Below are 243,793 nucleotides of genomic sequence, written 5' to 3'. Positions count from 1 at the left end.
TAATTTATGTCAAAACGCAAGGCTATGTTGTTGTTTATTTACCTGATACAGCTGAACGCACTTATACATAAACGCATACAGCGACGACTGTGACAGGGAAAGACTAATTTGAAAAAGGCGCTGAAATGCTGCCATAATCACACGATGAAAATGTGGTGCTATAGCGAACTTTTCTCACGACATGTTTTCACAACAGCAGCCGACATACATTTTTGGTGCTAAATGCAAGTGTTTGTTCACTACTGGGACGTATATACTCGTAAGTAGAACGTTTAACTGTGTTATTTCCTGTACCTATGGACGTTTTCCTCGGCCGATGTGTAGGTTGGTGATACATTTTTAGTTACCAAGGCAACGAGAAAGCTTGTTTTGACCGTGGCAATAATCGTAAGCGCGTTATGAAGTTACACAGAGTTACGACGTACGCTGGTGAAAATGATTTTACACCTCGTGTCTACAGGTGTAAAGATTCCATTAAAAACTTGAAAATAAAGTGAGTTAAAAATTAGCTAGATTTGTAAGAATAACGTGTTTGGAAAATTATTCAATTAACGGATTTAATAGACAACAATATTAATTTAAAACGAATACAACTGCAAATAGACAAGAGAAATGGTTCAAATGGCTCTGAGCACTATGGGACTTAACTGCTGTGGTCATGAGTCCCCTAGAACTTAGAACTACTTAAACGTAACTAACCTAAGGACAGCACACACATCCATGCCCGAGGCAGGATTCGAACCTGCGACCGTAGCGGTCGCGCGGTTCCAAACTGTAGCGCCTAGAACCGCTCGGCCACTTTTTTTTTTTTTTTTTTTTTTTATTTTTACTCTCATTTTGTTCGCTGTTGTTCGTTGCATCTGCTCGGGGCGGACGTCGTAAGACGTCAATTGAAGTTCGTTGTTGATCGATTAACTCAGTTTTTTTATTACAGAGGGCAGCTAACCCTCTGGCCGAACACGCTGAGCTACCGTGCCGGCTCCAAGAGAAAAGTATCCCCGTCACTGTTAGGCCTTGCAACCACGGGAAATTATTTTGGCCACGTTCTCATTCTTCTGTAAACCTAGTATAACAAGTTTAATGACAGTGTCATCAATTTATAACCAGTCTGTAAATTTCTGTTGGATTTTCGCTGAAGTGATACGTGTGAATTAACACGTAGGCCTATTCACAATGTGCGTATAAATCACAATAATTGAGCTAGATCCCATGCTCTGAATATGAATTACTGGTACCTATTGCAGGATCGTGATATTTCTCAGTGGTTATAAACTACAATGATCCTGAAAGCTCAATAGCCCGCAAAACCTTCTAGGTATATAGAACTCATACATACTGCTTATAAAAACCCAAATGCCCTTCCATGTACATGTTACAAACTGTCAAGTACAATAAACAATAACAAAATCATTATAGTGAAATGAGAACACGCACAAAAATTTTGTAAATACTGACCTACATCTGACTCAGTTATTTTTCAATGCAATGTCATTAATTAACCCCAAATATGTCATACTCAAGCTGAAAACATTTAATATATTTTACACATTTAATGCTGCAAAGCTGCCCCACTACGAGAGTTGAGTGCATATTTGAGGAACTCTCTCATTTAATTACGTTCATTAATGTGAAATGTGTTTTTTGTCTCATAATGTACAAAATTTCAGAACCCATGTCTGGTGTACAGGAGATATGTCAAGGTAACAATTCACTTATTTGAAATTTTGTCACACTTACTGTATTATTTTGTGAAGAATTTACTTATTTATTAAATTTGTCAAAGCTATGTACTGAGGAGTCTGAGCACACAATTTTAAGTGATGTGATGTGAGTGTAAAGTTTTCTTTATTTGTTGTGTTGTATGACTGTTCATTTTTTTTTTAAAAAAAAAAAAAGGTCAGCTGTGCTGCATAGTAAGAGAATCACCTCAAAGATATGTTGAGGGGTCAGTTAGTAGCACTGAACAATTCTGCAATGACACCAACCTGCTCTGACTGGGACACAGTAAAATACAGAGTGCCACAGGGCTTGGTGCTGGGTCCCTTACTCTCCCTCACCCTCGTCAATGATCTGCTATGCTATATGACACAAAAGGCACACCTCACCTTGTTTGCTGATGACACTACCATTATGATTGTCTGAAAACCCAATTTCAGTATAGAGAACACTGTGACCACTGTATTGAAAGAAGCTCTAGATTGGTTCACTTCAAATGACCTGTCACTCAATGTGAACAAAACTCAATTCATACAGTTTCAGACAGCAAATAAATAAAACAATTAAATTACAAATTGGAAAAATTGAAATAAAATGTGGTGAGAAAGAAATACTGGGAATTGAGTCTTCCAAATAACTGGGATTACACATAAACAACAATATAAACAGGTCAGTTCACATCAACGACCCATGTAAAAGACTGAATTCAGCAGTATTCGCCATTCACTCAGTTTTATCTGTTTGTGACTTGGAAACAAAGCTGCATACCTAGGATTTTTCCATTCACTTATGACATATGGCATCATAGTTTGGAGTAACCAGTCACGAGCAAACAAAGTCTTTATTGCAGAGAAAAGAGTCATCAGGATTATGGCTAGAGTGCATCCCAGATGCTCTTGCAGGAACATATTCAAACAGCTTGGAATCATCATTATGCCATCCCTGTACATTTTTTCACTAATGTGCTTTGTTAACAATAATTATACCATTTCCAAAAAAACAGTGAATGTAATGACCACAATACAAAAAGTAAACATGATCTACACAAAGATATAAAAAAATCTCAACATGATACAGAAAGGAGTAAATTATTCAAGCATAAAAATATACAATTAACTTCCATTTTATGTTAAATCAGTCATTGGGGGAATGACTAAATCCAAAAAACAGCTGAAACTTTATTTTTTGAATAGTTTTCTTTACAGGAATTTTGTGGCAATGCATAACAATTAGTACAATTTATTTAATTTTAAGAATTTATATAAGAACTGATTATGTAGCTCTGGCTTATCAATTGTATTAGGATGTAAGAGTTATAATTTGTTTGTGTAATCATTATTACTACTGTGGTTATCACGTATGGTTGGTTGGTAATAATACTGGCTCTTAGTGTCTTGGAAAAGAAGCAGAGTGGTTGGGTGGAATCAGCGGTGTGCTATTTTAAAACTGCTCCCCAAGCTGAGTCACTGGCATCAGTAGTGATTGAGAGAAGGGCATCAGGATCAGGGTGGGTGAGTGTGACAGCCTTGGCGAGGGCAGTTTTAAGGTTACCAAATGCATTGAGCATGGGTAGAACCTTGAGGCACTCCATTACAGTAATTTTGGATTTGAAAGACTCACTGTTTGTTTTAAGCAAGACAAATTGTTTTCTACTGCCCACATATGATTTTATTAGCTCATAGCCTGTTCCTTTGATACCCAGGTTCCACAGCTTGTAAAATAATATGGTCATGTTGACACATCAAAGGCTTTTTCTAGATGAATGAACATTCCAGTAACATACTCCTTGTTCTCTATGACAGATACCATTTTGTCAGTAATTGTGCTGCAACTACTGAAGTTGACTTGTTTTTAATGAAGCCATTCTGATTTTCTAATATTAAATTGTGTTGACTTAGGACTGTCATTAGTCTGTAAATAACTTACTCAGCTACCTTAGAAAATGTTGGTAAGATTGAGATGGGGCAGTAGTTTTCAGTTTTCTATTTATCATCCGTTTGTGAATTGATATTACTTGTGCTATCTTTAGACTATCTGGGAAACAACCTGATGCAATTACAGTGAAAATGTTTTGTGTGGTCTAGACTTAAAAAATGTAAAATTGAGGAAAACGCAGAATCAAGGAAAATGTTAAAACCCCAAAAATATGAGCAAAAACACATGTAATTGGCATATATGATTAAAAATCTCAATCCTGTCGAATATTTTGTATAAAATCTATCTAAGTGAAGGAAATTAAATGTACAATACAATACAATTTGTGATAATTAATTTCATCTGTTCATAAAAAATCACAGCAATTAAAAACTTGTCAAAAAATTTTATTGGTGTCTAGGTACAATATAATTGGGCTATTTTCCGTCATGCTATGACCACAAATTATACATTCAAAACATGTGTTTTTAAGAGATCATCCATTGTGCTCACCCAGAAAAGAACAAAAACTGGTGAACATGTTGATTTAAACCAAAAACATCACAGCAGCTAAGTGGTTAAACCATATGCATAAATGTGGGCATCTGCTTAATGACAAACTTTGTCACCATTGCAGTCCAGAACACTTCTCGTTGACTGTCATGTTTTTCCATTACCACTGCAACCTAGCAGTAGTTGTATCATAATTGTGAGGCGAAGCTAAATGTTGCAAGTTGTGTTGGCAACACCAGTCGTGGATTAAATCAACATCTCATCTCTCTCATGTCTCCCCTCTCCACAGCAGCCTAAAATATTCCTTTAACTTCACCACCACCCACGGTGCAAACCGTCTGCCTTTTGACCACTTATAGCTCGTTTAGCCACATCAAATGGCAATAGGAAGAAAACAGGATGAAGTCAAGCGAGGCATCGAGTAAGACCTTAGAACCGAGATAAACCTTACTAGGAAAAAATTTAAAATCAGGGAATTTGTGGTATTGATCTTACTGGTTTTTCACAGGCGCTATGAATTATTGAGTAGAATTTTAAAAAATGTAAAATCAGAGAATGTAAAATTGAAGTTCCACTGTACATCATTTACTGCTGTGGTCATGGCATCATATATGTTGTCTATGCATGTTTTCAGTATGTTGATAGACAATCCATCATAGCCTCCTGATTTTGTATTTTTGAATGACCTTATGATGTTTTTTTTTGTTTCCATGTGTTTTTGGGTGGGTCCACATTCAGCAAAACACAGTTTTGTTTTTTGTCCGAGACATGTTTCACTGCAGTTGCAGCATCATCAGTGTTTTTTTTTATTATTATGGCTTCTTACCACATGGTTTGGTTTTCCTGCTGTATTATGTTTTTATAGTGTATGTGGAAAAACATTATAGAAACTTTTAATGAACACCACGGGGTGTACGGTACGCTTTTCATTGTTGAACGGTTGAAACTGCCTATGTTTAATAACATTATCCTCTTTATGGTACAATGAATTACCACTATCCATTTCCATCCTTATATCTCAGTAAGGCATTCCACACTGTAAATTGCTGTTGTCAACCGCTGGTGCATGTGAGTAAGCGCTCTGCGCATTGTTTATGTTATTGCTCGTTTCCAAGCCAGGAACCAGACTGCTGGATACCAATCCTCGGCTGTCAGCTTGCTTTTCCAGTTCGGTTAGTCTCCGAGCAACATCTTTTTGCCAAACGGGTAAATCCGCTGGTACACGTGACTTTATGTGAGCTAATTATGCTTGAATTGTGGCAGTGCTGGCATCAGTTTTTGCGCTCAAATCCGCTGTTGCTTTTTCAACAGCTGATTTTTTACTTCGATCTCTGATGAGATTTCACGATCCTTTACAGATAGCCACTCATCAAGCTCTTTTTTGACCTTTAGTGCTTGGGTATCTATGTCTTGATGTGCCTCAAGCTCTACATTTTTGACATGACTTGTCAAGTTGTTAATCTCATCTTTAAGGCTAGTGTGAGCTATTTGTAAATTTTGCATCTCACTAGTTAAGTTATGGACTAGATCCGGTATTTCTTTGCATATATCATGCATTTCCACAAATTCGGAATGTATGCTACTCAGTTTTTTCTCTACATTTTGTTCTCTTTGTTCAAGTTTATCAAGTCGTCACAAAAATTCTGCGAAGGGGTCGGCAATAGGTGAAAACACCGGTGTCCCACCCATCCTACCACTTGACTCGCTCCCCTGCACGTGCAGTGGAGTTACACGTCTCATATGTTCCTTACTCTGTGGTGCATTATTTGGTACCTGCAGGGCCTGGACCCACCTCACCCTCCCCAACTTCAGAAGGTATGTTTTCCGATGCGATGGCATGGGATTAATTTCCATTCTGTACATTGTTTTCTACTTCCTTATCAAGCAAATGATTCTCGTTAGATAAAGATGCTTTGCCTGAACTTCTTTACCCATCACGGATTTAATTTGACACAGCTAGAATTTCAAACACTAACACAAATGTACATACATCCCTTCCAAAATAAAACACACAGAAGCATTCACTACACTCTTAGCACTGGTTACCGCTTTTACCAAGGATTCCTGCATTTGGCCTTGATATTTTGCACAAATTTTTCCAGGGCTCTTGCACTTTAAGCCTTACCTTTTTGTTATACATGTTTTGCTGTTTCAGTTCCTTTTGTTTCCTTTCTCAAGAATATCCTCTTTCTTTTGTCTCAGGGTGTTGGTTGTTGTGCATGAAAATTTTTTCTACATATGCATTAATATCACACAGTGGTTATGTAAGTACATAAATCACAATCTCTCTCTCTCTCTCTCTCTCTCTCTCTCTCTCTCTCTCTCTCTCTCTCTCTCACACACACACACACACACACACACACACACACACACACACAAATTTTTGAGGCCCATGTTGGGCACCAAATGAAGTGGCTCTTCGGGAGACTTGAAAATGGAAATATACCAGTATTATAATTAGCCTCCGTGTATTTGTACTTTAAGAGCATGGACTCAAATATTGAAATTATTGTGGTCTCACCCAATACTCAAAGAGTACTCCTCTTACAATCATATTCAGGTTGTGGTAGTCAAATCCTGGCTCTTGGCGTAAGCTGAAAAGTAAAATCTTAAAACTAATGTTGCTCTCCACTTCGGCTCATTGCTGTTCAAAAAATGTTTGTTAAATGTTAAAGTGGGCGGTCTCTGTGCTTCCACTATGATTTCGCTTTTTAGGTCTACGCGTAATGGCGACCGTTGAAGCAGTGGCCGCTAAAATTGTGGAGCTGTAAATGTCTTAAGAAACATTAATTCAATGCAAGGAACGTGACAGAGGGCTCATTGGACATTGAGATAACTCACATTTAAACTTTAACATACCGTATTAACAAGGTTAACTTTACAAATGCTTACATTATTTTTGTGCTACAAGATGTATCCCTCCTAATACTAGAAACAAGTGAAGAGAGAGGAAGAGATCAACAATCTAGGAGCATTCTTTCCCTTTATTAATAGCATAGAAGTTATTGCATTAAAAGAGTTTACTCATTGATACAAAGATTAAATTTAAATATTTGCTACAAAACAGGAAAATTTAATGCTGCCTATGCGGTCGATGAAGCACATAAGGTTTGTGTACATGTGTTTTGTCGCAAGATACACTTCTTGTTCCAAGCTTTTTTTTTATGTCTTTACAGTACAACTGTTGCTGGGATGGCACAGTATCTTCATGAATTAATGCAAAGTTGTTTTGTTTTCATTTCACAGTTTTCGGACAACATCAGGGATAGGCTACAACCATGTCTAACTCCCATCCCAACCATTGCTTTCCGTGCCTGTCAACTCTTACAACTGCAGTCTGGTTTCTGTACAAGTTGTAAATAACTTTTCATTCAATTTAAGTTCTCTCTGTGACACCTTCAGAATTGCAAATAATGTATTCCAGTCAACATTGTCAAAAGCTGCCTGTGAATCTACATGTGCTTTAAATATATATTTGCCTTTCTTGAACCTTTCTTCTAAAATAAGTTGCAGGGTCATTTGTGCCTCAGGTGTTCCTACATTTCTCCTAAGGTGAAACTGATCTTCGCCAAGTCTGGCTTCTACCACTTTTTATATTCTTATGTAAATAATTTGTGTTAGGATATTGCCAGCTAGGATGACTTATTAAACTGATAGTTCAGTAATATTCACAGCTGTCAACTCCTGCTTTCTTTGGGAATAGAATTATTACATTCTTCTTGAAATATGAGTGTATTTTGCCTCTCTTGTGTGTCTTGCTGCTCAGTGAACCATGGACATTGTTAAGGTGGAGTGACTTGTGTACCTCAAAGAGACAGATAGCTGTACCATAGGCACAAGCACTGCAGAGGGATATCTGTAGAGAAGTGAGAAATCATGTGGTTCCTGATGAGGGGCAGCAGCACATTCAGTAGTTGCAGGGGGAACAGTCAGGATGATTGATTGATGAGCCCTTGAAACATTAGCAAACATTTCTGTGTGTGCTGGTGCTGTCAAGGGCTGAAATAGAGGAGAAACTGCAGCTGTTATTTTTACCAAGGCCATGCAGCACTATTTTATGTCCAAATGGAGGCATCTTCATGCACAAAATAGTCCAGAGGTAAAATACACCTCCACACACAAAAATATCTCCAGGAAAAATTGTCAGTCTACTTGTCACAGTGTGGAAAGTTGAGTTCCTGGGTTTGATATGTAGTATAGAGAATTAAAAAGAGGAATAGATAGGTTGAAGTTAGATGTAATGGGAATTAGTGAAGTGTGATGGCAGGAAGAACAAGACTTTTGATCAGGTGAGGACAGGGTTAAAAATACATTATCAAATATGATTTTTTTCCGGAGCAGGTCCGATAATGAGTAAGAAAATAGAATGCAGTTAAGCTTCCATGAACAGCATAGTAAACTCATTATTGTACACAAGATAGACACAAACCAACACCCACTACAATGTTACAAGTTTGTATACCAACAGCCTCTGCACTTGATGAACACATTGAAATAATGTATGATGAGATTCAAAAAAATTTCATATTGTTGAGGGAGAGAATTGTTATGAAGGACTGGAATTTAATAGCAGAAAAGAAAGAGAAGGAAATATAGTAAGAGAACTCTATGTAAGGAATAAAAGCAGAAGCCACCCGGTAGAATCATGTACAGAGTAAGATATAATCTTCACTAATATTTGGTTTAAAAATCATGAAAGAAGGTTGTACACAGGGAAGAAATTTGGAGACACAGGAATGTTTTAAAATAGGTTACATCATGGTATGACAGAGGTTTTAAAACCAGATTTTAAACTGCAGAACATTTTCATGGACAGATGTGGACTCTGACCATAATTTATTGGTTTTGAACTGCAGAGTAAAGCTGAATAAATTTCAGAGAAGTTGGAAATTAAGAAGATGAGACCTGAATAAGTTGATTACAGAAAAGTTGGAAATCAAGAAGATGGGACCTGAATAAGTTGAAAGAAGCAGAGGTTGTTGAGAGTTTCAAATGGAGAATAGACAGTGATTTACTCAAGAAGGGATATGGGAAGAAAAAAAAAAAAAAAAAACAGAAGACAGATGGCTATCCTTGAGAGAGGAAATATTGAAGACAGTAGTGGATCATATAGGCAAAAAGAAAAAAGCTCATTCGAATCCCTTGGACAATGCACGAGCTTTTGAACTTAATTGATAAAGGTATAAAATACAAAAATGCAGCAACTGATATTAGCAAAAGGGAGTACAGACAACTAAAAAGTTGGATTGACAGAAAGTGCAAGAGCATGATGAGTTCATTCATGCACAACAGTCAAAGGATTAATGAGATACTTGGGAGAACAAGCCATGACAAAACTATTCCATGTGATGTGCAAAAAATGTGAGACAGCCAAAATATTTTCAGAACTGGGGAGGAGTGTAATGATTCCAATGTCAAAGAAGGCACATGCTGAACATTGTGAATACTAAATAACTATCAGTTAAATAAATCAAATACTGGCATGAATAATTTACAGGAGAATGGAAAAACTGATATAAGCCGACCTTGGGGAAGATCAGTATCAGTTTGGGTTCTGGAGCAATGTAGGGACATGGGAGGCAATACTGACCTTCTTCAGTGGTAGAGTCAAGAAAGGTAAACTTATGTTTGTTGCATTTGTAGATTTAAATAACGATTTTGACAATGTTGACTAGAATAGAAATTCCAGGCAGGAGAAGACAGATTGCTACGTACCATAAAGAAGACACGTTAAGTTGCAGACAGGCGCAATTAAAAGACACTTGAATTATTTATTGCCCTCTGCCAATACACTTGCCCATCCTTCCCCTCTCTCCTTCTTTTGTGTTCCTTTTACCCCCATCTCCATGCCCCATAACCTCCTGATACTGTGCTTGTTGTCGTTTTAGTCCCTGCACACACTACCAGACAGCATTCCTGTCTCTCCCCCCAACCATGCACTACTATCCCTTCCCCATCCCTGCTGCCTCCAGACTGCTACTTGCATTCCATGTGATAGTCGCATTCAGGCTTGAGATGCTGGAGTTAGTGGTCACATATATGCAAGATGTGTGCTTGCTTGTGTGTGTGAATGGTGTGGGTTTCTCTTTTGTTGATGAAGGCCGTGGCCAAAAGCTTTATGTAAATGTCTTATAATTGTTCTCTCTGCAACTTAACGTGTCTTCTTTATGGTAAGTAGTGATCTGTTGTTTCCTACATTGTTGATGAGAATAGACTCTGAAGTAGCAGGTAGCAGGAGTAAAAGGCAGGAAGCAAAAGTTATTTACAACTTGTACAGAAACCGGATTGCAGTTATGAGTTGAAGGATGTGAGAGGGAAGCAGTGATCGAGAAGGTTGTGTGTCATGGTTGTAACTGAATGTAATGGATGATGTTCTGAAAACATGTTATAAGATGAAAATCAACCACAGTAAAACAACTGTAATGGAATGCAATCAAATTAAATCACACAATGCTGGAGGAATGACATTAGAAAATGAGACACTATAAGCGTCTTTAAAATGACTGATGATGCTCCAAAGTAGAGAGGATGTAAAATGCAAATTGGCTGTAGCACAGAATAGAACTTTTGAAATGTGATGCTACAGAAGAATGCTGAAGATTAGATGAGTAGATTGAGTAGCTAATGAGAGGTACTGAATAGACTTGGGTGGAAAGAAATATATGCCACAGGTTGACTAAAAGAAGGGGTCAGTGGATACATTCCTCCCCATCCAACAACAATGTACCTATCCCCAGATACACAGTGGATACATTCCTCTCCATCCAACAACAATTTACCTACCCCCAGACCACACAGAAGCATCCCCCTTGTCACCCAATATTATCCTGGCCTCAAAAACATCAACAAATTACTCCGCCAGGGATATGACTTTCTCAAGTCAACCCCTGAAATGAGATCATCCCTTGACAAAATTCTCCCCACACCACCCAGAGTTGCCTTTTGTCGCCCCCCTAACCTCCGTAACATCCTTGTTAAACCCTACAATATTCCCAGACTACCTTCTCCACCCAGCGGTTCCTACCCCTGTAACCGACCCCGCTGCAAAACCTGCCCCATGCATCCCCCCACAACCACCTACTCCAGCCCCGCTACTGGTAAAACATACACAATTCAAGGCAGGGCCACGTGTGAAACTACACATGTCATTTATCAACTGACATGCCTGCACTGCACAGCCTTTTACATCGGCATGACAACAACTAAACTGGCTGAGCGCATGAACGGACACAGACGAACTGTCCGCCTAGGAGATGCCCAATACCCAGTAGCGGAGCATGCCCTCCAGCATAATTCTAGGGACCTAGGAACCTGCTACACCGTATGTGCCATTTGGCTTCTCCCACCCAACACCAGTCCCTCTGAACTGCGGAGATGGGAACTTGCACTCCAACACATCCTTTCATCCCGCCATCCCCCTGGACTGAACCTACGTTAAACAACCTCAATCCCATTTACTCTTCAGTCTTCTCCCCTTTCCCTTTCCCCTTTAGCCATTCACACATCTTTTCATCCTACATAGTTGTGTTTATCTTTATACTATATACCTCTTTACTTCTGTATGCATCCTCTTTGGTTTGAAGCTGGCACAGTACTTACAGTAGAATAACTTTGGCTTCCCTCTGACAATCATGCCTCCATCCTTGCTACCCTCCCTATTTTCCTTTCCCTGTTGCTTCATAACCTGGGTTGTGAGTAACTGAATCTCCTTTCCCTTCTTCCCTTTCTTTCCCCTCTCTCCTCCCCGATGAAGGAACATTTGTTCCGAAAGCTAGGAACGTAAATTTTCGGTTCTGTTTTATGTGTACCTATCGGCTGTACTGAGCTGAGGTAAGTACTGGCCAGCCCCTCTATCTCTTTGTTATTGCTAAGGATTTCTATATTCTGAACTCTACAGTATTAAAAGTGTGCCGAGAATAGCAAATTTCAGGCATTACCTCTCACCACTGACAGTGCAGTGGCCAATGACCTTCACTTAACGACTGAGAGCATTGGTATTTGCGTAGAGTTGTCAGTGCTAAAAGACAAGCAGCACTGTGTGAAATAAACTTAGAAATCAGTGTGGAATGTAAAACAAACATATCCATTAGGAAAGGCAGCGAAATTTGGCATTAATGGGCTATGGCAGCAGACAACCGACATGACTGCCTTCGCTAACACAATGACATCACCTGCTCCGCCACTCGTCTGCTCATGACCATATTGGTTGGACAATAGATGATTGGAAAACTGTGGCCTGGTCAGATGAGCCCTGATTTCAGCTGCTAAGAGCTGTTGGTAGGGTTCCAGTGTAATATAGACCCCACGAAGCCATGGACCAAAGTTGCACTGTGCAAGCTGGTGGTGGCTCCATAATAGTGTGGGCTGTGTTTACATGGAATGGACTGGATCCTCTGGTGCAATTGAACTGATGGAAAAAAGGGAAATGAGCATTTGGCGTCATTGGCTGGGAGGCCCCTTACGGGGCAGGTCCAGCCACCTTGGTGCAGGTCTTATTACATTCGACGCGACATTGGGCGACCTGTGCACCGGATTGGGATGAAATGATGATGAAGACAACACAACACCCAGTCCCTGAGTGGAAAAAATCCCCGACCCAGCTGGGAATTGAACCCCGGCCCCTGAGGACAGCAGTCTGTCACGCTGACCTTTTTTTTTTTCTTCTCCTTCAGGTTCTGCCCGTGAACAAAAATTAAATATACCTCTTAACATTTTATCAAAAAAATAAAAGGAGAAAGGAAAGGGTACAATACTTTATTATATTTTACCATTCAGCTATCGGGGCGGACAACTGAACTGATGATTGACTGGAAATGGTCATGTTTGGCTACTTGAAGACCATTTACTGCAAACAACAATGGAATTTTTATGGAAGACAATGTGCCCTGTCACTGGGCCACAATTGTTCGCTGTTGGTTTGAAGAACATTCTGTACAATTCAAGCGAATTATTTAGCCACCCAGTTCACCCTACGTGAATCCCATTGAACATTCGTGGGACATAATCGAGAGGTCAGTTTGTGCACAAAATCTTGCACCAGCCACACTTTTGCAATTATTGGTGCCTATAGAGGTAGCTTGGCTCAGCATTTTTGCAGGGAACTTCCAATGACTTATTGAGTATGTCATGACAAGTTGCTGCACTACACCAGGAAAAAGGGGGTCCAACGCAATATTAGGATGTATTCCATAAGTTTTGCCACCTCAGTGTATAAGAATAGCAACCACATATGACATGCACACCAAGTGATAGTTTTGTCATCGCTGGTGCTCTCGCAGTGATCTCATTAATTATGGGGGAATGTCGTCTACTCTAGGGGGGCTTGTTTCAACTTACATCTTTCAGTGATTCGTCATATTCATCTCATTGTATCATATCTCCCAACACATCTTCATCTACTTCCTCTTCCATTTTTCTAATATTGTCTTCCAGTTCATTTCCGTTACATAGCCCTTCTGTATGCCCCTTCCATTTTTCGGTTTTCCTTTCTTTGCTTGGTATTGGTGTGCCATTGGAGCTATTGTTAATCAAACAGTTGCTTCTTTTTTCTCCAAAGGTCTTCTTAACTTCTCTGCAAATTACATCTGTATTCCCCCTAGTCATGCATACTTCCAAATCCTTGTGTAATTTGTCCAGCCATTCCTGTTTTGGCCTTTTGAATTTCCTGTCAAGCTAATTTTTTAGAGGTCTTTATTCCCTCTTGCCTGTTTCATTTGCTGCTTTTTTATATTTTTTCCTTTTTTGTTGAATGTTTGAGTGTAACAAAAACATGACCTCCTATGAATTATGCACTGAGTTTTTGTCTGAATTTTCAAAGCCCAATGAAGAGAGGCAAATGGACAAGTGGGATAACAAATTGACCTGCTTGAGGTCTAGTTTTACTAACAAATATTTAATTTTCTTGAAGAAAGTGACAGTAATTGAGAAAAACTTATTAGTGATTTCGGAAATTGAAATATTTTGTGAACAGCTGCTGCTGCCGTCAGTGCTCTTATGTTGAAGTGTATGTTGGTACCATCTGCTGTAAGCAATGATGGGAAGCTAAGACGGTGGAACAGCTCATCTGTATAACCAATAACAGTGTTTTTGCTTGTCACGGTAGAAACAAATATTGCATTTTTAACATAACATCCTGTAACATAATACATATCACAGTGCAATGGAAATGGAGTTCCACAGGAATACACTAATACACAGGAGCACATAATGAGTTATTTACCACAAGTGTTGTCATTATTATATTCTTACAGATGTGGTCTGTGTATACAACTATGTAAGTCTTTATTTTTATATTAGGCCTTTCACTTCTTTGTATTTATGAAACATTACGTATTATGGGCTATTAATGATGCTTCATAAATAAAAGGAAGCAAAATGTGTATGGTGGAAAAAAAAGAAACAAAACCTGCCTTTTATTTAGTTACATAGGTAGATAGCAAGTGCCGTTAATACTGCTTAGTATGTGCAACCATTTTGGGATCCTTAAGTGTCACTTTGTGATTAATAGTAAAATGTTTGAATCCTTCATCATTCAAACTCTTGTATGACCTAAGACAGCCAGAAATTGCTGCCTTTCCTGCAAGGATGTACTTTTTGGTAATACTGAGTGTCACCTTTTTTGTAAGGCTGGGAACACCTTTGAAGAAACACTTGGGGGGTTCCTCTTCCAATTCCTCCAAAAATCACCTTCCTACACCCCACCCCCAATCAAAGTTACTCCTTCCAAATATATTCTTGCTGATGTCCACTACAATAATGCCATTGTCACCAAGTTTCTCACTTTCCTTAGAATACATTTCAATACACACTTCTCTACAGAAGCTTTTCCAATCTACAACTGCTTTCTCACATAATTGTAGTTCAACAGCAATAAAAACGTTTTTTCACCTTTTCATCCAGAGTAAAGTTAACTGCAGAATTTTTGTGCAACACAATTTATTTCCCTCAAACCAAAATTTTTGCTAATGCTGCAACTTACTCTGTGATCAGTTTTTTTGTAGCTCCACTGGACCGCACTCCATCTGTACTTTCATAAAAGAAACAAGGCTCATATCCATACCATATTTTGGACATTTTCTACCAATGGTTTTAAGTCTGTGAGACATACCAGGTAACAAAGTTGCCATTGTGTTCCATAAGTACAGGGTTCCTGTAATGAACTCATTCAGAGGCCATGGTACAAAAGACAATGGAGCAAAATCAAATTATCTGGACTTTTTCCAAGCTGAAGTCACCTGTTTTGGTATTTCTCATTGGCTATTTACAAGATCACCAAATGCATCATTAACATCTACGGAATTTTTGTTGGGAACTAAGGGTTACTTTACAGAATATGTTGCATTTTTCATTGACACCATGTAGGTTGTGTATGTCCTTCCAGTCCCTAATAAAATTTATTTTTCGTTCATTAGCTTTACAGTTTACCTGAATCTATTTACACAATTTGTTTGCAATCTCAGTATGTCTATAGACAGCAACATTGCCAATGGCAGCACTGCTGATTATCTTAATTCCTGTTATAAATTGTATAAGGAAGAGTTAAATTACACAAAATGACAAGGGATGATTTGCCCTGAACATTCGAATTATAATGTCCTCTTAATACTATGGTACTGGTGCATTATTCGATTTATAAGTTAAAAACTTTACTAATGCATGTAATTGGTTTATAAATAATTCAGAATCAGCAGTTGGACCAAGAATATCGTGACTATCACTACGAACTAACCATTAATTTTACTTCTACAACACAAGCTTCAAAATGCTGATCAATGCCAAATTGGAGGGTATATTTTGTATTACTTCTTAATATAAATGGCAATAGTGGCCTGAGTTTCATTTCTCACAGTGGTTCATGGTTCCTGGATAATTACAAATTTTTAAATTAAGTTCTTACTCAATGTGGGCAAAGTGAAATGAAACAAAACAACCATGCTCTTATTGACCCCTGCTCAATAGTCTTGGTATTCTGACTTTGGCCCCTCAATATACATATATTCTTTACTATTGTTTCTTGTTAACAATATCAGCGTATTCCCAAGAATTACCAGCTTTCACTCGGTTGATACTATGCAGAATTCCAATCTGCAGTTGGATCGCTCTTCCTTGACTTTTGTGCAGAAAGGTGTGCAGCATACTGCTGCATCCACTTTCAATATGCTACCAAAAGAATGCAAAAATCTTAGCAGTAATCCATGTGCTTGCAAATCAAAACTGAAGAGTTTCCTCATGGGTCACTCATTCTATTCTGTCACGGAGCTCCTTGAAAATTTAAGCTGAGTGCTATGTTATATTGTTGAGTGCATTGACATAAACTAATTTTTGGCTTGTTTTTTTGGCTTCATAAACATTTATTTTATCTGTAATTACTTTCATGTTGTAATTTCACGTACTGACACATTCTATGACCTTGGAGATCTGCTCCTAAATTTGGTCCTGCAGAACTAGACGAGTAATATAAAAAAAAACCTAAATAAATGAGTCAAAGCCATAAAAAATGAGATCAACAGGAAGGGCAAAATGGCTAATCAGGAATAGCTAAAAAACAAATGTGAAGATATATAAGCATATATCACAAGGGGTAAGATAGATACTGCCCACAGGAAAGTTAGAGAGACCTTTGGAGAAAAGAGAACCACCTGTATGAATATCAAGAGCTCAGATGTAAAAACAGTCCTGAGGAAAGAAGGGAAAACTGAAAGGTGGAGGGAGTATATAGAGGGTCTGTGTAAGGAATATGTACTTGAGGGCAGTATTATGGAAAGATTAAATCATGCTCTGTGCAAAATTCCACCACATGGCTTCCTATTTCATACCTTTTCCCCAGTCCATACTCATCTACTTTTCCTTCTCTTCCTTTTCCTACTATCATATTCCAGTCACCCATGAGTATTAAATTTTTTGCTCGCTTAACTATTTGAAAAATTTCTTTTATCTCATCATATATTTTCTCAATCTGCACCGCATCTGTGGAACCAGTTGGCACATAAACTTGTACTACTGTGGTGGGCATGGTCTTCATGTCTATCTTGGCCACAATAATGTGTTCACTCTGCTGTTCATACTAGCTTCTCTGCATTTGGTTTTTTACTCATTGTTAAAGCTACTCCTGCATTACCCGTATTTGATTTTGTATTTGTAACCAGAAGTCCTGTTCCTCCTGCCACTGAACTAAAGTCTTTTCAGCCTATCCATTTCCCTTTTTAAATTTTCTAACCTACCTGCCCGATTAAGGGATCGGTTATTCCACACTCTAATCTGTAGAACACCAGTTTAGTTTCACTTGATAACGATGTCCTCCTGAGTAGTCCCAGCCCAGAGATCTGAATGGGGGACTATTTTATCTCTGGAATATTGTACCCAAGAGGATGCCATCATCATTAAACTACACAGTAGAGCTGCATGTCCTCGAGAAAAATAATGGCTATAGTTTCCCCTTGCTTTCAGCCGTTTGCAGTAACAGCACAGCAAGGCAGTTTTGGTTGATGTTACAAGGCCAGATCAGTCAATCATCCAGACTGTTGCCCACGCAGCTACTGAAAAGGTTGCTGCCCCCGTTTGGGAACCACACATTTGTCTGGCCTCTCAACAGATACCCCTCCATTGTGGTTGCACCTGCAGTACGACTATGTGTATCGCTGAACCTTGCAAGCCTCCCCACCAGTGGCAAGGCCCATGGTTCATGGGGGTAGGCATTGACCTGTAGAAAAGGGATTAGTATGGCATTCATGTCTTTCCAACATGTGTGCAGTAAATGTGAACCATGATGACATTATTGTAAAATGTATCCAAACAGGACCAACATGTTGTTATTCTTTTCGTGGCTTCCGAAGAATGAACAGTGGTAGACATCCATTCCACGGATCGGAGCGTGGAATGTCAGATCCCTTAATCGGGCAGGTAGGTTAGAAAATTTAAAAAGGGAAATGGATAGGTTAAAGTTAGATATAGTGGGAATTAGTGAAGTTCGGTGGCAGGAGGAACAAGACTTCTGGTCAGGTGACTACAGGGTTATAAACACAAAGTCAAATAGGGGTAATGCAGGTGTAGGTTTAATAATGAATAGGAAAATAGGAATACGGGTAAGCTACTACAAACAGCATAGTGAACGCATTATTGTGCCCAAGATAGATACGAAGCCCATGCCTACTACAGTAGTACAAGTTTATATGCCAACTAGCTCTGCAGATGACGAAGAAATTGAAGAAATGTATGATGAAATAAAAGAAATTATTTAGATAGTGAAGGGAGACGAAAATTTAATAGTCATGGGTGACTGGAATTCGAGTGTAGGAAAAGGGAGAGAAGGAAACGTAGTAGGTGAATATGGATTGGGGCTAAGAAATGAAAGAGGAAGCCGCCTGGTAGAATTTTGCACAGAGCACAACTTAATCATAGCTAACACTTGGTTTAAGAATCATGATAGAAGGTTGTATACATGGAAGAACCCTGGAGATTCTAAAAGGTATCAGATAGATTATATAATGGTAAGACAGAGATTTAGGAACCAGGTTTTAAATTGTAAGACATTTCCAGGGGCAGATGTGGGCTCTGACCACAATCTATTGGTTGTGACCTGTAGATTAAAACTGAAGAAACTGCAAAAAGGTGGGAATTTAAGGAGATGGGACCTGGATAAACTGAAAGAACCAGAGGTTGTACAGAGTTTCAGGGAGAGCATAAGGGAACAATTGACAGGAATGGGGGAAAGAAATACAGTAGAAGAAGAATGGGTAGCTTTGAGGGATGAAGTAGTGAAGGCAGCAGAGGATCAAGTAGGTAAAAAGATGAGGGCTAGTAGAAATCCTTGGGTAACAGAAGAAATATTGAATTTAATTGATGAAAGGAGAAAATATAAAAATGCAGTAAATGAAGCAGGCAAAAAGGAATACAAACATCTCAAAAATGAGATCGACAGGAAGTGCAAAATGGCTAAGCAGGGATGGCTAGAGGACAAATGTAGGGATGTAGAGGCTTATCTCACTAGGGGTAAGATAGATACTGCCTACAGGAAAATTAAAGAGACCTTTGGAGATAAGAGAACCACTTGTATGAACATCAAGAGCTCAGATGGAAACCCAGTTCTAAGCAAAGAAGGGAAAGCAGAAAGGTGGAAGGAGTATATAGAGGGTCTATACAAGGGCGATGCACTTGAGGACAATATTATGGAAATGGAAGAGGATGTAGATGAAGATGAAATGGGAGATAAGATACTGCGTGAAGAGTTTGACAGAGCACTGAAAGACCTGAGTCGAAACAAGGCCCCCGGAGTAGACAACATTCCATTGGAACTACTGACGGCCTTGGGAGAGCCAGTCCTGACAAAACTCTACCATCTGGTGAGCAAGATGTATGAAACAGGCGAAATACCATCAGACTTCAAGAAGAATATAATCATTCCAATCCCAAAGAAAGCAGGTGTTGACAGATGTGAAAATTACCGAACAATCAGTTTAATAAGCCACAGCTGCAAAATACTAACACAAATTCTTTACAGACAAATGGAAAAAGTAGTAGAAGCCGACCTCAGGGAAGATCAGTTTGGATTCCGTAGAAATACTGGAACACGTGAGGCAATACTGTCCTTACGACTTATCTTGGAAGAAAGATTAAGGAAAGGCAAACCTACGTTTCTAGCATTTGTAGACTTAGAGAAAGCTTTTGACAATGTTGACTGGAATACTCTCTTTCAAATTCTAAAGGTGGCAGGGGTAAAATACAGGGAGTGAAAGGCTATTTACAATTTGTACAGAAACCAGATGGCAGTTATAAGAGTTGAGGGACATGAAAGGGAAGCAGTGGTTGGGAAGGGAGTAAGACAGGGTTGTAGCCTCTCCCCGATGTTATTCAATCTGTATATTGAGCAAGCAGTAAAGGAAACAAAAGAAAAATTCGGAGTAGGTATTAAAATCCATGGAGAAGAAATAAAAACGTTGAGGTTCGCCGATGAGATTGTAATTCTGTCAGAGACAGCAAAGGACTTGGAAGAGCAGATGAACGGAATGGATGGTGTCTTGAAGGGAGGATATAAGATGAACATCAACAAAAGCAAAACGAGGATAATGGAATGTAGTCGAATTAAGTCAGGTGATGCTGAGGGAATTAGGTTAGGAAATGAGACACTTAAAGTAGTAAAGGAGTTTTGCTATTTGTGGAGCAAAATAACTGATGATGGTCGAAGTAGAGAGGATATAAAATGTAGACTGGCAATGGCAAGGCAAGGCAAGCATTTCTGAAGAAGAGAAATTTGTTAACATTGGGTATAGATTTAAGTGTCAGGAAGTCATTTCTGAAAGTATTTGTATGGAGTGTAGCCATGTATGGAAGTGAAACATGGACGGTAAATAGTTTGGACAAGAAGAGAATAGAAGCTTTCGAAATGTGGTGCTACAGAAGAATGCTGAAGATTAGATGGGTAGATCACATAACTAATGAGGAAGTATTGAATAGGATTGGTGAGAAAAGAAGTTTGTGGCACAACTTGACCAGAAGAAGGGATCGGTTGGTAGGACATGTTCTGAGGCATCAAGGGATCACCAATTTAGTATTGGAGGGCAGCGTGGAGGGTAAAAATCGTAGGGGGAGACCAAGAGATGAATACACTAAGCAGATTCAGAAGGATGTAGGTTGCAGTAGGTACTGGGAGATGAAGAAGCTTGCACAGGATAGAGTAGCATGGAGAGCTGCATCAAACCAGTCTCAGGACTGAAGACCACAACAACAACAACATAGACATCCATTGGAGAACGAAGAATTTGTATGAGGCAGCATGGCTGTTGAAAAAACCACCCTTGTGGACTGGTGTGCAAAGTTCCATGCTGGTTGCAGTTCGACACAAGCCACCGTTTAGTCTGGGAGGACAGTGGAAGTTATACTATGTCAAGTGGGAGACACTCAAGTATTCACCCTATAGTTCTGATCTCTTCTCATGTGATCTACATGCCTTCACTTCCTTAAAAAAGGCCTTGAAGGGTCAACAATTTCTGTTGGATGAGAACGTGCAGCATGTAGTTACAGACTTCTTCATTCAGCAGGACACAGTGTTTTACTGAATGGGTGTCTTCAAATGGTGTGAGAAAAGAAAGAAAAAGGAAATGAAGAGTATGGTAAAGAAGAAGAAGACGAAAGAAAGAAATATCCATTAGTTAGATGATCCCATAATAACTGCTTGAACATAAAAGGCGCCACACTGCTATAGGCCTATGCATCGATAACAGAAATGCCAAGATGCAGAAAAACAGGAAAGTTAATAAAGAGACGCCCAAAAAATATAAATAATTCATAGCAGTCTGTCACCAGCACAACATTACACATTTCAGAATAAATCATTAGTAATATTTCACTATACAAATTGCTAGCTATACCCATAATAGAAATGCCAGTATGCTGCAATAACAGAAACTGGGAAATGGCTGTCTACACAATGCGAGTCATTTGTGCGCTTCTGTCACCACAAGTAAAATTATGTATTTTGTATTAATTAAACAGTATTAGCCTGTCACCATTACAAATATTCCAAAGTTTGGATGTATTCATTAATATGTATTTCAAAGCAAAATCATTTAAGTCATACACGTTAATTGCAGAAATGTCCAGAAGAAATCTTTATTTACATCATAAACATCAATATTCAGCTACATGTGAATAATTCATATTTTCCATTTATTTGTTCTACAAATGCCTGCCTGCAGTTGGGTGCCACCAACCATACAAGCGTAGGCTTAGCCAGCACTAGTGCTCTACTGCAAACAAGAGCAGCTCATGGATGGCTCATAGGAAAGTTTAGCCTTGCTACCTATGTAAATGATGTGTCGAAAAGTTTGTCCCTTCAAGGCCTAGAAGTTTTGTACATAAAAAGTTGCAGTTGTCTGATATTTAACAGTCAAAAATGTTTCCCTTCAACCAATTACTAAATTCAGGACATAGAGAGCAAAAGATACTAAGCAAGCAGTTTTGAAAATGTATTTATAGAATGACTTAGTGCTTCATACCTCTATATATGACTACTATTTCTCCTGCAGCTGTTGCCACTTAAGAGGTGAAAGTAGGCAATAGTGCTGTTACCTGTCAGGAGCGGTCTTATGCTGACAGCTGTACATCCCAAGCATCACTTGAGGAGGTGCACAAGCCTGGCCAACCACAAGACACCCCGTAAACACAAAAGGCCTTCCAGCAACATTGAAGGTAAAGAGGCATGCAAGAAGGACCGAGGAAGGAAAAGATCATCCAAGAGTGCAGAATTACCTGAAAGAGTATCAAGAAAATCCTTGGCAGAAACTGACGCTTTCCTGATCCAGTATCGTTGTGTTTGTGATCATCAAAAGTTTCCACATCTTTTGGTTTGGTATGCAGATAATAGTAGGATTGGTAAGCTGCTGGCAAGCAACAACATGTCTGTTGACAATGATGTTGATGGAAAATTATGTGCAAGATGCTATCAGTCATTGTTAGATCTGTCATTCCTTCTGAAGCAATATGTGACAAAATGTAGTTGGAAGAAGTACCCTTCATTTTCACTGACTTGTCATTCACAGAAAAGTATCTTCTTGAATTATTCCATGCATTTATCAACATCCAAGAGTACTATGGAGTAATTTTAACTAAGCAAAAACAGGCCATCTGTCACTTCTCGTGAATCATGGAGGAAGTTTTTGAGCAGCTGCCAAGCAGTCTAATGATTGCTGTTGTCATCATGATCACAGAAAAATTGCTGTTGATTAGTATCAAGCATAAGTTGAATGTAAGACCAGAAATCATGCAAGTTGCTTTAAATGATCTCAAGGAGGACAACTATCTGTATGCCAGTGTCAGTGTCTATAAAAGTTTCTATACTTATTGATGTTTAAATATATTGTATTTCATCCTTTCTGGGCAAAACTTAAAAAAATTGAAAAACAAGTGGTTAGATGTTTTGGGAAATCATCTGTATCAAAGTGAGAAATAAAACACATCAGAGATTTTTTATTTGGTATGCGTATTCCATAGATCCGTACATGCGTGTGATTCGCCTGGATGTGGAACGTGTCAATACAATTGTACAAATACAAATAATGCTACAGAATAGTAATATAACACAATGATATAGATATTAATAAGTATCACTTTTTCTCATTTACAAGCTGTCATTTAACTAGTATAGCAATTCACAATATAACATTATAACTATAACATTAACACTATAATGTTAACATAATATTGCATCGTCCATCTAATAACTAAGAGACTAAATACATCTATTATTAAGGGAGGGCATTACTTCTGGAAAAGAATTCATCTAAGGAGTACAGTGGACGGTCAAGCAGGTATTTTTTTAACGTACCTTTGAACAGCATTTCATTTTCTCTTGTACATTTAATATAATTAGGCAATGCATTAAAAGTCTTTATAGCAGCATACTTTACTCCCTTCTGTACAAGTGATAAATTTTTTAGTTCAACATGTAGATCATTTTTACCTCTAGTATTGTAGTTATGGTATGAACAATTTGTTTCATACTGAGCATAGTCTTTATTAACTACATTCATCAGAGAGTATATGTACTGACATGTTGTGTTCAGAATACCTAACTGTGTAAGAAGTTTTCTACGTGTGGTTCGTGGAGGAACCCCACACATGATTCTGACTGCTCTCTTCTGAGCAGTTAAGATTTTTTTTGAGGCTGGTGAATTATCCCAGAATATTATTCCGTAACTCATTAATGAGTGAAAGTACCCAAAGTAAGATGATTTTAAAATGTTGATGTCCACAAAATGAGTAATTATTCTTAGAGCAAAAGTTGCTGATGAAAGCCTTTTTAGAGTAAGGGACACATGCTGTTCCCAGTTGAGCCTACTGTCAATGTGAACCCCCAGGAATTTAGTGGATTGCACTTGTTCTAGTTCTTGGTTGTCATGAGCAATTACTATATTTTCTAGAGTTTTATTTTTTGTATGGAACTGTATGAAATTAGTTTTTTTAATATTAACTGAAAGAGAATTAATTGAAAACCAAGCTGTAACTTCTCTGAGTATATCATTAACATCAGTCTCCAGATCAGCAGTAGACTTACCATCTACGACAATGCTTGTATCATCAACAAACATTGTGAATTCACAATTTTTATTAATGGACAGGTTAAATCATTAACATACAGGGTGATTCAAAAAGAATACCACAACTTTAAAAATGTGTATTTAACCTTCTGTTATACATCATTACAAAGAGTATTTAAAAAGGTTTTTTTTCACTCAAAAACAAGTTCAGAGATGTTCAATATGGCCCCCTCCAGACGCTCGAGCAATATCAACCCGATACTCCAACTCATCCCACACTCTCTGTAGCATATCAGGCGTAACAGTTTGGATAGCTGCTGTTATTTCTCGTTTCAAATCATCAATGGTGGCTGGGAGAGGTGGCCGAAACACCATATCCTTAACATACCCCCATAAGAAAAAATCGCAGGGGGTAAGATCAGGGCTTCTTGGAGGCCAGTGATGAAGTGCTCTGTCACGGGCTGCCTGGCGGCCGATCCATCGCCTCGGGTAGTTGACGTTCAGGTAGTTACGGACAGATAAGTGCCAATGTGGTGGCGCTCCATCCTGCTGAAATATGAATTGTTGTGCTTCTGGTTCGAGCTGAGGGAACAGCCAATTCTCTAACATCTCCAGATACTGTAGTCCAGTTACAGTAGCACCTTCGAAGAAAAAGGGACCAAAAACTTTATTGGCTGAAATGGCACAGAAAACGTTCACCTTAGGCGAGTCACGTTCATACTGAGTTGTTTCCCACGGATTCTCAGTGCCCCATATACAGACATTGTGACGGTTGATTTTCCCGTTAGTGTGGAAAGTTGCTTCATCACTAAACACAATCTTTGAAATGAATGATTCATCTGTTTCCATTTGAGCAAGGATAAAATCACAGAAATCGATTCTTTTAATCTTATCAGCTGCAGACAGTGCTTGAACCAATTTCAGACGATAAGGTTTCATAACTAACCTTTTTCGTAGGACTCTCCATACAGTTGATTGTGGAATTTGCAGCTCTCTGATAGCTCTGCGAGTCGATTTTCCTGCGCTGCGAACAAATGCTTGCTGGATGCGTGCTACATTTTCATCACTCGTTCTTGGCCGTCCAGAACTTTTCCCTTTGCACAAACACCCATTCTCTGTAAACTGTTTATACCAACGTTTAATACACCACCTATCAGGAGGTTTAATACCATACTTCGTTCAAAATGCACGCTGAACAACTGTCGTCGATTCACTTCTGCCGTACTCAATAACACAAAAAGCTTTCTGTTGAGCGGTCGCCATCTTAGCATCAACTGACGCTGACGCCTAGTCAACAGCGCCTCAAGCAAACAAATGTACAACTAAATGAAACTTTATAGCTCCCTTAATTCACCGACAGATAGTGCTTAGCTCTGCCTTTTGTCGTTGCAGAGTTTTAAATTCCTAAAGTTGTGGTATTCTTTTTGAATCACCCTGTATATTAAAAACAGCAAGGGTCCAAGGACAGATCCCTGGGGAACTCAATGCTGAATTTTGCGCTATTCAGAATCTACTAGATTAGAAGATCCTTTGTTGCAGCCATTTAGAACCACCTTTTGTTTCCTGTCTTCAAGATAGGATTTTAGCCAGTTACCTATAGGCCCTTTGATTCCGTAATGATAGGCCTTCTCCAAGAGTACCTTGTTGTTTACACAATCAAAGGCCTTGGAAATATCACAGAAGACACCAACTGGTGACTTCTTACTATTAACAGACTCCAAGACATCTTTTGTGAGTGAATATATGGCACGCTCTGTGGAAACCCCTTTTTGAAAACCAAACTGTCTGTGGTTAATAATTTTAAGTTTATCAAGATGTGCCACAATCCTGTTATACACTGCCTTTTCAAGAACCTTTGAAAATGTCTTTAAGAGAGAGGCAGGACGATAATTTTTGACATCTGTAGCATCGCCAGACTTGAAAAGGGGTCTCACAATGGCATATTTCATTCTCTCTCGAACAACTCCCTCATAAAGAGATGTGTTGCAAATGTGAGCAAGTACTACACTTACATCATTACTGCAGGCTTTCTACAGTTTACTAGAGATGTTATCTATACCTGAAGATCCTTTACTTTTCAATGAGTGAATTATTTTTTTTTAATTTCATTAACAGTTATGGGTGTTACATTTATATCATTGAAACATTGTGGGAGGTTAAGTTTCAGAATATCTGCTGCTTCCCTTAGGTCACCACTGCAACCTATTTGAGAGGTGACACTTAGAAAGTGGTTGTTAAATGTGTCTGCTATCTGTTTACTACCAGTTATTTCCAAATCGTTAATTTTTAGAACAGCAGTTTTGTCATTGTCAGATGGTGCAGTACCTGTTTCCCTCTTTATTACATTCCAAATCGTTCTGATTTTATTATTTGAACAGTTAATTTCAGACTGTATGCACATACTAATAGATTTTTAATGACTTTAGTTAAGATTTTGCAGTATGTCCTATAATATTTCATCTGGAGGGGATTATTGGATTGTCTGGATATTATATACAGTTCTCTTTTTCTCTGGCATGATATTTTTATGCCCTTGGTGAGCCATGGTTTTTTGCTTGATTGCCTGTTCTGTAGTCTACAGACCTTTTTTGGAAAGACACTTTCAAATATACCTGATAATTCATCAGTAAATAAATTATATTTTATATTAACATCATTTGCAAGATAAACATACCTCCAGTCAGTCTCCCGAATGCATAATTTGAATTTTTGGATATTTTCCTCATTCATGTTTCTAATGGTTTTCCACTGTACACTAGCTTTGTTCTGATTTGTATTAAAGTTGTCAATTGTGAGTACTTGTCCATCATAATCAGAGACGCCATTCACGACTTTTTCAACTTTGGTGTGATGAGTTTTACTCATATCTACAAAGGTATTGTCTATTAGAGTGCTGGAAGTGGCAATAGTTCTTGTGGGAAAACTGACAGTGGAGACCAGGTTGTAGGTATGAATTAAATTTGCAAACTCTGTCTTAGAAGATGAGCTTTCTAGGAAATCTATATTAAAATCTCCAGTCACTATAATGTTGCTACTTTTTCTTGTGAGATACAATAGCACAGAATCTAATTGTTTCATGAATACTTTAAAATTACCAGATGGAGCCCTGTATACTGCTACGATTACCAGTTTCTTGTTAGCTTCTACTATTTCTGTGACACATGCCTCAAAATCTTTCTCTACACAATATTTCTCTACATCTGTTGTATTAAAGGACATTGCATTCCTGGACCAGAGAGTTTGCTGATGTCATAGCTCCATATTGAACATTCTTATAGAACCACTTGCTTGATGAAAGATCCATACCTAAAGTCTGGAAAGTAGCGCAGGTCATACAACATATAAGAAAGGATAGAAGTAATGCACTGAATTATAGACTCATATCACTGATGTCGATTTGTAGTAGGACTTTGGGAAATGTACCCTGAACACTATGAATTACCTTGAAGAAAACAGTAGGTTGAAACGCAGTCACCACAGATTCAAAAAATATTTTGTGAAACAAAACTACCTCTTTATTCACATGAAGGAATTACTGCTATCAACAGTGGTTGTCAGATTGATTCCATATTTCTAGAGTCCCAGAGGGCTTTTGATATCATTATTCACACGTGGCTTCTAATCAAATTGTGTCCCTGTGAAATATTATTGTAGTTGTGTTACTGGATTTGTGATTTCCTGTTATAAAGCTGTTCTATTGGCATCACTCTTAGAAGATACAAGAGATCTACTAAAGAGACTGCCTACACTATGCCTGTCCATCCTGTGAATTGCAAAGTAATCATGTAAATGTTTTTTAATTTTCCAACTTCAGCCAGGGTCCTTTATACAAAATTTCAATATGTTGTTATGTCACCGTTGGCACAAACATGAACTATAAGAGCAGATGGTGGCTCAACAAGAAGCCAGGAGCAGAAACCCAAAAGAGGGGATGAAATTTGACATGCAAGACTATCTACAGGAAGCAGAAAAATGAAAATCCATGTTGAGATAGAGCAGAGAGGAAAACCAACACCACAACCAAAGTGAGTGACTGATAAGTGAGCTCTCAAAACATAACACTGTATAAGGTGAAGGTGGGGTGTGTGAGCATTCAAATCAGCATAACAACTGTTTGGCCAAGCCTCGTGCCCTTCTCAGGTAAATATCTTGGTCATCTTATAACAACATACATATGAATCTAAGTGTCATAACCCCTATTTACAACATTTTTCGGATTTTCGGTAGCACTCCCTTTCTCCACTCATTTCCACTCAATAGAGAAACATACAGCACTGTCCTGACTGTCATTTGATGAAAGTTGAACAGGACTGTCCCCACATAGGTGCTGTGCATGGGGTATGCTGCAAAGTAGACAGTGGGAAGTCTCAGGGTGGTCATTGTCTTGAGGCCAAAGTGTTTGCCCTGGACTTGGAGTTGGTCTCTCATGCCCTAGAGTCTGATGCTCCTCAAATTTTGCTCCTGTGTATTCTACTGATGGTAGTGGGAGGGCAACCAATATAGTTTCAGATGACAAGGGTACGACACTTAGCCTGATTAACTTAGATATCTATTGGCTCTTGGGCTGCACTGTGTTGAAATGGCCACTACATCACATATAGTAAGGGGATCAGTTCTCCATTTATTTTTATAAGAAAATGGAATGGTGACTTATGTTGTTAGTACTTAATTTGCCATTGGCATGGAATAGTTTTGGGTTGATTGATTGATTTTAACAGGAGAGCTAAAACAGCTTAAGTCTGGCCCACCACTGCCCGCACCGAAACTAGGTTTATTGTGCAGTATCACTCCCTGTATATCTAGTAAAGCCAACCAGTGCCCTTACACAGTGCAAGGAGTCCCTCTACCAGTTTCTTGTTAGACACAATTTCTTCAGGTCTAGTTGTCCCGAAGATTCTGTATCTTTTACTCTCCAATGCCATGCATTCAAAGATTAGGAGTGATGCAGTTCCTTCACCCTCATCACAGATCCTACATTTAGGGTCCTCTTCCATTACAGCCATTATGTGTAGGTGTTTTTTGAAGTTCCCATGGCCGGTCATCAGTCCAGTCATGAGTTTGATCTCTTTCTTGTTCAATCCCAGGATTACAGAGCTTCTTTTAAAACATGGCTTGGGCATCATTACCTTACCATGTTTTTGTTTATGGACCTTGGTCCAATATCCTACATGTTGTTTCCTAAGCCAGTTCCATAGTTCCAATTTGATCATAGCCATGGTGAATGTCAGGACAGGTTCCGGTCCAATAAATGGAGTTGTTGCCCCCATCCTAGCCAATCTATTGGCTTGTTCATTGCCACAGATCTCTTGAGTGGCCAGGGACCCACACTAGGTACACCCTATTGCTTCCCCCTAGCTCCACCAGAGCCCTGTGGCAATCTGCAACAATCTTAGATCTTATTGCAGGAGCTGCCAATGATTTCAGGGCTGCCTGGCTGTCTGAATAGATGTAGATGCTACGGTCATTGTAGCACCTACTCATATCCTCCTCCACACATGCTCTGATTGCAGTAATTTCGGCTTGGAATACAGAGGCCAGTTTCCCTAGAGAGATGCTTCTCTCCAGTCTGGGCTGAACCCTGTACAACCCTGCCCCAACACCTTGATCTGTTTTTGACCCATCGGTGAACCAAACGATGTCCCCCGTACAGTGTCGAACTGTTTTCTCCCATTGCTCCCTACTTCCAATTATTATGTTGTAATGCTTGTCAAAGCAGTTGGGAGTTATTATATAGTTGGCTGGCATTTTCCCAGCCATACCTATATTTACCTCACTCACTATGTTAGTATGTGATTCTGGATATCCGAATGAGACCCAGTTTTGGCCAGGTCTGCCCCAGCTGCTGCCTCCATCTTAACCCAAAGGTGAAGTGGAGGCATATCCAGCATGGCTTCTATTCCAGCGGTTGGTGTGCCGCTAATTCTGCCCATTATGGCTAAGCAGGCCAACCTCTGCACCTTAGCAAGCTCTTTAGCAGCAACCCGCTGTTTTACCTTCTTCCACCACACTATGGCCCCATAGGAAATCCTAGGTCTAACCACTGTGGTGTATATCCAGTGCATACCCCTGGGGCTTAGGCCCCAGTTTTTGCCACAAGCCCTCCTTAGTACTCACTAAAGTGCTTTTGGCCTTGGAGCAGATTCTCTTAATATGAGGGGTCCAAGTTAGCTTCTCATCCAAAGTTACCCCTAGATATTTCATTGTCCCCTTCACAGGTAGAGTTTCATCGAAGAGCTTTAGATTCCAACTTGCATGCTGAATATGTCTCTTCATAAATGTCACCGCAACAGTCTTCTTAGGATTAACTCTCAGATCCTGTTTAATGCACCATTTTTGCACAATGTCCAACCCTCCTTGTGCCATATTCCTGACTGTGTCAGTGAATTTGCCAAGTATTACTATGACAAGGTCATCTGCGTATCCTTGGCAGAAGCATTGTCTGGAATGTAGTTCCTCGATGAGTTTTTTCACCACTAGATTCCACAATAGAGGAGACAAAACTCCACCTTGTGGGCAGCCTCTGGTGGTGTTAATTACCATCTTTTCATTCATCATGGTAGCCTCTACCTTCCTTCCACTAAGCATGGCCGTGGTCCACCTACATATAGTGGTCCCCAGGTCATGCACCTCTGCTGCCCTTACCATGGAATCGAAGGTCGTGTTACTAAAGGCCCCCTTGATATCCAGGAAGATGCAGAGGGCTATTTCTTGGAAGTGAAGTGCTTTTTCCACCTTCCCAACGAGTTGGTGGAGAGCTGTCTCTCATGATTTACCTGGTTGGTAAGCGTGTTGGTTCAGGTGTAGAGGTACGCTACTTAGCCTCATCTCCCCAAAATATACATTAACCAGTTTTTCCAATGTTTTGAGAATGAAGGAGGACAGACTGATTGGTCTCATATCCTTGGCCTTGGTATCATCAATTTTCCCTGGCTTCACTGCCCTCCAAACATTGGGAATGATTCCTACTGCTAAGCTAACCCTGAATAGCCTGCATAGGACTCTTATAAGCTTTCCTCCTGCCACTTGCAGGAGAGCTGGAAAAATTCCATCTGGGCCAGGTGACTTGAATGGTTGGAATGTTCCCAGTGCCCACTGGATTTTGTTGAAGTTCACACACTCCTTGGCCAACTCCCAGTCCTCTCTTCAAGTGCCTGAGAACTGTTGTCTCTCTTGGGTCACATACTGGTCTGTGTTATCCAGCAGAGCATATTGAGAAAAGTGGGTTTTGAGGAGCAATTCCAGTGTCTCATGTGCTGTCTTTGTATATTCCCCATCCTCCTTCCTCAATGCTCCTCCTGGATTAGTTGGTACTCTAGTGAGAATCTTGTGAAGTCTGGCTTGTGCATCCATGCCTTCCAGGATGCCTCCTTTGTTTGTCTTATTGCAAGATTGTAACTGACAAGGGCATCACAATATTTAGCCCATTGTCCTTTACGTCTTGCAATATTAAACAGTCTCTGTACCTGTTTTGTTTGTGTTTCCAATTTGTTATTCCACCAAGGAACACTCCTATTTGTGCACTTCCTGGTGATTGTGTAGTTGTCCTGATATGGATCACTATGGCAGAGGTAACAGCCTCTGCTACTTCCTCAAATTCTACTGGCTTCCTTATCATGATTTTAATTTTTGAAAAGCCTAAGTCTAGGTCCCTCCTATATGTCTCACAGTCTGTTTTCCTGGGATTTCTATAAGTCATGATCTGTCTGATTCCCATTTCAACCTTGAATTTAATGTACATGTGGCCCGATGAGGATGGCTCCAACACCACATGCCATTGTTTGATGTAGCTACCCATCATCATGGAACCAAATGTTATGTCAATTACTTCTTCCCTTCTGCTACTCCTGAATGTAGGTTCATTGACCCTATTCAGGACCTCTAAGTTGTTAGCTAAGAGGAATTCCAGAAGGTACTCACCTCTACTGTTGGTGTCCTTGCTGCCCCACACTAGGTTGTGGGCGTTGGCATTGCACCCCAACAGCAGTTGGTCACCTTGCTGATGGCAAGTCTCTACCAGTCTCCTCACCTCCAAGGGAGGGTGAGAACTGTCTTCGTAAGGATGGTATGCTGAGACCAAAATAATTTTCCTCCTGATACCTTCCTCACATTGCTACATTTTGATGGTCACTAAATCCCTAGAGCAGAAATCCATCATTGGCATGAAAGAAATGCCATTTCTAACATAGATACATGTTCTGGAGCTACTTAGATTCCTAGCATAGATCAGCTTACCTCCAGTGCCTCTGAGGCGCGATACACCCCCTTTGTATAAATAAAGTTCTTGTATCAGGGCCACATCCACTTCCTGTCTTCCCAGGCAGCGGCTCAGGGCAGCAGAGGCCCCTTTACTGTGCTGCAGATTAATCTGCAGCACCTCCAGGCTCTGTCTTACTGCCATCCTTGAGGTCTTTGAGAACCCTGACGGTGACCTGCGAGAACCCTAAAAACAGTTTCAAGTCCTGCTCCCGCATCGCCTTCAGGGACTTCTCACCAACCTCCACCACCATGGTTTGTCCTTCTGGAGAAACCTTCTGGTTAGTCGCTCTCCAGTCTTCTGTCGGGACTTTTGGGTTCTGGGCCCCTATTTTCCTGAACAGAGCCTTGGGGGAGACTTCCTTAAGGATCTTGGGTACCCATAATGATAGCTTTGCAGTCTGAAGAAGCTCCACTGCCATCTTGACTAGCAGCTTTGCATCTTCCCATGGGGATATCATGGGCACCTTGTCCTTGAGCCATTCTATTGTGTGCACCCCCTCACAGACAAAAATGAGTACACCACGATCTTGATAAACCTTCCTACCTTCCTGAAGTTGGAACCTAGGCCAGAGTGCCCCCCCCCCCCCCCCCCACTCCCTCCCCAATCTTTTCAAAGAGGGTCATCTGTACTAGTTCCTCCTGCTGTGACGTGATGGCCACTAGTGGATAACCTTCATGGATAACTGCCATCCTAAAAACTGAGACTGCAGTACTATAGGTCTGTTTCCCTATTTCTTGCCTCGGTTTTTTCGGGACTCACTTATCCAGGGAGGAGGGAGTCTTTGATTCCTCCCTTATCTGCTTACTACCTGTCTTTGATGTTGTGGGGATCTGCGTGTCCCCTTCAACCTGAGACAGTTTTTTCCTGGGGGGTCTTGAGTTCTAGTCCCTTTACTTATCTCCACTTGTGTTTAGGAAGCCATTCTTTTCCTTCCGTTTTCCTCTGTTCCCTGAGTAGCTTCCTCCTTTGGGCCCCAGACAAGCCTTTGATCTTAATCTGGTCTAGCTTCTCAGTTACAGTTCCCACATCTGGCGCAGGTCTAGACCCTGATTCAGTAGTGGAAATGCCTTCCATTGGTTCAGTCCCCGATGTTTGGGTATCTGAGGTCTCAATTTGCCCCTCAGTTTCTTTTTCTTTTTCTGTAGTCGTGTCCATGTTGGTCCCATGAGATTTGGGGACCTAGAAGGTCCACATCTCGAATACCCCATATAGTGTAAGGCTAATTACTTAAGGAGGTCGCCCGGTATCCCTGAGGCTCCATTTGTGACACATCTTCCCATGTGCCACACATCCCTCAGCATGGATCGCATCACACCTTGGGTTGGGTCAGGGAATACAGTAGGACTAGGAGTGGATTGGGAAGATGGGATGATTCATCAGCTGAGGCCTTTCCGGCAGTAGGTCCTCTACCTTCGGCATAACCCTCAGCTTCCCGCAGATACGCAAGCCTCTCCACCCACACGGACAGTGCTTTGTCAAGGTAGTCCCCCCTCCCCGGAGAGGTAGTTTTGGGTTAGACTCCTTTCCTACTTTTGGTTTTCAGATAGTTGACAAAGTGCATTTAGTGTCTCAGTCTGTCCCATTCCAAGGTTTGGACTCTCTACTGCAGTTGTACGATCATTGATTTGAGAATACCTTCGTGCGGGTAGAAAATTTTGAGGCACATGTCATTCTTAGTGTGTTGTAGTACTTAAATTTTGTCACCCCTATCCCATTCCCTTTGCCATATGTGACAAGAACTAAGTCAAGGGCAAGTTGCAGCATTGGCAGGACTTCAGCATTATTTCTCCTATTTTGTCAAGTCTGTGGGCCACACCTTTGTTGGTGATTCAAATACCAGAAGGTCAAATGCGCTGCAGCAATTTTAAACCAGACAGTTGACACATACACAGTATGCCGCGGCAGACTCATATCTGTTTCTGTGGCTGGAGGAGTTAGAAGTTGTAGCCATAGTTGTCGGGGGAAGGGGGGGGGGGGGGTAGTATTTTTCACACATCAGCTTGCATGACCCAGATTTTCAGTTGTTGCTGGATGTAATTTTTTGGAATTTCTTTGTGCTCAACAGCCCCTTTTGCCGGGCTTTATCAGCCTCGTATATCCCTGGAATTTATCAATAATATTTGGAGCAGTCGATTCAGAGCACATTCCTTGTTGCATGAAGTACCAGATGACATATGGGTCATGGGCACCCAGCAAAAGGAGCATTTACACAATCTGCAGGTGGTTTTCCAACACCTTTTAGAGAATGACCTTCATTGTAAATTGGAAAAATGTATTTTTTTCTCCTCTAAGGTGCATATTTTTAGGTCATGAGCTCAGAAAAGATGACTTCCTCCCAATGGTCACTCAATCAGTGCCTGTGCATCCATTCCTGTTTGGCTCTTTTATGCTGGGTAAGCCTTTAGCACTGGCCTGTGGTATGTCTCAATATGGATGCAATGGACAGCTTGCTGTGTATGATTTGACAGTGTCTTTGCTTCTGATTGAAAGGGTTCTGGTGACTAAAACATTAATTCTTGGTATGGACTCTCTTTCACAACTTCTTAAATTATTCTTTAGAATGATTTCCCCAAGCTTCCAGCGACATTGAAGTTTTATTACATGCAAGTGTCTGGAGTGAATTCTTGACTCCAACTAATTGGACATAAACAGTGTTCACATCAGATTTGATTTTCTTCATTCTTGGTTTGTACACTCATGGAATTCCCTTTTGGTGATGTGCTCTGAGGTCCTCCTTCTTTGAAATTATGTTGCTTCAATAGAAATAGATGGTTTTAGGCAGAAAAAAATGGAAATGAGTGTTTGGCGTCATTGGCCTGGAGGCCCCTTACGGGGTAGCTCTGGCTGCCTTGGTGTAGGTCTTATTACGTTCGACGCCACACTGGGCGACCTTCAGTGTAGTTCACAAGGAAGAAGACAGACAAGACATAAAAGATACCATAGATCTATCAGCTTCCTCTCCAAATGTACAAGTTGAAACCACATATAATGCTACATGTGTGACTTAAGATATGATAATAACAATAATAAATTATTCACATTATCCAACTTTAAACAAGTGAAAATGAGTTCGTAGCACCAGAAATGGATATTACCATTCATACACTGAGTAAAATGCTCTGTGTAAAATTCCTTGGGATCCAGCAGCAAGGTGTTGGATCAATGTTGCAGGAGTCACAGCTGTGTGCAGCCAGCCAGCATGTGGAAGAGTGAACAGGTTTGCACAACCTTGTTGCAGTGATGAAAGATGGCTCGCCCAACAACTCACTGTCCTTTACTTCACAACCAGATCTCCGTAGACATTCTGAAAGCTGCTGTGAATATCTGTGATTCTCTGGTTTTTCAGCAAAAGAAAGTCAATGACATCTCATCGCTTGGAACACACTTCCATCACAGACACCATTTTGAAGGCTACATACAGCATCACCCTATTGAAACTTCATGAAACTATTGGGGCTGAAGCAGGAATATTTCACAATTTCTAACTTCAAATTCTGCATTTTTTCACCCAAATATTTGCCGAGAAAAAAATGTGTAGCATTACTTATTGAACGCCCCTCGTTGGCATTTAGACCACAGTGCAAGGATAGTGGGTAATGGAGTGAAGAAACTCAGTCAGTGACTTTAAACCATGGCAAAAACTCAGGTGTTTCTGCATTACATCCTTATTATGTGAAGTTTAGTGGAACAAAAATTAACATGAACTGCTTCTAAATTTTTAATTTGGGGACAATTAAGTGAATAACTTAGGGAACAAAAATAGATTAGTTAAGTTGGGAGAGAAGTTAATTAACATGAAATGTAATGTAGAAGGCTTAAGAGAAGTACTGCAAGAAAACATGAGCCAAAGTAAAACTGCCATCGGGACATACGATTTATGACATGTAAATGGAGCAGAAAGGAAGAGAAGGCAAGGGCTTTTGCAGACATTAATGAAATCTGAGCCAGAATAACAAAATATGTTCCCTGGAAATAATTAAAGTCGTTGCACAGATATGTTCATATTCTGCCAAAGAGGTGGAAGTCCTTTTCAAAGAGTTACAGAAACTGATAAATGATCGCAACATCTTCTGCAAGTTAAAACTGGGGGTTGATCCACAAGCAGACTGAAAACTAAAGAATAATTGAAAACTGGGGAAGTATGGATAAGAGATTTGACAAGGGTCATAGAAATGTAGAAATTACAGAAAAAGAATAACATGCCTGTGCTTCACACAGTTTTCCAGAAGAATACAAATAGAAAATATACTCAGAAAATCTCAGCTAGAATTAAAAATTAAATTTATTTTAATAAATAATAAACAAATCGCTCCAAGATGTGACAGTCCTCTATCACATTAAAATCTCAGGGGTTCATTGGCTGCACAGATACAAGGTAAAATTAGATCTAAGCTAGAAAGAAACAGACTTTCCAAGCAGGAATTAAGAAAGGAAAATTTATTTAAAAACAAATACATGTACCAGATTAAATTATGGGATACATTCAGCATCCTAGGAAATGACAGTGAAACATATATGAAAGGGGCAGTTATTTAATAAAGGAACTGATGCAAATAGCTAAAGGTGTTGTAGGAATGTATAATTTAAAAGAAAAAAAAATCTAATGGAATGAGGTGGTTATTAAACTGAAGATGCAAGTTATAATCGGACATTAAGAGGAACATAGTAGAGTGTGCTGAAGTATTACACAAGACTATTTGGAAAAGTCTGTAAGAGGATATTGGGAGGTACAATGGAAATTTGATATTAGAAGTGATAAAACAATAAAAATGTGGAGATGACAAAACATAAACTTATGTTGGGTAGACCACATTTCATCAGTTAGGATGGCTGATGGCACTGTAACTAACATCCAAAAGAAAACTGAACAAGGACTGAAAGATTACCTTAAAAGTTGATGCAGTTAAAGAGAAGATTCACAAACACAAATAGTTAATAAAGACATTCCAAAATTAATGCCAGGTGAAGTGTACAAAACCAGTTGAGGTACAAAAAAAGGAAAGGTTCTTTGAAATTATGCTGCTTCAATAGAAATAAATGGTTTTAGGCATTCGCTCATGAGTTCTAAAGTGCTGCCAGCAGTCCAGCTAGCCCATTGACTGTCGGTAGGAAGTTAAAAAAAAAAAAGAGGCACAATGGTTGAACAGATCCTCATAAGCCACACAAGTCAGTGCTAAGCAGCACCTGAGGTGGTGTCAAGACTGATGCATCTGCACAGTGGAAGACTGGAAATGAGTGATTTGGAGTGATGACTCGTGCTATATCCTGTGGTAATCTGGATTTATCAAATTCCTGGAGCATGTTACCTACCATCATGTCTAGTGCCAGCAGTTAAATATGCTGGAGGTGGTGTTACAGAAATGAGTTATAACATTGGCTTCGCTCCAGACCTCAGCATCCAACATCATTATCTTCTCTGGTTTCGGGTCTTGAGGAAGAATGGGCTGCCATTCCTCCACATGCTTTGAGGTATTTGAGAGTCTCCCCAGCAGAGTTCTAGTAGGTGAAGGACACATTTGATTGGTTAGTGTACCTTGACTTGTTCCACATCCCTGAAGGTTCTCCATTTTGATGGGATCTGTTGAGTATGATGAATGAATGGAACATACCAAAACCACACTCATTTGCTGATGAGATTGTACTGTGTACCTCTAGTGCAAACAAATATTAACAATGAATTTGATTCTAACAGAGAAAGTTGGAAAATAAACCCTAAAATCTGCTGTAATCAGGATCAAGTGATGTATAGTGAACACATCGTGAAGGAAAATCTGTATAGTTTAATGTACAGAATTAGTTGGTGACTTGATGTATTGCAGACAGTCAAAGACAATGATTAAATGAACAGCAAAAGAAATCAACAAAAGAGTAAAAATGACATAAGGCTCTCATGAGAAACTAAATAATTTTAAAAATGAAGATTCCAAAGTGCCTGTAATTAGAAACTTACACCAGTTTTAACTTAGGGTTGTGAGACATTATTGACTTCTAAAAGGAAGACTGAAGTGTTTTTCTTGTTGGTTTATGGTTTTATATAGCTGCTGGCTTGCTCCTTGTAGTTGAAGCTGAGTCAGAACACTTCATGAGATCTGTCACTCGACATAATATATGATGTATTTACCTTTTTCTTTTAATCCGGTAGCTGTAGTTGATTCTCTTGTAGTGCAGATCCTGCTAATCAGTGCCTCTAAAATCCCATGTGTATCTGAGGAAAGGCTTGACTTCTTCACATTCTGCAGCTGTTACTGGAGCAAAGAACATAACTTCTACTCATATAACAAAAAAGCATGTCTGTGAATTTCATTGATTGGGTGTACAGATTATTAGAGTGGCCTGTGAATTAGAGTAGAACACAACTTTGCATACAAGATATGCCTCGAAGGCTCAACATGACAGTCAAGATTACAATATATTTTATTTGTCACAAAACCATCTTGTCTGTTGTTTTCATTCTTGGAGAATGTGCTTGCTCTTTGATGGTCAAGCTACTGCCAAGCTGCAACACCAAAAAGAAAAAGGGCTTGTGCACAGAAGGTGAAGCCATTTATTTGTTGTCACACCTTGCCATTTTCTCTTATTCCTTAGCTCCCGTTTAATGTCTGCATGTACGAAAACAAGCACCCATGAAACAAACACCCATGAACCATACATGTTCTGTGACTTACTCCCTACTTAATATTATTCTGTCATGATCATCTTTTCGTGTACAACACAAGGAATGTAAATGTCATTTGCCTAAACACCATGAAGACCTCATATTACCAATTTAAAGGGAATATGTTGGGACCTCTCACATCCTCATAAAAAAATAAAAAAAATTTCTCATTAACACACAACTACAAACAATTTAATTACTTAAAAACATTGGATATGATTTCCTTCTTTAAAGAGGAATAAAACTTCATTTTTAATAACAGGTCTTTTCAGTTTTGTTGTTTCATTTCAGATAAAGTGGGCTAAACAGTGTTAGTCTACTTTGTTTATCTTTGTCTTATTTACATCACGTCCTGTATGATACAAGAAATTGTCCTTTAATGACCAGTCTTTCTCTATAGCAGGGTATCAGGTGTGTGTGTGTGTGTGTGTGTGTGTGTGTGTGTGTGTGTGTGTGTGTGTGTGTGTGTGTGTGAGAGAGAGAGAGAGAGAGAGAGAGAGAGAGAGAGAGAGATATCAACTTACTTATGGTTTATTTATTTAACACTGAAGACGGAGTGCTTAGTGCATTGCCTTCAAGCCAGTATACTTGAGAGTTTCTTATTTACTTCTTGTATATGTGTACAGTTACCTTATACTCCTTTACAAATTATTATTACCTGAAGAGTTGCTTGTCAGGTATATACCATTCACTGGACTTATTCTTCTAAGGGCAAACACTGTGTCAAATCTCAATACCACTATAGATGTGGGAGTAACCTTTTTTTTCCCTAAGCAAAAATATGATTCAGGTCATTTCCTCAGTTGATTCCCCCGGCCATCCCTTCTATGGGTCTGTCTAAACTTACCTCTCTCCTACCTGCATTAAATGGTTCAGGTCATTCCTCCTACAGATTCACCTGACCAAGGATAGGCCATTCCTCCTACCTTTTCATCTCTTGTAACTTATCCACTATTTGGGTATGCCCCATGTTAACTTCATCAGTATACTTAGTTACTAGCCCCCTTTTACTATCTTTTCTCACTCTAAATCATAAGTTTCTCCCATACTTGCTTTATGTTGACATTACCTGATTGCTCTTTGTCAAAATATCTTAACTCCTCACTTCTAATTTCTTCATTTTCTTACTCTTGTTTATAACATATATAATATCAGCATGTACACATACTTCTCATGCATCCGTATTTTGTGTCTACTTACTGATACATGTAGCTTATCCATTTCTTTCTTACAATTACTAGATTTAGACAATACAAAAGATTTTATTCCAGGTATTTCTTGTGAATACACTAGGAAAATGTCAGCACTTTGGCTCCTGTTATTAAAATTTGTTCCTCATGGACCTACTCCTTGTTGAATATTGTCTTGCCTTCCATCTCGTCTGGACTCTTCTCCCTTACAATGTGTAGCATGACTAAGATGTGTCACTTACATAACTCTAAAAAAATCCTGTTAGTCTGTTGTTGTCATCATATGTGAAATACCTGCCAGTCCAATCCTGTTGTTGCAGGTTGTAAATTCTGCTATATAGATTGTAAGAAGAAGAGATCCAATGATAGGGACTTTGTATATGGATAGAGGGAAGATAGATTTGGTATTCCTAATGGAAGAGTAAGAAAAGGAAATAGAGAGACAGGTATGTTAGGATTGAACAAGAAGACAGAACCCCATAGATGGACTCCCTGAGCATCCCCACACCAGAGACCCCATCTGCTAAGGTACTTCACCGTGGTGCCAGAGGAAGATGTTCAGCATTTCCTACAGAGCAGACTTGCCATGGCTTTACCATCACAGACACCCCAAAAACTGATCCTAACAAACCTCTATGAAATACAATGGAACAGGAAAGTATATTCATATAAGTCATCATCAGTGTTCAGTCGAATTTCTGTGGTTCGTCAGTTCGTTGATCAGTACTCGATAGAGGTGATATCACTACTGATGATTAATCTCCCCTAACAAATTTCAAATACAAACCCAACCATTCTTTTCTTCTTTCTTTATGTTTAAAAATGTATAAAATCAATAACTTTGTATTCTACATTCCAGAATATTTTGCTTACTATATTCATACCTTATGCAAAGATCTTGAGATGTGAGTTGAAGTATTTCTGTGCAAGTGTCATAGTGCTATAACTTTCTCCACTTTCTATTATTATTATAATAATAGAGCTAAAATCATTCTTATTCTTAGCTTTTTGTGTACTACATGTACATTGTACATCTTCAAAATTTTCCTTGAAATGCTAATTTATAGTTAAGTTTATTAATGAAGCTCATGGCTGTCGTCATACATGTACTGGTGCAATTGTTATTGAATGAACACTAGATGTAACGTTTACAGGTGTTGGGCTCATATTTCTGGAGTAAGTGGTAGTAGAAAGTATAATAGTAATAAAAGATAATAGAATAGTCAAAGAAGATAGAAATTGTCCCCAAGAAAACTAAGATGGAAATACGGAAACAATTTAAATCAGACAGCTGGTGGCCGTCAATCCTCCAGATTCACAAAGGGCGTGAACTCTCCTGGGGCCTTAAATCTTTTCATCATGTCTATATTGTATAACCCTTTATCATCCCCTGTGTCAGGGTCTACTAGATGTTCTGCTTTTGGATGAGGTATGTTCTGAACTTTAAAAGGTCCACTGTAACACTGAAAAAATTTTCTCATTTCCTTCTTTAAATTCGAGCTGTGATGAAAATCCCATACTAATTCAAAATCATTTATTTGAGAGTTTTCTCTTGTAGGCTACCTTCTCTTGCAACTTTTCCAAGTCATGTTAACTGAATCTTCCGTCCGTTCTTGGTAGAACAACATTGTAATAAATGAAAAGCACTTGTTGGCATTTGTTCTACAATACAGTTAACACAATACAAGTAATACCATAGAACAAAAGCAAACAAGCACTTTTGTTCTACAGTACAGTTAACCCAATAAGAGTAATACAGTAGAACAATAGTGAACAAGTGCTTCTCATTTTCCAAGTCAGTTTCTGTTGAATTTGGCCATGTAAAAATTTTTACAAGGCCTCTCCTATAAAGGTTTTATTCATAATTTCTAATCCTGTTGGCATATGTAGTAATTCATTGAGGATTACTCGAAACTCCAGCACTAGCTGTGGCCAGGTAACAAGCCTCGCAGAACAGCATGTTTTACACAGTTGTCCTAACTCTTTCTTAACACATTCACAAGGATTAGTTTGTGGACTGTACTTGGATATAGTTATGTGTTTTACCTCTTTCCAACCCAAGAATTCCTTAAAATTACGGCTAATAAATTGTGGGCTATTATCATTTAATAGATGTGGTAGTTTACCCACATCTTGAAAATACTCTTGCAAACAATGCATTATGGTATTGGTATTTGCTTGTTCAATGGAATATAGTTGAACATATTTTGACTAACATTCCTTAGCACCTTCCTTAAAAGGGGTGTTAGTATTAAGTGATTCTACCTTCTCTTGTACAGTATAATTTACGAACTTGTGCAGTCTTTCTTCCAAATTAGATTGCAGTTCAGGTGTGTTAACTATTTTTCTAAATTCTTTGCTTTGTACTAAAACAGTTACATGCTTGTTTGCCTCTGAGATGTGCTTTTTAACCTGGTTGAACTCTCTAATGGCAAATTGACCTACTTTGTTAATTTTGCCATAATTCTTTGAATAGCTCTTTTACTTCCTCCTGAACTTAATCATATTGGTTATTGGTTTCATCCTTCAACTCTTGAAAAACTGGGTCAACATACTTGCAATGTTAATTGATTTAGCTTCTATTTCCTGTTTGACATGTTCTTTTATCTCTAATTTTAGTTCTTCCTTTGTATTTTCTACCGTGACAGACAATTAGTTACTTTTAGACTTGACTTTGTTAGATAGTTCCTTAATATTAGAATCTACTTTGTCAGATAATTCCTTCTCAGTGTCAAAAAGTTTCTTATTTTTTGAATCTACTTTGTCAGACAATTTCTTAAAATTAGAATTCATTTTGTCAGACATTTGTTGTAATAAACCGTTAAACCATTCTGGAGTCCCTGCAGTCATTTTTCTAGTAATGACTGGAATCCAATGGAAATATCCTCTAGTATGTACCCTCCATTACTGTAACAAAAAGTTGCTGCACAGTTCTCTTAAACGTGACAACAGTGAAACACTGTGTCCCTATGCAGAAGAAATTTCAAAGTGCATTTCTGTATTTTCTGAAAGCTCACCCTTACCAATGAACTGTTCTTATTTCTTACTTAGCTAATGCAACCGTGTGTATGTGGCAATGTACCGATGATTTGCACCACACAATGCAGTCAGTGTGTCAAACGCTGCGATGGGGGACTGCGCTGTGTTGTACAGTAGCGCCTTGCAGTGTTGCTCAGCTACTACCGCGTCCCCACAGATGTTGGGATTCAAAATCTTCTCTGAACTCACTGAAAAATTCTTCTTCTCCAAACCCACTGAGAAATTACTCCATCATAGTTAAAATATTCTTTTATTCATGTGCCAATGTTTTTTACTTGACACGTGAATTTAACTGAAACTGATCTAATACTTGTACCACAGTTGTATAAGTATGGTTTGTCTTCAGATTTCATGAATTGTTCTAATATTTCCTTTCGCTTTCTTTTTTATGGATTATTACTGAGTTTATGTCAGTTCACTTATAGTGTCTCCTTTTGTTTAATCCTTATTGCTCTTAGCAACCCATAATTTATCACTTATTGAATTTCAAGATTTTATAGATTTATAGTCCTTTATTGTTATCGTTTTGCTCCACTGCTCTATACCCTATACACTGGGAGCCAAAAGTGTTTATATTGTTTATTTAGGGTTTAGGTAGATGCTGGCTCACTCCTTGTAGTTGAAGCTGAGTCATAACACTTCTTGAGAGCTGTCACCCAATGTAGCATCTGACGTATTTCCTTTGTTTTTGAATCCAGTCAGTGTTGTTGATTCTCTTGAAGTAGAAGTCATACTAATCAGTACCTCGGAAATCCAATGTGTAGCTGGGGAAAGAATTAACTTCATCATGTTCTGCAGCTGTTATTGGAGCAAATGAGGATAATGTACTCATATCATGAAAAAGCATGTCCACTACTTTCCTTTTACAAACACATTTCCTTGAATGGACGTATAGACCATCAGAGTGACTCATGAATTAATGTAGAACGTAACTTTGATATAAGATACCCCTAAAAGGCTGAAAATGACAATCAGGATTACAATATATTTCATTTGTCACAAAACAATTTTATCTTTTGTTTTCATTCTTGGAGAGTGTGGTTGCTCTTTGACGTTCAAGCCACTGCCAAGTCACAATTCCAAAATGTAAAAGGCCTGATCACAGCAGGTGAAGCTGTTTATTTGTCGTCACGCTTTGCCGTTTCCTCATATTCCACACCCTCCATTTAATGTGTGCACATATGAAAACAACTACCCACACACAGTGTATGTTCTGCAACTTACTCCCTACTTAATATTATTCTGTCATGATCATCTTTCCTTGTACTACACAATGAGTGTGAAATGTCATTTGCCTAAATGGCATGTAATACTTCAAAACCACTTGAGAACTGTGGGTATTCAGCGAGCAATACATTGATGCTTGTTGGGAATAACTAGGTACTGAATACATAATTATGATTTTATTAAAATTAAATGCTGTTGGGCAGAACATGTAGCAAGATGGTAACTGGAACAGGAAAGTTCTTTGTTGGCTTTCAAGTGATAAAAAAAGGCAAAGACGACAACCTAATTGAGTGTTAGTAGATGACACTGGAAGACACTCGAGAGCAATATGTATGCATGCAGCTGAAATCATCTGTGGAGAAGTATAGAGAAGGCATTTATCCAGTAGTGGATATCAAGTGGCTGATTATGATAGTGACTGAAGTAAGCACAAACCAATGTGGCTGTATATCCATCCTGTAATTAAATAGCATACGATTGCTATATCACAGCCAATCAAAATGTCTAAAATTTTACAAAGACCAAATTTGTTTTTGTTGTTTTTATCAAACTTTTTTCTTTTGCTGTTATAGGTTTGATGCATTTGAATGTCAAAGTGGCATCCCTTAGTGCCCATATGAAAAAAAAAAAAAAAAAAAAAAAATCTAAATTTTAATTTCCATAATATTGTGGTTATGTGTGTGCAAAGATGCTGGTCCTATGACAGTATTATTTTGTCTCAAATGTTTGCTTATAAAATTGCCTTTCTGTCCAGCAGTTATTAATTAGGAAAATCATACCAAAACTAAAAGAGGATAACCAGACAAAGCGGGAGCCTCGGCCTCCTGAATCTGAAGCCATTGTCTTAAACAAATGCAACTTATTCAATGTTATCTAATTTACAATTTTCTTATGTTTGTAACATACTTGGAACTTCATATTTAAATAAATAAATAAATAAATGTTAGTGTTATGCACTAGTGATCTGGGATGTATGATCATCCTCTGAAAAGCATTACAGTGTCAGTGTATATTATAATGTGACAGTCATGTTCTAGTTGGCATGTTTTTCCTTATTTATTTCTATTCTGAGTACTCTAAGTAATCTTTAATTTTTGTGAATTACGTATCATTTAACTGTTTTCTAATTGCAGAGTACGTTTCCAGCTACCAAAAACAAGAAACATACCTATTCCACAGTTTACACCAAGAGAAAATGACAAACAACACACTAATGCAAATGATAATACGCCAGAATATGAAGAACATACATTTAGTTGGCAAGAGAAAGTATTTAGCAAGTCTGAAGTCGAATTTTATCGCCACAGTGGTAACTGCAGAACACCACTTCAAGAGCAGTACCATCAGGAAGTTTCAGAGTGGTCTGATGAAACAGGGCATCTGTTTACATATATTGATGCAGATGGCTTCAGTGAAGAGGTAAATTGTTTCAGTGACAGGCTTGTCAAATTGTGGTAATTGAAAGGTGAAGATAAAATTATCATTGGTTTGAGAAGAAGCTTTGTATGGTATACAGCATATAAACAAACAGCTGAGCACTGTAATCCAAAGTGCTCCCTCCTCCCCATGTTCTCATGTGCAACCTTTTTTGAATTTGTGCTTCTTCCAAGAAAACACACACACACACACACACACACACACACACACACAAATATGCGGAGAAGCAGAGAAAGAGAGAGGGGGGAAGGAAGAGAGAGAGAAAAGAGAGAGAGAGTTACATGGTTATTTGGTTATGTTCTGCTAATATTGTGGCAGGCTGGGGGTACTGATTGTCTTGGACAGAGTGAGTATAGTGCAGACTTTGAAAACATAGCAGGAGAGGCATAGGGAGAGGGAGGGACAAGTTGTTAATAGATCAAGACTGTGAATCGTTAGATGGACTTGGTTGACCAAGTACCTGCATGTTACACATGAGAACATGTGGATGAGGGAGCATTTTGGATTTTTTCTGCTGCACCATCATAAATAAATTATTTTGGTTCTTACTTGATTTTAGCTGGTTTGGAGCATTCTTCTGCAACGTCGGGCGGCTGTGGAGAAAAATTAATATTATGTTAATAGCGGGCGAGTTTTCCGCTTTCACTAATTTTTCATAAGTTAATATTGCCACGTAATGGCGTCGTAGGCTGCATCGGCCGCTGCGATTGTTGAACTGTAAATTACTTGAATGCAGGTTAATTCAAGGAAGGCAGACATGAAATCGGGATCACCTCTTACAAATTAAAAGTGCACAATAATATTCAATTAATATATTATCTGCTTAACTCATACAAATATGCTTACATTTGCCAGCACTCGCAAGATGTCCGCCTATACATCATCAAGACAAGTGAAGAAGTGAAGTCGACTAAAAAAAAATTAACAAAAGAGTGTATCTTGTCGTCTCTTTAGATCATTTTGTTATAAATTATTTCTTTGCATTTGAAACTTGGACAGAGAAATTATTATTTTACGGCTACATGATAAAAATATATTATTCAATTTTCAAATGTCTCTTCTTTATAAATACTGTTTTTTAAGTCTTTTCGTAATATAGCACTGGGGACGCTATATTGCCCCCCGAAATGTTTATGTCACAAAAAATGTTCGTGTTTTTTGACATAAATATTTCCTCTTTCATGTCCACAGTGTCCACACGCAGATTTTTCTTTCACAGTTTACATATGTCACATCGTATGTTGTAATTACTGAGGTGTGTTGCACACAAAGTGTAATACAGATGAAGTTATCTACATAACAATATAATATACAATTGGGTACGTATACAGTCATGTACAAAAGGACATAGAATACAATTAATTTCATTTTGGCTGCTTCTTTTTCGGTTTGCAACTTTTGCAGTGTTCAAAGGTATACAAGCACGAGTTAGTCCGGAATATTTGAAGTCCCAGGGGTGTCAACTGTTCGCTCCCCATTTGGCGCGGCCGTAGGGAAACCTGGGGAAAACCTCGGCGGAGCGACAGACTAACTGCTTTGGTCACTTTCACTTAAATGTTTCTGGGATGTCATTGGAGTACAGGATGTGCATACATTACAAATAATGTTTTGTTGCACTATGCAAAGAAATGAGGTCATTATAACAATTGATTGTGGTGTCGTTGATGATCTACGCCGCGACGTTTAGCTCGCGACGGCGTCGGTTGGTGTGTTCGGCGCTCGGCGTTCGCGGCGGCTGCGGAGAGGTCAACGCCCGCTCGACGCCAGCGTGTCTCTCGCCGTCGCGGAACGTCAGAATCAGCTGATCAGCTGCACGGTCGGCGATGCGCTTGTGTCTCGCCCGGGCGTGGCAGAGTGGGATGATATTCGCCCCCCGCTCTTGTTGGCCGGAGCCAGCTCTGCTACGCATCTCCGACGTAGTACATGAAACATACACACAACCAACGTAATATTTGTTTCCCGCTGCAGATGGTTACGCTAGTGGGAAAGAAGCATTTATTAGTGCGGCAGTTGTTAAGTTTTCGCCACTTTCTGAGTGTCAAGCCAGCACTGTCCCGCAGAATACATGACATGGATCTCCTCCCGTGAATGCAGTTTTAATGCAATACTGTTTCCATTACACGTCAGTTTTTGTCTTGACAAAATTATTTATGTTTTCGCCGCACTCGCAGGCACTGGTGAGTGTCCCAATACGAGCTTAGCACAAACATTCGCCGTTTCTGCGGTCGCTGTTTTGCAACAGTCCACGCATCGCATTCCAATCTCGCATTGTTGTACTCACTGAAATTACAGTCTGTCCCAAAAATATTGACTGTGGGTTCACTTCACGTTAACAGTTTACATTTATAGGCAAATTCACAGTTTTTCGTGCGTAATATTGGCGTTTGGTGTCCTTACCGCTGATGAACGTTCAATACTAGCACTTCACTGTCCGTATCACAGTTTCACCTTCACAGTTTTTCACACCGCTTGAAGTAACTGTTTCGATTAGTTCACAAGCACTAATGTATTTCATTCAGTCTGAACTGGATTTTGGGTCGTGCTGGATTTTACCAGTCTCTCGCACTAATTATCTCTTTTCATTTTCCACTTAGAGTCGTACTTGCCTTCAGATTTTTTGACTATACAATTGTATTTCCGTCTCATCTGAGGTAAGTCCCCATGTCATGTCTGCCCACTCATTGTGTACTTGCCCTCCAGAGCCAGGCTCGACTTTACAAAACTTTGCCTCTCGCATTATTGTAGAAATTTTATAATCTAGGCCTAGCGTGCAAGTTCCTAGATTAATGTTAGATTTGTGACTTTTGTTTACACTACAAATTCGTGCAAATCTTTGCCTTAGCAGATGGCAATATATTTTAACAGTGCTTAGCGGTAGTCGCGTTTACTGATTTGCTTTGTACCTTGTCCACAACACATGAGGTACCTTGGGTGGTGTACACCCTGCACTGATATTGTTAAGTAAATTATGATTGAGCATATTTCAAGATCAGTATAGATATAAATACATGGAACAACATATACACTATAATATTGAATTTCATAAGTTTCATTACTACTACAGTTCAAAAATATTCATGACACACTAATGGAAAAATTCTTTCATTACATGCTGTTGAATTTTTTTTATATATCTTTAAAGCATTTTTTAAAAATGAAATTTGTAAATTATTCTTAAACCTACGTTGATTTTTTCCTTCAAAATGCAATTGCTTAAAAATACTGTTATTCCTTAACATCTACAAAATTGAATCGCACTAATCTTGTGCGCCTCATTGTCTTTAAATGTTACCCTAAAATCTGAACATTTACACACAGAAAAAAATACACTCTAAACTTAACCTACTATTCACATATGTAAAAGTTGCTCTACTGAGCGAACGTCTTTAAGTCTTTGTAAGTATTTTTCTTGTTTCCTTCGTAATTGCCTCCTTCTTTGACCATGGGATGGTGTAGTTTGTGTGACAGAAAGTATCGTGAGGTACCACTTTGATGTTATAGGTGTAGCCCTCGATATCATCGGGTTTTTCCGAAAACACATTCTCATAATCTGTAATTAGCTGCGTCAATTCGTTTTGTTGTGCTTCAGTCAAATGTTCTGACTCCCTGACTTTCATGGCTATCAGTTTCCTTTTTTCCTCTCTGTCTTCAGTAATCAATTCTTTATAACATGCTTGTCTCGTACTTAAGTCAGAATATAAATTCATTACCTGTATTCCTACGAATCTCGACTGAAAGCTCCGGCAATATTTACCGTGCACTTCCCGTGTCCTCAACAACGGCAAAATTACCCGTCTACCCTCATTCATAAGGCTTACTTTCCCGCACAAGAGGTCAATTTTTGCGTCCCTCTGGCGTAAAAATTCTATCCCCAGGATGCAAGCAACACCTAATCCTTTAACTACTAGGAACGAGCTTTTCATTGCTTCATTTCCTACCGTAAACTCGACTTGCACCTGGTGCTTTATGATATGAGATTGTGCACCTATTGCACCTGTTACACGACAATTCTTCACTGGCAATACTGGTATTCTATTATTTTGACTCAAGTACTTGTAAAAATTTGCACTCATGACATTGGTTGACGCACCGGTATCGACTATTATCTGTATTGGTGCTCCGTACATGTCTGCTTGCAATATAGCCTGCACAACACTTTTGTCGGTTCGGTTACACTTCTGCAGTATGTCTACAAGTTCCTTTTCTATTTTTGTTCCTTCATTGTATCTCAGCAAACAAAGTTTATGACTGTCATCCGTGAATGTGCCCTCACTACACCATCCTGCAGCCAACAACGGAGAGCGTATTGTGGCTGTCTTTAGTTTAACGGATGAGCATTAGTGGGTTGACAGTTGTCTGTCACTTCCACTAACCTCACATTGTGGTTCTGGTTGTTGTTGTTGCTACTGTTGGGTTGGCCGCCCTGCCTCGCCTATGGTGTATTTTGATATTGTGTATGGCCCTGGTTTTGCGGTGGTCGGTTGTAACTTCCTGACATGTTCTGTGACGGACCTGGGTTGGCGTTCCATTGTGGCGCTGTGTTTTGTTGCCACTGAGGTGTCGGTTCATTACAACCACGCCACTGGTTTCGGTTGTTCCGCCATTGTGGATTGCCGTTACCATTATATCCATTAGTCATGCGTTGATTATGATGTCTCTTTTGATTCTGACGATTAGATCCGTTGCCGTTATAACCATTGCCATTGTTTGTGCCTCGATTCTGTTGCCGGTGCTCTTGCCTATTCCCGTCACCATTTGGTACTAAGTTACTACCGTTACTGTGGCTGCCATTGTAATCGGCTTTTTGTTGATTACAGCCTGCATGGTTCCACTTGTTTCCGGTTTTCATGTCTTCGATCAATAAGTCAACAGAATCCACTATTTCCATGAATTGTTCTATATCGTATTCCGGCACATTGATGAAACATCTTTTAATTTCACTGGGCAACTTCATTTTTATAAATCTGATTATGTCACGATCGCACATTGGCTCGTCCCAGTACCTGGTTTTGTTTACATACTTTTCGAAATATTTGCGTAACGTTCCCATCTTAGGATTGTACATTTCTGGACTGTACAACTCCTTTCGTAGTCTTTCTTGGACGCTATCGGACCAGAATTTTTGCAAGAAAGCACCTTCAAACTGTTGCATCGTTAGACATTTTTCGGACACGTTGGTGGCCCACAGTGCCGCGTCACCTTGAATAAAGGAGACCACGAACTGTATTCTTTGTCTTTCCGTCCATGTCCTGGAAAACACATTCCTGAAGCTCTTAATAAATACCACAGAGTGGACATTTCGTTTTTCGCTATTGAAGGGTTGGAATGTCCTGTGTTTTATTACATTGTCCTCTTTTTTGCACATCTGATTGCTGCAGTCTGTGACATTCATTACTTGGTGATGTGCGCTGCACGGTATCGCATGTTGTTTATGCTCATAATTCGCATTAGGTTGCGGTTGCGCACTCGCACCCTGCCTACCGTCAGCGTTATTATAGTAATCAGTACGCGGAGTCGGATTCATGATCTGTCCGCCACTGTTTACGAGGGTCGGTCAAAAAGTAATGCCTCCCATTTTTTTTCTACTTAAAGAAATTAAGTTAAGTGAAAAATTTGAATTTGGCGCCATTCCTCAAACCTTCTTCTGCAATCCACTGCAGTAGTAACTTTCTGTGTCAACAGGTGGCAGCACAGCAGAAGTTTGTAAGATGGCCGACATCGATGTTCGTTTGAGACAGCGTTGTGTGATTGAATTCTTGAATGCAGAAGGTGAAACGCCCATACGCATTCATGAAAGACTGAAGAAGGTGTATGGTGTTGTGACAGTGGATGTCAGCACTGTTAGACGATGGGTTCGTCGTTGTAAGGAAGCTGAAGGGCAAACACCGTTGACTGACGAAAAGCGGAGCGGCAGGCCGGTGAGTGCAGTGACTCCACACAACATTCAGCAAGTTGATGACATCATTCGTGGTGACCGTCGGGTGACTGCAGATGAAGTGTGTCGCATTATTTCTCTTAGTAAAGGCAGTGTGATCACGATTATTAAACAATTGGGGTACTCAAAAGTTTGTGCACGGTGGGTTCCAAGAATGTTAACCGATCAGAATAAAGAGGCAAGGAAAACAATAGCCTCCCAACACTTGCAGCGCTTCCGTTTGGAGGGAGATGAGTTTCTGAAAAAAATTGTGACCGGGGACGAAACATGGGTGCATTTTTTTGAACCCGAATCAAAGAGGCAGTCAATGGAGTGGCGTCACACAAGCTCGCCGAGGAAGAAAAAATTCAAAACTGTGCGATCGGCAGGGAAAGTTATGGCAACAGTTTTCTGGGATACAGAGGGTGTGATTCTGGTTGATTTTTTGGAGCAGGGATGCACAATAAATTCTGTTCAATACGTCACAACCCTCAACAAACTTAAAGCACGTCTTCAGCGAGTTCGCCCAACAAAATCAATGGCAGATGTTCTTCTTTTGCATGACAATGCAAGACCACACACCAGTCGTCACACCTCTGACGAGATTGTCAAAATTGGATGGGAAGTTTTGCCTCATCCCCCATACAGCCCTGACCTGGCACCATCAGACTTCCATCTGTTCAGGCCACTAAAAGAAGCTCATCGTGGGATTCATTTTGAAGATGAGGAGGCCGTCAAAACATCCGTGCGTCAATGGCTTAGGAAGCAGAGCTGTGATTTTTACCGTGCTGGGATACATGCCCTTGTTCAAAGATGAACCAAAACTGTAGAGATGGGCGGAGATTACATTGAAAAATGACAAAATGATCCTCAATGTTGTGGTTTTCAACCTATGTAATTGCATTTAAATTTCCTGACAATTAAACGTAGAAAAAAAATAGGAGGCATTACTTTTTGACTGACCCTCGTACATTGCTTTCCAACGCAGACAGTCTCCGCGCGACCTCCTGTTGCCAATTTGGCAACTCCGCTGTCACACGGGATTTGATCTGTGTTAATACGGCATGCAGTGCAGCAGCGCTAGCATCAATATTTACACTCGCAGCCGCAGTCGCTTGTTCTACAGCTGTTTTTACGTCACTTTCAATCTTTGCAGATATCTCGCGATCCTTTACTTCTAGCCATTCATTTAATTCTTTTTCTACTTTTTGAGCTTGCACTTCCAAATATGCGTCAATACTTTTCCATGCATCTATCTCCACATTATCCTCGTGGTTGGTTAAAGTCTGGACATTATCTTCAAGCCTAGCCTGCGATATCTGTAATTTTTGCATCTCGCCGGCTAAGCTTTGCACAAGATCGGGGATTTCTTTGCAAGCGTCCTGCATCTCGGCAAGTTTGCTTTGGATCCTATCTAGTTTCGCTTCATTGCGCTGCTCTTGCACACGTAGCATCTGAGCCAGTTTTTCGTCTCTTTCCCTATCTCTTTCTTCGAGCCTACGCAGAAATTCAGCAAAAGGGTCTGCAATCGGTGAGCATACTGGTGCCCTGCTTAATCTAAAGTGCGCGTCATATATCTTGGCGGCCGAGTTTAGGTTCGTTCTGCGCATCTGACGTCACAAAACACAGTCAGCCAATGAACAGAGAACGACGTTGCCAGATCTCGCTGCAGTGCAGGGCACGGACGAGTTTCTTCAGTTTTAGAAACGTTCAGTCATAAATAAAGTAATAGAACAAAAGCCATGTCTTGATAGCAGACTTTCTTTTATAGAAAGTTTTGAAAAAGTGTTCTTTATACCAATTGCTTCATATTATATTAATTAATTAAACCAAACAAGCAATAAGACTCCTAATTCAGACGATAACAGGGGAAGGTGTTTGTATCAATCTCACGAACCTCTTTTTCGCAATAAAGAACAGCGGTAATTGTTTATTTCCTATTGAACTTCGACGAAGCATGAGTAATTCATAGTCATACCAATAGTGTTCGTCAGTATTTTGCTTGACATATTAGAATATTTATGGAGTACTACTGCCACATGAGCTGCGTTAGCGTAAGGGTTAAAGTGCTGAGCTACGAAGTGAAAAGTTATGAGTTCAAACCTTGTGTGGTGCATAAATTTTTCTTTATTTAAAAACAATATCGAAATGTCTTACTTCAAGAATTTTATTCGTTTGAATGGAGTTTTTTGAAATTTCTAGTGCTTTGTCTCTTAATTAACCCTTTGGCTGCTGCAGACACGTGTTCCCCGCATTCTGCACTGTGCGCGATTTTGTCATCACTGCACTGCTTGCCTGTGCAGACACATGGTGTTCCGACTGCTTTGACACACTTTATCATTCGATTTCACAAAAACTATTTGGCCCAAAAATTTGATTTTTACACATCATCTTGACTGATGCCTTCCCCCCCACAAATGACTAAATTTTGTTTCGATGTTCAACGCAGTTATTGTGCAGCATTAAATGTAGTAAACCATTGCACAGAATTTTGAAGAGTTTGCAGAGGTAAAAGTCCATAGCGTATACTTTCCGTATGGTCGATTTTAGTTGCCACAATGTTGAGAATGAAATGTGGACAAGATACCTAAATTTCATATAAAATTTACTGTATAACAATATCTCATTTAATTTAAGTACCACATAGGTGTCGTATGTAATATTGAGAAATATTCCATCTTTCGCGACTGTAATAAAAGTTTTATTTACACCAGGCGCTTCAATCGATGAAAGGTATGGTACATACACAATGGTACTCATGTTCTCTTTCTTGTTTTTGTTCGGCAGTCGCAGTTTTACCTATGGTATTGAAATATATTCCTCTTCTGCAATTGTAATAAGCGACTTATTTAGACCAGACGCGTTTCTCTCTTTTGAAGCATCTTCAGTGGACAGTATTTTGTCTCCTCCATTGCCAAGTCACCTTTCGTAGTTTTGTGCTGCGGTAACACAATATTCAACGTTTGTGTCGGCTGATCAGTGTTTTAGCAAATAAATGCTGTTTGTGTGTGCCACACACAAAATTTTATTTGACATAGCTCTGAGCACTTCACTGTCAGACGGTATATTCAAGTCCTAATGTTTTTGTAAGTCTGCAGTTTTGTTTAATGTATTTTGTCTACTTCCTTTTGATTGATTGAAGTGCTTTAAAATAAAGCCAAACGTGCCCAGTGTAAGTAAAACTTTTGTTACAGTCGCGAAAGGTGGAATATTTCTCAATATTACATACGACACTTATGTGGTACTTAAATTAAATGAAATATATAGGTATCTTGTCCACATTTCATTCTCAACATTGTGGCAACTAAAATCGACCATACGGAAAGTATACTCTATGGACTTTACCTCTGCAAACTCTTCAAAATTTCGTGCAATGGTTTACTATATTTAATGCTGCATAATAACTGCGTTGAACATCGAAACAAAATTAAGTCATTTATGGGGGGAAGGTATCAGTCAAGAAGATAGGTAAAAATCTAATTTTTGAGCCAAATAGTTTTTGTGAAATCGAATGATAAAGAGTGTCAAAGGAGTCGGAACACCATGTGTCTGCACAGGCGAGCAGTGCAGTGACAAAATCGCCCACAGCGCGGAATCCGGGGAGCACGTCTCTGTAGCAGCGAAAGGGTTAATGCAGCCGTGTTGGCTTTACTTCATGAACTGCGCGCTCCCCCCTAAACGTAAGCTTGCGAACTATGCTATACTATGGCGCTGCTTCTATTGGCGCGTGCGTCGTGTGCAACTGGCAACGCAGCAATCTCCCACGTCTGGGCGGGCATGCGCGAGCCGCCAAGATAAAAGAATTGAACTATAGGACTCGATTGGCCCCCCTGCCCAGGCAGTGGAGTTGTTACTCCATTCCCATTCTGCTGTGGAGCGTCATTCACCGTCCACAGATCCTCGCCCCCCGCTCCGGAAATTATGTTACCCGAGGCGGTGGCTAGGGATTCGTTTGCGTATTGCAAATGACCCTCACTTTCCATATTAACAAAATTTTATTCGTCTGGTACGGATGCTTTAGCTTGTCCTATCTTACCCATAATAAATTCACTTTAAGTCACTGACGAATCTTTAACACTGATACACACACGAATAATTATCCCCTCCAAAAATAAACATATAAATAAACAAAACGAATAATTATCCCCTCCAAAAATAAACATATAAATAAACAAAACGGATAATTATCCCCTCCAAAAATAAACACGTAAATACACAAAACACCGAAGGTATCTCATGTGCACATGGGTTCGATATTCCGCACAGAGCTACACAGGATGCTTGCACAATAGGCCTTACCTTACTTATTTTTCTTTCTCGCAATTCTTTTTCTTTTCTACACTTTTTCTTCTCCAGATCTCCTCAGGGTGTGGTTTTGTTGTTGTACATGTAAAAGAATTCATATAAGCATTAATATTTTACAACAATTAGACACATACATAATTACATTCATTACAATAGAGTCAGATTTAGTAAATTTCATATTTTCTTTGATCAGGCCCCAAAGTTGCGGCGCCAATCTCGCGTCCGTCGGCCGTCGTAATTTAATATATATTATTATTTTTTGATTGTTGCCTACTTACGTGGTGGGCCTTAATAAAAATGATATTTCATTTAATTTTGATTTTACGATTAAATGCTTTCCTGAAGTTCTCCTTTTTAACAATATTAATCTTAAATTATTTATTACGTTAATGAATGTTAGACTCGCTGAATCTTAAAACATGAGCATATAAGTTGTACAATGTAATAAACTTTTCATATTAATTTCCTCGGCTAGTCAGTTCACTTTAAAGCAAGAAATCTTTAGTTATTAATTAAAATTGCGGCCCACATACGCGCGAGAGTATTTTTCTTACCTCCGTTAACCATTGTATTGTAGTCAGAGACCTGGCTCTGGGTCTCGGCTGTGGTACTGAAAATAAGAATCTTAAAGCTAAGTATTTTCTGCAACGTCGGGCGGCTGTGGAGAAAAATTAATATTATGTTAATAGCGGGCGAGTTTTCCGCTTCCGCAAATTTTTCATAAGTTAGTATCGCCACATAATGGCGTCGTTGGCTGCATCGGCCGCTGCGATTGTTGAACTGTAAATTACTTGAATGCAGGTTAATTCAAGGAAGGCGGACATGAAATCGGGATCACCTCTTACAAATTAAAAGTGCACAATAATATTCAATTAATATATTATCTGCGTAACTCATACAAATATGCTTACATTTGCCAGCACTCGCAAGATGTCCGCCTATACATCATCAAGACAAGTGAAGAAGTGAAGTCGACTAAAAAAAAAATAACAAAAGAGCGTATCTTGTCGTCTCTTTAGATCATTTTGTTATAAATTATTTCTTTGCATTTGAAACTTGGACAGAGAAATTATTATTTTACGGCTACATGATAAAAATATATTATTCAATTTTTAAATGTCTCTTCTTTATAAATACTGTTTTTTAAGTCTTTTCGTAATGTAGCACTGGGGACGCTATAACTGGTAGGTAATTTGAATCTTTTTTTATGCAGTCTTATCTTTAAAGTCAAAGCTGAAGAACACATCAGGTTTCATTCTGAATAAGGTTTCAGGATACCTTCTGAGTTATCAAAACCTGTACATTTTTCATGAATCTACATCTACAGCTATACTCTGCAAACCAGTGTGAAGTGCATGGTAGAGGGTACATCCAGTTGTACCAGTTGTTAGGATTTCTTCCCATTCCATTTACATATCGAGTGCAGGAAGAACGACTGTTTGAATGCCTCTGTGTGTGCTGTAAGTATTCTGATCATATCCTCACAATTCCTATGTGAGCAATTTGTAGGCGGTTGTAGTATATTCCCAGAGTCATCATTTACAGCCAGTTCTTGAAACTTTGTTAGTAGACTTTTTTGGAACAGTGTACATCTGTCTTCAAGAGTCTACCAGTTCAGTTTCTTCAGTGTCTCTGCAGCACTCTCCCTTGGATCAGACAGTTCGACAGTTCTATGACCATTCATGCTGCCCTTCTCGATATACATTCAGTATCCCCTGTTGCACTTCCCCAGTATTCTACCAATAAACTGAAGCCTACCACCTGCTTTACCACGATTGAGCCTGTGTGATCATTTCATTTCATATCCACACAAAATGTTACATCCAGCTGTTTCTGTGAGTTGGCCGATTCCACCAGCGACTCATTGATGTTATAATCATAGAATACTGTGTTTTTCATTTTGTGAAGTACACAGTTGTACATTTTTGAACATTTAAAGCAGGTTGCCAGTCTTTGCACCACTTTGAAAGCTTATCAAGATCTGACTGAATATTTATGCAACTTCTTTCAGAAAGTACATAATTATAGACAACTGCATCATCTGCAAAAAGTCTCAGGTCACTATCAGTATTGTCTGCAAGGTCATTAATACATTAACAGAAAGGGTCCCAACACACCTCTTTGGGGCACATCCGAAGTTTCTTGTACATCTGACAATGACTCTCCATCCAAGATAACATGCTGTACCATCCCTACCAAAAGGTCAATCTGGTTGCAAATTTCATTTGATAACCCAAATGATTGTGCTTTTGACAATAAGCTTTGATTCATAAACTATAAACGAGCTAAATACTAATTTAATGATCCTCACAAAGTGTCTACAAAGAAAAAATAAAGACGACATCTCACCAAGTAGAGCCACTTATTAGGTATATAAACAAACTCAACATTGTTGATGAGATTTTGAATGATGATGATATGAGAATTTGGTTGTAAACCTGATGCTGAAGTTACTTTATTGAATTGATCAGGGAAGAAACTAAAGCTGATAATAATTAAACTAATAGTAATAATAGAAAATCCAGAATGGAAGGTAATATATATAGGAGGACAGATCACTACTCATCAAATAGAAGAGATGTTGAACTGTCTCAAGGACATAAAAATTGCAGAAAATGCCGGGTTACCAGAATTAATCTTTCACTGCGTAGCAGAGTCTGCACTGTTTCAAAACTTCATGGCAGATTAAAACTACGCACTGCACCAGAACTCAAGCCTGAAACCTTGCCATTCATGGGAAACACTCTTAAGATCTTTGCATGATCCACTACTTGCCCTTACAACTTCATTTCTTTCAGTACCTCTTTCCTATTTTCCAAACCTTACAGAAGCTTTCCTCCACACATTGGTACCTTCCAGGAGTGCTAGTCCAGCAAGGTATTCATAAGAACGTGCATGAGGTTTGGAAAGTAGGGGAGATATACTGGCAGAAGTGAAGTTGTGGGGGAAAGTTGTGAGTCGTGTGTGTGTGTGTGTGTGTGTGTGTGTGTGTGTGTGAAATCTTGTGGGACTTAACTGCTAAGGTCATCAATCCCTAAGCTTACACACTACTTAACCTAAATTATCCTAAGGACAAACACACACCCCCATGCCTGAGGGAGGACTCGAACCTCCACCAGGACCAGCTGCACAGTCCATGACTGCAGCGCCTTAGACTGCTCGGCTAATCCCACGCGGTTGTGAGTCATGCATGGATAGCTAAGCTGGTAAGAGTGTTGCCCATGAATGGCAAGGTTTCAGGTTCAAATACCAGTCCGATACACAGTTTTAGGCTGCTGGGGAGTTCTCCTAATTTTCACACAATATCCTTTGTCAGAACCAGAACACACACACACACACACACACACACACACACACACACACTCTGTAAGTCTCTGACAGACTTGCAGTGTCATTGGAAAAACTCAGTTTTTATTTCTTCTTCCTGAACTTTAGTTCATTCTCCAATTTTGTTGGTTTCCTTTATTGATTCCTCAATGTTCTGCTTGAATAACACCAGGGATGGGCTGCAACTCTGTCTTGCTCCCTTCTCAACCACTGGTTCTCTTTCATGTCCCTTGACTCATATAACTGCCGTCTAGTTTCTGTACAAGTTGTATATAACCTTTTGCTCCTTTTATTTTACCCCTACTACCCTTGTAATTTCAAAAGGTGTATTCTAGTGAACATTATCAGAAACTTTTTCCAAATCTACAAAAGCAATAAACACAGGTTTGCCTTTCCTTAATCTGTTTTCTAAGATAAGTCATAGAGTCTGTATACTTTTGAATGTTCTTCCATTTCTTTGGAAACCAAACTGATTTACCCTCAGTTGGATTCTACCAGTTTTTCCATTCTTCTTTAAATATTTCATGTTACTATCTTTCAACAGTGACACATTACACTGATAATTCTGTAATATTCACATATGTAAGTATTTGCTTTCTTTGGAAATGGTTTGAGGTCTGAGGTTATTTCACTTGTCTCATATGCCTTGCACAACTGGTGGAATGGTTTTGTCATGGCTGGCTCTTCCAAGGATCTCAGTAGTTCAGGCAGGATGTTGTCTACTACAGGAGCATTGTTTTGACTTAGGCCTTTCACTGTTTTGGCAAATTCTTCTCACAATATCACATCTCTTGTCTCATCTGCATCTATATCCTCTTTCCTTTCTGTACTATTGTTCATTTCCCTTGTGCAGACCCTCTATATACTCCTTCCCATCGTTTAGCTTTCCCTTCGTTGCTTAGTACAGGTTTTCTGTCTGAGCTCTTGATATTTATACAATTGCTTCCATTTTCTTCAAAAGCCTCTTTAATTTTCCTACAGGTGGTATTGATCTTTCCATTATTTACATATGTGTCTAAATCCTTAATCTGTCATCTAGCCATACCTGTTGAGCCATTTTTGCACTTCCTGTCAATCTCATTCTTTAGCCATTTGTATTCCCTTTCACCTGCTTCATTTGCTGCATTTTTATCTATTCTTCTTTCATCAGTTAAATCCAAGGATTTCAACCAGGTGTTGTCTTTTTACCTATTTGATCCTTTGCTGCCTTCCTATTTCATCTCTCAAAGGTACCCATTCATCTTCTGCTGTATTCCTTTTCTCTGTTCCAGTCCCAATCATTTCCTAATGCTACCTATGAAATTCTCATCAACTTCTGTGTCTTTAAACTTATCCTGATCGTATCTCCTTAATTTCCTATGTTTTTGCAATGTCTTCAGTTTTAATTGACAGTTTATAACCAATAAATTGTGATCTGGACCTAGAAACATATTACAGTTTAAAATCTGGTTCTGAAATCTCTGTCTTACCATTATATAATCAATCTGAAACCTTTGGTGCCTACAGATCTCTTCCAATGAGACAACATTCTTTTACAATCTTTAAATCAAGTGCTAGTGATGGTTAAAAATTATACCAGGCAGCTCCTTCTTTCATACCTTTCCACAGACCACATTTTCCAATTATTTTTCCTTTTCTTCCTCTTTCTACTTCTATATCCAGTCACCCATCACAATTAAGTTTTCCTCTCCCTTGATTATCTAAATAATTTAGTTTGTTTCACCATATATTCTTTCAATGTCTTCATCGACTGTGGGTCTAGTTGGCTTATAAACTTGTACTGTTGTGGTGGATGTTGGCTTTATGTCTACCATGGCTACAATAATGCATTCACTATGCTGCTCATAGTAGTTTACCCACATTCATATTTTCTTATTTGTTGTTAGACCTACTCCTGCATTACCTCTATTTGAGTTTGTATTTGTAACTTTAAACTCATCTGACCAGAAGTCCTGTTCATCCTGCCACCAAACTTCACTAATCCCCATTACATCTATCTTCAGCTGATCCGTTTCCCTTTTTAAATTTTCTAACCTGTGTACCCAATTAAGGGATCTAACACTCCATACTCCGATTCGCAGTATACAGTTTTATTTTTTTCCTGATGACATCCTCCTGAGTAATACTTGCCCAGATGGAATACGTCACCCAGGAGGATGCTATCATCATTTAACCATGCAGTAGAGCTGCATGCCCTCGGGAAAAAGTAATGGCTGTATTTTCCCCTTGTAGTTTCCCCTTGCTTTTCAGCCATTTACAGTATCAGCATGGCAAGGCCATGTTGGATGATGTTACAGGGCCAGATCAGTGAATCATCTTCACTGTTGTTCATGCAACTACTGAAAAGGCTGGTGCTCCTCTTCAGGAACCACACACTTGTATGGTCTCTCAACAGATACCCCTCGACTGTGCTTGCACCTATGGTACGCTGTCCAAATTGTTGTGGCACACAAGCGACTGTACCATGCAAGGTCCACGGTTCATTGGGGGAGGCGAGTTATCGAGATTGATCTGTAATTCTTTGCACCTATTCCCTTACTCTTTTTGTTTCAAGTCATGTGGGTCTGTTTGCTATGTGAATAATTCTCAGTAAATGTGAGGCAGATTAAAGAACTTCTGCACCCTCTGTGAACTCTTATTGTAATTCCATTAGGGTTTGTCGCTACAGTAAACTGGAACAGATGAAGCAGATTATTTGTGACTGGCAACTACCTTTTATCATGCCCTCAAACAAGGAACATCCACATTAAAATAGTATTCCTGAAAACTCCAAATTAACAAAATAACCTTGACATTTTTTCCACAGCTTCTCACAATCCAATATTGCATGGTTCATATCAATTGGAAAGTCGCAGTTGCAAAACTTAACCAAGATGTCTCCCATCACATCATACTGCAGTTGTGTTGCTGATTTAGCCTGTCTCATAAAAGACAATGCTAACTGTGATTGCATTTAAACCATATACGAACTTTACTACACTTCCTGCATGACTTTTTAGAGGGATATGACCCAACATCTAGTTATCCACTCATCTTAATGGCCACTGGCAAACTGGGGTCACAGGAAAGTGTGACTGCCCAGTGGCAGAGCGTCCTGTACACTACTGTTCTTGATTTTAATGATTACTTTATTGTAAACACTATCTGGATACTTATTCTTGGGCACCAGCTTCTCTGAATTGTGGAGATGAAGATTGCCCATCCACCATACACTTCCATCCTGCAAAGCTTGTAGAATCAATCTCTGTCAAAAAATGTCCTACACTTACCTATGCCCTTTCTCAACACCATTTACTCAAATATGTTCATACTATTTGCATTGCAACATCACCATCACCATGCTGTATGTGACAGAGATTGCAATCTGCTGCATTGTGTTCTGTTCTGTTTTTACTGCAGCTGTCAAAGTGTTTCTGCAATGCCACCCGAGGCCCTGTGATTCAGCATGGGCAATTCTGTTTGTTATCTGACTTGATACTATGCCTGCTATATTTACTCATGTCGACAGCTTACTTAGTTATGGATTTATTACTCATCTAAAGAGATTTTTCTATTTGTTTGTAAAACTTCTCTCAACTGTGTTCCCCTAACAAGACATTTATTCCGAGTAAAGATATTGTCTATGATGCACGGAAGTTATACCTAGGTTGAACATTATACCACACATATAATCAATTTGTTCGGATAGCCCTTACCCCCAGCCTTCTGAAACTGGTGACCCAAGACGAATTGACTGCGACAGTGTCCAGACTTGATGTGCGATTTCTGCCTTTCTGGCTGCTTAACCCTGAACTGTGGTACCCCAAGTTGAAGGAAGTTTCCATTATGCTGAATCATCTACAGATTTCAGGAAGTTTACTATAGTGTTCAGTCAACTGGATAACCATTTTGCTACAGAAGTTGAGGACATGATAATAATGCCTCCTGCAACTAGCTCCTGTGAAAAGCTCAAGGCCAATCTTATCCACAGAGTCTCTGCCTCACAGGAAGAATGCATATGCCAGGTTTTGACACAAGAAGACATCGGTGACTGGAAGCCCTCACAGTTCCACAGACATTCGAGAGGCAAAGTTGATACCAGCAATATACTATGACAACCTACTACGTACCTTGTTAAGGAGCCACCTAATGTCACAAGTCAAAGCTATTATAGTGTCACTGGTTGAGATGCCTTTAAACACAGTCGCAGACCTGGCTGATAAAATACAAGATGCCATGACTCTCACTTCTATTGGTACAGTGACAGCACTTTGTAACATTGTATAAGCACCGCTGGTTACATGTGCAAGCTATGATTCTCTTGCAGCCAAGCTCAATGTGTTAATGAAATAAATCAGCAATGACTGGAGAAACTACTGTGACAGGTTACGTAGGTGTTCCTTAACAAACTGTTTGACTCCTGATACAGAACAACAGTCCATTTGTTGGTATCATAGAAGATGTGCGTGCCACCTTGCACATGGCCGTTGGACGTAAGAGCAACAACCAACTCCTGAGTAGAGTCACAGCACCCGTTCATCAGTGATCAAAGGTCAGGTCAGAAATCCATGGTGGACACTGGACCATACTTGTGCATATTTCCACATACTTTGTTACATGGTAGCCGAGCACTGACTTTGGTCTGCTTGTCTGTGGCAACAATTCTTTGATATTAATGTATAGTACACAGCAATTTGAATTAGATTTGAGAATGTGCCATGTCTTCTCATGGGACTTCATGATAGCTGACTTCAGGGAACTGATTATTGGAGCAGACTTCCTGGTGTACTACCATCTGTTGCCAGACATGGTGAACTCTAGAGTTGTTGATAGCATCACTGGGCTGACTGGTATGGATTTCTGGCTCAGTGCAGCATGGCACACTGCCAAGCTTGTCCCAAGTGACAAGTCGTGAGTATGCAGGTCTGATGCAGTAGTTTCCAACCTTGATGCAACCTCCTGGAGCTCCTAAAGAGGTACGTCATAGAAGTGTTTACCATATTAAGACTGCCATGGTCCACCTATCTTGTGAGGACCTAGACAATTGGCTCCTGTCTGTCTGGTCACTGTGAAGGTAGAGTTCAATTCCATAATCAACAATGGCATTATTCGCCCACTGTATAGCTCATTTTGTCTCCTCTCCATCTTGAGTGTAAGAAGTGTGGTGCACGGCACCCATGTGGCTACACAACTGTCGAGCATTTCATGCCAAACCATAATCTGGTATCCCTGCTGTGGGCTTACAGTTATCCTGTATGTAGCACAAATGTGTTCAATGTGCTTCATTGTGTTAAGGCTTTCATTAAGATCCTGGTGGCAGAAGAGGAAATTCCTAAAACAGCTATCATCCATTTGGTTATTTGAGAGTCTTTATACGACATTTGGCCTATGTAACACTGCACGGTCATGGCAAAGGTTCATTGACTCAATACTGCAGTGACTACCATTCTTTCTTGCCGGTCTGGACAACATCCTTGTCTTTTCGGCCACTACAGAAAGGCACCAACAACACCAAATTGAACAATTTAAATCCTTAGAGCTGCACAGTGTTTCTGAACACTGCTAAAAGTGTGTTTGGCCAGTCACAAATTAAATATCTGGGCCACAATATTTCCTCTTCAGGCACTCTACCATTGCCAGAAAAAGTAGAAGCCATTCTAAAGATTATACAAGCAAATACTGTTAAAGAATTAGGCTACTCTTTGGTATATGTAATTTTTACTGTGGCCATTTGTCATGTTTGACTGAATTACAGCAGCTACTGACTGCAGCACTTGCTTGTCCGAAAATCAAAGGGAATTCTTCAAATTAGTGGACATACATGATGAGCTCTAGCTTTGAAGCAACAAAACAGTACATAACAAATGCCACACACTTGGCATGCAAGCTCTTTGTTAGTGGTAGACACAAGCCAGAGTGGTATCAGTGCAGCATTGTAAGAATCACATGATGGCACATGGCAGCCACTCGCTTTCTGTTCAAATAACTGTCATCATTGTAGCAAAAGTGGATTGCATATGATCAGTCTTTGAGACAATCAAGTTCTTTGGCCCACAATTAAAAGCAAGAGAGCTCACCATTTTCACAGATCATAAGCCACTCACCTACACTGTTCATCAAAACAACAATTGTTCATCATGTCAATACAGTAATTAGGAATTTATCACCCAGTTCAGTACTAATAGGAAGCACATCTTGGGCATTGAAAGTGTCATAGCAGATTGTTTTTCTTGTGTCAGCAGTCTGTCAAGCACCATAAATTTTTCGAAACTCGCCAAGTCACAACACAAAGACCAGGGACTTCAGAGTCTCTTGAGTGATGCATCATCGGCCTTAGAGTTGCAACTAATCGATTTTCCTGTCACAGATGTCAAGTTACACTGAGCTGTTTCAAGTGGAAGTCCTGTGTGCCTACGCCTTGTTATCAGACAATCATTTTGCCTGGTCTTGAAATAGTCGTTTGCCTTGGAGTGTAAAAAGTCTGTTGCAAATGGGCTCATGTGTGCATCCAGTGTCAATGAAAGAAGGTACCCTGCCACATGCATGCACCAGTTGGAGACATACCAAACACAATGATTTGTGTACATGCATATCGATGTTTTAGGTCCTCTACCACCATCAAATGATCAAAGTTACCTTCTTGCAATGATTGATTGCTTTACTAGCTCGCCATAAACAGTGCCAATTTACAATATTTCTGCATAAATTCAAGCCAATGTCTTGTTATCAAGTTGGATATCTCATTTTGGTTTCCTGCTGCATGTCACAACAGTCTGTGGTTACCAATTTGAATCCCATCTGTTTGCCCAACTTACCAAACTCTGTGATAGCGTTCACCACAAAACCACAGGTTATCACCTAGCTGACAAGAGACAAATAGTATGCTGGCACGGCTCCCTAAGAACACTAAAGTGTCATGAAACTTTTAGGATGACAGTTCTACTGATGATTCTACTTTGTCTCCAAAATGTATACAAACCAGAATTAGATTCCTCATCAGTGGAATAAGTGAACAGTGAAGTGCTATGGCTTCCTGGAGAATTGATGGATGCAAATTTTCTGCAGCCTTCTGACCAAGACCAACCAGCCTTCATTCATTGGTTGAGAGAGCACACAGCATGTATTCAACCTCACAAAGATTTGAGAGGTGGCACAACACTCAGCTTCATACACGTACATTGTGACTTGGAAACATGCATGCACATTATGCTGCATACAGGTGGTGTTAAGCCCTCACTGCAGCCACTTTACACATATTCGCACCATGTCTTACAAAGAGGAGTACGAACACAGGACATAACAGTAAACGGCAAACCCTCTACAGTGTCCATCAGTCGAATCGAAACACCATACATGTTCCCATATGTACTGCCGACTGATGCACTATTGAATCAGCCTCATCACAAGCACAAGCACCACTCAATGCAGACCTGCTTCCACAGAGCACATTAAGATCAGGAGGATGTGTACAGTTCTCTGCAGGTTTTTTTTTATGATGTTCCACTTACTTGAAGGGGCTGTGGTAGCGATCAAGATTGCCATATGCAGCATTTGCATTGTGTTGTGTGTTTGTTTTTAGCACAGCTGTCAAAGTGTTTACGTGCCAGCTGTGACAGAGCAGCTATGTTTCAGTGTGGACAATTCTGTTTATTCTCTGACTTGATACTAAGCCTACTACATTCATTGATGTCAATAGCTTACTTAATTATGGATTCATTACTCTTCTAAAGAAATGTTTCTACTCACATGTAAAACTTCTCTCAACTATGTTTTTCTGACAAGATATTCTCTTTCTGTGTTATTCTGGATAATGATATTTTCCATAATGAGTGGAAGTTATATTTTGTGTATCAGCCAGGCTGAACATTATGATGCACATATAGTAAAGCTGTTTGGACTACCCTTACCTTAGTCTTTGAAAATACATATGCTTTTCCTTTGTCATTCCACTGTATATTATGTTTTTTGGTTGGCCATCTGTCACTGCATGGTTTTACATGTAGTGCTTTATTTAATTATTGAACATTATAGTTTCACAATAGCACTAGTATGGGAACAGTGAGGAAGTAACCTTTGTGAGTTGAATGTACAAGTGAATGTTTAAAGTTAAAACATCAGTGACATTTTTCAGGTGAGTGTTACAACTGGACAGCAGAATTGTGCTGCAGGAAATGGTAAACTTGAACTCTTGAAAAAACAGAGTTTTATTCGCCGTAAACCCAAGATAACGCAAGGTAATATTGTCAATGACTCTCCTTCTGCAGAGGCAAAGAAACAAAATCATTCCCTGCAGATATGTGAGCAACTTATGTATATAATGGCAGATCTCACTGATATTAGCAGGTGAAGTACATTAGAATTTTATTCAATAAATATAATAATTTATGCAATTAACACTACTTTAGTATCTGCTATAACCTACACTTTGTGATCAAAAGTATCTGGACACCTGGCTGAAAATGACTTAAAAGTTTGTGGCGCCCTCCATTGGTAATGCTGGAATTCAATATTATGCTGGCCCACCCTTAGCCTCAATGACAGCTTCCACTCTCACAGGCGTATGTTCAATCAGGTGCTGGAAAGTTTCTTGGGGAATGGCAGCCCATTGTTCATGGAGTGCTGCACCGAGGAGAGATATCAATGTCAGTTGGTAAGGCCCGGCAGGAAGTCGGCATTCCAAAACATCCTAAAGGTGTTCTATGGGATTCAGGTCAGGACTCTGTGCAGGCCAATCCATTATGGGGATGTTATTGTCGTGTAACCACTCTGCCACAAGCCGTGCATTATGAACAGCTGCTCAATCTTGTTGAAAGATGCAATCGCCATCCCTGAATTGCTCTTGAACAGTGGGAAGCAAGGAGGTGCTTAAAGCATCAATGTAGGCCTGTGCTGTGATAGTCACGCAAAACAACGAGGGGTGCAAGCCCTCTCCATGAAAAACACGACCACACCATAACACCACTGCCTCCAAATTTTACTGTTGGCCCTACACACACTGACAGATGACATTCACTGGGCATTCGCCATACTCACATCCTGCCATTGGATCGCCACATTGTGTACAGTGATTCATCACTCCACACAACATTTTTCCACCGTTCAATCATCCAATGTTTATGCTCCTTACACTAAAGCGAGGCATCATTTGGCATTATTGGTGTGATGTGTGTCTTATGAGCAGGCACTTGACCATGAAATCCAAGTTTTCTCACCTCCCGCTTGCCTGTCATAGTACTCGCAGTGGATCCTGGTGCAGTTTGGAATTCCTGTGTGATGGTCTGGGTACATGTCTGCCTATTACACATAATGACCCTCTTCATCAGTCGGCGGTCTCTGTCAGTCAACAGATGAGGTTGCCTGTACACTTTTTTGCTGTATGTGCCCCATCACATTTCCACGTCACTATCACATTGGAAACAATGGACCTAGAGATGTTTAGGAGCGCAGAAATCTCGCCTACAGGTGTATGACACACGTGACACCCAAACACCTGACCACGTTTGAAGTCCATGAGTTCTGTGGATTGCCCCATTCTGCTCTCTCACGATGTCTAATGACTACTGAGGTCGTTGGTATGGAGTAGCTGGCAGCACAATGCACCTGATATGAAAACTGTATGTTTTTGGGTGTGTCCAGTTACTTTTGATCACATAGTGTATATCAATAAATAAATACTTCACAGCCACAGAATTTATTGGCCATCAGATGTAAATACAATTTAAATCCCTGGACCCTTGTATCCAAAATAAATTGAAATCCACAAGAAAATAAATGAAGTAGAAGATACTGAGACACTAACTTCTTGAAATTTAGTGTCTATCTCAGGATCTAATCAGTGACCCTTGATAATAATGTGAACAGGTTCAGAGGTTTCCACATGATGTATGCTTCAAAAGCACGGGTATCCAGAAAAAATGTTTTTGAGCCTATCACCTGTAGTTGAGCACTGCTGGGAGGGTCGAAGTCCCATGGCAGTAAAGCAGAGTGAGGTAGTGAATTGGGCAACAGTCCAGCAGAGTGGGAAAAAGAGTGCCAAATTCTAAAAACACAAAAACCCCACAACAAGTGAGGTTTTACAGAATATCAGAATTTGGTGTTAACTTCAATGGTAAATGCTTTTAATAGTCTTCATAGAGAAACTCTGTCTTGAAACCTGCATGAAATCCTGAGAGATTCTGGTTATATGTGAAGTACAACAATGGCAAGACACAATTCAGTACCTCCATTGCACAGAAGCAAAGGTAGTGTTACCAATGAAAGCATCATGAAAGTGGAGTTACTAAATACAGTTTTCTGAATATCCTTTGTCAAACAACATGAAGTAAGTAATCCAGAATTCAAATCGAGAATTGCTGCTAACATGAGTAACATATAAGTAGATATCCTTGATGTAGCAAAGCAGCTTAAATCACTTAATAAAGGCAAGTCCTCTGTTGCAGAGTGTATACCAATTAGATTCCTTTCAGAGTATGCTCCATACTTAACAATTATGTACAACCATGCCCTTGTTGAAATGTCTGTAGCTAAAGATTCAAAAGTTGCACAGGTCACACCCATACTCAAGAAAGGAAGTAGGAGCAATCCAATAAATTATAGTCCCTTATCACTGATGTCAATTCGAAGAAGGATTTTGGAACATATGCTGTTTTCAGACATTGTGAATAACCTTGTGGAAAATGATCTGTTGACACACCATCAGCACAGATTTGAAAAATACTGTTCTTGTGAAACATAACTAGCTCTTTATTCTCATGAAGTAATTACTGCTATTGACAGGGCACCCAGATTGATTCCATATTTCTGCTGTGTGGTTATAATTAAACTTTCCCTGTTTGAAACGTAATAATATGGAAACTAATTACTATATGAGTAGCAAACTTGGTAGTGTTAATGTCAAGGACGTGGGGAAGAGAAATAATGCAGAATCAGTTCAATTGAAACACTTTTAATGTGCTGCTATGGTACATCATACCATTACATACTGGTACCATTGCTGCTACAAAGAGAGTGGTCAAAAATTCATGACTCCGATTACCCACAGAATCTACCAATCCATGATGTTTTGAACGAAATACCATCAACCCGCTTGAAGTCACAGAAGCCTATATGGGTTAATACACAAGAACATCAATCTGACACCAAGGAGCAATGGTGGCACTTTTGGAAATGATTCTGGAATTAATAAACAAGGTATCCAAGATCCTACTCTGGAATTACCGGGCTTTGACCTGAAGAGATGTACCTGGACTAAATTAAACTGTATCAGAACGGGCCATGCAAGATGTAATGCATATAAGTACAGGTGGGGTCTATGCGACTCACCCACCTGTGACTGGGGAGCACCAGAGTAGAATGTCCACCATATTATTGAGGAATGCCCCTTAAGAAGATACACCGGTCCTATCTCTGAGGTTATATATGTGAAACCCTCTGCTTTGGATTGGCTATGCAGTCTAGATATTGAGCTTTAAATATGTTGTTGTTGTGGTCTTCAGTCCTGAGACTGGTTTGCTGCAGCTCTCCATGCTACTCTATCCTGTGCAAGCTTCTTCATCTCCCAGTACCTACTGCAACCTACATCCTTCTGAATCTGCTTAGTGTATTCATCTGTTGGTCTCCCTCTACGATTTTTACCCTCCACGCTGCCCTCCAATACTAAATTGGTGAGACCTTGATGCCTCAGAACATGTTCTATCAACCGATCCCTTCTTCTGGTCAAGTTGTGCCACAAACTTCTCTTCTCCCCAATCCTATTCAGTACTTCCTCGTTAGTTATGCGATCTACCCATCTAATCTTAAGCATTCTTCTGTAGCACCACATTTCGAAAGCTTCTATTCTCTTCTTGTCCAAACTATTTATCGTCCATGTTTCACTTCCATACATGGCTACACTCCACACAAATACTTTCAGAAACGACTTCCTGACACGTAAATCTATACTCGATGTTAACAAATTTCTCTTCTTCAGAAATGCTTACCTTGCCTTGCCATTGCCAGTCTACATTTTATATCCTCTCTACTTCAACCATCATCAGTTATTTTGCTCCACAAATAGCAAAACTCCTTTACTACTTTAAGTGTCTCATTTCCTAATCTAATTCCTTCAGCATCACCCGACTTAATTCCACTACATTCCATTATCCTTGTTTTACTTTTGTTGATATTCATCTTATACCCTACTTTCAAGACACTGTCCATTCCGTTCAACTGCTCTTCCAAGTCCTTCGCTGTCTCTGACAGAATTACAATGTCATCGGCGAACCTCAAAGTTTTTATTTCTTCTCCATGGATTTTAATACCTACTCCGAATTTTTCTTTTGTTTCCTTTACTGCTTGCTCAATTTACAGATTGAATAACATCGGGGAGAGGCTACAACCCTGTCTCACTCCCTTCCCAACCATTGCTTCCCTTTCATGTCCCTCGACTCTTATTACTGCCATCTGGTTTCCGTACAAATTGTAAATAGCTTTTCGCCCCCTGTATTTTACCCCTGCCACCTTCAGAATTTGAAAGAGAGTGTTCCAGTCAACATTGTCAAAAGCTTTCTCTAAGTCTACAAATGCTAAAAACGTAGGTTTGCCTTTCCTTAATCTAGCTTCTAAGATACATCATAGGGTCAGTATTGCCTCACGTGTTCCAACATTTCTACGGAATCCAAACTGATCTTCCCCGAGGTCGGCTTCTACTAGTTTTTCCATTCGTCTGTAAGGAATTCGCGTTAGTATTTTGCAGCCGTGACTTATTAAACTGATAGTTCGGTAATTTTCACATCTGTCAACACCTGCTTTCTTTGAGATTGGAATTATTATATTCTTCTTGAAGTCTGAGGGTATTTCGCCTGTCTCATACATCTTGCTCACCAGATGGTAGAGTTTTGTCAGGACTGGCTCTCCCAAGGCTGTCAGTAGTTCTAATGGAATGTTGTCTACTCCCGGGGCCTTGTTTCGACTCAGGTCTTTCAGTGCTCTGTCAAACTCTTCACGCAGTATCATATCTCCCAATTCAACTTCATCTACATTCTCTTCCATTTCCATAATATTGTCCTCAAGTACATCGCCCTTGTATAGACCCTCTATATACTCCTTCCACCTTTCTGCTTTCCCTTCTTTGCTTACAACTGGGTTTCCATCTGAGCTCTTGATATTCATACAAGTGGTTCTCTTTCCTCCAAAGGTCTCTTTAATTTTCCTGTATGCAGTATTTATCTTACCCCTAGTGAGATAAGCCTCTACATCCTTACATTTGTCCTCTAGCCATCCCTGCTTAGCCATTTTGCACTTACTGTCGATCTCATTTCTGAGACGTTTATATTCCTTTTTTCCTGCTTCATTTACTGCATTTTTATATTTTCTCCTTTCATCAATTAAATTCAATATTTCTTCTGTTACCCAAGGATTTCTACTAACCCTCGTCTTTTTACCTACTTGATCCTCTGCCGCCTTCACCACTTCATCCCTCAAAGTTACCCATTCTTCTTCTGCTGTATTTCTTTCCCCCCTCCTTGTCAATTGTTCCCTTATGCTCTCCCTGAAACTCTGTACAACCTCTGCTTTAGTCAGTTTATCCAGGTCCCATCTCCTTAAATTACCACCTTTTTGTACTTTCTTCTTTGTACTTTTCTTTCTTCTTTGTACTTTTTTCTTTAAATATATGCATGAGTTTCTAGTCAGGCTTGCCAAACTTTTAGCATGTAGTTATTTTGTCTCGAGTGTTTGTACTTTATCCTTTTGTGCTATTGCTTGTTTTTTATACATGTATTATTTACACATTGTTTTGTTTTATACATTTTGTTTACATATTGTTGTACTTACATAAAATATTGTCACTGTATTGCCATCCGAAAAATAAATAAATAAACTGCCACAAAAGGGGCTCAGTATGGTGATCATCAATGTCCAGAAGAGTCTGAAAGTGCGGCATTGCATTACGCACAGTAGAACAAATCATGTCCATAGGTATGCTGGCTACCTCTCTTGATATGCTGCACTTAAGATCAGCACATGTGTGAATGTTCTCCTGGTAAACCCTGTCCTTCAGGTAGCCCCACAACCAGAAATCATGGGGACTGAGATCAGCTGATTGTGCCGGCCAAGCATTTGGAAATGTCCGGCTGATAATTTGATTATTTCCAAATGTTTCTGAGAAGCAGATGTGTGGTGGGGCCCCATCTTGCATGAAAACTATGGAGTTCAGTGCGTTTCTCTCCTGCAGGGCAGGTATGTCATGCTGGCAAAGCATATGGCAGTAATGCTGGCCAGTCACAGTGCACGTCTTTGGTCCTTGAGTGCCAAACTGTTGATAAAAGAATGTGTCAGTGATGAACATAGCCGTGAAGCCACACCAACTAGTGACACGTTCACCATACAGAGCAACTTAATGCATAGTGAGTGGGGATGAAGATCCTCACACTCAGCAGTTCTGTGTGTTCACTTCACCCATCAGAGAAAAATGAGCTTCGGCAGTCCATAGACTGGTCCAGGGCCAGTCCTTGTCAACTTCATTCCTTGTTCGAAAAGTGGAGAGTGAAGTCAACATGCCCTTGTGCATCCTGTGGTGCAAGCTGCTGTGCAACATGGATCTTGCATGGATACCATTTGAGAATGGTTCGAAACACCTTCTGTATAGTGGACCACTGGATGTTCAACTGTTGTGATACAGCATGCGCACTGCCTGATGATCAGGAGTTGTGTGCATTGTTGTCTGCCATAGCAACGGTGATTCCATAAACCACCAATGGTGCAACCGGTCATTCTTGAAGTGCAGCTGCAGGATTACTGTTGTTTTGAAAATAGACCTTCACCAATAATGCTGTACTCCTTTTGATTTTAATGTGGATTTATTGAAAACCTCTGTCAATGAACAATTATTGCAGTCAGTAACACTATCATTCAATTTAGTAACAACTGTGAACTTTGCTACTAGCATATGTAAATGCTCTGAGACTGCTTTTGATAATACCTTTGTAGACAAATCTACAGCAAAAAGTCATATCACAAAACCAATAGTAAATGGGCCATCTGATCATGACAAGCAGAATCTTGTGTTAAATGCTGAAACTTGTCAGGATAGAAATCTATTAAATCTGAGTACAGGAGGGTAATAAATAAGTCAAAAATTGAGAAATTCAGAAAATTGCTTAAGGACATGAACTGGATAGATGTTTACAATACTTCTGACTCAAATAGAAAATAAAAAGCATTCATTAATAAAGTTACCTCCACTTTTGAAAATTGTTTTCCCCTAAAGGTAACATAAATGACACAGAAGTAAAAAAATAAACTATGGATTACACAAGGAATAAAGATATCATGTGGGACAAAAAGGAGATTGTATCTACTATCTAGGAACAGCTCTGATGTTAGAATTGTAATGTATTACAAAGAATACAGCAAAATATTGAAGCAAGTAATCCAGAAACCAAAGCAGCTTTATTATGAGAAAAAGATAATTACATCAGGCAACAAAATAAAAACTGTATGGGGTATAGTGAACACAGAGATAGGTGGGGCCGAAAATGAAGAGGAACAGATAGCTCTAAAAATAAATGTGACTTTGGTAACAAGTACATGTAGTGTTGCAAATATCTTAAACAAGTACTTCATTTCAGTTACTGACAGCTTGGGGTTATCAAGTACCGTGAACAGTGCAATGCAGTATCCGAGACCAGTCTTTAAAAATAACTTAAGTAAAATGGAAATGACACTCACGTCTCCCAAAGCAGTGGCATCCATCATATAATCCTTAAAATCTGAGTATTCCAGAGGGTATGATAACATGCCAATGAAGTTAATCAAAGAGTGCTCATGTGAGTTGAGTTCTATCTTAAGTTATTTGTGTAATCCATCTCTTATCAGCAAAACATTTCCAGACTGTATAAAATATGCTGAAGTTAAGCCTCTTTACTAGAAGGGGGATAAAGAGATACCATCAAACTATCGACCAATTTCACTTTTGCCGGCTTTCTCAAAAATGTTTGAATAGGTTGTGTTCAAGCATCTCGTTAAGCATATGACTGCAAATAATATATTGTCCAAGTCACAGTTTGGATTTCTTAAGGGTTCTGGTATAGATAAAGCTATTTACACTTACAGTGAGAATGTACTTAATTCATTGGATAATAAATTAGAGGCTACTGGCATTTTCTGTGACCTGTCAAAAGCCTTTGACTATGTGAACCACAGCATTCTCTTAAGTAAATTAGAATATTATGGTGTCACCAGCAATGCTGCGAAATGGATTGAGTCTTATCTATCTAACAGGAAACAAAGGGTGTCATTGCGAAATACCTGAGCAGTAAGCACTCAATCTTCATCTGACTGGGACTTAATTACATGTGATGTTCCTCAAGGCTTCATCTTGGGTCAATTCTTTTTCTTGTGTGCATTAATGACCTCTCATCTGTTACATTGCCAGATGCTAAGTTTGTTTTGCTTGCAGATGATACAAGCATTGCAATAAGTAGCAAGTCAAGTACAGATTTAGAAATAGCTGCTAATCAAATTTTCACTGACATTAATAAGTGGTTTGAAGCTAATTCACTGTCATTAAGCTTTGAGAAGACCCACTATATGCAGTTCAGAACCTGTAAGAGATTTCCTTCCACCATATGAAGACATGCAGATCAAAGATGTTGACAGTGTTAAATTTCTGGGATTCCAACTCGATAATAAATTCAGTTGAGAAGGGCATAACACGGAATTTTTTAAGTGCCTAAACAAGTCTGTATTTGCCGTGAGAATGATGTCAGATGTAGGAGATATAAATATTAAAAAAAAACTTGCATATTTCACTTACTTTCATTCTATTATGTCATATGGGATCGTATTCTGGGCCAACTCATCAAACCGAATAAAAGTTTTTAGCATGCAAAAAGCATGTGATAAGAATCATTTGTGGTGTAAATTCAAGAACATCATGTAGAAACCTCCTCAAGGAACTTTGTATTCTAACCACTGCTTCTCAGTATATTTATTCCTTAATGAAATTTGTTGCAAGTAATACATCTATATTTCCAACCAATAGCTCAACACATAGTATCAGTACTAGGAATAAGAACAATCTACATAAAGACCTAAAATCACTTAACTTGGTCCAAAAAGGGGTCCAATATTCAGGAAACCACATTTTCAATAAATTACCAGCAAGTATTAAAAACTTGGTTTCAGATAAAGCATGTTTTAAACACTGTTAGATTTCAGTTTTGGACAGCACTTGGTCACAACAGTCAAGATTAGGTATTTTGTGTATGGTAAATTCATTAATAATGCATAACAATTTTTCATTCTGACAGTGTGTTAATTCTGTAAATATTAGCAGTTCCAGTTTACTGCATTGTATTCACCTATTTTGACAATCTCCTGACAAATGGTCAGGATAGTAAGTATTATATTCAAATGTTTTATGTTTTTATGTTATACTTTCTGACATTTTCCACACCCACGAGAATCATCTCATTTTTTGGGTCTATGGAACGAAAACTGAATCTAATCTAATCTAATCACACTGTGCATGGAACTGGTCAGATGTGTTGAGATTATGAATCACGATGACTGATCACGGCACCTGGTGGCCATATTTGGAACTGGACGGTGGTACTGTGATACATGGAAATTATGCACCCCATGCTCTGGACATTAATGTTACCAAGTTTGATACTCGTACGGTAATTAGTTTCTGTGTTTGAATGTGTTAAACATGGATAGTTTAATTATAACCACCTGGTATATTTCCAGAAGGCTTTTGATACTTTTCCTCCCAAGTGGCATCTAATCCAGTTGCATGCCTATGAAATACTGTCTCAGTAGTGAGAATAGATTCGTGATTCTCTGCTGCAAATATTGCAGTTCACAGTAACTGAAGGAGTAAAATAGAAGTGATATTTGGCATTCCCCAAGGAATTGTTGCAGGCTCTCTGCTGCTCCTAATCTAGGTAAATGACTTAGAAGACAATCTGAGCAGCCATCTTAAATTGGTTGCAGATGATGCTGTCATTTGCCATCTAGTAAAGTCATCAGAAAATCAAAACCAATTGCAAAATGATTTAGACATGATGTCTGCATGGTGTGAAAAGTGATCGTAAATAATAAAAAGTGTGAGGTCGCCCAGATGAGCGCTAAAAGGAACCCATTAAATTTTGGTTAAATAATAAATCACACAAATCTAAAAGCTGTAATACAACTAAATACCTATGGATTACAATTATGAATAACTTAAACTGGAACAGTCACATAGATAATTTTGTGGGGAAGGCAAATGCAATCACTGTGTTTTACAGGCAGAACACATACAGGATACAACAGGTCTAGTGAGGAGATTGCAGACAGTATGCTTGTCCTTCCTCTGCTCGAGTACTATTGTGCAATATGCAATCCTTGCCAGTTTGGATTGACAGAGGACACTGAAAAAGTGAGAAGGGCAGCTCGTTTTGAATCATTGCAAAACTAGGCAAAGAGTGTCTTGGATATGATATGTGAGTTGAATGGCAAGAAATGATTGTTGCAATACAATATGAAAAATCAGAGCTCACACAGAAAGATTTAAGTGCTCATTTTTCCTGCATGCTGTGAAAGAGTGGAACGGTACAAAAATAGTGTGAAAGTAGTTCGGTGAATCCTCTGCCAGGCACTTGAGTGTGACTGCAGAATAGTGTTGTAAATTGAGATGTAGAGACGTTGTACTCAGAGTCCAGTGGCAGTGGCAGTGAAAAGATTCTGGTGTAGCATAGTTGATTGTGATATGCTTGAAGTGGCTGCTCAAAGGGAACTGACAAGTGACTGCTGAAGAGAACTGACAGATGGCTGCTTGAAAAGAACTGACATCCATTTTCATATATTCTCGAGCAACTGACTTTCATGGCTGGTGGTCCCATGGCGTAGTCACCAACACTTGTGGTTCACAGCTTAATTCGTGAGTTCCATTGCCTCCGGCATTGTTGTTTACATCCATCAAAGGCAAAGGCACAAGGATGTCCAGATGTTAAGAATGATCAAGAAATGAGAACATATGACCTAAACAGAATGCTGGGATAGTTACAGGACAAGATGGATCTTAATCACAAGACATGCAGCAGTAACTTTTTTCAAAACATGTAATTAGAAAAGTTTGAAGCACACAGTATATATTTTTTTAAGTATCATAACTAAAAAAATTTCTACCATTAAATAAAATGTAACTGCCACACTTTCCTAAATGCTAATGGTGTTGGAAAATTAATCTTCTGTGGAGAACTAGAAAGTGTTACAAAAATCTCTCACATAACAACAAAACAATAATATTGAATACCATTACCCTCCAGTCATTTCACATGCTCAGCAGCAACATGGCAAGCTCACTGTGAGGCGGTAAAGAGCGTCCCAGAAAAAAAAGTTGTACAGCAGTTTGTAAAAGTCCTGAGTGTGTCTAGTGGATGGTAGTTCATCTTGCCAATGCACCTCTGTCTTACTCTATAGGATTTAGGACCAGAGACTTTACTGTCCTGTCCATGATTGGACATATTCACTTGCAAGAAATGCATCCATCAGATTAGAATGAACGAAGATGTTAAACTCTGCGTGCAAGTCCAAACTGACATCACCTTATATCAGATTTATACCAACACCTATCTGATCTCTTTGCTCAGCATTCCTGACTGTACTAGCTGCCACTTTTTCTGCAAAAAAAGGTACTGTGAGAATTAATTCACAAACTGCAGTATGATTCATCTGCAAAGACCACAGTCCTCCATTCATTCACAGTATAGTCCCATTGTGACTGAATCCACAGTAAATAGCCCAGGCTATCTCATATAAGCCTTGGGTCCTGGAACTGTCACCAGCTACTGGAAATGATACTTTGGGGCACTTTCTATATTGTTGAATGTGTGCAAAACATGCTCGAGATGGCATCATTGTGGCCTTATGTTGTAAACTTCACAAAGAGATCACACTCTGCTTATGACAAAAAAGCAAATTTGACTAGGACATTGTGGATCTGTGGAACTGCTTCTGAGTTGCATACTTGTTTTAAATTAGAGTACTCATTTTGTATAGAAATATACAGCACTACTCCTCACGCCGTGTATCCCTTTTGATAAAAACAATTAATACACAGTAGAAAGTTCCACCAGAGTGTGGGTAATGTACGGCCATTAGTTTGGAGCATGGCTTTCTGTCATAAATAGGCAGAGGACATACACCATTGCTCTATAGCCCAACTGCACAACATAATAATGTTCATACCAAAATCTTATACTAGCAGTGAGACAGTAGCGAATAGTTCAATAAAAGATGTGCTGAGGTTGGATCTGTTGGTTGAAATCCTGAATGACAATAATATTGCTCAAAACTCATGGATTTTAACTTTGATATAAATCCATTTTAATTTTTCAGTGAAGCAGCATATGTAATGTGAATGGTGGCCACATACAAATAACTCATTGAATAACTGTTCAGCATCTACCAGCAGTGCAAAATTTGGAGTTACTTTGTGCAGGCATAGCTGTTACACCCAGCAGCGTGTGCTAGATAATAAAATACAAGTCTCAGTATTATGAAAAGGTACTACTCACCATATAACGGAGATGCTGGGTTGCAGATAGGCATAACAAAAAGACTCTCAAAATTAAAGCTTTTCGGCTGTTGGCTTTCATGAACAATACACACACACACACACACACACACACACACACACACATCTTATTTGTGTGTGTGTGTGTGTGTGTGTGTGTGTGTGTGTGTGTGTGTGTGTGGTGAGACACACCACAGTCTGTGTATGTGCGGATGGATATGTGTGTGTGCGAGTGTATACCTGTCTTTTTTTTCCCCCTAAGGTAAGTCTTTCTGCTCCCGGGACTGGAATGAGTCCTTACCCTCTCCCTTAAAACCCACATCCTTTCGTCTTTCCCTCTCCTTCCCTCTTTCCTGACGAAGCAATGGTTGGTTGCGAAAGCTTGAATTTTGTGTGTATGTTTGTGTTTGTTTGTGTGTCTATTGACCTGCCAGCACTTTCGTTTGGTAAGTCACATCATCTTTGTTTTTAGATATATTTTTCCCACGTGGAATGTTTCCCTCTATTATATTCATATCATTAATATAATAAAAAATATATAAATTATATATATAATTATATATATAAATTATAATAAAACATATAGAAATCGTTGCGGTCATTTTTCAGCCTCGTAATAAACTCACTTGTGTATTATTTTAACAGTTTTAAACAACTCTCAAACATATAAATTGCCATATCTATCACTCAAATAAAAACACTAACTCGACCTATTTATAATTCACAACAGTAATTAAATATACATTAAAAGTTATTGGAATATTTAACAAGGAAACTCATGCCGATAAGATCATTTGTGTCTCTGTGGAGGATTCTGTAATCATGCCACTATTTATGTAAATAAACTAAATTGTTTATAACATTTTTATTTTTATTTAGTTAGATAAATAATCTGTTCATTATATTGCAGGTATTATTCTCTGTCATTTGGTGTTTCACAAGTGTGATTTTCATGATGGGTTCAGCTGTTTCAATTTATTATAAACAAAAATGATAATAATGTTAATAACTTTTAACTATTGAAGCTTCAAACGTGTTTATGTTCAGTGAGTTCAGCCTATTGCCACAGATCCAAAACTGTCATTGGTTTTTGTCTAGCATGCTTGTAATGAATGTTATGTATTTTCATTAAAATTTTATTAGTAACAATATTCCAAATCATAAGCCCCTCCATCTTAGCTCGTCACACGACCATGCTGCTGGAATATACCCCTCTTTCTGCCTGGGAAAATTGTGAAGACTACTGGGTCTTGTGGCTCACTAGCCACCTTTACTTGCAACCAGCTCACCTGTCACAGTCCATCCGACAGTTGGATGCCCTAACAGACATTCACGCTGGCTGCCCACAGCTGACTTGTCAGATTTAGTCCATCCGCCAGCAGTCGAACCAGCTGCTTGTAATGTTACAAATAGCACTACTAATACAATTATCATTCAGTGTTCTCTTTATATTTTTCTTTTCTCCTGATTGTGATTAATATTTCAATAGTAGTATCAGTCTGCTACCTAGTTGATGAAACTGATTGACATACATGAGAGCACAAACATTGAATTTCAACAATATTATGAAAAGGGTAGACTGCGACTTCCTGCTTTCACAGGTGATCTGGCTTCTGATAGGATAGGATAAGCCTATGGCAGGACTGGAAGAGGAAGTGTTGGAGGGTAGATTGAGCAGGTCTTGCGACTTGGGTCTTCCACAGGGATAAGAGCCCCATGGAAAAAGGTTGGGACTGGCAGTGGCGTAGGGCCGGAATAGGATGCTGTGGAGTTTCGATGGGTGAAGAACACCACTTTATGAGGGGTGGGAAGGATCTTGGGTAGGATGTGTCTCATTTCAGTGTCTGATGATAGATAATCAAATACCTGATGAACAATGTGGCTCAGTTGGTCCAGACTGGGATGGTTTTGGGTTAATGAAGGAGTTACTCCTTTTTAGCTGGTTCTTGGGGTTGGTGGGAGTATTGGGGTTGGATGGGAATACGGTACGGGAACTCTGTTTGCTGATTAGGTCTGGCAGATAGTGCCTGTCTGTGAGGGACTTTGTTGAGACCTTTAGCATACTGGGCAAGGAAGTTGTGCACTGCTGATACGCTGCCGCCAGGTGGCCACAGTGTAAGGGAGAGATTTTTTGTATGGAAGGATTGGCAGCTGTCAAAATGCAGGTACCTCTAACAATATAGCATTAAGCAGTATGGTGACACTTTATTGTTAATACAGTGTATGGAAATGTTTCTATGTTTTTCTTGTATTTTGTTAATGCGTAAACTGACTTGTTTCATATTCCTGATGGTTTTGCTTCTTGATGGGAACAAGGTAAATGAATGAATGAATCTCATGTTGAAGCTAACCAACCAAATAATAGTGTGGGTTCAAGATGTGAAGACCAGTTATCAGCCAAGGATTTCCTTCTTTAGTTAATGGAGACATATTACGAACAGAACACAGTCTGTGAATATTAAATCTGAACATCAAATTTTTAAACTTCGTGACAGCACTATTGAGACAGATGATATTAAGTCCAAATCATTGGCCACTAAATCCAGTTAATTCTTCTGAACAGTTGCTAAAAACATAGTAATAAAAACTGACTGCTGAAAGCAGATCCATTAATTCTACTGAGACAGTCACTCCATACTCCACCGACAGAAATCAGTTTTATCAACTATACTTTTCAAGGAAGTACAAAATATTTCCTCAAGTAAAATGGTTCTATACAGAATATTTATATCATTGTAGTCAGTCAGATGCAAGCTATCCTTTAAGCAATAAGAATTAGGACAATACTTCTTGTAAAGCGATTTTTCACATTTCTTGTAAATATTGTATACAGTTTGGATATGAAAAGGGGGGAAAACAACAAAAAACAGTATTTGTGTTACAAGCTATATCACATTAAATGGAGTTAGTTATGACACTGTGCAACATTTTACATCCTCACTGATAGAACTCTGCAATGGAGCTCATGTCAGTATGTCCATATGTTTTTTCTTTTGAGGAAAATGAGTGTTGGGATTAGGAGCATACTTATCAACTAGGAGTGATCATATGGAGTTTTCCTCTACTCATGATGAAAGCTAGGGAATGACAGTTTTTCCCTTTGAAGAAACAAGGGGGGAAAAGTACATTTTGTTCAGTAAATTCTAAGATACGAGCTCCTGAAGGACTTTGACAATGTTGGCTCTCTCTTCAAAAATTAAGTAGCTGAAAAGCTCAGTTCTGTTTTTCTTAGTCAGAAATCTTCCTCATTGTGAGTAAATGTAAGTGGAATTGCTAACATATTTGTCATAATTTCACTCAATATTGTCCTATGTTCTAATGCAGAAGTCTGTAATCATGAAATAACCTAGACATTAACAGACATTATTAAAGAATGCCTCATTAGGCATTCTTGCTACAATTTATCAAAATATTTGGTTAGATGGAGGTAAATTCTGCATATATATCTAGTACTAGACAGATTTTGACTTTGCCATTATATAGACAGCCATAAGGTTCTGTGTAGAGTTTCATAAATACTTTGTCGGAACCTTTGGATAAAAACACCAACCAAGTAGTGTAGGGTATAAGAGGAGTGATGGCTCTTCTTTTTCTTCAAAGTAGCTGAGTAGCTACTTTTGTAATAATATAAATAAACATATATAAAATGTAACTGGATAGATAAAAAAAAAAAAATCTACTCGCCATACATACAGAACCTCAGACAATGCATTGTATTTAACAGCAGTGTACAAACAGAAGAACATGAATTTGGATCAACATCTCTCATTTCAAGGGAGCTGGTTGAAACAGTCTACAGGTTTGAGGCAGTTAATGAAACAATGTGTTACATACGGATGAGAGGTTCATGGTTCATTGTATCCATTGTCAATGTTCATGCACCTATAAATGATGAAAAAGATGCTGTAAAAGACATATTCTGTGAACAGCTGGAGAATGTGTGTGACATCTACCACAGCACATCAAAATCATGCTGGGAGACTTTAATGTCAGGGTAGGGAAAGAGCAACTGACAACAAGCAATGAAAGCCTTCATAATGAAACCCATGAAAATGGACTGAGAATGGTCTCATTTGCTGAATCAGAAAGCATGGATATTAGAAATACAGTTTTTCCATATGACCTTTACACATAAAGATGTTAACGAAGAGACATGGAATTTGGCAGATGGTAAGATAGAAAAACAAATCAAACATATATTAATCTCAAATGGACACAGGAGTGTTATGACTGATACTGACAGATACCAGTGTGCCAACAGAGCCCCATACCATAACTTGGTGGTTGCATCCATGGAAATCACATTGAAAGCAAATCACAGGAAGCACAAAAGATGCTCAGTGCAGTATGATGTCCAACCATTAAGGGGCAATCTACATCTACATCTGTCTACATAGATACTCTGTAAATCACAAAGTGCCTGGCAGAGTGTTCATCGAACCACCTCCACAATGATTCTCTATTATTCCACTCTTGAACAGCATGCAGAAAAAAGAACTATATCTTTCTGTGCAAGCTCTGATATCCTATATTTTATTACAATGATAGTTTTAATTAATTTGGCTCCTACACCTGACATACCTATGAACAAAGGGCTTCCAAATATTTTGAAACACCTTAGCGGAAAAACATGGGGAGCTGACAGGTCCCGCCTCCTGCAGTTTTATAGGGCATTTGTTCGATCACACTTAGATTATGGTAGCGTGGTCTATGGATCACCTGCCTTTTCTACCTTAGGGTGTTAGATGCTGTCCACCATGAGGCATTCAGATATCGACTGGAGCCTTTTGGAGCAGCCCAGTTCTGAGTCTCTGTGCAGAGGCTGGTGAACCAACACTCTGGATTCGGTGATGCGTCCTTTGGGCTCATTTGCAGCTCATGGTCTAATGGCTAGTGTTGCTGCCTCTGGATCATGGGGTCCCAGGTTCGATTCCTGGCCTGGTTGGTGATTTTCTCTACCCAGGGACTGGGTGTTTGTGTTGTCCTCATCATTTCATCATCATTCATGAAAGTGGCTACATTGGACTGTGTAAAGATTTGCGACGTTGTATGGGCACTGATGACCGCGCAGTTGAGTGCCCCAAAACTGAAACATCATCATCATCATCATCATCATACTTCTGGCTCAACAGATGCTGAAAATCTCAGCATCACCTCAGTCATGGACATTTAGGTCAGTGGTCCAACCCACCTTTGAACGCCTGTTCAGGAATCCGCCCCATGTGACCAAGCCATTTGATATAAGTGCTACAGACTGTCTCAAGGATCTGGATCTCTCGGGCATCAAAATACACAGCCAGAGATGGAACACATTGCCGCTGTGGTTTCTTCAGAGGTCCAAAGTGATTTTAAGCTTGACGCAGTACAAGAAAACTTGTACTCCAGATTTTGTTTTTACAACTTTGTTTTTGTCTTTTTTAAGTACGTACCATAGTTTTATTATTGTTTATACAGATGGATCCCAGCAAGAGAATGCTCTTGGTTGTTCTGCTGTTTTCCCTGATAGGGTCCTTAAAGTGCATCTTCCAGAACAATTTACAAATTATGATGCAGAATTATATGGCATTCTAATGGCCCTGAGAGGGTTCACAGACATCACCATGCAAGGTTTTTTGTCTCTTAGTGCACTGAAATGAAATGAAATTATCATATGGCATTGTTGGCTGGGAGGTCCCATTCAGGTTTGGCCACCAAGTGCAAGACGCGCCACATTGGGTGACTTGTGGCCGATGATGAGGATGAAATGACGATGAGAACAACACAACATCCAGTCCTCGAGTGGAGAAAATCTCCAACCCAGCCAGGAATCGAACCCGGGCCCAGTGAGTGGGAGGCAAGCACGTTACCACCCAGCTAAGCAGGCGGACTCTTAGTGCACTGCAAGCACTTCATTAATGTATCCAATAGACCCACTGATTCAGCTCACCCATGACTCCTTACAGCGGCTCCAACACTGCGGCAAGGAGGTGATCTTTTGCTGGGTACCTGGCCACATTGAGATACAGGGCAATGGCATGGCTGACAAAGCTGCCAAGAAAGCATGTTGGGATGGTACTTCCCATCATTGTCCCATCTCGTTGCATGCCATCATCTCATTTTATGACAGATGGATCATGCATCAGTGGGGTACTGGATGGTTGCAGGTGACAGACAACAAACTGCGGTCACTCAAATCGACTACAAAGGCTTGGCGGACTTCATGTCAGCCTCGCCATTGGAAGGAGATTCTGCTTACCAGACTGCGCATCGAGCATAGCCCTTTAACACATGGCTTTCTCCTCCAGCAGAAGGATCCACCACTCTGTGAGGTTTGTGGCTTGCTGCATTCAATTCAGCATATTGTGGCTACCTGTGTCCAATATACTGATATTAGGGCAGCCCTCAGTCTTGCTGGAGATATGCCCACTGTCCTCGCAGATACCGATTCCAGTGTTACAAGGGTGGGAAATTTTGTGAACTGTCAGGCCTTATCTCTAAATTGGTGGGTAAGGGTGGTAGACTTTAATACATTATAAACTTCTCTGCATGTGGTGACATCCTTCGTCCCCACCCATGAGATTTACATGCTAACTTTTCATCAGGGTGCTGATGACCATAATGCCAAGTGCCCCCTGAACCCAAATCAACATCATCATCATCATCTTCATCATCAATTTCATAGTTACAAAAGCTTCTCTAAGTATGGTGGGCAAAATGGCAAACAGAATGGACCTAATATCAGGGCATGACTTCAGAACATCAGAGCCTTGTCAAAGTAGCTGATTAATACAGTAAAAACCAGGATAGTACTGAATGACAAGGTGTGTACTCCTTGGTGGTGTATTACTGTCTGTATCTGAGCAAATACGTTGGCCTCAAATGCCAAGGCTGTAGGGAAGGATTGTGTGACATGAAAAGGCTGGCAACCATCCAAATGTAAATACTGCATTTTATTAGTAGGTTTAATATGAATATAATTCTGAAGCTGTCCCTTGGTGAGGATGAACTCAGCATGAAGGAAAGTGGCATGGGATTCAGAATAGGGCCATGTGAAATTCAACTAGGAGAGTGTATTAAGAGATTCCAGAAATTTTAATCACCTTCACCATGGGTCCATATGGTAAAATGTCATCAGTGTACCTAAACCAATCCATTGGCTGAAAGCTTATGGACCCCAGGAACTGCCCCTCCATGCAAGCCATGAAGAGATTGGCATAGGAAGGAGCCATCCTGGTTCCCATGACCATGCCTCCAATTGATTTGTATGTCTGCCCTTCAAGGATAAAGAAGCACTTGGTAAGTGTAAAGTTCATTAAGGTGAGCATGGAAGTATGTCGTAGGTTTGGAATTAGGTGGGCACTGATTGAGGTAATGGTCAGCAGCAAGCAGACAATTTACTGTGGGGTATTGGTATAGAGGGAGGCAGCATCCGTGATGGCGAGCAAGGTGTGTGTTGGGGGCAGGATGTGCATAGATTTCAGACAATCTGGGAAATTGTTGGTGTCTTCAATACAGAAGGGGTGTCTGTGTACTATATGTTGCAGATATCAATCAACTAAGGAGCTATCTGTTTGGTGGATACCTTCAAGCCAGTAATTATGGGACGGCCAGGGTGATAGGGTTTGTGGGTCTTAGGAAGAAGGTATAAGGTGGGAGTGCATGGTTTGTATGATGTCAGAAGTTCTATATATTGAGGTGTTAGTCCTTGTGAGGTGCATGAGGTTTTAAGGAGGGAGTGTAGGTCATTTAAACCACAGGGATGGTGCCTTGATGGCGGATGCTGTATGCAGAGGTGTCAGACAGCTGGAGTGGAGTCTTGCTTACTCACTCCTGTCATTCAAGTTCCACAATGATAGATCCTTGTCTGTCAGTGGGGTAATGATGAGGGTCATCAGTTTGTAGGGAAGTAAGAAGTTGGAGGCCTGCAGAGGAAGAGTTTGGGTCGTGTTGGAGGGATCAGAGAAAGGGTTGTGAAGCAGTGTTCGATGTTAAAAAATGGAAAATCCAGGATGGAGTGTAACAATATTATGAAAAGGATAGTTGCTACTCACCATATAGTGGAGAGGCTTAGTCTTAGATAGGCACAACAAAAAGACTGTCACAAAATAAGCTTTAGGCCAACAACGCCTTTGTCAAAAATAGACAACAGACACAGATGCTCATGCAAATGCAACTCATACACACATGACCACAGTCATGCCAGCTGCCAGAGACTGTGGTCTTGTGCGTGTGTTGTGTTTGCGTGATTGTGTGTGTGTTGTCTATTTTTGACAAAGGTGTTGTTGGCTGAAAGCTTTTTTTGTGACAGTCTTTTTGTTGTGCCTATCTGCAACACAGCATCTCTGCTATATGGTGAGTAGCAACTATCCTTTTCATAATAATGCTGGATGTTAAGAGTTCTTGGAAGGCTTGTAAGGGGTGATTTTGAGGTAATGATGATTGATCATGATGGCATTGTGGGTGGAACTGTTCAAGGCAGGGTTGAATGTCAGGTTTGCTGTTGAAAAGATTTTGGGATTGGGTTGAAAAGTGATATTTCTAGTTGGCATTATGTTTGAAGGAAGGTAGTTCTTTCACCAAAGCAGCATGCTTAAATACAGGTTTAGGACTGAAAGTGTGACCCTTGGATAATGCAGATAATTCAGAAGGGGAGAGTGCTTAGATGAAGGGTTCACAAGACTGTACAGTAGTGGCTAGTTTGTGTGACATGAGTTATCATTGCTATGGGGTCAGTTGTGAAGGCTGGGCATTGATAAAAAGGTTAACCAAGCTCGGTTTGCAGGAGAGGGTTGGTGGTTGATTGTGTAGCTGTTTAGGGAGCTGGAGAGGGACAGGAAGGGAAACACCACTGTTGAAGTAGTTTAGGAGCTCGAGAGAGACAGGAAGGGAAGCACCACTGTTGAAATAGCTTAGGGGAAGGTAGATAAGGTTTTTTTTGGGGTGAAGTGATACCATCCAATAACACATGAAGGGCAAATAACAGCATGTTTTTTAGGAGTGAAGTGTGGTGTAGTGGAAATCAGTAGATGAGTGCAAGTAGTGGGTAGGTAGATGCAAGCAGTTGTTGTAATTTAAACTGTAGAAGGGGATGGTGTATAGTAGGATTGTGTCCAAAAGCAGGGACTTTCAGTGTTAGGATTTTGGGGGTAACTCCCAAGGACAATCAGGTCCCAAGAAGCAGAACATAAGATCTTAATTTTGATACTGCAAAGCATGTTTTTCAAATGACTGAATATAAGATGTGATAAAATTCATCATGGCAAGAGAAGAGGGTTTGGAGTATTAAAGATGGTTGGGGTGGCAAAGAAGGAGCAGAGGGGGAAATGAGAGAAAAGGAAGACAAGCAATGAAAAAGACTGGAAAAAATGTAGAAAAATTCGTACAGAACTCGTGAGAACTGTGGAGGGTTAACAAGAGGTAATGAGTGGGTGAGAACTTCTCACCAGGAAAGCGGACTATCTCCTAAACTACCTCTACAGTTGTGTTTCGCTTCCTGTCCCTCTCCAGCTCCTTAAACAGCCACAATCTCACCACCACTCCCCTCTTCAAATCAAACTTGGCCAACCTTTTTAACATTGTCCACCTTCGCAACTGACTCCCAGAGCAAAAATAACTCAAGAACACAAGAACTATCCATATAACTACAGTGTTCTGAATCTCTCATCTAAGGCACTCTCCCCTCCCAAATTATCTGTATCATCCAATGGTCTTGCTGTCAGCTCCAAACCTGTATTCAATCATGCTGCTTTGGTGAATGACCCACCTTCCTTTACACATTATGCCAACTGGAAGTATCACTTTGCAACCCAGTCCCAAAACCATTCTAACAGCAAATGTGACATTTAGCCCTGTCTTGAACAGTTGCACCCATGATCCCATCTTGATCAGTGACCACTACCTCAAAATCACCCCTTACAAGCCTTCCAAGAATTTCCGAAATTCAGCATTGTTTCACAACCTTTTCTCTGGTCCCTATAGGATGGCCCTTACTGTTCCTCTTTTGACTTCCAGGCTCTTTGTTCTCTAAAAACTGGCAGACAAGGATCTGCCATTGTGGTACATGACCGACAGAAGTATGTAAGACTACACCATCTATCTGACACCTCTGCATACAGCATCTGCCCTCAAGATCCCATTCCTGAGATACAAAATGACCTACACTCTCTCCTTAAAACCGCAGACCCCTCATAAGGACTAACACCTCAATCCATAGAACTTATTACCCCACCCAAATCACGCATCCCCACTTTTTACCTTCTTCCTAAGATCTACAAATCCAATCATCCAGGCCATCCCATAGTTACTGGCTTCCACTGAACTTATACCTGCGTCAGATGATCAACACTTGCAATCCATTGTATGAAGACTTCCCTCATATATTAAAGATACCAACCGTTTCCCAGATCGTCTGAAATCTGTGCCCATCCCACACCCATCACACACCTTGCTTGTCACCATTGATGCCATCTCTCTCTATACCAACTTCCCAAGTACAATGTCTATCTGCTGCTGAACATTACCTCAATCAGAACTTACCTGATTCCAAACTTATGATGTCATTCCTGCTTACCTTAACGAACTTTACATTTACCAGTATCTACTTTACCTTTGAGGGGCAGACATATGAACAGATCAGGGGCATGGTCATGGGAACCTGGGTGACTCCTTCCTATGCCAATCTTTCCCCAGCTTGCATGGAAGAGGGCTTCCTGGGATGCATAAGTCTTCAACCCCTGGTTTGGTTTAGATACACTGATGCCATATTTGCCATATGGGTCCCAGGCCAGGCCGATCTGTTAAAATTTTTGGAATCTCTTAATACATTCTCCCAAATAAATTTCATATGGTCCTATTCCAAGTTCCATGCCATTTTCCTTGATGTTGACCTCATCCTTGCCAAGGGTCAGCTACACAATTACATTCACATTAAACCTGCAAACAAACAACAGTACTTACATTTTGACAGTTGCCATCCGAGTCATGTCAAACAATCCCTCCCATACAACTTTGATATTTGATGCAAACAAATTGCTCTGATGCAGACACTTTACGGCAATACAGCACCATTCTCACTTCAGCCACATAGTTACCTCATCAGACTAGTTAAAAAGTAGATTCCCCAGATTATCATGTCCAATCTTGGTACCGCTGATCCCTCAAAAAAACAACTTAGGAGTACACTTCTCAGTATTATCCTAGTTATTAATGTATTAATTAATCAATTAAGGCTCTGACTTTCTAAAGTAATGTGCTGACATTAGGTCCATTTGTCTGCAATTTTACACACCACATGGAGAATAGCTTTGTCACCCCCTGTCCTGGCCCAGTCTCTACAATATCCTGGCCAGAATTTATGCTTATTCTGCTTCCATTTCCATATCCTATGGTTCCTACCCCTGTGACTGTCCCCACTGTAAGACATGCCCTATGCACCATCATTGTACCATCTGTACAAGCCCAGTAACTAGCAAAATACATATTATCAAAGGGAAAGCTACATGTGAAATGAAACATGTCGTATACAAGCTGTTACGTATACACTGGCAACACACAATATCCTGTTGCAGAGCATGCTCTACAACATGAAACTCATGATATCAATGTCTGTTTCACCAAAGATGCCTAGATTCTTCCCCCAGATACCAGCTTCTCAGAACTGTGCAGGTGGGAACTGGTTTTACAATGTATCCTTTTTTTCTCGCCTCCCACCTAGTTTTAGTTTATGTTAATTTCTTCTGTCTCAGCATTTCTTCTCCATAACTATTCCTTTCTTCACTCCGTTTTAGTTTTCTGTATCTTTTTATTTTCTGACCTGTCTAAATTTCCCCATTCCCGCCATCTCTACGTCATATAATGTGCTTAGCTTTACACTCTTGTTAACTTTGCATGATGTTTTCTGAGTAATCTCTGTCTTGCTTATTGCCCTATTTTACACCTTTAAGCTCTAAGTTTTTAAAATCTTGTCTGGTTCAGTCATCAACAATCAGTTGTTGCTTCTCATCCCATCCAGTAAGGTTCCACTGACTCATGGTTCTGGGCAACTTTTCTGAATTATGAGCCACTGGCTCTAAATCCTTGCACATTTCTTTAACCTTTATATGTGTTTCTCCTCCTCCCACCACTTGATGAGCACATTTTTTTTATCTGTCCAATCATATTTTCAAAAATTGTTTATAGAAACATATACAAAGTAAAATATATCTAAAAACAAAGATGATGTGACTTACCAAACGAAAGTGCTGGCAGGTCAATAGACACGCAAACAAACACAAACATACACACAAAATTCAAGCTTTCGTAACCAACCGTTGCTCCGTCAGGAGAGGGAAGGAGAGGGAAAGACGAAAGGATGTGGGTTTTAAGGGAGAGGGTAAGGAGTCATTCCAATCCTGGGAACGGAAAGACTTACCTTATGGGGAAAAAAGGACAGGTATACACTCACACACACTCACACACATATCCATCCGCACATACACAGACACAAGCAGACATTTGTAAAGGCAAAGAGTTTGGGCAGAGATGTCAGTCGAGGCAGAAGTAAGGAGGCAAAGATGTTGAAAGACAGGTGAGGTATGAGCGGCGGCAAATTGAAATTAGAAATTAGCGGAGACTGAGGCCTGGCGGATAACAAGAAGAGAGGATATAGTGAAGGGCAAGTTCCCATCTCCGGAGTTCTGACAGGTTGGTGTTAGTGGGAAGTATCCAGATAACCCGGACGGTGTAACACTGTGCCAAGATGTGCTGGCCGTGCACCAAGGCATGTTTAGCCACAGGATGATCCTCATTACCAACAAACACTGTCTGCCTGTGTCCATTCATGGGAATGGACAGTTTGTTGCTGGTCATTCCCACATAGAAAGCTTCACAATGTAGGCAGGTCAGTTGGTAAATCACATGGGTGCTTTCACACGTGGCTCTGCCTTTGATCATGTACACCTTCCGGGTTACAGGTAGTTGCGGGATGCGAAAGCTGTTTTCAGGTTGTTGGTGTAATAGTTCAGGGACTCTGGACTGGAGCAGATTCGTTTGCCACGAAGACCTAGGCTGTAGGGAAGGGACTGTTTGATGTGGAATGGGTGGCAGCTGTCATAATCCAGGGCCTCTCTGCCTACGTAGATCAACACCTTCAACCATCCTTCATCAAAGACACCAACCACTTTCTCGAACGCCTGGAATCCTTACCCAGTCTGTTACCCCTGGAAACCATCCTTGTAACCATTGATGCCATTTCCTTATACACAAATATTCTGCACGTCCAGGGCTTCGCTGCGATTGAGCACTTCCTTTCACGCCGATCACCTGCCACCCTACCTAAAACCTCTTTCCTCTTTACCTTAGCCAGCTTCATCCTGACCCACAACTTCTTCACTTTCGAAAGCCAGACATACCAACAATTAAAGGGAACAGCCATGGGTACCAGGATGGCCCCCTCGTACGCCAACCTATTCATGGGTCGCTTAGAGGAAGCCTTCTTGGTTACCCAGGCCCACCAACCCAAAAGTTTGGTACAGATTTATTGATGAAAATTTCATGATCTGGACTCACAGTGAAGAAGAACTCCAGAATTTCCTCTCCAACCTCAACTCCTTTGGTTCCATCAGATTCACCTGGTCCTACTCCAAATCCCATGCCACTTTCCTTGATGTTGACCTCCACCTGTCCAATGGCCAGCTTCACACGTCCGTCCACATCAAACCCACCAACAGGCAACAGTACCTCCATTATGACAGCTGCCACCCATTCCACATCAAATGGTCCCTTCCCTACAGCCTAGGTCTTCGTGGCAAACGAATCTGCTCCAGTCCGGAGTCCCTGAACTATTACACCAACAACCTGAAAACAGCTTTCGCATCCCGCAACTACCCTCCCGACCTGGTACAGAAGCAAATAACCAGAGCCACTTCCTCATCTCCTCAAACCCAGAACCTTCCACAGAAGAACCCCAAAAGTGCCCCACTTGTGACAGGATACTTTCCGGGACTGGATCAGACTCTGAATGTGGCTCTCCAGCAGGGATACGACTTCCTCAAATGCTGCCCTGAAATGAGATCCATCCTTCATGAAATCCTCCCCACTCCACCAAGAGTGTCTTTCCACCGTCCACCTAACCTTCGTAACCTCTTAGTTCATCCCTATGAAATCCCCAAACCACCTTCCCTACCCTCTGACTCCTACCCTTGTAACCACCCCCGGTGCAAAACCTGTCCCATGCACCCTCCCTCCACCACCTACTCCAGTCCTGTAACCCGGAAGGTGTATACGATCAAAGGCAGAGCCACGTGTGAAAGCACCCACGTGATTTACCAACTGACCTGCCTACACTGTGAAGCTTTCTATGTGGGAATGACCAGCAACAAACTGTCCATTCACATGAATGGAAACATGCAGACAGTGTTTGTTGGTAATGAGGATCACCCTGTGGCTGAACATGCCTTGGTGCACGGCCAGCACATCTTGGCACAGTGTTACACTGTCCGGGTTATCTGGATACTTCCCACTAACACCAACCTGTCAGAACTCCGGAGATGGGAACTTGCCCTTCACTATATCCTCTCTTCTCGTTATCCGCCAGGCCTCAATCTCCGCTACTTTCTAATTTCAATTTGCCGCCGCTCATACCTCACCTGTCTTTCAACAACATATTTGCCTCTGTACTTCTGCCTCGACTGACATCTCTGCCCAAACTCTTTGCCTTTACAAATGTCTGCTTGTGTCTGTGTATGTGCGGATGGATATGTGTGTGTGTGCGAGTGTATACCTGTCCTTTTTTCCCCCTAAGGTAAGTCTTTCCGCTCCCGGGATTGGAATGACTCCTTACCCTCTCCCTTAAAACCCACATCCTTTCGTCTTTCCCTCTCCTTCCCTCTTTCCTGACGAAGCAACGGTTGGTTGCGAAAGCTTGAATTTTGTGTGTATGTTTGTGTTTGTTTGTGTGTCTATCGACCTGCCAGCACTTTCGTTTGGTAAGTCATATCATCTTTGTTTTTAGGTATATTTTTCCCATGTGGAATGTTTCCCTCTATTATATTCATATACAAAGTAATTTAGAAGTATTCCCTGTAATTGTCGAAATGAGTAGATTATGACTAGTTGTAATTTGTTATTAATATAGTTTACAGAAATAGCCTGCTGCGGCTGCATGTTAATGTATACTTTTCTCATTCTATATCCCTAAGGGCTCTCTTTCATTATGCAATTTACAGAACACAGCATTTGAATTAATTAATGATGAACAAAAATTTGTAGGTCACTTAAAAAATAAGTTTTCTGTCTGTGGGCGTATGTCAACCAACTTACTGAAATTTTGTGTTGATTGAGAGTGCCTCATCGAGTTTCCTTTGCAATCTGTTTGTACAATAAAGGTGCATTTTCTGAAAGAATGAAATATACAGTATTAATAGCCACTTATAAAAGTGGAGTTAAGCAAGAAACCTGTAAGTGTAGGCCCATTTCCATCCTATTCATGTTTTCAAAGCTTTTTGGAAGGTAGCTGACACCATAATATGGAAACTCTTTTCTGATAGTAATCTTCTATTAACAGCTCAGTTTGTCATCTGTAAACGATTTTGCTTTGAGAAAGTAATATATGATCTCCAGAACTTGGTTTTGGGAGAATAAAATGAGAAAAATTACACTGTTGGTAATTTCTGTAACCAATCTTCAGTTGTGTAGAATCTACACAACATTGTAGATTATGAAGCGTAGTTTGAATCTACACGACACTGTAGAGTATGAGGCATAGTTCACCTCTCACAATACTGGGAGAGCAGATGGAGTTCGACACATATTGAAGACTGTAACATCTTCAATTAAATAAATATCTTAGTTTCTGACATTTAGTCAAAGTATTCAATTTTGGAAACTTTGCCAATAAATCAAATGAACCTGAACATTTTATTAGATAAATCTCCATTATTCTATGCAGACTTTAATGTCATTTCCCTTTAATATTTATTTGTGTAATTTTATATTAAAGTATAGGTACAGTGTTTACCTTTATCAGTGCATCTTATGCTCTCATTTCTTCATTTTAGTGTTGGTGGGGAAAGCACCTCTGTGGGCCAGACTAGTGTACTACCAACAGAAGTCGTCCTTTGTCGTTTGTCATGGGACAGGCAGCGTGGCCTTTTGACTATAATGCCAGATTTCTCCCCTACTTCACTGGATGGTAAGTGTGAACCTTACCTGCTGGAAGTGGGAGGAGATGCACGTAAAGCTTGTCGTTACTGGTTGTATCATGTCTCAGAGCAGCCAGATGATAATATAAAGGTGAGTGTTTGTGACAGGCTATTACTCACTTTCGATGTAATATTTTTGAACAGACTGCTGAAGAGAGATATTTGTTAACAGACACATAATTACTGAAGTGATAGTTGAATATCTGTGAAAAATTGTTTGGCTGCACTGTCACATTCAACATTTTATAATCAGTAAAATTCTACCCACCAACTAGCATATCTGACACTCTCTCTCAAATGTAACTTATTTCCTATGGCCGCATGTCATCCCTGTGATAGTTGGAAAATATATTGGTAATTTTAGCATTTTTGGTATGTAAATTTATTTGAAAATGAAACTGATACTGTTAAGGCAATAAGGAGCCCTATAGATTTTGGAAACCAATATCAGCTAAGTACTTCTACATCCACACCTGTACACCACAACTCAGTTTTCAGGGCATGGTGAAGGATTTTTTGGGTGCCACTCTTGTAATCCCCATTTGTTGTTAGATTTGTGAATAGTGTGTGAGGAGAATGACAGCCAACAAGTCTCTGTACAAGCACAAATCCATCCAACTCCAGAATATCAAGTCATTGTCAGAGGAAATAAATTACTAACTAGTGACGTCCCCAAGAACTGAACATACTTCTTTTTTGCAAAATTCATTTTCTCTGGAACTGCCTGCCATATTACTACTGGGAGCTACCAGAAGGAGTTACACAAATAAGGTGATTCTCTACATACTTTTATGCAGTCTTAGACAAAAATAATTCATTGGGCTATTGAAAATGACTGGAAATTGAAACCAGTTTAACTACTGAAATATTTTATGTGAGCATTCGACTAAAAAAACTTAATTCTTAATGGCAATTATGTAGCAAAAAAAGAATTTGTGCTCTATCAATAGAGGTTCAGGGCCTTATATCAGAAAATAACTGCATTCTGAGTTCCATTGAACCTGTGAATGAAGTGTAGTTTCATTTGTTGAATATGTTAATTTTCAGAAATTTGTTTATTTAGTCATGGGAAATTATCCAAATGTCTAATGTTAAGATGCTAATTGCTCATTAGTTCCTAGCAGTACACCACATATGAAAATCTAAGACATATTTGTAACTAATGATTATACACTTGTCATGGTCACCAAAATTTTTTCTTTGTTTTTACTTCTCATGGTGTGTTTTGGGTTGCGCCACATCAGATCTATGGCATACAAATACCATTTGAGACAAAATAGAGAAATATACTCTACAGTGAAGCAGTATAACATACTGTTAACATCAACACGTAGTACCTTGTCACTTGTAATCATTCCATTACAAAGTCAGTGCCCAAACTGGCTCAGGCAGTGCCACATGTTATACTGTAAACAATCTTTGCCATAAGGTAGCATTAATCATAGTATCAAAATGCCTATGGCAATAGGCATATCTGTGAGACATTGACCCTTATTACATGTATATTTTAACTTCAGTTATACAAAAAATTTGTTAGGAGCAGTAATGTATAAATGCAACTAGTACATGGTATATCAAATTACAAAAAACTAATCCACTTTAAAGGTGGTCTATGGGGACAAGAATATTATTGGAACTATTAAGGACCTCTGCCATATACAGCCCAGAAGCTGAAAATATAGTATCTGAACTGTCATTACATTTACATCACAATTTGCCAAATGAATGTAGTACGTTTTTAACTAAACTGTGTTATGGAAAATATGTAATGCAATTTTACACAACTTATCTAACAATCATATAAAACCAGATATGTAAAAATAAAACAAGCAATGCTTTAACAAGCCATCGAGTTGAACAGTGCATGACAGAACCAAAAGACTGTAAAATATGGGAAGGAGGAAGTAGGAACATTTATTATGACAACCAAGTGGGAAGCCACTTCTTTATTTGAAATGGACTGTGGCACTTATGTGGAACATTTATGTGACTTTAAAGCACATGTTATAATATGTGTCATTTTTAAAATATTTGTATTTTTTAGAACAAGAAATTTTAACTTGATTGAAGAATACCATTCATTGTGTACAGTGCTTAGTTAACCAGCAGATTATAATTATATGAGATAATTTTTTTGCAGGTGCCTGCTTTGTCACTTGGTATTAGCCATCTGAGCTTAGGAACAGACTTCAAGACTCCAGAACAAGGAACAGTACAGTTAACTGTACTAGTTGAAATTGTATCTGCCTCGGGCTATGATTTTGATGGTCTTTTCATTGAGTACTGCTTTGAACTGCCTGATGGTATGCTGTTTTCTTCTGTCTACTGTGAAACATTCTTAATTTTGTTTACATCAATGCAAATACGTTACATATAGTGATGTCTTCTTCCCCCTCATACCACTTCTTCATACACTACTCTCTCCCTCCCTCCTAAATGACAATTGCTATTCCCAACACACTGGTTGTTAACAAGCTCTAGATCAGTTCCTTTAAAGACTCTGTGTATCTACCATCACAAATCTGTGTTATTGGAATACAGACATCACTATTCAGGATCAGTTTTTCAGATCCATTTTGTAGTCGTAGTGGTAGTAGTAGTTTTATCCATCATGGTATTGCAATTTAAGGGGGAAAAATAATTCATATATAAAGGCATTTATGTACTTACAAAATCTGGCTTGAAAAGGATGGGACAGGCAGTCAGCCACAGCCTTGTAGCAGGATCCACCCATCATTTTCCAGAAGTAGGTTAGGAAAAACGAAGGAAACCTAAATCAGGATGGCTGGATGAAGATTGGTTCCTTCATCCTCCCAAATACAAGACCAACCTGTTTAAAACTGCACTCCCTCATTCAGTTTATCTCTAGTTTACAATACTCTTTTGCAAATATGTTATTTAATAATGCAAAACACTGCTGCTGTACAGCAACAATGTTTGGTTTCCATGTTGTATGTCGCAACTTCCCATTTGCTAAGCCCGAAAAATTGAATCAGCATCTCTCTATAACGAATAAGATGCTGAGATCAGAAAGAGCACAGGATGAAATAAAACATATTGTGAAAGTGTTATGTGAAATTTAGGTGTTTTATAAATATTATCAGTATTATTATTTACTTTTGTTACATTTTTTACCGAACCTCTACTTTGTGTTATTCAAATAATCCTTCACTGTGTAGAATGTGTTCCTTAAAAGGCACTTTCATCTACTTTTTTAAATAAGCTTCTGTTAGTAATCTCTTTAATCTCCTTGGACAATTTAATCTACAGTTTTATTCCTTATTAGAAACTGCTGTTTGGAGAGTCATGTTTACTGCTTTTTGGTAAATGTAAGTCTACTCTAGATCTTGCTCTATGGTCATGGACAGAGATATTTCTGCAGTAATTATCAGTCTTAGTTTTGATGTGTACAACTGATCCGTAAATGTACTCACATGGTGTAGTTAGAATCCCCAGTGTTTTGAACAGGTCTTTGCAGTATACTTGACTACTCTCTCTCTCTCTCTTTTCTTTCTTTTCTTTTTTATTCCTATGGCCCTTTTCATTAGTTTTAAAACCGTGTTCATATTTAGTGCACTCCATAGTTAAGAACTGAATATAAAAATGAGTAGTATGTAATAAAAATATATTGCCAGTTACACACTGAGGACAGGACTCTTAAGGGTGTAACATTCTGGTGACATTCAGTTTGCAGTCTCTTCATGTGTTCGTGCTACTTCAACTGAGAATCAGTATTCATTCCTTGAAATTTTGTGTTTGATACACGGTCTGTGGATGTGCTCTCTGTAAGGTATGCCCAATTGAAAAGGTGACCTTTGTTGTAGTGGCATTGTTATTAATCCTGGTGCGTGAATGCATTTGCCGAGAGATGGCTTGGTGGTATACCCAGTTGTGCAATTCGAGTTAATGGCTTCACAGCAGTTTCCTCTTTCCTGGAGATTGTTTCCACAGTTCTTTGCATGATGGATTCCTCCCAGTTAGCACAAAGTGTGTTATACAATTTCTTTGCACAGTAGGGGAGTATGCTTCACAAATTTATCACAGGATGAAAAAGGTGCACAGAGAGCAGTGTCTTGCACGGCACAATATTCCAGTGTTGTCAGCGATACGAGGCAGGATGTGTAAACATGGAGAAAATGTCACATCCTTGGCAGGCACACATTGTCACCTCTCTTCCAGTGCCACAATTTTGGATGTGGAGGAACTCATAAGGACGAATAGTTGAATCACCACAAATGTCATTGAAGTTGGGCTCTCAACAAGCAAAGGAACTGTGCATCACGTAATCCATGAGAAGATTCATTATGATAAATTGTGTGCACAGAGACTCAACAGAAGGCAAGAATGGGTGTTTGTCTGACCTATCTGCTGAAATATGCAGTGCAAGGAATGGATTTGATTGCTCATATTGTGGCATGTGATGAAACGTGGTGTCACAACTTCGACCATGCCTCCAGACTTAGTAGGCAGAAGTGATTTCATCCTGGCTTGACTTGTACAAAAAAAGACTGTGGCCTGAAGGCTGGAAAAGTGATGCTCAGCTTCTTTTTTGACCAAGAAGGACTTCTACCATGGGGTGCAACAGTTAATGCTGAGCAATATGATGACAAATAGCTGATGCTCAAAAGGCCATCGGGAAGAAGTACAGGGATAAGCTCTTGAATGGGTAGTACTTCTCAAGGACAATGCTAGGCCACATGTGGCCAAGAAGACCCTTGAGTTCAATGGGAAGTCCTGGAACATCCTCTTTACTTCCTCAATATCTCCCCATGAGACACGCATACCTTTGGCCCCTTAAAAGAATCCCTGAAAGGTGACAAGGAAGTGCAGGATACCATGGAAAACTGGATCTGTTTGCAACTCAGGAGTTTCGACACTGAAGCCATCCACTTCCTTACTGCATGCAGGGAACTATGTATCATTGTCAATGGTTATATGAACTTTAAATATATATTGTCATTAACATTTCTTTTCATATAACTGTTGTCTACTTTTCATTTGGGCACGCCCTATACTGTACATTTAATTTGGGTGTGTCATTTTCTATTTTCCAGCTGAAATTATTTCTTTGTGTTCAATGTCTTTTACTGCATATTAACATATTGTAAATGTCCTTGAGAGTTTAATTTGCTTTCTCTGCAAGGAGTTCTCTTGCTTTGTCTGTGACTGTAATACTGCAGTCACCAGAAAAGAAAATCTTTTTGTCATGAGTATCATTATTGGGAATGTCACTGATGTATTTATTAATGTGGTTTGGTTATGATAAGAGTTTCAATAAAAGTTTAGCCTTATGTTAGGTTTGTGCCACCTCTGCTCTTTGTACACTGCCTGGTAGGTATGATCAGTACCAGTCATTAGCTCCACTTCTTATGCCTGATGGTTCTAATTTATTTTGCAGAATCTTAAGGTCAACAGTACTAAAAGTTTTAGAAGTCTCTAGGAATATGCCTATGACAGACTCATCCTTGTCGTGAGCATCAAGTACCACTTTTGTGAATTCTACTATGGCTTATCCTGTACTTCTACCACTTCGAAACCCAAACTGTGTTTCATTTAGAAGATTTTATGTATTGAAATAATTGATTAATATGTCTTTTATAACTGATTATATTATTTTGAGACTGGTGACAGCAAGGAAGTGGGCCAGTAATTTTCTTTGTCTCCTGCATCACGTTTGTTCACCAGATGTACAACTCTTGGCTATTTTAAGTAGTGTGGATATTTCCCTAACACTGATTCATTTATTACGTTTGTTAAGGTAGCTTGTATATTCTGTACACTTTGCTCCAGCACACATATTGCTACTTCATCTAAGTTGACTGACCCTTTTTTATAGGTTTTGTACAGTTTTACTGACTTCATGTTTTGTTGTTGGTAGTAACATCATTGTACACAATGCACAACAGTGTGTGGCTATTAGAAACTGAATTTATATGAACTGAAACAGATATCTTTTCATTCTTGTATTTATAACAACATTGTGTTGGGGATGGAAACTATCAAGCTCTAAGGATTAACAAGTGTTTCATGAAAGTTTAACTGAAATTTTTGTTTTTGGCACAGGGTGGTCAGGTCCATCTCCTGCACTTCTTGCCGGAGCAACACATCGGTCAAATAAAAATGACAAAGGAGAAGCATTTTTTGGCTACATTTTTGAAGTTGAGCTTGCAAGCACAGATGACATAGGTAAAGAAATTACACTAATATGATTACTTTCTTGAAATCTTAGTGTTGCTGCTCTAGGAACCTGCAGGTAGTCATATGGAAAGCTGAACAAGACTATCATTTTATTTATTTATTTCATTGTCCTCCAATTGACATTGTGTATAACTTTCCTTACAAATCTATATTTTCTTGCTTCCCCGTTCAGCTCATAAGTTTCCTAATATCTATAGACAGTATTGAAGCTAATCTTCCAAGTACTGAATAAATAAACATTTTAATAAATAAATATTGAAATAGAATATTTTGTTAAGTAGGTACGTGTTAGAATGCTTAGCCAAATTTGATGCCAATAATGACATAAACAACTAATGAAAAAATGTGATTTCAGACTGAGTGTTATTTACATACGAGAGTTCATGCATATTGAAATCTCAGTACTCATTAAGATACCTAATAAAATCATGCATGGCAATATGAGATAAAATATTGTTGGGTTAGAGAGTCGTTGAAAGGCAGAATTGTTGAGCTGTCAGCAGGCACACACAAAAAGAAAACAAACTTGCTAGCTTTCAGAACATCTTGAGCTAGAGTAACACACACACACACACACACACACACACACGCACACACACACACACACACACACACACACACACACACACACACACACACACACACATGGTGGACAGACATTGCCAGTTGCGGCACATGGATAAGTTGTGCTGGGGGTTGTGTCGAGTGAGGTTGGTAGAGGAAGAGAAAGGTGAGAGGCAGGGGAGGGATTGTGGGTGTGTCTAGTGGCTCAAAGGGAGGCAGCCAGTAGCTGGCTTGCTGGCAAGGAATGCAGGAGGGAGGGTTGGCAGGTACACAGTTTAGGCAAGTGATCCATGGTTGTCAGAGTTGGTGGGGAACAGTGCACATTGAAGGTGATATTGGGACAGGAATTGGAAGGGGGTGACAGCACAGAAGAAGCAGAAACTTTTGGGTGGAGGGTCTGGGGACAATGGGTTACTGAAAATTGAGACCAAGAAAATTATGTGACCAAAGGATCTGTTGCAAAGATAACTCCCATCTGCATAGTACAGAGAAACTGGTGGTGGAGGGAAGGATCCAGATGGCCTGGGTTTTGAAGCACCTGTTGAAATTGGGCATTTTATGCTCAGCTGCATGTTGTGCCATCAGTGGTCAACTTTTTTCTTGTCAACAGTTTGGCACTAGCCTTTCATCATGACAGACAGCTGATTGGTAATCATACTTACTGAAAAACTGTGTAGTGTTTGCAGCAGAGTTGCTATATGACACAGCTGCTTTTACAGGTGGCCCAGCCTCTGCGGGGTAGGATAAGCCTGTGACAGACTGGAATAGGAAGCGCTGGGTGCACGGATTGAGCAGGTCTTCAACTCTGGTCTACCACAAGTATATGATTCCTGTGGCAAGGGGTTGGAAGTGGGAGTGGCATTGGTATGGACTAGGATGTTGCATAGGCTGGGTTGGCAACAGAACCCTGCTTTGGAAGATAGTTTTCCATTGACCATCCTAGGTTCAAAACAGTGAAGGTTGTAATAATTATATGGAGATGAAAAGACTTGCATAGGATAGAGAACTTGAAGAGCTGCAGACTGAAGACTACTGCAAAACCTTGTCTGTATGGTCAGAGTGGTATTCTACATATTGATGTAAATGGCTTGGAAAGCTGCCTGTGGAGATAAAACAATAAGTTGGATTTTATCTAATAACATCATTGCTGATGGAAAATTAAATCCCAAGTAATTGGGAGTCCTTGCAAATTCAATAATTAGTTCAAGATGGCGCCGATAGGAAAGTGTAGTGACGCTTCTCTCTCGTTAAAAAGGCAAAAAATGAACAGTTCTTCGTGTAGAGAATGTAAAAAGCGTGTGATGAAGGGTATTCTGTGTATCAAATGCAACTTCTGGTTACACGAAAAGTGCGCGAAAGTAAATCTAAAGTTCGTCAGCGATGATTTTCCGTGGACATGTCACGGTTGTTTACGTGACGAAACGGCCGATCTTGTAAGTGCAGTTGATACAAAAAACGAAATTATAAAGTTACTACGAAGTGACATTGAGGCATTAAAAACCGAACTTTCAACCATCAAGAAAGAAAACGATACATTAATACAAGAAAAGAAGTCCTGTGTGTGTAAAAGCCATCAAACGGAAAAGCAAGAAGATCGCGAAAATACGAATGACCGATCGTACTTTAAAAACAACATTTCAAGTGTTCCCGTTGATGTCTCGGTAAACTCAGTAAGCCAAAAACCGGAAGATAAATATAAATGGAAGGTGGTGACATACAGCAAAAGGAAAAACAAGGCGACAGATACGCAACAAAAGGAAAATGACTTTTTAATAATTGGCGATTCGCTGCTGAAGAATATCGCTGTCCCCAATTGCAAGATCGATGTACGACCTGGCATTAGAACGCATCAACTCGGTAAACATTTTAAAAATATGGTAAATGCAAGACAAGATACTACAGAACCAGATTCTGAAACCAGACATAACTATAATGGGGTGTTTATACATGTTGGGACGAATTCGTTAAGGAGCAGCAGTGAGGAAGAAATGGCAAGCGAAACAAGAAACATGATCCGTACTGCAAGAAATATGTATGCAGGATCTCGTCTGATACTTAGCGGAATCATAAACAGAAGGTCGGTGAGTGAAAAATATATCGCCAAAATAAACTGTGCTCTTAAAGAACAATGTGATCGTCTTGGGGCAATTTTTATAGACCCAAACAAATTCCTATGTAAAAACTCACTAGCGAAGGATGGCTTGCATTTAAATAGACTGGGGTCTGTAACGTTCAGCAGAATGTTTGCAGATGTCTGCAAAATCATTAGATGCAAGGGAAACTAATATGGCCTGAAGGGGATGAAAAATCATACACTCCAGCTGGAAAAGAAAAATATAAGCACCATACAAAAAAAGACGATACTAAAGAATTTGCCCCAGAATACAGCTCACAACATGTAAACCAACAAAATAAAAATTACATAAAAGTACTTCATCAAAATATTCAATACTTTGGTAACAAAAAATTAGAAGCAGAAGTACTCCTGAGTGAAGTAAGACCAGACATATTATGCATAAGTGAACATGGACTAACTGAAAGTAAAATACATAATGTGGCAGTAAAGGACTACAAACTAGCTAGTTACTTCTGCAGATCTAAATATAAGGGTGGTGGCGTTTGTATATATATTAAAACAGGTACTCTTTCAAAGAATGTAAACAGTGAAGCTGCTACATTTCCCATAGCTAGAGAAAAAGACTTTGAAGTTACTGGTATAGTGGCAGAAGATTTTAGAGTGTTTTGTGTGTACAGGTCACCATGTGGCAATATTAGCATCTTTCTAAAAAAAGTTGCTAGCTTATTGAGAATGAATATGAAGAGAAATCTTATTATATGTGGAGACTTCAACATTGACATGGGAAAAGACACAAAAATAAGACAGGATTTTGAAGAATTGTTAATACAGCATAACATGAAAGTGACAATAACTGCACCAACAAGAGTGACTTCACAAAGTGAGACAATTATTGACAACATAATTACTAATATGTGTAACTATGAGTCACATGTAGTTCAGACAGAAATATCTGATCATCATAGACAACTAATCAGCTTTTGCAGAAGTAATGACACAGTATCAGAACCAAAACAAACAACCAAAGAAATTAGGATCATCAGTGAACAAAATATCAACATCTTTAGAACAATGTTAAGTAAGGAAACCTGGAATGAAATCCTACAGGCCCAGAGTGTAAATGAAAAATATGATGCATTTATTTCAACAATTAAGTACCATTTTAACGTAGCATTTCCCAAAGTAAAGAGACAAGAAAGGCATCAAGATCAAACACAGTGGATTACGAGTGAAATACTAGAACAGCGAAGGAAGCTTCAGGATGTGAGACGGATGGGCGAAGCTGAAAACTATAAAGTGTTAAAAAAGAAGTATAGAAAAACAATAAGAGAAGCGAAAGCAAGAGCAATTGACACCACTATAGCGAACTCAAAAAACAAGGCAAAGGCAGCTTGGAAGGCAATCAATGCTGAAAGAAAGGAAAAAGATGGGTCAAACAAAGAAGAAGGTATTAGGTCAATTAAAGTAGACAACACAGTGGTCACAGATGGTATGGAAATAGCAAACATACTGAATAATAACTATATCAGTGTAGTAGAAAACCTAAAATTGGAAAGAAATAGTCAAAAACAGAAGGGTATTAAGGTACCAAGAAGATCATGCAGTACTATGTTCTTAAGACCAGTCACGGAAGATGAATTGCGGAAAACTATACAGAAACTGAAGTCCAAGAAATCAGCTGGTGATGATGAAATATCAAATCATGTAATAAAGCTGGTATGTGAGGAGATAATAACACCACTGCTGAACATAGCAAACTGTTCTTTCAGAGATGCAATTTTTCCAGAAAAACTGAAGATAACGAAGGTAGTGCCAGTGTACAAGAAAGGGTGTAAGGATGATCCCAACAACTACAGACCAGTTTCACTGATATCAGGTTTCTCAAAAATCCTAGAAATGCTTATGTATACCAGATTAGTTAACTATTTGGACAAACATAACATTCTCATGACCTCACAACATGGTTTCAGAAAGGGTAAATCTACAGAATCAGCAATTGTCAGTCTAACAGAATACATTTTACAGTCTTTAGATGAGAAAAAGGTTGTCTCTGCAATGTTTCTGGATCTTTCAAAGGCATTTGACACCATTGACCATGAAATGCTGATACAAAAATTAAGCAACTATGGCATTCGGGGGCAACCAGGTGAATGGATAAAATCATACTTGTGCAACCGCAAGCAGTATGTATCATTAGGAAACTCATACCAATCAGAAACCCAATCCATCAAATATGGAGTGCCGCAGGGTTCGGTAATGGGGCCATTGTTATTTAATGTATTTGTTAATGATATAGGTGTTGAGGAGGAAGAAAAGAAAATATTGTATGCTGATGACATGACAATACTAAATAGTGACCAAAATATGGAACAGCTTGAGAGAAGAGCATACATATCTGCAAATGTCACAGCTCAATGGCTGTTGGAAAATGAACTGGTTATAAATCTAAAAAAGACTATGTATGCAGTGTTTAAAAACAAGGAAAAGGCTGTAGACATGGATTTAGAGGTTGACGGAACAAGGCTGGAAGAAGTAGAATCTGCTAGATTCTTAGGTATTCTTGTGGATAATGAACTGAAATGGAAAAAACATATTAATAATGTCTGTAAGAAACTGAGCTCTGTCATATTCTTAATGATGCAGCTATCACAGTATTCAGACAAGAACCTTCTGTGTACAGTGTATCATGGACTTTTCGAACCATACTTACAGTATGGAGTGACGGTGTGGGGAAACTCAAACAAACAAGAGACAAAACGAGTGTTCACATTACAAAAAAAAGCAATTAGGACCATTTTAAGAAGAAAGACCTCTGAAACATGCAGAAACTGTTTCAAGAATTTAGGTATCTTAACTTTTTCATCATTATATATATACAAAACAATAATGTACATCACAAAAGGTAGTGAGGACTGGATTACAAATGCTAGTGTACACACCCACAATACAAGAAAGAAGAATGAAGTACGGAGCATACCCCACCGACTGGCAATGCTAGAAAAAGGACCCCAGTACTCTGGTATCAGACTACTAAGAAGTCTGCCCAAAACCTTGCAAGATAGTGTACTTCACAATGAATTTACAAAGAAACTTAAAGACTATCTCATTGAAAAAGAGTTTTACAGTGTTGCAGAATACTTATGCCATTAAATTTGTATATATTGTTACTCATTATCAGTGATGTAAAAATGTAAGCTAAAGGTGTAGAAAAATAATTGATAAAGAATTTTAATACTTTGACATGTCCTATATTACACGTACATTTACTGTACATGATGTAATCTTACAGGATCAAATAAAATTCAATTCAATTCAATTCAAAATACAAAATATGCCTCATTCAGACATCCTTTAAATAATCAAGTAATATAAATTGAGTTGGGAAATCCTTCTTACAGCATTATGTAAATAGATCTCAGTTTTTAGAGCATGTGGATGACTATTATCCTTTGTTAGCCAATCTAGAAAACATCTGTACATCAAAGTATAACTAGAAAAGTAATGAGAAAGTGTTTCACTTGATATTTAACTGATAGGAAGCAAGGGGTCATATTACATAAGTCATGCACATTTCATGATGAATGTTCTTTTAAGTGGAGACAAGTTACTTACTGCCAGTGTTCCACAGGGCTCTGAGATCGCTTCTGTTCTTGCTTTATATTAATTGGATTCTGTCTTAATGACAGTATTATTAAAATGATAGTTTGCTGATCTCCATATGGGGAGATATTGAGTTGCAGACAAAAAGACTGCTATACACTTGAGCTCTCACTGAAAAGGTATTCTAAAGAGGAAAAAAACACACACACACACACACTTTTACAGAAGCACAATTCACACAGACACTGTCTCTGGTTGCTGAGGCCTCAATGGCCAGAGAAACTGGTCATGGTTGTGAGAGTTGTGCTTGCAAGAACGTGTGTGTGTTTACTTTAGAAGGAAGCCGTTTGGCCGAAAACTCTAATGTGTTCTGCCTGTCTGCAACTCAGCATCTCCTTCATACAGTGAGTAGCAGTCTATCCTTTTCATAATATCGGCATTATTCCATCCTGGCTTTTCCATTGTTACAGTCTGTTTTACAATGATAAAGCAGAAGGAGTGCTCTGTGCTGATAATACAAGCAGCTCAAAAGAGGTGGAATGAAATATTTAAAATTATTAGCTATTGGTTCATGTTAAAAGGTCTGTTATGCAACACGTAAAAAATACAGTATCACTTCTGTATAAGGTGGGAGATACCTTTGTCAATAACAATGCAGCAAGAGGAAAAGGAAATATGTAGAAGTGTTTGTTCAAAATTCTTGGTTGTGCTTACTGATCAGAACTTGCATTGGAAACATAATACCAGATCTTACTAAATATCGGAGTTCAGCAACTATTAAATGCCATATTGACTGCTAATCAACCATAACTGTTTCAAAAATATGAAAAGATTTGTCACAGGCTGCTACCAGTCACAAAATTTTGTTGATTTAAATGATTTAATGAAACAGCTTGTTTTGTGGTACAAACATCATCTTCAGGCTACATTCATTTGTTGCTATGTTGTTCACATAATTTTTTTAAAAGTAATCACTCACATTGTTCATATGAATTTGTTTAGTTATCTTCATTGTTATAGCTCCTTGGATCTTATTAAACCCCATTCATAAACTTGCAAAGGATAGGCCCTAGTTAAAATGTGACACCAAAATCAACTCTAATGTACAGCAGAAATAAGATGGCAGTCAAAACAAAGCTTAGTTCAGTTTAACTACTGATTTTTCAGTCCTTGTATTATCAGTCACTTGCAATGTCTCCTGTACATCTTACTGTCACATCTCTGATATTGGTTGACAACATATATTACAATAAGAAGGACTGTGACAATTTAATGTTAAAAAATGACAGTATAATAATAATAATAAAAAATAATAATAATAATATTTATTCAACATGGAATAATCAAATTCAATCCCTAGAAATCATACAGTTTCAGGACATCATACAGATTATTCTTCTGAATATGTCAGTTTATAAATTACAAACTAAAAATTTGTTTGTATTAATAAATTTTACATTTTGATGGATTTTACATTTGGTAGTATACAATCACAATATTACAAATATTGTTTTTATCAACATTATATCAGTTGTAGGTTACTTAAAACTATGAGCTTGACATGCTTATGAAGCACTTTTCATACAGATATAATACTCATCTAGGGAATAAAAAGGGTTTTCAATTAGAATTCTTTTTAGCTGATCTTTTAATTTGTTAGTAGGAAGGGTTGTGAGACTGTGTGGTAGGGCATTGGCTAGCTTCAGCCCAGCATGAAGTGCATTTTTTTCATATAAAGCTATTCTGTGGCTATTTACGTGGTATCTGAACTTTTGCCTTGTATTGTACTGGTGCAGGTCACAGTTGAAATTTGGATTTATTGTTTTCACAAGCAATATAACTTTCAATATGTATACACCTATAATGGTAAGCACACCTAATTTTTGGAACAGATTTCGACATGATTCTTGAGGTTTGGCACCACAAATAATTCTGATAACTTTTTTTCTGTAGTATTAATAATGTGCTTAGGTTGGCTTGAGTTGTTGCACCTCATATTTCTACAGCATAGTTTAAGTTTGATGAGAATAGGGCATGATAAGCAGTTTTTAGTACACACGTGTCCTTACAATATGTGCTAATCATATTTATAGCAAACACATACTTCGACAGCTTACATGCTAAGGAATCAATATGCATGTCCCATTTGAGGCTGTCCTGGATTGTAATTCCCAAGTACTTTGTCCATTTTTTCCTTTTTTACAATGTCATTTCCTATGGATAATTTCATGTCAAATTCTATTTGTTTCCTTGTGTTAAATTCCATCATTGCAGTCTATGAAGCACTTACATTTAGATGGCTTTCATTAAAATACTTGACTATTTCATTAGTTACACTGTTGCACAGTACCTCCAGACTCTCATAGTCTTTGTGATTACACACTATTGATGTGTCATCTGCGTACAATATTTTTGTACAGTTAGGAGAACAATACTGTATATCATTAACATAAATCAAGAAAAGAAGGGGTCCCAAGACACTCCATATTTGATATCAGTAATTTTAGATTTGTAAGACCCACTGTTTGTTTTAAGCAAGACAAATTGTTTTCTATTGCTCATATACGATTTTATTAGCTCATAGCCAGTTCTTCTGATACCCAGGTTCCACAGCTTGTCAAGTAATATGGTGATGTTGACACAATCAAAAACTTTTTCTAGATCAAGGAACACTCCAGTTACATACTCCTTGTTCTCTATGGCCGATATTATTTTGTCTGTTAATTGTGCTGCTGCTACTGATGTTGACTTGTTTTTCATAAGATCATTCTGATTTTCAAATATTAAATTGTGTTGACTCAGGAATGTCATTAGTCTAGTATAAATAACTTTCTCAACTACCTTAGAAAATGCAGATAAGATTGAGATGGGGCGGTAGTTTTCAATTTTAGATTTATCACCTTTCTTCTAAATTGGAGTTACTTGTGCTGTCTTTAGACTATCTGGGAAACAACCTGATGCAATTACATCATTTACTGCTGTGGCCATGGCATCAGATATGTTGTCTATGCATCTTTTCAGTGTACTGATAGACAATCCATCATAGCCTGCTGATTTTGTATTTTTTAAATACATTACTATGTTTTTGACTTTCTTGTTATTGGTTGGGGCCAAGTATATGCTTTGTTTGATTGGAATGCCCCTATATCTATGCTGAAGATTCTTAAAATGGTCATTGACAGATTTTCCAACAGAAGAAAAGTACTCATTAAAAACATTTGCAATCTGACATTGACATTTCATGATACGCCCTTTATGGTTTATAGTAAAATCACTTGTTGATCTGTCCTTACAATACCTAAAGCTATTTATTACTTTCCAAACAGCTAAACCTGTGTTAGTAGAGTTCCTTAACATTGCGGCTGCATATTTACTTTTAGTTTCTAGCAGATGATCTTTATAGTAATCCTGATAGTTCTTAAATTCTACCTTTAGTCTATTATTATTGTTATTATTTATCATTGCATATTGGAAAAATCTAAGTTTCTCTCTTGCTGTTTTTACTTCATGATTTATCCAGTTATTTTTTGTATCTTTTTGCAGTCATTTACTGTAAAGGTCATTTCTGGGCATAAGACATTGAAGCAATATTAAAAATTTGATGAAAAATCACTGAAAGTAATGCTGTTTTTTTCACCCCATTGTAAGCTTTTCAGTAGACTGTTGAAATCTTTAACATTGTCGTCATTGGTGATTCTTTTTGTCACATATTGTTTCTCTTTTCTATTGACATGAAGATTTTCAGCTTCTATCAATACCTGTATTGTGTGGTGGTCAGAAATGGCAAGCTTCAGAACTGATGCACTGCATGTAAAGTGGGACATGTTAGTTATAATGTTGTCAGTGCATGATTTTACACTATTGACCTCTCTAGTGGGCTCGTTTATCAGAAATGTTAAGTTAAATTGAGCTGGTATTAGCATTAGTTTTCTAGATACAGAGTCATTGGACAGCAAGTCAATGTTTATAACTCCAGTTAGTATTATGTTAACCCAGCCATTTTTATTGCAGTGTTTACTGTCAATGTCAACAGCAGGTCATTAAGAACATCAAAGAAACTATCTAGGCTACCAGATGGAGGTCTGTATAGGCCTATAATTATTAAGTTCTCTTTCCCCCATTTATAATTAATTGCTGCTAGTTCTATTACACCCTCAATGCTGAAAGCACTTACATCTATTACACTATAATTACTACCACTGGCTGCAAAGATAGCTACCCCACCACCACGTTTCTCTTTTCTACTGAAGGCAGAGCAAAAGATCATGGAAAGTAGCTTACATACACTAATTAGCTCATCTGTGTACCATTGTTCACGTATAACTAAAACATCAGGGTTATCAGTTGGTGCAATGGTATCCAACTCGTTGTGCTTATTGCCAAGACTTTAAAAGTTCTGCTGAATTAATTCGAAAGTGAGTTCGGATTGTTGAACGCTTGATGGACATGCCACCATACCAGATTGGTTGTTTTTAAGAGTACAAGGGTTTCGCTGTATGATATTAGGGCTAAGTTTCTCCTGCTGGACCATACAGGGAGATTTAGAGCTACCAGGCTATCCAGCATTGTTTACTAGTTTCCTTGGCTTGTCAGCTGTAGCTCTTTGTGTGGCAAGTCCTGTTTGGGTGGGTTGTGCCATTCTTTAGCAATGCACTTATTTACACTGCTTTGTGTGATGTTTCGTCTGATTTCATCAATAATTAATTTACTCACAATCTTTTTACCTCTCTTGTTCACGTGCATACCATGAGTTGTGTGCAGGTTTCTATCTAGGTTACTGACGTTTACCAAAGACACATTGCGAAGTTTGTTACATATTGTTTTAAGCCTAACATTTGTTTTATGCACTTCCAAGTTCGCAATAGACTGGCCCATTAGATCATGTCTCTGTGGAATGTTAACGATAATTACTTTGGTGCCAGTCAACTTACCGAGTGTTGCTTTCATGTGCCTGATAGTGTAATTTGCTTCATTTTTAGCCACATCATTTGTACCACCAATGATAATGACATAATCATTCACTGAGAACGATTCACTATGTTGCACACATGGCTTCAGTACAGCAGAAAGAGGTGCACCAGGTTGAATGTGAACCACAGCTGTGAAGTCATCTTGGATATTCACGATGTTTTGGGCTATTTTGCGACCATGACTGTTTCCATAATAAGGATTATTATGTTAAAGAATTACAAAGATATTGCTATTGGAATACCATTCATATATATTTTTAATCATTATGTATTGTCTGTTTTAGTAGTACTGAGATGATATTTGTGAAGAAATGTGAGTTCTTGAAATCTGTAATCTCGTTTACAATTCGTCTTTACACTTTTGGTCACAGATGAATATTTCCATTTCCTTCTAGATCTCCATTTTCTATCTCTTCTGTAAAGTATGCAGCACTTTAATAGTGTAGTCTGTTGCAACACTGTGTCCTGTTTTATCTGTACACTTCACTGTAGCTGATTTGTTAGCTTTGTGTGTTCTTCAAAATGAGTATTAAAAATTTTGCGTGTTTGGCTAATGTACTTCTAATGCAATGGTTGCTCATTCCTTTATAAATCCCTGATTTGCTTTGTTTCTCGGCTGTTTGTGTGATGTTATGCACCAGTTTCTCTCTTAAATTTTTAGTGGTGGCAAAAAGTTATTCTGACATCTGTGTTCTTAAACAGCTTGCCTATTTTGTTTGAAATTATAGTTATAAACTTAGGTTTTTGTATGTAAGGTAAAATAAGGGCGGAGGGAGGGACGGAGGAGTGGAAGGGAAGAGGGGAGGAGGGAAAGAGGGTAGGGAAAGGAGAAAAGGGGGGAAAGGGAAGAGGGGGGGGGAAGGGAGGGGAAGAGGGGAGGGAGGGAAGGAAGGGAAAGGAGGAAAGAGAAATTAGGTATGCTAATAACAGCCACACAATACATTTACTCCTTTAGAAGTTTGTTGTGAAGAATCAGGCACAATTTGACAATAACAGTAGCAGTCATAAATACAGTAAACCTTGTATAATTTGGAAATCTGTCCAGATCGTACAAGTATTTCATTCTCAAAGTATTCAATACACTTCTATATGCCAATTTTCTGTATAAAGCAGAAAATGTCTAAGAGGGAAATGGAATGCAAATTTTAAGACTTAATCAATAGTTGATTACATGATGTCGAAAAGAACTTATACAGTTTTACTGTATTACAGTATACATTAGTTATCCACAACTCTACAGGGACACCACTTTTAACACAAAGACTATACTGCCCTGAGAATGTTGTTATGCAGCGCAAAACTGAGAAAAGGGGTTAAGCACAGCACAGTGCGGTGCTGCGGGAGTGGACATCAAACCACACCACCCTGTGTAACAACGAACAAGCTACGTGCAGTGTCAGTAAACCGTAGGAAATGCTCCATTCTTGAGTGCACTGTTTGTCAGCATTTCTCAGTTGCCATTATTATTATGTGCATTAACGCACACTGGAACATTGTTGCACATCTACAAATACTCTGCTGCAATCTGCACAATGAGAGAGGTGGGCGTTGTTCCGTTAAATAATGGTTTTACCCAGCAAGGTCAAGCATTCCAAGGAAATGCACTACCTGCATTATTTTGTGCCAGATTCAGTTGACTAGTGGCACTTTAAGTGATAACATGATGTCAAACAAAAAGTGTGTGTTGCTATTAATAGTAATAATAATAATAATAAATCCCATGGAGGCCCGGGAAAAGAATAGGACTCTGGTATGTTCTGCCAGTCGTAAAAGGTGATGAAAAGAACAAACCACTAATAGCACTAACCCCCCTTTTAGTGTGATTAGTTGGTTCAGGACAGAACTAAAGAAGCCTCGGACAAGCGCCGTCATGGTCGGGGACGACGCTTGAACCCTATGCCCGCCCACAATGGTAACGACACTGCTAGCCAACTGGAAAATGATTCAAATCCAAATAGAGGTGTTTTGCAGGATATGCTTCCTGCAACCACCCTAGAAGAAAAACAAAGACGGAGGATGAGATGGTCAGATGAAGTTAATCGACACCTCATGTTCTGTTATTACCAAGCAACAAACCTAGGAACCAACACAACTGGATACAGATCACAAGTATACACAACATTTATTACCAGATATCCAGAATTAAAATTTTTAACAGAATAATGACTAGCTGATCAGATCCGTGTAATAATCAAAAATAACAGGAGACCCCAGTCAGAATTAGAAAACATCAAACAACAAGTACAACAAATACTGGAACAAAATAATGTGCAATCAGAAGAAGAAGAAAATACAGTAATGGACTCAAACATCCCAGAGCAAACAAACAAAGAACAACACGCATCAATTAAACAGTCAGAGGAAAATGAAATCTTAAGACAGCCACCAGAACAAGCACAAATAGAACACGAAGTGACACACATGTTAGATATAGAAGAAAAATTTCAGCTGACATATATAGAATACAAAGACACAAATACAGACATTAGACCATTCTTGCATAGACCGCCAAATAACCCACAAGTCGAAACAACAATAAAAACTATCAACACAATCATACACAACAAAATAAATGAAAACACAACTATGGAAGAGTTACAACTGCTGGTTTATATAGGAGCACTCACTACACTAAATATACACACTAGGCAGAGATCAGAACCAACCAACACACAGAAGAAACCCACAAAACCGGCATGGCAACACAGGCTACAGATCAGAATAGAAAAACTGAGAAAAGACATCGGACAGCTAACACAATTTATAAGAAATGAAATGTCAGAAAAAAAAACCGAAAAAGATTAGGTAAAATCTCACAACAAGAAGCGATAGAGCAATTAGATGAAAAGAAGCAGAAATTACAAGCATTGGCCAAACGACTTAGAAGATACAAAAAAAGTGAAAATAGAAGGAAACAAAACCAAACATTCAACACAAACCAAAAGAAATTTTACCAGACAATAGATAACACACACATTAAAATAGACAATCCACCAAACATAACAGACATGGAACACTTCTGGAGCAACATATGGTCAAACCCGGTACAACATAACAGGCAAGCACGGTGGATACAAGCAGAAACAGATACATACAAGATGATACCACAAATGCCTGAAGTGATAATTTTGCAACATGAAGTCACCCAAGCAATCATTTCTACTCACAATTGGAAAGCTCCTGGAAAAGATAAAATAGCAAATTTCTGGCCAAAGAAATTCACCTCAACACATTCACATCTAACTAAATTATTTAACATATTTAAAAACAAAGATGATGTGACTTACCATACGAAAGTGCTGGCAGGTCGATAGAAACACAAACAGACACATACATACACACAAAATTCAAGCTTTTGCAACAAACTGTTGCCTCATCAGGAAAGAGGGAAGGAGAGGGAAAGACGAAAGGAAGTGGGTTTTAAGGGAGAGGGTAAGGAGTCATTCCAATCCCGGGAGCGGAAAGACTTACCTTAGGGGGAAAAAAGGATGGGTATACACTCGCACACACACACATATCCATCCACACATATACAGACACAAGCAGACATAAATTATTTAACAGTTACATTGCAGACCCATACACATTCCCTGATACACTTACACATGGAATAACTTATCTGAAACCTAAAGATCAAGCAGACACAGCAAACCCAGCTAAATATCGCCCCATAACATGCCTACCAACAATATACAAAATATTAATTTCAGTCATTACACAGAAATTAATGACACATACAACACAGAACAAAATTATAAATGAAGAACAAAAAGGCTGTTGCAAAGGAGCACGAAGATGTAAAGAGCAACTGATAATAGATGCAGAGGTGACATATCAAGCTAAAACTAAACAAAGGTCGCTACACTACGCATACATTGATTACCAAAAAGCTTTTTATAGTGTACACCACTCATGGTTACTACAAATATTGGAAATATACGAAGTAGATCCTAAATTGATACAGTTCCTAGACATAGTAATGAAAAATTGGAAAACCACACTTAATATCTAAACAAATTCAAATAATATCACATCACAGCCAATACAGATTAAGAGTGGAATATACCAAGGAGACTCATTAAGTCCTTTCTGGTTCTGCCTTGCTCTGAACCCACTATCCAACATGCTAAATAATACAAATTATGGATACAATATTACTGGAACATACCCACACAAAATCACACATTTGCTATACATGGATGATCTAAAACTGCTGGCAGCAACAAATCAACAACTCAAACAATTACTAAAGATAACGTAAGTATTCAGCAATGATATAAATATGGCTTTTGGAACAGACAAATGTAAGAAAAATAGCATAGTCAAGGGAAAACACACTAAACAAGAAGATTACATATTGGATAACCACAGCGACTGCATAGAAGCAATGGAAAAAACAGATGCCTATAAATATCTAGGATACAGACAAAAAATAGGAATAGATAATACAAATATTAATGGAGAACTAAAAGAAAAATATAGACAAAGACTAACAAAAATACTGGAAACAGAATTGACAGCAAGAAACAAGACAAAAGCTATAAATACTTATGCTACACCAATATTGACCTACTCATTTGGAGTAGTGAAATGGAGTAACACAGACCTAGAAGCACTCAATACACTTACACGATCACAATGCCACAAATATAGAATACATCAAATACATTCAGCAACTGAAAGATTCACATTAAGCAGAAAGGAAGGAGGAAGGGGATTTATCGACATAAAAAACCTACATTATGGACAGGTAGACAATTTAAGAAAATTCTTTATAGAACGAGCAGAAACTAGCAAAATACACAAAGCAATCACTCATATAAATACATCGGCTACACCACTGCAATTTCATAACCACTTCTACAACCCTTTAGATCACATAACATCAACAGATTCAAAGAAAGTGAATTGGAAGGGGAAGGCACTACATGGCAAGCACCCATATCATCTAACACAGCCACACATCGATCAAGACGCATCCAACACATGGCTAAAAAAAGTCAATATATACAGTGAGATGGAAGGATTCATGATTGCAATACAGGATCACACAATAAACACCAGATATTACAGCAAGCATATTATTAAAGATCCCAATACCACAACAGATAAATGCAGACCTTGCAAACAACAAATAGAAACAGTAGATCACATCACAAGCAGATGTACAATACTAGCAAATACAGAATACCCCAGAAGACATGACAATGTAGCAAAAATAATGCATCAACAGCTTGCCTTACAACATAAACTTATAAAATAACATGTTCCCACATACAAGTATGCACCAGAAAATGTACTGGAGAACGATGAATACAAATTATACTGGAACAGAACAACAGATAAAACAACACCACATAACAAACCTGACATGATACTCACCAATAAAAAGAAGAAATTAACACAACTAATCGAAATATCCATACCCAATACAACAAATATACAAAAGAAAACAGGAGAAAAAACTGAAAAATACATCCAACTGGCTGAGGAAGTCAAGGACATGTGGCATCAGGATAAAGTTGACATTATACCAATGATACTATCAACTACAGGAGTCATACCACACAATATCCACCAGTACATCAATGCAATACAGCTACATCCAAACTTATATATACAACTACAGAAATCTGTAATTATTGACACTTGTTCAATTACCCGAAAGTTCCTAAATGCAATGTAACATATACCATACAGTTAAAAGGAAGTCACGCTTGATCAAGGTCCGCGTCACCTTCCATTTTTAACCAGACATAACGTCTGAGACAAGAAAGAAATAATAATAATAATGTCTGAGACAGTAAAGAATAATAATAATAATGTTTATTTGTCCATGTTAACTTTACAGTCTTGGACGTCATCATTTTTTGTACAATTATATCAATATCATGCCATTCCAAGAATGAATATATACATCAAGTAGCACATTGTATATCATTCCATGCAATAATGTTATAAACACATTAGCACATTATATATCATTCCATACATATAATGATTATATACATCAATTAGTCAATTATACCGCAGTGGCCAAGCGGTTCTAGGCGCTTCAGTCCGGAACCGTGCGACTGCTACAGCCGCAGGTTCGAATCCTGCCTCGGGCATGGATGTGTGTGATGTCTTTAGGTTTAAATAGTTCTAAGTTCTAGGGGACTGATGACCTCAGATGTTAAGTCCCATAGTGCTCAGAGCCATTTTTTAGCCAATTATAACAGTACCACCACTAATATACCACAGTATGTAAAAGAATAAACTAGCAGTACTGCAGCTCAGAATTCTTTTAATGAGTATAAACATCTTTCTATTAACCAATTTTTCAACTTGATCTTGGAAAGATTGCCTTGGAGTTGCCTTATATTTTTTGGCAACTTATTATAGAATTGTCTCCCAGCTACATATGGACTGTGGTCTGTAGCTTTCTTGTTAGTCCGTATCCTATGATAGTCACTTTTGGCTCAAGTATTGTAATTATGGATGTCACTGTTCTTTACACTATTTTCCTCGTTCTCTTTTACGAACATTATGGTCTTAATTAGAACAATGAGTAAACAGTCAGTAATTTATAATTTTTGAAATAGTCCCTACAGGACTGGCGTTTTGCTCTTTAATGAAAAGATTAGGGTAATTGAGGTGAGTAAGGAAGACAGACTTTCTGTGCACAAAATAATGTTGTGATTCAAATGCGATAAAACACAAATTTATGATACTTTAAGAAACAGAGATAAGATATGAGATGAAGAAGACAGGAAATAAAGAAATTAATGAGATAGTTTGGGAATGGTTCATAAGTGCATGGGCAAAAAAGTTGCCTTTGTCTGGATCCATGTTGCCGAGTGAGGCTCTGAAAGTCACTAAAGAGCTTGGAAATCTGGAGTTTAATGTGTCCACAGGATGGCTGGACAGTTTCAAAGCTAGGCACAACAACATTGTGTGGAATAAATGTGTGGAGAAGCTAAAGATGTGTAGGAAAGTGTAGCAACAGAATGAAAGACAGTACTGTAGCACCTAATTGCAAATTATGACCCAAAAGATGTCTTCAGTGCTGATTAAATGGGACTGTTTTACTGCACACGGCCTTCAAAATCACCAATTTGATGTGAAAAGTGCACCAATGGAAAAGTGTCCAACAACAGACTCAGTGAACCGCTGTGAAACACATTTCATGAAATGAAGAAGCCACCGATGACTGGAAAGGCAGCAATACCATGTTGTTTCAAATGCATAGAAAATTTTATTTTGGTTCCATAACAATTCCTTTTTGAGCAAGTTTCACTGTATAATGCTAGAAACAAAGATAGCCTCCACTATCCACAACTTTGCCTCACTCTTTCACAAGAAGGAACAAAGTATGTAGTCATAAAATATTGGCTGTCTTCCTCTGTATGAATTAAAGGTGCCAGCAAATAATGAAAATTAAGGAAACCAAATTGAAGTCATTTCTACTTGACAACTCCTGCTCTGTAGATGAATTTATGAATAGATTATATTTATCAAATTTTGTTGTTGCTTACAATTTAAAAAAAAAATATCATATATAAAAACAAAGATGAGGGGACTTACCGAACAAAAGCGCTGGCAGGTCGATAGACACACAAACAAACACAAACATACACACAAAATTCAAGCTTTCGCAACAAACTGTTGCCTCATCAGGAAAGAGGGAAGGAGAGGGGAAGATGAGAGGAAGTGGGTTTTAAGGGAGAGGGTAAGGAGTCATTCCAATCCCGGGAGCGGAAAGACTTACCTTAGGGGGAAAAAAGGACAGGTATACACTCGCACACACGCACATATCCATCCACACATACACATGTGTGGATGGATATGTGCGTGTGTGCGAGTGTATACCTGTCCTTTTTTCCCCCTAAGGTAAGTCTTTCCGCTCCCGGGATTGGAATGACTCCTTACCCTCTCCCTTAAAACCCACTTCCTCTCATCTTCCCCTCTCCTTCCCTCTTTCCTGATGAGGCAACAGTTTGTTGCGAAAGCTTGAATTTTGTGTGTATGTTTGTGTTTGTTTGTGTGTCTATCGACCTGCCAGCGCTTTTGTTCGGTAAGTCCCCTCATCTTTGTTTTTATATATAATTTTTCCCACGTGGAATGTTTCCTTCCATTATAAAAAAAAAATATCATTTATATAAATGGCCAGGATGTAGCCAGGTTTCCACAGAAAAATTATACATCATACATTTAAAGTTACTGACACATTCCACTCCATAGGGAGTCACAGATATGCTCCATGAAACAGGCAAAAAACTAAAGTAGTAGTTTCTTTTCCCTCCAAAATATCCTGATAACTGTGTAAGATATTGATTTACAGACTTTTCAAGGGCAAAAGGAGCTATTACTGTATGATAGCAAATTGTCAGTGCAGCCTGTAGAAGATGTTTCCTTTAATTTTTTCTCTTTTATAATGAATATATTAGTTCATTGCACATTCTTGAATGTTATTATTGATAACAAAATCGGCAGGATGTGGTGAATGCATAAATGAGTAATGATGGCCAATTTCAAAGAAACTTTGGCATACATAATTACCAGACAAGATGTAAAATCTTTCCACGTATATTGGAAAACCTTATCTCAATTCAATAGTGGAGTTCTTTACTCTGGTGCTAGGAAATTATTAAATCCTAAAAAATCAATTCTAAAATCACACCCTATCAACCCCTTTCTTTATAAATTATCAGCCTTCTTTTGTTGCCCTACTGCAGGTACACTACCTCACTGCCACCAACACACACTGCTCAGCTTGTGTCTAGGATATTACAAACATATTACATACATGCTAAAACAAACATGCTTCAACATCTACTAAACTGAATGTCTGTTGCAGAAACACAGTGCCTTCGCCCCCAGCTACTGATGCGAGTTGCTTCGCTAGATAGTTGGGGCCGTTTCCGTGTGGAAGGCTACTGCCATGTACCTTTGCCTAACAGCGCAGGTCGTCATACTCTTTCTGTACCCTCTTGGCGGTTCACACCGGATGGACGCTTACATGAAATGAGACGTTTCTTTGTTGGAGGTGGTTGTAATGTTTCAATGGACATAGCTGGAGTGCCAGATGCAGTAAAGGTTAGTAGTTGCTAATAATTACTGAAACTGAAACTACTGATTAAATTTATTTATTTTTCCTATACGGTAAGGTTCAGTAACGTTTGCATACAGATCAAATTATTCACAGTGTTGTTAGCATCATATTCATCATTTAGTTCATTAACAAGTAAGAACTTTCTCTGCCTTTTTTTTTTTTTTTTTTAATAGTGTGGTGTATCTGCATTTTTGAAAACATACATTTGCGCTCAGTGAATAATAGTTGCTGCTTTCCTGCATTCTGTTACATTTGTTCTTAATTATAGAGTATCTTAAACTTTGCTTCTTTAAGCAACCAGTAGAAAAAAACTGAAATCAAAGGTGAAACAACTGCACTAACAAGAACATTATCAGTTGAACAGATGGCACTCCTGGCCCAGTTTTTCCCTCTTCTGGAAATGATGGAGACAAGAAGGACAGTGCAGAAAGATTCGTTCATTCACTCATTTTACCTGGTGACACAAAGAACAGAAAGTAAGAATCTGGTTCACTTTTTGTCCATAGAGGATATCATTTATCATCCTACAAAGGAGTCAGAAATCTGGCCAGGATGGCAGCGCCATTATACTTATGCCAAAGAAATTGGGGGGGGGGGGGGGGGGGGTTATTTTAGTGTATGTCCCAATATTTTTACAATAGACGAACTGTCACATTGCTATTGGTCTGTACGTCAGTACATGCAATAATATGACTTAGCTTATGTGAGAGGTACAGAAATCAATTCCCTGCCTGCTATAATAGCCACTGACTTAAATGACCGTTTAGAACAAGAACATAAATAGGATGTTCAGTGTATATATTTGACCTTAACTGCTAACAATGCTTTGCTGGCAACAGTAATAGAACTACACTGATATTCCAGTCTTCCTCAGTTGTTTATAATCGTTTGGCATCTGCTATTTCATTTGCAGATGATAATGGTGACTCTCTTCAAATCTATGCTGACGGACTAATATGCCTTCAGTTTTCCGTCCATCAAAATAACACTATTTTCAACAAGACTGTCACTTTTCTCTCAATTTGTGACTATAAATCTTATACATCAGTTCTGTGGAATGTAGGTTGGGGTGATAGAGAGTAATAGTGTGACAAAATTGGTTTTCTTCCAAAATTTTGTCAGTTGTATAAAAGGCAAAGGTTAATGCTCCTTAACTATCTCCAAATGTCTTGCATTCCTTAGATGTAGTTCATAAGGTATGTGATTACTGGACAGTCTGCTGGGTATTTCACATTTTGACAAAATAGAAGAAGGTGGCACTTATTCTCCTGTTTGTTGTGATATGGAGCATTATAAAAATGACTAAACTTTTAGGTGATAATTCTGGAATAAGCTGAGTTTATACACATTTCTTAAAACAATTTGGTGTCTTTTTCTATATAACTATTCTGATTTTTGTTTTTCAAGTCATATATGAAAACAGATTCCAGAACAAATCCCAAGTCAGTGCCTGAATCCACAACAGTTTATTGTTAACCAGCAGTTCTGTTCACAATACTTCTTGCGTAGTCTCCCTTTGGTAACATTTGTCTACAGTCTAATGTGTATGAATCCATGTTTTATATCTGCTTTAATTCTGCTACATAATAATACATTTATCCTTATTGGCAATAAATATTTCATTGTGAGCACTTTGATTCTTCTTGAAACTTCCTGGCAGATTAAAACTGTGTGCCGGACCGAGACTTGAACTCAGACCTTTGCCTTTCGCAGGCAAGTGCTCTACCAACTGAGCTACCCAAGCACGACTCACGCCCCGTCCTCACAGCTTTACTTCTGCCAGTACCTCATCTCCTACCTTCCAAACTTGGCAAAGGTCCCGAGTTCGAGTCTCAGTCCGGCACACAGTTTTAATCTGCCAGGAAGTTTCATACCATCGCACACTCCACTGCAGAGTGAAAATCTCATTCTGGAAACATCCCCCAGGCTGTGGCTAAGCCATGTCTCCGCAATATCCTTTCTTTCAGGAGTGCTAGTTCTGCAAGGTTCGCAGAAGAGCTTCTGTAAAGTTTGGAAGGTAGGAGACAAGGTACTGGCAGAAGTAAAGCTGTGAGGATGGGGTGTGAGTCGTGCTTGGGTAGCTCAGTTGGTAGAGCACTTGCCCGCGAAAGGCAAAGGTCCCGAGTTCGAGTCTCGGTCCGGCACACAGTTTTAATCTGCCAGGAAATTTCATATCAGCACACACTCCGCTGCACAGTGAAAATCACATTCTTGATTCTTCTTGTTTGGGGTAGATACATCAATCCCACTCCATTTGTCTTCATTTCCCTCCTTTTTTAAATTCCATACTATTGACTTACTCAACTTTAACATTTCGCTTGTACTTTCCATCAGCTTCTGTATCAGCACTGTCATTCCATCTTGTTTTCAATAAATGTTATGACATTAACAGCAGGTCATCACACCTGCCTGCAAAGACATGTTCCACATACACTATACACAGTGAGCTAACAATGCACACTACTTTGAACTGGAACATGGCTGTACCTAGTCATGTGACCAAGTAAGTTCCATAATCAATAGAAGCAGGGATGCTTTAGACATTTGTCAACAAGACTGAAGGCTATCACTCACTTCAGCATGGAATCTCACTTTATTGGCCATACAGTGAAAATTCATCCAACAGCTCACAGCATGTAGGTGAATCAAGACTAGCCATGCAGAATTTCAGGCACATCCTGTGGCACTGCAACCTACTCCCCACTGCTTTCGTCCATTTCCAACCACTACCATGAGAGCCAAAAATACAATACCTTAGCACCTGCACTCAGGGGCAGGCAGCTTCCATCGTATATAAATATGGCAGCATCAGCATTATATTAATACTTTGCAAGGTGATCATGAAATGTTGCATTATTTCAAAAGTGACACCTAACTGGAAACCTGGAAACTGATTAAGCATACTTACAAAAGAAATTAAGCAGATTAAATATACTTACAGAAGAAATTTTCCTGCAACAGCTGAGAAAATAAAATGATATACTGATCTGAGAAGTAATTAAAACAGATAGATGTCTTAATCTACAGACTTCATGGTATACTGGCTAAGACATTAATTCATAGTATGAGCTTTGAAAAGTCAGCATCTGCCATATTCCAATTGCATCTACCTAGGCAGTAGAATACTTGAGAAGGAAAAATTGCTGTCTGTCAAACCTTTTACTGTTTTAGATGAGTTTTTCCATGGCAGTACACCTTGCCCTAGACGCGGATGTGCATTTTGTACCACCTCACCAACCTTGTGTGCTGTGGACATGTCTAAACATGCTGCTCCCCAACGATCTGTGTACTGTGGATGTCTTAACATCCACTCTCCATCTGACAAGGCCTCAGAAGGCCTAACAGTACCGAATGAATGCCATGTCATCCTCAGCCGATAGGCTTCACTGGATGTGGATATGGAAGGGCATGTGGTCAGCACACCATTCTCCCAGCTGTGACCAAAGCCACTACTTCTCTGTCAAGTAGCTTCTAAACTGGCCTCAAAAGGGTTGACTGCACACGCTTGCCAAGAGCGCTCAGCAGACCTGGATGGTCACCCAAGTCCGACAGCACTTAACTTTGGTGATCTGACAGGAACTGTTGTTACCTCTGTAGCAAGGCCATTGATCTTAACATCCACAGCTACATTTTTATCACAATCATCCAGTAGCTGTTCAAATTTCAGGCTGCTTAACTGGAGAATTTTTTGTATGTTTGCTGCTGTGGTTGCATGTTGCTGTTTTTGAATCAGCTTTACATTTATGAATATTGCAAAGGATTGATGACATACTGTTGTTCTTACCATTGCACATTTCTGTGAAAGTAGAGTACATATCCTTTTTAAGAACAAAATTACTCATACCTTCAATTGCTCAGTGGAGGAATTGTGGGTAACTTGATAGAACTGACAGTGTGAATTCTCCAGTACTGATAATATTGAATATCATTTAGGGAATACCAAGGACAGCAACAGTCCTAAGATGTTTGCATAAACAAATACAACACATCAGCCTCTTGTTTCTATGAGACACATAAACGATATTTTTTCAGTTTCCAAAAAGGCTCAGAAAGACAGTAAAATGCTTGGAAAAAGGGTATGTTTTAACTAATGTTTCATCAGAAAAAAGTTCATTTAATCAGTTTATGCATTTGCATTCAAGGAATTGGTTTCATGGCTCAGTTGTTGAATAGGAAACTATTCGATCTTTCTGTATTTCTACATAATATACGAGGGCATGCTGAAAAAGTAATACTGCTCTGAATTGTAATGTGTAACATGGCAGCATTTAACTATGCCAGTTGGTGAGAAACAGCATTCTGTAATCACATTGCTAACCACAGAAAGCATGCATCCAATTGAAATCCATAGAAAAATGAAAGCTGTGTACAATAATGGGTCTCTTTACGACACTGTGATAGGTGATAAAAGTTAGATTCACCATTTTGACCCCAAAACAAAAGAGCATCAGTGGTGTTCTGCCACAAAGGATCACTGGTGCTAAAATAGTTCAAGACCATGCCATCAATAAGGAAAATTGTGCTCAAAGTGTTGTGGAATGTTCATGGTGTGGTGCATTTGACATATATACCTAAAAGGCACCATCATAACACTGCAAGGGACTCTGTGACCCCCAGAAAAGTACACAGAGTGCCCTCTCCTTAAGCATGACAGTGCCAGCCCATACACAACTGTTTGTGACATCTGCAACAATCAAATGCCTGGGGTTTACTGTCATCAGTCATCCTCCATATGGTCCTGACTTGGCTCCATCCAATTTTCATCTTTTGCCAAAACTTAAAGAACACTTACAAAGACTTCAGTTTGATAGTGATGAAGTTGGCAAGCAGAGGTGAGGTTCTGGCTCATCAATAAAGTAAAACATTCATCACTGACAATATCAAAAAACTGGTCATCATTGAGAGAAATATGTTCATTGACAGGGAGAGTACATATGTTGACAAATAAATATGTAGACACAAAGAACAAAGATGTTGAATATCAATAAATATTTAAAAAACTTTAAAGGTTTTCCACATAAAGAATTTGAAGGCATTACTTTTTGGCAAATCCTCAAACATATCATTAGGTATTCTGTTAAAAATGTCATATGAAACAAAATTATTTTTACTCAGTAAAATGAAATACTAAAAGAATTGCAGGTTTGACAGTCTGAGTGGAAAGATATGCTAATCAGAAAACTTTATTGTTACTTTTATTCTCGTGACTCATGAAAAAGCTGAAAATCAATTATCAAACAATAGAAATTCCAGGTTGGAGTATCAACAATGTTAGGAAAGGGATACATTGCTACTCACAGTAAAGATGACTGACTGAGTTGCAGACAGGTACAATGAAAAGATTGTTACACATTATAGCTTTCAGTCAAAGCCTTCTTCAGCAAAGAAAGCACACATTCACACAAGCAAGCAGACCTCACACATGACTGCTACCAGAAGCAGCTCTGGCTAGTATCCTTTGCTGAAGAAGACTTTGGCCGAAAACACCGTCATGTATAGCAGTCTTTCTGTTGTGCATGTCTGCAACTCAGTGCGTCATCTTTACAGTGAGTAGCAGTCTATATCGTCACTGGCAGTGTCGTCTGTCTTTCTTCATCCTTCTAAAGTCTCTTTATCTGTGATGTTGTTATGTTATATTTGTCTGCTTCATTTTTTATTTGTGTCACGTGTTAATATTAATCCATCTCCTTTCAGGGTAAACCAGTGCTTGGCAAGTTTGGCTTGCATACTGTTAGCAGTGGCACAGTCACAGTTCGAATGGACGTTATTCACCAGACGTCTGAAAGGGCAGAGGGTTGGGGGAAGAATGTGCCCCATCACCTGTCATCATCAGCATTACTTAACAGTGTGGAAGCTGTGATTGCTGCTTTCAGCAGAGCTCGTCACAGGATGCTACGGGCAAGGCAGGGCCTCGATGTGCCATAGACAACTGTTCAGTGGATCCTGTCATATAGTGCCAAGCACAGTGTGTTCCAACAGCAAAGAGGATCAACTTGTATTCTGCTTAGTGCAGTGGTTGCAATCAGGTTAGGAACTGCTGGAAGACATAATGAAGTATTGCAGTCAAAATACAGACTTGTTAAACTGTAACAGTTTGGATATGCATATACAATGCAAACAAATAAAAAATCACTTTTTTCCTTTAATAAAGTTTAATGGTCCTGTTGATTTAATCTGACTCCAGTTTTTCACTTATGCACGGTGAATATTAAGAAAAGGACAAGTTGATTCTTTACAAGAAAGGGAATGGATGTTGAGTCTGTAATAACACAATTAGACCTGTTTCATCAAATTACAAGGCCTTAATTTATTATTTAACTGATGCATTTTTGGTGTTTGTGTTACCAGATTTCCTTTCAGAGAGATGAACAACGTGGTTGAGCTCGACATGTTTGTACACCAGCTCTGCAATAACAAGTCTATACAGTACTGAGAGGAATACTAGTACAAGTGCCACACACATGATCTCCCAGCATGGAGTGAATGAAAGAATGATGTGCATCCTGTGTGAAAACCAGTTTCATTCCTGCCACCCGCAACATGTGCCAGGATTATCAGCAGTAGGATTTCCTTCAAAAGAAGGCTTTGCAACGTACCACTATCATTAAGAAATTTCTGTTGTAAGTATTATTCACTGATCATGTACCCTTTGGTTACAATGCAGTCATGTCCACACACAGCTGTCACATAGGGGCTATAGAAGATCCTTTGGGAATTGCTGAATTGTAGCATCGTCAATGTGTTAACATCAGTGTTTGGGCAGGGGTTACTGATGACCATCTTCTTGTACCATTTGTTTCAGCACAAGGTCATAATGGATACATACACTTCCAGAACTCTACTTATTTTTCTGGAGGATGTGCCTGTAACAGTACAACAACTAACATGGCAGATACATCATGGAGTACCAGCCCATTTCCATGTCATTGCATGTCAGCACCTCAACATCACATTCCTGGGAGACAGATAGGACAAGGTGAACCTTGTCTCTGACCAGCTCTATCACCAGACTTAAACCACCTTGATTTTTACTTGTAGGGGCATCTGAAAAGTGTTGTGTATGTTGAACCAGCTCCTGATTTGCAGAGCCTTGAACAGTATGTCTGTGTAGCCTGTGTTGTTATTTAGCTATGCCCTGAGACATTTGAAATAGTGAGGTAATCTATGATGTAAAGACGACAAGTTGCATTCCATCCCATGACACCAACACTGAATAATACCTTCTGTAATGTGGAAGGAATTAATTACATGTAATGTACCAGTACTATTTACTTTATTGCAGACTGACATGTACACCAAGAGCCTAAGAAAATGGTACACCTACGTAATATCATGTAGGACCCCCGTGAGCACGCAGAAGTGCAACAACATGATGTGGCGTGGACTTGACTAATGTCTGAAGTAGTGCTGGAGGGAATTGACACCATGAATCCTGCAGGGTTGTACATAAACCCGTAAGAGTACGAGGGAGGTGGACATCTCTTCTAAGCAGCATGTTGCAAGGCATCCCAGATATGCTCAATAATGTTCATGTATAGGGAGTTTGGTGGCCAGCAGAAGTGTTTAAACTAAGAAGAGTGTTCCTGGAGCCACTCTGTAGCAATTCTGGACATTTGGGGTGTCACATTGTCCTGCTGGAATTTCCCAAGTCTGTCAGAATTCACAATGGACATAAATGGATGCAGATGATCAGACAGGATGCTTATGCCCATCTCACCTGTGAGAGTCGTATCTAGACATATCAGGGGTCCCATATCACTCCAACTGCACATGCACAACACCATTAAAAAGCCTCCACCAGCTTGAACAGTTCCCTGGTGATACGCAGCATCCATGGATTCATGAGGTTTTCTCCATACCCGTGCAATACGAAACAAGACTCATTCAACCAGGCAACATGTTTCCAGTCATCAGCAGTGTTCATGGGCCCAGGTGAGGCATAAAGTTTTCTGTCATGCAGTCATCAAGGGTACACAAGTGGGCCTTCGACTCCAAAAGCCCATATTGGTGATGTTTCGTTAAATGGTTCACACGCTGACAATTGTTGATGACCCAGCATTTAAATCTGAAGCTGTTTGCAGAAGGGTTGCACTTCTGTCACATTGAACAATTCTTTTCAGTTGGTCTCATTCCTGCAGGATCTTTTTCCAGCCACAGTGATGTCAGAGATTTGATGTTTTAGTGGGTTCGTGATATTCACGGTGCACTCATGACATGGTCGCACAGGAAAATCCCCACTTCATCGCTACCTTGTAGATGCTGTGCCCCATCGTTCATGCACCAATTATAACACCACATTCAGACTCACTTAAATCTTGATAACCTGCCATTATACCAGCAGTAACCAAGTTCCAAGATAATTGAGCTTTTCTTGTCCTGAAATGCACATTACATATTGTAAGCTGAAAAATTCAGAGATATCATAATTTAATGTAGAGAAACATTATATCAAAGCAGAATAATCTCTTTTAATGTTTTCTAACCGTTTTGCATAGCTTACCATGTCTTTAATGGCAAAATTGATCTGAGATATTGGTTACCATGCTTTTTTAATATAAATAATTTGGTTATTTCAGTATAAACACTCATTTAAATTTATTATTTAATTTCTGAGAAAATTGCGGTTTGTCTCACTGTGTAACACATAACTGTCTTATTCAAATAGACTAATGGAAATAATTTTCTTAACATGAAAACTTATTTCTAATAATATAGAACCATTTGTTCATTGTTCAGTAAACATCAGCTGAAAACAAAATTATCTTGTACAAACAGAAACATATGAAAATAATATTAATAACAGGCAAATGATTGTATTTTTAACATCACATAACTCTTAAGGAATAAGTATTAAGTAACATTTGTTGAAAACATTAAATACAACACAAACAATATATTATGGCAATACCTCATTCTGAATATTTGAGAGTATGTATTTTTCTCTTCCAAGAACTTATTGATTCCAGATATGAACCTTAATTAATACTAATAAACATATTTAGTCTAATAATAGTTCATGAATTTCAATTCCATAACACATTCTGACATTTTTTCACATCCTTTTACATTGAGAAGTAGGAAAAATATAGTGAACATTGCTACTCAAGTTCATAGGGATTTATTGTATTGATGTCTCTTCAATTATCATTTCATAACAGTTCTCTTCATCTAACTCTCCTTCTGGTCTGTGACGTATCTTCATTTTATTGTAATATTGCTCTAAGATGATGCTTGGGATGTGATCTTTCTGGGATAGAAGTCTTTCATTTGTAACAGATCTACTTTTCTTGGTCCATTGTACTTTAAGGGAAAGAGTGTCTTTGCTGGTGATCCAACTTGACCTCTCGGACGAAGATTTACTGTTTCATCCAGGTCATTATACTGTATAGGTGCGTAATGTTTAATTTCATTGGGTCATCCATTAAACATGAGAAGGTAACTGCATCTTTGAACTAGATTGTTTCTTTCTGAATAGTCTTTGTTCTGAAGTGAAATATTTCCTGAGGTTCTCCAGACTTACGAAATCCTTCTACATCATTCTCATCACTATGAAATATTTTTCTTTGAGAAGAATTTTCTGTAATTTTACCCATTGTTGTGGAATGTACACAACCTGTGCATGCTTTCTTACTTAGCTTTCTATATGGTCAAAATCTTGGTCTGAAAGAAGCATCGTACATCGTGAAAAAGGGAAATGATGTTCTAGATGTTCAAAGCAAGCAGAAGCAATGAAATATGTTAAAAACACTACCGTAGACCAGTTTTTGCTCTGGTCTCAACAGTTATCACTTATCAAAACAAGTTTCTTTCTTCTCACATAAAATTTCTCGATATGCTCCTTTAAACAGCTTATGATCTCCTCTGATCCACAGCCAGCAATTGGTTCACCCCAAATATAGAATTAACTAGCCCAGACTAGCAGTGAGGTACACTAAAATTATAGAATCACAATTTCCTGGAATAAAATGTGGGGCAGTACTCAGTTCAGGAAAAGGCAGTGCTTGTTGAAGGCCAAATGTGAACATATAAGTATCTTCTAAGTCTTTGGCTCAATCTATATTTTATTTTATTTTTGTAAATCCTGCTTATGTTCTTCTATGGCACTGTTCTTGTACTTCTAACTCATGGAGTACCTTGGTATAATTTTTTTAATGTACAGTCTTTAATTTACAAGGAAGGCGTGTCTCACGTTTTATATGTGTCACTTGTTGGATGCTTGAAATGTGTATTCAGTGTTCTGAAGATTTTTATGGAATTGTCGAAGGAAACTGGCTTAGTGCATTTTCTTTGCAGAAATTATTGACTAATCATCATAAATAATTCCAGTTGAGTGTTCATGTCCAATATAAACCCTGTACAGTTTATCTTTCCAGCTGAAAAGACTTCTGTATTTTGGAATTTTGTTAATGTAATCAATTACATACTTTCCTGATCATCACTAAAAGCATTATTTCTTGTTCTATCAAGGTTTCTCTGGTCCAAAGAAGGAGTGTTCTGACCTAGAGCTAGTTTTTTTAACCATAACCTCAACTCTTCCTCTCGATTTTTGAAGTCCATGTTTGTTTAGAAATGCTACTTTGCAAACTACCACTTCTATAGAATCTTTCAAAACCATATACACCACACTATTAGATCTACTTCTATCATCCTCCTTTGTGTGTCTAAGTTTAGTTAGGATGACTTTCATTCATCCAAGCAAATACGAATTCTGAAGATCACAGCTTCTCATGCCCCAGAATTCTGTAAATATTTTGTCCCTGCATTCTTGTGGAATCTTTACAAAACACTGTTTCTTGCACTCACAGGCATGACCTATTTTCCATTTTCCCATAATGATTCCTTTGTTAACTGTTGGGTACTCAAGGCTTGTGTTCCTCGTCTGCTTCTTTCCTTCCTTTGGTTAATTTTAATTTTTTTTCCAGGAACATTTTCATTTCTATCCTCTGCATTTTGTTCCTGCAGCTCAAATGGTTCTGTCATGGTTTGTGCATTTTCAAGATTCATCTGTGTTTTCCTTCTTTTTCCAGGAAACACTGTGATTAGCCTATTAGCTTCTGAACTGTAACCCTCTGCAAGTGTTAATTTCACAAGTGCAAAACATGGTAAGCCAAAGCGAAAGCACAGATGGTTACAGAAAGTAGTTCAACAGTTTATAATGCGTAAAAGAAAGTCTAATAATGTTTTAAATTACATGTTATATTCTTAACATGCATGAAAAACACTTGATTAATTTTCCAAGATGAAAACATGTTAAACACAATAACCTAAATGTATGCTGAGCCAAGTACTTGCATTGGTGATATTATGATCTTCATTGCTTTCTTCATCATTTGACATATTATACTCACTGCCAGATGCTTCAAACAATATATTACTATCATTAAGATCTTCAGAATTTAATTGTATTCTTGTTTTCCTTTGCCTTTTAGAGAAACAAATCCCACTCGATCCTGCCATTGCACCTGTGGGATACAAATGTGTGAATTTTAGATGATGCATCTGTAGCTTAGCAAAATGTGTATTACTGTGCCATCTGTTGGGTTTTTGCTGGAACTACATGATATCCTGGTTGCATACATGAGCAGTCTCAGGGTTACCATATCTAAATTTTGAACAAAATGTGGGCTACCATGGTTTTTTCCCAGCCCTTCATATGTTGACGTAAACTATCCTGTTCTTATTTTCGTCAGGAATCACCTCCAGAAGTTTGTTCTCTTTCTTATATTCACCCTGTGTAATACAATCACATACACTCCTGGAAATGGAAAAAAGAACACATTGACACCGGTGTGTCAGACCCACCATACTTGCTCCGGACACTGCGAGAGGGCTGTACAAGCAATGATCACACGCACGGCACAGCGGACACACCAGGAACCGCGGTGTTGGCCGTCGAATGGCGCTAGCTGCGCAGCATTTGTGCACCGCCGCCGTCAGTGTCAGCCAGTTTGCTGTGGCATACGGAGCTCCATCGCAGTCTTTAACACTGGTAGCATGCCACGACAGCGTGGACGTGAACCGTATGTGCAGTTGACGGACTTTGAGCGAGGGCGTATAGTGGGCATGCGGGAGGCCGGGTGGACGTACCGCCGAATTGCTCAACACGTGGGGCGTGAGGTCTCCACAGTACATCGATGTTGTCGCCAGTGGTCGGCGGAAGGTGCACGTGCCCGTCGACCTGGGACCGGACCGCAGCGACGCACGGATGCACTCCAAGACCGTAGGATCCTACGCAGTGCCGTAGGGGACCGCACCGCCACTTCCCAGCAAATTAGGGACACTGTTGTTCCTGGGGTATCAGCGAGGATCATTCGCAACAGTCTCCATGAAGCTGGGCTACGGTCCCGCACACCGTTAGGCCATCTTCCGCTCACGCCCCAACATCGTGCAGCCTGCCTCCAGTCTCCAGTGGTGTCACGACAGGTGTGAGTGGAGGGACGAATGGAGACGTGTCGTCTTCAGCGATGAGAGTCGCTTCTGCCTTGGTGCCAATGATGGTCGTATGCGTGTTTGGCGCCGTGCATGTGAGCGCCACAATCAGGACTGCATACGACCGAGGCACACAGGGCCAACACCCGGCATCATGGTGTGGGGAGCGATCTCCTACACTGGCCGTACACCACTGGTGATCATCGAGGGGATACTGAATAGTGCACGGTACATCCAAACCGTCATCGAACCCATCGTTGTACCATTCCTAGACCGGCAAGGGAACTTGCTGTTCCAACAGGACAATGCACGTCCGCATGTATCCCGTGCCACCCAACGTGCTCTAGAAGGTGTAAGTCAACTACCCTGGCCAGCAAGATCTCCGGATCTGTCCCCCATTGAGCATGTTTGGGACTGGATGAAGCGTCGTCTCACGCGGTCTGCACGTCCAGCACGAACGCTGGTCCAACTGAGGCGCCAAGTGGAAATGGCATGGCAAGCCGTTCCACAGGACTACATCCAGCATCTCTACGATCGTCTCCATGGGAGAATAGCAGCCTGCATTGCTGCGAAAGGTGGATATACGCTGTACTAGTGCCGACATTGTGCATGCTCTGTTGCCTGTGTCTATGTGCCTGTGGTTCTGTCAGTGTGATCATGTGATGTATCTGACCCCAGGAATGTGTCAATAAAGTTTCCCCTTCCTGGGACAATGAATTCACGGTGTTCTTATTTCAATTTCCAGGAGTGTATATTAAGTACATTTTATGACTAAAAAATATGATTGCAATAATAAGTACGTTATAATGTGAGAAACAGAGAAACAAAATATTAAAATGCCTGTTCCATTCAGATTTTTTCTCTCTGTGTAAATTTGGGCAAATAATGAAAATCAAAAGCAAGTCTTTTGACAGTAAAGAGACAATGTAAGTTTTGCTGTACCTCCATAAAAGAATGACCCAAGTGACAAAATCACTAGTTTCTGTGAAATTTGAAAGGTAGGAGATGAGATACAGGCAAAAGTAATGCTGTGAGGATGGGTCGTGAGTTGTGCTTGGGCAGATCAGTGAGCAGAGCTCTTGTACATGAAAGGCAAAGGTCCCAGGTTCAAGTTGGTACAGCACACAGTTTTAATCTGCAAGGAAATTTCATATAATGCTGCAGAGTGAAAATTACATTCTAGAAATATAAAATTAGATGACATTTTTTGTAATACTGTCCCCCTTTCCTCTTATGTAAAGTGAGATAATTTGTTAAGTATAGGATTAAAAATTCCAGTAATAGACCAAAAAATAATACTGTTTACTTTGTCATTCTTTCCATTCAGTTTAAGAGAGAGTACAATTTTTACTGAAGCTAGAGCAATACATAATGTCTAGTTCTTTCTGCTTTCCTAAAGCTTTTAAAGATCTCAGGAATTACCTTACATGAAAATGAACTGTGTTTTCTTCCCATTTTTAGTTCTCATGTGTGATTAAGACAATTACTTCTGTTGCACAGGAATGTCTACATAGCTCTATTTTAAAAGAAAGAAAGCATTCATGTGAACACTAAATTTAGATTTATTTTCAAAAAGAACTTAGTAAGAACCCAAGAAAAGCCAACTAATGTCTGCAGGAGGTGAGAGAAAAAGAGAGGGGTATGGGGAGGCACTAAATTGTGTCATCATATGTGTTAAAAAAAAAAAAAAGTTCTTGAACCAGCCCTGCATAGCAAGCTTCTGGAGGAGCCAAAGCAATATGGCGTAACCAGTTCATAAAATGTGGTAATTTGTTTTCTGCATCTGAATGGGAACAAAGCCATGTCAATACATATATAGTTGGTGGAACATCACAGCAACAATAAATCACCATATGACACAGTGGTTGGGTGGAGCAGCCACTTGCAGTGTGGTCAGCAAGTTTGAATAATGAAGAATGATTTGGCAAACTATCTCTCTGGAGGAACCTTGCATCTCATGAAAAGCAAAGGCCCTTGTGCTTGAAGACCTATGTATCACAGTTGAATGGAAAGCAGGAAATGTGAAAATCAGCCACAGATCAGTTTTCAATATCTTGCACGATATTTTGGTCATGACGAAGGTCTTCACCTGAAGGGTCCTGCAACTGCTCACAACCACTGAAAAAAACCATCTGAACCTTGCCGGCAGCAGAAATGTTGCAGCTGTGTCAGCCCAGTTCAGAAACCATCCAGAGGAGCTTAGTCATGATAGAGAGGAGCTGGGTGTTTCACTGTGACCTGAAAGGCAGGAGCAAAGCAAGCAGTGGATTCATGTGGATTCACCATGGCTGAAACGGGGGTCATTCATTACAGCAAAGTGTGATGCTAACAGATTGTGCTCATAAGATGGAAATTGTCACGAGATCATACTAGAAAACTTTCCTGACATAGTCAAGACACAGCATCAGAGGAAGATGCCCAAAGGGTTGATTTTGCCCCACCACTTTCTGCAGAGGACACAATCATAGATGCTGATTCTTTAGGCCATCAGATTTTGACTCCTTCCCTCCCCTGTACTCTACATGGCACCCAGTGACTCCTTCTCTTCCCTCGGATGAAGAAATCATTGCGTGGCAAGCAATTCCAGAATGACAGATGTACATTTACAGGACAGGCAAAATGAAGATTTTGACAATCAAAGTCTGCACCACGTCATCTATAGTTGGGAAAAATGCTTCAGATTAAGGGTGAATGTGTGGAGAGACTCTCACCAACACCAGTTTTCACTGTTGGAGATTGATTTTTACGACGTGATAATTAAAACTTTATGACTACTCCTTATATATTATTGTGCTTTGTTGTCTGTTGTGGTTTCCACGATGAAAATAGGAACCATTGACTTCGGAATGATCCTCATACAATAGTTAAGGGAATATTCTCCCATTTGGCGGCAACAATAATAAATTCCTCGTCCAATTATCCGCATTTAGGTTACCTGTAGTTCTCTTAAATCACGAAAAGGGAAGTCTACACTTTGTTCCATCTCTAATGAGTCAGCACCGTAGTCTCTCACGATGAAAGTTCAATTCCTCATCTTTCTGTGGTTCAAATGGCTCTAAGCACTATGGGACTTAATATCTGAGGTCATCAGTCCCCTAGACTTAGAACTACTTAAACCTAACTAACCTAAGGACATCACACACATCCTTGCCCGAGACAGGATTCGAACCTGCGACTGTAGCGGACGCACAATTCCAGACTGTAGCGCCTAGAACCGCTCGTCCACCCCGGCCGCCCTCATCTTTCTATCGTGCTGCAAAAATATTGGGCGTGCCAGTTCCAGCTGCACAGCAGCCAAAGCAAGAAACAGCTCAATCAACTGTGAATACAGAGAAACCGAAAAATTGCTACAGAGGAGCCAACGCAGTTTCCGAGGAAGATAATAATGCAAAAATGAACTGATTTTCCTCTTTCATCTTAAAATCACGTATGTGCCGTATTGCTTCATTTTCGAAAAACCTTTACTAGTGCTTGGATTCTGCACTGTTAGTTAACAACAATACATTAATTGTTTGTGTACGGGACAGTTGATAGTGAACTGATGAGAAACAAGTTCTCCTGTCTCTGGAGCCACTACTTTGTACCATGTTTGACATAGATGAGGTGTACCGTAAAGCACTGAGAGTTTATTTGAGTGCCATTTTAAGCAAGCACGATATCTAGGTGATAGTCTATGCTCCATATTCCCTAATCATCACAGGTTGACCAGTTTTATCACCTCCATTATCTACCCATACAAATTTTGAATATCCAAACAGACAGGTGACTGGATTGAAAGGTTCCTTGGGTTACCACATTTGGTAATGCAAAAAAAGCGGACACTGTCTATATTTTAGGATGGGAAAAAGAAGACAGATCCCACGGCTTAATTTATTAAATAAGAAACAAAAAATAAAAATGAAAATATTACGTAAATCACACATACCAACATATCTTTAGAGGCTATGTCCTACGTGTATTTTTAGTGGACCAAATCTTTTAAAAAGTTCCTTTTGTTGATACAAATATTTAAAAAAAAGTGTCACGGTTCAAATGTCTAAAATTAAATTTCAATATTGCAATCCCTTTCACAGATTCAATTCTGTCTATTTCTGTCCTTTATCTATTATGCCTCCATTCAGAACATCTCAACCTGAGCGTTATTGGCTGGCTCTAAGCACTATGGGACTTTACATCTGAGGTCATCGGTCCCCTAGTCTTAGAACTAACTAAACCAAACCAACCTAAGGACATCACACACATCCATGCCCGAGGCAAGATTCGAACATGCGACCATAACAGCGGTGTGGTACCGGATGGAAGCGCCTAGAACCGCTCGGCCACCGCGGCCGGCTTTTAATTAATTCACTAAACTGTTACTCACTACTACACGGCTCAATGTGTTGCATAATTTCTTCTGGCTTGATTCAGATTTTCCCTTACATGTGGCTATGAATTATTTTAAATTTGAAAACTGATCAAACCGCTTTTCCTCATCACCCTCAAGGACCATATACATCACTGTTATCTCTAAGCTATTAAGATCGAAACATTGATTGTAAGGAATATAAATCAATATTTTCGGTTTTACTAGCAGAACAGATCTATAACAAATGGTGTAGTTCAATAACCGAAGTACAAAATACATAAAATATTGTTGACTCTACGAGACGAAAACAAACATCAAAAGGTCTTAATTTTCAAAACTAAAACACAGACACTAGCAGGATGCGGACATGTCCGCATAAATGGGGACGTGTGGGACCTCAAAGAGTTCCTTGTATACAGATCTCAGTATGTTGTTCTCAGCACTAGAGGTAGCGTCTGATATACATGAACGCAATATGATAATACTACTAGTATTAACAATTCATACAAATTACCTGAAAAATAAATTCTGTAGTCCGATGAGGCAGGTTGCAGATGAAGTCGGCATATACAAGGAGGTGACAGCGTTCGGAATTTGAATAAAATGCAGAGAGATTTAAAGACACGGTAGATTTGCTTATTTCAGTTTGTAGAAAGTGATAAAGATACTACTGAAGACACAGTCTATGTGCGCTGGATGCGCCATAGGTTGGAATCAATAACAAACTTCCTGGTTCTCGTTGCTCTACACCTAATTAAAGTGTAATTACGATATAACTCAATGTGCGATGATGACATGTCAGAATCAGATCTGAAATTGCTTACAAGATCCTCATGCGAACCATCCTACAATACTGTACCAAATAGGACTGCTGGAGGATATTGAACGGACACAGAAAAAGAAGCACGAGTGGTAATGTTTGTTTGACTCACGGGAGAGCGTCGTAGGTATGCTGAAAAAACTGAACTGGCAAACGACCGAAGATAGACGCAAACTGTCCCATGACAGCCCACTTAGAAAGTTTCAAGAACTATCCTTAAATCGTGATTCTCCTATGTATCGTTTCTATACGGATCACAAAGATAAGATTAAACTAATTACAGCCCCCACGGACGCTTTTAATCAGTCATTCTTCCAGTGCTCCATACGTGACTGGAATGAGAAGAAGCCCTAATAACAGATACAACAGTGTGCAATTCACAGTGGTTTACAGAATAATGGTCATAATTACATTATTAATGTGTGTTATTTGAAAGTTAAGCATAGCATGGACCTAGTTTTCACATGATATTACAGTCTATTGTAATAGTATGAAAAACTTACTGAAAGTGGAAACTCAATGAGAAGCTCTAAGTGCGACAGTTCAAAACTCTGCAAAAAATAACAAAAGTTCATTCTGCTTTTGTACAACTGTATGTAGTCATTGCTTCTCAGCTACTGCATCACTTCAGTCAAATTTTTTCTTTTTCTTCACACATGGAACTTGTACGTTCAGAGCAGGTAGTGCGTTTTCTTAACGGACTACTCACACATCTTTTCTCAGAATAGGGATACCTTCCCAGCCCTCAATTTCATTTAAGCTTCTCCTGGTCTTAAGCTTATGTTAGTCTAGCCATGGCCACTATACTCTGAATATGTTTAGATTTGCTGTGTTTATATTACAATCTGCTGTTTCCTTGAACTCTTAAGAATTCAGATGCATTCATGTTACTGATGATAAATCGCTTTATTTGTCTTATTTCCTTACGATGAATGGCTTTATGCGTTTTGATTACTATATCATGTCCTTTGCATCTTCTGGAACAATACACTTGGTATCTCAAGAATAAACATTCTGTCAGATTGTGGTGCAGGTTAGCGATCAGTAGTCAGACTTATCTTTCCTGTGCTGGACAAGCTTTTGCAGAAATACGTTTATTACTTGGACTTATGTGTTCATTCCCTCCATTTTACAGCTTTTTCCTCCTTGTTGCTACAATACTTTCCCATTTAATTCGTCGTTACTTCCACTCGAACAATTACAAATATCGGCTGCCTCCGCCATTTTATCCAACACTGAGCTGAGGAGTAAAGGCGCGGAACATAGTGTTTCCATATTATATTAACAACAGTGGCTATTAAAGTGGATGCCACCTTTTGTGGCATGTTGAGCCTTTTATATGTTTTGGGTTGGCGTGTAGATCCTATTTTACACAAAACTTCAAAATTCATTAGTGTGGCACTTGGAGCTTGTTGTTACTTCAACTCTTCAGACTTTTTTTTTTTTTTAAAAAAAAAGCGCAGATACAAATTTTACATGATCAATTCTGACGATGGCTGATCCAAACCAACTATCAGCGAATGTCTCGCCAAGAAATGAGCAAAAATAAGGTCAGAACAGAGTCGTGTGGTGGTCTCTTGTTGAAAAATGCTTCCCAGAGGCACCTGTGGCATGGTGTAATTTTTGCAGCTTATTTAGATGTGCCTTACAAGTAACAGTGGGTTCGATACCGAAATATGGCCCAACGAAATCATTCTTAATCAGGCAGCACAACATGTTCATGTTCGAGGTATCACGCTACTTTTCAACACCGTGAAACACTGCGACAGATAATGTTCGCTTTCGTAGAGACATAAAATATGGGCTCGTTCGTCACAGGCAAGTCATTCTTATGTGACGCAAGGCATTGTAGCACATAAGCTCAGTGCACGGTGTTGTACGGGGACGACCAACGACAGAATGTACTAAACATGCGATTGTAGTCTCAAGCATTTGTGTACAACCACCTAACCTTGAATTTCAGTGTATTGATATTTCATATGAAGCGGTTTCTTGATCCTTCTTACAAGGGAACCTCCCCATCGCACCCCCCTCAGATTTAGTTATAAGTTGGCACAGTGGATAGGCCTTGATAAACTGAACACAGATCGATCGAGAAAACAGGAAGAAGTTGTGTGGAACTATGAAAAAATAAGCAAAATATAGAAACCGAGTAGTCCATGTGCAACATAGGCAATATCTAGGCGAATCTTAACAGAGAAGTGCCGTGGTCCCGTGGTTTGCGTGAGCAGCTGCGGAACGAAAGGTCCTTGGTTCAAGCCCTCCCTCGAGTGAAAATTTTAATTTTTTATTTTCGGTTTACGTGACAAACTCATATGTTTTCATTACTTTTTTGGGAGTGACTATCACATCCAAAAGAAAACCTAAATCGGGCAAGGTAGAAGAATCTTTTTACCCATTCGCGAAGTGTATAAGTTAGGTGGGTCGACAACATATTCCTGTCGTGTGACGCACATGCCGTCACCAGTGTCGTATAGAATATATCAGACGTGTTTTCCTGTGGAGGAATCGGTTGACCTATGACCTTGCGATCAAATGTTTTCGGTTCCCATTGGAGAGGCACGTCCTTTCGTCTACTAATCGCACAGTACTGCGGTGCGGTCGCAAAACACGGACACTAAACTTATTACAGTGAACAGAGACGTCAATGAACGAACGGACAGATCATAACTTTGCGAAAATAAAGAAAGTAAAATTTTCACTCGAGAGTAGATTTGAACCGAGGACCTTTCGTTTTGCAGCTTTTCACTCGAGAGTAGATTTGAACCGAGGACCTTTCGTTTTGCAGCTGCTCACGCTACCCACGGGACCACGGCGCTCCTGAATTCACACTATGCTTGATGTTGCTTATCTTGCACATGGGCTATTCAGTTTGTATATTTTGCTTATTTTTTCATAGTTCCACACAACTTCTTCCTGTTTTCTCGATTGATCTGTGTTCAGTTTTTCAAGGCCTATCCACTGTGCCATCTTATAACTAAATGTGAGGTGGGTGCGATGGGGAGGTTCCCTTGTTAGAAAGATAGCTGAACCGGTAACAAGCACTCTTGCAGATTATCCTGCATAATTATTTATTTACTAGTAATAATCGAAACACTATCCGACGTTACATTGCGCTAAATCACAGGAAGACTCAGTTTTTACAGTTTCCAACACACAATTCAACAAAAACTGACGTTTCACAGAACGGGCATACGAATAGTGAAACTGAACAATTCAAATTTCTAGGTGTTCAGATAGATAGTAAGCTGTCGTGGAAAGCCCACGTTCAGGATCTTGTTCAAAGACGTAATACTGCCATTTTTACTATTCGAACGGTATCAGAAGTGAGTGATCGTTCGACACGAAAATTAGTCTACTTTGCATATTTTCATTCGCTTATGTCGTATGGTATTATATTTTGGGGTAGCTCTTCCCATTCTAAAAGTATATTTTTGGCTCTGAAACGGGCGGTTCGGGCAATAAGTGGTGTAAGTTGACGAACCTCTTGTCGACCCCTGTCCACGAGTCCGAGTATTTTGACATTGACCTCTCAATATAATAGCTCTTTATTCGCACGAAGTAATGGCCGCTACGACAGGGGATCTCAAGTTGATTCCGTATTTCTAGATTTCCGGAAAGCTTTTGACACCGTTCCTCACGAGCGACTTCTAATCAAGCTGCTGGCCTATGAGGTATCGTCTCAGCTGTGCGACTGGATTCGTGATTTCCTGTCAGGAAGGTCGCAGTTCGTAGTAACAGACGGCAAATCATCGAGTAAAACTGAAGTGATATCAGGTGTTCCCCAGGGAAGCGTCCTGGGACCTCTGCTGTTCCTGATCTATATAAATGAGCTGGGTGACAATCTGAGCAGTTCTCTTAGGTTGTTCGCAGATGATGCTGTAATTTACCGTCTAGTAAGGTCATCCGAAGACCAGTATCAGATGCAAAGCGATTTAGAAAAGATTGCTGTATGGTGTGGCAGGTGGCAGTTGACGCTAAATAACGAAAAGTGTGAGGTGATCCACATGAGTTCCAAAAGAAATCCGTTGGAATTCGATTATTCGATAAATAGTACAATTCTCAAGGGTGTCAATTCAACTAAGTGCCTGGGTGTTAAAATTACGAACAACTTCAGTTGGAAAGACCACATAGATAATATTGTGGGGAAGGTGAGCCAAAGGTTGCGTTTCATTGGCAGGACACTTAGAAGATGCAACAAGTCCACTAAAGAGACAGCTTACACTACACTCGTTCGTCCTCTGTTAGAATATTGCTGCGCGGTGTGGGATCCTTACCAGATGGGATTGACGGAGGACATCGAAAGGGTGCAAAAAAGGGCAGCTCGTTTTGTATTATCACGTAATAGGGGAGAGAGTGTGGCAGATACGATACACGAGTTGGGATGTTTCCAGAATGAGCCCCCAGGCTGTGGCTAAGCCATGTCTCCGCTATATCCTTTCTTTCAGGAGTGCTAGTTCTGCAAGGTTCGCAGGAGAACTTCTGTAAAGTTTGGAAGGTAGGAGATGAGATACTGGCAGAAGTAAAGCTGTGGGTACCGGGCGTGAGTCGTGCTTGGGTAGCTCAGTTGGTAGAGCACTTGCCCGCGAAAGGCAAAGGTCCCGAGTTCGAGTCTCGGTCGGGCACACAGTTTTAATCTGCCAGGAAGTTTCATATCAGCGCACACTCCGCTGCAGAGTGAAAATCTCATTCAGTATGATTGTGGTTCGATGAACCCTCTGCCAAGCACTTAAATGTGAATTGCAGATTAATCATGTAGATGTAGATATACATTCCTTACTGTCATTTCTTGTTAACAATATTAGCTTATTCCCAAGAATAAGCAGCCTTCACTCGGTTAATACTCGGCAGAAATCAGACTTCCTTAACTCTTGTGCAAAAAGGTGTGCAGTATACTGCTGCATCCTTCAATAAGCTACCACTCGAATTAAAAAATCTTAGCAGTAATCCACGCGCTTTCAAATCGAAACGAAAGAGTTTCCTCATGGGTCACTCCTTCTACTCTGTCGAGAAGTTCCTTGAAAAATTAAGCTGATTCTTATTGTATTGTTGATTGCGTTTATTTAAACGTAGTGAATGACTTTTTTCGGGTTCATAAACATTTATTTTTATCTGTTATTACTTTTATGTTGTAATTTTATGTACTGACACGTTCCATGACCTTGGAGATTTGCTCCTCAATTTGGTCCTCCGGAACTTGACGTGTAAATAAAATTAAAAATAAATAAATAAATAAAAATTGGAGATGGGAAAGTGATTACAGTCCTATGTTGAAGCGATCAAAGTTTTTGAAAAATTTTACTGTCCTATTCTAGTGTTTAAGGTACCATTGTTTGTCATTGCGTTGAATACAATACAGCGACCTATGACACTTTCATTCGAAGGATCTGAACCTGAGGAAACGTGTTTGGTTCATTACGAGATGAATATCAAGTTGGTTCCTTTCGAAAGACGGCAGTAGAGTTCTTGCCCATCTTCAGTTGCGTGCGCTGCGCTTTAGCTGCCAACGCGAAGTTCGGTGTGTTCTGCGAAGTTGTTATCAAATGAATTTTAGAACCGTGACATGATTCTCGAATCACTGTGCCACGATTCTAGTCTTTTGATATTACGCTACTGGAAAATGTCACGTCTGGTGGTGACGGCAACAGCAATGAAGGCTGCAAGTTGTCAACAGTGAAACTGGCACAGTCCACACTTCCACGGTGGCTTCTTTAACCACCAGTCCGAGTTTGCTCTCCGTCTTAAATGATCTCGTCGTCAACGGGATGTTGCAGCTGGCAGTCCTACTCTCATTTGCTTGTTACAGAGCGAGGTGGTGCAGATACAGGTCTTCCGTTTGAGACGACAGGGATACCGATACTCATCTCCTCACCCGGATTTAGGTTTTTTGGTTTCTTTTAATGATTTCAAACGAACGCAGAGATAGTCTTTTTTAACTCCTCGCAGACTATTTTCACTCATATATTTTCGTGTCTCAAGCTTACTATCTCTAATGACACCATCGTCGACGGGACATTAAATGCTATCTTCTTTCCTTTTTCTCCTTTCCACAATGAGAATAGCTTCGTAATATAGTGACTACCACTTCCTAGAAGTACGTTCAGAGTACCGAAAAAAGACGTGACAGTAAGTTCAGACCTGTGCGTGGGAAGAGTGGCGTAGCTTGGGGGGTGCGGTCTGCATTGGGTACCAGCTTCATTAGGTTGAAAGAAACTTGAGAAGTTCTGTTGCACGAATATGAAAAATATTTTTTCAGTACGTCTTGGTCAGAATGTAACAGTGTGCCGAGTACAATAATACGCCAATGATTCTACAATGTCTGGAGTCTACTGCAAAGTTGTTCTCAAATGAATTTTAGAACCATGTCACGCTTCTAGAATCACGGCGCCACGATTCTGGTCTTTTGACATTACGCTACTGGAAAATGCTATGAGCTAAACTGTTTGTCCCCAGTGCAAACCGCTTTCTGAATCTCGGCGAGTTACATGATTTTATAACAGTTTCTTTATGTGTGATTGTTTTGGGACTTTAGGAAGTTTGTGCGTTTTTTCTTTTTTCAGCTTCTACCAAGAGACAAACGTTGGAGTTACAACGAGACTTTCAGATACATGATGGAGTGCTCACTATGAAGCTGATAAATACATGTTTCAGCGTTCTAAAAAGATTATCGATGCCGCTGAGGACTGTCTGATTCTTTGCAGACTAGATACCAAAGGAATTGCTAAACTACTTGTTTACATGCATTGTGTGATTTACCAAAAATGGTTCAAATGGCTCTGAGCACTATGCGACTTAAAATCTGAGGTCATCAGTCGCCTAGAACTTAGGATTAATTAAACCTAACTAACCTAAGGACATCACACACATCCATGCCCGAGGCAGGATTCGAACCTGCGCATGTAGCGGTCGCTCGGCTCCAGACTGTAGCGCCTAGAATCGCACGGCCACTCCGGCCGGCTGTGTTTTACCGTTGTGTCTTATTGTTAGAAGGAATTAACTAGTTTCAAAAGTATTTACAGATTCTTCGAGTCAGCTTCGGAATGAATATTACTAAGGTGAGAAGTCTCAAGCACTTCGATTTGCGAAGAACACATGAGACGAGATGCACATTCTTGTGGAAGAAAGTGGAAGTGTCAGCAAGAAGAAAATGATGCCTGGAAAGAAGACTGGAGACGTGACGCCGATTTTGCATCGGGAACTGAGAAGGTCGACGTTAAAGCGAATTGATAGCTTTCAACACGAAATTGATACACACAGTAAAACCATGGAACGTATGTACATCAGATTGTTTTGCTGCTTTACAGCCCAGCAATTTGATTAAAACCATAAAACAGGGACTTCCCACGACTGTAGATATTTTATTTAATAATTATTATCAAATTTATGGAGATGGCATCCTAGCAGAAATTCCACGCCTAATATGATTTCAGCAAGCTGCCAATATTCCAAAACGAGAATCTCTCGGTTTGACGTCTTTAAGTATCTTACATTTCGTGGGTGAATATGAATTTTGCGAATCTGTTCCCAACTTGATTTTCAGGATGAGATTTTTCTTAATTTTGCGTGATACGCTAGCATCAAGTTGGAGGAATTTTTTAAAAGTTAAACTAATTAAAATTAATTTAGATCCACTATGACTAGCACAACTCTCTAGATCGACAATTTTTCGATAGCAAGTAGTGTAGCTGACGGTATTGCTTCTGATGAAACAGTTTCAAAATTTTCAGCAGAAAAAGCTAGAATGAAAAGCTACATGTTGAAACAGTTTCAAAATTTGCAGTAGAAAAAGTTATGATGAATAGCTACATATTCACCTATCTTCAAGAACATCTTTGGTTATTTTTACTGCTCCATTATAATAATCAACACTGTTTTATTTATAAAAAATGTGTTTTGCGTATTTCTTTCCATTCATAAAAACTGTTTACAACAAAGGTTCATGCAAACAGACGTGAACACCGCAAAGAAGATGCCCACTGGACCCCGCTCCGCCGATCGCCACCATCGGACATGTTGCCATCGAATCAGGGCGAAGCGAACCACTTGTAAATGCTCAGGAGGAACACTTTAGAAGCTGGAGATGTCACCGGTACGAAGCAGGTTAAAGAACAAAGTTCTTCACAGTCAAATATGCGAAGTGGTTGCAAGTGTCTGCCGTTTTACGAAGAGAGAGGTAGTGCTAGGTGTTCCATTGAAACTTATATCCACATTGAAACGAGCGGCCGAAGCGACTAGTGTACTGTTCACATTCGTTCGGTGAATCGAGAGAGCTGTGAAGAGTCCAGGCAGGTGATCCTCGATATTTTCAACTCTTTATAAGGAAAGGGCCAGATCTTGCAAGGCAAGCTTAGACAATTTTAGTGAGCAAGTAGTCTGCCCTGTGACGAATAATTACTACATTACAGATAATTAAAGGAAATTCATAAAAAGTTACACAATTTAATATGTTTTGAGGACTGTATAAGCACATTTCGTAAAATTCGTCGCACTCAAGGAATTAGCGGAAGCAAGACAGGAACAAAGTAGTATCACGGAAAAATGAACTGCTTACGTAAAAACTATCCAGGCGTACTGACGTGAATGTCGTCCAATTGTCTACATGGACGACACATATGTTCACATTTGTCACACAGTATCGTACGGTTGGTGTGGCAATTCACTACAGGTTGTGTTGAAACCTCTTTTGAAAGGAGGCAGAATTATCATCATCCACGTTGGCAGGGAGGATTGTTTTGTATCGACGGCGTACCTAAGGTCTAAATCTGACCAGAAAACGAGATTATCACAATGACATGGACTTCTCATATTATGAAAAGTGGCTCAGGGAGAAATTAATACCTAGTCTACTACCTCATACTGTCTTCGCTATAGGTGATGCGCCTTACCACAATAAACAACTGATTCGGGCTCCAGCATCAAACTCCACTAGGAGGGAAATGATGTCCTGGTTAACAGTAAAGGGAATTTATTTCCACAAGGACATGCCGAGACCCCATCTGTACTCACTGATAAAAATGAACAACCCAGGTCACGTCACTTATAAAATAGACAGTATTTTAACAGAACATGGTCATGGGCAAGAGTCGGCGTTTGTGAACGTAATGTAACATTCAGAACGACATGTTGCTAACTCTTATAGAAGAACCAGTTGATCCCATAATGAAAAAAGACTGAAGAAACAGTGTGAGCATAGAAAAAAATTTTGGTGCAGTATATTTCAAGTGAAGGTTTTGCCGAACCAAGCTCTGGAGGAATCATAAATGTGGGAAGCGCTACAGACTCGAATAGTGATAGTCACAGTGATGGAAGCGATATTGATTCCGCAGGCGAAGATGAAAGGAAATCAACTAACACTGCCAACGGAAATGAAACACACACGGTTAACGAAAATGAAGAAACGTACGGTGGAGCATTTTCTAAATGTATTCCGTGTGGGTAACTAGTTACAATGAAAGCTTCACAGTATTATGTTAAACGATGAAATGCATTATTTGTAATGTGCAATTGTGTCTGTACTACTCTAAAGATCTGTGATCATGGCCTTAACAGTGAAATTGTACATTTCACATTGCTCTGCTTGCATAATAAACCCACTTACATTTTCTTATGTATGCTGGTGCCGCCTCTAGCCCCTCTGATCCCGTCCCCTTGCACTTCCCTTCCTGTACATATGAGTGTTCTGCCGGCCGGAGTGGCCGTGCGGTTCTAGGCGCTACAATATGGAGCCGAGCGACCGCTACGGTCGCAGGTTCGAATCCTGCCTCGGGCATGGATGTGTGTGATGTCCTTAGGTTAGTTAGGTTTAATTAGTTCTAAGTTCTAGGCGACTGATGACCTCAGAAGTTAAGTCGCATAGTGCTCAGAGCCATTTGATAATATGAGTGTTCTACTCTGTTTGCATGAAGTGTACAAAATACTTAACGTTACATCTTGCTTACTTTAGTGGATTACTAGGAGTAATCCACTAAATTACAAGCCCACATCATTAACGTCGATATGCAGCAGGATTTTGGAACATACACACACCAAAAAAGTTTTGCATCACCTCGGTTCCGAGAGTTCCGGAGCCTGTACAGAAAATTGGAATAGAGATCAACAGAAACATTATTTCCGCCCTTTCTATTGCTCATGGAAATCACACATTTGCATGTTGTACCACCATAGAGCGAGACCATGAGAGGTGGTGGTCCAGATTACTGTACACACCGATATGTCTAATAATCAGTAGCACATCCTCTTGCATCGATGCATGCCTGTATTCGTCGTGGCATACTATCCACAAGTTCATCAAGGCACTGTTGGTCCAGAATGTCCCACTCCTCAACGGCGATTCGGCGTAGAACCCTCAGAGTGGTTGGTGGGTCACGTCGTCCATAAACAGTCCTTTTCAATCTATCCCAGGCATGTTCGATAGGGGTCATGCCTGGAGAACATGCTGGTCACTCTAGTGAGCGATGTCGTTATCCTGAAGGATCTTTCACAAGACGCGCACGATGGGGGCGCGAATTCTCGTCCATGAAGACGAATGCCTCACCAATATGCTGCCGATATGGTTGCACTATCGGTTGGAGGATGGCATTCACAGCCGTTACCGCGCCTTCCATGACCACCAGTGGCGTACGTCGGTCCTACATAATGCCACCCCAAAACGGCAGGGAACCTCCACCTTGCTGCAGTCACTGGACAGTGTGTCTAAGGCGTTCAGCCTGACCTCGTTGCCTCCAAACAAATATGCCTGGTTAAAGGCATATGCGACACTCATCGGTTAAGACAGTGTGATGCCACTCCTGAGCGGTTCATTCGGCATGTTGTTGGACCCATCTGTACTGCACTGCATGGTGTCGTTGTTGCAAAGATGGACCTCGCCATGTATGTCGGGAGTGAAGTTGCGCATTATGCAGCCTATTGCGCACAGTTTGAGTCGTAACACGACATCCTGTGGCTGCACGAAAAGAATTATTCAACATGGTGACGTTACTGTCAGGGTTCCTCCAAACCATAATCTGTAGGCAGCGGTCATCCATTGCAGTAGTAGCCTTTGGTCGGCCTGAGCAAGGCATGTCATCGACAGTTCCTGTCTCTCTGCATCTCCTCCATGTTTGAACAACATGACTTTGGTCCACTCCGAGATGCCTGAACACTTCCCTTTTTGAGAGCCCGTCCTGGCACAAAGTGACAATGCGGACGGGTTCGAATCACGGTATTGACTGTATATGCATGGTTGAACTACAGATAACACGAGCCGTGTACCTCCCTCCCGGTGAAATGACTGGAACTGATCAGCTGTCGGACATCCTCCGTCTAATAGGCGCTGCTCATGCATGGTTGTTTACATCTTTGGGGGGTTTAGTGACATCTCTGAAGAGTCAAAGAGACTGTGTCCGTGCTACAATATCCACAGTCAACGTCTATCTTCAGGAGTTCTGGGAATAGGGGTGGTGCAAAACTTTTTTTGATGTGTGTATATTGTGTTCGAACACAATCAATTACCTCGAAGAAAACGGTCTACTGATACATAGTCAACACGGATTTAGAAAACATCGTTCTGTCAAACACAACTAGCTCTTTACTCACATGAATTGTTGAGAGCTATTGACAAGGGATTTCAAATTGATTCTGTATTTATGGATTTTCGGAAGGCTATTGACACTGTACCACACAGGCGGCTTGTGGCGAAATTGCGTGCTTATTTAATATCGTCTCAGTTATGTGACTGGATTCGTGATTTCCTGTCAGAGAGGTTACAGTTCATACTAATTGACGGAAAGTCATCGAGTAAAACAGAAGTTATTTCTGGCGTCCCCCAAGGTAGTGTTATACGCCCTTTGCTGTTCCGTATCTATATAAACGATTTTGGAGACAATCTGAGCAGCTGTCTTAGGATTTTTGCAGATGATGCTGTCATTTATCGGCTGGTAAAGTCATCAGAAGATCAAAACAAATTGCAAAACGATTTAGAAAAGATATCTATATGGTGCGAAAATTGACAATTAACCCTAAATAATGAAAGTGTGAGGCCATGAGCGCTAAAAGGAATCCGTTAAACCACGGTTACACGATAAATTAGTCAATTCTAAAAGCCGTGAATTCAACTAAATACCTAGGAATTACAATCATGAACTACTTAAATTGGAAAGAACACATAGAAAATGTTGTGGGGAAGGCTAACCAAAGACTGCGTTTTATTAGCAGGACACTTAGAAAACGTAACAGATCTACTAAGGAGACTGCCTCCACCACGCTTGTCCGTCCTCTTTTAGAATACTGCTGTGGGGTGTGGGATACTTACCAGATAGGATTGACAGAGCACATCGAAAAAGTTCAAAGAAGGGCAGGACGTTTTGCGTTGTTGCGAAATAGGAGAGAGAGGGACTCATTGAAATGATACTGGATTTGGGATGGACATCATTAAAACAAATGAGTTTTTCGTTGTAGAGCAATCTTATCATGAAATACCAATCACCAACTCTCTTCTCCGAATGCGAAAATATTTTGTCGATGCCGACCAACACATGGAGAAACGATCACTATGATAAAATAAGGGAAATCGGAGCTCGTATGGAAAGATATAGGTGTTCGTTGTTTCCGTGCGCTATACGAAATTGGAATAATAGAGAATTGCGAAGGTGGTTCGATGAACTCTCTGCCAGACACTTAAATGTGGTTTGCAGCGTATCCATGTATATGTAGATGTAACAAATTGCATAAAAAATCTGCTTCCCCCAAAAAAACCTTTGATGTTTCTTTGATGGATTGGGAGAAGGCGGTGCAAAATGAAAACTCCGCACCGGCTGCCAAACTCCCTACACCATTGGATCGAAGGCTAATCGAAGAAAACTGGCAGATGATCACAATTCGGAAAGGCACTGTTGCGGAGATTCGCCCATAAAACGACATCCAACAGTGACGAGTGCGCGAAATTGTGTGTATTTAACCTGTCTTGCGAGTGCATTTACTTATTGATTTATTTGCGTTGACCTATCAAAGTTAGGTAAATTTCAAATTTCCATTCGCGGCTAATTATTTTGGTGCTACCCTGGTCTGTTATCTTACACTCAGCAGTACTTTTAATGTTTACAGAGTTTCTAGACCTGTGACTGAATAAGACTACAAATCTCTAATGCAAGTGTACGGTTTGCAGAAAAATTAGGAGCGGGTCTGTACTAGATAATGCATTGAATGGTGACTACTGTGAATTTCGAGGACTGGAGCAGGGGTCTACAGACCTTCATTCACCTTTTTATTACACAGTTTTATCGACCATTAAATTTAACAATTTGCTCAGTAATTAAATATCTTCAGCAAAAGGTCACCAAACTGTTTTACAATATTAATAAATAGGAACAGAGATTTTGCGTGTAAGTTAGGAAACAATCAGTTAACATGGGAGACACTTAAGCCCTAATGATAACAATCCCAATTATAATTATTATATTAATTTAATCATCGCTAATAACCTGCCCCCCTCCCCCCATGAAAAATGGACCTTGCCATTGGTAGGGAGGCTTGCGTGCTTCAGTGATACAGATAGGCATACCGTAGGTGAAACCACAATGGAGGGGTATCTGTTGAGACGCCAGATGAACGTGTGCTCATGAAGAGGGGCAGAAGCCTTTCAGTAGTTGCAGGGGCAACAGTCTTTATGACTGACTAATCTGGTCCTGTAACATCAACCAAAACGGCCTTGCTGTGCTAGTACTGTGAATGGCTGAAAGCAAGTGGAATCTACAGTAGTAATTATTTCCGAGGGCGTGTAGCTTTGAATAACCATAGGTTAAGTGATGATGGCATCCTTTTGGGTAAAATATTCCAGAGGTAAAATAGTCCCCCAATCAGATCTCTGGGCAGGGAGAATTCAGGAGAAACAAAACTGGCGTTCTACATATCGGAGCATGAAATTTCAGATCTCCTAACTGGACAGGTAGGTTAGAAAACTTAAAAAGAGAAATATAGTTAGATATAGTGGGAATTAGTGAAGTTCGGTTGCAGGAGCAACAAGACTTTTGGTCAGGTGAATACGGGGTTATAAATACAAAATCAAATAGGGGTAATGCAGGAGTAGGTTTAATAATGAATAAAAAATAGGAGTGCGGGTACGCTACTACCAACAGCATAGTGAACGCATTATTGTGGCCACGATAGACACGAAGCCCATGCCTACTACAGTAGTACAAGTTTATATGCCAACTAGCTCTGCAGATGACGAAGAAATAGATGAAATGTATGATGAGATAAAAGAAATTATTCAGGTAGTGAAGGGAGACGAAAATTTAATAGTCATGGGTGACTGGAATTCGAGAGTAGGAAAAGGGAGAGAAGGAAATATAGTGGGTGAATATGGATTGGGGGAAAGAAATGAAAGAGGAAGCCATCTGGTAGAATTTTGCACAGAGCATAACTTAATCATAGCTAACACTTGGTTCAAGAATCATAAAAGAAGGTTGTATACATGGAAGAATCCTGGAGATACTAGAAGGTATCAGATAGATTATATAATGGTAAGACAGAGATTTAGGAACCAGGTTTTAAACTGTAAGACATTTCCAGGGGCAGATGTGGACTCTGACCACAATCTATTGGTTATGAACTGTAGATTAAAATTGAAGAAATTGCAAAAAGGTGGGAATTTAAGGAGATGGGACCTGGATAAACTGATTAAACCAGAGGTTGTACAGAGTTTCAAGGACAGCATAAGGGAACAATTGACAGGAATGGGGGAAAGAAATACAGTAGAAGACGAATGGGTAGCTCTGAGGGATGAAGTAGTGAAGGCAGCAGAGGATCAAGTAGGTAAAAAGACCAGGGAAAGTAGAAATACTTGGGTAACACAAGAGACACTGAATTTAATCGCTAAAAGGAGAAAATATAAAAAATGTAATACATGAAGCAGGCGAAAGGGAATACAAACGTCTAAAAAATGAGATCAATAGGAAGTGCAAAATGAGTAAGAAGGAATGGATGGAGGACAAATCTAAGAATATAGAAGCATAAATCAGTAGAGATATGATAAACACTGCCTACAGGCAAATTAAAGAGGCCTTTGGAGGAAAGAGAACCACCTGGTTGAATATTAAGAGCTCAGATGGAAAACCAGTCCTAAGCAAAGAAGGAAAAAAAGGAAAGTGGAAGGAGTATATAGAGGGTCATACAAGGGAGAGGTACTTGAGGGCAAAGGAAGAGGATGTAGAGGAAGATGAGAAGGTAGATATGATACTGTGAGAAAAATTTGGCGAATCATATTGATTAAGTCTTGATTTAAATCGAAATAAAGCCCCGAGAGTAGACAACATACTGTTAGAGCTACTGATAGCCTTGAGGGAGCCAGCCACGACAAAACTCTTCCATCTGGTGAGCAATATGTATGAGACACACGAAATACCCTCAGACCCCAAGAAAATATAATGGTAGCAATTCCAAAGAAGGCAGGTGGCGACAGGTGCGAAAATTACAGAACTGTTGTTGTTATGGTCTTCAGTCCTGAGACTGGTTTGATGCAGCTCTCCATGCTACTCTATCCTGTGCAAGCCTCTTCATCTCCCAGTACCTACTGCAGCCTACAACCTCCTGAATCTGCTTAGTGTATTCGTCTCTTGGTCTCCCTCTACGATTTTTACCCTCCACGCTGCCCGCCAGTACTAAATTGGTGATCCCTTGATGCTTCAGAACATGTCCTACCAACCCATCCATTCTTCTAGTCAACTTGTGCCACAAACTCTTCTTCTCCCCAATTCTATTCAATACCTCCTCATTAGTTATGTGATCTACCCATCTAATCTTCAGCATTCTTCTGTAGCACCACATTTCGAAAGCTTCTATTCTCTTCTTGTCCAAACTATTTATCGTGCATGTTTCACTTCCATACATGGCGACACTCCATACAAATACTTTCAGAAACGACATCTGACACTTAATCAATACTCGATCTTAACAAATTTCTCTTCTTCAGAAACGATTTCCTTGCCATTGCCAGTCTACATTTTATATCCTCTCTACCTCGACCATCATCAGTTATTTTGCTCCCCGAATAGCAAAACCCCTTTACTAGTTTAAGCGTCTCATTTCCTAATCTAATATCCGCAGCATCACCCGACTCAATTCGACTACATTCCATTATCCTCGTTTTGCTTTTGTTGATGTTCATCTTATACCCCCCTTTCAGGACACTGTCCATTCCGTTCAGCTGCTCTTCCAAGTCCTTTGCTGTCTCTGACAGAATTCAATGTCGTCGGCGAACCTCAAAGTTTTTATTTCTTCTCCATGGATTTTTATACCTGCTCCAAACTTTTCTTTCGTTTCCTTTACTGCTTGCTCAATATACAGACTGAATAGCATCGGGGACAGGCTACAACCCTGTCTCACTCCCTTCCCAACCACTGCTTCCCTTTCATGTCCCTCAACTCTTATAACTGCCATCTGGTTTCTGTACAAATTGTAAATAACCTTTCGCTCCCTGTATTTTACCCCTGCCACCAGTTTTTCCATTCATCTGTAAAGAATTCGCGTTAGTATTTTGCAGCTGTGACTTATTAACCTGATAGTTCGATAATTTTCTCATCTGTCAACACCTGCTTTCTTTGGGATTGGAATTATTATATTCTTCTTGAAGTCTGAGGGATTTCACCTGTCTCATACATCTTGCTCACCAGATGGTAGTTTTTTGTCAGGACTGGCTCTCCCAAGGCTGTCAGTAGTTCTAATGGAATGTTGTCTACTCCCGGGGCCTTGTTTCAACTCAGGTCTTACAGTGCTCTGTGAAACTCTTCACGCAGTATCATATCTCCCATTTCATCTTCATCTACCTCCTCTTCCATTTCCATAATATTGTCCTCAAGAACATCGCCTCTGTATAGACCCTCTATATACTCCTTCCACCTTTCTGCTTTCCCTTCTTTGCTTAGAACTGGGTTTCCATCTGAGTTCTTGATATTCATCCAAGTGGTTCTCTTTTCTCGAGAGGTCTCTTTAATTTTCCTGTTGGCAGTATCTATCTTACCCCTCATGAGATAAGCCTCTACATCCATACATTTATCCTCTAGCCATCCGTGTTTAGCCATTTTGCACTTCCTGTCGATCTCATTTTTGAGACGTTTGTATTTCTTTTTGCCTGCTTCATTTGCTGCATTTTTGTATTTTCTCCTTTCATCAATTAAATTCAGTATCTCTTCTGTTACCCAAGGATTTCTACTAGCCCTCGTCTTTTTACCTACTTGATCCTCTGCTGCCTTCACTACTTCATCCCTCAGAGCTACCCATTCTTCTTCTACTGTATTTCTTTCCCCCATTCCTGTCAATTGTTCCCTTATGCTCTCCCTGAAACTCTGTACAACCTCTGGTTCTTTCAGTTTATCCAGGTCCCATCTCCTTAAATTTCCACCTTTTTGCAGTTTCTTCAGTTTCAATCTACAGTTCATAACCAATAGATTGTGGTCAGAGTCCACATCTGCACCTGGAAATATCTTACAATTTAAAATCTGGTTCCTAAATCTCTGTCTTACCATTATATAATCTATCTGAAACCATTTAGTATCTCCAGGGTTCTTCCATGTATACAACCTTCTTTCATGATTCTTGAACCAAGTGTTAGCTATGATTAAGTTATGCTCTGTGCAAAATTCTACCAGGTGGCTTCCTCTTTTATTTCTTAGCCTCAATCCATATTCACCTACTACGTTTCCTTCTCTTCCTTTTCCTACTGGCGAATTCCAATCTCCCATGACTATTAAATTTTCATCTCCCTTCACTACCTGAATAATTTCTTTTATCTCATCATACAATTCATCTACTTCTTCATCATTTGCAGAGCTAGTTGGCATATAAACTTGTACTACTGTAGTAGGCGTGGGCTTTGTGTCTATCTTGGCCACAATAATACGTTCACTATGCTGTTTGTAGTAGCTTACCTGCACTCCTATTTTTTATTCATTATTAAACCTACTTCTGCATTACCCCTATTTGATTTTGTATTTATAACCCTGTATTCACCTGACCAGAAGTCTTGTTGCTCCTGCAACCGAACTTCACTAATTCCCACTATATCTAACTTTAACCCTACCATTTCCCTTTTTATATTTTCTAACCTACCTGCCCGATTAAGGGATCTGACATTACACGCTCCGATTCATAGAATGCCAGTTTACTTTCTCCTGATAACGATGTCCTCTTGAGTAGTCCCCGCCCGGAGATCTGAATGGGGAACTATTTTACCTCCGGAGTATTTTACCCAAGAGGACGCCATCATCATTTAATCATACAGTAAAGCTGCATGCCCTCGGGAAAAATTTGCAGTACCAAAACAGCAAGGCCGTTTTGGTTAGTGTTACAGGGCCAGATCAGTCAATCATCCAGACTGTTGCCCCTGCAATTACTGAAAAGTCTGCTGCCCCTCTTCAGGGACCACACGTTTGTCTGGCCTCTCAACAGATACCCCTCCGGTGTGGTTGCTCCTACGGGACGGCTATCTGTATCGTTGAGGCACGCAAGCCAACGGCAGGGTCCATGGTTCATAGGGGGATTACAGAACTATCAATTTAATAAGTCACTGATGCAAAATACTAAGACGAATCTCTTACAGAAGAATGGACAAGATGGTAGAATCTGACTCGAGGAAGATCAATTTGGATTCCGAAGCAATGTAGGAACATCCGAGGCAATACTGACCCTATGACTTCTCATAGAGTGTAGTTTAAGGAAAGGGGAACCTACTTTTATAGGATTTGTAGACTTGTAGAAAGCTTTTGACACTGTTGACTGGAATACTTTCTTTCCAATTCTTCAAGTGACGGGTAAAATATGGGGAGCGAGAGGTTATGTACAATTTGTACAGAAACCAGATGGCAGTTATAAGAGTTGAGGGGCATGAAAGGGAAGCAATGGTCTAGAAGGGAATGAGACAGGATTGTAGCCTATCCCTGATGTTATTCAATCTGTATATTGAGCAAGCAGTAAAGGAAACAAAAGAAAAATTCGGAGTATGAATTAAATTCCAGGGAGAGGAAATAAAGACTTTCAGGCTTTCCAGTGACATTGTAATTCTGTCAGAGACAGCAAAGGACTTGGCAGAGCAGTTGAACAGAATGGACAGTGTCTTGAAAGCAGGATAAAAGATGAACATCGACAAAAGCAAAACAAGGATAATGGAACGTAGTCGATTTAAATCAGGTGATGCTGAGACAGTAAGATCAGGAAACGAGACACTTTAAGTAGTGGACGAGTTTTGCTATTTGGGAAGCAAAATAACTGATGAAGGTCGACTTGGGAGGATATAAAATGTAGACTGGCAATGGCAAGAAACGCATTTCTGAAGAAGAGAAATTTGTTAACGTCGAGTATAGATCTAAGTATCATGAAGCTCTTTTTGAAAGTATTTATATGGATTGTAGCCATGTATGGAAATAAAACATGGAGAATGACCAGTTTAGACAAGAACAGAACAAAAACTTTTGAAATTTGGTGCTATAGAAGAATGTTGAAGATTAGATGGGTAGATCACATAACTAATAACGCTGTGCTGAAGAGAACAGGGGAAAAGAGAAATTTTTGGCACAACAGGACTAAAAGAAGTCGATTGGTAGGACACATACTGAGGGATCAAGGGGTCTTCAGTTTAGTACTGGAGGGAATTGTGGGTAGAAAAACTCGTAGAGCGAGAGCGAGATCAATACAGTAAGCAGATTCAGAGGGATGTAGGTTGCAGTAGTTACTCGGAGATGAAGAGCCTTGCACAGGATGGAGTAGCATGGAGAGCTGCATCAAACCTGTCTTTGGACTGAATACCACAACAACAAGAACCTAGAACAGAATTTTGTGACAGAAAACACACCTTAGGGCTTCAACCCCATGACAGAACAAAGAGAGATCTAAACTTATTATAGCATAAGCAGCAAGGCGTAACAATATCCGGTACACAGACACTCAGCATTACGTGCATATCACATTGGCGTTAATGGATAGGCTAATAAAATCGCCGCTACAGCTTCCATAAAGGGAATTTTAACACAAAGGAAGAACAAGGTAAATAGGGGGCCCAGTAAAGATATACAGGCTAATGGCCAAGTTATTAATTGGTCTGGTGTTTCATCAGCACCTCCTGAATATTCTGAGGTGATCTTTTCATTGTAATAGATAATTCCTCAGTTGTCGTAGGAGACTTGGATGTTGATTCTGCATACGACTGTAGTCTATTGATACATGGTTGTGTGTAGTAGTGTGTTTGAAAAGTGACTGTTAAATGTATTAGCCACTACTATGAAGTCAGTTATTTTATTGTTATTTTCATTAAGTTCTGTGTTGCTGTAGTCTAATTACATTGCACCTGTCTCTTTTTTGATGATTTTCTGGGCTACTTTAGTCTTATTTCTTGAATTTTCTGCTTGTCAGTTTCAAAATTTTTACATTTCATATCACTCACTTATCAGTGTATTAATTTATATTCTTAAAATGTTTAATGAAAGTAGGATTTGTGGTTTTCTTTGAATATTCATATGATCTCCTCTTATTCTGGGACGATATTTTTATTCCTACTGTGACCCATTTTCTTGAACTTTGTGCAGAATATTATTGATTCTTGTTTGGGAAAACGACTTTAAAAACATAAATGGCCATAAATTTAGCAAACATATCATGCACTGTTTGAACTGTAGTCAGCAGTCCAGTTTGCTCTTCTCAGGAGAAAAGAAAAATATTCTGCATTTTCGTCGCTAAACATCTACATGTTAGCCCTGGTTTTCAGTAGCTTTATGTCTTGTAGAATAGCAGTTGTCAGAATTTTGGCTTGGTGATCACTAAAGTCAGTATTTACATGTTGTATGTTGTAGATATATTTGTCTGTAATTATAGAAACTCGGCCGACTGTTGTTGCTGACGTACGAGTCACAAGAGTTGGATTATTTTTTGTGTTAAAGTATTTCATAATTAAATTTGTAGCATTTGGAGAAATCAACATTCAAGTCTTCATGTATGAAACCATACTTGTTGAGAGTGTTGACGTTTCTAACAGTTCCTCTATATGATTGTAGTTCAAAAAAAATTATCACTGTATTTTGCAGCTGCTACTGTGATTGAATATTTCTCTGCAAAACATCTCCCATAATTTTAGCTGTGTTCTGACTTCCCTATTTCAGTCAGTGCTCAATAAAACATTGAACAGAAATATCACTTAGACCACTTAAAAAGATTTCTGTTTCATTCAGCTTGTTGGAGAGGGACTTTACATTTTCGTGGAACAAATTAAAGTCTGAAACAGGGGATATATTATTCCTTGCTTGATCACTTACCTTTCCTTTACATGTAGCATTGTTAGCTATAAAAAAGAATCTCTTTTTTCCCGAGGATGGATGGTTTTTTTTTCTCAGCTGGTTCTGTGGATTCTGGGTCCTACATTTCTTGTGCTGTAGTTTCTGTAATGTTAATCCACTTGTTGAGCAGCACTGGTTTCATTTTAAGCACTTGTACTTCACTGGCTTATTTTGACGAAACACTCATGTCTTCAGCAAGCTTGATAGTTTAAAGAGCACTTGCTTTGTACAACTGCTAATTTTAATTAATGAAGAGAGGCTAGTGCCTACTTGTTCCTTCACTTTTCTGTTCATGTGGAGAAATCGTGGTGTATTGATTTATCAGTGATAGCCTTTCCACTTCAAAGGTTATGGATGTTCTCCTTTTGTTGCACAATTTGTTTGCACTAAGTGATGACTAACAATGCTACTTTTTTGTTCATACCATATATTCTTTGTTGAAGTTTTTAAGAATTGGATGTAAAATAACATTTGTCTTATTACTGAAACAGAGGACATTTGTAAAGATATTATCAATATTTTCAAGAACTTTGTGATATGAGTCTTCTGCTAATTTATCAGTTCTATTGAAGACTTCGCAGAGCTGAGCATTTGACTCAATAATACTTTTTTTATGCTATAATCTGATTCGAGTTTGTCTCTAGTATGTTTCTACAGTACCTGCCCTGACTCCACTCAGTATCAAAACTTTCAGTTTCCTTACTGTACTTCTTGATTTGTAATGTCATCCTTAAACATGGTTTCTTCTGCTATTTCGTTGATGCTGGTTGGCATGTAAACCATATGAAATATGTTCCAAGTGTTCAACGTTCTTTATATGGAACTATATCATCTTATTTTTCTTGTGCCTGGTCGCTACAGTCTGGAGCCGAGCGACCGCTACGATTTCAGGTTCGAATCCTGCCTCGGGCATGGATGTGTGTGATGTCCTTAGGTTAGTTAGGTTTAATTAGTTCTAAGTTCTAGGCGACTGATGACCTCAGAAGTTAAGTCGCATAGTGCTCAGAGCCATTTGCACCATTTTTTGCGCCTGGTCATGCGTGATGCTGTGGCTAAGGCTCATGAAATTCTAGATTCTTTGTTAATTTTTCTTAGTTTATGCAAACAAGTGTACATTTATCCAGCACTGCAACTGTATAGTAGATTCGAGGATCACCCCTCTACGATTCGATTTGAGTATGGCATCTCTACGGAGCAGACAGAGCCTGGGAAAGGCAATCTGCCTAGGAAATGGTAATCCAAAATATTACTCAGCGAGCTTGGAAGCTGTGAGGTGGCAGCCCCATCACCAAGCTTAACCTGCACAGCCCTCGTAACGCGGTCGGGAGATTCTATAATTACTGGCTCACGTCAAACGATTTGCCTCGGATAATGGATTGAAAGGAAACGGACATAGGCTATGGAACAGGAATTCGGGAGGTGAAAACAAGAAACACTGCTTCACATTTGGGACATGGAACGTTCGTAGTCTTAATATCCCAGCTGAGGTAGCGACTTTGATATCTGAACTAAAAACATACAAGACAGACACTGTAGCTCCACAGGAAGTTAGGTGACTTGGAGAACGGATACACACGGAGCATAATTGTGTCATTTTTTGTGGGGGAGATGAAAAAAATCATGAATTTGGTATTAGTTTTGCTGTTAAGAACAGGATTGTTAACCGGGTTAAGGAATTCCAACCCATTAACAAAAGAATGTCTTACATAACAATCAAATACCAGTGGTACGATATAACATTCATAAATGTCCATGCACCAATTGAAGATTCAACTGACTATGAGAAAGATGGGTACTACGAAGAATTAGAGAGAGTAGCCGAAAGTATTCCAACAAGAAATATTGGAATTATCTTAGGGGACTTTAATGGAAAAATAGGCAAAGAGGATATGTTCGTCCCCACAATAGGAAAACATAGCAAGCACTCGACCACAAACGAAAATGGATTACAAATGATCAACTTTGCACTGTCAAAGAATACGAGAATTTGATCGACGATGTTAACTCACAAAGATATACACAAAGGGACATGGTGCTCTCCTAATGGCAAAACAGTAAATCAGATTGACCATGTTATGACAGAACAACGTTTCACTTCATTTATAAGGGATGTCAGAACGTACAGAGGAGCTGAAATTGGCACAGATCATTTCCTAGTCGTAGGAAAGATGAAAATCAAGATGATTTGGAATCGACAACCAAAAGCCACACCGAAACCTAATTTAGACATCGAACGACTAAAGGAGCTGTCTGTTAAAAAAGCCTATGCGATTGAAATAAATAACCGATTTACAGCATTGCAAGAAGCTGAGGAGGAAAATAGCGTCGAGAAGGCTTGGGAAAGAACAAACACTGTGGTGACAGATGAAGCAGAAAAACACTGGGCAAGAAAGAGAAAACGAAGAAACGGAAATGGTTCAACGGAAAGTGTCAGGGAGCAGTAGAAAGCAGGAGAGAGGCCAGGATGCCGTGGCTGCATAATAATAAGGAGAGTGAGGACAGGAGAGAGACCTTCAAGGCGGTTAGAAGAGAAACAGCAAGAGTTCTGTGAACAGAGAAAAGGAAATATCTAACTGGAGTACTAGAATGTATAGAAGTGGAAAGCAGGAATGGAAACTCAAAGAAGTTGTTGTAGTATACAAAGAAACGTAAGAGAGGTTATCAAAGTGAAAACCCATTCATAAAAGATAAAAATCAAAGTATGCTAACGCAGCTGGAAGATATCCTAGAATGATGGAAAGAGTATTTCTCAGAAATGTTAAATTGCACTGATCCGCACGTATCATCAGTTACACAATGTCTGAGAGTGACAGCATTAATAATGACGAATGTAGAATCACAGAACAGGAAGTGATCCACACGATTCAAAAGCTCAAAACCAACAAGGCAGCAGGCGAGGACCAGATATCAGCAGACATGTTAAAAGAGGTCGGAAGCAAACTACACAAAGAAATCTATAACCTTATCACAATGATCTGGAAAACTGAAACACTGGCGGAAGATTGGAAAACTGCAATAATTTGTCCAATACACAAGAAAGGGAACAGAATGGATCGTGAAAATTACAGAGAAATCAGTTTGCTGAATATAACAAACAAAATCCTCTCAATGATCATTCCGGAAAAACTTAAATCTTATGCAGAAAACATGATTCAAGATTACCAGGCTAGATTTCGAAAAAACCGTTCCACAACTGATAATTTGTTTACTATACGATAGATCTTTGAGAAATACTGGGAATTTAACAAGAACATCCACTGTCTCTTCATTGACTTCCAGTGAGCCTACGACAGCATCCACAGAAGTCTCTACAACACATAACGAGAATTTAGTATACCCAGTGAAATCATTAGGATGATACAACTGTGCATGGATGGCTCCCAGGCAATAGTGAAGTTCAGGGGATCGATATCCCCCATCTTTCCAATTAAAACAGGCTTACGATAGGGAGACGCTCTTTCATGTGTCTTCTTGAACCTTGCATTAGAGAAAGTGGTTCGGGAGAGTAATTTACATCTATACAATGGTCTCCGATTCAAACACAGTGAAGTAAAACTCCTGGCTTATGCAGATAATATAGTGTTGCTGAGTGAAACTGAGGAAGAACTGAAAGACATGTACAGATCTCTCAGGCACAGTGGCAGCAAAATGGGGCTTTTGATTAACCAAGAGAAAACCGTATATATGGAAATAGGTCGTGTCATAAACCCAAATCCTTACTTTGAAACTGACCAGCATTCTACATTCATAAAAGTTTTCCGGTTTAAATACCTTGTATCACGTTTCAACAGTAAAAATATCATAACAATGGATATAAATGAAAGAAGAGCCTCAGGGTCAAGATGTCTGTACTCACTAAGCAATCCACTAAAAAGTAAAGCTTTGTCAATCACCACAAAGATGAAGATATACAACACTATCAACTGCCCCATAGTACTGTACAGTTTAGAAAGCTGGACACTTACAAATAATGAAAGAGAAAAACTGAATGTTTTCGAAAGAAAAGTAATGAGAAAAATCTGGGACCTGTGTTGGAGAATGGTGTATGGAGAATTCGATAGAACAATGAAATTTACCAGTTAATGAAGCAACCCACTATCATCCAGAAATTAAAAAGTAGGAGACTGCAATGGGCTGGACATGTGGCTAGAATGGAAAACAACAGAATCACCAAGAAAGTGTTTGAAGGAACTCTCCAGGCAACAAGACCATTGGACCGATCCCATATAAAGTGGAAAGATGACATAGAGAAGGACATCGCAGCATTAAGAATTTGCACAGGGTAGAGAGAGGATGCGAGAGATAGAAGGCGGTGGAAGCAGACCGTTGATGCAGCGCGTGGTCTACAGGGCCTGTGATCGCTGAGAAGAGAGAGAGAGAGAGAGAGAGAGAGAGAGAGAGAGATAGATCTTTCTTCCGACTGGTGTGATGCAGTCCATCACTGTTTGCTTTATTCTGTCAGTCTCTTAATCTGAGTAACACTTACAGCTAACATCCTTGGTTCTTATAAAACCATGGTAGTTATTCCTTAATATTTCAACACATGCGCTATCATTGCGTTACTTCTTCTAGCTAGTTTTTTTGTACATGTTCCCTTCCGAGCCGATTTTGTGGAGAACATAATTTCATATCATATCAGTCTATTTAATTTTGAGCATCTTCCTTGCAACGTCTAGTTCAAATGATTCGATTCTCTTCTTTTCCGGTTTTCACACACTCCATGTTTCACTTCCATACAATGCTCTCTTCTAGACGTACATTACCGGAAATTTATTCTTCAAACCAAGGTTTATTTTTGACACTTTTGGCGAGGGATGCCCTATCTTCCTGTGCTAGTCTGCTTCTTATATCTCCTGTGCTTTGTCCGTCATGTATTATTTTGCTACCAAGGTAGCAAAAGTCCCGTCTTCGTTTACTAAGTGGTCCCCAAAGTTTTCATACTCATTCCTGCTATTAGTCAATGCATTCATCTTTCTTCGGCTTACTCTCAGCCCATCTGCTGAGACCAACTATTGGCAACGAAAATTAAATCCAAAGAAAAAAAACCCAAAGTTGATTCATTGTACCTTCTAAATGCGTAACTTGAATAAATAAATAAATGTATTCGAGTTCCATACTTACTCCTGATTTTATTTCAGAAGGTTTTGACATAAATGTTACTTTCAATGCTGTATTTGTTACAGTTCATTTAATTATTTCTATTGTTTAATTATCAAATCCAAATTGCTTTATAATGTTGACCAGTGAATTTCTATCAGCCAAGTCATAAACCTTTTTAAAATATATGTAATTTGGATCTATGGAACTCGAAAGGGTAGCAAATCACATACAAAATGAATGAAGAATATTCTTTCCTTTTTTGGTTTTTGTGGCTTTCAATTTGTTGTGCACAAAACAATTACAAAATTTCAGAATTTACAACTCTTTTTCGTTTATTGGATTATAGGCTGGTTTTTGGAACTATCAGTTTGTGAAGGGGCAACATACAACTGACAATGGGAAACACATACTGGTTGTAAATTAACTCCGAACTATTCGAATCTCCAATCTTGAGTCATATTTACTGTTATTGCAATCGAAACCTTGATTGGGAACTGAAGCTGCTTAAAATACACTCCTGGAAATTGAAATAAGAACACCGTGAATTCATTGTCCCAGGAAGGCAGGAAGGGGGAACTTTATTGACACATTCCTGGGGTCAGATACATCACATGATCACACTGACAGAACCACAGGCACATAGACACAGGCAACAGAGCATGCACAATGTCGGCACTAGTACAGTGTATATCCACCTTTCGCAGCAATGCAGGCTGCTATTCTCCCATGGAGACGATCGTAGAGATGCTGGATGTAGTCCTGTGGAACGGCTTGCCATGCCATTTCCACCTGGCGCCTCAGTTGGACCAGCGTTCGTGCTGGACGTGCAGACCGCGTGAGACGACGCTTCATCCAGTCCCGAACATGCTCAATGGGGGACAGATCCGGAGATCTTGCTGGCCAGGGTAGTTGACTTACACCTTCTAGAGCACGTTGGGTGGCACGGGATACATGCGGACGTGCATTGTCCTGTTGGAACAGCAAGTTCCCTTGCCGGTCTAGGAATGGTACAACGATGGGTTCGATGACGGTTTGGATGTACCGTGCACTATTCAGTGTCCCCTCGACGATCACCAGTATTGTACGGCCAGTGTAGGAGATCGCTCCCCACACCATGATGCGGGGTGTTGCCCTGTGTGCCTCGGTCGTATGCAGTCCTGATTGTGGCGCTCACGTGCACGGCGCCAAACACGCATACGACCATCATTGGCACCAAGGCAGAAGCGAATCTCATCGCTGAAGACGACACGTCTCCATTCGTCCCTCCATTCACGCCTGTCGCGACACCACTGGAGGCGGGCTGCACGATGTTGGGGCGTGAGCGGAAGACGGCCTAACGGTGTGCGGGACCGTAGCCCAGCTTCATGGAGACGGTTGCGAATGGTCCTCGCCGATACCCCAGGAGCAACAGTGTCCCTAATTTGCTGGGAAGTGGCGGTGCGGTCCCCTACGGCACTGCGTAGGATCCTACGGTCTTGGCGTGCATCCGTGCGTCGCTGCGGTCCGGTCCCAGGTCGACGGGCACGTGCACCTTCCGCCGACCACTGGCGACAACATCGATGTACTGTGGAGACCTCACGCCCCACGTGTTGAGCAATTCGGCGGTACGTCCACCCGGCCTCCCGCATGCCCACTATACGCCCTCGCTCAAAGTCCGTCAAATGCACATACGGTTCACGTCCACGCTGCCGCGGCATGCTACCAGTGTTAAAGACTGCGATGGAGCTGCGTATGCCACGGCAAACTGGCTGACACTGACGGCGCCGGTGCACAAAAGCTGCGCAGCTAGCGCCATTCGACGGCCAACACCGCGGTTCCTGGTGTGTCCGCTGTGCCGTGCGTGTGATCATTGCTTGTACAGCCCTCTCGCAGTGTCCGGAGCAAGTATGGTGGGTCTGACACACCGGTGTCAATGTGTTCTTTTTTCCATTTCCAGGAGTGTAAATGGGTAAATCAATTAGACTGTATATGACAGTGTGATCTTGTTTATTGTTACTTAAAACGAAATCTTATATGGTGGTAGAAATTAATTATTCGCAGAAAATGAAGTTTGTAGCAGGTGGAGAGTACAAATAGGTGGTGAACAAGCTCTGTGCCCTCAGGGGTGGGATGGATGCCTGAGGCATTCACAACGAGGCCGAGGAATGTCAGTTCCGTTTCCGTTTGGCAAAACTGAGACTTGCCGTTCTTTATCAGCAACCAGCCAGTGCACTGAGAAGTTGTTCAAGGTGAGACAAATGAGCGTTGGAGTTGGGCAAGAATATTAATATGTCGTCGAGCTACACAGAAAAATGAGAACTTGAAGAGTACACTGTCATTAAACCGCTGCCACGTTTGGGCAGCGTTTATGAGACTGTATGGCATCTAGAGGAACTCATAAAGGCCGAAAAGCGTGGCTATAGCCGTTACATGGATGGTAAGCTTTTTTGTAGTCAACAACGCTAAACGTTGTAGCACTGGCGAGGTAATGCCTGAAGCCCTGAATATTAGCTACAGGGTAATAGTCTATGAACCGGTCTTGTAAAGTGATATACAGCCGGGAGAGCGGTATGCTGACCACAGGGCCCTCCATATCTGCATCCAGTGGGTCGAGGGCGACACGGCGGCCGTCATTACCGGTGGATATTCGTGGCCTGTTCGGGCGGAGTTTAGTTTAGTTTTTAATTGTCCATGATAGTGCGAGTATTGAGGGAACAACAATCACTACACTGTCTTTTTTGCGGATGAGACAGATCGGTGATGACCAGCAGCTGTTCGAAGGAAGTAAAATGCGCGCCTGAAGAAGTTCGTCCACTGCAGTCTTTGCCGTTTCCAGACATCAGGGTTTAGAGTGCCAGGGCACAGAAATCGTGTGTTGGTCTCTTGCTGCTGCGCAGGGTGTGGCAAAGCAAGATGGCTGCCACTATCGACAGTTTCGTTAACATACCGTCGACGATCCAAAATTGTAGCATGATCAAAACTCTCCGAGCGCTATTCAACTGACTGAATCGTGTGCTCAGAATGGAATGCATAGTATTCATGCGGCACTGGTGTTAACTGTCCAACTAGTCCGATAGCATGGAACTGTACAACACTGCACTGATTCACAGTACGTGCATGGTTATTCCCTGGAGAGTGCTGGGTGCGTTGTTGCGGAGCACTGAAGGTGTCGATAATGCATTCTCTGTCCAGGCGAGCCATTTTCTGATCACTGATCTAGGGATAAACAGCGAAACTGCATTGCACAGTTGGTTAACTGTTGTCGGCGTTGCAGCGATTTTCGGTAACGTTTGTGGCAATGTTCACCCAAGTCGTGCTTTTGGCAGGGCCACTACTGTAGGAATGGTGAATTACGGTATGATAGGAACTGCTCCCCAATTATATACAAAACGGTTTCGGTATAATGATCCCTTATTAATAGTGCTCAGTACAAGATGCATCCAGATGGCAACGAGGTCTGAACCCTACTAAAGTCCACAGATATCTCACTACGGTCCCTGGTCAGAGGTGTTATTTCACTAGGTGTTCCCACAAATTGAATGAGCAAGTCTGCCGGGATCATTGGTGTACTGCGTATGAGAGAGACTTCTCCACCTGCTGGATCTTTCATGGCATTTTTGAATAGTTTTAATCTGCAGACAGATAGCATTACGAAGTTCAGAACTATTCTGATTGCGCAGTAGTATTCTAAGCATCAACCGATAACCCAAAAATACAACTTCCCTAATATGTAAGTTGTCTATTAAAACTGACAGCGAGGAAGAAAACATTCATATTGTTGTGTATGCAATTTTTGTTTCTTTCTCGCAGTCGGTTTTAAGAAAAAAAACTGCGCTATGAAATAAGTTACTGCTTACGTCCGTCCATAAGTTCTTTGAGTACCGTATAAAAATTTGAAGTAAACCAGTCACAAACGTTTCGAAATTTTTGCTAACAACGTTTTCCCTTTGTATATTGATATACATTCTCCGTCCTTTCCTATACCGTATTATTATTTCAATCAGAATATCAAACATTTTACACTACTTTACACTGTGGGTCGTTTTTTCTGGGTTGAATGATCCTGTGAAAGAGTCTCGAGTTTTCTTGTTTCAGGCGCAAAGTCAGAAATGCCTCTCTGGTGCATTTGCACGTTCTAAAGCCAAACTGTCCGTTTCTGTTTTCCATTCTTTTCTATTCATTCTCGTCATTAGCACTGATTAATGGACTGTCAAGCTGATACCACAATGGTTCTCGAGTTTAACTGTCCTTACCGTCTCCGGGATTGTGGAGATGACTTTTCTTTCATGCCTCCATCTACTGGCTGGTTTGATGCGGTCCTTCACGAGTTCCTCTTCCGTGCCAAACTCTTCATCTCAGAGTATCACTTGCAACATACGTCCTTAGTTATCTGTTAGATGTGTTTCAATCTTTGTCTTCCTCTACAGCTTGTACTCTCTACAGCTCTCTCTAGTACCATGGAAGTTAGATTAGATTAGATTTACTTGCATTCCAATTGATCCATAGTGAGGAGGTCCTCCACGATGTAGAACAGGCCAGAAAAACAACAATACATGACAAATATTTACAACTCAAACAAATAAGCTAATGTACCATTCCACAGGTCCCAAGTGGCATGGTCGTCATTTTTTTAATGAACGCTATATGAAAGAATCATTTTACAAATTAATGCACTGAATTTAAAATAAAAACGTTTATTTATTTATAAGGTAATAAACGTGTAATACAACTACTAAATACTTATTTACAGTGAACACTTTTTTTTTGTCATCAGTCTACTGACTGGTTTGATGCGGCCCGTCACGAATTCCTTTCCTGTGCTAACCTCTTCATCTCAGAGTAGCACTTGCAACCTACGTCCTCAATTATTTGCTTGACGTAACCCAATCTCTGTCTTCCTCTAGTTTTTGCCCTCTACAGCTCCCTCTAGTACCATGGAAGCCATTCCCTCATGTCTTAGCAGATGTCCTATCATCCTGTCCCTTCTCCTTATCAGTGTTTTCCACATATTCCTTTCCTCTCCGATTCTGCGTAGAACCTCCTCATTCCTTACCTTATCAGTCCACCTAATTTTCAACATTCGTCTATAGCACCACATCTCAAATGCTTCGATTCTCATCTGTTCCGGTTTTCCCACAGTCCATGTTTCACTACCATACAATGCTGTACTCCAGACGTACATCCTCAGAAATTTCTTCCTCAAATTAAGGCCGGCATTTGATATTAGTAGACTTCTCTTGGCCAGAAATGCTTTCTTTGCCATAGCGAGTCTGCTTTTGATGTCCTCCTTGCTCCGTCCGTCATTGGTTATTTTACTGCCTAGGTAGCAGAATTCCTTAACTTCATTGACTTCGTGACCATCAATCCTGATGTTAAGTTTCTCGCTGTTCTCAGTTCTACTACTTCTCATTACCTTCGTCTTTCTCCGATTTACTCTCAAACCATACTGTGTACTCATTAGACTGTTCATTCCGTTCAGCAGATCATTTAATTCTTCTCCACTTTCACTCAGGATAGCAATGTCATCAGCGAATCGTATCATTGATATCCTTTCACCTTGTATTTTAATTCCACTCCTGAACCTTTCTTTTATTTCCATCATTACTTCCTCGATGTACAGATTGAAGAGTAGGGGCGAAAGGATACAGCCTTGTCTTACACCCTTTTTAATACGAGCACTTCGTTCTTGATCGTCCACTCTTATTATTCCCTCTTGGTTGTTGTACATATTGTATATGACCCGTCTCTCCCTATAGCTTACCCCTACTTTTTTCAGAATCTCGAACAGCTTGCACCATTTTATATTGTCGAACGCTTTTTCCAGGTCGACAAATCCTGTGAAAGTGTCTTGATTTTTCTTTAACCTTGCTTCCATTATTAGCCGTAACGTCAGAAATGCCTCTCTCGTCCCTTTACTTTTCCTAAAGCCAAACTGATCGTCACCTAGCGCATTCTCAATTTTCTTTTCCATTCTTCTGTATATTATTCTTGTAAGCAGCTTCGACGCGTGAGCTGTTAAGCTGATTGTGCGATAATTCTCGCACTTGTCAGCTCTTGCCGTCTTCGGAATTGTGTGGATGATGCTTTTCCGAAAGTCAGATGGTATGTCACCAGACTCATATATTCTACACACCAACGTGAATAGTCGTTTTGTTGCCACTTCCCGCCAATGATTTTAGAAATTCTGATGGAATGTTATCTATCCCTTCTGCCTTATTTGACCGTAAGTCCTCCAAAGCTCTTTTAAATTCCGATTCTAATACTGGATCCCCTATCTCTTCTAAATCGACTCCTGTTTCTTCTTCTATCACATCAGATAAATCTTCACGCTCATAGAGGCTTTCAATGTATTCTTTCCACCTATCTGCTCTCTCCTCTGCATTTAACAGTGGAATTCCAGTTGCACTCTTAATGTTACCACCGCTGCTTTTAATGTCACCAAAGGTTGTTTTGACTTTCCTGTATGCTGAGTCTGTTCTTCCGACAATCATATCTTTTTCGATGTCTTCACATTTTTCCTGTATCCATTTCGTCTTGCTTCCCTGCACTTCCTATTTATTTCATTCCTCAGCGACTTGTATTTCTGTATTCCAGATTTTCCCGGAACATGTTTGTACTTCCTCCTTTCATCAATCAACTGAAGTATTTCTTCTGTTACCCATGGTTTCTTCGCAGCTACCTTCTTTGTACCTATGTTTTCCTTCCCAACTTCTGTGATGGCCCTTTTCAGAGACGTCCATTCCTCTTCAACTGTACTGCCTACTGCGCTATTCCTTATTGCTGTATCTATAGCGTTAGAGAACTTCAAACGTATCTCGTCATTCCTTAGTACTTCCGTATCCCACTTCTTTGCGTATTGATTCTTCCTGACTAATGTCTTGAGCTTCAGCCTACTCTTGATCACTACTATATTGTGATCTGAGTCTATATCTGCTCCTGGGTACGCCTTACAATCCAATATCTGATTTCGGAATCTCTGTCTGACCATGATGTAATCTAATTGAAATCTTCCCGTACCTCCCGGCCTTTTCCAAGTATACCTCCTTCTCTTGTGATTCTTGAACAGGGTATTCGCTATTACTAGCTGAAACTTGTTACAGAACTCAATTAGTCTTTCTCCTCTTTCATTCCTCGTCCCAAGCCCATATACTCCTGTAACCTTTTCTTCTATTCCTTCCCCTACAACTGCATTCCAGTCGCCCATGACTATTAGATTTTCGTCCCCCTTTACATACTGCATTACCCTTTCAATATCCTCATACACTTTCTCTATCTGTTCATCTTCAGCTTGCGACGTCGGCATGTATACCTGAACGATCGTTGTCGGTGTTGGTCTGCTGTCGATTCTGATTAGAACAACCTGGTCACTGAACTGTTCACAGTAACCCACCCTCTGCCCTACCTTCCTATTCATAACGAATCCTACACCTGTTATACCATTTTCTGCTGCTGTTGATATTACCCGATACTCATCTGACCAGAAATCCTTGTCTTCCTTCCACTTCACTTCACTGACCCCTACTATATCTAGATTGAGCCTTTGCATTTCCCTTTTCAGATTTTCTAGTTTCCCTACCACGTTCAAGCTTCTGACATTCCACGACCCGACTCGTAGAACGTTATCCTTTCGTTGATTATTCATTCCTTTTTTCATGGTAACCTCCCCCTTGGCAGTCCCCTCCCGGAGATCTGAATGTGGGACTATTCCGGAATCTTTTGCCAATGGAGAGATCATCATGACACTTCTTCAATTACAGGCCACATGTCCTGTGGATATACGTTACGTGTCTTTAATGCAGTGGTTTCCATTGCCTTCTGCATCCTCATGTCGTTGATCATTTCTGATTCTTCCCACCCCTGGGACAAGAGAGTGCCCAGAACCTCTATCCGCTCCTCCGCCCTCTTTGACAAGGCCGTTGGCAGAATGAGGCTGACTTCTTATGCCGGAAGTCTTCGGCCGCCAATGCTGATTATTTTTCAATATTTAGGCAGTGGTGGGGATCAAACCTGGGACCGAAGACGTTTTGGTTATGAATCAAAGACGCTACCCCTAGACCACAGGTCTGTACGGAAATTGTGCAGAAGTTATATTGAACTTCAACTCAGGTGGCTCTACTGAGAAATTCATCAATGGAGTAGAAGGAGTTGGCCACCAATAAATCCTTTAGGCTTCTCTTAAACTGAATTTCATTGGTTGTTAACCTTTTTATGGCTGCTGGCAAGTTATTGACAATGTGTGTTCCTGAATAATGCACACCTTTTTGTATAAGACTAAGTGACATTAAATCCTTGTGAAGATTATTCTTATTTCTAATATTGATTCCATGAATTGAGCTGTTGGTCTGAAAAAGTGATATATTTTTAATGACAAATTTCATTAAGGAATAAATACATTGGGAAGCAGTAGTTAGTATCCCTAGTTCCCTAAACAGGCTTCTGCAGGATGTTCTTGAGTTCACACCACATATAACTCTTACTGCACGTTTTTGTTCCCAGAAAACTTTAGCTTGGCTTGATGAATTGCCCCAAAAAATAATCCCATATCACATTATGAAATGAAAGTTAGCATAGTATGCTTACCAGTTCTGAACTGCATGTAGTGTGTTTTTTCAAAGTTTAGTGACAAAGAATTGGCTAGGAACCAGTGATTAATGTCCACAAATATTTTATTAGCTGACCTTTCTAAGACTACACTTGATTTGATATTTATTGCAATGTTTGTATCATCGGCAAACAAAACGAACTTGGCTTCTGGTAATGTTACTGATGAAAAGTCATTGATATACACAAGAAAAAGTAAGGGCCCTAAAATGGAACCTTGTGGGACCCCACATGTAATTAGTTCTCAGTTGGATGATGCCTGATAGCTTGATACATGTCTCTTTCCTAATAACACCCTTTTGTTTCCTGCCAGAGATATAAGATTTGAACCATTTTGCAGCATTGCCTGTTACACTACAATATTCTAATTTACTTAAAAGGATATTGTGATTTACACAGTCAAATGCCTTTGACAGATCACAAAATATACCAGTTGCCTGCAATTTTTTCTCTAATGAATTAAGCACATTTTCACTGCAAGTGTAGATAGCCTTCTCAATATCAGAACCCTTTAGAAATCCGAACTGTGACTTTGACAGTATGTTATTTGAGATAAGATGGTTATAAAGCCGATTGTATATTACTTTTTCTAAAATTTTTGAGAATGCTGGCAAAAGTGAAATTGGATGGAAATTTGATGCTATTTCTTTATCTCCCTTCTTAAACAGTGGCTTAACTTCAGCATATTTCAACCATTTAGGAAATATTCCACTGATAAATGACTGGTTACACAGATAGCTTAATGCATTACTTAACTGAGAATCACATTCTTTAATTAACTTTGTTGATATTTCATCATGCCCACTAGATGTTTTTGATTTTAAAGATTTTATGACATATTATTTCTGCCGGGGTAGTGAGGGGCAAATGCATATTAAGGAAGTTACTTGAAATGTCTAGTCTGAGGTATTCCATAGCAGCATCAACAGAACCTAACAACCCCATCTTGTCAGTAACAGTTATAAAATGTTTGTTAAAATGTTCTGCAACACCATAGACGTCTGTCACCAATGTATCGTTTACTCTTAATGCTATTTGTCCCTCTTCATGTCTGGTTATACCGGTCTCCTCCTTCACTACATCCCATATAGTCTTTATTTTGTTATCTGATATGACTATCTTTTCCTTGTAATATATTTGCTTTGATGTCCATATTACAGTCTTTAATATTTTGCAGTATTTCTTGTAATGTGCTATAGCATCAACATCAGAACTGTTTCGGATTGACAGATACAGTTTTCTTTTTGTTTTACAAGATACCCCCATTCCTTGAGTAATCCATGGCTTCTTTGTAGACTTTGCTCTAACCTTGGTAAGTTTTGGGAGAAAACAGTGTTCGAATAAGGTAAGCACTTTACTAGCAGATTTCCTGATGTCTTAACAGATGTCCTGCCACTGTGCCCCATGTTCTTGCCAGTGTTCTCAATAGATTCCTTTCCTCGCCGAGTCCCTGGAGAACCTCCTCATTCCTTACCTCATCAGTTACCTAATTTTCAACAGTCTTCTGAAGCACCTCATCTAGAATGCTTCGCTGCCCTTCTTTTTCAATTTTCCCGCAGTCCATGTCTCACTACTATACAATGCTGTGCTCCAAACGACCATTTTCAGTAATTTCTTCCTCAAATTAAGGCCTGTGTTTGATACTTGTAGAGGTCTCTTGGCTGGAACGTCCTTTTTGTCAGTGCTAGTGTGCTTTTTATATCCCCCTTGCTCTGTCCGTCATGGGTTATTGTGCTGCCTAGGTAACTTCATCCACTTCGTAATCACTAATTCTGATGTTAAGTTTCTCGCTGTTCTCATTTTTGCTACTTCTCATTACTTTCGTCTTTCTTCGATTTTGTTCTCAGTCCATATTCTATATTCATTAGGATGTTCATTCCATTCAGCTGATTATTTAGTTCTTCTTCACCTTTACTGTGGACAGTTGTGGTGTGCGTACTGTAAGACCTTCGGTACACACACCATCAGATTATTTGACTTGTCGCTCTAATGAAGTAGGCGAGTGTCAGTAATATGTCTTGTGTTCCTTGCGTCACGTGTTCATCTTCTGCCGTTAGGTCAGACAATAGAAATGCCACTTGCACGCTTAGAGTAGCAGACTGACGGTGACCAACTTTAAACAGAACTTGATTAATTTTCACACACATTTATTAATATAATAAAAAGCATAGAAATTACTTAACTTGATTCTGGATGCTATTTACAATTGACAATCTTAAGTTCCTTTTGTCTTAGTACGTTAATCTTATTCTCACATATCTCTGATACTTGACAAAGTGTCTATTCATTTATCTTCATGGCTATGTACAGGAACATGGTAATCTTATTAGGTGCAGACTGAAACTTGACTATAGACTAATGCAGACTGCCTAATCGGAGGTCTGTACACTCGTTATAATACCTCAAGCGTTCAGGTATCACTGCGTGAGTGTGATCTGCGAGGAGAAAAGGTTCTACGTTAGCAGCAATCTCATTGGCTGCATTACGTATTAATACGCGGATCGGCGGAAGCAGAATTTGGTCCGTCTCTAAGACAGCGCCATCTCGTAGTGTGGAGACGGACAAGCGCTGCGCCTGCGATGTTGTGCTTAGCGGGGCGCGCTGTAGTGGGAAAGTTGGGTACGCGCTGACTACGCGGAACTATGTACACAACAGTAAAACCGGCGAATCTTATCATTGATATCATTTCACCCTGAACTTTAATTCCACTCTTTTGCATCATTGCTTCTTCGAAGTACAGACAGAACAGTAGGGGCGAAAGGCTACATTTATTTCTTACACTCTTTTTAATCCGAACATTTAGTTCTTAGTCTCTCACTCTTATTTTTCCCTCTTGGCTGTTATAGATATTGTCTATTACCCGTCTTTCCCTATGGCTTACCTCTACTTTTCTTAGAATTTCGAACATCTTGCACCATCTGACATTTTAGTTCTGTTTTTCCGAGTCTACGAATCCTGTGAACGTGTCTTGATTTTTCTTCAGTCTTGGTTCCATTATCAAACCCAGTGTCAGACTTACCTCTTTGGTGCCTTTACCTTTCCTATAGCGGAACTTATCGTCAATCTTCAATCATCTTAAATTTTGTTTTCCTCAGCAACTTGGACGCATGAGTTGTTAAGCTTACTGTGCGACAGTTCTTGTACTTGTCGGGTTTTGCAGTCTTCGGAATCGTGTGGATGATGTTTTTGCGTAAGTCAGATGGTATGTGTCGAGACTCGTACATTCTCTACACCAGCATGAATAGTCGTATTGTTACCACTTTCCCCAAAGATTTGAGAAATTATGATGTACTGTTCTATATCCCTTCCGCGTTATTTGATCTTGTCCATACCTCTTTTAAATTCTGATTCTAATACTGGATCCCTATCTCTTCTATACTGACTCCCGTTTCTTCTTCCGTCACGTCATTAGACAAGTCTTCCCCTTCATAAAGGCCTTCTAAATACTCTTTCCATCTATCCCCTCTGCCCTTTGCATTTAACAGCGGAATACACATTGCAGTCCTAATGTTACCGCTCTTGCTTTAATTTCACTGAAGACTGGAGAAGGTCGGAGACGATATTCTTCCGGAAGACCAGTGGCTTGTCTCCACTGTCAGCTGTCAAACATTCTACACACTGATCATTTGGCTGCAACTTCACACAGGAATGTTATCTATTGCTTCTGCCATTTTGATCGATAGTCTTCCAAAGCTCTGTTAAATTCTGACGTTAATTCTGGATCCTTTATGTCCTCCAGATCGACTCCCATTTGGCCATTTCTTCTTGTGTCATGTCATGTATATTCGGCTTGAAGGGCCCTCAGTGGACCCATTCCACGTATCTGCTCTCTCTTCTTCGTTTAACAGTGGACTTCCTTCTGCTTTCTTCATAATGGTCTCTTTGCTTTTAAATTCCTTAACAGTTAATTTTACTCTTCTGACGACCATTTCAGTTTAGATTACTTCACATTTTCCCTGCAGCAGCTTCCCTTTAGCTTCCTTGCACGTACTATTGCTTTTATTTCTAAGTGACTTCTGTATTCCTTCCTTTTTCTGGACGTTTTTGTACGTCCTTTTATCGTCGATCGGTTGAAGTAGTTCTTCAGTTCCCGAATTTCTTTACAGTTACCTTCCTTGTACCTGTACGTGCGTATCTATCGGTAATTTATGTGATTATCCTTTCTATATATGTCCATTTCTCCAGAAAACTTGGAACACACATCGCTTTTCAGCGCTTCAGTAAATCACGTCCTTGTACGTTGGCTCTATCTGAAGATTCTCTCAAAGTTCAACTTGCTCTTAGTCATTACTAAATAATGACCTGAGACTTTTTCTGCCCCTTGGTACACCTGGCAGTCCAGTATCTTACTTAGGAATCTCAGTCTCATCATAACTGAATGCAGCTGGTATCTACCTGCGTCTCTTGCCCTTTTCCAACTATATCTCCTTCACGGGTAATTTTTGAACAGTGTATTCGCTATTTCCAGGTGACGTCTACTGCAGAGCTCAAGGAGTCTCTCTTGTCATTCATACTGCCGAGGCTATTTTCTTCCATAACTGTCTCTTCTTTTCCTTCTGCTAATATAGCTTTCCAGCCCCTCATGTTTATTAGAATTTCGTCTCACTGAACATACTGCGTTTCCCGTTCATTTCCCCCATCGTGACCTACCTGGAACAAAATAACCTTCTCCATGAAAAATCAGCATGGATTTCGAAAATATGAATCTCACCTCTCCCTCACCATACATAATATCCTCAATGCCACGAATAGAGGAAACCAATTTGATTCGGTGTTACTTCCATCATTTCACGTAATACAGCCTTCCAGTATTCGATGATTATAAGAGTTTCATCTCCTTTTATGTGCTGAATTACCCATTAACCTCGCCACATACTCTGTCTCGTCATCTTCCATACGTTACATTTTAAACGTCTAAGGCGCTGCAGTCATGGACTGTGCGGCTGGTCCCGGCGGAGGTTCGAGTCCTCCCTCGGGCATGGGTGTGTGTGTGTTTGTCCTTAGGATAATTTAGGTTAAGTAGTGTGCAAGCTTAGGGACTGATGACCTTAGCAGTTAAGTCCCATAAGATTTCACACACATTTGAACATTTTAAACACATTGTGAGACAATCTAAATTCTTCATCTTTAGTTACATTTTCTTGTTTTATTTACACCATGTCGTGTGTTTTATTCAGTGGCTAAATTTTATCTAATTCTAAATTTTTGCTTACTTTATGGAGACAGTTGTACTTTAAACAGTACACGTGAAAAGAGTGGAAGATTTGAGCTTCATTACTTATATGACATTGACCTCAAAAACATGCTTTATTTAGTGGAGAACGGGGAGACATATTTATTGCATTCCATCGTTCTCTTCCGTGCCTGGCAGCGTAACTGCTCACGTAAGGCCGGCATGTTTTGCTGCCGACCAGGAGCGGTGACTCAGCATAACAGCAGCGCAGCCATTGCGATGCATCCGGGCGCTCGTAATAAGTTTGTTGAACTCTGGCGCAATAAAGCGACTGCATTGGCGGCGTTTCTTCAGACTTTTTTGTGCACTCCGAGTCTCTAACTTCGTTAGCAGTTCTCTCTGCGCATAAATGTGATTACTGTGTCTTACTGGAGATTGCGTCGTATTTTACCGTACCAGACAGCCACTCCTATAAATAAGTCGTAGGTGCCGCAGTGCTATGCCAAAGGCCGCTTGCGCCTCATTGCGAATAACGCGGTACTCAGCTAGCGTGCGTGATGAATCCATCTCTCGTATTCTGCCAGCATTCATTTTCGCTTGACAGAAGAAATGAATGATGCCATTGGAAGGATCTGTGATGACTACGAGCATTCATCAGGCATGCCCTTCCGAGCGAGTTCTTCCTCCGTTTGTTCCGGTTCCGCGTTCCGCTCAGTTTGATCTCATTAGGGACCTAACGCTAGCTCAATTGGACAAGGAGGTTGGCGGAAAAAAGTCGTTGGCTGCGTGAAGACTTTTTGCTCGTTCTTTCCACTAAGATGGTGACTGCCCGTACCGACCGAATGTGAGCATTTTTACTGTGGTGTAACAACTGCACGGCTGTCGAATACTTATACTACCTCAGTAACTGGTCTAATGATTGATATTATTGCTTTATAATATTAGGTCTACAACTCTGCTTTCGCCATCTGGAATAGATGGCAGTAGCGGCAAGTGGTGGTGCAGGCGGTAGGTCGTAAGTGTCGTACAATAAGCTTAGGCATTTGTAGACCTAACGCCACCAAAATGTTTGAATATTTGTAGACCTAAAAAGTTATTCTCGACTGAATATGTCAGCTTACAAGCCCAATTGTCGTCATTTTCGGGAAGTTTTAATCTTCTGGGTTAACATTATATGCAGCTGAGGTTCATAGAATGCTGGGTACGTCCTATGATGAGGCACCTATTAGGGATAGCTCAACTAGTTATTCTGGTAGGGTTAGTGACGTTAACCGGAGAATAATTTATGATAAAGGCAGGAATAGTTACAAAATTAGTGATGACAAGATTGTTTCTTAGAATGAGGAAGATTATGACGATTCCAAATTTACATAAAAATTTTGTATTACTACTTTTTGATTTCATACTTGAGAAACTGGAGCGTGTGAATGAAATGTGAAACTATTTCCTAATATAAAACTTATTGCCGGCCGCTGTGGCCGAGCGGTTCTAGGCGCTTCAGTCTGGAATAGCGCGACCGCTACGGTCACAGGCTCGAATCCTGCCTCGGGCATGGATGTGTGTGATGTCCTTAGGTTAGTTAGGTTTAAGTAGTTCTAAGTTCTAGGGGACTGATGGACTCAGATGTTAAGTCCCATAGTGCTCAGATCCATTTGAACCGTTTTTGAACCATTTTTTGAAAACTTATTGCTTGTAGTAGGCCCAATAGGCATTTGATATTAGTACTTCGTGAATTATATTCTGGTGTGTTATTTATGTAAATAGGGTAGATAAAAATGATCATTTGTGCCAAAAAAGTCTCGTTTATTTGGCGTGTGTTACAGTTGCTGCAGTATTAGAAATGCCTTTTTCGTTTTATCTAGCAGACAGTGTCAAAACAGACGTAATCGAATAGAGAAACCACACCAGTCTTGGGTACTATTCGTATTATCATCATTTTCAGTATCAGACAACGACATTTTGATTTTACATGTAGCGAAACTTTTGACGAACTTTGATGAGGTAACAGTTTTTCTCATAGAAAGGAAAACACGCCGTGTAAAGCTGTACCAAGATTAGAGACGAAAAATGCTGGAACCTAAGGATTGAAGAAATGTGTACTGTCTTGCTTGTCTCTTATCTTTATTGGTTTAATCTATCCTGTATTTAATTTTATGTCACACAAAAGCGAAACTTATTAGCTAATAGGAAATAAACAGTGCAAATTTTCTGAAGCGCTCTTAGTCCCCAGTTGCAAATAATTCCACCCAGTATTAATTGTGAGGACTTTTTTAACTTCTTTTCAAAGGAGGCGGGATGTCAAACCGGCCGACTGGGAGCAGAACATTTTAATTTCCACAGTCCTGAATATAGTTTTTATGGCTTCCGTTACAAAATATACTCGTCTGAATTCCAGAGAGTATTACAAATATTCACTAATTAGTAGGATGACCATTAATAAAATTAACTATTTTCACTGCACGGTGTAGTACAAAGATTTTTTACATGTACGTCACAATAAGCTGATTTAACAATTACGAGCAACGGCAAATATTTAAGTAACCATTTTGTTGCTGATCTTACAGCCATCAGTTACTTTAATACATTACTGGCCATTAAAATTGCTACAACAAGAAGAAATGCAGATGATAAACGGGTATTCATTGGACAAATATATTATACTAGAACTGACATGTGATTACATTTTCACGCAATTTGGATGCATAGATACTGAGAAATCAGTACCCAGAACAACCACCTCTGGCCGTAATAACGGCCTTGGTACGCCTGGGCATTGAGTCAAACAGAGCTTGGATGGCGAGTACAAGTACAGCTGCCCATGTAGCTTCAACTCGATACCACAGTTCATCAAGAGTAGTGACTGGCGTATTGTGACGAGCCAGCTGCTCGGCCACCATTGAGCAAACGTTTTCAATTGGTGAGAGATCTGCAGAATATGCTGGCCAGGGCAGCAGTCGAACATTTTCTGTATCCAGAAAGGCCCGTACACGACCTGCAACATGCGGTCGTGCATTATCCCGATGAAATGTAGGGTTTCGCAGGGATCGAATGAAGGGTAGAGCCACGGGTCGTAACACATCTGAAATGTAACGTCCACTGTTCAAAGTGCCGTCGATGCGAACAAGAGGTGACCGAGACGTGTAACTAATGGCACCCCATGCCATCACGTCAGGTGATACGCCAGTATGGCGATGACGAATACACGCTTCCAATGTGCGTTCACCGCGATGTCGCCAAACACGGATGAGACCACCATGATGCTGTAACAGAATATGGATCCATCCGAAAAAATGACGTTCTGCCATTCGTGCACCCAGGTTCGTAGTTGAGGCGCTCCTGTCCGTGACGCAGCATCAAGGGTAACTGCAGCCGTTGTCTCCGATCTGATAGTCCATGCTGCTGCAAACGTCGTAGAACTGTTCGTGCAGATGGTTGTTGTCTTGCAAACGTCCCCATCTGTTGACTCAGGGATCGAGACGTGGGTGCACGATCCGTTACAGCTATGCGGATACGATGCCTGTCATCTCGACTGCTAGTGATACAGGCCGTCGGGATCCAGCACGGCGTTCCGTATTACCCTCCTGAACCCACCGATTTCATATTCTGCTAACAGTCATTGGATCTCGACCAACGCGAGCTGCAATGTCGCGATATGATAAACCGCAATCACGATAGGCTACAATCCGACCTTTACCAAACTCGGAAACGTGATGGTACGCATTTCTCCTCCTTACACGAGGCATCACAACAACGTTTGACCAGGCAACGCCGGTCAACTGCCGTTTGGGCTTCGGTGCGGCTTGACCGGCTGACCGGGCAGCGCGAGTCGAGCCTCGCCCGGCAGCAACCCCGGATCTACGATATTTCTGAACAGAGGGAAAAACTTGATAGTGGCGCCCTTCCTCCGTCGACCGTTTGAGTACGACGTAAAAAAATTTAAAAAATCGATTTTCCAAAGTTTGTTTATTTTGTAGAGCACATTTTTCTGAAGAGTCTTATATACACTGAAGCGCCAAAAAACTGGTATAAGCACGCATATTCAAATAGTTATGTAAACAGGCAGGATACGGCGCTGCGGTCGACAACGCCTATACAGGGTGTTACAAAAAGGTACGGTCAAACTTTCAGTAAACATTCGTCACACACGAATAAAGAAAAGATGTTATGTGGACATGTGTCCGGAAACGCTTAATTTCCATGTTAGAGCTCATTTTAGTTTCGTCAGTATGTACTGTACTTCCTCGATTCACCGCCAGTTGGCCCAATTGAAGGAAGGTAATGTTGACTTCGGTGCTTGTGTTGACATGCGACTCATTTCTCTACAGTACTAGCATCAAGCACATCAGTACGTAGCATCAACAGGTTAGTGTTCATCACGAACGTGGTTTTGCAGTCAGTGCAATGTTTACAAATGCGGAGTTGGCAGATGCCCATTTGATGTATGGATTAGCACGGGGCAATAGCCGTGGCGCGGTACGTTTGTATCGAGACAGATTTCCAGAACTAAGGTGTCCCGACAGGAAGACGTTCGAAGCAATTGATCGGCGTCTTAGGGAGCACGGAACATTCCAGCTATGACTCGCGACTGGGGAAGACCTAGAACGACGAAGACACCTGCAATGGACGAGGCAATTCTTCCTGCACTTGACGATAACCCTAATGTCAGCGTCACAGAAGTTGCTGCTGTACAAGGTAACGTTGACCACGTCACTGTATGGAGAGTGCTACGGGAGAACCAGTTGTTTCCGTACCATGTACAGCGTGTGCAGGCACTATCAGCAGCTGACTGGCCTCCACGGGTACACTTCTGCGAATGGTTTATCCAACAATGTGTCAATCCTCATTTCAGTGCAAATGTTCTCTTTACGGATGAGACTTCATTCCAACGTGATCAAATTGTAAATTTTCACAATCAACATGTGTGGGCTGACGAGAATCCGCATGCAATTGTGCAATCGCGTCATCGACACAGATTTTCTGTGAACGTTTGGGCAGGCATTGTTGGTGATGTCTTGATTGGGCCCCATGTTCTTCCACCTACGCTCAATGGAGCACGTTATCATGATTTCATACGGGATACTCTACCTGTGCTGCTAGAACATGTGCCTTTACAAGTACGACACAATATGTGGTTCATGCACGATGGAGCTCCTGCACATTTCAGTCGAAGTGTTCGTACGCTTCTCAACAACAGATTCGGTGACCGATGGATTGGTAGAGGCGGACCAATTCCATGGCCTCCACGCTCTCCTGAACTCAACCCTCTTGACTTTTATTTATGGGGCCATTTGTTGTCTACGCAACCCCGGTACCAAATGTAGAGACTCTTCGTGCTCGTATTGTGGACGGCTGTGATACAATACGCCATTCTCCAGGGCTGCATCAGCGCATCAGGGATTCCATGCGACGGAGGGTGGATGCATGTATCCTCGCTAACGGAAGAAATTTTAAACATTTCCTGTAACGAAGTGTTTGAAGTCACGCTGGTACGTTCTGTTGCTGTGTGTTCCCATTCCATGATTAATGTGATTTGAAGAGAAGTAATAAAATGAGCTCTAACATGGAAAATAAGCGTTTCCGGATACATGTCCACATAACATCTTTTCTTTCTTTGTGTGTGAGGAATGTTTCCTGAAAGTTTGGCCGTACCTTTTTGTAACACCCTGTAAAAGACAACAAGTGTCTGGCGCAATTGTTAGATCGCTTACTACTGCTTTAATGGCAGATTATCAAGATTTAAGTGAGTTTGGACATGGTGTTATAGTCGGCGCATGAGCGGTGGGACACAGCATATTCGAGGTAGCTATGATATGAGCATTTTCCCCTACGACAATTTCAGGAGTGTACCGCGAAGATCCGGAATCCGGTAAAACATCAAATCTCCGATGTCGCCGCGGCCGGAAAAAGATCCCACAAGAACGGGACCAAAGACGACTGAAGAGAAACGTTCAACGTGACAGAAGTGCAACCCTTCCGCAAATTGCTGCAGATTTGAATGCTGGGCCATCAACAAGTGTCAGCATGGGGACCATTCAACGAAAAATCCTTTATTTGGGCTTTCGGAGCCGACGGCCCACTCGTATACCCTTGATGACTTCACGACACAAAGCCTTACGCCTTGCCTGGGCCCATCAACACCGACATTGGACTGTTGATGCTTCGAAACATGTTGCCTGGTCGGACAAGTCTCGTTTCAAACTGTATCGAGAGGATGGAGGTGTACGGATATGGTGACAAACTCATGAATGCATGGACCCTGCATGTCAGCAGAGGACTTTTCAAGCTGATGGAGGCTATGTAATGGTGTGGGGCGTGTACATGTTCGAGTGATATGGGACCCCTGGTACTCTAGATACGACTCTGACAGTGATACGTACATAAGCATCCTGTTTGATCACCTGCATCCATTCATGTCCATTGCGCATTCCTACGGTCGTGGGCAATTCCATCAGGACAATGCGACGCCCCACACGTCCAGACTTACTATAGAGTGGCTCCAGGAACACTGTGCTGAGTTTAAGCATCTCCGCAACGTGCTGTTCAGAAGAGAACCCCACCCCCTCGTAATATTACGTGTGGGGCCAGTCATTTGCGCCCTCCCAGGGCTGCCTGTTTCCCTGTTATACCGAGCCCTGTTGATGCCCGGGCTCAGCCGGGCGAACGAGCCGCGGGCCTCAACCACGCATCGCGCACCGCGCATTCCGTTGCCGGTACAGATGATCTCGGCAACAGAATGAAGCGGCCGGCCGCACGTGGGCTCTGGCGGGTAATTGTGACGCGATGCGCGGCTCGGCCCCTAGCATACTCAGTACACACATCGACAATAATAGTGAGACCAGCTTTTCCTGGCTAGAAAGAGCGCGCGGGACGAGAGGGATAAAGGGAGAGCGTCTTTGGTAGGGACACCATACGTCACTAACAGCCACTGGCAGGGTTAGGACGTAGTGTGTGACCATATAGGGGAGACACCCAGCCTCTGGAAAGCTACTGAAAAACAGTGAAAAATTAGAACCGATGAGGTGGCGAGAGGCATTCGGCGTCACGTCATGTCAGGGACAGGTGGGGGCGAAGGGGAAAGCCGAACAGAATTCGGAGGCCAGATACTCTGAGCAATAAAGTCAGAGAGAGGTATTGAAACAAGGGGAATCAGACAGAAAGAAACAGGAGAGGAGCCAGGTAAGCCTAGACAGAAGTGGCTGCAACATTATCCTCTGTTTCCTGGATAATTTTTTGAAGTTGCAATTGACTTCTACGGGAGCTTACTTCAAGTCACTTTCTAATCCTTTCCTTTTGTAATGAGGGATTTAACATTGCAGCCAAGTCAAGATTCCTTCTCACATAGGCCAATCAGCTAACTCCCTTTTCATGAACCCTGTCACGCAACCTCACACAATATGATGACGATTACGTTCGGATTGTGCTCCCTGCCGCCGTTGGATAAGCAGCTGCCAGCAGCAAGTCGTATACTTTTAGCTGACTTATTTGTTACATAGTTTAATTCTTAATTTCTTTGCGTGTTTTTGGGTACTTGCATTGTTTAATTCATAAATTTCGGGCTTATTTTAGTATTTGAGAGTTGTAGCATCGCGTTTCAGTACCTGAATAGTGTAAAATCGCGTAGTATCCTTCCGCCGCCGAGCAGTGTGTCAGCAGTGCGCAAGTAGCAGCATTACTGCATTTACTAGCCAATCTTGTATTTTAATAACCGTTTAAATTTTGTGTCGAATTATTTGTGCTCTCTGTAGATTAGTTCAGACGTTCTTTGCACAACAGTTTTTAGAATGGATAGGGACTGTGACTGCTGTGTTCGGATGCTGGCTGTGTTGGCATCTGTTCGCTCCCAGCTTCAGGCAGTGTTGCCTTCGATCACACAGCTTGAGGCTGTTGCCAATGGGCATCACTGTGGGGGTCCAGATGGGGGTTTGTCGAGGACGGCCAGCTCGTCCCACGCATCCCCCGATCGGACTACGGCTGTGGCTGCCCGGGATACTGCCCACATTGAGGCTGACCCCTCACCCGTGGTAGAGTGGGAGGTTGTCTCGAGGTGTGGCAGGGGGCGAAAGACATTCCAGAGGGCTGAACGGAAGGCCTCTCCAGTTTGTCTGACGAACCGGTTTCAGGCTCTGTCTCCGGCTGATACTGATCTAAGGCCGGACATGGCTGCTTGTCCTGTTCCAGAGGTTGCCCTTCAGTCTGCAAGATCCGGGCGACCACAGAGGGTTGGCTTACTGGTAGTTGGGAGCTCCAACATCAGGCGTGTAATGGGGCCCCTTAGGGATATGGCAGCAAGAGAGGGGAAGAAAACCAATGTGTACTCCGTGTGCTACCGGGAGGAGTCATTCCAGATGTGGAAAGGGTCATTCCAGATGCCATGAAGGGTACAGGGTGCACCCATCTGCAGGTGGTCGCTCATGTCGGCACCAATGATGTGTGTCGCTATGGATCGGAGAAAATCCTCTCTGGCTTTCGGCGGCTATTTGATTTGGTGAAGACTGCCAGTCTCGCTAGTGGGATGAAAGCAGAGTTCACCATCTGCAGCATCGTCGACAGGACTGACTGTGGACCTTTGGTACAGAGCCGAGTGGAGGGTCTGAATCAGAGGCTGAGACGGTTCTGTGACCGTGTGGCCTGCAGATTCCTCGACTTGCGCCATAGAGTGGTGGGGTTTCGTGTTCCGCTGGATAGGTCAGGAGTCCACTGCATGCAGCAGGTGGCTACACGAGTAGCAGGGTTTGTGTGGCGTGGACTGGGCGTTTTTTTGGGTTAGATGGCCTCGGGCAAGTACAGAAAGGGCAACAGCCTCAAAGGGTGCGGGGCAAAGTCAGGACATGCGGCGACCAAGCAGCAATCGCTATTGTAATTGTAAACTGCCGAAGCTACATTGGTAAAGTACCGGAACTTCAAGCGGTGATAGAAAGCACCGAAGCTGAAATCGTTATAGGTACGGAAAGCTGGCTGAAGCCAGAGACAAATTCTGCCGAAATTTTTACAAAGGCACAGACGGTGTTTAGAAAGGATAGATTGCATGCAACCGGTGGTGGATGTGTTTGTCACTGTTAGTAGTAGTTTATCCTGTAGTGAAGTAGAAGTGGATAGTTCCTGTGAATTATTATGGGTGGAGATTACACTCAGCAACCGAGCTAGGTTAATAGTTGGCTCCTTTTACCGACCTCCCGACTCAGCAGCGCCGGCCGCGGTGGTCTAGCGGTTCTCGGCGCTCAGTCTGGAACCGCGCGACTGCTACGGTCGCAGGTTCGAATCCTGCCTCGGGCATGGATGTGTGTAATGTCCTTAGGTTAGTTAGGTTTAAGTAGTTCTAAGTTCTAGGCGACTGATGACCACAGATGTTAAGTCCCATAGTGCTCAGAGCCATTTTGACTCAGCAGCATTAGTGGCAGAACAACTGAGAGAAAATCTGGAATACATTTCGCATAAATTTTCTCTTAGGTGGAGATTTCAGTTTACCGGATATAGAGTGGGACACTCAGATGTTTAGGACAGGTGGTAGGGACAGAGCATCGAGTGACATTATACTGAGTGCACATCCGAAAATTACCTCGAGCAATTAAACAGAGAACCGACTCGTGGATATAACATCTTGGACCTACTGATAACAAACAAACCCGAACTTTTCGACTCTGTAAGCACAGAACAGGGAATCAGTGATCATAAGGCCGTTGCAGCATCCCTTAATATGGAAGTAAATAGGAATATAAAAAAGGGAGGATGGTTTATCTGTTTAGCAAGAATAATAGAATGCAGATTTCAGACTACCTAACAGATCAAAACGAAAATTTCTGTTCCGACACTGACAATGTTGAGTGTTTATGGAAAAAGTTCAAGGCAATCGTAAAATGCGTTTTAGACAGGTGCGCGTCAAGTAAAACTGTGAGAGGCGGGAAAAACCCACCGCGGTTCAACAACAAAGTTAGGAAACTACTGCGAAAGCAAAGAGAGCTTCACTGCAAGTTTAAACGCAGCCAAAACCTCTCAGACAAACAGAAGCTAAACGATGTCAAAGTTAACGTAAGGAGGGCTATGCGTGAAGCGTTCAGTGAATTCGAAAGTAAAATTCTATGTACCGTCTTGACAGAAAATCCTAGGAAGTTCTGGTCTTACGTTAAATCAGTAAGTGGCTCGAAACAGCATATCCAGACACTCCGGGATGATGATGGCATTGAAACAGCGGATGGCACGCGTAAAGCTGAAATACTAAACACCTTTTCCAAAGCTGTTTCACAGAGGAAGACCGCACTGCAGTTCCTTCTCTAAATCATCGCACAAACGAAAAAATCGCTGACATCGAAATAAGTGTCCAAGGAATAGAAAAGCAACTGGAATCACTCAACAGAGGAAAGTCCGCTGGACCTGACGGGATACAAATTTGATTCTACACAGAGTACGCGAAAGAACTTGCCCCCCTTCTAACAGCCGTGTCTCTAGAGGAACGGAAGGTTCCAAATGATTGGAAAAGAGCACAGGTAGCCCCAGTCTTCAAGAAGGGTCGGCGATCAGATGCGCAAAACTATAGACCTATATCTCTGACGTCGATCTGTTGTAGAATTTTAGAACATGTTTTTTGCTCGAGTATCATGTCGTTTCTGGAAACCCAGAATCTACTCTGTAGGAATCAACATGGATTCCGGAAACAGCGATCGTGTGAAACCCAACTCGCTTTATTTGTTCATGAGACCCAGAAAATATTAGATACAGGCTCCATGGTAGATGCTATTTTCCTTGACTTCCGGAAGGCGTTCGATACAGTTCCGCACGCGACTGGAACAGGAAAGGGAGGTAATGACAGTGGCACGTAAAGTGCCCTCCGCCACACACTGTTGGGTGGCTTGCGGAGTATAAATGTAGATGTAGATTGTGGGGCCCTGAACTGCGCGGGTATCAGCGCCCGTACATATTCCCAATATTTGCTCAGTCCAGTCTCGCCACTTGCATGAATGATGATGAAATAATGGGGACAACACAAATACCCAGTCATCTCGAGGCAGCTGAAAAATCCCAGACCCCGCCGGGAATCGAACCCGGGACCCCGTGCTCGGGAAGCGAGAACGCGACCGTGAGACTACGAGCTGCGGACCCTCACACAACACTCACACTTGGGACGCGACATTGCCCGTGAGTACACAGTGAATTAAACTGACCGATTTCTTGGCAAACCAACCTGAACTATCTAGCGTGTCTACAGGAAATGGCGTGCCACAAACAGCCACGTAACACTTCGTAAGAACAATAGTCGTTCAAAGACCCTAACGTAGAAGGACCGGATATGAGTGTATAGTAGCTGAATGGACATGTGTAGCTTATTCCGATGACAAGCGATATTGCCTCTTTTCAATTTACACAGAACTTCGATTGCACCAACGGCCCATTCAAGCGTTTACCTCGAACTGTGTGGAGGTTGTATAAGGGGCGATCGAAAATGTTCCATTGAAACGCCGTACAGTTCAGAATCGATATGCCAATCACGCACAGTCACCATAAGCATTGAGGCAATCATGCCACAGACGCACCAGGTTGAAGATACCTGTGTTCTTGTGCATGAACAGGTCTGTAACTGCCTGTTGCACATAATCGTCCTACAGGAATCGTTGACATTTCAAGGTCTTTTTTCTAGGGCCCAAAAGCGTGATAATAGCGGTGGTGGGGGTGGGAGGGGGGGGGGGGGAGGTTGGGGCTACAAGGCGGATACTCGAGTGTCTCCCAGTCGAGTTGACGTAACTTGGGCGTTGCAGCATTTGCAATATGGGTCCCAGTAATAAAAGAACATGGTGGGCATCAGCTTTCCAGCAGATGGCTGGCTCTCGAACTTCTTGGAATAAGAGGATGATGGATGGCTGCATCGTCGATGCTATCGACTCTGATTTCCTGCGCTGGCACCAGCTTTTGTCACCTGCAACAATGCGCTCTAGAAATGTGGCACACCATTTCACAAAGATGATTTTCCACAGACCATATTCATTCGTCATACTCCAATGGATGTCTTCCGGTGTTTGTCCTTCGCCAGCCAAGAAAAGATTAACAGCACATTGGGCCTGTTTGGACTCATTTGGTAATTACGTCGTCATAATTCTAAAGGTGGCAGGGGTAAAATACAGGGAGGGCAAGGCTATTTACAATTTGTACAGAAACCAGATGGCAGTTATAAGAGTCGAGGGACATGAAAGGGAAGCAGCGGTTGGGAAGGGAGTGGGACAGGGTTGTAGCCTCTCCCCGATGTTATTCAATCTGTATATTGAGCAAGCAGTAAAGGAAACAAAAGAAAAATTCGGAGTAGGTATTAAAATCCATGGAGAAGAAATAAAAACTTTGAGGTTCGCCGATGACATTGTAATTCTGTCAAAGACAGCAAAGGACTTGGAAGAGCAGTTGAACGGAATTGATAGTGTCTTGAAAGGAGGATATAAGATGAACATCAACAAAAGCAAAACGAGGATAATGGAATGTAGTCGAATTAAATCGAGTGATGCTGAGGGAATTAGATTAGGAAGTGAGACACTTAAAGTAGTAAAGGAGTTTAGCTATGTGGGGAGCAAAATAACTGATGATGGTCGAAGTAGAGGGGATATAAAATGTAGACTGGCAATGGAAAGAAAAGCGTTTCTGAAGAAGAGAAATTTGCTAACATCGAGTATAGATTTAAATGTCAGGAAGTCGTTTCTGAAAGTATTTGTATGGCGCGTAGCCATCTATGGAAGTGAAACATGGACGATAAATAGTTTGGACAAGAAGAGAATAGAAGCTTTCGAAATGTGGTGCTACAGGAGGATGCTGAAGATTAGATGGGTAGATCACACATCTAATGAGGAGGTATTGAATAGAATTGGGGAGAAGAGGAGTTTGTGGCACAACTTGACAAGAAGAAGGGACCGGTTGGTAGGACATGTTCTGAGGCATCAAGGGATCACAAATTTAGCCTTGGAGGGCAGTGCGGAAGGTAAAAATCATAGAGGGAGACCAAGAGATGAACACACTGAGCAGATTCAGAAGGACGTAGGTTGCAGTAAGTACTGGGAGATGAAGAAGCTTGCACAGGATAGAGTAGCATGGAGAGCTGCATCAAACCAGTCTCAGGACTGAAGACCTCAACAACAACAATTCATGTTTCCACATTTACCACATGCTCATTGGAAAAGAAAGACACAAATGCCACGCTAACCCATTGCCTACATGCCGGTGCTTAAATACCCGCATCGGAGTCGCACTACGTTGCATATACGCTGCAGCAATGCCCTCAAACGGAGACTTTTTGATCACGCCTAATAGTTCAACCTGGAGAAAGTTCAGTGACGATTAGGGGTTGTTTTCCATAATGTATCTTGGGCTCATTCATTCAGGTGGTCGTGAACATGAAGCACATTGTTTATTTCACCATTCTCGGATATCAAGGGTTGTCCTTCCTTCTTCACTGTGAGTATGCTGTGAACACTTCTTTCTTCCAAGATAACAGTTGTGTTTACAGAGCTGCACATCTACTGACCAGCTGAAACATTCGTTATTCTTCCCACTGAAAGTGTTTGGGACTATTCCGGACAGTTGGTGAAGTGTGGCAGTGAACATCGCCGCAATTTTGTAGCTCTGCGGCATGTTATCGTCTGTTATTGGCTTCATCTGGATGTGGCATGTCTGTAGAAACTTTTGGATGTGTTCCTCACCGAACTGAGGCCATTATCAAAGCCAACGGCGGTGTTACACGGTATCAGCTTGATGTTTCCTGGAGGGTGACTAGTTTTACGTCTGGTGTATTCAAAATGAATACTACCAGAATAGAAATGCCATATGAAGCTATCTGGATAATTCCAGCGACTGGCAGAGAAGGCTGAGAAGACCAGCCTTGCTCAGGGGGTTTCAAAGGAGCTCACTACCTACAACATTGTCCCCAGTAGTGGTCACTGCCCTGTGTTTCCGACAAGAAAATACCAGAAACTTGACCCATATTTTATGGGGAAAAAGCACACTTGCAAGAAATCCGACCAAGAAATCGATTCCGTTCGAAAATTTGCGCCATAATTCTGATACACTACTGGCCATTAAAATTTGCTACACCACGAAAATGATGTGCTACAGACGTGAAATTTAACCGACAGGAAGAAGATGCTGTGATATGCAAATGATTAGCTTTTCAGAGCATTCACACAAGGTTGGCGCCGGTGGCGACACCTACAACGTGCTGACATGAGGAAAGTTTCCAACCGATTTCTCATACACAAACAGCAGTTGACCGGCGTTACCTGGTGAAACGTTGTTGTGATGCCTCGTGTAAGAAGGAGAAATGCGTACCATCACGTTTCCGACTTTGATAAAGGTCGGATTGTAGGCTATCGCGATTGCGGTTTATCGTATCGCGACATTGCTGCTCGCGTTGTTCGAGATCGAATGAATGTTGGCAGAATATGGAATCGGTGGGTTCAGGAGGGTAATACGGAACGCCGTGCTGGATCCAAACGGCCTCTTATCACTAGCAGTCGAGATGACAGGCATCTTATACGCATGACTGTAACTGATCGTGCAGCCACGTCTCGATCCCTGAGTCAACAGATGGGGACGTTTGCAAGACAACAACCATCTGCACGAACAGTTCGACGACGTTTCCAGCAGCATGGACAATCAGCTCGGAGACCATGGCTGCGATTACCCTTGACGCTGCATCACAGACAGAAGCGCCTGCGATAGTGGACTCAAGGACGAACCTGGGTGCAAAACGTCATTTTTTCGGATGAATCCAGGTTCTGTTTACAGCATCATGATGGTCGCATCCGTGTTTGGAGACATCGCAGTGAACGCACATTGGAAGCGTGTATTCGTCATCGCCATACGGGCGTAACACCCGGCGTGATGGTGTGGGTGCCACTGGTTACACGTCTCGGTCACCTCTTGTTCGCACTGACGGCACTTTGAACAGTGGACGTTACATTTCAGATGTGTTACTACCCGTTGCTCTACCCTTTACTCGATCGCTGCGAAACCATACATTTCATCGGGATAATGCACGACCGCATGTTGCAGGTCGTGTACGGGCCTTTCTGGATACAGAAAATGTTCGACTGCTGCCCTGGCCAGCACATTCTCCAGATATTCCACCAATTGAAAACGTCTGGTCACTGGTGGCCGAGCAACTGGCTCGTCACAATACGCCAGTCACTACTCTTGATGAACTGTGGTATCGTGTTGAAGCTGCATGGGCAGCTGTACCTGTACACGCCATCCAAGCTCTGTTTGACTCAATGCCCAGGCGTATCAAGGCCGTTATTACTGCCAGAGGTGGGTGTTCTGGGTACTGATTTCTCAGGATCTATGCACCCAAATTGCGTGAAAATGTAATCACATGTCAGTTCTAGTATAATATATTTGTCCAATGAATACCCGTTTATCATCTGTATTTCTTCTTGGTGTAGCAAATTTAATGGTCAGTTGTGTAGTACGCGGATATGATCTTCTGAATGTACAGCTTTTAATTTCACACGCACCCATAGTTTGTCTCTCGCGTCGCTCCCTGCAGCCGCTCATGGCCTGAACGCGAAGTAGGACGGGGTAGAACTACTACGCAGTGGGGTGAGCAAGAGTTTGTGAAACATTGCTGTGACATTGGTAATATGCTTTGTTCATCATGTCAAAGTGTGCGGTTTCTAACCTTTGGTTTGTGCCAGAGATCTCTTTGCTTTCAACAATTTGTTACGATACAAATGCAATGTGAATTAGTGAAAAGTGTGTGTCTTTAAAGAAGTAGCGGAGCATTAGTTCATTATTAACGCCACTGTTGTGCCTTATTTTCTTTGGACTTTAAAGCTGACAATGTTAAAGTGAAGTACGGTTACAGGAGGTGTTCTATTCTTCAATGTGATTGGAATGATTAAATTCTGTTTCGTTTATCAATAATTTCATTATATAATAATATAATAATAATTTTTCAAATACTTAGGTTTATTTATTTTGCTTTTGAAGCACATACGTAACTGCAGAATATCAGTATGAGAGTATCGTTAAATAATGCTGAATGGATGTGTGGTTTAGGTTGATATATTACATACTCACGTTAGTTAAGTATTTTTAGCGTTGAATAATGTGTTCTCGAACAAGATTTCGTGACACGTTGGGCAGATCTGTCGGCTTCCGTCGACGTCTTCGCTCGTCTTCAACATCTTACGAATAGGAAGGCTTTGGCTGTTACTCTACTGTACAGTACTTCGGCTCGGGTATTTTTTGTATTAGCAAGCTGTAGTGGAGCAAGTGAGGCACAGACATCTGGTGTGCGAGCAGTTTAAAGGCTGTGCATTCAGAAAGATCATAACTGCCTACTGTCAGAATTATGGCCCAAATTTTCATTCGGGATCGGTTGCTGGAGCTGATATCTGTCAAGTGTGCTTTCTCCTCCTTAAAATACGAGGTTAAATTGGTAATGTTGCCTTGTGAGTCGAATGGAAAGGTTGGGCCAAAGGCTCCTAGGTTCTGTGACAAGCTAGGCTGTGACTTAGCAGATTTGCGTCATAAGTTTGCGAACTGTACGGTCACCAGGAGTGCACTGTGCGTCAGAGGCTGCTACTCGGGTAGCTGACTGGTGGGAGAAGGGGGGTTGGCACACAAGGATTTTTTTTTTCTTTTTTCATTAAGCGCGTCTCCACCCAGTACACTTAATGATAGCTGTTGGAGACCCAAAAGCGTCAGAGTAAGATCCAAAGAAATACTCCCTACAGGCGATAGTATAAAAATCCTTGTGATTTACTGCTGAAGCATTCGCAACAAAGTGCCAGAGTTTAAAGCACTCCTAAAAGCAGCGGAGCCCTCATAATAATAGGTACAGGAAGCTTGTTAAAATCCGAAAGTGGCAGCACCAAACTTTTTAGGAGAAAATTTAAGTTTATATCGAAAGGATAAATGGAGATGATGTATCTGCCGCAGTAGACAAGAATCCCAAATTTACAGAGACAAACTGAAGCTGCTAGCGACATTGAGCAAGATACAGTACAAAAGGTGGGCACAAATTCAGTGTCGAATACTTCTGTCGACCATCAGACTCACCTCCAGATGTAACCACAAACTTTAAAAAAAGGACCTAAGTTCACTAGTGCATAATTTCCCCAGTCATGCAGTCCTCATCGGAGGAGACTTCAATCATCCAACGATTAATTGAGATATAGTTTAGTAAGTGGTGGCCATGACAAGAAGTCCTGCAGAATATTGTTAAATGCTTTCCCTAGTAGGACAAATAGTTCGGAAGCCGACTCATCGCCCCCCCCCCCCACACCCTCCCCTCCTTCTCAGAGCATACTGTAGAGAAACTTCTAAAGAAACATAATAGGTGTACAACACAGCAGAGGGCTATAGATGTCTGTTGAATGAAACGCTTTTAGCTCCGAGCTGGCATTCCGTGAAGCCTTGAATACTGTAGCAGAATATTATCGAAGGATCTCTCACAAATGTCAAAGAAATTCTGGTCGTATGTAAAGACTGCAGTATAAAAGTCAGAATCAGTCATGGACGCGATAGGAAATGGAACTGAGGGTATTAACCAAAGGTAGAAATGCTCGCCTCTATTTCCAAATGTTCCTTTACAAAGGAATATTCAGGAATGTTACCTCTATTAAATTCTCACACCAATGTAAAAATGAATGGATATTGGTGTTAGTGCTGTAGAGAAACAAGTGAAATAGCTAAAATCTAACACAGCTCCAGGGTTGTATGAAATCTCTGTCAGTCCTATATCGAACTTGCGACTGAGTTAGGCCTTTTTTATGCATAACCTACCATAGATCGATTGAACAAAGAAGTCGTACCCGGTAATTGGAAGAAAGAACAGGTCACACCCATCTACAGAAAGGGCAGCAGAAGTGATCCACGAAACTACCGACTAGTATCCTTAACATGCATTTTATTTAGAATCTAAGAACATATTCTGAGCTAAAATATAATGAGTTATCTGGAACAGAATTCCAACCGAGATGGATCCTGGAAAATTCGACCATATGAAACCCTGCTCGCGCTTTTCTCACACGACATCCCGAAAGCCATGGATCAAGGCAGTCAGATACGAGGAGTGCTGAAAAGTAATGCCTTCTTCGAATTTTTGATGTGGAAACTTTTCAAGTTTTTAAAATAAAGCAGACGTTATTAAAGTTACACCTCTTTAGTCTTCATGCCTACATATTTACAGCGCTCTGTCGCTAGAGGGCTCCGAATCGTAGCTTGTAACATGACAATGTGTAGCGTAATTACGTATATCAGTGAGTGAGAAACAGCCTGTTGTATTCGAGTTTCGAATTCGGAGAGTTCGTCCACACGTGGAGCATCGTCTCCTTCAGCATGACAATGCTACACCACACACGATCGCTGTGGCATCTACAACAGTCCGAGGTCTGGGGTTCACTGTCAGCAGACGCTTCCATATAGTCTCGACTTGGCCCCATACGATTTTCATCTGTTTACAAAAATTAAAGAACTCCTTGAGGATTTTACTTTGACAATGATGAATCGAAACATTCTTCCGTACCAGGTCGGGTTGACAAAGGAGATAGAGAAGATCCATTGAAGAGCGGCGCGTTTCGTCACAGGGTTATTTGGTAAGCGTGATAGCGTTACAGAGATGTTTAGCAAACTCAAGTGGCAGACTCTGCAAGAGAGGCGCTCTGCATCGTGGTGTAGCTTGCTGTCCAGGTTTCGAGAGGGTGCGTTTCTGGATGAGGTATCCAAAATATTGCTTCCCCCTACTTATACCTCCCGAAGAGATCACGAATGTAAAATTAGAGAGATTCGAGCGCGCACGGAGGCTTTCCGGCAGTCGTTCTTCCCGCGAACTATACGCGGCTGGAACAGGAAAGGTAGATAATGAAAGTGGCACGTAAAGTGCCCTCCGCCACACACCGTTGGGTGGATTGAGGAGTATAAATGTAGATGTAGGTGTAGACAGTATCTACAAACTGGTCTCCCGTTGGGAGAAATGTGTTCGTCACCAGAACGACTATGTCGAGAAATAAATACGTATGCATAACAAATAAAGACGTAGAATATTAGTGACGTTTATTTCATTTAAAAGGCCTTAAGAGATTTCACATAAATAATATGAAAGGAGCACTACTTTTAAGCACACCCTCACAGGTGCAGTGTTTCTTGACTTCCAAGCGGCATTTTACTCAGTAACCATTATTATTCAACGTACGTTCATATGGCATATAAAGGGAAATTTGAGACTAGACGGAAGATTTCTTGGTGGGGAGGATACAGCTTGCTACGTTCGATGGAGAGTCTTGGGTAGACATAAAGACTGCGGTTCATTGGTAGAATACTAAGGAAATGCAATCAGTTTACATAGGAGATTACATACAGAACACTCGTGCAACCCATCCCAGAATATTGCTCAAGTGTGTGGGACTCATACAAAATGGGATTGTCTCTGAGCACTATGCGACTTAACTTCTGAGGTCATCAGTCGCCTAGAACTTAGAACTAATTAAACCTAACTAACCTAAGGACATCACACACATCCATGCCCGAGGCAGGATTCGAACCTGCGACAAAATGGGATTAACAGGGGATATTGAAGAGATACAAAAAGGGCAGCACAAGTGACAAACAACACACTTGTGTGACCTATCCTAGAATATTGTTCAATTGTGGGTATCATTACCAGGTAGGACTAACAAGAGGTACTGGACGAATACAAAGAAAGGCAACAGAGATGGTCACAGGTTTGTTTGACCCATGGATAGTGTCACAATGATGCTGAAAGAACTCAACTGGCCCAATCTGTGTATTTTTACTGCTCCTTAAATTACTTCTCAGCTCTAATCAATATCACTTTCAATTCATCCATTTTATGTTCCTACATATTTTCATAATCCAATCAAATTTCTGCTCGTCGTCGCTAACTGCAGATGAAGTCTATCTCGACAGAGGGACTGATGTCCTCAGTGTTTAGTCCCTAAACCACCAACAGTTTAACCAACCATTCCATCAACCGAACCCCTGCTCATATCTCACATGGATTTTGTAACCACGACTGCAGGCTTAACTAGAGGTCTGAACTTGGAACCTGCTATGACCCCAGTCACAGCTGCACACCACACACGCCAATGTCCCCGATCCGCCACCAGTGCGATGTCAGGCTCTGACACAGGAGCCTGTTGAGTCATGCACACATCTGTAAGTGCCTATGGGATCGAGCTTGCACCACCTCCTGAGCCAACCCTGGCACCTAGCGTATCAGAGCTTGGCCTATATCATTATACAGTGCTGGAAGACTAGCTAGAACCATACACACTGACAGCACCTTCCAGTCCGATGTCATTATGCTGCTGGACCCATGAAAAGACAGTCCAGCACCAAGCTCACCCTGCCTCCACTGGCACATCACCATCCAGAGCATTATCTGCCCTGCAAGCCATTTGAAGGGGCGAGTTTAGTATTGCAGCATATCAAGACTGACAGCGAGTTAGAGACCAGCCTGTTGTCGAAGAGATGCAGTAGTCTAGTGACCCGGTAACAGCACTGCACCACAAGCCTGTGACCGCTGCTTCAGATACTCATCGTGCCACATATTCTGCGGCAGCGCGGCAACAAACCTGCCTTCCGTTAATTACTTAACCCGGGAGTTCACAAGTTTAACCCTGGTTTTATGCACTGAAACGTTATCCCTTTATATCAATTCTGACTGATATGTAAGTAAGCGCAATCTGCCTGACGTTATTTAAATTTCGGAGTGGCAAGGACTTCCACAAAATACACTGGAAAAAAAGTGAGTTAACCAGAGTTAACTGGAGTTAGAATCCGCACTTTAGACCTCATTTATCTGATATGTACCTCAATAAATAGTCTCATAGATAAAACTAGTGCAACACAAATGTTTTTTACGATCTCTTCCCTACATTACCAAATAAACTGAAAATCCCTGAGCTAGTGTGGCAACAGAAATAATCTCGCTGCATCTGTCTCCGCTGGCACTTGGCTCTAGTTCAAAAGCGACACAGACTTACATGCATAGCTGAAATTCCTATTTAATATTTTTGCAGTCACTGCTTAAGACAGGCTTCTTCACCACAGTTTTAATATAATTAAAATGAATGGGACACATTTCGAGAACGTGGTTCTTGAGTGAATACATGTGGATATATGGATCGCACAGAAAGGTTCATTAAACGAAGGCCAGGGAGAAGAATAATAAATTCATAAGATCACCACTGCAGTTAAACGTAATGTAATATGCAGTATTCATGTAAAATACCATCCATGAGCTACATGTCTAGAAGAAAATCGCAGAACATTATTATAAACTCCTGAAACATTGTCTTATCAGTGGAAGAGCAATGAGATATGTCGCTTGAAACCCTCGATGATGCGTAAGAAATGGATATTGATTCCTATGTGTTCTAAGAAGCTAAAAGCATAGGTAAGGACCTAACATTCCCCACCGCAAATACCATGGCAAAATATGTGGTGAACAAAATTTGCAAAGCCAGCAACAATTTCATCATAATCCAGAAAGAAATCGGAGGAATATGCCAATTTCACTATCATAACACAAAGCATCTACGCTATGTCCAGTCACAATGATAGCAGGAAGGAAGAAGTACCTTTGCTTGTGAGCAACAAGGCTTTCCCAAAATGAATTCTGCCGCCTAGCTTTCCTATTGGTCAGCTCGAGACAAAGGTAGCACGACCTGTCAAGATATAACTTGAAGCTTCCGCCCACACATGTAGCGGTATAGCAGACTACAGAACTTTGCGTCTGACAAGAGACTGACGTAGCGCGCATCAGTACTCTGCCTGGATGGTGTTTTGCGCCAAAGCAGGCGCCTTTCAGTGTGAAAGTATTCGTCTCGTGCCTGCATCTACGACTCTGCTTGCACACGGCTGTAAATGTTTTAGGCTTGAGTGTCTAGAGCATTCGATAGCTTTTGCTATTCGAACAGTTTTGTTTCTCCATCTCATCGCTGGCTACATGGTGCTAAAAATCACTGCAGCTTTACTGCATCGACAGACTTCAGTATTTTGGAATCAGTGCATAATACCAAGGTTCACAATTATTTCTTGTATACAGGGTGTTCCAGCTGGACGGTCAATATTCAGGGGTATGACAGGAACCATCATCCAAAGTTAAACATTTAGGAAACCTGGACTACGTGGTGCATACCTTAAGAGGTACGAGCACTTCATCTTCAAAACTGTGAAACAAATCTCTTTTGTTGCAAGCTCTTTGCTTTACTTATTTTCGGCAGAGGTAGCATGGACCAAATAAACAAGGGCTCTAAAATGCAGATCTTAAGAACTACGAGCAATTGTTCAGTAGAAGAGTTGTGTTTCACAATACCAAAGATGAAAAAGTGCTTATCGGTCTTAAGATACGCATTTTAGAATCCATGCATACTAGACGTTTTTGGTTTCCTGATGTATCCCTAAATACTGACCATTCCTCCTGCTGTTAGAATTGTTACCGGTAGGTTTGAGCAACACGCTAGTATTACGGAAATGCTTCGTGATCTCAAATCAGAATCCCTGAAGGGACGACGACGCTCTTTTTGCGAGCCATATTGGGGAAATTTAGAGAATTGCCATTTGAGGCTGACTGCAAATCGATTCTGTTACTACCAACGTACACTTCGCGTGAGGACCACGAAGATAAAACGAGAAAAGTTAGTGCTTGCATGGAGGCTTGTAGACAGTCATTTTTCCCTTGCTCTATTACCGAGTAGAACAGGACAGGAAATGACTAGTAGGGGTACGTGTGAAAGCCTCCCTCCGCCCCCCTCCCTCCACCACGGACCGTAGGGTGGCTTGTCGTGTATGCATGTCGATGTAGATGCAGATTCCTCCTGTGACACTTGTGTACTCTAGTCTTTGTCTTTCTCAACACTTATCTCTCTGTGCCTCCCTCGAATACCATGGCTGTCATTGTGTTTCTTATTCTAATTGATGTATTCCACATATATTTTCATTAAAATAAAAATCAGTCATCAGCTGAGGGATGATTTTTATTCCGGTGCAAAGAACACACAACAGATGCTGAACAACAGTCATGAACAAAACATTCAACATATTCCTTCCCACGGAAATTTTGTGAAGGTTCAGCAGAGAACCTCCTCATTTCGTGTTTTATCAGTCCACTTAATTGTCAATACCACGAGTTAGCCAATTCTAATCCCGGTTTTCCCACAATCTGTAGTTCACTTCCATATAATACCGCGCTTCAGACCTACATACTCATCAAATTGTTTCTCAAATTAACTACTTTGCTTCATACTAGTAGAATTATTGTGACCACATGACATAATCTGGAAAACCATCTTTTCCACAGTGAGACGTGTGGGAAGAGAGCCAGTGAAGTGCGGGAAGGTACAGCTAGAGATGTAGAACCATGCTGACCCACAGTATTGTGGCCAGCTGCGCTAGGTTTCTCGATCTAGGATCCATGGCGCGAACAGGTCAATGGAGGCTCTGCGAACCATGTACTGAAAGCTGTATGATGGATTGTATTGTCCTGCTGGTAGATGTCATTGTGCCAGGGAAAATCAAATTGGATGAAGGAGTGGTGGACACGGTTTCCAAGAGTTTATGCACCTCCCAGGGGGATCACGGCTCTTTCATGAGTTTGTGTGTGGTGCACTTGTTTCCCGAGCTATTACAGCCCATTCTTCCTTCTTAGGCTGCATTTTCTTCACCATGCTCCTCCCTCATCATCCTTGCTCCTTGCCCACTACCCCATTCCTCACGTCTCTCGGGTTTCTTATTTATGTCGACTTGGTTATTCACCTGGTTCCCTGTATCCCTTGAGGTTTTGTTCCTCTTGCCTGTTCTCTTTCATGTTTTAGGCGTTTTTGGTCCGCCTTTGGGTTTGACCTCCACTTCTAAATTTTATGTCTTTAGTGTTAGTCATCTGGGGAAGAACTCCCTCCCTAGTGTCTATGGTGTGGATTACTCTCTCCCCTTCATCTCCCTCTTCCTTCCCCACCACAGCTCCCCCTGCCCCTCTAGGTCACCAGCATGTATAGCTAGTCTGCGTGGTGGGGCTGTTACGTACCTATCTGGCTGAGCCCCCTGACAATGCTGGGATCACACTACTGATACCGAAACTGTTGCCTCCCCATGTATGCCAAGGAGTGGCTGCTTGTCATCCTGGAGTTTCAGAACCCCTGGTAATGGCTGCCATGCCAGATGGCCCTTATTGTGGCGGGATGGCACCCATTGGGGAGAGCCCTGATCAGAGTGGGTGGTATCAGAGTGGCTGCTTGGTACATGTAGCTTATCAAGCTGCAAAAATCTGGCCATTCTCAACTGGCCATCTCTTTGAGTGGTACTGGATCATTGACTGCTGCTTCATATGATCTTGCAGTCTTCTTTTCCCTACCATGGGAGGTGGGCCATGCTCAGTGTCTTGGGATGAAACACTTTCCCCACTTCCTGATCTGTACTAGGACAGATGGGGACACATTCACCGCCAAATAGTCGTTTTTTGTGGAGAATATTGACGACAGGTTTGACGAAGTAGATTTTCTCAGTAAGATGTGGTCAGGTTCCCTGTAGCTCAAAACGTCTTCTGCCACCCAATCTGCAGCTCTTCGTATTTGTGATCGCCTTGGTGATGTCCCGATGTCTAGACCTCTCACCAGTGTCTGAATATAGTCCAGGGAGTGATTTTTCGTAGAGACCTCGTCCTTCAACCTGATGAGGAAATCCGGGCTAATCTGGAGTGATGTGACGTTCATTTTGTTCGATGTGTGCAGAAGGTTCATAAAGACAACAGCACCGATAGTGGCGCCTTTACTCTGGCTTTTGAGGAAAATACCTTTCCAGAGAAGGTCAAGCTTATGTGTTAGTGATATGATGTAAAGCCGTATGTCCCACCAGTGCTTGCATTTTGGGCATATGTCTTCCGCCAGCCGAAGTGGCCGTGCGGTTAAAGGCGCTGCAGTCTGGAACCGCAAGACCGCTACGGTCGCAGGTTCGAATCCTGCCTCGGGCATGGATGTTTGTGATGTCCTTAGGTTAGTTAGGTTTAACTAGTTCTAAGTTCTAGGGGACTAATGACCTCAGCAGTTGAGTCCCATAGTGCTCAGAGCCATTTGAACCATATGTCTTCCCTCTGTATGGCAGACCGTCTGTGTGGTGACTGTGGACACCATGATGGAAGACCCTGTGTTCCGCCATGTGTGTGTGTAAATTGTCATGACCACCACTCTCCACACTTGCCAGATTGCCCAGCTTATAAGAAAGAAAAGAAAATCCAAGAGTGTAAGTCTCTTAATCGTCTATCTTATACTGAGGTTCGTCACAAATATGTCCAACTCCTCCCACTGCCGATATCTTCTACTTTTGCCTCTGTTATATCCTTTCCCCTTCCCATCTCTTCCTTACACTGGTCCCACCCCCTATCCTCTCCCCCTCCCCTGTGATTCCCCCTTGCCTTTCCTCCCTACTGGCAGCTCCTGTCCCTTCCCCTCAAGGAAACGCTCCTCCTCCTCCTCCTCCTCCTCCTCCTCCTCCTCTGCCAGAGAAGAAATTGTCTTTACTGGCTCCTGCTAAGGATGGGGCTCCCTCTCAGACCACCTCTTCCAGACGTTCTGAAGACAGGAAGCCTGCAACCTCGAGTCAGATGAGGAACCATACTTCAAGGGTACCACACCCGCTCGCTCTCTCTCTGATCCTAACATCGGTGTAACCTATTCCCTTACCGATAACACCTCCTTCCCCCCTCCTAGGAAGAAGGAGAAGCAGGGCAAGTCCAAGGACTAGGCTTCCCTGGCACTCCGAGGGACTTCACCCACTCCTTCACATTCTGAATCACACCCAGTTTCTATGAATGTCACCGCATCCTCGTCGGCGATGACCGACCTGATGATATGACTTCCTGTCGTCTTCTTTATGTCTAACCTGGACTCTCGCCACATGATAATCCAGTAGAACTGCAACGGATATTAGCGTCACCTACCGGAAATATGACAACTTGTTGCTCTTGTTCTGCGTTCTGTTTCGCTCTTCAAGGTATGCACTTCCATGATGACTGCTCTCCAATGTTTCATGGTTATCAGGCATTCCGTCAGAACCGAGTCAGCCCTGAGATAGCAGCTGGAGGAGTCTACACTTTGGCTTGCACCGATACCATTATTCCGCAGAACCAATCAGATGATCCAACACAATGACGTTACCCAGAGGCAACATGTACTCAGGGTCTTCAGCCACATTTGGCTCACGCATGTCTTCCACTCGCAATGGCGAGACAGTATAAGCACTAGGGAATAGGGGCACCACCGCTGTGCACTTCGACACTACTCTCTCAGATTGCATTGATGTGGTCGCCCAAGAAGTCTCTGACATTATTCTCAATGCCGCTGGCAACGCTATCCCATTATCCAGAGGTCTTCCTGTCGTCGACTGGTACCGTGGTAGATCAAGGATGTAGCATTTGCTGTCCTGGACTGCCGACAGGCGCTGCAACGATTTAAACAACACCCTTCTCAGACTAACCATATCGATGTTAAGCTTCTCTATGCTAAGACTTGCTATCGTACTAAGCAGATTAAAAATGAATGCTGGGAGTGCTTTGTTTGCTCCCTGAGGATATTGCTCTGAACTCTGTAGCCTTCTGGTCCACCAACGACAATCAACTGTCCAAGTTGTTATCCTATAGGGTGCTCTGCGTACTGATCCATTGGTCCTTCCTGTGGTGTCACCGCCAGACACCACACTTGCTAGGTGGTAACCTTTAAATCGGCCGCGGTCCGTTAGTATACGTCGGACCCGCGTGTCGCCACTATCAGTGATTGCAGACCGAGCGCCGCCACACGGCAGGTCTAGAGAGACTTCCTAGCACTCGCCCCAGTTGTACAAACGACTTTGCTAGCGATGGTTCACTGACAAATTACGCTCTCATTTGCCGAGACTATAGTTAGCATAGCCTTCAGCTACGTCATTTGCTACGACCTAGCAAGGCGCCATTATCATTTGCTATTTATCTTGTGATGCATGTACCGTCAGACCGATGTTTACCAATTATGGATTAAAGTTAAGTATTCCAGAAGCTACGTACTTTTTTTACAAGACTCAACTCCTTTAACTGTTCCAGACCTCACGCCAGCCTGCGTGAGCTTAAACGCGTGCCTTTCGGCTATCTCATAGTGGCTTTGCTGTCTTGCCAAGTCACAACACTTCCAGAACACCTCACGACAAACTTTGCGATGGCATCGGCGTCCTCTTCCTATCCTGCTACCTTTCTCCAGCAGAAACTATGAGTTGAAGAAACCACCTCTATTTCTACCCCTGCCAAGCCGAAGCTATAATGAACCCTTCACTGAACGGAAATTCTTGCAGGATCTTACCTCTTCACATGACTCAGCTCCATGCCTGGGTTCCATCTCCAACCAGATGATCCAACACTTGGATGTTACCCAGAGGCAACATCTACTCACGGTCTTCAGCCACATTTGGCTCACACATGTCTTCCACTCGTAATGGAGAGACAGCATAAGTAGTAGGGTAATGGGGGCACCACTGTAATATTGATATCAATATGATATAAAAATAATGAAATTAATCAATTAATTATGCCCCACCACAACCATCCCCACCTCACCCACGCCCACCCCCACCTCCCATAATGTCATATGTTTTCTTCAGCCTGCACGTGGGTCCCCACCCCATCCCCACTCCTCCTCCCCCACCTACCCTATTGGCAGGAATTTCGAATTTTGATGGGAATTTCAAATTTTGGTGGGAATTTCTTTGTTCCAGGGTTGCGCTGACGTTCTACGCCGCCCCCTCCCCGCATGGGAATTGGCGAGAAATTAAAAATAGTGATACCCTTTCTAGAACTCGAACACTAGTACTTCTGGACAGGGAGTCCAAGTACACTCCCGCAAAACGTGGAAACTGTCCAGATGCTGGAGAGGAAGGTTAGGTTAGTGTACTTTATTTATTTTGGTTCGGGAACTGAAGTAAAGATTGGTCCTAATTACGTAATTAATCAAAGATCTGTCCTATTTACACAACTATACGTGCAATGCTACACTAGGAGTGCCTAAAATAGCAATAAAGCTCAAATTTTGACGATGCCATACAACTGGTGTTATCCTAATGGGAAGAAATTTCACAATACGACTCGAAACTAGTGGTAGAAGTACTTAAACTCTACCCTTCACCTACGGAAATGGAAATGAGCGTTTGGCGTCATTGACCGGGAGGCTCCTTGCGGGGCAGGTCCGGCCGCCTTGGTGCAGGTCTTATTACATTCGACGCCACATTGGGCGACCTGCGTGCCGGATGGGTATGAAATGATGATGAAGACAACACCCAGACCCTGAGAGGAGAAAATCTCCGACCCAGCTGGGAATCGAACCTGGGCCCGTAGGAAGGCAATCCGTCACGCTGACCACTCAGCTATCGGGGCGGACACACTTCACCTATAAGCTGGCAGGAAAGAGGCTGGGGTGTAAGGTATTATATTTTCTTTTGGTGGGAAATATGTTCAACTGACGAGATGATGTTGCTGAACAGAGAGGAGTTTAATAAGCATATTACTTCTAAGCATGTATCTCAGGACCGTATATATCGCTGTCTGACTTTAGAGTTTGCTACAGACGCCTCACCCTGCAGCCCAGGTAATCGAAACCAATACACGCTATGACGACTGATGGAAAATGCTTCACTGCTATAATTACACATCGAAACTGCCATGAAAAAAAAAACACTCATAATGAACAGGTCATAATGCAACAAATGAACTGGAGATAATCGTCATCCCAAAAGATTGCAGATGGGCAGCGGAAGAACGTGCTTCCTCCTCAATGTACGGTCGAGCACTAGCGAAATTATAGGTACTCCTACTTCCCCTCATCCTTGCCCCTCCCACCCTCCACCTTCGTTGGGGTCACAGACCTTTTCAAGTGGTCAGCTGCTACCGAGCGCCTCACGGATTTTCTTGCGGCCTACCGCCCTTCCACCGGCTGAGCAGCGGCATGCAGCAGACTCGAGGTGGCGGTTCTCGCCGAAACAAAAAGATTTGAAGCCTGCTAAATACGAGATAAATGAGGGTCGCCACGCCCACATGCCTCGCCCTGGTCAGGGCACAGCGACCACACACACAAACACTGGACTGTCACCACACCGTCCCCACAAGTGCCCACCATGAAAACACTGTACTGTAACAATTGTATTTAACTCACTGTACCTCCCATGATCGAGCATCTATTAAAAAGGAAAACACAACTGCAACAATAATAAATGTCTTCTTTCCACGAAAGTAGGTGTAGCCCATTTTCTTTCAGTTTTATGAGCAAAATCGCTATAATTTTTATGTTTGACTGCAGGATACAATTCACATCTCATTATTTTGCAACATCTAACGAAGTGCAACGCCGCCTATTACAGATGACCAAAATTCAGCCCCATATGTATGTCCACATTGCGTAAAATCAGGAAAAAAACTTCCACTATTTTGCTGCAAAAACTACGGATCACCACAGAATATCATCGTTATTTCTGAACCATCATTGAAGTAAAGAAAATGCGGGAATTTAAACTCTGAAAAAAAAATCATCTATCTTCCGCAACTTCTGTCAGCTCGATGGACAAATTACGCGATCTGAGAGCATCTCTCGCATCAAATCAGTGTCTGTAAATAAACTCTCATGCATATGTGTATTACAAACATTTCAGACAAGAGGAATGACATTACAGAATACAATCTTTTACGCCATTTAGTAACATGTTAGAAAAAGCACAATCGTTTTGTATTCGACTACATGAAGCCATAAATCAAGAGGACATTGCTGTTTTGTATACTATGGCAAGTCCCGTTTCACCAATGTGATGCTATATTACAATGGCGTTTATGAAACAAATCGTTAGAGCTTGTCTTGTAATACAACCTCCTATAAGATTTTACTGCGTCTCTATGTCGATACATGGAAATCAAATACCGTCTGCGTGCTTACATTTGAAATTTTTGCTCCAAACTCCCTTCTACCAACGTGTCTGTAAGGTTTCTATCATATAGAAAATTATTGCGTTCTAGTTTTGTAAGCAATTTGATCATCACAGTCTGTTTCACGTGATCCAGTCATATATTGGGGAAAACACTATCATTTCTAGGTTCCTCAACGAGCATAAATTCAAGTGGTGACTGTTTTATAATTAGAGGCTATGAAGTATGAAGTAACACAGGACTTGTGATAACACCTATTTTTTTAACCCACAATCGCGGCAATAATAATAAAAACGGATACAGCCGATTTCTATAAGTTGCATGAGGAAAATCCATGCAGTTTTGAGAGAACTATCTGCATCTGAATTCTAACCAGTTATACCGCTCCTTGTAATAGAACCTCCCATAAGATTTTACCATGTCTCTCTCTTCAAATATATCAAAAAACAAATACAGTTTGCATGTTGACATCGAGCATTTTACATATACACATATCACTCCATTGGAATAGATGACCAGTGGTCCAAGGCGCTTGCACAGACCTGCGTACAGTTTTTTCAACTTTACTGCAGGAAGACCATATCCCACAAACTATCAATCACAAGGGAGGTTTCCTGTATTGTTCCTTCACAAGCAGTTTAATACATGGTTTTTGAGGCTGTAACGCATTCAAGCACTGTGTGACTACAGCTTTGTACACAGCCATACACTTCGTTTTTCTGCCATGACTTCGAGGTCTGCGTCAGGCGCTAAACCGACATTAACATATTTCAATTCATTGGCTCTCACAGAAAGCTGAACACGGCATGCAGCTCCCATAACACACATTTTGGTAGAAATAAAACACAGAAGCAATGCCGCTCAGTGACACAAATGTAGAAGACATTGCATTTTACCATGCTAGCATGGTCCACAGTGACAAGTAGCAGATATCCAGTGTTCCGCTAAGGCTCTCTCCATCTTAGCCAAGTGATTTCAGTCAATCATTATACGGTAATGAACAGTGTACCAGTGGACGAATGGGAAGACAAAGGCACTGTTGATATGGGATGATGTACTGTAATACACACTGCAGTTGATAGCATGATCAATTTTACCAGTTGTTCCATAATTTCATCACCAGCCAATGACCTATCAGAATGCTTCCCAATTTCTGTATCGTCGCTATTTACCCCTCCACTACTTTGCACGTTCGATACACTAGATTGCGAATGCAGATAACTGGCTATGCAGTACGTCCATTTGACCATATACATCAAAGTATACCAGTTGTTGCATAATTCTGCGCCAGCCAATGACAAAGCAGAATGATTTCCAGTTTCTATATCAACGCTAAATCACACCTCCACCACCATTGCAGATACAATATACTAGATTGTAAATGCAGATAGATGGCTGTGAAGTATGCCCGTTTGACTATATACACCAAAGAATAGAAGACAGCATCCTACACCATTGCAGTTAAGTTATTTACGCATTTCCAGCGTTACAATCATAGTACAGAATTTACGATTGCGACTGGCCATCTTTCCCTGTATGAGTGGGCATCACAGATGCATGCCTGTCAAAGAGGGTAGCACCTCTTATTGGTGTATAGTAGATAGGGGAGTGTTGCGATGATATAGCAGAAGGTTAAGAAGAAACGTGTGGTTTATAGAAGATGGAGTTCCATACGAACGGAGGTCGAAAAATTTCCCATAAATCAACTGTGCTAGCAATTCTGGAACATTATTCTATGGTCTGGAGTCAGTGCCAGGAAGATACCGGCATGAGAGAAATGATTGTAGAGCATAAACACACACCCCAATGCTCACACGGTTGTGCACCTAAAAATGCTAAATTGTTAAGGCCATACGGTTTGTGTCTGATAAAAACAATGATTCTTACTTAAGCAGTAGCAGTTACGGATTGAGATACAAATGTTTTGCATGCTTTAATATGGTGTTTCTGTGTAATACTTGTGTCACCTTTGTTGAAGTATGTGGTCCGAAAAGCCATGCAGTATAAATGGGGAGGGAGAGGTTTAAAAGTGAATGCAACCAGAGCATAATTTTTAAACTTTCCTAGGTCTTGAGTGTCTGGGTACCCACAACTCACCTCAGTTCCCCGCATTTCGTGGTAATTTTTCTCTAATTTTATGTATTTTCAGTCAATTTAAGCAATTTTGCAAGTTGTTTCGCAATTTTTCACAACTCTTCGTATTTTCCTCGATTTTAGGTATTCCCAATCAATTAGTCGCAATTATACTAGGTTTTCCTCAATTCTTGCCGATTTGATATAATTTTTTCATATTTTTTTATATGTTTACGTTTGTATATGGTGATATTACCAACATACCCATGCGTTATTTGATTGGATATTAGTATATCTGCATGTCATGTACACCTGCCTTCTATAAAACCCAAGAACTCCCCTCTTCCCGATGATCTACATGCATGGATTTTGGATAGGAAGATCATGAAAAGTGTAGTAACACTCCCTTCGTACCTAGATGAGGCTCAACGAGTGGTGCAGATTGGAAACTTGTAGTCTGGAATCAAATTTGTGTACTGCTATGACACATCAGAGAGCTTGTCTGCACACTCATGTAGTGATGCACTTGATGGAAACTCATAGTCTGGCACTGCTCTACACTTTCATCAGGCTTCCACTCCACTATATATGAGTCTGCAACAGGGAGTTAACATGTGTACAGAGTTGATTTCTGCTGCTGCTGTGATATTTTTTCCCATAAGTATATTCTCTTGTTGCTTACCAGATTAGCTTTGCTACTTTTGTTTGCACCTTCCAACTCTGATACGTCCCTACAGCCATATCAGGATATCTACAAACTGTGGATTTCGTGCTTTTTTATCCTAGTAATAAGTTATTCATTAGTTGAAAGTGTACTGACTGCACTTAGCATCGTGGAACGTGAGAGATTCCCCTACCCATACCTGCAGAGTGCACACCCCCGGCTGCGTAATTTATAAATGAGCAGTTAGCAATTTACGCATGTGAACTGCAACCCTCTGCCGCCGACACCTCTAAACACATACATATAGCAACTACGCATGCATATTACCATTCACAAAGTCTCAATTTCAGCCGCTTGTGCGGTATTTTCGACAGTGCTACAGCCCTGCAAACAGTGAAGCTTTGCGAAACGATTCTATACGGGATGTAAACACACTTATCAATATTTCGTAACAGTGCTGTCTAGATTCTCCTGTAATAACAAGAAACCAAGGTATCCTGCTGCGCCTATCACACTTCCTTTTATAATCTTAAAGATCCACGATGAAGGCACATAATCATCTCAATACCGCTATTTTCTGTGCTAGATGTCCGTTGGACTGATGGAGACAGTCCTTTGTGAATACTGTTCTTCCGTACGGTACAGAACAGCACATTAGTCGGACGGTATAGTACTGTACACGATTACACCCAGTCACTCACAACGAAATATTCTACAGATACAATGCATTTGGTCTATTTTTGCATATAAATGTCCATGCGTGTGTTGCAGATGGGTTCAATAAACCTCACCTAGTCCTCTCGCTTGTGGATCCACCTTCGAACACTGTCCTGGATGTACTGCATTGCGGACCATCCTCTAGACACTTTTTGGGCCCTATCCGATGGCTTCGAGTTTTCTGACTCCAAAACGCGGGTTATGGATTTTTGCCGTCAACACACAGTACATCTCGACGCAGAACTTTATTTAGGCAGCCAGCCCCTAGACGTTGTAGCACAGTCCAGTTTCTTTGGTCTTATTTGTGATAAAAAGCTGAAGTGGCTGCCCCATATTCGCCACCTGAATGCGGGAGCTTAACGCTCTCCACCTCCTAGCCCACACATCTTGGGGTGCAGACTATTTTACTTTTCTCCATCTTTACCACGCTCTGTCCAGAAAGATTATGGCTGTCAGGTGTATGGCTCAGCGGCTCCTTCCACTCTGAAACTACTAGACCCTGTTCATCATTATGGGACGTGTCTGGATGTTGGTGCCTTTCGCAATAGTTCCACCAACAGTCTCCTCACAGAACTGGGGATTCTCCCTCTACAAATACGACAGAGCCAACTCCTGGTATCTTACGCAATCACCATTCGACGATTCCCTAAGCATCTTGTGTACCCCATCCTCTTTGCAAATGAGGAATGTCTCCCTTCTGATACCCGCCCTTGGTTGGGATTGTTGGTTGGAATATGTCTCACTTCCCTCTGCTGAGATCTCCATCTCCACTCACTGGAGTATGCCCCATGTGTTTCCTCCCAGACCCCCCCCCCCCCCTTGGATCGTGTCTAGACCACGGATTATGACTGACATAATCCAGGGTCCCAAGATCTCTGTCGCCCTTATGATAGTCTGGCGTCATGTACGTTCCATTGCTGAAGAGCTACCATTTTCTAGCTTCTAGACTGATGATTCGAAAACGACAGATAAGACAGGATATGTTTTTACATTTCTTACTGGGATGGAACAGCATTTGCTGCTGGAATCATGTAGTGAGTTCACAGCAGAATTGCTAGCCATTAATGTACCGACCCACAGAGCAGCCTGCAGGCTATACACTGATGCTACTCTCGTCACCCTTTGGTCTCTGCTGTCCATGTCTTTCTCTCTGCCCTTGGCCATGCCGCCTACTCGGTTGTCTTTATCTGGATCCTAGGTCATGTGGGCATCCCAGGGAATGAATTGGCTGACCGCTTGGCTAGAAAGGCAGATACTTGCCCCCTATTGCCTTTCAGTATTCTAGTTGCAGGTATGGGGATACACATCTGGTGCAATACTGCTCTCAGCAATTAAACTCCGCACAATCAAGGAGACTACTCCAGTTTGGCGCTCTTCCTTCCACTTCTCTTAGAAGGAATCCATTGTCTTATATCATCTATGCATCAGTCATACTAGGCTCAGCCATTGTTTTCTCTTGTATAACGACCCACTCCCACAATGTGGCTGTGGAGCCAAACTAATGGTATCCCATATATTGGTGGAATGCCCTCTTCTTTTGGCGCTAAATGCTGAGTGTAGCCTCCCGGATTCCTTGTCTTTAATATTAGCAGATTAATCATGGATCGTTGAACTGGTCCTCAGTTTCCTACATGAAAGAGGTTTCCATTTTTGATTATAAGGTTATGCTTTAATTATGGAGCAGGGCAGGATGGTTGTGGTTGGGGCCTCTCTTGGCGTTTTCTGGGTCTGGGACCCATCACCTGTCTCCTTTGCGAAGACCACTCTTTTATCTTTGTGTTTTTCCAGTTCATAGATTTGTGTGTCCTTTTAGCTTCCTCGGTTTATAGTTTGCCCCCTATGACTGGATCTGCCCACTTTATCTTAGGAAAGTAATTTTTGAATCGCAGGACTGATTACCTTGTCATTTAGTCCCATAACCTCCTTCAATTAATCAATCAGTCAATCAATCAAGTGTTGGTGTATGCTTGTTTTGATCTATTGTGCCTTTGAGAATGAAAAAAATCACCCAGCTAATACTGAGAGAGGACAAATTAGACTCTCATCTATTTTTCGTATACAGAAAATTATTAAAGATTTTGTTACAACCTTACGCACCTTGAGCGAGACTCTATGAAGTTAACGGCCTGAGCAGACATTGATGGAGCCTGGCAGGGCGCTAAAAGCATGATGTATTTTTCTGGTTCCTTGTTCACAGAAACGGCATGTTGGAAGTTTGAAGCAACTGGCGGCGAGCCCATCCTTCAGTAAATCTTACCACACAGGCACACAGCTGTACAAGGCAGACAGAGCAGCCCCTAGTTGAGACAGGTCTCCAGCAGGACAATGCTGCTATACCTGCATTGGCGCCAGGAGAAGGCTGGTCTGGGTGTGATGGACTGAAGCGATGCGTTACACAGTGGAGTCATAAACCAGGCATTGTGTGCAGAGCCATGCGTAATAAAAATTCACAAGTCTTCGTGTTTGCTGATACTGGAAATAGGCTTGTGACTCACTTCCAACGGCTGCCTCAGTTGTATAAGGAACTCCGGCGTCTGAGAAACGTTTATAGACAGAATCTTTATTACACCTCATAGGTAGGTCTAACATTCTCCAAGACACAGGCGATGTAGGTAAAAATCGTTAAGATTGTATCTGTTCACTTGTTGCCACAGAAAACGATGAGACTTCAGAGAAAAAGATCTTCTCCCTCTGCAAAAACTGTAATTGGCGGTTTCTCTTTTTTTTACCAGAGACACAGGTTTCTTAACCCTTGCAGTGGCTCGACAGGAGTTTGTGCTGTCGTGTAGGAGGGGAGATTTAGCGCCTCTAAAGCCCTGTGATTGGCTCAAGGCGGGGTGAAGGCGGTGTAGTTCGTGAACTTTGTGGAGAAACGGAATTTTTTTATCTGGAGAGGTGCGAGGCACTTTGGTTCTGGACTTTGGTCTGGAAGTGATCTTCTGGTCGAAGCTCTGGCATATGTGGATGGTGCTTGGGACCTGTCCTGAGACTGACTTCACTTGCAAGTAGTTACACTGGAGAGCCTGTGGTGAAGGTCTTACTCTATTGACAGTGTGACTTCAAATGTTTCAGACTACTTGTTTGCCGAGGGCACACTTATTCGTTTTTGGCTTACCAGTCTTGACGTTTGGTATCCTTGGTCACTCTGTCATATAACTGAGCCAAATTGGTCCTTGGTACGACCAGCGAACGGATGTGTCACACACTGAAATCTACCGTGATTTCACGGCTCTGGTAGAGAGTAAATTGCGATCTGTCTGCCTGATCGCTAGACCGTGAGATTTTGCGTTTCTTTCATGGCCGCGATCGATTCACAGGTGCCACCTACACCGTACACATCTCGCCAACTGCAACTTAAATCGCTGCACAAACAAACAGGGTAATGTACTGCTGCTCCGACCTTGTCAGGGCATACAGATCTCAATCACCACCTCTCAGCTGCACCAATATAGACTTCTTTAGATTATCAATAAAAGTCTGCTCAGCATCAGACCAATTCAGATTGTGTTATCCACATTTTTAGGGCCAGAGTAATTGACTCACTTCTGCCACCCAGGATCCTTGTCCATTGTTCTCTTAACCCAACTGTGAGTTGTTTACTGTATTCAGTCAATAACTATAATTTGTGTCTGTTTTTCTTAAAAAAATAAATGTTGTTAGTAAATTTTACGACATTCACAATCATTTTATATAGTCAGCACCATGGGTTAACTTTCTTTGTGGCGTCCCATGCCAGGATAACTTTCAATACCACGGAAACATTCCCCAGACCACAGTGCTCTCTTCTGGTTGGAAGGTGTTTGCTTGAAGACGGTTCATGCCGTATACGCAAATGGCCATCTGTCCGATGGAGCATAACATGTGATTCATCTGGAAAGGCCACATTTAGTTATTCATCGGAAGCCAAGTTGCGCAGCAATGTTTGCTGAACGGTCGTTGAGAAGACACTGTTGGTTCATTGCGTGGTTCGATGTACTACAGCTGCACGTCTGTTCGCCCGTGCACATCTCCGCAGCCGTTGTTCACGCTTGTCATCTATGGTCGGTGATGCACTACAGTTGCCTCGTCGCCGGTTTTCGATAGCGCCATTTTGCCACTCACGTTATACTTTAACCACAGTGGCACTCGTGCAGTTTACAGACTTAACCATTTGAGAAATGCTTCGATCCTTGGCTCGAAAGCCAACGATCATGCCCATTTGGACGTCATATAACTCGCTCTGTTTTCGCGTTATGACAGCGACTGCACTGTTTTCCGCGTCGCCCTGACGCGCTTTATGTACCCTCCTCCGATAGTGCTACCACCTGCCGTCTGTGAATGGTTACTGCACCCTGATGTCGAACATAAGCGATGGTCGCAATATGACTGGACCGTGTATTTGGGCGTCAAATCTCTGTACCTGTGCTGGGCTACTTCTTATCTCCTTATTGATTCGTCCGCAGGGCCGGTTTAAAGGTCCGGCGACACAAACAAACGCTTGGGGCGTCAAGCTGTGAGGGTCGCCAACGTCGCCCACGAGTAAGATGTCTACAGTGTGTGTCACAATTAGTAATGGAAACAGATACAAATGTTGGTTTACGAGGTGAATGGAGGGGAAAGTTGGGTGCCAAGTAAGTCGTTTGTGAGGAAAAATGTTCCCTCATAGGTTGTTCTGCGTCCAAGGAAGGAGAATTCTTTTAATTCACGTGCACCCAAATTTCGATAAGGTCATCGCTAATCTCATTTCCGCTACTGCTCAGTACTTTCGTGTTGATCTGGTCTTAATACATCTTTGTTGCTGAGTAGTCGGTTCATTCAATTAAAGACGTTCTGTAACACTTATTCACTTTTACGGAAGTCAGCGATGTCATCAGCGAATCTAATCGTTAGCATCATTTCACACTGAACTTGAAACCCATTTTGGAAACTTCCTTTTCTCCGATGCCAAGACGAAAAACTGAGAAGAAAGACTGTATTCCTGCTTTCTGCTACGACCCGAGTACTACTGTTCAGCAACAGTGGGCAGATTGTCCTGGAAGGCCGATATTGTAAGTATTGCTCTGGGATACGATTGACGAGAGTGCTACCTACATGCATTGTGAACGCATATGTCATCCGTTGTTTTATACAAGGCTGTGAATTAGCTCGTTTGTTTCTATTTTTTCCGTTTTTGTTCAGTACTTTATGGTAGGCAGTATAATTGGATTGCTTTGACCTTAATCGGATGCATTTTGACGAGTATTGCGCAAACTGGAAAATGAATAAATACATATGTTCTACCTCCATTTTCGTAATTGGGTGCGCGGAAAAGAGAAATAATGCCGGCCTCGTTTTAAATAAACTATTTTGCACAAACATGTGATTTACGGCACAAAATATTCATTGGTTGGAACGCCTGCGGTGAATAGGCATCCACACTTACGTCTACACGCAGAAAGACACCTTCTGCATCATCAGCGCATAACCTTAAAGCTTTTCCCGACTGCAGGGGCGATGATGGCCAATGGACTCTAGAGGGGTTGTTTAGAAAAGCATTCCGTGCTAGCGCACAATGGCACATTAATAGATAACCCTGGTGGATATTCTTTAACGGTTCTTAGATCCAAGTTTGCTTCTGACGTCATGCAGATATTTACGGTTACTAAAATGGTGGAACGTACGGTGGATTTATTGGGATGGACATGTCTTTCAGCGACTGAAATGCATCTGCACCCGATGATGGAACGAAAAAATGATTCTTTATCGACAAAACTCGGACTGTGAACGACAACAGTAGGGAAAAATCAGACATTGACGAATTTATATACGAATATTAACAAGTGTCTGAGATCTTATTTGCACAGAATTTCACTGTGGACATATTTGGTGGAAGATTAAGTCATCATAAGCCTTGTGACGGTGCCGATGTTTTCACAAATGTTTACTCCTTACCCAGTCTCAGATATACGATTATTTTCGAACCGCTGCAAAAACTTGATAGTGGCGCCCTTCCTCGAGAAATTGAGAATGGACGTCCAAAATAAAAAAAATCCATTAAAAAAAATACACTCCTGGAAATGGAAAAAAGAACACATTGACACCGGTGTGTCAGACCCACCATACTTGCTCCGGACACTGCGAGAGGGCTGTACAAGCAATGATCACACGCACGGCACAGCGGTCACACCAGGAACCGCGGTGTTGGCCGTCGAATGGCGCTAGCTGCGCAGCATTTGTGCACCGCCGCCGTCAGTGTCAGCCAGTTTGCCGTGGCATACGGAGCTCCATCGCAGGCTTTAACACTGGTAGCAGCGTGGACGTGAACCGTATGTGCAGTTGACGGACTTTGAGCGAGGGCGTATAGTGGGCATGCGGGAGGCCGGGTGGACGTACCGCCGAATTGCTCAACACGTGGGGCGTGAGGTCTCCACAGTACATCGATGTTGTCGCCAGTGGTCGGCGGAAGGTGCACGTGCCCGTCGACCTGGGACCGGACCGCAGCGACGCACGGACGCACGCCAAGACCGTAGGATCCTACGCAGTGCCGTAGGGGACCGCACCGCCACTTCCCAGCAAATTAGGGACACTGTTGCTCCTGGGGTATCGGCGAGGACCATTCGCAACCGTCTCCATGAAGCTGGGCTACGGTCCCGCACACCGTTAGGCCGTCTTCCGCTCACGCCCCAACATCGTGCAGCCCGCCTCCAGTGGTGTCGCGACAGGCGTGAATGGAGGGACGAATGGAGACGTGTCGTCTTCAGCGATGAGAGTCGCTTCTGCCTTGGTGCCAATGATGGTCGTATGCGTGTTTGGCGCCGTGCAGGTGAGCGCCACAATGAGGACTGCATACGACCGAGGCACACAGGGCCAACACCCGGCATCATGGTGTGGGGAGCGATCTCCTACACTGGCCGTACACCACTGGTGATCGTCGAGGGGACACTGAATAGTGCACGGTACATCCAAACCGTCATCGAACCCATCGTTCTACCATTCCTAGACCGGCAAGGGAACTTGCTGTTCCAACAGGACAATGCACGTCCGCATGTATCCCGTGCCACCCAACGTGCTCTAGAAGGTGTAAGTCAACTACCCTGGCCAGCAAGATCTCCGGATCTGTCCCCCATTGAGCATGTTTGGGACTGGATGAAGCGTCGTCTCACGCGGTCTGCACGTCCAGCACGAACGCTGGTCCAACTGAGGCGCCAGGTGGAAATGGCATGGCAAGCCGTTCCACAGGACTACATCCAGCATCTCTACGATCGTCTCCATGGGAGAATAGCAGCCTGCATTGCTGCGAAAGGTGGATATACACTGTACTAGTGCCGACATTGTGCATGCTCTGTTGCCTGTGTCTATGTGCCTGTGGTTCTGTCAGTGTGATCATGTGATGTATCTGAGCCCAGGAATGTGTCAATAAAGTTTCCCCTTCCTGGGACAATGAATTCACGGTGTTCTTATTTCAATTTCCAGGAGTGTATATTCCTATTGTAGCGCACATCTTTCTGAAGAGTTTGATATATATGAAGTATATGTTCGAGGAAGTGTAAGACATATTATTTGGTCTTACGTGTGCCAAAGTGCAGTGCTACGCCTCCTCACACAGCATTCTTCTATCGCACGACACTGTGTTTTGCTCTGTGGAGTTCCAACGTGTATGTTTTGTAACTGGATCCATCAAACCCATATTCAGGACAGTGGAAATTAAAAAAGTCCTGTGTTGCATCTCCCGCTCCCAGTCGGCCGGTTTGACACTCTAAACCCTTGAAAAAACAAGCAATTAATACTCGGTGGGATTATTTGTGACCAGGTGAATAAGAACGTTTCAGAAAATTTGCTCTCTTTATTGCCTATTAGATAATAGCCTTTTCTTTTACGTGACGTTAAAGTGAATACAGGTAACAAAAAAGTATTAAAGACAAGAGACAAGCAAAACAGTCCATATATATTCAACCCTTGGGTCCCAGCATTATTTCTCTCCAACCTTACTACAGCTTTACATGGCGTGCTTTTCTTACTGAGAAAGAATCTATCATCTCATCAAAGATCGTCAACAGTTTTGCCACATTTCCCAAGACTGGTGTCGCTTTTTTATTTGATTAGGTCTGTTTTCTCACTGTCTGCTACATAAAACGAAAGAGGCATTTCTAATACTGCAGCAACTGTAACACACCCCAAATAAGCGAGACTGTTTTGGCACAAATGGTCATTTTTATCTACCTCATTTATGTAAATAACATGACAGAATATAATTCACGAAGTAGCAATATCAAATGCCTATCAGGTCTACTAAAAGCAAAAAGTTTTATGTTAGGAATTAGTTTCACTTTTCATTCATATGCTCCAGTTTCTCAAGCATGGATCAAATAGTAGTAGTACAACATTTTTATACAAATTTGGAATCGTCACATTCTTCCATATAATTTGTGTGATGGCCACATTTCTCCTCCTTCCTCGTTTTAACAATCTTGTCATCTCTAACTGTGTAACTATTCATGCCATGGTCAAAACTTATTCTCCGGTTAATTTCACTAACCCTGCCAGAATCGCCACTTTAGTTACCCTGCTGTTATTCTCCAGTTAGCTGTTATTACTTGTTCCTACAACGCGTTTTCAGCGCTGTTCCAAGAACAGAAACTAAGCGCCTGATAACCGGGGCAACAGTGGGCCAAAGCCGCCACCAGCACATTTTGTTAGTGCGGGTTGCCTCCATCAAGGGCATGTATGCACTCAGGGGCAAACCTATTGTTCTCCTTTGACTGACATGTCATTAACCTATTGTTCTTCTTTGATTGGCAGGTTCTTAATCTATTGTTCTGCTAAAAGGATCCTTCCTTTTGATTGACAGGTCCTTAACCTATTGTTCCCTTGTCCCCTCCCCCTCCACCCCACCCCTCAGGAAACCTCCCCCCTCATTGCTACAGGTACACTTTCAGGTCTGAGATATTGGGATAGCCAGTCTCGCTCTTATCAATTTGATTGACTACTTAATTAAATTGATCAGTTAATTAACCTCTCCCCCTTTGGTAAGCCCCCTCCTCTCCCACCCACCCTACCAGAAATTGGCGGAAAAAAGACTCATTTGGACGGAATTCGACTGTAGTGTATGGAATATTGTTTAAACAGTAGAATATTGTTTAGTTATTAATGGCAGTATATGGAATATAGTTTATTTATTTAGTTAAAGAGTTTGTCTGGAAATCGATTGCTATGTATGGAATATTCTTTAAACAATTTAGACAATGTGTGGAATATTGTTTATTTACACAATTCAGGGGATTCAAGGCAGTGTATGGAATATAGTTTATTTATTTATTTAAAGAATTTTTCAGGAAATCGATCACCACACCCACAAACCCATCCCTGCACCCCTCACCCCCTCCTCTCTCTCCCTCCCCTCCTCTACCTGGAAACTGGCCGCTCTGCAGTGGAGAGGAAGTGTCTCATGAAGGCAAATTCAAGGGTATATTGCTTTTTAATAAAAAAAAATCAGTTTGCGGGGCTTAGATTTCACGTGCTCATCATTCTCTGCTGCTTGGAATGATGCTGGTCCTGTGAGAAGTAATAACATCGATCACATTTCTTCTTTTATTCCGATTGCGCAAGGAATACCGTCATGAAACACACATCACACTTCTCAGTTACACACAGTTAAGGATCTTTCGATCACGAAGCACGCCAGCATCCACCGTCCCCTGTCCACTGGACCACACACGACGCCACCGCACACGCTCCCAGGTGTCAGGATGCACCAGTGGCACCTGCGAAGTGACGATGCAGCTGTCAGCTGCTGAACCACGTGCAGTTGTCAGTTTGGGTCCCGCAAGGCTAAGGTGGCAGTATCCCTTTGATACATGACACCTGAGAAATACCTGTCTGCATACATGTTCACGTAGGCACCGTTGCTAGCGCGATGACGCAGAGCTGTGGGTCCAGCGCTATAGAAATTTGTTCCAATGCTTCCCAAAATAGCCCAGAGTACATTGTTCCTAATGATCCTAATGGGACCTGTGAGCTGTGTCTAGCTGTGCACACGTGTTTACCTGCCAAGCGTGGCTGACGCATCACTGCGGAATGTTTGTGTGGCGACTCACCATCTAAAAGGTCCTTAATGTTATATTGATGTCACATGGGTATGTAAAATGGTTCAAATGGCTCTGAGCACTATGGGACTTAACATCTGAGGTCATCAGTCCCCTAGAACTTAGAACTACTTAAACCTAACTAACCTAAGGACATCACACACATCCATGCCCGAGGCAGGATTCGAACCTGCGACCGTAGCAGTCTCGCGGCTCCGGACTGAAGCGCCTAGAACCGCACGGCCACCGCGGCCGGCCATGGCTATGTAAATAAGAACCAACTCTACCTCTTGGAAATAATAAAGTATTTGCAGAAATAGTTAACGGTCGCTTTTGTAGGAGCTTTCGCGATGTCTCGACTTGTCTGCATCGAAATTCATGTCCTAACAGAACCTGAATACGAAAATAGCGCGGAATAATGCCGAATGCATTCGCCCTGATGGTCCTAACGTAGCACCCCATCCATCACGTGATACCCTTCCTGGGAATCGTTAAGTCCTGCTTTCAACAAACATCTCTGAAACGCAAACGTTCTCACTGCTATGTAGATGCTCCTATGTCCAGGCACAAATGATGTCTCGTGAATGAATGGCGCATTATGATTGGCCCTTACTGAACTTACTCGCCAAATTACTGATGCTGCCGGTGTGGGAGAACTGTCCACCTATTTTTTCTTTGTGCAGAGAAGAGTTTCAGGGGCAAAACTATTTTGTAAAGATCGCCATATTGCACTAATTAAACCCTGCAAAGTGGCCTACAGATCGTCAACGGAAGTACGGAAAGACTCTTATTCAGTTCCACTGCTCTGCCACTGCGAAAAATACGTATAAATTGAGGGAAAATACACTGATATGTGGGGAAATTGAGGAAGCAGTTGCGTGTCTTCTGGTTGGTGGAGAACAATTCTTGTACATGCGAGCAAGCATGCAACAGCAAGAGGAATCAGAGAAAACGTCGACATGGAAACGGAGGGAACCATGGAAACAGTCCCTTTTTTCTGTCGAGGCAGCATTGTACTATGTGTTTGTTGAGGTAATAGTGACACACGCGAGTTGACTACTGTATTTAACGCTTTTGGGAAAACAGGGAACTAACGCTTTTGGGAAAACAGGGAACTATCTGCCTCTAAACTTACATGCATCTGCGTTAAACGATAACAGAGAGAGAGAAGACAGAGTGATCGATTGAGATGGAGCTGTAAAGAGGTAGGATATAATGGCAGACTGATGATTCGTTCTAGAGAGGGAGATGTTGCAGCAGGCCATTTTTTCCGCTGTTATTTCAGGATGCAACGGTCGCGTGACGTAGCCTGTGTTCGACTCATATACAACCACGTGTCCTGTATTTGATTTAGAGCACTGTCTACTCACGGTCGATAACAGAAAACCTTTCGGTCATCAGAGGACTTCCATCTCCTGTGTGATGAAACGTGACCCTCCTGTTTCGACACGTTCCTCTAAACGAACGGAGATTTATGCGATGTACTCCATTTCCCTGTCGCATCTTGGGTATAAAATCGAGACTTCAGTTTCATAACTAAGATGATTCTAAGTTAGCGATAGATGCTTGTGACACACTGCAATCACCATGTATACATCCGCTTGACTCATGTACTGTTTACAGAGTTAGTGGCGGCATGACGTGTAATTTCACAAGTCGGACGCCCCTGCTATGTTTCCTTGTAAGAGGTATTCTCCATTACTAATGATCATTATATGTAGGACTGATTCGGGCATAGTATAATTTCTGAACCGTGATTTAGTGTGAGCAGTAGACGCTATACATCTCAGGAAAGCTGTATTGTGCGTGTATCACACATAGCCGTTCTTTTAAGGAAGTAGTTTCTTCATTTTACTGTTTGTTTCCATAGTTTATCGTAGAGAAACCTACAAGAAGGATGAACGTCATGCGGTGCAAATATATTTCTTACAGTGGGATATTAACAGCGCTGCATTCCACATGACTGATAGGTCAGAAACTGAAGCGATCTAACATTATAGCCTGTTTTAAGCGCAAGACCGTGTAGCTTTAGGAGTGCGTGTGTTTATGTTCTCTCTTACCAGTACCCTCCTGGTACTGATCCCAGACACTAGAACAATACTTTAAAATTGATAGTGTACTTGATTTACGTAAAATGCTTCAAACAACATCCATCTGGTGCTCCACTATGTATATAAACCACCCGGTTCTTGCTCTTCTTAATCGTCTGCTATTACAACACTTTCAAAACTGTTACTATACATGGATAAGGGGTGCTAACCTCCTCCATATGGGCGCATCTGGAGAAATCTTGCGCACTTGGATGGGCAAGGACTCTGCAAGGTCCATTCATTCATGAGATGCGGAATCTAGCGGTCTATGTCTGATCAGCTGCAGATTAAATCGGTAACGGCCGGCCGCGGTGGTCTAGCGGTTCTAGGCGCTCAGTCCGGAACCGCGCGACTGCTACGGTCGCAGGTTCGAATCCTGCCTCGGGCATGGATGTGTGTGATGTCCTTAGGTTAGTTAGGTTTAAGTAGTTCTAAGTTCTAGGGGATTGATGACCACAGATGTTAAGTCCCATAGTGCTCAGAGCCATTTGGACCGTTTTCGGTAACGGTACTACAGGGTGGGTTGGTCAAAGACAGTGTGAGGAGGTCTTTCAGTCTCTAATTTTATCCTAAGATCGCGAGAATGCTCTGTGACTACCATCCGCATAGAGACAGAGTGTAAATTATACACTACGCTCGAGGTGCTAGAAATATGTAGAGCACTGTCTGGTATAGTTTGATGATGTATATTCGAGAATTAACAGTGAATGGATGTACTGCACAGTCATCTATCTACATTCGCAATGATGCTCGCAAAGTAGAGAATGGGTGGTTTAGCGATGATACTGAAATTGGGAAACATGCTGTCGCATCATTGGTCGGTGTTGAAATCACTGTAAAATTTCTAAATTTTTCGCACTATCACTTGTGATGTTATTATTACAGTACATCAACAGTGTCTTTTCCATCTTATCCGTTCACTGGTACGCCGTTCGTCACCACATAATGATCGAGTGACATCGTTTGTTTGAGATGGAGAAAGAGCTTTGGTGGAGAGGCAACACTTTCTGGGGATGGCTAGCACCGAAACAGTGATAGCGTACATGACTGCTGTATGAGGAATCAGTCGAAACGGAATGCAGAGCCATCAGCTATTCCGTCACTGTGACAGATGAGTTTTGATGTAGATGTCGTAAGCCACCTTCGGACTGCAGTTTGGAAACGCTCCACAACGCCGCCAAACTCTTCCAGTTTCCTTATGCTTTAACTGTCTTTTATTTAAAATCCTCCAGTGTGTGTGGTGTGTTATGGTAGCAGTAGTAACAACATGATTTACACCATGCGACGTCTATTTTTCTACAAGAGGCAATGGATCAGAATGTATTAATGGTAGTTTAGAGAATCTGAAAAAGATCTGGAAGTCGTGGCGCAAAAAACAAAATGTATGACAGTGTACAAAGCGTCTTCAGTAGAAAAAAAAACAATGTTTCAAATAATGATGAATGATCCCAAGAAGCGTCTCTTGTGACTTACAGTATAGACTGTAGCATACGGTCATCCTGCTACAGAACAGGTGATACAACTTTAAACTGGTTTGTGCAGTGGATCAATACCTGTCTATTTAATAGGATCGTCACATGTACTCGATGCTCGGATGTTTTCGATAAATGGGAGGAGAGAGATACAGTAAAAATATTATCGACTTCTCTATCGAATGAAGTTAGTGGAGCTTTCATAGTTGGTAATTTTTCTCTGTTTGATGGTACACATGGAAATGAGCGTTTGGCGTCATTGGCCGGGAGGCCCCTTGCGGGGCAGGTCTGGCCGCCTTGGTGCAGGTCTTATTAAATTCGACGCCACACTGAGCGACCTACGCGCCAGATGAGGATGAAATGATGATGAAGACAGTACAACACCAAGTCCCTGAGCGGAGGAAATCCCCGACCCAGCCAGGAATCGAACCCAGGCCCATAGAACGGCAATCCATCACTATTAGATATTGGGGCAGACTTGGATGCTGCAGAATAATGATGACAGCATGCTGGTGTTATAGAAGTGAATAGGCCCTGAGGGACGTGAATCTGCTTCGGACAGCAGTATCTGTAGGTAGTTTGGGGACCCACCACAAAGCTGTAGCAAAATCCTCATCCTTCCCCCAGTTCCCATACTGTCTTTTCTACTACTTCATATTGCAGGAGAAGGCTTCACTTGGCGCTGACGTTACGTATCGTACACTGTTGGTGGAGCTATGACAACTTGCTCCAATTTCCACCAAATGGTCAAAACATGGTCCTGTCGCACTAACTCAGGTCACTCTTTTTCTACATGGGTTGCAGAAGGTTGTGGATATAGCTCTCTCTGACTTCTGATCACTACCAACTTAAATTGGAATGATCACATGTGCAAAGTTGCAAGAGGCGCAGGGACTACCTAAAATGACGTTGGTATTTCACTGTAACAGATAGGTTCGAGAAAAGTAACTCGTTTCGAGATATTACAGTACCAGAAATATGATTCACTAGTGGCTGTAATCAGTAAAGGACTTCTCCATAGAATCCAAGGCAGGTGTGTGGTTAAATGGAAAGACTTGATTCCCAATCCCAGACAGCATTTCTAGCGGATAGCGTAACACTAGAGATCCGGAAAGCCGATGTACATTTCATAATCCTTGTGACAGTAATATAGTTGTGTTTTTTAACACCTGGTGGTTTGTAAGACGATTTTGTCTCTCTTTCTAAGACATGGTGGTACTACTCACAAGAAAAACGTATGAGACATACTCACCCATGGCAGATTTTCGGTCAGTATTATTTCGTATCGCCGGCAATCAGTTATTGGCCAAGTATTATACTTAGTAGTAGGGAATACGTGATAGGTTCGCCTTGAGCATCAGGCTTATAAAGTATGTGTGCGTTTGTTCCAACATGTGCAAAGGAAATGACTACGTCCAGTCGCAAGAAAGGTCTGGATTTGACGTGGAATACTGTGACAGCAAAGGGAAGAGTGTGTCAAGTCATAAGAATGGTACAGATATTCCTGTTTCCAGAGCCAGAGCCGTCAGCAGTGTGTATTTCTGATACTTCACTTATTGTCGAATGTTATCCAGTAGAGACCGCAATCATAATATTTAATTGTAAGTTGTTGTTGTTGTGGTCTTCAATCCTGAGACTGGTTTGATGCAGCTCTCCATGCTACTCTATCCTGTGCAAGCTGCTTCATCTCCCAGTACCTACTGCAGCCTACATCCTTCTGAAACTGCTTAGTGCATTCATCTCTTGGTCTCAATCTACGATTTTTACCCTCCACGCTGCCCTCCAGCACCAAATTGGTGATCCCTTGATGCCTCAAAACATGTCCTACCAACCGATCCCTTCTTCTAGTCAAGTTGTGCCACAAATTCCTCTTCTCCCCAATTCTGTTCTACACCTCCTCATTAATTATGTGATCTACCAATCTAATCTTCAGCATTCTTCTGTAGCACCACATTTCGAAAGCTATTCTCTTCTTGCCTAAACTATTTATCGTCCACGTTTCACTTCCATACATGGCTACACTCCATACAAATATTTTCAGAAACGACTTCCTGACACTTAAATCAATACTCGATGTTAAAAAATTTCTCTTCTTCAGAAACGCTTTCCTTGCCATTGCCAGTCTACATTTTATATCCTCTCTACTTCGACCATCATCAGTTATTTTGCTCCCTAAATAGCAAAACTCCTTTACTACTTTAAGTGTCTCATTTCCTAATCTAATTCCCTCAGCATCACCAGATTTAATTCGACTACATTCCATTATCCTCGTTTTGCTTTTGTTGATGTTCATCTTATACCCTCCTTTCAAGACACTGTCCATTCCGTTCAACTGCTCTCCCAAGTCCTTTGCTGTCTCTGACAGAATTACAATGTCATCGGCGAACCACAAAGTTTTTATTTCTTCTCCATGGATTTTAATACCTACTCCGAACTTTTCTTTTGTTTCCTTTACTGCTCGCTCAATATACAGATTGAATAGTATCGGGGATAGGCTACAACCCTGTCTCACTCCCTTCCCAACCACTGCTTCCCTTTCATGTTCCTCGACTCTTATAACTGTCATCTGGTTTCTGTACAAATTGTAAGTAGCCTTTCGCTCCCTGAATTTTAGCCCTGCCACCTTCAGAATTTGAAAGAGAGTATTCCAATCAACATTGTCAAAAGCTTTCTCTAAGTCTACAAATGCTAGAAACGTAAGTTTGCCTTTCCTTAATCTTTCTTCTAAGATAAGTCGTAGGGTCAGTATTGCCTCACGTGTTCCAACATTTCTACAGAATCCAAACTGATCTTCCCCGAGGTCAGCTTCTACCAGTTTTTCCATTCGTCTGTAAAGAATTCGCGTTAGTATTTTGCAGCTGTGACTTATTAAACTGATAGTTCGGTAATTTGCACATCTGTCAACACCTGCTTTATTTGGGGTTGGAATTACTATATTCTTCTTGAAGTCTGAGGGAGTTTCGCCTGTCTCATACATCTTGCTCACCAGATGGTAGAGTTTTGTCAAGACTGGCTCTCCCAAGGCTGTCAGTAGTTCTATCAGTACAGCGATAAAATATATATGTGGCCGGTTTTTTAGGATGATTCTGCCTATGCATGCTTGGCGTGCAGCGCCAGTGACCTGTGGCGGGAAGGATTCATGTTTCCAGCTAATGGTAGGAGCTGGCCGAATGGTGAGGCCTGTTGGGGTGCAGGAATGTAGGTGACTTATCCGTGTCGTCCTCTAGACAGCTTTCGTGGTCACGTGGAAATTTGAGAAGATTCAATAGGGACGTGTGTTTGCGCTGGACCACTATTCTCGCCCATGTAAATTTATTGCTTCTGCACATTTCGCACGTTATTTAGTTGAAGGAACATCGACTGTGGTGTTTAGCAGGTGAAAGTCATGTGGAAGATACGTTCGATGGTTCTCTAGACGTGAGAAACAGCTTAGTTGACTTTTATAAATTATAGGGATGATTTGGAATCTGTCACATCACCGTCATTGGTATTCACAAGTGTAACTATCAGTTTTCTCTATTTTTTCAAGTTTTCACATAAAGGTATTCGCAGACAGGATAAGTTTCTAGTTACTCAGTGGCTTACAGCATGCTCCACCTCACTAAAGTTTCAGGTTTCTAGAGAAATAATTTCCGGTCTACATCTTCGACATATGTTCCACGAGCCATACTGGTATGCAAGCGATATTGCTATGTGCTTGATATCGAGAAGTGTCGCGTAAATGGTGTAATATTCTGGCAAACCATGCGAAAATACATGTGTTCTTGTAATCACAGCGTCTGGAGATTGGTGTAGACGGCTATAAAGCAAGCAAGCAGGGGAAAGGAAATGGTGACACCTTTGTGCTGAGGGGAACCGACCCAGCATTTGTACAACAGTCTTTGCGTTATATGTACAATTGTCTCGCGAAAATGGCATGATATTCTGGCAGAACATGTGAAATTACATATGTTCTTGTAATCCCCTAATCCGGAGAAAGGTGTGAAAAGCAAGCGAGCAAGCAAGTCGGGGACAGGAACAGTAACACCTTTGCGCCATTGGGGCCAACTCTGAGTTTGTACAACAGCTCAGAGAGTGACTTCGGTCCACTGAGGGCGCTCTGGCCACGTGTCAGGTGTGGATGACCGCCTGACCTCGTAGGAAATACACTCCTGGAAATGGAAAAAAGAACACATTCACACCGGTGTGTCAGACCCACCATACTTGCTCCGGACACTGCGAGAGGGCTGTACAAGCAATGATCACACGCACGGCACAGCGGACACACCAGGAACCGCGGTGTTGGCCGTCGAATGGCGCTAGCTGCGCAGCATTTGTGTACCGCCGCCGTCAGTGTCAGCCAGTTTGCCGTGGCATACGGAGCTCCATCGCAGTCTTTAACACTGGTAGCATGCCGCGACAGCGTGGACGTGAACCGTATGTGCAGTTGACGGACTTTGAGCGAGGGCGTATAGTGGGCATGCGGGAGGCCGGGTGGACGTACCGCCGAATTGCTCAACACGTGGGGCGTGAGGTCTCCACAGTACATTGATGTTGTCGCCAGTGGTCGGCGGAAGGTGCACGTGCCCGTCGACCTGGGACCGGACCGCGGCGACGCACGGATGCACGCCAAGACCGTAGGATCCTACGCAGTGCCGTAGGGGACCGCACCGCCACTTCCCAGCAAATTAGGGACACTGTTGCTCCTGGGGTATCGGCGAGGACCATTCGCAACCGTCTCCATGAAGCTGGGCTACGGTCCCGCACACCGTTAGGCTGTCTTCCGCTCACGCCCCAACATCGTGCAGCCCGCCTCCAGTGGTGTCGCGACAGGCGTGAATGGAGGGACGAATGGAGACGTGTCGTCTTCAGCGATGAGAGTCGCTTCTGCCTTGGTGCCAATGATGGTCGTATGCGTGTTTGGCGCCGTGCAGGTGAGCGCCACAATCAGGACTGCATACGACCGAGGCACACAGGGCCAACACCCGGCATCATGGTGTGGGGAGCGATCTCCTACACTGGCCTTACACCACTGGTGATCGTCGAGGGGACACTGAATAGTGCACGGTACATCCAAACCGTCATCGTACCCATCGTTCTACCATTCCTAGACCGGCAAGGGAACTTGCTGTTCCAACAGGACAATGCACGTCCGCATGTATCCCGTGCCACCCAACGTGCTCTAGAAGGTGTAAGTCAACTACCCTGGCCAGCAAGATCTCTGGATCTGTCCCCCATTGAGCATGTTTGGGACTGGATGAAGCATCGTCTCACGCGGTCTGCACGTCCAGCACGAACGCAGGTCCAACTGAGGCGCCAGGTGGAAATGGCATGGCAAGCCGTTCCACAGGACTACATCCAGCATCTCTACGATCGTCTCCATGGGAGAATAGCAGCCTGCATTGCTGCGAAAGGTGGATATACACTGTATTAGTGCCGACATTGTGCATGCTCTGTTGCCTGTGTCTATGTGCCTGTGGTTCTGTCAGTGTGATCATGTCATGTATCTGACCCCAGGAATGTGTCAATAAAGTTGCCCCTTCCTGGGACGATGAATTCACGGTGTTCTTATTTCAATTTCCAGGAGTGTATCTAGTGCAGTGAGGAGTACACCTACAGTGTATGTTCTTATGTTGTCTGTCTTCACGGTATATGTACAAGTGTCTGGCGGTCGATACCTATATGAATGATGCAAAAGGGGCGATTTTGTATGTTGCAGGATACGAATTGTATGTTTACTACATCGATATGCTATCTGGTAATATATTGCCAGGTTGGAGATCGGTTTCATGCTCTAATATTCAATCTTCCTTCCTCAGTGGCAGAACAGTGTAACTGAGTTGCATTAGCCCATCTGTAGGCCACTTTTAATGGTTTAATTAGTGCAATACGGCAATCTTTATAAAACAGATTTGCCACTGAAGGTCTCCTACGCAGAAGAAAAGAAAAAGACAGTGCATGCACACCGGCATCAGTAATTTGGAAGGTAATTCTGTAATCATAATGCGCCATTCATTCACAAGACATCCTTTGTTCCTGGACATAAGACCATCTGCATAGCAGTGAGAACGTTTGCGTATCAGAGATGTTTGTTGAAAGCAGGACTTAACGATTTCCAGGAAGGGTAACATGTGATGGATGGGGCGCTATGTTTGGACCATCAGGAGGAATGCATTCTGTTGTGGACTGACAAAACAGCCAGTCCACAGTGACGGGTAACTGAAAGGCACGCACTTAAACTCACGCAGGGTGGCGTGAGGTCTGAAACAGGATACGTAATGAATGCTATAAAGAAAAGTATGTAGCTGCTGGAATACTTAACTTTAATCCACAATTGGTGAACATTGGTCTTGTTACTGTACATGCTTCATTAGATACATAGCAAAGGATAAATGGCGCCTTGCTAGGTCGTAGCAATTGACTTAGCTGAAGGCTATGCTAACTATCGTCTCGGCAATTGAGAGCGTAATTCTCAGTGAACCTTTCCTAGCAATGTCGGCTGTACAACTGGGGCGAGTGCTAGTAACTCTCTCTAGACCTGCTGTGTGGTGGCGCTCGGTCTGCCATTACTGACAGTGGCGACACGCGGGTCTGTCGTATACTAGCGGACCGCGGCCGATTTAAAAGCTACCACCTAGCAAGTGTGGTGTCTGGCGGTGACACCACACATTCGGCACTATTCCTCGCTGTTTTCATATTCAGGTTCTGTTAGGACATGAATTTCGATGCAGACAAGCTGAGACATCACGAAAGGTCCTACAAAAGTGATCGTTAACTATTTCTGCAGCACTTTTACTATATTTGAGAGGCCGAGTTGGCTCTTATTTGCATAGCCATGTGACATCAGTGTAACAGTGAGGACCTTTTAGATGGTGAGTCACCACATGTACATTTCACAACAATGTGTCAGCCACACTTGGCAGGTAAAGACGCGTGCACAGTTAGACGCAACTCTCATGTCCCGTATGGATCGCTAGAAACAATGCACCTTGAGCTATTCTGGGAAGCATTGGAACAGATTTATATAGCGCTGGACCCACAGATCTGCGTCATCGCGCCAGCAATGGTGCCTACGCGAACATGTATTTCGACAGGTATTTCTCAGGTACCATTTATCAAAGAGATGCCGCTACCTCAGACTTCCGGGATCCAAACTCGGCAGCTGACGGCCGCGTCGTCACTTTGCGGGGGCCGCTGGTGAATCCCGGCTGCTGGGAGCATATGCGGTAGTGTTCTGTGTGGTCCAGGCCAGCCGGTGTGGCCGAGTGGTTCTAGGCGCTTCAGTCTGGAACCGCGCGATTGCTACGGACGCAGGTTCGAATCCTGTCTCAGGCATGGATGTGTGTGATGTCCTTAGGTTAGTTAGGTTTAAGTGCTTCTAAGTTCTAGGGGACTGATGACCTCAGGTCTTAAGTCCCATAGTGCTACATCTACATCTACATTGATACTCCGCAAGCCACCCAACGGTGTGTGACGGAGGGCACTTTACGTGCCACTGTCATTACCTCCCTTTCCTGTTCCAGTCGCGTATGGTTCGCGGGAAGAACGACTGTCTGAAAGCCTCCGTGCGCGCTCTAATCTCTCTAATTTTACATTCGTGATCTCCTCGGGAGGTATAAGTAGGGGGAAGCAATATATTCGATACCTCATCCAGAAACGCACCCTCTAGAAACCTGGCGAGCAAGCTACACTGCGATGCAGAGCGCCTCTCTTGCAGAGTCTGCCACTTGAGTTTATTAAACATCTCCGTAACGCTATCACGGTTACCAAATAACCCTGTGACGAAACGCGCCGCTCTTCTTTGGATCTTCTCTATCTCCTCCGTCAGACTGATCTGGTACGGATCCCACAGTGATGAGCAATACTCAAGTATAGGTCGAAAGAGTGTTTTGTAAGCCACCTCCTTTGTTGATGGACTACATTTTCTAAGCACTCTCCCAATGAATCTCAACCTGGTACCCGCCTTACCAACAATTAATTTTATATGATCATTCCACTTCAAATCGTTCCGCACGCATACTCCCAGATATTTTACAGAAGTAACTGCTACCAGTGTTTATTCCGCTATCATATAATCATACAATAAAGGATCCTTCTTTCTATGTATTCGCAATACATTACATTTGTCTATGTTAAGGGTCAGTTGCCACTCCCTGCACCAAGTGCCTATCCGCTGCAGATCTTCCTGCATTTCGCTACAATTTTCTAATGCTGCAACTTCTCTGTATACTACAGCATCATCCGCGAAAAGCCGCATGGAACTTCCGACACTATCTACTAGGTCATTTATATATATTGTGAAAAGCAATGGTCCCATAACACTCCCCTGTGGCACGCCAGAGGTTACTTTAACGTCTGTAGACGTCTCTCCATTGATAACAACATGCTGTGTTCTGTTTGCTAAAAACTCTTCAATCCAGCCACACAGCTGGTCTGATATTCCGTAGGCTCTTACTTTATCAGGCGACAGTGCGGAACTGTATCGAACGCCTTCCGGAAGTCAAGAAAAATAGCATCTACCTGGGAGCCTGTATCTAATATTTTCTGGGTCTCATGAACAAATAAAGCGAGTTGGGTCTCACACGATCGCTGTTTCCGGAATCCATGTTGATTCCTACATAGTAGATTCTGGGTTTCCAGAAATGATATGATACGCGAGCAAAAAACATGTTCTAAAATTCTACAAGAGATCGACGTCAGATAGTTTTGCGCATCTGCTCGACGACCCTTCTTGAAGACTGGGACTATCTGTGCTCTTTTCCAATCATTTGGAACCCTCCGATCCTCTAGAGACTTGCGGTACACGGCTGTTAGAAGGGGGGCAAGTGCTCAGAGCCATTTGTGTGGTCCATTGGACAGGGGGTGGCGTGCGGTGCGTGCTTCACGATAGCAAGATTTTTAACTGTGTGTAATTAAGTGTCATGTGTTTTTCATGACGGTATTCCTTGCGAAATCGGAATAAAAGAAGAAATGTGATCGATGTAATTACTTCTCACAAGACCTGTATCTTTCCAAGCAGCAGAGAATGATGAGCAAGTGAAATCCAAGCCTCACAAACTGATTTTTTTAAACAATATATCCTTGAATTTCCCTTCCTGAGATCCTTCCTCTCCACTGCAGAGCCGCCAATTTCCAGGTAGAGGAGGGGAGGGGCAGAGGGTAGGAGGAGAGAGTGTCGGGGACAGGGTGGCGGGGTGGTGATACATTTTCTGAAAATTTTTTTAAATAAATAAATAAACCATATTCCATACACTGCGTTGAATCCCCTAAATCGTTTAAATAAACAATATTCCACACATTGTCTAAATTGTTTAAAGAATATTCCGTAAACAACAATCGCTTTCTGGACAAATTCTTTAACTAAATAAATAAACTATATTCCATATAGGCCATAAATAACTAAACAATATTCTATACATTGTATAAATTGTTTAAACAATATTCCATTTAGTACAATCGAATTCCCTCCAAATGCCCGATCAACTGGGCTTTTTTCCTGTCAATTTCTGGGAGGGAGGATGGGAGGGGAGGTGGTTTACCAGAGGGGGAGAAGTTAATTAATTGCTCAATTTAAATCTTATCAAATTGATAAGAGTGAGAGGGGCTATTTCAATAACTCAGGCCTGAAGGGTACCTGAATCAGCGTGGGGGGAGGTTTCCTGAGGGGTGGTGGGGAGGTGAGGGGATGAGGGAACAATAAGTTAAGGACTTGCCAGTCAAAAGAAAGGATCCTTTTAGCAGAACAGTAGGTTTAGGACGTGTCAATCAAAGGAGAACAAATAGGTTAATGTAATGTCAATCAAAGGAGAACAATAGGTTTGCCCCTGAGTGCATACCTGCCTCTGATGTAGGTAACACACTAACAAAATGTGCTGGTGGCAGCTTTGGTCCACTACTTGGGGCTATACAAGTGGCCCTTGGAGACGTAGCGATCTGGCCATAATTTTCCATCAAAATATCATTTTCTTGGACACACCAAGAAGATAATACTTTATCTTTCTTATCCGTTATTCCTGTTAGTCGTTTATTTCCATTCATCTCATCTGAATCTACGGATTTCACTAATAATTATAGCAACGCTTATCATTCACACACCTAATCACCACATACACAAACAGCAATTGTCATTCCTCAGTTCGGGTTTATTCGACTCAGCTCGTATAGCCCCTTCCCCTTTTGTCTGCGGAAAGTTTTTTTTTAGTTGCGACAGGAGTTCCCTTTTGGTAGAGACATCACGTACACTAAGCACGCAGTCAAAATTCAACTTATGATTCGTTCAGATATCAACTTAGAATGTCTTTAGAAATTTTCAAAAACCAACAGAGATGCTTTTCAAAATCATATCAACTATCGATAGATCAACGTGCGCTGGAGGCTAGCCGCTTTGTCAAACAAGGTCTTTTCTTCAAGAATATGAATTTGGCGGTCCCTGAAATTGCCGCCCAGTTCAGATAACCTGGTTGCCCCGCCCTCTCCCTCCCTCCTACATGCGGGCCTGCCCTTAGCTTGAGAAATGATTAGCGAGTATACAAATAAAAATCATTTAATGTAAATGTCCTCTTTAGGGGTCAACGTGGAGTCGGCAAACAATGAGCATGTGAAACCCAGCTCGCTGTGTTCATCCGCGAGACCCGGAAACCTATCGATACCGACGCCCGGGTTCGTTGGCTTCCGGATGGCGTTCGATACAGTTACGCAGAGTCAGCTAATGAATAGAACATGATCGTACGGAATATCAGACCAGTTTTGTGATAGAATTGAAGACTTCCTCGCAAATAGAGCAAAGCATTTCTTAATGGAGAGAAATCTTCAGACGTAGAATCAACTTCAGGTGCACTCTAAGGCACGGTGATTGCAGTGTCTCATAAACCCCCATCGCTAACTTAGAATCATCTTAGTTATGAAACTGAAGTCTCGATTTTATACCCAAGATGCGACAGGGAAATGGAGTACATCGCATAAATCTTCGTTTGTTTAGAGACATGTGTCGAAACAGGAGGGAAACGTTTCATCACACATGAGATGCAAGTCCTCTGATGACCGAGAGGTTTGCTGTTATCGATCGCGAGTAGACAGTGCTCTAAATCACATATTATAGGACTTTTACTTTTCGCTATACAACGTCAGTCAGGAGGGAAGGTACACGCTTTGAGGGATGATACTATTAGCGATTTTGAAGAAAACCCTCATCTGAACATATGTCCTGTCCTTAACAGTTTCTGCGGTAACTAATGAGAACATTGGGGAACTGGACAAGTGCAAGTTAAATGAAACATTGTGGTCTTACGTTTTGTTTAATTGTGTACATTTCCTCATAAAAAATGTTCAAAATGTCCATCGACAATTGCAATACATTTTGCAGCTGTTTAGACAACTGCTGCGTTACTGATCTCAGATCATTCGTACAGTCCTTTACTTGAGGACACGCATGCAAAAATGGCTCTGAGCACTATGGGACTTAACAGCTGTGGTCATCAGTCCCCTAGAACATAGAACTACTTAAACCTAACTAACCTAAGGACATCACACACATCCATGCCCGAGCCAGGATTCGAACCTGCGACCGTAGCAGTCGCACGGTTCCGGACTTCGCGCCTAGAACCGCGAGACTACCGCGGCCGGCCACGCATGCAAAATACGAGCGAGAAATTCCTGGTTTGTGTCCACTCTGCGCCTGTGGGCTAGGCTATTAAGCCAGCCCCACAAATGGTAATCTAATGGAGTAAGATCGAGTGACCTCATGGCCAAGAAGTGACTCCACAGCGACCAATGAAAGGCCAGGATACTTTTGAGTGAGGTTGTGTGTCACTGTCACTGACTGTATAGGATTTGTAGGAGTTCCGTGGTGCTGAAAGTTAAAAAGACGTCGTGTTACCAAAGGAATATCCTCCAAGTATTCTTGGATGAGGAATTCCGCCTTACGCAAGGCGCCTTCTGCTTCTGTCTACATTTCTCCAATGCCTCTAGCGCGCACGAAAGTTTGCAGCCGATCCAAGAACTTCAGAAACAGACAAATAAAGGGAAAATTGTAAGTCAAAGTTAATAGTAATTAGGCTACGAAGGAACTACTGCTAGGTGCTAGCTAGGAAAGGGCCATATCGAATTTGATGGAACCTGTAGTTCACAATAAAACATTAAACCGTAATCTTTCAGTTTTATATGGTATGTGTTATAGGGCGATAAGTATGACTCTTTGTAAACCGATACAACAATTACTGGAACACAGTTCTGACTGCCAATAAAAAAATTAGTTAGCTTGAATGCAACCATGTAATTAATGCAAATCCTGCGATTGGTAGTAAGCGTTTCAGAGCACAGAGCTTCACAGAGCACAGAAAATGCGAGCTACTCACTTCCATATCCTGTTAACAAATGCTATTCTCGACAACCTTGGATATCTATGATGATATAAAATACTAAGTTGAAGATTCTCAAAAGGAGATGCATAATTACCCTAAAGAAAACCATAAAGTGTATTATATGCAGTTGCATCCAATTACCAACAAAAATTCTTAAGCACGAGCTTTATTAAACTACAACAGAACATGTAAGAATGATAAGAAAGGCACCACAACCACACATAGTCAATAAGTTGGAGATATGGGAACTACCTTATCTTCTACAAAACCAGTATGTAATAGTGACTGGGTGGGTTATAAAAAATGTACCAATTGAACCTAGAAAATATTTTAGGTCAACTTGTTCATTGCTCTGTACACACACACATATATATAATAGCATAACGCGTTATTTCACCTGACAAGTTAGTAAGTTTGGCATTAAAGTTAAACACAACTATCAGTCAGGTCCGAAACGTGGCTGTCATATGCTGTCTTACTCATCACGTTCATTTTCAAAAGATGACATTACGTAATCTACTAAGTCAAGGAAAAAATATAAATAGTGGTGAAACACCCCCTAAATATGTACTCTGTGGATTGGTGGAGACTGATACTAAATACACGGTTCGTGAGTGTGAATTTAAATTGAGTAGCACATCACACTTCGGGGAGGAAAGCAACAGCCACATCCAACAACTGTCACACTCGCTGGCGAGGGACCGAAGATTGGAGAAAGCAAAGCGTCTCGAATGTTCTGGAAGCTTCGCGTAGGAATACTTCTGTAAAGAATGTTGTCCCTGCGATCACTGTCAAAACTATATACAGGGGAGGGGGGGAGTGAAGTATAGATCCAGGTTCTGCCCTTAATTTGTTCAGTGCTCTGCACACACATATATAATAGCATAAACCGTTATGTCATCTGACAACTTAGTAAGTTTGGCATTAAAATTAAACACAACTTTCAGTCAGGTATGAAACGTGACTTCGTAAGTCGTCTTTGGAGGGATAGTTTGCGTCTGTCTCCTAGCATCTGCCAGATCAGGTATCTTTGCATTTCCGCACTCGTACCCCATGGATCAAACAAAAATTTTTTTTTATTGAAAATGAAACTCCTTCAGCTGTACTTAAAATTTCATATTTATTTGGCTACTAGATTCGACGTTGCGTCAATGTCATATTCAGGCCCTATATAACACACCATACATAAAACAAACAATATGAGACATCAGTAATCTATGTGCTATTATACAATTTAAATATATTATAAACATATTATACACAGGATGACTTCATTAATACTAGTTATATTTAGTTTATTTTCATTAAGATGCAATTTACCTTGACATTAGCAATATACATGGTATAAACAAATACAAATGAGGTTACATATCCACTATACCCCACAGCAATGTTACAGGCTGGATCGCATGAGTGTTTTGTAAGCAATCGCGTTTGTAGGCTGACTACATTTACAAGTTATGCCACCAATGAGATCAAAAGTAAAGCCGTCGCAAAATTTTAGGAGTTACCGAATTAAAAACAGCTCCTCTGCAGCCGTGTGTGATGCAAGCAGACAGGCACAGAGGCGCTGAAATGAAATTTCACAAGTGAGCCTGTTTGTAAAGCGCAAGCCGGTCGGACCGAGGTGCGCGACAATAGTGACACTGTAGAAAGGCGCTGCAACTACGAGACAGCCTGCGAAGTATTTCCACACCACGGGGAAACAGGGACGCTGACTTGAACCAGCCTGGAAGCAACCTATCGGCACAACATGTTTGATATTAATCCCTATAAGTACCCTGTGTTTGTAACACAGTTATGCTCGATCTCTCAGCACTCTCCGAGACATTAGGTCCACGCAAGTCTCCATCATGCTATGGGCCAGCCAGCAGTCGACACCGCCTGCGCAGCCGTCTCCACCACACCATTTCACGGTTTTAAGCCCGCACCTGTGGATTTAGAACGACACAACGAATGAGCTGTCCGCAGGCTCCACCGTAGCCAGCGAACTCCTGCCTTTGGAGGCCAGCGCTTTGCAACCAGGGCAGTACTGTTGCCATCATTCCACAAGACGAACTTCTAACACGGCGGCAGCGGACGGCTGCGAGAATTCACTGGACATACACTCCTGGAAATTGAAATAAGAACACCGTGAATTCATTGTCCCAGGAAGGGGAAACTTTATTGACACATTCCTGGGGTCAGATACATCACATGATCACACTGACAGAACCACAGGCACATAGACACAGGCAACAGAGCATGCACAATGTCGGCACTAGTACAGTGTATATCCACCTTTCGCAGCAATGCAGGCTGCTATTCTCCCATGGAGACGATCGTAGAGATGCTGGATGTAGTCCTGTGGAACGGCTTGCCATGCCATTTCCACCTGGCGCCTCAGTTGGACCAGCGTTCGTGCTGGACGTGCAGACCGCGTGAGACGACGCTTCATCCAGTCCCAAACATGCTCAATGGGTGACAGATCCGCAGATCTTGCTGGCCAGGGTAGTTGACTTACACCTTCTAGAGCACGTTGGGTGGCACGGGATACATGCGGACGTGCATTGTCCTGTTGGAACAGCAAGTTCCCTTGCCGGTCTAGGAATGGTAGAACGATGGATTCGATGACGGTTTGGATGTACCGTGCACTATTCAGTGTCCCCTCGACGATCACCAGTGATGTATGGCCAGTGTAGGAGATCGCTCCCCACACCATGATGCCGGGTGTTGGCCCTGTGTGCCTCGGTCGTATGCAGTCCTGATTGTGGCGCTCACCTGCACAGCGCCAAACACGCATACGACCATCATTGGCACCAAGGCAGAAGCGACTCTCATCGCTGAAGACGACACGTCTCCATTCGTCCCTCCATTCACGCCTGTCGCGACACCACTGGAGGCGGGCTGCACGATGTTGGGGCGTGAGCGGAAGACGGCCTAACGGTGTGCGGGACCGTAGCCCAGCTTCATGGAGACGGTTGCGAATGGTCCTCGCCGATACCCCAGGAGCAACAGTGTCCCTAATTTGCTGGGAAGTGGCGGTGCGGTCCCCTACGGCACTGCGTAGGATCCTACGGTCTTGGCGTGCATCCGTGCGTCGCTGCGGTCCGGTCCCAGGTCGACGGGCACGTGCACCTTCCGCCGACCACTGGCGACAACATCGATGTACTGTGGAGACCTCACGCCCCACGTGTTGAGCAATTCGGCGGTACGTCCACCCGGCCTCCCGCATGCCCACTATACGCCCTCGCCCAAAGTCCGTCAACTGCACATACGGTTCACGTCCACGCTGTCGCGGCATGCTACCAGTGTTAAAGACTGCGATGGAGCTCCGTATGCCACGGCAAACTGGCTGACACTGACGGCGGCGGTGCACAAATGCTGCGCAGCTAGCGCCATTCGACGGCCAACACCGCGGTTCCTGGTGTGTCCGCTGTGCCGTGCGTGTGATCATTGCTTGTACAGCCCTCTCGCAGTGTCCGGAGCAAGTATGGTGGGTCTGACACACCGGTGTCAATGTGTTCTTTTTTCCATTTCCAGGAGTGTATGTGTCACTGGCGCTGCTCGCTCAGAGCCACATAGTGCCTAACTCGGGAACGCGCTGCTGAGTTGGGTAAACAGTCTCATATAGTCGAAAGTGACGCTGTAGCTCAAGACGAAATAAAATAATGATGTACCTAGCAACGGAGTTTTCCTTGTAGCACGCAGTTTCGACAAACAGTGGAACTAGTGAGCAGACTATTCGTTTTTCTGTTTTTCTTCTGTTTATGTGTAGATATTGTAATGTTGTTGCTTTATTTTCTGGTGTAAGCGGTGCTGATAGACAATAAAAGCGGGTTAAAAGCTGTGAGCTATCTGAGGAAGTTAACCTCGCATTACTGCGCAACTGTTTCACCAGGTATCCAGTCTAGCTTACCAAATTCCCAACCAGACTAACATTAATTATAATCTTTTAATAGTCACACGACAACCGGTGATATATATATATATATATATATATATATATATATATATATATATATATATAAAAGAGAATTTAAATAAAAAGAAAT

At 41.0% G+C, this 243,793-nt stretch overlaps 1 protein-coding gene across 1 annotated transcript; it reads left to right on the top strand.

The window, feature by feature from the left end:
- Positions 1-383: 383 nt before the first annotated feature.
- LOC124712120 (Meckel syndrome type 1 protein) lies at positions 384-128,879 on the top strand. The gene is made up of 8 exons (XM_047242418.1): positions 384-493; positions 45,675-45,960; positions 67,635-67,846; positions 96,062-96,296; positions 98,346-98,508; positions 102,269-102,391; positions 122,454-122,692; positions 128,403-128,879. Exons 1-8 carry the CDS (start codon positions 399-401, stop codon positions 128,631-128,633), a joined length of 1,584 nt encoding a protein of 527 aa, XP_047098374.1. The 5' UTR covers positions 384-398; the 3' UTR covers positions 128,634-128,879.
- Positions 128,880-243,793: the final 114,914 nt, after the last annotated feature.

The sequence above is a fragment of the Schistocerca piceifrons genome, chromosome 8, assembly GCF_021461385.2.
Source record: "Schistocerca piceifrons isolate TAMUIC-IGC-003096 chromosome 8, iqSchPice1.1, whole genome shotgun sequence".
Taxonomy (NCBI): Eukaryota; Metazoa; Arthropoda; class Insecta; order Orthoptera; family Acrididae; genus Schistocerca; species Schistocerca piceifrons.
Note: the sequence above shows the minus strand (reverse complement) of the source record. Positions and strands in the feature narration are given on the sequence as shown.

What these genes read in the sequence shown, in the direction of transcription:
- LOC124712120 (XM_047242418.1), top strand. Translation starts at nt 399, where the DNA reads ATGAAGTTACACAGAGTTACGACGTACGCTGGTGAAAATGATTTTACA. An exon ending in AGCCAGATGATAATATAAAG is followed by an intron (nt 96,297 to 98,345) that starts GTGAGTGTTTGT and finishes ATTTTTTTGCAG; the next exon opens with GTGCCTGCTTTGTCACTTGG. An exon ending in TGCAAGCACAGATGACATAG is followed by an intron (nt 102,392 to 122,453) that starts GTAAAGAAATTA and finishes TGTCTGTTGCAG; the next exon opens with AAACACAGTGCCTTCGCCCC.